Here is a 211,769-nt window from a genome sequence, read left to right as displayed (position 1 = left end):
TTTGTGCCACCCTGATCACCTTGTGGCAGGGCGGGGGTCTGACCCCTGTGTGCCCGCACCAGGCATGGGGAGGGTGGGGTTTGGGAGGCTCTGTAGAGGCATGTGGAGGAAGAGAATTGATGAAGCCAATGACCTGCCGTGCATGTGTGTGTGTGTGTGTGTGTGTGTGTGTGTAATCTCTTCTCCCCAGGACTGCTTCCCCATCTTTGCAAGGAAGACACTGGCCTGAGGGCTAGGGTTCTGGTTCTGAGTCCAGACTGCTGGGATTTGGGGCTGGTAAAATGGGAAATGGGGGGACTTCCCTGGTCAGGGAGCTAAGATCTCACACGCCACGGGGCAACCATGCCCACATGTTGCAAATACTGATCCCGTGTTCTAGGGCCCATGTTCTGCAACAGGAAAAGCCCCACGAGCACCATGACCAAGACCCAGTGCAGCCAAAATAATAAATAAATAAAATGTTTGTGAGAAAGTTTTTAGAAAATGAAATGGGACATGGGAATGACTGAGCAAGGGTTCACAGGCTGGCAAGTCCAGTGGTCATCTCTTTCTTTGTTTCCCCTAACTCCACCTGACTCCACTCGACCCCACTGACGCTCCTTCGTTTGTACCCCCACTTGCTGGAAATCCGTTCTTTTCCTCTGTGTGATCACCTTCAGGGCCTACATTCTGTGGGAAGCCTTCTGATTAGGCCTGGCCAATGCATTTGTATTTTTATCTCTTTCTCAAACTTCCTTCCCACCCCCTCACCCCCCACCACACACACACACACACACACACACACACAGAGTTGCCTCTATTGCTTCTGTGCCATAGGACCCTTGTCCAATCAGCTCATCCCATTTTCCCTGGCATCCAGCCCAGGAGAGGTGCCAGAAAATACTCATCGAATGAAGAAATGAACAGCCCTTGGGTTCTTTCCTTTTTATTCAATCATACTCCAAGTATTGCCCACATAGGAAATTGTTTAATGTCAACAAATGTTGACTAATACCTTGGGCTTGAAGCGGGCATGAGCCGGGTTTCTGGGGTCCCAGGGCATGTTCTGCTTCTTGATGTGGGTGATGCTTAGATTGGTGCAGTCGGTTTATAAAACTCATACTGTAACTTGATGAGTTATACACTTTTCTATATATATGCAGAATGTTACATAGAATTAAAGATAAGAAGATTTAAAGTCTTTGAAAGAATTTTGGTGTAGCCGTATTTTCCATGACAATGAAAATGTTCTTTTCTGCAAAGAACTGGGTGTATTTTTAGAGACACCACTGAGGGGGAAAAAGAACATCTGAGCAGAACATTGGTCCCCAAAGATGCCCAACCCTAATCCCTGGAATTTGTAAATATATATTACCTTACATGGTAAAAAAAAAAAACCTTCCCAAATGCGATTAGGTTATGGATCTTGAGATGGAGAAAGTATCCCGAATTACCCATGTTTACCCAATGCAATCACACACATTCTTTTTTTATTATTGTTACTACTATTTATTTATTCGGCTGTGCTGGGTCTTAGTTGTGGCACATGGGAGCTTTTAGCCATGGCAGTTGAACTCTTACTTGCAGCGTGAGAGATCTAGTTCCCTAACCAGGGATTGAGCCCAGGTCTCCTGCATTAAGAGTCTTAGCCACTAGACCACCGGAGGAGTCCCCACATATGTTCTTAAAATTGGAGGTTTCCTGGCTGTAGTCAGAGAGGGGACAACAGAAAAGTGATCAGATAAATACAGTGCTGCTGGTCTTGAAGGTTAAGGAAGGGACCATGAGTCAAGGGATGCAAGCAGCTTCTAGAAGCTGGAAAAGGCCAGGAAACAGATGCTCTGCCAGAGATTCCAGAAAAGAGCACAGCCTCCCCTGCACCTTGCTTTTAACCCATCTCCTCCCCACCGCCCCCAGTCTTACTTCTAACCTGTAGTTTGTTGTTAGCCACAGAAAGCCAATGCAGAGGGCAAAGCTGAGATGAAGGGCATCATAAAAACTTTCTACTCGAGCACTTCTTTCCCCAAGGTTTACTTTGCAAACAACATTAGAGCAGCAATCAAGCAAAGTGCAGAGGAAAATCAAGCACAAGCGGTCTGCTTTCAGGTCAGTTGCTTCGTTCCCTGACATCCGTGCCCATAGACCCGAACGCCATGCTTGTGTATGCAAGGGGCAATGGCATCGGTGGTTCATGTTTTCCTCTCTCGATATTTGGGGCTGATCTGATTCAAAGAGCCTGTCAGTGTTAGGAACAAATGCTCCCAGAGAACTCTTCTCGCAGCGACTGGTCATCAGAGAAGGCAGCAGTCCTGATGCTGGCCCCTGGCCACCAACCTTCTATTCTCTGAGCATCATTTATTATCCATATAATGGCCCATGGGACCGGATGATCTCTAAGCACTTTCCTGGATTTCCAATGTTCTGTGAATCTATCAGTTCAGTTCAGTTCAGTCACTCAGTTATGTCCGACTCTTTGTGACCCCATGAACTGCAGCTCGCCAGGCCTCCCTGTCCATCACCAACTCCCGGAGTCCACTCAAACCCATGTCCATCGAGTCGGTGATGCCATCCAGCCATCTCATCCTCTGTCGTCCCCTTCTCCTCCTGTCCTCAATCTTTCCCAGCATCAGGGTCTTTTCCAATGAGTCAGCTCTTCACATGAGGTGGCCAAAGTACTGGAGTTTCAGCTTCAACATCAGTCCTTCCAATGAATATTCAGGACTGATCTCCTTTAGGATGGACTGGTTGGATCTCCTTGCAGTCCAAGGGACTCTTAAGAGTCTTCTCCAACACCACAGTTCAAAATCATCAATTCTTCGGCACTCAGCTTTCTTAATTGTCCAACTCTCACATCCATACTTGACTACTGGAAAAAGCATAGCCTTGACTAGATGGACCTTTGTTGACAAAGTGATGTCTGCTTTTTAACATGCTGTCTAGGTTGGTCATAACTTTCCTTCCAAGGAGTAAGCGTCTTTTAATTTCATGGCTTCAATCACCATCTGCAGTGATTTTGGAGGCCAGAAAAATAAAGTCAGCCACTGTTTCCACTGTTTCCCCATCTATTTCCCATGAAGTGATGCGACCAGATGCCATGATCTTCGTTTTCTGAATGTTGAGCTTTAAGCCAACTTTTTCACTCTCCTCTTTCACTTTCATCAAGAGGCTCTTTAGTTCTTCTTCACTTTCTGCCATAAGGGTGGTGTCATCTGCATATCTGAGGTTATTGATATTTCTCCTGGCAATCTTGATTCCAGCTTGTGCTTCTTCCAGCCCAGCGTTTCTCATGATGTACTCTGCATATAAGTTAAATAAGCAGGGAGACAATATACAGCCTTGACATACTCCTTTTCCTATTTGGAACCAGTCTGTTGTTCCATGTCCAGTTCTAACTGTTGCTTCATAGTTGGAACCAATTGTTCATCTTTTCTGCTTAGTCCCCAAGAAGAAAAGACAATATTTCTGGAGGTAGATCGGGAATAAATAACCTCTCCTCGGGTGGATGAGCAGAAGGCCCAGGGGGCGGGTTCAAAGGCTCTCTTAGTCACCCTTGAGAACCTGTTAAATTTTTTTCAGTCGTGTGCGTGTGTTGTCAGCAGCTTCCTAGCCTGACTTCTCCCTTCTTGTGACTCAGGTTCTTGAAACTCCGGTTCCTCAGCCTTTTTTTTTTTTTTCATCAGGAAATTTAAACCCAACCGTCCCCAGATCAAGACTGCAACAGCTCCTCCAATGCTGGGCGCTTCTCGCCTGCTAACAAGACAGAGGAGCAACCTGGAAAGGTCCAACCACCTCCTCTCCTATCCTCTGGCCCCCTTTCTACCATCCGCCTCACACATGAAATAGTTTCTCATCCTCATCTGTTGGCAGAAACTCCAACTTTAGCATTCCACTTTTTAAAAATAGATCTCTGTTAAAATTCCCCCAGAAGGGATAACCTTAAAATTATTATTAGGCACCGACACGTTGGGGAAAAGAAAGGAATTCAGCGATTTTGAAAGAGGATGTGCTGGAGACGGTTGGGGGTTGGGGAGATACCTAACTAACATTTCTTGAGAAGCTGCCTGATGTCAGAAGCTTCATGAATGTGGACAAGGATTATCCTCAGCCCCGAAAGGCAACTGGTGTTCTCTTCCATGTTAAGTGAGACACGTGAAGCCCAGAGAGGCTGAGTCACGCTTAAAATCACACAGCAGGTTGGACCTGGAGTCTGGACTGGAACCCTGGAGCCAGGGAGGGAGAGACAGCAACCCACACACCATCTGGCTTTAGTGAGTCTTTTTTTTCTGGTTTGGGGGGGAAGGCCTCTTCGAGAATGCACGTTTGATGTCAAGTTTGGAAAGGAGAAGCCTTTCTTCATGGAACTGCCAGGCAGTGGGTTGTTCCTGGGAAGAACAATTGTACCTGGGATAGGGATGTGGGAGGTGTCGTGGGCTGTGCTGGATGTGGAAGGGGTTGAAATAGGGAAAGAAATTTGTTCTTCAGGAGGGAGACCTGGGAGCACACACTTTGTACCTGCGCAAGTCCCTTCTGCTCCAAAGCCCCGGGCTCCTGTCCGTCAATGGAGGCTGAACTATATGTCCCCTGGGGCCTGTCCAGCCCAGACCGGATAGAAGGACAGGTTTGGTGAGCCCGGCAGAGAGCTAGAGAGCCTGCCCTCCTTTCCCCCGCTCTTCTAGGCTCTCAGAGCTCCTGCCTGGAGGTCACTTCCCTTGTCTGTGAATGCAGCTTTTGTCCCTTGGGGTGATAGAACTTGTATTAACAACCAACATTGTGTACTACTGCAAATAGAAAAAAAAAAAAGTGAAATTTAAAAGATGTTTTACTGGGACTTCCCTGGTGGTCCACTGGTTAAGGATCTGCCTTCCAATGCAGGGGACACAGGTTTGATGCCCGATCAGGGAACTAAGATCCCCCATGCCTGAGGGCAACCAGCCCCAGGCACGGCAACGAAGACCCAACACAGCCAAATAAAAGAATAATGCTTCATTAAATACCTATAGGCAAAGAGCCGACTCATTGGAAAAGATCCTGATGCTGGGAAAGATTGAGGGAAGGAGGAGAAGGGAGTGACAGAGGATGAGATGGTTGGATGGCATCCCTGACTCAATGGACACGAGTTTGAGCGAGCTCTGGGAGTTGGTGATGGACAGGGAGGCCTGGTGTGCTACAGTCCATGGGGTCGCAAAGAGTCGGACACGACTGAGCGACTGAACAACAACAACAACAAATCCTATAGGATGTGACAATATGTCATCATTATTTTTGATTTGATAATTATGAAAGTTTCACTAGTTTCACTACATCGAGAACTCGCAAGTAACAAGAATCCTGAGAATTCAGAGTCATTGATGAGAAATCAGAAATGAAAAATTGCTGGTATTTTATCTTATGTAGCTGATGTGCCTGGGGGTCTGCTATGTGCGGGGCACTGTTTCATGACTTTACAAATGCTGACATTCGACCCCACGACTCAGGAACACCATTATCGCTCTTTCACGGAGGAGCCAGGAGGTCCAGAGAGGTTAAGCATCTGCTCCAAGGTCATCAAAGGCAGGGTCAAGGAACCAAGTCAATTCAAGTGAAAAATTATTTTAAAATCCTTTCAGAATCTGTTTTTGAAAAAAGATTACATTTTATAAGGCTACCTTAATGTTTGGGACCGTGTGGACAGAGCCTCCAAAAGCAAGAATTACACTGAGGCTAACAAATGCCTGCAAACGGCCCTGTCCTCCCCGGTGACCCACAGCATGGGCCATGGTCCACTGGGGGTGGAGACTGGGGTGGAGGAAGCAGAAGCGACACTGCGTGGTCAGCACCCAAATCAGATTGATTATATTCTTTGCAGCCAAAGTTGGAGAAGCTCTATCAGCAAAAACAAGACTGGGAGCTGACTGTGGCCCAGATCATGAACTCCTTATTACCAAATTCAGGCTTAAATGGAAGAAAATAGGGAAAACCACTAGACCATTCAGGTATGACCTAAATCAAATCTCTTACGATTATGCAATGGAAGTGAAAAATACATTCAAGGCTTTAGATCTCATAGAGTGCCTGTGGAACTATGGACGGAAATTCGTGACATTGTACAGGAGGCAGTGATCAAGACCATCCCCCAAAAAAAGAAATGCAAAAAGGCAAAATGGTTGTCTGAGGAGGCCTTACAAATAGCTGAGAAAAGAAGAGAAGTGAAAGGCAAAGGAGAAAAGATATACCCATTTGAATGCAGAGTTCCAAAGAATAGCAAGGAGAGATAAGAAAGCCTTCCTCAGTGACCAATGCAAAGAAATAGAGGAAAACAATAGAATAGGAAAGACTAGAGATCTCTTCAAGAAAATTATATATACCAAGTGAATATTGTATGCAAAGATGGGCACAATAAAGGACAGAAATGGTATGGACCTAACAGAAGCAGAAGAGATTAAGAAGAGGTGGCAAGAATACACAGAACAACTGTACAAAAAAGATCTTCACAACCCAGATAACCACAATGGTGTGATCACTCACCTAGAGCCAGACATCCTGGAATGTGAAGTCAAGTGGGCCCTAAGAAGCATCACTATGAACAAAGCTAGTAGAGGTGATGGAATTCCAGTTGAGCTCTTTCAAATCCTAAAAGATGATGCTGTGAAAGTGCTGCACTCAATATGCCAGCAAATTTGGAAAACTCAGCAGTGGCCACAGGACTGGAAAAGGTCAGTTTTCATTCCAATCCCAAAGAAAGGCAATGCCAAAGAATGTTCAAACTACCACACAATTGCACTCATCTCACATGCTAGTAAAGTAATGCTCAAAATTCTTCAAGCCAGCCTTCAACAATATGTGAACCATGAACTTCCAGATGTTCAAGCTGGATTTAGAAAAGGCAGAAGAACTAGAGATCTAATTGCCAATATCCATTGGATCATCGAAAAAGCAAGAGAGTTCCAGAAAAACATCTGCTTTAGTAACTTTGCCAAAGCCTTTGACTGTGTGGATCACAACAAACTGTGGCAAATTCTTCAAGAGGTGGGAATACCAGACCACCTAATCTGCCTCTTGAGAAATCTGTATGCAGGTCAAGAAGCAACAATTAAAATGGGACATGGAACAACAGACTGGTTCCAAATGGGAAGAGGAGTATGTCAAGACTGTATATTGTCACCCTGCTTATTTAACTTTTATGCAGAGTACATCATGAGAAACGCTGGGCTGGATGATGCACAAGCTGGAATCAAGATCACCTGGAGAAATATCAATAACCTCAGATATGCAGATGACACCACCCTTATGGCAGAAAGTGAAAAAGAACTAAAGAGCCTCTTGATGAAAGAGAAAGAAGAGAGTAAAAAACGTGGTCTTAAAGCTCAATATTCAGAAAGCTAAGATCATGGCATCCGGTCCCATCACCTCATGGCAAATAGACGGGGAAACAGTGAGAGACTTTATTTTCTTGGGCTCCAAAAATCACTGCAGATGGTGACTGCAGCCATGAAATTAAAAGACACTTGCTCCTTGAAAGAAAATCTTTGACCATCCTAGACAGCATATTAAAAAGCAGAGACATTATTTTGTGGACAAAGGTCCATCTTGTCAAAGCTATGGTTTTTCCGGTAGTCATGTATGGATGTAAGAGTTGGACTAGAAAGAAAGCTGAGTGCCGAAGAATTGATGCTTTTGAACTGCGGTGTTGGAGAAGACTCTTGAGAGTCCCTTGGACTGCAAGGAGATCTAACCAGTCCATCCTAAAGGAGATCAGTCCTGGGTGTTCACTGGAAGGACTGATGCTGAAGCTGAAGCTCCAGACCTTTGGCTCTTCCAGGCCGGCTGGCTGTCAGTGAACTGTCTTTCTGGTCCAGTCTGTCCTCCCGCCCTCCAGGTGACCCTGCTGAATGTGTGGCCATGGCTCCCTTTTCTTCTTCCTTGGTGAGGCTGCCCTGCTCCGAGAGAACCGATTTACGCCTCATTTCGGAAGGAGCTCCAGCCCTTCACCCTGGGGTTGGTAGATAGAATTCAGGAGATTGGCGGACTTGAGCGGGGAAAAAAAAATCACCTCTTTATGGTCACAAGCATCTATCTTAAATGATCGTTCTCTCAGTGTGGTTGCAGGCTTCAGATCACAGAAACGTCGCAAACCATGGTAGTATCTGCAACTTTGTCCCCAGCGCTCTCCGAGGACCCAGGAACGGGTGGGTCACACGTGGTTCCTGCCCTCCCAGAGCTGCCCCGAGAGCCCAGGGAGTCCCAGGTAAGGGCGTGATCTCAGCTGTGAGCATGCAAGAAGGCCACCAAGAACCGGTGCGGACCAGAGTCAGGGAGGCCGGTGAGGGGAAGGAGGCTGCTGCAGGAGGTCAGGGGAGGGGCTGGGAGCCCTGGGCTGGGGCTGTCCGGTGGAATGAGGAAGGAGAGAGGACAGAGTCCGAAGGTCACGAAGAGGTCACGGTGCAGGGCTTGGTGGCCCGGGTAACGTGCAGCCGGAGCCCTTGCCTTCACCCCGAGGCCTCTCCCTTCCCCAGCTCTTGGGACCCCACCCTTGCCTCCCCATCAGCCCTTCAGAGCCCCCCATGAGCCCTCCTCCTTCCCTCCGTGGGACCTACTGGTCTGCCTTTTTCTCCTCCTGGAACTTCTTTGCATCTTCCCATGCAGTCCAGCCTTCAGTCCCCGGGGAAGCCCCCAGGAATCCCCAAAGCAGGTCCAAGTCTTGTCTCATCTGATTGCTGGGACCCCGTGTCTGCCCTGCCCCAGTCCTGTCCTTCAGAGCACCCCCCTCCCAGTTCACAGCGACCCATTCAGGGGGTGCCCCCCTTGACTGCTCTCTCACTCTCCCAACAGCCTGGGACCCCAAGAGCAGGGACGTCTGCCCACCATCAGGTGCTGGGATCGCCCCACCACCTGGCCCCGAGCCGGCACTTTGTAGGTGCTCAATAACCACACGCTGAGTTGGCGGACGCAGGAGTGGACCAGGCTGTGGATGAGCCACTGTGCCGCCATCAGAGGAGTTTGCGAGCCCCTGCTGGCCGGAGGGGAGTTGACGGCCAAAGGGCCTGAGCCCAGGGGAGCGCCACAGGGGTGCGCTACTCCAGCAGGCATCAGGGGTCACTAGCCACCCACCGCCCCTCCTCAGGACAGCCAGCTCCTACCTTCCCCGATTCTCACCACCCGAGAGCCAGGAGGGAGGGGATCAGAGCTCCCTTCCTCCTGCGGGCGCTGCTGTCAAAGGGAGGGATGGCTTTGATGGCGGGACCACGGCTGGCGGGGTCCATGTGCTAGCCAGGGCCTCCACGCTGCTCCCTTCAGACACCTCCACGAAGCACCCCAAGCGATGTTCCCGAAACTGAGGTCTGATTGCTCCACTCCTGCTTCCATCTCACAAGGAACAAAACCCCAAGTCTTCATCACTGTCTGCACAGCCTGTGTGATCTGATGCCTGCAGACTTCACTGAAAGTGAAAGTGAAAGTCGCTCAGTCGTGTCCGACTCTTTGCGAACCCCTGGACTATACAGTCCATGGAATTCTCCAGGCCAGAATACTGGAATGGGTAGTCTTTCCCTACTCCAGGGCATCTTCCCAACCCAGGGATCGAACCCAGGTCTCCCGCATTGCAGGCGGATTCTTTACCAACTAAGCTACCAGGGAAGTCTGCGGTCTTCACTGAGCTTTCCTAAAACCAAACCAACATCGTGATGCCACGGAGAGGGGCCAGGGCTGCCTGTGAGCAGGGGCCTCCCTCTCAGAGAAGGAGACACAGACCAGGAGGTCATCTCAGGGTAGAGGGTGTGGGGCCAGGATGCAGGTGCAACTGCGGCCCTGAGTCAGGAGGTGCCTGGCTAAGGCAGCCAAGGAGGTCTGCGTGGGAGACAGAGAGAGACGGGCAGGGCCCATAGCAGGCCGACCAAAGACCGGCTTCTCTTTGATCCGCACAATGTATTAAAGATATTTGAGTTAGTTGGCACAGAACTGAAAGTCCAGAAATAGACTCACACATCTACAATCAATTGATTTTTAAAAAAAAAATCATTCACTTATTTATTTTTGGCTCTGCTGGCTTTTCTCTATCTGCAGAGAGTGCAGCTCTCTCTTGTTGCTGAGCACAGGCTCTAGGGTGCAGGCTTCAGGAGCTGCGGCTCCCGGGCTCTAGGGCACGGGCTCAGTAGTTGGGGCTCATGGGCTTAGCTGCTCTGCAGCAGGTGGGATTCTCCCGGATCAGGGATCGAACCTGTGTCTCCTGCATTGGCAGGTGGCTTCTTTACCACTGAGCCACCAGGGAGTTCCTGGTCAACTGAGTTTTGACAGAGGCTGAAAAGCAAAGCAATTCAGCGGGGACAGAAAAGTGCTTCAACAAACACTGTTGGATCAGTTTGGACGTCCAGATGCCAATATTTTTTTTTTTGCCTTGATCTCTTTAGGTCTGTGAGATGGATCAATGGAATAGTTAAAACTATGAAACTTCTAGGAGAAAACATAGGAGAAAATCCTAGTGACCTTGAGTGACTCAGGCAGACATTTCCGTTATAAAACAGCACGCTCTAACACACTGGCATTGGCAGGCAGGTTCTTTACCACTAGCGCCACCTGGGAAGCCCTAGAATGCGCAACTGATACATTGGACTTATTCCAAATTTACAAATTTTCCTCTTTGCAAAATATCCAACAAAGGACTTGTATCTACAACGATGTTTCTCAGCCTTTATCACCCTTCTCTCCTCCACAGAGCCTTTTCAGGCATTTTCCCCCCTAACTGCTCCCATGAAATTTTAATAGCACAGATACTGCTTCTGTGCAGTACATATGTTCATGCTTTCCACAATAAAAGAGTATGGTTTTTTTCACATCCTCAAAACCAATTTTCACCCCCTTGGGGGCAATACTGCCTCCATTGAAACTGGGTGATCTCGAATATAAAAAGAACCCTATGGCTAGAGAGTAAGAAGACAGACAACCCAATTTTCACTTAACGGGCAAAGGATTCGAATAAACCTTTCACCAAAGAATATACAGGGCTGACAAAGGAGCCCATGAAGAGAAGCACAACAGCATGAGTGCTTAGGGAATGAGTTCTCATGAGGAAGCAGCATTGCGCCTGTGTCTGGACGGCCAAAACTAAAGACTGACCATTGAGGGACTTCCCTGGTGGTCCAGGGGTTAGGACTTCATGGGTCCTGGGTTTGATCCCTGGTCAGGAAACTAGATCCCATCTGCTGCAACTGAGTTCACATGCCACACTAAAGATCCTGTGTGCCACAACCAAGACCCAGCACAGCCAAACACCTAAAAATCAAGAAAATAAATACCAAAGACTCCCTTTAAAAAAAAAAAAAAAAAACTGATCATCCCAAGTGTTGTCAGGGATATGGAAAAATAGGAACCCTCATACATGGCTGGTGGGACTGTAAACGTACACCCACTTTGGAAAACAGCAGGCAGTTCCTTAAGAAGTCAAACATACTCCTTCCACACGACCCAACCATTCCACTCCTAGGATTTACCCAAGAGAAACAGAGCCATACATACATACAGAGACTTGTACATGAATGTTCAAGGAAGCTTTATGTAACAGCTAAGAGAACAAAGGACCTTGATGCTGCGTAAGATTGAGGGCAGGAGAAGGGGGCGGCAGAGGATGAGATGGTTGGATGGCATCATCGACTCAATGGATGTGAGTTTGAGCAAGTTCCGGGAGTTGGTGATGGACAGGGAAGCCTGGTGTGCTATAGTCCATAGGGCCTAAAAGAGTCAGACACAACTGACTGAACAACAAGAGAACAAAAAGGAAAACAATCCAATGTCCACCACAGGTGAATAGGTCAACAAACTGTCCTGTGTTTTGATGGAATTTAGTGCTTCCATCAGAACTGATGCTTTTGAACTGTGGTGTTGGAGAAGACTCCTGAGAGTCCCTTGGACTGCAAGGAGATCCAACCAGTCCATCATAAAGGAAATCAGTCCTGAATATTCATTGGAAGGACTGATGCTGAAGCTGAAACTCCAATACTTTGGCCACCTGATGCAAAGAGCTGACTCACTGGAAAAGACACTGATGCTGGGAAAGATTGAAGGTGGGAGGAGAAGGGGATGACAGAGGATGAGATGGTTGGATGGCATCACCGACTCAATGGACATGAGTTTTAGCAAGCTCTGGGAGCTAGTGATGGACAGGTAGGCCTGGTGCGCTGCAGTCCATGGGGTCACAAAGAGTCGGACACATTGAGGGACTGAACTGAACTGATGATGGGATACTGCTCGGCAGTTAAAAGAAACAAACTCAATACATGGAACTACATGGGTGGAGCTCAAAATGATAATACTGAGTGGGACTTCCCTGGTCGTCCAGTGTTTAAGAGTCCGCCTTCCTATGTAGGGGATATGGGTTTGGTCCCTGGTTAAGGAATTAAGATCCCACAAGCCTCAGAGCAACTAAGCCCGTGCGCCACAGCCGCTGAGTGCATTGCTCCACTACAGAAGCCCGTGTGCCTAAAGCCTGTGCAGTGTAACGAGGGAAGCCACCTCAGCAAGCAGCCCACGCATCGCGACCAGAGAAAGCCCGCAGGCAGCAACAGGTAGAGATTTAAAAACCTCTGACTTTACTTGAAAACAGGACTGACCAGCTGCGTGTGGCTTTCCCATCCGCCGGACTGGAGGTCCTGGGGCCCCTCTGGACCCAGTATGGGCTCCCCAGCTGGCCTTGGACCCGTTTGCTGGTCTTTGGTTTTTCTCCACCCTGCATCCATGGAGACAGCAGAATCGCCAGAGAGCTGGGAGTGGGTTTTAAGCAAGGGGAAACAGATTTGTTCCTCCAGGCCCTTGCCAGGTGGCCCCACAAGGCCCTGCTCATTCTGACTGCAGCTGAAGTTTGCTGGGAGGGTTAAGAAGAGCCTCAAATACCAGACTTTGGACTTCATCCTAGAACAGGGTCAGCTCAGGACAGACATCACACCCTGAAATGCTGAATCATCACCCCGTTTTACAGACGATCCTAAGTGAGGACTGTCCAACGGGGTGAGGGGCAGAGGGTAGTGGGGATTGTGCGGGACTCCTTTGGTCCTTATTTCTGTGTCTGTAACACCAAGTCAGGAGCCAGGCGGCCGGGAGCTGCTGTGAACCCAGCTTTGCCTGCACACCTTCGCCCCTCTTCCTGAGGGACGCCGAGGCTGGCCTTGCTCAGGCAGCTCTGTGCTTCGACTGGTCCAGCTCTGGGTAAATTTTTGCAGAACTGGCCTGCGTGGCTTTGGCCACATCTCTTCCCCTCTCCCCGGCCTCAGTCTCCCCATCTCTAAGGGGGAAGGAAGGCTCAGTGTTTTCGGTAATATTCCAGTACTCCTCAAGGGTTCTCTTCCTATCCACAGCTTCCTCCTTGGAACTGCTAATTCCCAAGATCAGAAACATGACCCTGCGAAGCTGTGTCCTGGGACCCAGAATCTTCCCAAAGCTCTGTGCTCCTGGGGTTCAACCAAATCCGCTCTGAGGGAACTGTAGGATCCCAGGAGCCTCAGGGAGTTGGAGAAATCTCTCACCTTCACCCCTTACTATATCTGTGCACCAAACCACTAAGAAAAGGGATTCGGGGAAGCTCAGAGCACTTCTCCTTGACTTCAGGAAGACAGGAGGATCTCTTGTATCTACAGGCTTTTCTTTTTTAAAAAAATTTTACTGTTTAATTTTTGGCAGCCAGTCATGTGAGATCTTAGTTCCCAGACCAGGGATCAAACCTGTGCCCTCTGCAGTGAAAGCTCAAAGTCTTAACCACTGGACCTCCAGGGAAGTCCCAGAGCTCACTGTCTTTTAAGTGCTGAGGAATGAGATCGGCTGTCTGGACACACATGTCCACACTGGGTCTTTCCTGCTACCACACAGAGGGAGTACCGTAAATAGGAGGACCCAAGGGGGAGTTGATCAGGTTAGCTCAAGAGAGAGAGCCAAGACAGCATATATTTCAAGTTATTAATAAATCATGTATATGCCAGAATGACTTCCCCAAACCTCAATATGTAAATATTTCTTCATCATAAATTAAATGATTTTACAACTGCGTTAGTATCTGTTCAGTTCAGTTAAGTCGCTCAGCCTCATCTGACTCTTTGCGACCCCATGGACTGCAGCACGCCAGGCCTCCCTGTCCATCACCAACTCCCAGAGTTTATCCAAATTCATGTCCATTGAGTCAGTGATGCCATCCAACCATCGCATCCTCTGTTGTCCCCTTCTCCTCCTGCCCTCAATCTTTCCCAGCATCAGGGGCTTTTCCAACGAGTTAGTTCTTCGCATCAAGTGGCCAAAGTATTGGAGTTTCAGCTTTAGCATCAGTCCTTCCAATGAATATTCAGGACTGATTTCCTTTATGATGGACTGGTTGGATCTCCTTGCAGTCCAAGGGACTCTCAGGAGTCTTCTCCAACACCACAGTTCAAAACATCAATTCTTCGGCGCTCAGCTTTTTTTTTTTTAGAGCGTTAGTATAGAGACAAATAGGAAAAGGCAATGACACCCCACTCCAGTACTCTTGCCTGGAAAATCCCACGGACGGAGGAGCCTGGTGGGCTGCAGTCCGTGAGGTCGCACAGAGTCGGACACGACTGAGCGACTTCACTTTCACTTTTCACTTTCATGCATTGGAGAAGGAAATGGCAACCCACACCAGTGATCTTGCCTGGAGAATCCCAGGGACGGGGGAGCCTGGTGGGCTGCCATCTATGGGGTCGCATAGAGTTGGACACGACTGAAGCGACTTAGCAGCAGCAGCAGCAGCATAGAGACAAATATATCAAAGTGATATGCTAAAATATTTTCTTCCTGTAAGCTTCCTGTTTCTTCTGATTCCAGTAGAACTGGGCTCAGCCGGCCTGGCGCGGTCCTGCAGTTCCCAGCGCGTCCACCACGCCGCTCCTCCCCGGTCCGAACCGCGAGGCCGCCAGAGGGCGCCCGACTCCGGCGCGCGGCCCCGCTGAAAAGCGGGGAGGGGACGGGGGCCGGTGCTCCGCAGGCCTAGCGGTTCTCTGCGGGCTCCGCTCCATCCCCTACGGTCCCCGCCGCACCAAAAACCTGCTTGTGCACTTCACGGCCCCTCTTTCCTCTACGAGACCCAGATGAGCTACCACCGCCTCCAGGAAGTCCTCTGAGCCAGGCGCCTCCCTTGAGCTCCAAAAAGCCCCTGGAGCCCTGTCCACACTGTCGCTGATTCCTTCTCCTAAGACAGTGGACCGGGAGTCTTTAGGCTGGGATGGGCCTGGGTCACTCCTAACCTAGAGAAATGGTTTTCAGGTGGATAAATAAGGGAGCTGGGAGACCCACGCAGCTTTCCTGGGTGCTTGGTGGTGGAGGTCCAGGCCCCCACCCCACCCATGCCTTAGTTTCTCCAACTCAGCAGAATGGTCTTTGGGGCCGGGTCATTCTTTCTGTGTGGGGCTGCCCTGTGCATTGTAGGATGTATATTGTCATTTCTGGATTCCACTGGGGGTCTCCAGAGAAAGAGAACCAGCCCTGTGTATGTGTGTGTGTATGGAGAGAGAGTTTATTTTGTTTTATTGTTTAATTTAGCTTAGTTTATTTATTGAAGTATAGCTGAGCTGCAATGCATGTTAATTACTGCAGAAGCTAAACAGGATCGGACCTGGTTAGTAGTTGGCTGGGACGTTGATTTGTTTTAATAAATTGGCTCATGTGATCCTGGAGGCTTGGCAAGTCCAGAATCTCCAGGGTAGCTGGTAGACTGCAGATCAGTGCAGTACAAGTCCAGAGGCCACCTGGAGGCAGAATTCCTCTTTGCTCAGCAGAGGGAGGTCAGTCTTTTGTTCTGTTCAGGCCTTTGACGGATTGGATGAGGCCCACCCACCTTAGAGAAGGGAATCTGCTTTACTCAAGTCCATTCGATTTATTTTTTTTAACTAGTTTGTACTGGGGTATAGCCAGTTACCAATGTTGTGACGGTTTCAGGTGGACGCCGAAGAAAGTCCATGCAATTTAAATGCTAGTCTCATCCAAAACACACTTTCACAGAAACATCTAATGTTTGACCAAGTATCTGGCCACTGTGGTCCAGCCAAGTTGACACATATAATTAACCATCACAAATGGATGCATAAAAAGGAACTTCTTATAAAATCCAGGACTTGATTCTGTAGTATTCTCCCCCCCTCAGTATGAATCTGGCAGAGTTCTTTTGGATTTATTTTATTGTATTGTAAGCAAAAACAACTGAGTATATATGTTCATGTGTTAGGAATTGGGATTTTCCGATAAGAACATAAATAACAATTATAGAGTCAAATAATGTAAGTGAGAATGCTCTAATGTCAGAACTGCATTGGAAATATTGACACAAACTCATGGTCGGAAATAACTACATTAATAATCATTAACAATAATATAAACATATCTTCCTTGTCCCCACGAGTGGGCCAGGAGCCATCTGGTAAACCTGGGCCATCGTGATTCATTATGGGGGCAAGGAAACTTTTAAGGATCGCTAGAGTTGTATCAAGAGGGCACAGAGCTTAGTTAAAGGGCCTCTCATTGGCTGAAGGTCTGGCAATTTGAGCACTAAAAGAAGTAAATAGAGTGTACTTAATTAAAACACATTGGATCTATGAAATACCGTGACTCCATAGTGATACACAAGATAAAAAGTTACCATAATATCCCCAAGAAAGAGGGAAGGGTGGATAGGTAGGGAGTTTGGGATCCATATGAACACACTGCTGTACTTAAAATGGAGAGGGACTTCCCTGGTGGTCCAGTGGTTAAGAATCTGCCTTGTAATGCAAGGGACACAGGTTTGATCCCTGGTCAGAGAACACCCAAGTCCCACATGCCAGAGGAGCAACTAAGCCTGCAAGCCAGGACCACTGAGCCTGAGCACCACAGCTAGAGAGTCTGCGCTACAGCGAAGGCTCCCCCACGAGGCAACGACGGAGACCCCGCGCGCTGCAGTGAAGAACCGACCCACCCAAATAAAGAAGTCAAATGGGTAGCCAACAAGAACCTGTTATACAGCACAGGGAACTCTGCTCAGTGTTAGGTGGCAGCCGGAATGGGGAGAATGGATACATGTACAGGTACAGCTGAGTCCCTTTGCTGTCCACCTGAAACTATCCCAACATTGTTAATGGGCTACACCCCAATATAAAATTAAAAGTTAAAAAATCACGTTAAAGAAATGGAGATCTGTGAAAGAAAATATCCCCGGGAAGATGACCTGTGTTCTTTTATCATTCATTGAGTTATTACATTAATAAGGAATACATTTGTTTGAAGACATTTTCCAACTCACGGCAAGACCTTGATAGAGTAATCCCATACTTTGTAACTTCCATTAATCGTAAATTTGGATTCGCTTCATAATCACTTCAGGGGAGGGGCACACGGTGCAAGTATAGACCAGGTAACTGATGAAAGAACGAATAATTGTTGAAGGTGGGAGAGTCCTGGTTCCATTGTTTGACTCTTGTAATATAGTTACAATTTTCTGTGATAAAAAGATTATTGTAAGTCAGAGGATGGATGAAACAAAATTGGCAAAATGTTCATCACTGTAGAAGCCAAGTGATAAGTACATTCTATTTTCTGTACTTCTGTGCTTGTTTTAAATTTTCCACAGCCAAAAAAAAACAACACAAACCATCTTTTCTCAGTGTTCAAATTTGTTAGCATCATGCCTTAGAATGTAAGGCCTATAAAGCTGAGCTCAAAAGCTGGGGAGGACACACTTGGGGTATCAGTGCTCCAAGGTGCCTTCAGCCATCGGGCATGGACCAGGCATAGACCAGATTCTCTCCGTGTGTCCCTCCCGACTCCCTCTCTGTCTTTCCAACTTGCCGGCACCCTGCTGACCTCCAGGGGCTGCACTGATGGGCTCCCTTCCCTTTGGTGTTCTAAACCCCTCAGTGGGGTTGTCTGGAGTGAGACTGCTAAGCCAGGAGATGCCCAGGACACACTGATTTACTTATCAAGTACTCATGATATGTAGAAGGGAAATGGCAACCCAGTCCAGTACTCTTGCCTGGAAAATCCCATGGATGGGGGATCCTGGTAGGCTACAGTCCATGGGGTCGCAAAGAATCGGACACGACTGAGCGACTTCGCTTTCGTGATATGTAGGGCTCCCCTCGTGGCTCAGATGCTAAAGAATCCACCTGCAAGTGTGGTAGACCTGGGCTCAATCCCTGGGTTGGGAAGATCCTCTGGAGGAGGGCACGACATCCCACTCCAATATTCTTGCCTGGGGAGAAGCCCCATGGACAGAGGAGCCTGATGGGCTACAGTCCATGGGGTGGCAAAGAGTTGGACATGACCGAGCGCCTAAGCACAGCACGTGATGTGTACCGTCTCATTTCATCGTTACCCCTGAGTCCTTCTTACATATATTAGCTTATTTATTCCTTAGAGCAGATCCGTGAAGAAGAGATTATGATAATTTTCAAATAGGACACAGTGAAAATTACAATCAGCATGCCCAAGGCCATGGAAAACAGTGAAAGTGTTAGCCGCTCAGTCGTGTCTGACTCTGCAACTCCCCCAGCAAATCTGGGGGTTTAACCTGAATGCCTCCCAGTGTCCGCAGGAACTGTCCAAGAGCTCCCCACCCCCCAGGAATTCACGGAGTCACGTGGCCTAGTTTGTCAGATGTTTAGGGCGGTGGCCATTGAAGGGTTGGTTAGGATAAGAACATGAAATAGAGAACTCACTTGAGAACTGAGGTTACTGGCAGGGTGTTCAGATTCCGGGACTGGTACCCTAAGGGCAGCATCAGAAAAGATCAAGTCAGAGCTGCTTTGCATCTGCTCTGGGAGACGCAGGGAAGGGGCCTGGGTGCCTGCATGTTGGTGGAGATGGGAGCGGAAATGGGGCAAGATCACGGGCTTCTGAGATGACCCTGCAGGGCCAGGCTGGGCGGTCCCCAGCTGCTCCTTCCGGGCCTCAGTGTCCCCATGTGTGCATGCGCGATTAGCTGCTGTCGTGTCTGACCCTTTGTGACCCCATGGACTACAACCCGCCAGGCTCCTCTGTCCATGGGATTCTCCAGGCAAGAATACTGGAGTGGGCCGCCACACCCTCCTCCAGGGGATCTTCCTGACCCAGGAATCAAACCCTCATCTCTTACGTCTCTTGCATTGGCAGGCGGGTTCTTTACCACTGGCACCACCTGGGTACTCCCCTGACCAGACCCCAAGGGGGTGGATCTGGACGCACGTGCAAGCCCCTCCCAGCTGGCCAGGATGTCCTGGGATGGATAGGGGAGGTGGGTGAGCTGCAGTCAAATCAGACGGAGGCCTGGAGTCCAGGCTCCCATCCCCGGACGTTCTGCAGGGCCTGGGGCTGCCCTGCCTCTTCCCCTGTATCCATAGCTCCCATCCCCAAGGACCCCTGAAACACACACTTCATGTGGCACCGTGTACACAGAGCCAGCAGCCTGGGGGTGCAGGGCGGGAGACGGGGAAGGCACTGTACGCCCTGGTTTCTCTGTAAAGTGGGGGTGAGGCCAGCCACCTCCCCAAGCCCCTGCAGGGCTGCAGGAAAGTGATGAGGGGGGCAAACTTGAACTTGGGAGCTGTCCAGTGCCCCCCCCTTCCTGCGCTCACCGTCTGGGCACTGATCCACAGGGTTAGCCAGGGTGAGGGGGCAGTCCAGGGTGACTGGGTCACCCATGGCCCCTGTGACAGAGAGCAAACAATTCCTCTGAGCTGACAGGGGCCTTTCAGGGCTGGGCGGGCCAGGACCCGCACGCCTCCCAGCCTCCCGATGACACAGATAAGCAGAGATTCATGTCTAAGCCGGGCTTCATTCCAGGGACGGACAAACCAGTCTGCCACCTCTCAACCAGAGAAGCCTCACCTTTCCCCAGCGGTGGGGGAGGCCGGGGTCGTGCCGGAGCTCCCCTGACCCTCCTCTGCCTCGCAGGACTGAGTGGTGACACCAGGGCTCTGGGAGCTCATTCAGGGCCTGTGGGGCTGATTGCCCTCAGACCCCCATGCCCAGCAGGGGACTGGGCACCTAGCTGGCAGCGTGGGGCAACATTGGTTACACTCAGGGTGTAAATCAGTCCTACCCCCACTTCCTGCCACCCTCGGGTGGGAAAAGCGGCCACTCGCTCTATAAACCTCCCCCCCCGGAGGCCAGGAATGGGTCCCTCATCAGGGAACCGGCCTCACGGATCTTGAAGTGGAAACCATCCAGGGTGGGAGGATGACCGGAGTCTGTCTCCGTGTCTGTGGGGCTGAGTGCCTTGGCCCAGGCACTTGCCCTCTCTGTACTCAAGAGCCTCAACTGAAGAGCTTCCCTGGCGGTCCAGGGGTTAAGAATTCACCTGCCTGAATGAAACCGGAGCCTATTATATAGAGTGAAGTAAGTCAGAAAGCAAAACACCAATGCAGTATATGAACGCATATCTATGGAATTTAGAAAGATGGTAACGATGATGACCCTATATGAGAGACAACAAAAGAGACACAGATGTAAAGAACAGACTTTTGGACTCTGTGAGAGAAGGCAAGGGTGGGATGATTTGAGAGAATAGCATTGAAAAATGTATATTACCATATGTGAAATAGATTGCCAGTCCAGGGTTGATACATGAGACAGGGTGCTCAGGGCTGGTGCACTGGGACAACCCTGAGGGATGGGATGGGGAAGGATGTGGGAGGAGGTTCAGGATGGGGAACACATGTACACCCAAGGCTGATTCATGTCAGTGTATGGCAAAAAGCACCACAATATTGCAAAATAATTAGCCTCCACTTAAAAAAAAAAAATCCACCTGCCAATGCAGGGGACACGGGTTTGATCTCTGGTCTGGGAACTAAGATTCCACGTGTCACAGAACAACTAAGCCCATGTGCCACAGCTACTGGGGCCCACAGGAAGCCACCACAGTGAGAAGCCCACTCACCGCAACCAGAGAGTGGCCCCCACTCGCCAGCGCCCGAGGCCACCCTTGATTCCCCCTCTTATCCACACCTGACCCCCAGCCCATGGGCAGCATCCTGGTGGCTCAGCCTTCATCAGTGCCCGGCTGCCTCCGCTGACCCCAGCTGCCCCACGTTGCCACGGCTCCTTCCCAAGGGCGTCTGGTGTGAGCCAAGATGAACTTGGCACCTTGGGAGAGCCACGCTCTTTTGCTTACATTCATTAAAGAATTTTTTTTTATTTAAAAGTTTGATTTTCATTAAATAAAAAGCAAAACCAGGCTATACCAAATTCTAAGAAGAATTTAAAATGCTGGTTTCCCCCCACCCTTCTTGCTGCCTTTATTCTTTTTCTTTCTTTTTAAATGGAACAATAGTTGATTGAAGGGCTTCCCAGGTGTCTCAGGGCTGAAGAATCTGCCTGCCAATACAGGAGACGAGGGTTCAATCCCTGGGTCAGGAAGATCCCCTGGAGAAGGAAATGGCAACCCACTCCAGTATTCTTGCCTGGAGAATCCTATGGACAGAGGAGCCTGGTAGGCTACAGTCCATGGAGTCACAAAGAGTCAGACATGATTTAGCAACTAAACAACAGCAATAATTCATTGACAGTATTACACCAGTCTCTGCTGTACAGGGAAGTGCATTTGAAAATTCCTTCACTTATTCAATCATCAAACACTGATGGGCATGTGCCCCATCCTGGGTCCGGGAGTAACAAAGAAGATTCTATCACAGGCCAGGAGGGGCTCTCAGTCTGGGGCTCAAGGAAGCAAGACACACCACCAGCATGATGTCATCCTAGTAGCTACGTGCCATGGAAGGAAGACTTCCTGGAGGAGGAGGGATTCAGGCCAGGTCTCCACGGAGAAGCATGGAGCACAGTGACCACGCAGCGGGCACAGCACGTGCAAAGGCCTTTGGACAGCGATCTGAGGGCAGCCGTTAAGATCAGCCTTGAGGAAGCATCAGTTGTTGATATCAAAGTTGGGGAACACAACCAAAGCCCTCAGCTTTGGAGTTACACAGGGCAGGAGAGTGCTTGGGGAGCTTGGGGACTTGCCAGGGTCCGGTGGGGCTGGTGCTTGGACTGCGGGGGGAGAGGGAAGGCCAAGAGGTAGGAGGGAGTTCACTGGCCAGGCAAGGGCCTTGGAGGCTGGGTTAAGAAGCAAAGGCTTTATCCTGAGGAGGGCCAAGGGCAAAACCGCAGAAGGGTTTTACTTGAGGCAGTGACATCAGATTTGCACTTTAGAAATGTCACTCTGGTTTTCGAGTAAGAGGAGACGAAGGAGGAGGCGGGCATGCAGTGGTTAGGCCATCAAAGCTGGGGCCCTGTGATGGCATGGCTTTAAAATTCGCTCCCTACTTCCTACCTGGGGGCCACTGGGCATGTCCATCTCTCCTGCACAGGAGCATCAGGCGCTGTACTGGGGTGAAAGAGCTTACAGTCTAGTGGGCAGTTAGTCAACCTCTTTGAGCCTCAGTTTCATCATCTGTAAAATGGGGGTAGGGGGTAATATTCGTACCTGCTTCCCAGACTGGATGTGATCAATGAGTTAACATGTGTAAAATGCTCAGTAGGGTCCCTGATACGTGAGGGCAATTGTTATTATTTACTAGCCCAGGCAGGAGGCCCAGACAGAGCCAAGTGTGTGCCACAGGACTCACCATTCCCTGGAGTCCTAATAGCTCAGTTGGTAAAGAATCCACCTGCAATGCAGGAGACCCTGGTTCGATTCCTGGGTTGGGAAGAGCCCCTGGAGAAGGGAAAGGCTCCCCACTCCAGTATTCTGGCCTGGAGAATTCCATGGACTGAATATTCCATGGGGTCGCAAAGAGTCGGGCACAACTGAGCAACTTTCACCTATCACATAACCTCCAGTATCTCAGAATGTGACTGGAACTGGGCAGGGCGTTTAAAGAGGTGGTAAGGTTAGATGAGGTCATTAGGGTGGGCCCTAAGTCAACGTGACAGACACCCTTAGAAGAAGAGGAGCTTAGGACTGGACGTGCAGAGGGGGGCCGCGTGAGGACGCAGGGAGGAGGTGGCCTCTTCTGAGAGGAGCGGAGAGACTCAGAAGCAACCAGTCCTGCTGGCCCCTGGTCGCAGACTCCAGGCTCCCGAACTGTGCATAACTGAGTTTCTGTCCTTGAAGTCCAGCACCCCACCCCAGCCGCAGCCTGTGATATTTGTTATGGCGGCCTTAGCAAAGTATGGAGAAGGAAATGGCAACCCACTCTACTTCTGTTGCCTGGAGAATTCCATGGACAGATGCTACAGTCCATGGGGTCGCAGAGCCAGACACAACTGAGCGACTAACACTTTAGCAAAGTAACGCTGTGTGCCGGCAGGGTAGCAAGAGCAGCAAGGAGAGATGGATTGAGCCACGGGGGAGACGGCGTGCCAGCACATAGTAGGCATTTAGTAAATACCTGTAGAGTAAGGCTGGATCCTGGAGAAGGCAATGCACCCCACTCCAGTACTCTTGCCTGGAAAATTCCATGGATGGAGGAGCCTGGTAGGCTACAGTCCATGGGGTCGCAAAGAGTCGGACACGACTGAGGCACTGAACTGAACTGAAGCAACTAACACACGCACACAAGCTTGGATCCTGTGTGCGTGAGACCAAAAGGGAGGCCTTCGATGGCCTAGAGGAGGCAGGTCTCACCTGACAGGGCCTGGCTGAGCACGAAGGGCTGGAGGGTCTACCCCCAACACCGCCCCGCTCCCCAGTCACGTTCACCCCAGACGGCACTTCGTGCCTCTGCAATGCTGGGGGGCACCTGGAGTCCTCCCGGTTTACTAAAAAAGAACTAAAGCTTTGATAGAACAGGCACTGCCTCTGAGGACCAGAGCCACGGCCCTTCGGGGCCCCCCGGGGATGCTCTGCAGGGTGTGGGGTTGGAGGTGGGGGGCGTGGAGTTGGAGAGAGGGACGGGGCTGCTGAGAGCCACTTGGAGCTGGTGGTAGATGGGTGAACTGCTTTGAAAGTGACTGAATCTCCATGCATGGAGAAGCTTGTGTTCCAGAATCCCACAGAGGCAGCCAAGACCAAGTGCTTGCTGGGGCGGTGGTGAGGATGACCCCCCACTTCTCTGACATCAAAGAAAAGAGTCGTGAAAACCAATTCCGGCCTCTCTGGCCCTTGGAGAAACATTTCTGGGTCAAGAATTTGCAGCCTATAAATTCCCCGTGTTTGAGATTCAGAGGAGGCCTGTACAGGGCTGGGTCTGTATAACCTTTCACATCACACGACTTCCTGCTCCACGGCCTCCCAGCAAGCACGTAGTCTAGGCCAGGGTTCAGAAAGATGGTCTGATGGACTGCGATACACGGACAGATTCAAAGACAGGCGGAACTAACATAGAGCTGTAGTCAATGATACTTAAAAAAAAAAAGCTAAATAAACAAACAACCAAAAAACTCATAGAAAAAGAGATCAAATTTGTAGTTACCAAAGGTGGGAAACAGGGCAAGTGGGAGCTGGATGAATGAAGGCAGTCAAAAGCTACCAACTTCCAGTTATAAGATCCATAAGTACTGGGATTGTAACTTACACCATGTTTAGTAGCTAAGTCGTGTCTGGCTCTTTGCAACCCCATAGACTGTAGCCCACCAGGCACCTCTGCCCATTTGCATTTTCCAGGCAAGAATACGAGAGTGGGTTGCCATGCCCTCCTCCAGGGGATCTTCCTGACTCAGGGATCAAACCCCCATCTCCTGCATTGGCAGGCAGAGTCTTTACTGCTAAGCCACTGGGGAAGCACAGTATGCCAATTATCTCAATAAAACTTGAGGTAAAAAAATTGTCAGACAGAAGACTTGAAGTCCTGGAACTGGCCTGATCAAAAGTGGATTTTTTTTTTAGTCTTGAAAGATTTTATAAAGAATACTTTAAATAATTGGTATGATCGTTTAAAACTTTAAAAATGTTGACAAATTCTTGAAAAACTACTGATTTCCATTATGTAAAACAATTCTAAGGCCCTTTTAATACAAAATGTTTGGATAATATCTCTGAATTGCTCTTACAGTCAAACTGTGCTTTTGCTTTCTGAGAGGTTCCATATGTTTCACTCTTCAAAGGGGACATTTTTTAAAAATTGGTATTTGCCAACAAAAATTTTGGGGACGTCCACGTGGGTACTTGGGCTGTAGCAGGAGGATGCGGGCAGGTGTCCGGGCCCCTTTGTCACCAGGGTCCCTCCATTGATACCAGCATGAGTGTCTCCCAGGCAAATCTGCCACCATGACTCAAATCTCCTGAACTTTTTCCCTCTTCAGAGTCTGCCAGACAAAAGTCAGCATCTTTGAAGTGGAAACTTGTTTATAAATCCAAAACATTTTTTCTTTGCAGAACATTTTTGGGCCTTAGCAGATTATTATTTTAACTTTTTCCCCCAAATATTTTTTCCATATTTGGGCAAGGCAAGAGACCAAGGACTCTTGGTTTGTCTTTTTCGTAAGAAACTGCAGTGTCTCAGAGAACGCAGTGGGTTCCTGGGCCTTCTCTCTTTCTCACGGGGGTTTCTGGGCCGAGCCTTCAACTTCCGCTCTGCTGGCCTCTGACAAACTCCGGTCCGCACACCTTTGCTGGACAAGAAATGTCAGTCCATAAAAATTCCTGGAGGAACACCCCACCCTTTGCTCAGCAGTTCTTTATCTCGGGGCGTTTCCTGTTCCCTGGAGATAAGGATCTGTTCTTCCACTTCTTGGCAGGTCAGAGCTGAGAGGCCATCAAACCCCCGCCCCGTTTTACAGACAAGAAACAGACATCCGGAGAGGGATGATGCGTTTGCACCACGAGAAGAGAATCTTTTTCTCCCAACATTTTCACTTTGAAAAATTTCAAATCTATAGAAGTATTTCAAGAAGAGTACAGTGAATATCTGTACTGACCAGTTGCTGACATTACACTACATTAGCTTTGTCTCTTACTTTCTGTTTCTCTCCTTAAATATGTGTGTTTCAGATATTGTGACACCTTGCCTACAAGAATCCAGCATGTGTCTCCCTGTGTGCTGCGTGCTTAGTCGCTTAGTCAAGTCCGACTCTTTGCGACCCCATGGACTGTGCCCCGCCAGGCTCCTCTGTCCATGGGGCTTCTCCAGGCCAGAATACTGGACTGGGTTGCCATTTCCTCTTCCAGGGGATCTTCCCAACCCAGGGATCGAACCCAGGTCTCCCACATTGTAGGCAGATTCTTTACCATCTGAGCCACCAGGGAAACCCATGAATACTGGAGTGGGTAGCCTATCCCTTCTCCAGGGGATCTTACTGACCCAGGAATCAAACTGGGGTCTCCTGCATTGCAGGCAGATTCTTTATCAGCTGAGCTACTGGGGAAGCCTGTGTCTCCCTCTACAGAACCACAATCCAGGAAATTAGTGTCAGATCAATATCATTATCCAATACACACTCCGTAACTCAAATTTGTCTGTCATGCTAACTACCGTAGTGTTCATTAGAGCTGGTTTTGTTTCTCGGGTTTTGTGTGTGTGTGTGTGTGTGTGTGCTTTTGTTTCGCCACCTTCACTCAGCATGTGGGCTCCTAGCACCCACCCGCGCCCCCCACGCCCCCGCAACAGGAAGCTCGTGCCCCTCGCAGTGGGAGCTTGGTGCCTTAACCACTGAACTGCCAGGGAAGTCCCAGAATGTCTTCGTTTTTACTCAGGAATTCATTAAGGATCACTCAGTTCACTTAGCTGCTGTGTCTCTTGTGAGCTACAGTAATTCTCAGCCTTCTGCTTTGTTGTTTAGTTTTTGCTTTTGCCTTTCATGACATTTTCAGAGCATCCAGACCAGTTGGTTTGCAGAAAGTCCCCCAATTTGAATATGTCTGATAGTTTGCTGTAGATTTGACTTCAGTTGGACTTTTTGGTCAGGAAATCCCAAGCTGATGCTGAGCCCTTCCCAGAGCCATGATGCCAGCAAGCACATGAGGTCAGTCCCTCCCGTGCTGGTGATGTTAGTGAAAGTGCAAGTCGCTCAGTCGTGTCCAGCTCTTTGCAACCCCATGGACTACACAGTCCGTGGAATTCTCCAGGCCAGAATACTGGAATGGGGAGCCTTTCCCTTCTCCAGGGGATCTTCCCAACCTAGGAATCGAACTGGGGTCTCCTGCATTGCAGGTGGATTCTTTACCAGCTGAGCTACCAGGGAAGCCTTATTGGTGACATTAGGTCTTATTATTTTGTTAAGCTGGTGTCCTTAGATTTCTTCATTTCTTCCTCCCTAAAAATATTTTACCTTCTGGTTTTAACATTTGTTTTTTCTTTTTGGCCATGCTGTGTAGCTTGTGGGATCTTAGTTCCTTAACCAGGCATTGAACCCAGGGCCCTCGACAATGAGAGCTCAAAGTTCTAACCACTGAACCACCAAGAAATTCCCTAACATCTTCTGAGATGATTCTTTCTTGAATCACTTATTACCAGGATGGCTGTAAAATAGTGATTTTTGGTTTTGTTATTCCCTCTCCTTTTATTCACTGGTGTTCTTCTTTGAAGAAGCATTTTCCCTTCTCCTTTAAAACACTTTTTAGGACTTCCCTGATGGTCCAGTGTTTAAGACTCCATGCTTCCAGTGCAGGGGGTACAAGCTTGAGCCCTGGTCAGGGAACTAAGATCCCACATGCGGCACAGTGCCACCCCCCAACCCAAAAGAAAAGTCTTAAAATACTTTTGAAAGTATCAGTACTCATGGATTTGTATTTTATCCAATGAACTAAATGTGTTGCTTTTATTATTGATTTTGTGCTCAAGTCCCTCTCCCAATCTGGCCATTGGAAGCCCTTTCAAGATCCTTCTGTCCTTTCCCATCATTTTTCAAGCGCATCTTTACTTTCTAGGCTCCTCTGGACTTTCCCTGTCTCAGTCCAGGGTCCCCGGTGCCGTTCACTGGGGAGTGGAGTTTCGGGTCTAGGTCAGTTCCTTGCAGCTGGCTGCCATTCCTTCTAGGCCCTCTCAGGAGACAGAACTCAGGAGTCATTTTGTTACTGTGTCATTACAAAATTACTAATTGAGAACACCTCAGAGTTCTTCTCTTTCCCCCCCACCCCGCTCCAAATCTCCCTCATCCTAAGGTGAGAACCCAGGTCCTGACAACACCAGTCCCAGGGGACCCCAAAGTTGCTTCCCAAATGTCCTGCCTCCCACCCCACCACCGCCTCACAAGCAAGGACCAGAGTCTCTTTGTCCTTAGAGGACTCTCCACCGAGGGATCGCAGGCAGACAAAGTCCCTCAGATACAGCCCTTTTCTTCAAGTGGTTATGTCATCAATATCACACACAGATCACTAGTTACTGTTGGATTCCAAGTTACTTTTCCTCCACCCTTTTACTTTTCTTTCTTAAATGTAAAATCTAACATTTAGGGTGTACTGGGAGACATGCATGATTCCTGACTCTGGAGGGAACCCTATGGTCCAGGTGATGACCCCAACATTACAGTCAAAAGCCCCCCACCAAACAGGCCTTAAAACTCTGCTCCATCCCTTCTGAAACAGCCCTGGGCTGGGCGGGAGGACTCCTGCGCTGCGTCAGCCTCGGGCCCACCGGCAGCCTTGGCAAGTCCCTGGCCTCCCCAGACCTTGGCCCTGCACCTGTGAACTGAAAGAGTCACACCAGAGGTGTCCGGACAGCTCACGCACCCAGGACTTCAAAGTTTCCACGACACCACTTTCACCCGTTAACCTGTTTCACCTTCACAAGAGCCCAGTGAGTGGCACAGAGTAGGGTTTCCATAAAGAGAATTCCATGGAGGAATTACGGGCCTCTTTACAGTATGGAAACTGAGGCTCAGAGAGGGGCTGGTTTGCCCTCAAGGTCTCATTAGGTAAGAAACGCCCTGAAAACACCGCTCCATCCTCAGTACAAAGGGGGTGGGGAGGGGGTGCAGGGGTTGGGGGAGGTTCAGTGGGGATGGATTTGTGCTCTGAGCACCTCGGGTCCAGGGGAAGCCCGGCCCGGGTTTATGCAAATATCCTGCGAGGAGGCTGAGGATTGGCTGGCTTGGGTGGGGGCGGGGCGTGCCGTTGGCTCAGGGCCGACAGGTGCGCGCGGTGGGACAGGCGCGGTCCAAGCTCGCCCCCTGGACCACCGTCCCGTCCTGTCGCAGCTTCTCCCAGGCGATGCCTCCGCTCTGGGTAGTGCTGGCCCTGGGCTGCCTGCGACTTGGCTCCGGTAAGCGGAGAGTGAGAAGAGGATGGGGGGCGGGTCTGTGCCCACCGTGGACGGGGCGTGTCCTGGGTCCCCCGATTCTCCTGAAGGGTCCTGAAAGGCACCTGGATGGGAACTTGACTTATTCACCCCAGGGATAGGCGTGGGCGTCCTGCTCTGCGCCAGGCTCTGGGGACCCAGATAGGACTACTAATAGCTAACATTGATCAATAAGCTTTCTCTGATGGGAATTCAAGGGCTCTGTGCTGGCTGTTAGAAGACACAGGAGCTGCTGGAGAGCAAGGGAGGGTCTGGACTAGATTCATGGTGATGCTTTGACTGGGGAGGGGAGGCACATTTTTAGGTGAAGGAGCAGCACGAGAGGAGGGGGGCGTCAGGGTCTACCCTGGGAGCCTCCTGCCCATTGTCCATCCGTGTGGCTGGAGCGTGAGGTCAAGGGATAAGCATACAGGTTAGTCTGGGGACCCATGAAGCAAGGTCCAGAGCTTCAGGGCCTCACTGCCCCTCCAGAGAGGCTGGATCCTGTTGGAGAGCAGTGGGGAGCCCCCAGGGGGCCCAGCGGTAAGGGGTTGCAGTCAGCTTTGCAGGTCAGAGAGCAGAGGGTTGGGGAGGGCTGGTTACCAGGGTCCAGGTGAAGAGGGTGGACTCAAACCGGGGAGATGCATGGGAGGGGCCTGTTGGGGGTATCGAGAGGGCAGCAGTTCAGCCGGATTGCCCAGTTTCTGCTCAGGATGGCTGGGTGGGGGGAGGGGAACAGGGGCTCTCCCCACATCGGAGACAAGCTCCTGAGATGGCCTGTGGGGAGAGGGAAAGGCAGTGCCTGGCACCAGCGGGCGCTCACTGGCCGCAGGCATGCGCGTGTGAGCGTGCAGATGGTTGCCCGTGGGTGTGGACAGTTCTGCTGGGGGTCAGCTCCCATCCTCGCTGCCTCCTCCAGGTGTGAACCTCCAGCCCCAACTGGCTAGTGTGACCTTTGCCACCAACAACCCCACCCTCACCACGGTGGCCTTGGAAAAGCCCCTCTGCATGTTTGACAGCTCAGCGGCCCTCCACGGCTCCTACGAGGTCTACCTCTATGTGCTGGTCGACTCGGGTAAGGGTCCTGCTGCCCTCGGGCTTCTCTGAAGGTGGCTTTGACCTGTCTGTGGGCAGGAGGGGAGGAGACAAGGCAAGGGGTGCTCCATCCATGCAATCAAACCACCCCAGGCACCTCACTAACACGCTCTGGTATCTGCTCTGTGCCAGCCCTGGGCTGGAGACATCTGCCCTGGAGGGACATCGAGTCTAGAGAGGGAGATAACAGCATCGATCACGGAGCACTTACATCCTGCCTGGGGCTTCCCAGACCTTAGAGCCGATCGTCACAACCTGCCTGCAAGGTGTCTGTTAGGATGTCCATCACGGGGCAAATAATTGGGGCCCAGAGAGGCGAGTGACTCGTGAGAGCTCCTGAGCTGGAGAGCAAATCAGAGTCTCTGGTCCTCAAGCTCAAGTCCTTCCCAAGGCTTTTCAAGGTGGTTTGAGATCGGTGTTTGGGAGATGTGCTGGCTCTGGGTCAGCCCCACCTGTTCACTGGCAGCGATCCTGGGGTCCAGGAGGAGGAACCCGATGACTGCCTCTTAGCTTTCAGCCATTTATAGCAGTTCATGTAGGGCCCTGATTTTATTGACTGCCTACCCATGCCCAATCCCAGTCTATGGGCACTGTGGGGTGTTTTCCTCCCATCTCACAAAGAGTCTAGAGAGATACAGTGAGTGGTCCAAGATCACCCAGCAAGTAAGGAAGAGATCCCAAGACCTGGCTCGGCACTGGTGCAGAGAGGATGCTTAGGGACATTTGTTGAATGACTGAGTGAGTGACTCAGCCCGGCACTGCCTCCACAGCCAGCTTCAGGAACGCCTCTGTGCAGGACAGCACCAAGACCCCTCTCAGCTCGACGTTCCAGCAGACCCAGGGGGGGAGGAGAGGGCCCTACAAGGCCGCGGCCTTTGACCTGACCCCATGCAGTGACTCGCCCAGCTTGGATGCTGTCTGGGATGTGTCCCGGGCCTCGGAGATCCTGAACGCCTACCTGATCAGGGTGGGCACCAACGGGACCTGCCTGTTGGACCCCAACTTCCAGGGCCTCTGCAACCCACCCCTGTCCGCAGCCACGGAATACAGGTGAGCGTGCAGCTGCTGGAAGACGGCAGGTGAGCCCCAGCCCCAACTTGGTGTGGGGGAAGAGGGCCGCCTAGAGCTGGGTGAAGCATCAGAGGCCACATTCTTTCAGAGCCTACCACATGCCAGGACCGTCCTGGGTACCACGAAGGATTCCTGGCTCCCTGGCTAGGCGACCATGCACAGGGCCCTGTGTTCAGAGGGACTCCCTCTTGGCTTAACACTACCATCACCATCTTGAAATCCTTAATGTTTAAACCAGGCGCCACATTTTCCCTTTGCACCGGGCCCCACAAAGTACACACCTGATCCTGGCCCATCACTGTGTAGCAGTTTGATTGACAGGGAAGGAACTGGTCCAGAAGCCGAAGGGGGTCACTTTGAGAAAAGCTGGGGCTCGGTGTGGAGGCTTCTCCCTGCTCCCCGCAGTGTACCCTATCGTGGCCCACCCCAGAACCGAGGGTCCCCGATTCATTTTCACACCTATGTCCTGAGCATCTTCTCGGGGCCGAGTTGGGGGCTCAGCCGTGACCTAGGCCCAGGGGGCTTACCCAGTGCCAAGCCTTGACTACACCCACTCCAGTTCCCATGGAGACACCTGGACGGGGGGGTCTCTGTACCCTCTGGGCCACATCTGGACCCAGGCCGTCACTCACCTCCATCCTCTCACACAGCCCTCTCTTCCCCTTGCCTCGGCCAGCAGGCAGGACTTGAGTCCTGGATGTCCTCGCCCCCGCCCTTGACTCTCACCTCTGACCTTGTTCTTCAAGGTCAGAAACTAGAAAGGTCAGAAAACCTCTCCCCTTAGTTGAGCCCACCCTACCTAGGGGACTCATCCCAGCCTCTGGAATTCCCATCTTCAAACCTGTCGAAGCAGGGGAATTAAGCAAAATCCTGGATGGTATGAAGATTTTAAGGGTCTTCTTTTTTTTTTTTTAAGTGTCAAACTAGAGGCTGTTGATTTCTTTGATCTCAGAACATTCATCCTTTTTAACTGAAGGTGAAGAAGGCCTAAGGCTGTGGGTATTCCGTACTGGTCACCTGATCTTCCTTTATGATTTGCAACACTTGATTGGGATTTTCTGCCTATAAAGTTAGCCCTTATCAGAGGGCAGCAGGGTTGCAAACAGATATTATTCCCTTGGTTTTTTTTTTTTGGTTTTTTTTTTAAGTCACTTTTGTGAGACCAAGGACCAGGCTAGGAAGAGAAGAAGGCAGAAATCCAAGGAGGACAAACGGGTCAATACTGGCAAATCAGCTATGAGTGTGATACACGTGACAGAGAAGCAGAGGGGCTCCCAGAGGCAGCGCAGGCTCTGAGGGCTGCGTGGAGGAGGGGTCTGAGCTGGGGAGGCAGCCCAGGGGGAAGCTGATGCCGATGCAAAGTCCAGCAGCAGCCTGCTGCCAGAACACCCCCCGCCACCCCACCCACTGTGGCCACCTAGATGTTCATCTCCCACAAGTCCCGGTTCTGCCCCCAATCCCCCAACCCCGCCCCCTCCCCATGGCCAAGGCTCACAGGATGGATAGAAGTCATCCCCGCTCCACTTCTTTCCAGGTTCAAGTACGTCCTGGTCAATATGTCCTCGGGCTTGGTGCAGGACCAGACCCTGTGGTCGGACCCCATCCGCACCGACCGGCGTAAGTGGTGGGCCCCGGGTGGGCCGGAGGTGGTCCTCAAGGGAACCTGGGCAAGCAGACTCAAGCCGTCACTCAGAAAATTCTCCCCAGACACGGGCAGGTCACTGGATTAATAATTTTCCCCATCCTCACCCGCTCCCTCCCTCCCTTCCTCGAGGGCCAGGTCATGTGACACGGGAAGGTGGAGGACTCGTGGGTGTTTGGCCCAGCTGGCGCGGGTGTTACGGGCTTCCTTGGTGGCTCAGGGGTAAAGAATCTGCCTGCCAATGCAGGAGACGTGGGTTCGATCCCTGGGTCAGGAAGATCCCCTGGAGGAGGAAATGGCAACCCACTCCAGTATTCTTGCCTGGAGAGTTCCATGGACAGAGAAGCCTGGTGGGCTACAGTCCAAGGGGTTTCAAAGAGTCAGATAGGACTGATCAACTAAGCACGCACTGGCCAGCTGGACAGGCTTAACTGGAGACAGAATCAGCCAGCATCTTCAGCCCTGATGATACATCTGCCTCCAAAGGGCAGGGAGGTTATTGTGCATTTAGACCCTAACCCGCCCCCTTGTTGAACCCTGCCAACGACAACATCATTATCATGTAAGATGGTTCCAGAGGCATCTCAGCCACAGGGGCAGGAACCCTGGAGGCAACAGGGTGCCATTCTCCTGGAAAGCCCTGTGGGTGGTTTTTCTAAAGTGGGCATCTTGCAGGCCCAAGCATCTGCCCATGGTCCTGCCCGTCTGTCCTCAAGCCTCCAGCTGTGTTCTCAACACAGATCTGAAGTTTATAAATTCAGAATCTTATCTGTTGAAGCTTAGGGGCAACAGAAGCGATTTCCCAGTGTAATTTTGAAGACCCGTGACCCTAATTTTAGATCTCCCAAGACTTCCCCAGCAGTCCAGTGGTTAGGACTCTGCACTTTCACTGCTGGGAGCCCAGAATCAATCCCTTTTCAGGGAACTAAGATCCCACAGGCTGCGTGGCACAACCAAAAAAAACAAAGAACCCCCTTGCCACTCACAGTGATCTTGTGGGTCAATTAGGGCTCGGCAAGGTCGCCTGAGGTCACAGGGCCAGTGAGGGTGCAGACGGGCAGGCCCGGGTGCGCCTGGGTGGTTCCTTCCCATCCTCCGGTGGCACGGCCACGCTCTGTGGTCCCACTGGATCAACACTGCTCTGGAACCAAGAGTCCCAAGTTCAGTCCCAGCCACTGAGCCTCACTGCTGTGTGAGCCCTTCAGGATCTCAGATTTCCCATCTGAGAAATGGGAAGGACTATCCTTGCCCCGCTTCCCCAGCAGGGCTCCTTTGGGCAGTCCAAATGAAAGCCCCAGGCCCTGCTCTCTAAGGCCAGGGCCTGGAGATCAGTCCATGTGGAGAGCGTGCCCTTGGGGACCAGACAGACCTTTGGCTTGAGGCTGGAGGCCGAGTCCCGTTGAAGAGGCATGCAATCTCCCTAAGCTGCAGTAAGCGATCTGCAAAACAGGGTCTCATGGGATCTACCTGGGACACTGGACGGGAAGTGGCCAGCTCACAGGAGGACCTATAATGATTTGTCCACTTAGTTCCAATGGGTGACACTGGTCAGAGCAGAGGGAGGCCACAGTCCCCTGGCTTCATTAGATTAGGGACCTCCCAGTTCAGTTCAGTTCAGTTGCTCAGTCGTGTCCGACTCTTTGTGACCCCATGGACTGCAGCACACTAGGCTTCCCTGTCCTTCACTATCTCCCAGAGTTTACTCAAACTCATGTCCATTGAGTCGGTGATACCATCCAACCATCTCATCCTCTGTTGTCCCCTTCTCCTCCTGCCCTCAATCTTTCCCAGCATCAGGGTCTTTTCCAATGAGTCAGTTCTTTGCATCAGGTAGCCAAAGTACTGGAGCTTCAGCTTTGGCATCAGTCCTTCTAATGAATATTCAGGGCTGATCTCCTTTAAGATGGACTGGTTGGATCTCCTTGCAGTCCAAAGGACTCTCAAGAGTCTTCACCAACACCACAGTTCAAAAGAATCAATTCTTCAGCAATCAGCTTTCTTTGCTCCACCTGTATTTTGTTTATAATCTGTATCCCGTCTTCACTGGAAGACCTGAGACCGTTTATCATTTAAAATCATACAAAAAGACAGTGATAAGAGGGCAAGAGTAGACACACGCAAGACAAAGCTGGGGAGTGGAATACGGAGGCAAATATAATTCCGCCTCAGACCCAGGGGAAGGCACTGGCCTGGCCTCGCTTCATCCCTGAGATTTTTGGCCGCCAAGGCAGGCACCCCCCTATCCCTGGGAGGAGGCTGGGTGATGCAGTGCCCAGGGAGTGACCGCCTGCCTCCCGCAGTCACCCCGTACTCGGCGATAGACACGTGGCCGGGCCGGCGGAGCGGGGGTATGATCGTCATCACGTCCATCCTGGGCTCCCTGCCCTTCTTCTTGCTCGTCGGCTTTGCTGGAGCCATTGTCCTCAGCCTTGTGTGAGTATCTGCCAGCTGGGGGGTGGGGGGTGCAGTGCTTGGGGACACACCCCACGGGAGGCTCTTCCGAGGTGGGGAGAGCCTGGGAGTAAAGCTGCCTTCTGCCCTGGGTGGGGTGGGGGGGTCCAGTGAGACGGGAGCAGGGTCCCGGGGAGGCCCAGGTCAAGTCTTCAGCTGGCTAAGAGGGGCTCAGCACCGAGGCCCTGTGGGTAGACCCCAGCTCTGACACAGCGGTGCGTCTTGGACAAGGATCGGGCTGGCCGAAAAGTTCGTTCGGGCTTTTCGTATCATCTTATGGAAAAACCCAAACAAACTTTTTGGCCAACCCGATATCTTATCCTTCTATGCCTCAGTGTCCTCTTCTGGAAAAGGGAGATCCTGATCCATATTGTCTGCCCTGTGGAGTTGTGAGGGATAAGAGAAATAGTCCCCCTACTATATGGCCTATTGAGCACTCAGGCGGTTGTCGTTCAGTCGCTCAGTCATGTGCGACTCTTTGCGACCCCGTGGACTGCAGCACGCCGGGCTTCCCTGTCCTTCACCATCTCCCGGAGTTTGCTCAAATTCATGTCCATTGAGATGATGATGCCATCCAACCATCTCATCCCCTGTGGCCCCCTTCTCCTCCTGCCCTCAATCTTTCCCAGCATCAGGGTCTTTCCCAGTGTCAGGGTGGAATCCAGGTACTAAACAGATCTTAACTTCTGTTATCAGGATGGGGACACTGAGGTCTGTGGTGGGAACAGAGGCCCAAGGTCACAGAACCCATTAAAACGGAGCTGGCCCCGAGCTCCCAAGTCACCTGAGTCCACTGACAACTCTGATGTGCGTCTATTTAGATTAGGACTGGAGGGGTCCCCTGGGGTGTCTGGAGCAGCTAACAGAGCTGCCTGATGGGAAGACAGGCATGCAGTCACAGGATAGAGCAGGGAGTGAGTCAAGGCACCCATGGGTACGGGTGCTGTGGGAATCCAGAGGAGAGCAGCGCAGATCCTCCCTGGAGTATCAAGGTGGGCTTCCTGGAGGAAGGGACAGCAGGAGTAAATTCTTATCAGGACTGGGATGAATTGAAAATTCATGTGTGGTGCACATCTCAGCAAGAGAGGCAGGAGACCCAGGCAGCTTTTAAGAAGGAGAGGGGGGATGCTTGTCCCAGTGTGAGTGGAGAGGGTGGATGGAAAAGCTTCTTGGAGTGGGTGAAATTAAGTGGAAAAGTAGAAATTATCCAGGCAGATTTAAAGACGTGGGGTGGGTGAAGGATGGAGTAGGGAGACGGCAGTGACCTTGGAAATCAGATTGCTCTCTGACATTTAGGTTAATAAAAACAAATAGTAGATGAGATTAGCCACCAAAGGATTGGTCTGTCTGGCCAGATCTGGGAGCAGGTGGGATGTGGTCACGTCCCTCCCTCCCTTTGGGTAGCATCCTAACCATGGTCCTGTTATCTGACTTCCGTCTGGTTCTTCCATTGGTCTCTCCTACCTCCCGCATCCCAGTTCCAGCTGCCCACAGGTCCCCATTCTTGCCCCAGACACACCCCAGTCCTTCCTATCAAAGGCCTGCGATGTCTTTCTGTGCCTCCACTCTCTTCAAGGCCAGACTAACTGCCCCCTCCTCCAGGAAGCCCTCCAGTGGCTTCCCTCCCTGGACTTGTCCAGTCATTGTGTGCTGTGGCCTGTCTCCCGTAGAATCTTAGCTCTTTGGGGACATTTGTCCAGCTCAGTAAGACTTGTAAATTGTCCACCCAGTTCCAAAAGAGTTACACTTTCCTTAATGCAGGGCCTGGCACACAGGAAACAGTCCAGAAAGACTGGGCTTTGGAAAGAAGGCCTAAGGTGACCTCTGTGAAAGCCATGTCTGAGCAGAAAGGTCCCTGCCCAGCTGAGGGGAGCGGTTAGCTCTGCGCCCCTAACCCCAGCTCTGTTCATCTCCTCTGTCAGGGACAGGGGCGATGCTGACGGGGCAACAAGCCACGACTCCCAGATCACGCAGGAGGCTGTCCCCAAGTCCCTGGGGACCTCAGAGCCCTCATACACGTCTGTGAACCGGGGGCCGTCCCTGGACAGGGCCGAGGTGTACGCCAGCAAGCTCCAGGACTGAGTTGGGCGCCTCTTCTGGGCAGCCACGTTCCTCCGAGGGCCTTGCCCGGGGGTCTGTGGGGAACAGTGTTCACATCCGGACCCCACCCAAGGCGACAAACACAGGCCTGTGGATCCAACTACAGGAAAGCGCTTAATAAAACCTTCCCGAGATTTTGAGTTCAATAAAGATGTACAGAATGACTGAGTGAGATGCTGAATGAATGAATGAGTCGCTGTCATTTTGGGGGGTTGCATCGTTTCTCCAGGGGGTGGGGGCAGGGCTTTCAGTTAAGGCAAGGGTGCAGAGGGTAAGGAGATCAGGGCTGGTGGCACACCTCCTCTGGAAGATGGGAAATCAGCGCCCCCATGGGTGGGCTCACGGGAGCTTTAGGGGCCGGCCTATGACAGGTTCAAGTACCTGCTGGTCAGTATGTCCTCGGGCTTGGTACAGGACCAGACCCTGTGGTCAGACCCCATCCGCACCGACTGGCGTAAGTGGTGGGCCCCGGGTGGGCCGGGGGTGGACCTCAAGGGAACCTGGGCAAGCAGACTCAAGCCGTCACTCAGAAAATTCTCCCCAGACACGGGCAGGTCACTGGATTAATAATTTTCCCCATCCTCGCCTGCTCCCTCCCTCCCTTCCTCGAGGGCCAGGTCATGTGACACGGGAAGGTGGAGGACTTGCGGGTGTTTGGCCCAGCTGGCGCGGGTGTTACGGGCTTCCCTGGTGGCTCAGGGGTAAAGAATCTGCCTGCCAATGCAGGAGACGTGGGTTCAATCCCTGGGTCAGGAAGATCCCCTGCCTGGCGGGCTGCAGTCCAAGGGGTCTCAAAGAGTCAGACAGGACTGAGCGACCAAGCACGCACGCACACCAGACGGGGCACACGTGTGGTTATTAGATGCTGTTTGGGGTTTGCTGGCTCTGAGGTCCTGGAAGCCAGTCTGGGCCCAGGGTGCACCTCTGTGGGCAACTCATCCTATCATCACGTTCCCCTCTGCCCCTGGTCAGCTCTCTGTCTCTGGAGCTCAGCTTCCTCATCTGCAAATGGGCTGATGTAGACAGTTAACTTAAGGGCCATGCACACCTGCGTCCCTTCACAGCTTCCTCTGAGGACCGCGCCAGAGGTGACATGGGGGAGGAGCACCAAGTCCTCCTGGGGGGCCGGACGGGCTCTCCCAGTCTCGGGTCTCTGCTCAGATGACTCAATGCTATCTTCTGAGCCAGGTAGCAAGACTGATTCCCTTTCTGGGGTATGCCCCACTTTCCATCACTGAAAGAAGAGGTTGGTCAGGGGACTTCCCTGGCAGCCCAGTGGTTAAGACTTCCTGCTTCCAATGCAGCAGGCAGGGGTTTGATGCCTAGGCGAGGAACTAAGATCCCACATGCCACGGGGTGGCCAAAAAAGAGAAGAAGAGTTTTGTCATAGCAGGTTTGGTTAAAGCAGGAAGCTACCTGACACCGTGAGAAAGCACCCCTGTGGCTGACGGGGTGCTCTCAGGACCCCGAACTGACCTCCAGGGCCACGGATGCTAGACGTGTCCAGAGGCACTGGAGGGGTCCATAGCTGACAAGGCAGGAGGCCCCCGTGGAAAAGGGATAAACCATCTTTGGAGAGTTGGGGACTGGGGCGGTGAGCTTGGGTTCAAGGGCAGAGGTCAAGCATTTGCCAGCTTCTGCTGCTGCTGTTGCTGTTAAGTCGCTTCAGTCGTGTCCGACTCTGTGCGACCCCATAGACGTCAGCCCACCAGGCTCCTCCGTCCATGGGGTTTTCCAGGCAAGAGTAGTAGAATGGGTTGCCATTGCCTTCTCCGTGCCGGTTTCTAGCCAGTTCTAATTAATCAGCAGAACAATCCAAGCTGGGGGGCGGGGGTGGGCAGGAGAGGCTGGGCTTGGTGCCTGGGTTCTGGGCTGGACTCAGACTTCCCAGAAACATTTAATGAAACATACCCACAGAAGTGACTTTTCTGGTTCACGTCTCAGCTTCTGAAGGAGCCCCTCCTCCCATGACTGAGAGGCCAGGGCTTCCGCGCTGAGTTTTCCACGTCTGCACAGATGCGGCTTCCCCTCCCTCCCACCTCAGGCGTGGTTCATCAGTTAGCCGACCACTGTAGACAGGCTGTGTGACCAAGGGCACAGACATACCCTCTCTGCGCTTCTCTGATTGCCTCTGTGCATAGAGAGCCAGGCTGCTTCGGAAGGTTGCTCCAAAATAGGTGATTTTTTCCTGAAATATAATCAATCCCAAGGGAATGTCATTCAATTAAATCCACCCAAACCCTGAGCCCCAAGCTTGGGAAAGCTTGGAGTCACGCATCTGGTCAGAATAGAAATGCACAGAGTTGTCAGAGGGGAGACCGTGGACAGAGCATGGTCTGACCTTGTACACACAGGTCAGGCTATGCTGTAAAAACCAGAGATGGGATGCCCCTCCCTACCCAATCAGGGCAGGCATAGCCAGGAGGGCTTCTTGGAGGAGGCAGTGCTTTTCTCAATTTCCTACTGTCTCTAACCCAGAGCTCCCGAGGCCAGAGGTCATGTTCCATGCCCTGTCCCTGATAGACAGGTGCTCATTAAAGAGTAAAAAATTCCTGGAATGCCATATATATTTCTTGTTTCTCCATTTTTAACTGAATAATTCTAAATTTGGCAAGCAGTGGAGCATGTAGTCTGCTTAACAAGAGAGAAGGGGCTAAGCTGCTCTTTGACGAGGCTCAGTCCAGTCCCCTGCATGTTTCTTGGGAGTGCTTCTTTCGGTCTCCTTCCAGCCCCTCCCCAGAGCCCGTGAAACCACCACCGCGATCGAGATGACGGACACACCCCCGAAAGTCTCCTCCTGCTTCTTTGTACAGCCTCTCTCCTGTCCCTCCTTGTCACTCCCCCACCAACTGATTTTGCTTCTGATGCTAAAGATTCTATAGCACATTCTAGAATTTCATATAAATGGAACCACATAGAAAGGTCTCTTTTTGTCTGGCTTCGTTCCCCTCAGAATAATTATTTCGAAGGACTTCTCTGGTGGTCCCATGGCTGAGACTCCACGCTACCTATGCAGGAGACCTGGGTTCGATCCCTGGTCACGGAACTGGATCCCACGTGCCGAGACTAAGAGTTAGCATGACGAAGCTGGAAGGCCTCACGTGCCACAGCTAAGAAATGGAGGGGCCAAAATAGTAAATAAATACCCCAAACGTTATTTTGAGATGCATCATATGGCAGCTTGTACTGGCATTTGGTTCCTATTAACTGCTGGAGGATTCCACCGTGTGAATATTCTACAACTTGAGGATCCGTCCTTCACCTCGTTGAGGAGCCATTTGGTTGTTCCCGTTTGGGGACTGTTATGACTAAAGCTGTGATGAAGACTCGTGTACAAGTTCCTGCGTGGACACATGTTTCACTTCTCCTGGGTAAATCCCTAGGGGCAGAACCATGGAAAACATTTTTACTTTGAAACCATTAGAGATTCACAGGAAGTTGCCCCAAAGCCACAGAAATACAGGGAATACCTGTGGACCCTTCTCCCACTTCTCCCCAGTGTGAACATCTTGCATAACAATAGCATCGTTATATCAAAACCAGGAAGTTAATATTGGGAAAATCCACAGAGCGTATTCATAGTCGCCCCGTTTCACAAGCACGTACGTGTCTGTGCGTGTGCTCTGGGCCACGTCATCCCCCGTGCAGATTTGTGTCACTCCTACCACGAGCAGCACACAGAACTCTTAGTACTGTAAATCAGAAAGAAAGGGAAGTCGCTCAGTCGTGTCCAACCCTCAGCGACCCCATGGACTGCAGCCTTCCAGGCTCCTCCATCCATGGGATTTTCCAGGCAAGAGGACTGGAGCGGGGTGCCATTGCCTTCTCCACACAAGCAGTACACAGAACTGTTAATACCGTAAATCAGAAAGAAAGTGAAGTCGCTCAGTCGTGTCCGACTCTTTGCGACCCGTTGGATTGTATAGTCCATGGAATTTTCCAGGCCAGAATCCTGGAGTGGGGAGCCTTTCCCTTCTCTAGAGGATCTTCCCAACCCAGGGGTCAAACCCAGGTCTCCTGCATTGCAGGCAGATTCTTTACCAACTGAGCTATGAGGGAAGCCCCTATTAGGGGAAAAAAAAAAGATACAGAACTTCCCTGGTGGTCCAGAGGTTAAGAATCCACCTGTCAATGCAGGGTTCAATCCCTGGTCTACGAAGATCCCACCTGCCTCTGGGCAACTAAGCTCAGGGACCACGACTGCTGAGCCCTCGCATCCGGGAGCTCATGCTCTGCAACTTGAGAAGCCAGCGCAGTGCGAAGCCTGAGCACCGCAATTGGAGAGCAGCCCCTGCTCGCCACCAAGGCAGAAAGCCCGCATGCAGCAACGAAGACCCAGCACAGCCGAAAAGTAAATGCATAAAGTGAACAAAACGTTTATAAAAGAAAAGAAAGAAGATACAGAACTCCTCCATCACCTCAAGGCTTCCTCCTGCTGCCCCATTCATGACCTTCCCCCAAACCTCTGGTAATCACTGATCTATTCTCTCCAACTCCACAAGTGTGTCTTTTAAAAAATACTGTATAAGTGGAATCATAGTGCATATACCCTTTTGGAAAAAAAATTTTTTTCTTTTTTGCAGCAGCATAATTCCCTTGAGGTCTGTCCAGGCTGTTGCAGGTATAAACAGCCTATTCCTTTTTATTGCTGAATGCTGTCCCGTGATGTAAACAGGTCATGGTTTGTGCATCTGTTCTCCCACTTGAAGCAGTTTGTTTGTTTCCAGGTTTTAGCTGTTGTGAATACAGTTGCTCTGAACATTTATGTCAGGTTCTTACCTGAACATAATTTTAATTTTTCTGGGATGAAGACCTAAGTGCTGTTGCTGGATTGCATGGGAAGTGCATGTCTACTTTGAAAAGAAATTGCCAAATTATCTTCCAGAGAAGCCAGAAACCATTTTACAATCCCACCAGCACAGTACGGGTGACCAGTTTCTGCACATCCTCACCAGCACTTGGTGTTAATTTTTTTTTTTTTAATTTTAGCTACTCTGATAGGTGTGCAGTGGCTGAACACCTTCACATTCCCACCCCCTGGTGTGAGAGCTCCTTGTCAGCACTTGGTATGGTCAGGCTTTTAAATGTTGGCTATTCTGCGCAAACAGCTCATGGAGCTCAATATCAAAAAAACAGACAGCCCAATTAAAAATTGGGCAGAGGCTCTAAATCAACATCGCTCCAAAGAAGAAACACAGACGGCCAAGAGGCCAAAGAAAAGATGCTCAACATCGTTAATTATTGAAAGTGAAAGTGCTAGCTGCTTTTTGCAACCCCATGAACTGCAGCCTGCCAGGATCCTCCGTCCAGGGAATTCTTCAGGCAAGAATACTGGAATGGGTAGCCATTCCCTTCTCTAGGGGATCTTCCTGACTCAGGGGTTGAACCCGGGTCTCCTGCATTGCAGGCAGATTCTTTACTGTCTGTAATTATTAGAGAAATGCAAATCAAAACTAGAAAGTGGTATTATCTCATACCAGTCAGAACGGTCATCATCAAAAAATCTATAAACAATAAAAGCTGGAGAAAGTGCGGAGAAAAGGGAACCCTCACGCACTCTTGGTGGGAATGTAAATTGATACAACCACTGTGAAGAGTGTGGAAGTTCCTTAAAAAGTAAAAGCAGGACTATTGTATGAGCCAGCAATCCCACTACTGGGCTTATATCTTGAGAAAATCGTCATTCAAAATGACGCATGCACCCCTATATTTACACTAGCAGTATTTACAATAGACAGGACATGGACACAGCCTACATATCCAACAACAGAGGAATGGAAAAAGAAGCTGCGGTGCATACACACAGTGGAACATTACTCAGCCAGAAAAAGGAATGAAACTGAGTCATTTGTAGACACGTGGGTAAACCTTGAGATTGTCATACCAAGTGAAGTAAGTCAGAAAGAGAATACTGTATATTAATGCATGTATGTGGCATCTAGAAAAATGGTACAGACACAGGGAACAGACATGTGGATCCAGAGGGGGAAGGGGAGGGTGAGACGAAGCTTAGGATTGAAGATACACACTCCCACGTGTGAAATAGACAGCTAGCGGGAAGCCGATGTATGGCACAGGGAACTCAACTAGGTGGTCTGTGATGACCTAGAGGGGTGGGATGGGATAAGGGGGGGAGGTCCAAGAGGGAGGGGATGTGTGCATACACGTGGCCGATTCCCTTGGTTGTACAGCAGAAACTACAGCAACATCGTGAAGCAATTTTACTCCTTCCCAAAGACACTGGCTCTTTCATACTGTTCATGGGGTTCTCAAGGCAACAATACTGAAGTGGTCTGCCATTCCCTTCTCCAGCGGAGCACGTTTTGTCAGGACACTCCACCATGACCCGTCCGTCTTGGGTGCTCCTACGTGGCATGGCTCATAGTTTCATTGAATTAGACAAGGGAAAAGGAGTACGTCAAGGCTGTATATGGTCACCCTGCTTATTTAACCTACATGCAGAGTACATCATGAGAAATGCTGGGCTGGAAGAAGCACAAGCTGGAATCAAGATTGCCGGGAGAAATATCAATCACCTCAGATCTGCAGATGACACCACCCTTATGGCAGAAAGTGAAGAGGAACTAAAGACCCTCCTGGGGAAAGTGAAAGAGGAGAGTGAAAAAGTTGGCCTAAAGCTCAACATTCAGAAAACTAAGATCATGGCATCTGGTCCCATCATTTCATGGCAAATAGATGAGGAAACAGTGGAAACAGTGTCAGACTTTATTTTTGGGGGCTCCAAAATCACTGCAGATGGTGACTGCAGCCATGAAATTAAAAGACGCTTACTCCTTGGAGGGAAAGCTATGACCAACCTAGGTAGCATATTAAAAAGCAGAGACATTACTTTGCCAACATAGGTCCATCTAGTCAAGGCTATGGTTTTTCTAGTGGTCATGTATAGATGTGAGAGTTGGACTGTGAAGAAAGTTGAGCAGTGAAGAATTGATGCTTTTGAACTGTGGTGTTGGAGAAGACTCTTGAGAGTCTCTTGGACTGCAGGGAGATCCAACCACTCCATTCTAAAAGAGATCAGTCCTGGGTGTTCTTTGGAAGGACTCATGCTGAAGCTGAAACTCTAATACTTTGGCCACCTCATGCGAAGAGTTGACTCATTGGAAAAGACCCTGATGCTGGGAAGAATTGGGGGCAGGAGGAGAAGGGGACGACAGAGGATGAGATGGCTGGATGGCATCACCAACTCGATGGACGTGAGTTGAGTGAACTTCAGGAGTTGGTGATGGACAGGGAGGCCTGACGTGCTGCGATTCATGGGATTGCAAAGAGTAGGACACGACTGAACTGAGGGGGCAAGGCCCTTGATTGCTGAGTGGGGAGCAGCCTGTTGCAAATTTTCCAGGCCTGTGAGGATGAGGCCTGAGCTGGAGCCGGGGTACGGTGGGGGAGAATGGAACGGCAGAGAAGGGGGACCAGGGAGACTTTTCCAAGGTGTTTCTGCCAAGCTCCCCTCCTCCCTTCTCCTGCCAGCAAAGCCATCCAGCCAGGCACACATACCTCGCCTGTTGCCCAGGGCTGCATCGCAGCACTACCTGCTAGTCTGCTCAGACGCAGGTACAGGACCTGGAGCTTCTACGGGAAGCTAATGTAGGGGGAGGTGTGGGGGGGATTCAAAAGACTTGTGGTTGTTCAGTCGCCAAGTCATGTGCACCTGTTGGCCTCTTTTCCATTAGAATGTCTAAGCAAGCATGTGTCATAAGGCAATGTGTCCCCAGGCTGAGGGTGTGCCCTGCATGTTGCCTGTGCGGGGTGTGGCCCAGAGACACACGACACGCACTGTTTGTTGTTCAGTTGCTAAGACTCTTTGCCACCCATGGGCTGTAGCCCACCAGGCATCCCCGTCCATCACCAACTCCTGGAGTTTACTCAAACTCGTGTGCATTGAGTTGGTGATGTCATCCAACCATCTCATCCTCTGTCGTCCCCTTCTCCTCCTGCCCTCAATCTTTCCCAGCATCAGGGTCTTTCCGATGAGTCAGCTCTTCACATCAGGTGGCCAAAGTATTGGAGTTTCAGCTTCAGCATCAGTCCTTCCAATGAACACTCAGGACTGATCTCCTTTAGGATGGACTGGTTGGATCTCCTTGCAGTCCAAGGGACTCTCAAGAGTCTTCTCCAACACCACAGTTCAAAAGCATCAATTCTTCAGCGCTCAGCTTTCTTCACAGTCCAACTCTCACATCCATACATGGCTACTGGAAAAACCATAGCTTTGACTAGATGGACCTTTGTTGGCAAAGTAATGTCTCTGCTTTTTAATATGCTACCTAGGTTGGTCATAACTTTTCTTCCCAAGGAGTAAGCATCTTTTAATTTCATGGCTGCAGTCACCATCTGCAGTGATTTTGGAGCCCCCCAAAATAAAACTTTTTCTGCTATTTCCTCATCTATTTGCCATGAAGTAGCAATGGATGGACTGGATGCCATGATCTTAGTTTTCTGAATGTTGAGTTTTAAGCCAACTTTTTCACTCTCCTCTTTCACTTTCACCATGAGGGTCTTTAGTTCTTCTTCACTTTCTGCCATAAGGGTGATGTCATCTGCATATCTGAGGTTATTGATATTTCTCCTGGCAATCTCGATTCCAGCTTGTGCGTCATCTAGTCTGGCATTCTGCATGATGCTCTCTGCATATAAGTTAAACAAGCAGGGTGACAATATACAGTCTTGACATACATACTCCTTTTCCTATTTGGAACCAGTCTATTGTTCCATGTCCAGATCTAACTGTTGCTTCCTGACCTGCATACAGATTTCTCAGGAGGCAGGTCAGGTGGTCTGGTGTTCCTGTCTCTTAAAGAATTTTCCACGGTTTGTTGTGATCCATACAGTCAAAGGCTTTGGCCTAGTCAATAAAGCAGAAATAGATGTTTATCTGGAACTCTTTTGCTTTCTCGATGATCCAACGGATGCTGGCAATTTGATTTCTGGTTCCTCTGCCTTTTCTAAAACCAGCTTGAACATCAGGAAGTTCACGGTTCACAGGAGTGTACACACTCACGCCAAAGCATGTGCATTCCAGACACTGGTGTGTCACCGGGCAGCCCCTGCTGTGTGCCCAGGAGAGCACCTTCAGCACACAGATGAGTGGGGTCTGTGTGGGGGCTCGGGGAGCCACATCGCGGTTTCACATGCACACGTGTTCACTCCTGTGTTCAGTATGTGCTGAATGAGGAAGGCCGGGGTGTGGAGTCCCGCGCCCTGCAGGGCCCACACCACATGACACTGTCCTCACCCAGCACCATGCCGGCCCCTTGCCTCCCTGTCCGGCCACTGCCTTATCTGCCCTGAGTGTGTGCAGGGCTGCCAGGCAGCAGGGCCTCCGGGTGATTTTCCACAGCTTGAGAGAAGCTGCGTGTCTCCTGGATATGGGGGAGGGGAGGGGAAGGCAAGGTTCCCAAGGTGTCCCTTCTGCTGGCTTTGTCCTTGTAGGGCCTCTTGTGCCTTCTTTGTGACCCCATGGACTGTAGCCGGCCAGGCTCCTCTGTCCATGAGATTCTCCAGGCAAAAATATTGGAACAGGAGTGAGTTGCCATTCCCTTCTCCAGGGCATCTTCCCGACCCAGGGATCATACCTGCATCTCCTACATCTCCTGCATTGCTGGTGGACTTTACATGCCAAGCCATCGGGAAGCCAGGTAAGGCTTCCTGGCTGAGCTTTTTGGTGGAGGTTGAGACTTCCACCCTGTGCCTTGCCTGGAGCTGAATTGATTATCCCAGCTCCACCACCCTGTCACACCTTGCCCAGGACCCCACTGAACCTTGGGTCTGACCTCTGACACACCCAGCCCACAGGGTCCTGTTTATAAGATCCAAGCTGGGGCCTGGGACCTTAAGGGCAGGAGCTGTGTTTTAAGGGCAGGAGTATAATCATATAGGGAAGGGGGTCCCTGAAGAAAGAACCAGGTGTGGCTTTCTTGACAGAAGAGAAGCCATTTTTGGCTTAAACCTTTTGGGGATCTAAGCCTGGCCCTTGAACAAATCTCAGTAATCAAGGATCTTAAGACAAGTGAGGGAACAAGGGAAAAGCTATCAAGAAACAACAGTCGATGATAGAACGGAGTCCCAGCTCGTCCTCGGCTTCCCTTGTGGCTCAGATGGTAAAGAATCGGCCTGAAATTCGGGAGATCTGGGTTCGATCCCTGGGTTGGGAAGATCCCCTGGAGAAGGGAATGACTACCTTCTTCAGTATTCTTGCCTGGAGAATTCCATGACGAGGAATGGTGGGCTACAGCCCATGGGGTCGCAACGAGTTGTACATGACTAAGCAACTGAACTGAACTGAACTCAAGCCCATAATGTAATACCATCTTTGCCATCTGCAGGAACTAAGGACCCCGCCCAGGGGGAGGATGGAAAGATGATGTTGACTTTCCTGACCTCAATCAACCAAGGCTCCGACTCTGTTGACCTTTGCCCCCATTTAGTGCGGAATTCTCTACTCAAGCCCCTTCTTGAAGATGCCTGTCCCCTTAGCTTAATACTTCACCAATTTTGCTGTTCGGGGAGACACTGCTTTGGAAAGACCCCTGATGGTTTTCCTTACTTGCTGCAAGTGAGAATAAATCCTTCCTTCTCCCACTGTTTGGCTTGGCTGTCTTTTGGCTTGACACCCCCCAAGAGGTGAGCCCAGTTTTCAGGTAACACGGGCGCTTAGGAACCGAAACACACGGCATCCCGACTCCTCGTCCAGGGCAGGAGAGACTGAACGCAGTGACGGTTAAGTGTTCTCCATCCGGAACAATAACATCGGTGACTTCCTCACCTTCTTCCTAGGCCTAAAGGAACACAGGAAAGATCTCCGGTAAGTCCTGGCGTCCACAGGAATCCCACGTCTCCCCCTCTTTCGGTGGCTTGAGTCAGCGGCCCCCACAGTGCTCTGGGGCCCCCAGAGAGTTCACAGGCTGCTGAAACTCACAAGCAGAACTTCCTCCACAAATTGGAGGCTTCCTGTGGGGGTGGAGACAGGGTGGGGTGTGTTAGTCAAGTTTAAAATCAGCTAGGGGGCGAGGTGGGGGAGAGCAAAGAAAAAGTGCTAAGGAGAGAGGAAATAGCCATTAACTCTGGCTGCCCTGGGCGGGGTAGGGAGTGTGGATTCAGGAAACATGGGAAGGCTGGCAAGAGCAAGTGGCTTTGGATCCGGTTAAGTCTTGCTCAGGGGAGGGAAAGGCTTCCGGGGCAGACAAGGGAGGAGAGGAATATCAACTGGAGACACGAAATCAGCTGGGCATGTCCCAGAGACTCACAGACCCGAACCCTAGTCGGTCCCATTCCCGGTCTCCGGGTGAGTCTATTTCTTGATAAGAACACGGGTGGACACTCACTCATTCACGACATCTGGGCAGCAGTCGTGTGCCCAGAGCTGTCCTAGCTTCTGGTTTCCAAGGTGCAGGATGGTGGAGGGTGGGCTCCCAGGAGTGGACACCGGGAACAAGGCCCCGGCTCCCCCTGGGAGGGCTGGGGAGACACAAATAACCACTGAATGTAGTTTCAGGGCTGTGAGAACTCTGAAGGAAAAGAACCCGGGGTCAGTGGAGTGAGCTGGAGCTTTTAGCCAGGCAGTTGGCAAGCAGGGGACCCGAGATCCCCCTGGGTCTGGACCCATCTCGGGTTGGAGAATTGAAGCTGCACATGAGTATGGTGCGGGGCCTGGCTGGAGAGAGGTGCCTCCGATCCCACTTAATGGTCTCTCAGTTCAGTTCAGTTCAGTTCAGTCGCTCAGTCGTGTCCAACTCTTCGAGACCTCATGGACTGCAGCACGCCAGGCCTCCCTGTCCATCACCAACTCCTGAAGTTTGCTCAAACTCATGTCATCGAGTCGGTGATGCCATCCAACCATCTCATCCTCTGACATCCCCTTCTCCTCCCACCTTCATTCTTTCCCAGCATCAGGGTCTTTTCCAATGAGTCAACTCTTCGCATCAGGTGGCCAAAGTACTGGAGCTTCAGCTTTGGCATCAGTCGTTTCGATGAATAGTCAGGACTGATTTCTTTTAGGATGGACTGGTTGGATCTCCGTGCTGTCCAAGGGACTCTCAAGTCTTCGCCAGCCCCACAGTCGGTCTCTCTGTCTCTGCAAAGTATGCCTGCGCCCATTGTAGAAACTGAGGACACACTGCGAGCACCTGCAGGCGGGGGCCAGCCAGAGTCTCAGCTCCGCCCGAGCCCTACTTCTGCTTTACTGACTACGCCAAAGCCTTTGACTGCGGGCTCTGTTGTGCCTCTGTTGTGCTTCCACAACAAACTCTGGAAAATTCTTAGAGATGGGACTACCAGACCACCTGACCTGCCTCCTGAGAAATCTGTATGCAGGTTACGAAGGAACAGTTAGAACTGGACATGGAACAACAGACTGGTTCCAAATCGGGGAAGGAGTACATCAAGGCTGTATATTGTCACTCTGCTTATTTAACTTATATGCAGAGTACATCATGAGAAACGCTGGGCTGGAGGAAGCACAAGCTGGAATCAAGATTGCCAGGAGAAATATCAATAACCTCAGAAATGGAGATGACACCACCCTTATGGCAGAAAGTGAAGAGGAACTAAAGAGCCTCTTGATGAAAAGTGAAAGACGAGAGTGAAAAAGTTGGCTTAAAACTCAACATTCCGAAAACTAAGATCATGGCATCCAGTCCCATCACTTCGTGGCAAATGGATGGGGAAACAGTGGAAACAGTGGCAGACTTTATTTTTTAGGGCTCCAAAATCACTGCAGGTGATGACTGCAGCCATGAAATTAGAAGATGCTTGCTCCTTGAAAGAAAAGTTATGACCAACTTAGACAGTATATTAGAAAGCAGAGACATTACTTTGCCAAGAAAACTCCGTCTAGTCAAAGCTATGGTTTTTCCAGTAATCATGTACGGACGTGAGAATTGGACTATAAAGCTGAGTGGTGAAGAATTGATGCTTTTGAACTGTGGTGTTGGAGAAGACTCTTGAGAGTCCCTTGGACTGCAAGGAGATCCAACCAGTCCATCCTAAAGGAAATCGGTCCTGACTATTCATTGAAAGGACTGATGCTGAAGTTGAAACTCCTATACTTTGGCCACCTGATTTGAAGAACTGACTCATTTGAAAAGACCCTGATGCTGGGAAAGATTGAAGGAGGGAGGAGAAGGGGAGACGACAGAGGATGAGATGGCTGGATGGCATCACCGACTCAATGGACATGAGTTTGAGTAAACTCCGGGAGTTGGCGATGGACAGGGAGGCCTGGAGTGCTGCAGTCCATGAGGTCGCGAAGGGTTGGACACGACTAATCGAACTGAATTGAACCGCGCTCCCGGCGCACTCGACCGCGCCTGCGCCAAAGGTGGGGGCGGGGCCTTCAGGGGGCGGGGCCTGCGGCTCCCGGGCCGTTGGTTTCGGGGTGGAACCTTCGCGCGGCGGGGGCGGGCGCACGGGGGAAGGTTTTGCGGCCGCGCTGCGGCCGGCCTCGCTGGAGTCGCGGCTGAGGGCGGCGGGGCGTTGATTTCTCCAGCTCCGCCTCCCATTCCGACTTCGACTCCTGCTCCGGCTCCGGCTCCGGCTCCGGCTCCGGCGCGCGCGCTGTCGCCCTCCCCGCAGATCGCCTTCGGCCAGGCGACCCCAGCGCGAGGCCGTCCGGAGCCCCCTGAGACTTGGACGCGCTGAGCCGGAGGAGGCGCCGTGGGGTGAGCTGACTGGCGGGGGGCGGCCCGGGGCTGCCGAGTGGAGGGAGGCCCCCTCGAGACCCTCAGGACCCGTCCCTGCCCCTCCAGACCCCCCGGCCACTCTCGGGATCCACGGCCGCCTGAAGGACCCCGACGGACCTCGGTGCCCAAGACCCATCCCCAACCCTTCTCTCAGGAACCCCAGCCCCCCGGGGTCCGCCCCGGCCCCTCCAGACGCCCCTGGCCCCCGAGACCCTGTTGGGGGTCGCCGGTCACCTCTTGCCCTACACTTTTCAGAGTCCTCGCCCGAAACCCTTCAGGACTCTACCCCCCCAGACTGCGAGACCCCCTGAGGCCCTGCCGCCGCTTCAGGGTCCCGGGACCCCCGAGGATCCTCAGTTCCAGACCTCCCCAGATTCCTTCAGGACCCCAGCGACTGTCCCTGACTTTCCCTTCCCCAGGCCTCTTCAGAACCCCCCTGGGCCGTGAAGCTACCCCACCCCCCACCCCCCATGCCGTCTCTCCCCAGCCCCCCGTATTCCTAGACTGCTGTCCCCACCCTCCACCACCTGCCGTTGAGGTTCAGTCCCTTTTGGCACGCTGTCCACGCAGGTCTGGAGTCTGGGCTTCTCAAACCTGCGGTCTGTGGGCCCATCCGGCATCTGTGAAAGAGTTCCCGGGTTTTTGTAAATTCTTAGTATAAAAGAAGTGGAGGTGTGTAATGAGTCAGCTGAGGGCCCTTTGTGGCCGGGCGGGGGCTGTGGCGCTTGCACTGTGTTGACGGTTGCACTGAGGCCAAAGCAGGACAGTGTTTAACTTTTAATGCCCTTTGCTGAGGCTCATGTGGCCCCACAGAAGCACCTAGAGAACAGATGTGTTGTGGAGGGAGGCAGAGCTAAGTAGGTGAGGGGCTTGGGGTGGATCAAGATAAAGGTGGTGGTGGATTAGTTGCTAAGTTGTATCTGACTCTTGGCAGCCCCCTGGACTAGCCCACCAGGCTCCTCTGTCTGTAGGATTTCCCAGGCAAGAATAACCTGAGTGGGTGACATTCCCTTCTCCAGGGGATTTTCCCCACCCAGGGGTCGAGCCTGAGTCTATTGCTTGGCAGGTGGGTTCTTTGCCACTGTGCCCCCAGGGAAGCCTCTGACTGGAGGAAGAAGACCTTAATGAACAAGGTTCTCAAGCAGTTAGAATCTGAAGTGGGAAGAATCCAGCTTTGCTCCCTGAGGCCCCATGCCCTTGGCCCTTTCCTGAATTACTGCTTTCACTGTCCCCCCGAGTGCGTTGTAGACCAGCTCAGAGCTGAAGGAAAGTGGGCATTGATCAGTGCAAGAGGAGTGAGGGAGGTGTTTGGAGTAAGGGACACTGGAATGAAGGAAATTGGGAAGCTTAGAGTGCAATGGGGAGGGGCAGGAAAGAGGTGGGCCAAGGGGGTCAGGGCCAAAGCAGGAGGATCTGGGGGCTTCCCCAGTGGCTCAGCGGTAAATCTGCCTGCAAGGCAGGAGACCCGGCTTCAGTCCTTTGGTCAGGAGGATCCCCTGGAGAAGGGAATGGCAACCAACTCCAGTGTTCTTGCCTGCAGAATTCCTTGGACAGAGGAGCCTGGCGGGCTACAGTTCATGGGGTCACAGTCACACATGATTGAGGCAACTCAGCACAGCAGAGAGGATTTGGTACTGGAAAGGAGTGGGGGGCCGTCGAGGGTTTTGAGGAGCAGAGTGAAGATAGATTTTGTGTTTTTGAACAGTCACTGGGTCTGGTGCCGGAGAATTGGTTGGAGGGAGCAAGACCACGGGAAAGGTGGGAGGTGACCTGGACCAGGGTGTTGCTGGCGAGGACCTCACGCATGGCTGGCTTCGTCAAGTCTGGACCCAAAGACCGGTCCTGCTCTTTCCCGTTTCAGCCCACAGTTTTCTGCCTGGGGACTGGCGTTGGGAACTTGTTAGTCTTTTTAGGGGAGGTTTGGTCCTTCTGCCTATAGGTCACCTAGGACTGCATCAGGGTGACTGTCTGTTTGTCAGGGTGAGTCCAGCCTCCACGCAGGAGATGGACATGGAGCACAGTGGGGGGGGGCGCAGGGAGGAGAGGCTGGGTCTCAGGAGTGGAATCAGATCGCAGATTTGGTTTATTAGCTGGGCTTGGGGGTCCTGAGAGTTCAGATGTGTTGTGTCAGAAACGTCACTTTGGAGACTGGGACCGGAGGGGCTGAAACCGGAAGTAGGGTAGCTGTCAGAAGTCTAGACAAGTTGAGAGGACCGCAAGGTGTGGCAGAGGGTGTGGATTAGAGAGTGATTTAAAAGAGAAAGGCACATGACTTTTGTTTGTGGAGGTCTGGACTTGCGTGAGGGGCAGGGAGACTCTCCCAGTATGATAATAGAAGTCTCTGTGATGATAAAGATGTTCTGTGTTGGTACCCTCCAGTAAACTCGACACATGGGGTTGCGTGGAGTTTAAGAACTTAAAATGAGACTAGTGTCACCGAGGAACTGAATTGAACTGTTATTTAATTTTAATTGAATAAACCCAGGAAGAATACCCACTGCCTGCATGGGGTGTAGGGGAATCACACTGTCGTAGGCTTTACTAGTTTAAATGTTAGCTTTTTTCATGTTCCAGCAACCCTGAGATATAAGATAAAGGAAATACACAGCTCAGAGGGGCAGAGTAACTGACCCCTATTTGAAGTCGTTCAGCCGGTACACTCAGTTGTCAGGACTGGACTCTGCGCGCTGGATCCTGCTTCCTCCCGCAAAGAGCCTCAAGGTCTCTTTTCCAGGAGAGTGATGTCCTCTCCAAAGGTGGTTTTGTTTCCTGGCTGAGCCCTCCTTATCTGTCTCTGCTAAAGTTAACACACACAATTGCGTGATAAGCCGCAGGCAGGGACCCAACAGAACTCTTGTGAGCTGGTTGTTTTCCCCTAGGCCGCTTCTTGCTGCCTCTCAATTTTCCTGATGGTGGCTGTTTCCTTCAGCATTCCTGGAGAATGAATGGAGCAAGGAAACAGGTGAACCCGTAGACCAGCCACGCTGTGTGGTTTGATACTTGTAAAGTGGAAATGTTTGTTGTTCAGTCGTGTCCATCTCTTTGCAGCCCGCCAGGCTTCTCTGTCCATGGGAGTCTCCAGGCAAGAACACTGGAGTGGGTTGCCATTTCCTTCTCCGGGGGATCTTCCTGACCCTTGGATCCAACTAGGATCTCCTGCATTACAGGCAGATTTCTTTACCATCTGAGCCACCAGGGAAGCCCTAATATTTGTAAAGGTTTAGTGGTAAAAAGAGCTACAGATTAGTGCCTTATATGAACTTCTGGGGGTCACAGTGGGACCAGGTGGTGCCTGGGATTGCGGCAGGATTATGGGGCTTGGGCCAGGAGTGAGTATAACTTGTCCCCTGACTTCCTGGGGGACCTTTACCAGGACACTGTCTCTCAGTCTCAATTTTCACATTTGTAAAGTAGGGTATTTGACATCCCAGAACCTTTAAGACTCCTCCAACTCTGCAGTTCTATAATTTTAGATTTCACTGGAGGTTTGCTTTCTATTAATAGAACATCTTTTATTCCTCTTGGGATGGGTAAATGCTGGTGGTTCAGCATGCCTTTAGCCTCTGTACTGGTACATTTTACCATTATTGGCTTATTATTGAGTAACGTGTCTCTTTGAGTTGTACAGCGTGTCATATCCGATGGACAGACTGTTAGTGAACACTTCAGCTGTTGGCAGTGTTCCTAGTAAAAGGGCAGGTGTGTTTGTTTGCCATCTGAGCCGCACTGATGTTTGGAGAAAACTGGGACGACTGCATTTATCTTGGTGGTTGGCCTCTTGAAAGGATTTACTGTCAGCCTTGGCCAGGTGAGAGGTAATAAGAGCCACGTCACAGGGTCATGGGGAGCTTTGAATGAGATCGTGCTTGTAAGTGCTTAGTGTTTGCCCTCGGATCTAACGGGTGTAGAAGGTGTCAATAATTAGTGCTGCTTTTTGAACTAAACGGTGCCCTGTACATTTTTCGTTAGCGGTGGGTTTTGTTGTTTTCTTGGTTTTAGCAGATGAGCCCAGGCTACTCTGCAGTTGCTTTCAAGAAGCAAATGGACACGTTTCGATCACTAACAGAATAAGAATTTTTTTTCCGCTGCAGTTTATGTCGACTGAATAAAAAGCGTTTGGTTAAGTAGCGTGTTTTCAAATTGAAGTTTTGTATTTCCTGAAACTCGGGGAAAAAACAGCTCATCCTGGAGACCTCTCACTAGAAATGGCTAGGTCAAGCGGTCAATTTTCACCAGAGTCCAGGTTAGATGAGTATGTAGTTGTGGGGAAGCAGTGTTAAAGTGAAAGCCTGCTGATGCTGAGGGAGAGAGGCTGGCTGCAGCGTGGCGACAGTGGTAGAGAAACGTCCTCAGGCCACGTGCCTCCCGGCCTTGGCTTAAAACCTTCAGGAGAAGCCAGTCAGTGATGGGGATGATGGCATTCCCTTCTGACAGATTTGGAAACTGAGGTTCAGAGAGTGGTGGTGCTTCTGGTCTCCAGACCCTGTTTTCTCTACCGTGGCCCTGGGCATTGTGGTTTCAGGCCAGGCCTCTCCTTTGCGGTTCTGGAAGCTTGGTTTCTGTCCTTTTGCAGCTCGTTTTCAGCTCAAATGAACCTAATTAGGCCAACCAAACTCACCAGGAATAACCGCTGTCAGGCAGATTCCAGATAATCCATTAGTGCTTGAAAACTTCCTCTTGTTGCCCAGTGACTTCTGCTTCTGTGGCCCCCTCCCAGGTCAGCTGGGGGAACCAGATTGCTGCGAAAAAGGCAGTTTGTGGGAGTCACATTAGACTGAAGGGCCTGGGGATGCTAACAGCCAGGTGAGGCAGGTGGTCTGCCAGCTGCTGACAGGAAGGGCTTGCTTGGTGGCCAGAGGCCTGCAGACCCGCCTGGGTGTAGTCACCGGGTTTGGCCTCCTGTAAGGACATTCCAGTCTTTAGGAACCACACAGGGATAACACTCAGCTGTCATTTCCAGGTCTCCTGTCCCCTGAGGGCAGCAGGCGTCGAAGTCACTCCTCAGCGTGGGTTCCTTGGATAACAGGAGCAAGCGGGGATGTTGAGGGTAAGAGCTTGCTGCGTTGCCTGTTCAGGCCTTCATCTGAATCAAGTTGTTATAGTCAAAGGGGCGTGACTTTTTCCCACAAATTCTGGGGGCATCTTACTCCAGCGCCCTATGGATTGGGAACAGGAGTTGAAAGCCAACATTTAGAGATTTTCATGAATATTTGCGATGTTCCATCCCTTGCTGTGTAAGAGGAATGTATTCTGAGCACATGTTTACCACATGCCCGCTTATCTCTGCTCCTTTATACTGCTCAAGAGCCATGTGATAATTCATTTATAGAAAGAAATTGACTTTTGCTAAGGATATTTTTCAGGATCCCACAGATTTGAAACTTCTGTTTCATGGTTTGCACTTGATCGAAGGTGTAATTTGTCATAGAAAGTGATTTTAAGTTTTTTATTATGCTACTTGTAATAAAGGGCTTCCCTGGGGGCTCAGTGGTAAAGAATCTGCCTGCCAGTGTAGGAGACACAGTTCTGTCCCTGGGTCAGGAAGATCCCCTGGAGAATGGAATGGCAACCCACCCCACTATTCTTGGCTGGGGAATCCCATAGATAGAGGAGCCTGGTGGGCTGCAGTCCATGGGGTCCCAGAGTCGGACACGACTGATCGACTAAAACAACAACTTGTAATAAAATACTGTTCTTGACAAGCATTTTCTCCCTCCCCCTCAAAACTGTGACTCGTTCACTCACTGATTCATGCTTTTTTTTCATTTCTCTCTTTATCTTGGTACTCTTGTCTTCTGCCCGTCCCTCTCCTCTTTCTGGCGATGTGTGGAGTGGGGTGTGCGGGAATGAGTGTTTCAGGGCTCAGCACCTCGGCCAGGTTCAGCTGGACTCTGGCTGGCCCAGCTGGTGGTGCTCTCCACTGGTAGCTGTCCTGGAGGCTAGACCGGGTTGGACAAGGCTGAGTTCCACTCCAGGAGAGCAGGCTCCAGCATCAGTGTGCTTATCACATACCTGCTTGCTTGTTTGCCGACATCCCGTCGGCCAAAGAAGTCATATGACCAACCCGGCGTCAGTGCGAGAGGCTGACTGTACCAGGGCCAGGGGACCGGGGGCGCAGTGAGGGGAGGGTTAGCTCTCTGGCACGTGGAGTTAGGGGGCTGGGAAGCGGGGTTTGCTCTGCTAGCTCTAAGGAACTAGTGTGGTGTGTATAGTTTGTTGTGTTTTGCGTTAGACTCAGATGAACATTTATTTAGGGTGGAATATAGGCATTCAACAAGTAAGGCAGTCTCTGACTACTCTGAAGTTCATTCATAAAATGCTCATAATCTCAAATTTAAGCAGAAAATATCCTATTCAAAATTCTATTCATGACTTTGGATAAAAAGGACAGGAACTGCTTATACAGATCTGTGTTGGGGCCGGATTTTGCTCTCAGAAAACGCTGTTGGGTCCTTGTAAAAAGGAATGGGTTGCTATGATGACTGGGCTTTGGGCCTGCAAACTGCGGTGACGACACGATCACCAGGGAAACCGAAAGATGCGGCTTCTGAAAGGTCTCTGGAGGCTTTTGTTACCGTCGTCGTCTGGAAGCTGATGGGTTTAGAGAATGGTGCTGGGGTTGGGGGTGGAGTGCCAGAGGCTCGCCGTCCTGTGGAGACTTCTAGGATCCGGTACTCAGTGCTGCAGAGATCTCCTGCTTGGCCCTGGGTTTAGAAACAAGGCGAGACTGGGGTACTTTCTAGTCACTGTGGGGTTTGGCTCTGATAATCCTGCTGCTGAAAGAACAGGAAATGAGGTAATGTCTTTAAACATGTAGTGTTACAATGAACTGTGAATGTCTAAATATGGGCAGCTATGCAGTTCATCACTGCATAGTTATTGTGTTGAGATTTAATGTGATCGGGTACTTCCTGTGTTAGTGGGTGTGATCCTTAAAGGTAGCCGTCAGTGATCGTGTCTGGAGGCTCATCTGCCTGGACGTGCTGGGGAGCTGGCTCCAGGCCTGCATCACCTCCTCTAGGAGGAGGGCGAGGTCTGAGCACCTAAGCCAGCAGCCGGCCGCCCAGGAGCACCAGCCCTCGCCTGTTACAGAAGCACTCAGTGCCCGCAGCGATGGTTTGTTCTCTAGGAAAACTTGGAAATCACTTCATTTTGGAGTTAAATCCAGCCCACAAAAGTGTAATTTGTTCACACTCTTTTGCAGAAGTGTACATGTAGTATTTAGGTTTTCAGTTTGTATCTATGAGCATACATATAAAGGAGCATCAAAAGCAGCTGAACAATAATTGAAAGAACGAGAGAGAGATTTCTAAAGCTCTTCACAGTGGCGAGAGTTTAGGGCTGTGACTTCTGCAGTCTGGGCACTGTCTAGAATATTAGACAATATTCTAAACTGTCGTGTAGAGCAGGGTGAGATAGGTGGCGAAGTGGCGTAGATTCATCAGCCGGTGAGTGTCTTATATTGACTCCTCTCATAGGATGGAGCGAAGAGGACCCTGAGCTCCCCGCTGAGAGAGGAGGTTGGAAAGCCTTCGCGGTGCCCGAGCTCTCTGACTCGAGTTTAAGTCCAGAGTACTTTTCCTCTGAGAGGTTCCCGAGCTTGCAGAACTTGGTGTGTTAGCAAGGTTTCCTGTTGTGTGAAGAGCTAGGCCAGTCACTGAAATCGCCAGGCTGGGGCCCAAGGTCACTTATACTCGGGATTATCAGGCACAGTGGGAAAGCTCAGTATTTCCCCTTTCCTGAGAAAACATCCAGCAGCGAAAACAAAAACGGACCGAGCTGACCTTCGACGACTCGGGAGGAGTTAGGGCCCAGCAGCGCCTGGGCACAGGGGCAGGCGCCAGGGGGCAGTGCTGAGCTCGCCCGCAGGCCCGCCCCAGCATCTAGGGAAGGCCCCTGGCGCCCTCTCCCCCGGGCTGGGGGTCGGGGGGTGGGGAGGGATGCCCAAAGGACCCTACACAGGCCTGTGTCCATTTCAGGGGATATTCTTATGATCCTCTTTAAAGTCTAATGATGCTCCTAGACTGATGAAGCCTTGTTTCCTTGAAAATCATTTTTAGTGACCCAGTTCTGAATGAGGAGGGAGGAAAAAAGATTACACATGTGGAAAGGTGGTTTTCGGTTAGTGCTAGTTGGGCTTTGCCCAGCAGGCACTTAGGCGTTCTGCTGACCACTTTTCTGGAGAGCATTTTGGCAGCATGTGCTGATACTTTACAGGGTTCATATGCTGCAGCTCAGCAATTCTGCTTGTCAGAAATCTCTCCTAAATAAATCATTTCAAAGTAGATAAAAGCTTTGTGTGCAAAGGTGGTTGTCATAGAGCTCCAGTGATGTCCTGCCTTGGCGGGGAGCAGGGAGGCGGGGTGGTGGATGAAGTGCCTGATGGCCTCTCAGTAGGATAGAAATTCACGCATGTTGCTGTAACACTTGTATTTATGAACAGTTTTTTTTTCTTCCTTTTTTCCCTTTAGTTTTTTCTCTTTATGAATAGTTTTGAGTAACATAAAGAAATGCTTTTATTAAAATGCATGAAAAAGTAAGATACGACCTATGGTCTCGAATGATGTAAACATTTTAAAGTAAAAAATCTAGAGGGAACTGTACAAATGCTAACAGTCAGTGCTTGTAGGTAGTAGCATTATGGGTGTTTTAATCTTTATTTTTCTGTATATTTCCTTCTTTACAGTAAATATTAGGTATAGAATTGGTGGAGGCAATATGATTCTGGAAAGGTGGTAGAATACGGAGATTGGCAATAGAGACCTAGCTGGTTTGAGAGTCCTGTTTTATGTGAGTTAAGAGTTGACCTTGGACTCAGACTATTCCTTTGGACTGGGTTTCAGTGTGGCCAGGCGGAGGCCTGGCGTCTTGGAAGACTTGTTGGCACGTCCTGGAATGTCTCAGTAAACCTCTCGGTGCCTCCGAGAGCGAGGGTCATCCTGGGGACCTGTGTGGCTTGCTTTGTTGTCCTCTGGCGTGTCTTCCCTCCTGTGATAAGCCCCTGGCATCCATGTCCCCAGAAGTGGTCGTGGAGCAGAGTGGTGAAGGAACAGCGCAAAGCCCGGCCCTGGGCCGTCGTGCCGCCTCCTTCCCCTGAGCTCCCTTTCCTGTCTTCTCCCTCCGGAGTTGGGCTTCGGGGCACCTGGCCTGATAAGTCACAGGATTAGGAGTTGGGGCTTAGGAACCGTTTTGGATTGTGTTTTTGTATGTGATGCTTCTGCTGCTGCTAAGTCGCTTCAGTCGTGTCCGACTCTGTGTGACCCCATAGACGGCAGCCCGCCAGGCTCCCCCGTCCCTGGGATTCTCCAGGCAAGAACACTGGAGTGGGTTGCCATTTCCTTCTCCAATGCATGAGAGTGAAAAGTGAAAGGGAAGTCGCTCAGTCATGTCTGACTCCTAGCAACCCCATGGACTGCAGCCTACCAGGCTCCTCCATCCATGGGATTTGCCAGGCAAAAGTACTGGAGTGGGGTGCCATTGCCTTCTCCAATTTTGTATGTGATGGTTTTCAGTAATTCTGATTTAGAGAGAGCTCTGGGACCTTTGATTTTAATTCCATCCTCATCTCTCTTCCAGGGTACTGATGAAAAGGACTTTCATCTGGGAAATAGAAGTTGCCTCTGAATCTGTTTAGGACTCACAGATGGATTCAGTGGAAAAGACAACAAATAGAAGTGAACAAAAGTCAAGGTAAATGACGTCGACTGCACCTTCACACGGGTGTACAGCCTCTACCGCGAATCTCCTCGTGTGTTACTTAGTGCTTACTGGCTTTCCGCGGGGGCCAGTAACACTGGGTCAGGGCATGGTCTCAGGGGCTTTGCATCAATGTAAGAGGCATCCCAGGAGACAGTTCTCGTTCTGCCCAAGGAAGCCGCTGTCACCTGGCCTCCGCACCAAGCAGCAGGGCCTCAGAGGGTCACCTCTAAGGCTGGAGGGTGTCGTGCTTTGCAGGAAAGAAATCTCTGACGATAAATGGGCAGGTGGTGCCTCCGTGAAGTAATGCAGGAGGGAGTGCTTGCCGGGGAGTGGGTCGTGGAGGACCTGCATTTTGCTAGGGATTTTCTTTCCTGTCCCTGTAATCAGGGATCATTTATCGTCATAGTTTGTATTTACAAGCTCTTGGCAGTTTTAAAGGAATTTAAATTGCTGAGCTTCTTTGTTTACATACACGCATCACTCTCATGAACATCACGGGGACTCGAGATGGACAAGACAGCCCCCATGTCCCTCACGGAATGAGGATTGAGCCAGTGAGAGGGACGCACAGAAAGGGAAATGAACGTGAAGAGCGGTGCACAGGCTCGTCCTGTGGTTCGTGTGGCGGCGCGAGGCGTGTGTCCAGCACGGGCCGCCCTCATGGGCCGTCCTCACGGGCCGTCCTCACGGATGCTCGTGGGCTGCAGTGTCGCCCTCGCGGTGGCCGTGCTCCCTGCTGGCTTTCATTCTTCCCCTCCCTTGTTTTTAAGCAGAAAGTTTTTAAAAAGCCTCATCCGGAAACAGCCCCAGGAGCTGCTCCTGGTCATTGGGACTGGTGTCAGCGCGGCGGTGGCCCCGGGGATCCCTGCCCTGTGTTCCTGGAGGAGCTGCATCGAGGCCGTGATCGAGGCGGCCGAGCAGCTGGAGGTGCTGCACCCCGGGGACGTGGCCGAGTTCCGCAGAAAGGTGACCAAGGACGGGGACCTGCTGGTGGTCGCCCATGACCTCATCCGGAAGATGTCCCCGGTAAGTGCTTTCCAGGTCAGTGCTTCCGGACCTCTGGGGCAGCTTGGCTTGGGGCCAGGCTGGTAAACCGGGAGTCTGGGGCTTAACTGTCTCCACAATTTGGGCTCAGGAGCCAGTAGTCCTTCAGTTCATCAGAATAGCGTCCCTTTAAATGGGGGTCCCAGGCACCGTGTGGGCCCTGAAGCCAGTCCACGTCAGATAGAGCCTGGCGAGGGAGCTCGTCCCAGGGAGGTCAGCGGGCTGCTCTGGGGACCGGCCCAGTGACCTCGTCCTGGTGCAGTGTGGGGCGCGGCCGCCAGCTCTGCTTGGGCCTAAGCAGGCCAGCCGCGACTCCTCACACGACAGGTGCGTCCCCAGAATGTCATTGAGAGGACAGACCATCTTTGTCTCCTCAGGAAAGGACCCAGCAAGGAAGGGAGGTTGGCGTAGGGGCGCGCGCCCGCTGAGTGGTGCCTGGAGCCAGTCGGGCCGGTGCAGAAAGTGGGGAGCTCCCACAGGGCGCGGCCGGGTCATCCGGAACAGGCTGCCCTCCGCGCGGAGGGCGTGGCGGGGCCGGCGCGCGGCGTCGGGGGCGGGGCCTGCGCGCGCGGCCGAGGCGCGCTTCTTCCGCGTGTGAACATGTGCAGCTGTCGCCTCCGGGGCAGAGAGATGTAGGGAGATGCGCAGACGAGAAAAGCTAGTACCCGGAGAAAGTGCGCGGCCTGACTCCGATGGCATTTACGTTCTCACATGAAAACCTGGGAGGGGCACAGGCTGCCCTGCTGCCCGCCCGCGCGGCCTCCACCTCGTGCCCAAGGCTGGCTGCCCGACTCCTGCCTAAGTGATGTCAGCGTTCCGGCGGAGGGGAGGAGAGGAGGGCCGTGTGTCCTTCCTTGCGGGGTCTGACGTGCCACAGACCATCACGTCGCGGCATCAGCCAGAATTTGCCTGTAGCCGTAGGTGGCTTTACCAGAGTCTGGGAAGGCTTCAGCTGGGTGATGGTGCCAGGTGTGGGTGTGGTGTTAAACACGGGGCAGCTCACATCATGGGCGGGTGGCTACTGCTGGTTTGAGTAAACCAGCTTCTGCGTCCATTTATTTATTGTCTAGGGCTGCGTTCATGCTTCCGGACAGCCGAGTACCGGCCGCAGAGCTCGTCACCCGCAGAGCCCAAAGTAGTCTGCCGTCCCGGGGCCCCTCGGCAGGGAGAGGGCCAGGGCTGCTGGGCCGGGGCAGGGCAGGGGGGCTGTGGGCGGGCCTGGGGCCTCGGGCGAGGGCGTCCCCTCAGAGAGGGGCAGGTCTGATGCGAGGTTAATCAAGGGAGATGAGCGTTTGGGGCTTTATCCTTTCTACTCCTTTGTGTATTTTTGAGCACCTCCATAAAGAGTTAAAGTAAAGCCAGTCAGACAGGTGGTGTTCTCCAGTGATCAGCTGGTTGGGAGCAGGGACGTGGAGTGAGTGCGGAGTCGGTTTTCCCGGAGGTGGAGTTCTGCCTGGGGATTCCAGCGGAGCCTGGAAGGGCTGGGAAGTTGCAGGCGTTTTCAGGAGTAACTTCAGGTCATGACACCCTGTGGAGTCTGAGCTGTGCGGTGGGGTAGGCCAGCGGGGGAGTGAGAGATGGGGTTAGTGGTGGTGGGTCCTGGTGGGGCGAAGCCTCCCGGGAGCCGGGGTGCTGAGTCGGGCAGGTGGAGGACTTCTGGAAAGAGACCGGCTGTTGGTCCTGCTATGGTTCGGGGTGTGGAGGTCCCCGGAGGAGGTGACGGAGCGTGCAGACACTGTGGTGCCAGAGGGGTCGCTGGGCGTGAACCCACGTGCGCTGTGACACGTGCAGCTGAGAGACACGCCAGTGAGGTCCGCCAGGTCTTCACCGATCAGAAGTGAGGTGCCAGGGACGTGCAAGCCGGTTCTCAGGGGAGAAGGAGGGGAACACTCACACAAGAGCATGGAGGAGTGGGACTCCCTGAGGGCAGGCCCGTGGAAACGGGGGCGGGGATCGGAGCATCTGGCAGCGGAGCCCGAGCTGGGGGAGGGGCACAGTCTGGAGGGCGGTGGGTCCTGTGGACGCTCGTGCATGCATGCTGCAGGCCCAGGCTGGCTGGGGCGCCCCGAGGTCACGCGGGCCTCCTCGCCCAGCACCCCAAACTGTTCTTAAGGGGTCCGCTCGCCTCCCCGTGGGCCCTGCCCGGCGGCTCTGCCGAGCAGCTCTGCTCACGGCCCCCCAACCTGCGCGCTGCATCCCGGGGCCTGTCCCACTCCTGATCCTGGGGGCTCTGCAGCACCGGCAGCGTGACACGCTGTCCCTCACTGGATGCCCGCCGCCAGCCCGGGGCCCCTGTCGCTCCCGAGGACGGAGAGCCCAGGCCTCCCTGAGGTCCGTGGGGCCCTCAGGGTGTCGTTCTGGGTCACCCGTCTGACCCCACCTGTGCCAGGCGCCCTCGTTCAGGCTCATCCCTGCTGGGCGTGCCCTCTCCAGAGCCGCCTCTTCCTCGGCTCTGGGGTCAAAGTCCCGTATCAGCGGCCCTCCCGATGCTTTCTGACCAGGCCACCCGCTCCCCCACAGGCTGAGCCCCTTTTCTTGCTTTGCTTTGATAGCGTTGATTGCTGTTGACATTTCACTAGCATATTGGCACAGTCTCCCTCCTCCAGAGTTTTAATAAACTCTATGAGGTCAGCAGTTTTTTTTCTTCTGTAAAAAAGACTACTGTTTCTCTTGTTGTTCAGTGGCTCCGTTGTGTCCGACTCTTTGCTACCCCATGGACTGTAGCACGCCAGGCCTCCCTGTCCATCACCAACTCCCGGAGTTTGCTCAAACTCATGTCCATCAAGTTGGTGATGCCATCCAACCATCTCATCCTCTGTCGTCCCCTTCTCCTCCCACCTTCAATCTTTCCCAGCATCAGCATCTTTTTCAATGAGTCAGCTCTTCACATCAGGTGGCCAGAGTATTGGAGTTTCAGCTTCAGCATCAGACATTCCAATGAATATTCAAGGTTGATCTCCTTTAGGATGGACTGGTTGGATCTCCTTGCAGTCCAAGGAACTCTCAAGAGGCTTCTCCAGCTCCACAGTTTGAAGGCATCAGGTGTCTCTCTGGCACCTAGACTATTCTCTCGTGCCTGCGGGCTCGGTGGTGGTGGAGAGACGACGTCTTGTAACCCCGGTCCTCCTCTCTGCAGCGCACAGGCGACGCCAAGCCCAGCTTCTTCCAGGACTGCCTGATGGAGGTCTTCGATGACCTGGAGCGGCACATCCAGAACCCGCTGGTGCTGCAGTCCATCCTGAGCCTGATGGAGCGGGGCACCATGGTCCTCACCACCAACTACGACAACCTGCTGGAGATCTTCGGGCAGCAGCAGAGCAAGCCCATGGAGTCGCTGGACCTGAAGGACAAGACCAAGGTGCGGGGCGTGCGAGTGAGTGGTGTGCTGCGATGGCGATGCGCGTCAAGTCTGTATGTGCGGGTTTCCTTTACCGTCGTACTGTGAGCGTGTCCCTGTCACGAAGCCGTCTTCAGAAGCGTGGTTTTACATGGAATCTCATTACGAGATGAGGTTATCATTATTGTGAGCATATTGCCACAATTATAAACAATGCTACACTGGAAATTCTTACCCTTTTTTATAAGTTCCTAGAAAAATGTTAGGGTCAAAGAGTATGATCGTTTTAAAGACAGACGATATAAATTACCTGAGTATTCTCCAGAAGGGTTCCCCCTTACACAGCACAGCTGTGAGAGGGTCATCCATGTTCCTGATCTTGCCAGCCTGTGGCATTGCTAAAAACCCAACTCTGTGCATGTCTCCCATCGGATACGGGCGCCCATTTTATGCTTTTATTTCTGTTATTACTGAGGTTGATTCGTCGTACCAGCTGTGTTTCCGGTGCGTGTGTGTGTCTGTGGATTTACACCGTCCCTGCCTGCTCCTCCCTCACTTCAGGGGTCGCGGGGTCGGTCCCAGCCCCACTCCTCACACAGGGCCACCAAGGGCCGCCCGGCTGACGCCTCGTGCTGGGGCTCCGGTTTGCACCCTCCCCCGAATCGTTAGTGACCCGCTCCAGGTCTGAGCCACACGCTCCCGTCCCCACGTCTGAGCCACGCGCTCCCGTCCGTGGGGCTGCTCACTGTGGTCCCTGGAGCCTCTAGAAATGAGCTGCAAGTGGCAGGGAGCCTGCTCTGGCGTCTCTGCCCGGGAGTGTCAGTTGGTCTGCAGGGGTCAGTCTAGCGCTCTGACGGGAAGGTCCCCAGTGTGAAGATAGAAGGGATGTACACGGCACGCAGCTTCTCCAGGACCTTCCTTCTGTATCTTGACATGAAGCCAGGAGAGAGCTCCTTGATGACTTATTTGTTCTGTATGTATATATATTTCAGGGGGTAAAATCAGTGTACGCCTAACAGTAATGAAAATATAACGTGATTTAGAACAGAAAGCTTTCATAATCTCCCTAAAGTCATCAGTCTTAGCCATTTGTTATTATATAAAACGTTAAAGGTATTTTCTGTGTAACCGTCTTGGTCTCTAAATGGAGAAGTTCTTTTTAATACAGCAGAACGAGCCAAAACGAGCCCTAACAGCTGAATTTCTCTTAGGTTTAAAGAGATAATAATACATCAAAGCATCTCTCTTACTTACACGTCAGGGTGGGTTTGAGAAACCACGAGTCTCTGCAGGTGCTCCCCTCTCAGTCTCTGTTCCCTCTGCCCGCTTGTGCTTCGCCAGGTCCTTCAGTGGGCACGGGGGCACATCAGGTATGGAGTTCTTCACATCCACGGCTTATACACCGACCCCTGCGGGATGGTGTTGGACCCTTCGGGATATAAAGACGTCACTCAAGACCCAGAGGTCATGGTACGCCCTCCCTGACTTGGCCCTGCTTGTGCCCCTGGGGCTGTGTGGGGGCCGCTAGCCGCGGATGGACTGAGCAGGGTCCAGGCCTCCCGCTCCTCGGGCACCTTGAACAGAGGCTCCATGAACTCGAGCGAGCCTCTTGCCCAGGGACAGGGCTCCATTTCCTGAGGGCGACTCACAGGCCCGCCACCGTCGCCGCGCTCTCCTCCCGCCGCCCCTTCCTGCTCCTCTTCTCTGTCCATCCATGCACCTCCTTTCCTTTCCCTACTTAGCAGTCTCTTTCCAAACCTCGTTTTCGAATTTCATTCTCTGCAAGGCTTTTTTGATGTCATAGACAAAAGGAGGTGTGGCGAAATTGCCTTGTGGCTTTCTGTGAACTCGCTTTTTATGCACTTAGAAGCCAAGGGGGTCCTCAGTGACTCGCTCTGGAGCTCATGGTCTGGCTGCTGTCCCCGGGCATGGGGTGGTGACGAGTGTTGGGCTGGGCCCCTCTGCTACCTTGGCATGGCCATGGGCGGGCAGGGGCAGTCCTGGCCAACACTGAGCCTCTCTGGGTGTCTGGGTCAGTGATGTGCCGACCTGCCTGTGCTCCTGCCTGACCCTCTGTGCCCACCCTTGGGGGACCATCACTGCCCCCTTGAGCTCCCCTGCCCTCACTCCACAAACCAGGCCCTGCCCTCAGAGTTGCCATCCTCCATTCGTTGAGACAGGTCAGTTCCAGGGATTAGGTGTGTGCACATAACTGAACTGAAAAAAAATTCCATCTCCTTATCGTATGTTTTGAACATTCTAAACTGTGTGTGATTCTGGAGGATCTGAACTAAGAGGCTGCGCTGGCTGCAGGGGCGGGGTGGGCGGAGTGGGCAGCACACCACCGGCGAGGGGCCTGGCCGACACCCTGGCTCCCAGGACGAGGCCCCCCTCCCTTCCCTCTGCCTCCCTCACTTTGCTCCTCTGCGGCTCTCTCTCGGGCAAGGCCCGCCAGGGAGCAGCGACAATTCAGCATCGCACACAGGTGACTTGGTGCCGGGAGGGCTCGCTCACCATCGGCGAGCCCAGTCTCCTCGTCGGTGCTTTCGCAGGAAGTTCTCCAGAACCTGTACCGCACCAAGTCCTTCCTGTTCGTGGGCTGCGGGGAGACGCTGCGCGACCAGATCTTCCAGGCCCTCTTCCTGTACTCAGTGCCCAACAAGGTGGACCTGGAGCACTACATGCTGGTGCTCAAGGAGAGCGAGGACCATTTCTTCAAGCATCAGGCAGACATGCTTCTGCACGGCATCAAGGTCGTGTCCTACGGGGATGGCTTCGACGACTTCCCAGGGTACGTGCGAGACCTCGCCACTCAGATCTGCAAGCAGCGAAGTCCAGGTACGGCTTGTCTGGTTTGTGTGTTTGCTTTTTCACCTTTCAATGTATAAAACCAATAGGATTCTTCCATTTTCCCCCCTTTTTATAGATATAAATTACATGCCACAAAATAAATAAAATTGAGAAGTAATTTTACATACCATTAGATTCACCAGTCTTCTATCTTTAAAAAAATGTTTCTGTGTACTTAAAAATAGAAGATTGGGGTTATTGGCATGGTGGTAATAGTCTGTAAATTGAGTTAAAAGTGTGCGTATAGTTGTACACGTCTATTCCTGTTTCAGATGACATGCCCTGCTTCAGATTACCTTAACCGAGAAAGACAGCTGCCCCCCAGCTCCGCCAGCTGTGCCCCTGACAACCTGCAGCCGTCTCACACCTCTATCCTGTCACACTGCATGTTAAATAGTTAACAACCGCTGCAGCACAGAACAGTTCCACGAAGACTTTCTTTCTTTTTTCAAATAACATCTTTTCCCTGTTCTGCTGAAGGCAGCACCCCTTTTAAGTAATTCTCCTTGGCCCTCCTCTGGGGAGCTGATCATCTACCAGGAATTGCCACGATACATGAGCGCTGGTTCGGCTGGTCCTCTTGCCATCAGGGCAGCTCGTGGCTTGGAGTTTGTATCATAAAACATGGATGACGGCAGACCTGGAGAGGTCTGTGTGGGCTCGTATGTCCTTCTAATAGGAGACCAGACAGTCACCCACAGGTGGTGGAAGTGGGTTAACCACAGAGCTGCCTGGGCATGACCAGCTATGAACTTGAAGCCTAGAGAATGCAAAGATCACGCGAACACAATGCACGGATGATCTGGCAGCTTAGTTTCTTCCCACTAGGCCTTTTTGTAATTGATAGTAATTAGCAAAACGGGCCAATTTAAGTTGAATTTCCATTAATGACAGTGTCATTAGGGTGGCGGTTTTTACTAAGAGAAGAGCCGGGAGCTGACACTTGCCACGTCGCATGTTGCCGTGACTTTTATGTTCTTGACCTTACTTCGTTTTTAGTCGCAGTATCCGCTGCTCCTGGGCTTCCCTGGTGACTCCATGGTATAGAATCTGCCTGCCAGTGCAGGAGGTGTGGGTGTGATCACTGGGTCAGCAAGATCTCCTGGAGAAGGAAATGCAACCCACTCCAGTACTCTTGCCTGGGAAATCCCATGGACAGAGGAATCTTGCGGGCTACAGTCGCTTGGGTTGCGGAGTCAGACAGGACTGAGTACCTAAACAACAAATCCACTGCTACTAAGTAGATGATTTTAGAGCTGCTGAGACAAGCTCAGAGAGGCGACTCAGCTGCCCTGGACTGACAGCAGAGTCGGACGTGCCCTCGGGGTGCCCCACACAGGCCCGCCTGCCAACGCGGGTGGGCTGGCAGCGGCTTCTGCCTCCCCGCCCCCTCCTACCTCCAAGGACCTCGCCTGGGGCTCCCTCCTGCGTGTGTCTTTCTTGGCAGGGGATTCCTGTCCTCATTCAGGCCCCTTTCCCAGACCCTAGCAGCTGAGTGGCTTTGACAGGCTGCCGGGGGCTGAAGGTCGTTTGGACTTAGAATCTGTGACTGTGTCTTTAAGCACGTGTGTGGGTACAGCCTAGAGGTGTTTCTCCCGTTGGGCACGAGAGGTGGACTGGTGACAGCCGGGAGGGGCAGCTGTGATGGTGCCCGGCTGGCGCGGGGGCGTCGCACATCGTGGGTTCAGCCCTCACGTGGGCCCCGGGTGGAGAGGAGGGTCAGGAGTCAGCCCCGCGTGGTGAGCGCACCTCAGGCTGGGCAGGGCCCCCCGCGTCACGGCCAGCCTCGCCCGGCTCCACCGTGGCCTGAGGAGGGAGAGCTGTCAAGCGGCTTCTGCTGACTGTTTTCCTTTCTTCTCCAGATGCCGATCGAGTGGACAGCACCACGTTGTTGGGTAAAGCAGATCTTGATTTTCACCAGCCTGGTTTTTCTTTATACATTCTTATCCTCACTTATAAAATAATCAGAGAAGTGTTTTTCACATTAAATACTTAGCCCGTGTTGTGTCAGGACAGCCCCCTCCGAGAGGACGAATAGCAGCACCTTCACGAGGGTCCCTGCCACCATGAAGGGGTTAAAAAGACAGCCCTTCACCTGCGGCTCAGCTCTGTCAGACTGCGGCCACCTGCTGGCGCCAGGCGTCCTGTCCTGTCCCAGAGCCAGAGGCCCCGGGAACTGGACAGTCTATTTGTATCAGGCCATTTGGTCCGCGATGTATTAATAGTTAATTTTTGACTCATCCTCTTCAGACATTTTAATTGCAAAGGTTCTGAGTGTTCATGTAAACTTTTCTATTTACTACTTGTTTGAAATGTGAATACGCTTCTTACAGGGCTCAGCTCTGCCCGTTTATGAATTGACAGTCTATGAGCGAACTCGGTGGGCCCCGGTGTTCACCCTGGGTGAATTTTGTGCCAGGCTGCCCCACCTTGGTCAGTCAGTGGGGTTAGAAGGAGCTTCTCTCCGGTCAGTGGAGCAGGGGCCTTGCAGCCATGGGCTCCTTGCCCACCTCAGCAGGGCCACACATGGAAACTGGTTAGTGCTGGACGGCTTTGGTTTAGGAATTATTAAACAGTTACACTCAGCTTTCCATTTCTAACTTATTTCTGTGTGAAAGGACCCATTTGTTTTAGTTGCTTTCTCTTGATTCCCAGAACATCCATCTCTTGAAAAAAGCAGTAGCTTGATAGACATCTGTATCTAACCACAGGGATTAGTTGGTCAGTGCTTCAGTAAAATCAGATATACAAACTGGTCCTTGGAGGGTGAATTCTAGACTAGATAAGTGGTTTTTAAATAAAAATCTTCAATTGAAGTATAGTTGTGGTACAATATTATATAAGTTACAGGTGTACAATATAGTAAATTCACATTTTTTAAGTTTAACTCCATTTATAGTTTTAAAATACTGGCTGTATCTGGTGTCGTACATACATCCCTAGAGCTTACTTTACACCTAACAGTTTGTGCCCCTTAATCCTCTGCTCCTGTACTGTCCTTCCCTCCCCACTCCCCACTAGTAACCACTGTTTTTTCCTTTGTATCTGTGAATCTGATTTGCTGTTGTATTACTAGTTATATTTTTTAAATTCCATGTGATATTCTACAGTACTTGTCTGACTTACTTTACTTAGCATAATGCCCTCGAAGTCCATCCATGTTGCTGCAAATAGCAGTTTTCTTTTTTATGGCTGAGCAGCATTCCATTTTATATATACGTGTGCATGCACACACACCGTTCTCTTATCTACATCTGTTGACATTCACTTGCTTCCGTGTCGTGGCAGCTGAATCCTGCTGCTGTGAACACTAGGGTGCGTGCATCTTTTCTCATTAAGGGTTTTGGGAGGTGGTTTTGGGTATTTACCCAGGAGGGAGACTGCTGGATCGAATGGTAATCCTGTTTTTAGTTTTTGAGAAAGCGTGATAGTTTTCCACAGTGGCCGCACTAGATTGATTCCCACCAGCTATGTATGAGGTTCCCGTTTCTCGACATCCTTGCCAGTATTTGTTATTCATGTTCTTTTCGATGATAGCCACTCTTAGATAAGCTTTTTAATAAAAGTTTTCATCTTTCAGGGAATGCATGCCAGGACTGTGCAAAGAGGAAGTTAGAAGAAAATGGAATTGAAGTTTCAAAGAAACTCAGACAGTCAGATACAGGTAGGCGGCCTCTCCTTTCTGGGCCCCTGCAGGTCGGCCTTGCTTGGAGGTGTTGGCAGTCACCGTGCTGTGCGTCCCTTGGCTCTGGGGGGAAGAAGTGATGCGTACATTGTTCCAGCTGCCCAGAGAGACCCACTTTAAACATCTTCTAAGTTAGCGTGTTTCTAAAGAAAAACCCGAGAGAAGTACATGAAGGGTACGGTCAGCCCAGGGAGTTTTCACAAAGTGAATGAATCCACCCGTGTAGTCACCTCCTGCGCAAATGAAACATTGCCAAGAGCCTGCCCACCCCACTCTCCTCCCTTTTTTAGTCACCCCCTCAGCACTCAGGGGTGGCCACTATCCTAATTTATGCCCCCTTAGTGTCCAGCCCTCCAGGACAGTCTTTCCCTGCACACTCTTTGCTGCTGCTCTTTCCCCACGTCTGGGGCTCCTTGGTCACCTGCTGGTGTGTACAAGGGTGGCCTGGGTGACTTTTCACATCAGTCGTGTGGAAGCTGCTGCTGCACGTGCACAGCTCTCCCCCCACCGGGCCGACCTCTGAGTGGTGGTGTGTGTGCCTGTTGGGCAGCAGAGCACACTGGCTGGTGGGCTTTGCTCAAGAGCGCTGGGCAAGCCAGCCGGTGGGCTCCTTGGGGATGGCCACGCCCACACCAGCAGCCTCCTTTCTAGACTCTGTCCGAATCTAGAACGCTGTCTAGTCTTCCTTACGGAAAGCTTTGTCCCGCTGTGTGTGGGTGAGACCCAGGTTCATCCTCAGAGCTGCAGGCAGCCCCGTCATGCACACACGCTGACCTGCTAGTCCGCAGGCTCCCGCTGGATATGTGTTGAAATTGCCCCTCCTCCAGCCCACTAAGAAGGGGAGTGGCCTTCCTATTCCTGGGTTGAAATTTCCACAGAGCTTTGCAAATCTAATGTCATAACTGATTTTGTCCTCTGATGGTATTTATAAGTCAGAAAGCCATTTTTAGACAGTAGCCACTGTTTCTGTTATGGAGGTATTTTCAAAGTCTTTAGCACATAAGAAAATTGTAAAGTTTCTGAAACAGAAATCCCATTGCAAAGACTTTTTTCAGATCAACTTTAATGTGGTATTCCTTTCTTTTTGTTGAAACAGATGACGCTGGAGGATCTTGAAATCTTTTAAAACCAATAAAAGCTGCAACTTGAAAACCAGCCTTCTGTAACCACAGTGCCATCCCCAATGAGGACGAATGTTAGAGAACTCCACACAGGCTCTCTCGATCCTAAACCATCAAATACCCTGAGAGCCATGCGGGTATGTGCCCTCGGAAGCTGGGTGAGGGGAGTCTGCTGTGTTGAAGTGCTCGCGAGGTGACGTGCGCACACAGCAGGTATCCTGTGTGAGGACTGATAAGACGGCTACCTCAAGGACCAAAGCAGTGGGCAGGGACATACCTGGTGTTCCCAGCTCCCATGTGACACGCCTCTTTGTCAGGCGGTCTTTTTCCTCTAATACAAGGGGGAGAGTAAAGACTGTCCAGGCAACAGTAGTTGCCAAAGAGAAAATAAGACACTAGACACTTAAATTTTATAATTTTTGTGTGGAAACATGTTACTGTAGAAAAAAAATTAGATATTATATTGTTAACTACTGAAGAATGAATGGATATTGGAGGCACTGAGTCAACAAGTGAGGGTGGTGTTTAAAGAGTGCCTAGATCTGTGGGGCCTCTTTGGAGCTCTGTAATCTTAGTTCCTTTGTTTTTTAAAGAAGGGCAAATCTACTTACTACTAAGAAGTGACGTCTCCAAGAGGCAGGAGCCCTTTTCAAAAGCACAGGGCGGTGTCCAGGTGCGTCATGTTCCAGATAACTGACAAATCATAAGTCGAGCCCAAGACCAAGTTTTAAACTTAAAATACCAAGCTCTCCTAGCCTTTATTCTATGGGGTAAGGTCCCTTTCTGTTCTTATCTCTTTAAACTCCTCTCCCCACAGCCCATATTCACGGATTTGCACAGTGAAGACTTGACAGAGACTTGTCAGAACACTGTGAACGTCAGGGCTCACGCGGGGCGGACAGTGTGCCATCTGGCAGCTGTGTACTTGTGCCCACCGAGCTGCTCTATGACCCTGACACTGGCCCTGCGTGGCTTCTGTGTCGAGGCTCCCATGTTACAGCTCCCCACAGGTTTAGAGAAAGGGAAGAACAGCAAACGGGAACTTGGGATGTGTAGGGAGTGAGAGAGAAGCCAGAGAGCTCCTTAAGACCTTTTTTTTCTTCTTTTTTGAAGCATGGAAAACAAATCTTTTATGTTACTCTGGTCAGAAATAAAATTTTATCTTCAACTCCGTTTGCTTGTCTTCTCTTTGGTTATGACACAATGTGGTATCATGTATTTAATGAGAATTTTTACCTTGAATTGTCACTCAATTGTGAAATTGATTACTTGAAATATTTAAATGTTTTTTGAAACGCAAACATCTTAAGTTGGCTTTTAAAAAACTGATGCATTTACAGAATGCAACCAGGGCAACATATCTGAAAGTTGGTCCGACACAGGGTGCAGCAGTGTTGGGCTCCCGGGTGGCTCAGTGGTCAAGACCTGCCGGCGCAGGAGCCACAGCAGCTGTGGATTCGATCCCTGGGTCGGGGAGACCTCCTGTGTCCTTGCCTGGAGAATCCCATGGACAGAGGAGCCTGGTGGGCTAGTCTATGGGGTCAAAAAGAGTTGGACATGACTTAGCCATTGAGCATGCAGCAATATTAAAGCATAGAAATGACAAGAAACAGGATATAATACTGGAGAAGGGAGAGCCGGCTCAGGATACGCTTTGAGCGCCACACTGAGAATCAGGCCGCCTTGTTATAATGCATCAGTGTATCTACAGTCAGTTCTGCTGTGATTCTTACTTTAAAATGAAAATTTATCCCTGCATGATTGATATATTAGAAGCAATCTAAGCATAACTTGGGCTTCCCTGGTGGCTCAGCGGTAAAAAGTCCACCAGCAATGCAGGAGTTGCAGGAGACTCTGGTTTACTCCCTGGGTCGGGACGATCCCCTGGAAGAGGGCATGGCACCCTCTCCAGTCTTCTCACCTGGAGAATCCCATGGACAGAGGGGCCAAGGAGACACGGCTAAAGCGACTTAGCACACCTGCACACAAGTGTAACTTGCTTATAATTTCATCTCTGAGAAAGAGCGGGTCAGGGAGTAACTAAGTATGGCTTTGTTTGCTGCCTCAAGCTAGAAACGTTTTTACATTTTGTATTAACTATCTAGTGTGTGTAAACCCAGCTATTTATTAAGCTCCCGTCTCTCTATGGCGGGGGGTGCTGTTTGCCATCACCCTGAGGTTCTCACTGTGTACTGCTGCGTGGCACGAGGGTTTCAGGAGTACGGGTATACTGCGTTACAGCAGAACAGTGATGTGCTCTGAAGGATCAGTGACGCGCCATGAGTCCACGTTATGGGAGAGAATAGCCCAGCAGAGATCAGGGTCTACACTGAGCTCATGTGGCCCCAAAGGGGCAGTTCAGTGTTAAGGTGATGTCTTTCAAGGGAGAAGGCGGTGGTTTAGGTGATATTACCACCACTGAAAAAGGAACAGAGGACAAGTATAGTGGCACCTGCTAGCTCCGGTTCTTGGGGATCAGCTGATGGAGATCAGAAAGCAAGTGTTTTGTGACTTTACTTCTTAGGCACAGAGTGCATTTTGTTTACCTGAAATAATGTTCAAAAGTGATTCCATTACTTTAGGAGGCCACTCCTTGATTAAATGGCGCCTGGGCCCAAAGCAGCCTTAAATACAAGACCACGGGCCACCAGTACCTTAGAATTGTTTAATTCCATTTTTAAATGGAAATGAAGTAAACTGCAACTTTCTTTCCTATCCCTAACAGTGCAGAGAGGGTCCGCTGTATCCTTGGGCTACATATCTGTGTACATATCTGTGGACTCAGACAAACCTGGATTGAAAATAGGAAAGGGAATTTCCTGGTGGCCCAGTGCTTAAGACTGTGCTCCCACGGCAGGGGGCACAGGTTCAGTCCCTGGTCAGGAGACTAAGGTCCCACAAGCCATACCATGCGGCCAAAAAAAGGGAAAACAGTTGGGAAAAGAAGATGCTGAAAAGTTCCAAAAAGCAGTACTTGAGTTTGCGGCATACAAGCAACTAGTTACACAGTATTTACATTGTATTAAGCATTATAAATAATAGTAGAGATGATCTGAAGTGTATGACAGGATGTGCATAGGTTATATGCAAATATTATAGCAATCTGTGTAAGGGATTTGAGCATGCTTGGATTTTGATACACATGATGCCCACAGATAAGGATGACTGCTTCCCTGTGAAGTCAGTGTTAACTGGGAAAGCCTGTGTTCTTCAGTGTTTCCTTAACAGAAATTATATTCAGAGAAATTTAAAAGGCACGGAAGCAGACATAATTCAATTTCATCTTAAATTTTTTTTGTGTTCCTAAACTTGCAGATTGCAGACATCTGAAATTAGAGTTTTTTATTGGCATTTTCAATATTGACTAAAGTTCCTCTGAAATAACTTTCCATGAAACAGATTCAACACCCTGTAACTATTTAAAAACCATGAATTTCCCTTAAAGATTACTTAAACATACAAGGCAAGATCAGAGTAAAGATGATGCAGTATTCAAAATTTTCTGACCGGCTTTCAGAATGCAAGTTTAAACTGTAGTGGTTTCTCTGTTAAACTCAATCAAAGCTGACTCTCAGGGGACACATCACCTCCTGGAGTGGGGCCTGGACACTCCTCAGCGGAGGTGAGCTGCAGCGTCTTGGCCTGTAACAGTCAAGCTTTTCCACAAATGGCACACAGGCCGCCTGGCTTTTGCTCCAGAAGCAGTCTGGGCCTGAACTAAACAGACTGGCCTGAGCTCTGTGACTGCTCCCAGCTGAGAACACTCTAGGTCCTAGTGGGGCTTGCGCTGTCTCCTGCCACTTTCTCTGCCTTCAGTATCTGGATACTGAGAAAGATCTAGGGTCAAAACTCGGCTGAACATGCAGTCATCGTGCTGAAAAGGAGAAAAGACAGTTAAAAGTCAGTTCCAGTAGAGAGTAAGTGCTATTAAATGTAAAGAGCCATTAGTGAGTCTGGATGTGCATTTTAAAGGAACCTCTTTATAACCATCTGAGAAGCTGTTACTTCTGCATTTCCATCAGCTTTATGTTTTGTTTTTGGTAAGGGTACCATAGTTTGGGTGAACTCCGGGAGCTGGCGATGGACAGGGAGGCCTGGCGTGCTGCGACATGGGGTCGCAGAGTCGGACACGACTGAGTGACTGAACTGAACGGAACTGAAGGGTACCAGAATGTGCCACCCAAAAATATGCCTCTTTTGCATGTGGATTGTTTTGAGCCAGAGGCTACTGAGAACCAGCAGATACAGGAGAAGCTCTAAAAGCTGAGCACAAGTTTCCCTTCTGTAAAGGAAATTGACATCTATGTAAAAGGGGACATCCTTTCCACTCTGAACTCCTCCTCAGTGGAGAAGGCGCTTGAATCAGCAGAGCAAATCCAACTGGACGTCCTTGTTTACTGTGCTCTCTCGGGTCCCTGTCCCGTTGCTTGCCTTCCCTTCCCAGAAGCCCGAGCCCCTTCTGCTTATTTCAGCCTAGGGTGGGCTACAAGTCCAAGTTCTTGCCCCCTCTGAGTTACTCACCGCTAGGTGTGCCCACGTGTACACACAATACGCATTAATGACCTGTCTGGTGTGACTGACAGGGCCCGGCTGAGACCTGGGCTCACCCCTGAAGAGTTCACCCCTCCTCTACACTGGAGTGAGAACTTCAGTTCTCTTCCAGTGACCCCCTGACATTAATTAGGCACAGGAAGGGAAATGTATTTTTAATCTTTTTTTTTTTTAATTAATTTTTATTGCAGTACAGTTGCTTTAATTTTTATCTTAAAGGAAAACTCAGGAAGTAAAACCTAATTGTCCAAGAACTGAATGATCTGAATGAGTTGCTCTGCTCCATTAGCTCAGCTAAGTACTTTCAATGGCTTAAGAAACTGAATTACAAAAATTACTATACAACTTGGAACTCTGTCAAATTCTTTTTTTCTTTTAGTAGCTTTGGAAGATAAATGGCTCCTTGTTAGTTCTACAACAGTGCGTTTGTTGTTGCTAAAACATTCAGACATTATAGAAATATGGAAGACAATATCAACAGTTTACTCTGTAAGTTAATGTGCACTATTGTTTTAAAAACAAAATTATACTCACTGTTGTACAGTTTTCTATTTGCTTTTTCACTTAAAATATAACTTAAATTTCTGTGTACTGCCATAGAAAAATATCTAAGTAGTTACTATTAAGTCTCATTTGACTAAAAAATATTTAGGCCTATATTATTAATAAAGTGCAGAAATCAAACAGTATCTACACTAGGAACTTGTGGTGTCAGGACACACTATAAGGTGACTTTATCTGTTTTTACTTATCTTTACCTCTGGATAGATGCCTATCAGTGCATCAGCTTTGGAATAGAACTCCTCTTTCAGGGAAATGATTATCATCTGAAACTGTTCCCGAGTCTGCTCTTTAATATAACTTGACACCTGGGAGGAAACAGAAAGCACATGTTTCATCAGTAAGCAAAAGCCTCCTTTCTGGGGGCTGTGAGGACAGACTCTGCAGGTCTCTGAATCTGCCCATTTTAGGCGACGAGGCACTTACTTCTCTTTCTGTAAACGCAATAAATCCACTACAGAAATGGAAATAGTTCAGACTGTAAAATAAGAGATTAGTAAAAAAAAATATATAAGGCTCATTAAATCTATGATTGAAAACTTGGAAGAATATTTTTAAGAATAAAACTCTAACTTAAGATACCATGATGTGACTAGGCAATCAATCTTGACAATAAGGTAAAACTACCACTCAGATATTTCTAGGGTAAAGGGTGGTATTTAAACTTCCAACTTCCTATACTGCCATCAAAGCCTCGAGATGAGAAAAATATGGCAATTATATATACATAATCCATAATCAACTCATTTGGTTAGAGGGGAACTCAAAGACTTAATTCTAAGGAATGAGAATAAGAACAAGATAGACTGCATAGAAATGGGTCTTGGTGGACAGACTCTACTCAGAACTTGGAAAATTATGAAGAACAATTTGGACTCAAACTACAGTTTAACAAGTTACTTGCCAACACCCTGGATTTCTCTGCAAGTTTACAGTATGTCTTCTGACTGCACTCAAGAAGTGAAGGACATATTTTGGAAGCAGGAATGGCAGCTTCAGTTGAGGAATGAGTCAGCAGTTGAGGTGAATGATGAGAGGGAGAAAATGCTTCAGGCTAAGAGGCTGAATTCATGGAAGGAACTCCCCCATTAGAGGCAATGGTAGCCACTGTGAGACAGGTCTTTAAAAAGTCTTGGGGTGTTGACAGAATGGAAGAGGAGACAGGATGCAAAAATGTAAGGCATGCATTTTGCTAGGAGTCACGTGTGATAAGGGTTGGGTACCCCGACCACAAGCGGGACTGGAAGCTCCTTCACAGTTGCTCATATTACATCATGCTCATACTCAATTCAGCAGTGGGGTGCCAGGAACATAAATCTCAAAGGGAAACTGGAAATTAAGAGGCTTTTAGTACATAGGATAGTACATATTACAATAGAAAAGAGTAGTAAGTAAGACCTAGTTCTTGAAGATTCCACTAATACAAACATCTAAATTTTGCTAGAAGATATGGATACCTTGGGCTTCCCTGGTGACTTAGCAGTAAAAAATCTGCCTGCTAATGCAGGAGATGCGGGTTTGATCCCTGGTTCGGGAAGATCCTGGAGAAGGAAATGGCAATCTATTCCAGTATTCTTGTTTGGAAAATCCCAAGAACAGAGGAGCCTGGTAGGCTACAGTCCATGGGGTCACAAAAGAGTCAGACACAACCGAGTGACTAAACAACAACGGAATACACTTCAGTTCCCCTTCAGAGAAGGGGAGTGTCCGAAGTCCACAGTGACAGAGCCACCCCCTGCCCCCCACACACAGGATATGGGATACAAAGTGCTAAAATTAACCTCCTGAGGGGAAATTCTCTCAAAAGAGTCAGGCCTTGGAGTCCAATTAGCTGATGCAGATTGGCTGGCATTCCAGAGAGATGAATCAAGACTCTCTTTTTATTCCTGTGTTTCCTTTTCCCAGTCATCCCAACATCTCTCGCAGGTCACAGAACGTGGCTCTGGCCTGTTCTCTACAAGCTTCAGGGGACCCTGGATTTAGTTCCTAACTTTTGTGGGTGTGGCATCAATGTGCTATTCTTATGTATGCCGTGACGTTCAAACAGCAAGGCCCTATAGAGAGCTGGGTTAGGTGAATACAGCCTGGGAAATGCTGGAAGATGACACTGTTCTCAGCAGAAGTTACCCTGGGCTGCAGCTCCTGGAAAGCCCCTGCGTCTCCCAGGATCACACAAGAGGCTCAACAGAGAGAGATCAAAGGAGGTCAACTGCAGAGACTCAGGCTGGTGCCCAAGACTCAATACACCTCTCAGGGTTGGACTCGGTAACCAAGTTTGTAAGACTAAAGTATAACCCAGAATGCCAACTTAACAAATTACTGAGACCTTCTCTCTCAGCATGACCAGAGCTGCTGCTGCTGCTGCTCTTAAGTCGCTTCAGTCGTGTCCGACTCTGTGCGACCCCATGGATGGCAGCCCACCAGACTCCTCTGTCCCTGGGATTCTCCAGGCAAGAACACTGGAGTGGGTTGCCATTTCCTTCTCCAATGCATGCATGCATGCTAAGTCGCTTCAGTCGTGTCTGACTCTGTGCGACGCTATGGACAGCAGCTTGCCAGGCTCCTCTGTCCACAGGATTCTCTAGGCAAGAATACTGGAGTGTGTTGCCATTTCCTTCTCCAATGACCAGAGCAGCCTCCTTATAAACAGCTATAAATGCAAAGTCCAGTCATTTCCGGAAGGCTGATGAACCTAGAATCAAAACCAGGAGTTTAATTCGTCTCCTTCCAGAAATGGATGGCTCTGGCAATAGGACCATGGCCCAGGGTCTCTGCAGGATGGGGCCACCAGCGTTGGCCTCCATCCTGTGGTCACCTTCCAGTCAAGTCCGAAATTTACAGTCAAGATGGCTGAGACGTCTGAGAGTCTGTCACAGGCGGCTCTGTCCGTCTATGTACTGACTGATCTTTAAGGCTGATTTTCAGTTAACGTCCTTAGTTCCCTCATGGTCTCAAATCCTGAAAACAGGATTATGTGCAAATGCACTGACTGGAGACATTTTAATAAATGAAGGGGACCAAAATTTTGAACTTTAATTCCTTTGGAATTTTATTTAGGTATGTTATTTTGGACTTTATTAAACAACTAATTTGGTCCTATTTGCCATGCGGTCTACTTTCAAGGGCCCTCTAGGTCCCAATACCCAGATTTGGGGAAAAGCAAGTCACTCAGCAGCAGTGCTGTGGATCCAGCACAGTGATCCTGAGTCCCCTAAACCCTGAGTGAAAACTACTACCCTGAATCATCTTATTTTTAGATTTTTAACTTAGATTTTGCTTTTATACAGCAACTATCAAACTATGTTTGCTCAGAGTAAATTGCCTTCTGACTGCATCCTGATCCTTGAATTGTAAACACTGCACTGGAAGTTAAATCAGAAAGGAACTTACTTTGCCAATGTTAGTATTGTCCAGGGCTGCATCTACTTCATCTAAAACAAAGAATGGAGCAGGCCGAAAACTAGAAAAAAAATTACAATCAAGTCAGTTACAACTTTGTTTTACAAGACTTGGAGGACAGGACTAAGAATATTCAGAATAAATAAAACATGTCCTTTCGTATGCCTTTGTCTAGGTCACCAATGGCCTCTATGTCGATAAATACAGTGCTCAATTCCCAGTCCACATCCCTTCAAAGGAAGGTGGATGGAACCAGGGTGGTCCTCCCCGACTTCCTCTGACATCAAGGACACCATGGTCCACTCCCCGCCCCACCCACTGCTCCAGGCCCCAATCTCTTTCTGCCAGCTCCTCCACAATCTCTTAACTTCTTGACACTGTGGTTTCTTTGGGGCTCAGTGATCGGAGCACTCTTCTATCTAACTAGCTTCTTTGATGATTTCATCTGCTCTCAAGGTTCTGAGTATCATTCATAGATGGAATGCTCTCACACTCCTACTGACAGTTCTGACTACTCAAACCCTTGCCTCACTGGTCCAGGGGCTTACGCAGCTCCACGTGGTATCTGCTCAAACTCAAGCAAAATCAACCTTTTCACCTACCCTCAAACCCAGCCCCCTCCTGTGCTCCTCTCCAGTTCAGTTAATGGCAGCTCTTATCTCTCTAGTTGATTAGGCTCCCTCCTACCCCATGCCGTGTCTGTGCCCACGCTGGTCCGAACCGCCGCCATCTTCCGCCCTGATTGCTACCACAGCTCCCTAACCTGCGCCTGCTGCTGCTGCAGACAGTCTGTTCTCTACAGGCACCAGGCTCACTCTGGCCCCAGCACTTTCCTCTGCACTCATTTCTTATGTCTAGAATATTCTTCCCTTAAAACGCTCCTCTAGAACACCCCACCCATGTGACTTGATCCCTTAACTTCTTCAAATCTTTGCTCAAATATTACCCTTTCAAAAAGTCCTTCCCAAAAGACTTTAATATTGCAAACCCTTCCCTGTTACTACTGCCATTGCCTCGTCTCTACAGCATCTGTCATTTTCTAATAGTCTCTATATTAGAGAATTAGTTTCCTAATACACCTTATTTATCATCTGTCTTCCCCAGCTAAAATTAAGTCTCTTTGAGGCAGGGTATTTGTTTTCTTGACTGCAATCTCTCCTATGCCCATTAACACCACTCGACACAGTAAATATCTAACAAACGGATGGGGGTGATACCCAGGAAGAGTCGTGTTCTGCTCAGATTCGCTGTTACAGTCCCTGCCTCCTCCGTTTCTCAAAGTCTTCCTGCATTAGTGGCATCTTCTTTTGCTTTCCTATCATCACCAATTCTTTTTCCTTCTTGAGACCAGTAACAAACAGCTGTAAAACTTGTGTTGATCTTTCTGATCGTGAAAATAGAGAGGCTCTATTATCCATACCATAGTTCTTCATCTAGTGCTTTGAATGTTGAAAGCTAATTGCTTCATTTTTAGTAACATCTTTCCTGTGACTTTTTTACAAACTCAGGTGTCACCATGAGCAGTGGAAATGAGGTTAAACCTTTTTTTTTTTTTTCAGAAGAAATACTTTGCTTAACATTCCTTAACTAAATAGCACATCTTGGAATGTGGACTAGGAAAATAACATAAAAGTTAGCTGTTTTTATTTTGTTTGGATTTGTTGTTGGAATTGTTTTTTGGCAATCTTGAATTCAAATCTGGCCATTTGCTACCCCCTTTTCTCCTTTCTTTTCGATTAAGCTGGACATTAGTAGCTTTTCATAATAACAAATTGAATAAAAATCTGTCAAAAACTGAATTCTCTCTTAAATTTGCTGTCTAAATTATTACAGGCCTAGAGCATAACCTGAATTGTCTGGCTTAAAACAATAGCTTTGTATGGCGTACGCTGCATCAAGACAAGTAATAGGTAGATCTTGTGTAGGAAGGGCCGTCCGGCCTCTGCCCTGATGCAGGCAGAGGGCTCACGGTGACGGTACCTGTGCACAGCGAACAGGAGCGCCAGCGCTGCCACGCACTTCTCTCCCCCGGACAAGTTATCCATCGGCATGAACCGTTTGCCTGGGGCCACACAGTTATAGCTAATTCCCTCCAAGTAAGGCTCTTCTGGGTTCTCTGGGCTAAGAAATGCCTGAAACACATGTTATTTATTTAGCAGTATCAAAAAAGCTATTAGTAAAGTTCAATTTGGAACTGCAAAATACTATTGGTTTTATTTTTCTCTGTTTGATGGAAAAATATACCAATACTTGTAAATAATGTATTCAGCTCTATTTATAATCAGAGATAACAAAGTTTACTGGATAGGGAGTACAGGGACAACATTCTAACACATAAAAGATAAGATCTTCCCATCAGTCTGCGGTTCATAGTTCAGAAGCATATGCTGCAGTCAAACTAAAACAGCCTTCATTCAATTCTTCCACTGGTCCTTTTATCAAATCTTTACTGAACACCTATTATGGGTCAAGTTCTATAAGAACAGAGATGAATCCTGCCCTCAAGGAGTTAATGGGTTTCTTCTAGTCTTACTTTATAAAAAATAAGTTAATTTTTGGATTAAAGATCTAAGACCAGAAACTATAAAACTCCTAGAGGAAAACATAGGCAAAACACTCTCTGACATAAATCACAGTAGGATCCTCTAATGACCCACCTCCCAGAGTAGTGGAAATAAAAGCAAAAATAAACAAATGGGACCTAATTAAACTTAAAAGCTTTTGCACAATGAAGGAAACTATAAGCAAGGTGAAAAGACAGCCTTCAGAATGGGAGAAAAGAATAGCAAACGAAGCAACTGACAAAGAATTAATCTCAAAAATATATAAACAGCTCATGCAGCTCAATACCAGAAAAATAAACAACCCAATCAAAAAATGGGCCAAAGAACTAAACAGACATTTCTCCAAAGAAGACATACAGACGGCTAACAAACACATGAAAACATGCTCAACATCACTCATTATCAGAGAAATGCAAATCAAAACCACAATGAGGTACCATCTCATGCCAGTCAGAATGGCTGCTATCAAAAAGTCTACAAACAATAAATGCTGGAAAGGGTGTAGAGAAAAGGGAACCCTCTTACACTATTGGTGGGAATGCAAACTAGTACAGCCACTATGGAGAACAGTGTGGAGATTCCTTAAAAAACTGGAAACAGAACTGCCATACGACCCAGCAATCCCACTGCTGGGCATACACACCAAGGAAACCAGAATTGAAAGAGACACATGTGCCCTAATGTTCATCACAGCACTGTTTACAATAGCCAGGACATGGAAGCAACCTAGATGTCCATCACCAGACGAATGGATAAGAAAGCTGTGGTACATATACACAATGGAAAATTATTACTCAGCTATTAAAAAGAACACATGAATCAATTCTAATGAGGTGGATGAAACTGGAGCCTATTATACAGAGTGAAGTAAGCCAGAAAGAAAAACACCAATACAGTATGAAAGTGACAGTGAAGTTGCTCAGTCGTGTCAGATTCTCTGCAACCCCACGGACTGTAGCCCACCAGGCTCCTCCATCCATGGGATTTTCCAGGCAAGAGTACTGGAGTGGGTTGCCATTTCTGTTTCCAGAGTATTTTCCCAACCCAGGGATCGAACCGAGGTCTCCCGCATTGTAAGCAAGACGCTTCACCATCTGAGGCACCAGGGAAGTCACGCATATATATGAAATTTAGAAAGATGGTATCGATGACCCTATATGTGAGACAGCAAAAGAGGCACAGATATAAAGAATAGACTTTGGACTCTGTGGGAGAAGGCGAGGGTGGGATTATCTTAGAGAATAGCATTAAAACAAGTATATTATCATATGTGAAATAGATCACCAGTCCAAGTTTGAGGCATGAAACAGGGCACTCAAAGCTGGTGTACTGGGACAACCCTGAGGGATGGGATGGGAAGGGGAGTTCAGGATGGGGACACATGTACACCCGTGGCTGATTCATGTCAATGTATGGCAAAAACCACTACAATATTGTAAAGTAATTAGCCTCCAATTAAAATTAAATTAATTAATTAAAAACACCACCACCACCGTCACCAAATTATTCTTGGTTGAAATTCTAAGTATGTGATTCAAGATTACTTCAGTCATAAAATACCGAGAGAAAGAGGGAAACTCACATATATATGACCTGGTCTACATCTTTTGTCCACATCCAACTGCACAGTATTTGCTGTGGATACTGATCACGGAATGGAAAGACCAATACGACAAGGGGCGCGTCTAGACTTGAACCCTGCCTTTAGTTCCTTCCCTTTCCACAGACCCCACATCAACCTTTTCCCCTACATTACCCTAACTCTACTGCAGAGACCACTGACAGCTCTACAAAGTCACATTAGTACAGATCACAGAATGCCAGAGCTGGAAGAGGACGTGGAAACCAGATGACCTAACCCACTCATTGTGCAGATAAAGAAGCAGGACCAGAGATTTTGACTTGCCAGGCTGACTAGACCTAGAACACAGGTCACTGTGATAACCAATTTTCATGAGCTGACTTTACCCAGTTAAGTGGGTCACTCAAGAGAGAGTGATGGTGATTTATCACCATTAAAGAAAACAATATCAAGTAACACAAGTTCCTACTCATATTTGAGGGTGAGAAATACGTACTTGGGCACTGTTGTTTCTGCAGAGCTTCTTGTAGATTTGATCAATTGAGATTGAGATGTGCTCAAAACACTGGTTGAAAAGATCGTATCTCCTTTTTTTCACGTGTTCAAACTCTTGCCTACATATTCTGGCTTCCTTTCTGCTGGCCTCAAAAGCTAAGAGACAATCAGTGTTCTTAATTTTGAATATCACCAAGGGCTTTTCTTATTTTAACTTTAAAGCATAAAACATTTTTTAAGCTAGATTTTGAGTTTGGCCATCTTGAATTAAATCTACCTTCAAAACATCTCAGCTACTATTAAGTCCAAGAAAATGACTATTAAAATTGATGAGCCCCTTTTCTGGGTAGGGTTGATTTTTAAATAATAATAACAAATTCCAACAGAGTTATCTAATATGCCTCTTGTGCTGCTATGAAATAAGACACTGTTCAAAAATAACCAATACACCTGTTTTTAAATTAAAGCAAAACTCTTTTCAAAAAGGAAGAAATTAATAATTCAGCATTAAAAGTACATTACTATAAGATAACAGAGGAAAAAAATATATATAATCAAAACAAAGGTACAGTTCAGGGGGGATTATTGGTAAATGTTACAGAAATCAAAACCCCTAATACCAACGAATATGATCTTGCTATCAACTAAAGTTTAATTTCACCGTCTATGGACTCCTGAAACTTGTCTCTGACAGTCTTCAGGTTCTCCACGGCTCTTAGGTTTGGGGCTGCTGTCTTCAACAGGATATCTTCTTGGGATGCTACTTGTTGTAGGAGGAGTCTAAGCTGGGCCTCAATTTCTTTATCAGATTGTAGAGCCTATTATTGGCAAAGAACAGCAATGATTAGCATGCTACTTAGACCCAAACTGCTGCACTAAGTAGGCACAGGGCCCTTCAGGGTATGGCCCCTATTTCTCTCGCTCTGCATCCAGCCCTGCCGGCCCTGGTAGCCCTCTCTGAGCCTGCAGTGCAGCTTGGGGCACTACTGTGGCTTCCTGGGTTGGCTGTGCCCTTTCATAGCTCAGGCGTCGTGGGTGCTGCCCTCTTGGAACACGCTTCACCTTCGTATTTCTTAATCTGGCTAAAAAAGTAAACAATTCATGTTATTGCTTCTTTTTAAAAATTTTTTTAAATTGGAGGATAATTGCTTTATAATACTGTGTTGGTTTCTGCCATAACATGAGTCAGCCACAGGTATTCATATGTCCCCTCTCTCTTGAACCCTCCCTCCCATCTCTCTCCCCATCCCACCCCTCTAGGTTGTCACAGAGCACAGTGTCACAAAGCAAATTCTCACTGGCTATCTATTTTACATATGGTAATATGTATGTTTCCATGCTACTCTCTCAAGTCATCCCACCTTCTCCTTTCCCCCCTGTGTCCACAAGTCTTTTCTCTATGTCTTCATCTCCATTGCTGCCCTGCAAATAGATTCATCAATACCATGTTTATAGATTTCATATGTAGGAATTAATATAAATATTTGTCTTTTTCTTCAACTTATTTCACTCTGTATAACAGGCTCTAACTTCATCCAACTCATTAGGACTTACTCAAATGTGTTCTTTTTAATAGCAGAGTAATATTCCATGGTATATATGTACCACAATTTCTGTATCCATTCATCTGTCAATGGACATACACTCGTTCATTAAAAAATACTGATCATCTACTATGTATGAGGATTCAATGATGAAAACTACTCTGTCCTTGCCCTTAAAGAGCTAACAGGGAAGTCAGACATGCAAACTGGCGTTGACAACAGTGTGAAGCCCTCCACCAGGTAAGCGTGAGTACTATGGGGCAACAGAAGGGATCCAGCCCATCTGGTTGTTGTTCAGTCACTAAGTCATGTCCAGCTCTCTGCGACCCCATGAACTGCAGCACGCCAGGCTTCCCTGTCTTTCACTATTTCCTAGAGTTTGCTCAAACTCATGTCCATTGAGTCCATGATGCCATCCAACCATCTCCTCCTGTGCTGCCCCCTTTTCCTCCTGCCCTTAATCTTTCCCAGCATCAGGGTCTTTTCTAATGAGTCAACTCTTGGCATCTACTGCCAAAGTATTGGAGTTTTAGTATCAGTTCTTCCAGCGAATATTCTGGGTTGATTTCCTTTAGATTGATTGGTTTGATCTCCTTGCAGTCCAAAGGACTATTCAAGAGTGTTCTTCAGCAACACAATTTGAAAGCATCAATTCTTCAGTGTTCAGCCTTTTTTATGGTCCAACTTGCAAATCCATACATCACTACTGGAAAAACCATAGCTTTGACTATACAAACCTTTGTTGGCAAAGTGTTGTCTCTGTTTTTTAATATTCTAAGTTTTTTATAGCTTTTTTTTTTCAAGGAGCAAGTGTCTTTTAATTTCATGGCTTCAGTCACCATTCACAGTGATTTTGGAGCCCAAGAAAAGAAAATCTGTCACTGTTCCACTTTTCCACCTTTTATTTGCCATGAAGTGATGGGTCCAGATGCCATGATCTTCATTTTCTGAAAGTTCAGTTTTATGCCTGCTTTTTCACTCTCCTCTTTAACCTTCATCAAGAGGCTCTTGAGTTTGTCTTCACTTTCTGCCATAAGAGTGGTATCATCTGCATATCTGAGCTTAATATTTCTCCTAGCAATCTTGATTTCAGCTTGTGATTCATCCAGCCTGGCATTTCACATGATGTACTCTGCATAGAAGTTAAATAAGCAGAGTAGCAATATACAGCCTTGACGTACTCCTTTCCCAATTTCGAACCAGTCCATTGTTCCATGACTGGTTCTACCTGTTGCTTCTTGTCCCGCATACAGGTTTCTCAGGAGAAAAGTAAGGTGGTCTGGTATTTCCATCTCTTTAAGATTGTTTCACAGTTTGTTGTGATCCACACAGTCAAAGGCTTTATCATACTCAATAAAGCAGAAGTAGGTGTTTTTCTGGAATTCCTTTGCCTTTCCTATGATCTAATCAGTAAGTCAATTCAGTTGCTCAGTCATGTCCGACTCTTTGTGACCCCACGGACAGCAGCACGCCAGGCCTCCCTGTCCATCACCAACTCCTGGAGTTTACTCACACTCATGTCCATTGAGTTGGTGATGCCATTCAACCATCTCATCCTCTGTCTTCCCCTTCTCCTCCCGGCTTCAATCCTTCCCAGCATCAGGGTCTTTTCCAATGACTCAGTTCTTCACATCAGGTGGCCAAAGTACTGGAGTTTCAGCTTCAGCATCAGTCCTTCCAATGAATATTCAGGACTGATTTCCTTTAGGATGGACTGGTTTGATCTCCTTGCAGTCCAAGGGACTCTCAAGAGTCTTCTCCAACACCACACTGCAAAAGCATCAACTCTTCAATGCTCAGCTTTCTTCACAGTCCAACTCTCACACCCATACACGACCACTGGAAAAACCATAGCCTTGATTAGACAGACCTTTGTTGGCAAAGTAATGTCTCTGCTTTTTAATATGCTGTCTAGGTTGGTCATAACTTTTCTTCCAAGGAGTAAGCGTCTTTTAATTTCATGGCTGCAATCACCATCTGCAGTGATTTTGGAGCCCCCCAAAATAAAGTCTCTCACTGTTTCCCCATCTATTTGTCATGAAGTGATGGGACCAGATGTCATCTTAGTTTTCTGTTGAGTTTTAAGCCAACTTTTTCATTCTCCTCTCTCACTTTCTTCAAGAGGCCCTTTAGTTCTTCTGCTTTCTGCCATAAGGGTGATGTCATCTGCATATCTGAGGTTATTGATATTTCTCCCGGCAATCTTGACTCCAGCTTGTGCTTCATCCACCCAGCATTTCGGATGATGTACTCTGCACAGAAGTTAAATAAGCAGGGTGACAATATACAGCCTTGACATACTCCTTCCCCTATTTGGAACCAGTCTGCTGTTCCATGTCCAGTTCTAACTGCTGCTTTCTGACCTGCATACAGATTTCTCAAAAGGTAGGTCAGGTGGTCTGGTATTTCCATCTCTTTAAGAATTTTCTACAGTTTATTGTGATCCACACAGTCAAAGGCTTTGGCATAGTCAATAAAGCAGAAATAGATGTTTTTCTGGAACTCCCTTGCTTTTTTCATTATCCAGCAGATGTTGGCAATTTGATCTCTGGTTCCTCTGCCTTTTCTAAATTCAGCTTGAACATCTGGAAGTTCACAGTTCACGTACTGTTGAAGCCTGGCTTGGAGAATTTTGAGCATTACTTTGCTAGCGTGTGAGATGAGTACAATTGTGTGGTAGTTTGAACATTCTTTGGCATTGCCTTTCTTTGGGACTGGAATAAAAACTGACCTCGTCCAATCCTGTGGCCACTGCTGAGTTTTCCAAATTTGCTGGCATATTGAATACAGCACTCTCACAGCATCATCTTTTAGGATTTGAAATAGCTCAACTGGAATGCCATCACTTCCACCAGCTTTGTTCGTAGTGATGCTTCCTAAGGCCCATTGACTTCACATTCCAGGATGTCTGGCTCTAGGTGAGTGATCACACCATCGTGATTATCTGGGTCGTGAAGATTTTCTTTGTCTAGTTGTTCTGTGTATTCTTGCCACCTCTTCTTAATATCTTCCCATGCTTCTGAAGCCTAGCTTGAAGGATTTTGAGTGTTACTTTGCTAGCAGGTGAAATGAGAACAATCACATGGTAGTTTGTACATTCTTTGGCATTGCCTTCCCCTGGCATTGGGATGAAATCTGACCTTTTCCAATCCTGTGACCATTGCTGAGCTTTCCAAATTTGCTAACACATTGAGTGCAGCACTTTAACAACATCATCTTTTAGGATTTCAAATAGCTCAGTTGGAGGTAACATTTAAACTAGAACCTAAATCATGAGCAGAACTAACTTGAGTGAGCAGAGAAGGGAAAAGTGCGGCAGGCATTACCTTCCAGGAAAACTTTCTTGACCCCCTAGAGGCGTTATTTAACATCTGATAAAGGTGTGTTTTAATTCATTGGGGGAAAGAATTTTTTAGAAGATGCTGAGTAAACTGGTTAATTTATGTACCTTCTAAGAAAGATTCTTAGCTCATACTATATATAAAAATAAATTTCAGATAAATTAAATAGGAAAAGAAAAAATCATTAACAGGAAGAGAATGTTTATAAATAGTTACTCAGTAATGTCGTAGAGAGACTTATTAAATATGAAAGCACTAAATAGACTATAAAATAGATAAGAGGTTATTTTCTGATTTCCCAAAGCACCACAATTAACAATAAAAGAACTCAATAAATCTAACAAAATATACTAATATTAAAAATATGAAATAAAAAGGTGTGGTAGTTATTGCTACTTGACATCCATTCTCCATTTCTTCCTTTCTAACAAAGCCCAGGTTGGCCATGTCTCGCTCATAGGGCCCATGAACCCTGCTTGGCCTAAGCGAAGGCCATCCCACTCCAACAGTGACTGGCCAGGAGTGAACATGTGACCCGATTCAGGACACTGTGATGAGAGGACAACTGCTAGATCTCTGTGGAAAAGCTCTTCTTCAACCCTAAGAACAGCACCACTTCAATAGGCGCACTCTCTTCTCTGAGGGTTGTGGTTGTGTTGGCTGGAAGGCAAGAAAGGCCAGAGTCATTTTGCCCTCAGGCTTCAGGACAAAATCAAAACACAAAGCAACATATGGCCACAGGGGTGACAGAAGCAGAGTGAGAGCTATTAGATTAAAGAGGCCATGAGGCTGGGCTTCTGGTCTGTGCTCTGCTGCTATGAAGAGCTTGTCACTTCCTGAGGTTCTGCACTGAGACGCCGACAGGGTGATTCAGGATGCTGGAGTGTGTTGGTTACTTTTGTGTGTTTCAGGACTTTTCTCAATGACTTTTTTATTCATTGTGAATCTTCAAGAAGAGGGAACAGCCTTTCAAAATACTGGCAGAAACTTTTCTTCTTCAACAAGATCTTTCATGGTATTGGTATTCTACAGACTACAGAGGGAGAAATGCTGATATAAACACTTTAAATGTTTTAGGCATTTTATATGTAACCTGTTTATACTATTTCTTTAAAAACTATTAGGAAATCTACTTACCCCCCAAACTATGCTCTGTCATCTAAAAATTATTCTGTAGGATTTATATATTCAATATTACCATAAGTTAGTCATAAACAGAAATCTTTCAGTTACCTTCAAATCCTCTCTTAGAGAGCTGTAGTCCACCTCAATGGCTGCTTCTTTTTCATATATATCAGTTGTTGCCTGGGTACCTTCTGCTTCAGTTCCCAACTGAAAAACACACGAAGCCCTTTCCTTGTTATCTGAAAATGGTGCTCTCTACTCATGTGTCTGTCCCAAGTCCTCCAGTTGATGGCCACCTCACTCAGATGAGAAGATAAAACAGCCTTATGCAGGCCTCCAAGGCCTCGGCTTCCCCTTTAACTTCACTCTGTGTTAGGCTCCCTGCTCCAACCAACCTGGGCTCCTTGAACAGACCGTGTACACATCACTTAGGGCTGGCAAAATGACCTCTGCCTGGACACCCTTCCTCTACACGTCTGTATCTCTTCATCTTCTACCTCGTCTACTAGCCAGCTGCCTTCTCTCAGGATATCCAAGGCCTCTGCCTCAAGTTCTCTTTATTTCCCTCCCTGCTTTGTATTTTCTTTAGCCTATATCACTACCAAACACATGAATATTTTACTGTCTGCCACTTCTTCCCCCGGAAGAATGCGAAGGAAGGGATTTGGGGTAGTTACACTCACTGCTGTAGTCTCAGTGCCTACTGCAACGCTGGAAACATGTATTTCAGTTTCAATATATGTCACTCTGAACGAAGAAAGAGGAGGAAAGAAGGAACAAACAAAGAAGCACTTATTCAGCTGCAGGCCAGCTTTTGGTGTAATGCTGACACCAAAAGCAAGACCTACAAAATAAGCGAAAACCTTTTCTCACTCTTTTACAGATGTTCTCACCTGAAACAAACCAATAAAACTACCTTTGGAAGTAAGTCCACATGTTATATACTTACACTAAAATGGTTCACACAGAAGGGGAATTTGAACACAAAGGGTAACACTGAACCCCTGAATCTCACAACTACTATTTATGATTCAACATTGTACTTTGTATTAAGTTTCTATGTGAGTCACCTAATGCCTTGCTATTTGAAGTGTGATCTGTGGGCCGGCGAGAGCAGGCCTCACCTGGGAAACAAGGTCCCCAGGGGCTTCATGTGCACAGTAGGGTTTGGGAACCAGTGATCTGGTACAGTCTTTCCCACAACATAAGAATTTCCTATGAGAATTCTGGCAGATGTAGGTAACTCATCCCATGTCTGAACACGTCCCATGGAAGGGAAATCTCAGTTCTACCTTACAATAGTTGTAAGACGATTCCTACAACTGCATAAGACAATTAATTCTATGTGGTGATCCTTGTCCAGCCTTCTGGAAAGAGACAATGTATACCCAATGCCTTTTCTGTTTTGGACTTTAGATGACCTTGTACAGCACCCTCATTACATGGCTGCTGTCCATGAGGCTGCAAAAGAGTCGGACACGACTTAACAACTAAACACCAACAACTAGATGTGCTTGTAAAACTTCAATTAGGGACTCACCACTAGAGGCCTTCCCTCATTCTAGCAGGAAGTGCTCCCTAGTAGAAGAAATCTGACTCTGTGTCCTCCACCCCCAACCCCAGTGTCCCCCTGAGGATTAGAAAGAACAAGTATGTTCTGTCCTCTGTGGCAGACCTTCTTCTGCTGGAGGGGAATAACCATATTCCCCAAGACTTCTCTTCCCAGCAAGACACAGTCTGGGCCTTTTCACTATCGTGGACACTTTACTCTCAGAAAACATCATGCTTTAGAAAGTAAATGCAATATTCCAATGTGGTTTGACCAGCACAAAGTAGAGCAGAACTATCACTTTTTAGATAACGATTCAGTATTAATCCAGCTTAAGGTATTAATACCTGCTTTGAAATAACCACTATGAATATGAAAGTCATTCACCCTAATAAACAAGTAAATAATTTCACATTCATGGTGGGCACATATGTTGGAGAATACTTCTGAAAGTTCACCAACTGAAAAAACAATAGGACCAAAGCAGCAGCAGGAACACTTGACCAGCAGCATTTACTTAGATATCAGTCATTAAAGCTGCTGCTGCTTCCACACTATTCAATGACAAACCTCTTCTAAAATTACAGCCTTTTAAATAGACTTTCCATTTCTCTCTATATTATTGTGAGTACTGCTTTTCTGCTTCCATCCACTTCTTCTGTTACAGACCCTCCCTTCCCTCTTTCTGCACCCTTAAGAGTGGACACATGATTCAGAATGAACCAGAGTTCTTCCTCAGGATTTTTCTAATTGAGGGCAGGAGAGAGGTGTCTTCCCGCTCTGGTCAAAGCTAGTGGTTACAGCTGCAGCCATGTGAGGAAAGCTGATCTGAACAAATAAAGCCAATACATACTAAGTTCTCCACAGTGTTCAAATTCCTGGACCATGTCACAGGGGAGGCAGCCTTCACTTCAGTCCTATCCCCTGACCTCCCATTCCCCCTTTAAAGCCATCTGAGTGGGGCTCATGACATTTGTGGCCAATAAAGTGGCTTCTCCTTTCCTTCCATCTGGGATGTACTCTCTGCTAAAACAGAGAAAAAAGACTCTTTTTTAGGCTTAGTTGTGCAGCTTACAGTATATTGGTTCTCTGACTAGAGATCGAACTGGGGGGCCCTGGCAGTGAGACTGCCAGGGAATCTCTTCCCTTCCCCAGCAAAAGACTTTTGAGTATAATATAACACCAGAATTATGCTATGAGAAGTAGTCAAAATCAGCAAGAGAAAAACTGTTTCACAGCTGCTTCATACTGAAGAAACCAAAGGACTGAACGCCTCTTCTGGAGTAGAAACTGGAGGGAAATGCATGGATTTCTGACTGGTGACAAAGCAGAAAGGGGAGGAGGGAGGTGGAAAGGGGACTACAGGGAAGAGATCACTAAAGATTTAAAAGATAATTTGAAAGGTAAAAGAACTATGTTCACCATCCTTTGCATTAGCTAATAGTCAGATATTCTTCTTGAACTATGTCGTCATATCTTTCCTAACATAAGCGGCAGAACAAAAGGGTATATAAGCGTCCCGCCGACCTCAAGAGTACTGTGTAGTATGAATGTGATGAGAAAGCAAAGGAAGCTAACAGAAAAATGTCCACCATGGGGAGACTTCAGTCTCACCTTTTGACTCCCTGGGTATCTATTATCACCTTCCCCACACTGTCATCGCCTGGACAGACTCAGTGAGTCATGTTTCTACTGAAAAGGACCTCAAGTTGTTGGTGAAGCTGCAGAACAAGATCCCTCCACACACCACCGACGGTGTTCCCAGAGTACAGCACTGCTCATGCTGTCAGGCATGTGCCCCTGCCTGCAACGGACTGTGGCTACCCCATCTCTCCAGAATGCCCCTGAACTATGGAGCTAAAAGGATACGGATTAGCAGGAGAAATAAGAGAGCTATACAAAGTGCCCAGTCTTCTGGAATGAGGATCATTTTGCCCTTTTCCCTTCCCAGGCGAGATGTTTTTTCTGCTAATAAAGCTTTAGAACAAGACTAAGAATCTGCATGGCTACAACTTCACTAAGCAGACAAAGGCCTACTTAAAGTCCCACACAACTGCACATACTTTAAATCACTTGCTAGAGTACCTCCACTTCAATGATGTCATCCAGCGACCCCAACAAAAGAACTATTTCAATGTCTTGAACTTTGCAGTCAAGCAACATGTTATGCTTCTCTAACCGATTCTGTTCCAGAGAACTCTGAAGGATCACAACTTCTTTTTGCCATTTTCCCACTTCCCTGCAAATACACAGATATGAAAAAGTGATTATATTTTACTAATTACATAAAGTTCCATTAGGAAGAAAAACGTGTTTATAAATTTACATGAAAAAATTTTTTTCTTTCAAGTGCTGTTAAGATGCAGAGTTAGTCCATGAATGCTTGTAATTTAAACTTTAACACTCCTGACAAAGGCCACAAATATAATTATTTAATCCAAGGGAACATTTCCAATAATATACTTTACTCAGGCTAACAACAATACAGTGCTCTCCCAGTTACCTTATTTTTAAATCTGTACAATTTTTCAAGGTGTATCTCTCTCAATATAAGTTCTACATTTTAGAACCTCAAACCAAGAGAAAGTGTCTGTTAGCAAGATAAATGTCTTACCAGTTAAGTCATTACACACCTAATAGTCTAAACTCTATTACCACCATCACCACCACTAATGTAAGGCCTTCTATCTTAATGAGGGCTTAGGAGTCTTACCAGCTGAAACAAAAGGGGGACTTTAAAGAGGACCCAGAAGACTAAAAATAAAAGAAAATAAATTAAGAATTATATGGTTTTCAAGAATCTGATGATAGAGATGTGGTTCTATTTAAATTAAGTATAAGCCAAAAAAAAATCATGCGTAAACAAACTAAATTCCACTCAAAAATCTTAGACAAAGAATTTTCTGGCAGCATCTTGAAACACTAAGACTTTGAACATTGTAAAATATTCAAGAGTTTGAGCAAAAATAGAACTCACTGCACCTGTTCACTTATGGTTGTGTCAATCACACAGGGGAGCAGATGTCATTGGTTCAACAGGCCAGTGGACTCAAAGGGCTACTGGTCATCATCACAGCAAATACATGCTCATTGTATGCCAGGTACTGTTCTAAGAACCATATGAACTCATTTAATCCTTACGACTATTCTATGACGTAGGCACTATTACCATCCCCGCTTTACTGATAAGAAAACAAAGGCACCATATATAAGCAGCAGAGCTAGGGCCTGGAACCATGCAGTATGGCTCCAGATTCTACACCTCACTCGCTATGCTGTCATACAGACTAGCAGGGCCTTCCTAACAGGAAGGGACTGGTGTCAAGGAGATCTATGGTAAGGAAGCTGAACCTCCAATACTCTGACCACCTGATGCGAAGAACTGACTCATTGGAAAAGACCTTGATGCTGTGAAAGATTGGAGGTGGGAGGAGAAGGGGATGACAGAGGATGAGATGGTTGGATGGCATCACCGACTCAATGGACATGGGTTTGAGTAAGCTCCAGGAGTTGGTGATGGACAACACGGAGGCCTGGCATGCTGCAGTTCATGAGGTCGCAAAGAGTCAGACATGACTGAGTGACTAAACTGAACTGAACACTTTGTATAGGTTTCTCTTTACTCATTTAAAAGTACTATACACTCTAAACAACTAACCACCTGTCTTGGTTTTTCCCCTAAGTTGCAGTGCTTGATAGATGCAATAGGAGACCAAAAGCCACATAAAGGTACATATTCAAATAATAAAACTTCTATAATAAATTTCAAATTGATGGTAAACATTTTTTAAACTCTTGATAAACTTTTAATCACCTATCAATGGCCAAAAACTTCTTTCGTTCCTCTTCAATTTGAGCTTGGACTTTCTCAACGTTGGTATTCTGAGTGAAAAATTCATCCTTAAGTTGCTGCTGTTTTTCCATGAGTTCATCCACAATTTTGAGACAATTTTTTTCAACCTGTATGGAGATGATTCACATTACAGGCTTACAATCTTTTATATTAATAAGGCCAACAGGTCATTTTATTATTAATACAACCATCCCAGTCATTCCAAGACAAATCCTGTCCTGCATGCTGCCAGAGCCTCCACTGTAGAATGTGACCCACTCCTGTTTACACTACCAGGTAATCACTACCTACCTTTCTCTTTCACTTTGGATTCATTTCCCAGCTTGCTGTCATCTGACTTCTGTTTCCACGGTCCAGTGAAAACATTCTTCCTACCAGACTTTACCTTCTTGGCTCTAACTTTAGCCTTTTCACTTTAACTTTGCTCACTTCCTTTCTCCTCACACGCTGGGGATCGTGGCTGTCTTCATAACCAAGGCAACCACTCCTTCCAGAACTCCATCCTTGCTCCACCGCTCTTCGCTGCCTACTCTCTGAATTTACATAATGGATTCAATCTACTCCAATAAACCAGCCTAGACTTCTCCTATTATCCATGTACTCACTAACTACCTGTCGGAAATTGCTGTTTAGATGTCACAAAGGGAAGTCATGCTCCACAGGTCCAGAATTTTCTCTCCTTAATCTCTCCTCCTATCCACCAATCACCCAAGTGAGAATTCAGAATCATCCTCTCAACATCTAGAAAGTCATGAAGCTGTGCGGATTTTACATCAAGTATTTCTCAAATCTGTACCCCTTCCGCACCTTCTATCACTTTATTAGAGCTTTTCAGGAACTCAACACTTATTCATCAAAGAAAGTCATCATTTCAATGACACGGTCGCGCATCATTCATTACCTTCTTTAGGTGATCAGTGTCTTCTCTACCTTTCTCGATGGTTTCTTTTAATGTGTTAATCTTATTCAGTTTCTTCTTCAGATGACTGCGACTATATTCAAGTTGAATATTAAGCCGAGTTTTTTGTTTCTCAAATTCTAATCTAGTATAATAAAGTCAAGCATTACAAGTGGTAAACAGAGTCCTTTAATTTTTTAAAAATTTTTTGTTTTTATTATGGAAAACTTCAAACACAAACATAAAAAAAAATACTACAATGGATTCCCATACAGCTATTACCCAACTCTAATAAGTAATTCATGGTCCATCTTCTTTTACCTATAATCCCACTTATTACTCCTTCCCATCACTATTTAAAGCAAATTTCAGACATCATGTAATTTCACTATGGAAAACAATATGGAGATTTCTAAAAATAAAAAAAGAAGACTAAAAATAGAACTACCATTATGACCCAGCACTTTCACTTCTGGGTACATATAATAAAAACTGAATGTAAATAAAAAATATTTACATTCTAAATAAAAAAGATACATGCACCCCACTGCAGCCACGAAATTAAAAGACGCTTCCTCCCTGGAAGGAAAGTTATGACCAACCTAGATAGCATATTCAAAAGCAGAGACATTACTTTGCCAACAAAGGTCCGTCTAGTCAAGGCTATGGTTTTTCCTGTGGTCATGTATGGATGTGAGAGTTGGACTGTGAAGAAGGCTGAATGCCAAAGAATTGATGCTTTTGAACTGTGGTGTTGGAGAAGACTCTTGAGAGTCCCTTGGACTGCAAGGAGATCCAACCAGTCCATTCTGAAGGAGATCAGCCCTGGGTGTTCTTTGGAAGGAATGATGCTAAAGCTGAAACTCCAGTACTTTGGCCACCTCATGCGAAGAGTTGACTCATTGGAAAAGACTCTGATGCTGGGAGGGATTGGGGGCAGGAGGAGAAGGGGACGACAGAGGATGAGATGGCTGGATGGCATCACTGACTCGACGGACGTGAGTTTGGGTGAGCTCCAGGAGTTGGTGATGGACAGGGAGGCCTGGCGTGCTGCGATTCATGGGGTCGCAAAGAGTCAGACACGACTGAGTGACTGAACTGAACTGAACCCCACTGTTCATAGCAGCATTATTTAGAATTTCCAAGATATGGAAGCAAATGAAATGTTCATCAATAAATGAATGGATAAAGATGTGATATATATATGTGTGTGTGTATGTGTATATATATATATATACATACAGTGGAATACTATTCAGCTATAAAATAGAACAAAATTTTGCCATTTGCAACGTGGATGGACTTGAAGGGTATTATGCTAAGTGAAGTAAGTCAGACAAAGACAAATACTATATGCTATAACTAATATGTGGAATCCAAAAAAATACAACAAACTAGTGAATATAACAAAAAAGAAGCAGACACAGAGAATAAACTAGTGGTTATCAATGAGGAGAGGGATGGAGAAAGGAGCAACATAGCAGGAGGGGATTGAGAGGTGCAAATTAGTGGGTATACAATAAGCTACAATGATATACTGAATAACACAGGGAATATAATCAATATTTTATAACAAATGGAGTACAGTCTTTGAAAACTATGAATCATTACACTGTACACCTGTAACTACATAATACTGTATATCAACTATAAATGAATAAAACTCCTATCTTAAAAAAAAGAATTCCAATATCAACTGTAGCTCACCCTTTCTCCATCTACCCTCCCTCACATGACCTGCTAATAGAATCATTCATATAAGAAACACTTTAAAGCACTAATTGTATCACTGTGCTAACTACTACTAATACAAAGGCAACAACAGCAGTAATGACAAAAAGAGAGTAATATTTAATGTGTTGTTCAGTTGCTAAGTCATGTCCAACTCTTTGCGACACTATGGGGTGTACACGTCCAGGCTTCCCTATACTTTAGTATCTCCCAGAGTTTGCTTAAACTCCTGTCCATTGAGTCAGTGATGCCATCTAACCATCTCATCCTCTGTCGCCCTCTTCTCCTGCCCTCAATCTTTCCCAACATTAGTTTTTTCCAATGAGTCAGCTCTTTACATCAGATGGCCAAAGCATTGGAGCTTCAGGATCAGTCCTTCCAATGAATATTCAAGTTTGATCTCCCTGCAGTGCAAGAGAGACTCAGGAGTCTTCTCCAACATCACAATTCAAAAGCATCAGTTCTTTGGTGCTCTCCTTCTTTATGGTCCAACTCACACATCCATACACGACTAATGAAAAAACCATAGCTTTCGGTCTATGGACCTTTGTCAGCAAAGTGATGTCTCTGCTTTTTAATATGCTGCCTAGGTTTGTCATGGCTTTCCTTCCAAGGAGCATGCATCTTTTAATCTCATGGCTGCAGTTACCATTCACAGTGATTTTTGGAGCCCACAAAAATAAAACCTGTGACTGTTTCAACTTTTTCCCTTTCTATTTTCCATGAAGTGATGAGACCAGATGCATTATCTTAGTTTTTGAATGCTGAATTCTAGGCCAGCTTTTTCATTCTCCTGTTTTCACTTTCATCAAGAGGCTCTCTAGTTCCTCTTCATTTTCTTCCATTAGAGTGGTATGATCTGCACATTGATATTGTCATTGATATTACTTCTGGCACTCTTGAGTCCAGCTTGTTATTCATCCAGCCCAGCATTTTGCATGATATACTCTGCATGTAAGTTAAATAAGCAGAGTGACAATATACAGCCTTGACATACTCCTTTCCCAATTTGGTACCACTCCGTTGTTCCATGTCCAGTTCTTATTGTTGCTTCTTGTCCTGCATACAGGTTTCTTAGGAGACAGGTAAGGTGGTCAACTGGTAGTCCCATCTCTTTAAGAATTTTCCACAGTTTTTTGTGATCCACACAATCAAAGGCTTTAGTATAGTCAGTGAAGCAGAAGTACATGTTTTCTGGAATTACCTTGCTTTCTCTATGATCCAACTAATGTAGGCAATTTGATCTCTGGTTTGTCTTTTCTAAATCCAGCTTGTACATCTGCAAGTTCTCGGTTCATGTACTGCTGAAGCCTAGTTTGAAGGATTTTGAGCATGACCTTGCTAGCATGTGAAATACGTGTAACTGTATGGTAGTTTGTACATTCTTTGGCATTGCCTTCCCTTGGGATTGGAATGAAAACTGACCCTTTTCCAGTTCTGTGGCCACTGCTGAGTTTTCTAAATTTCTGACATATTGAGTGCAGCACTTTAACAGTACCATCTTTAAGGATTTGAAATAGCTCAGCTGGAATTCTATCACCTCTACTAGCTTTGTTGGTAGTAATGCTTCCTAAGGCCCCTTGACTTCACACTCCAGGATGTCTGGCTCTAGGTAAGTGATTGCACCATTGTGATTATCTGGGTCGTGAAGATCTTTTTTGTATAGTTCTTCTTGCCATCTCTTCTTAATTTCTTCTGCTTCTGTTAGGTCCATACCATTTCTGTCCTTTATTGTGCCCATCCTTGCATTAAATGTTCCACTGATATTTCCAGTTTTCTTGAAGAAATCTCTCATCTTTCCCGTTCTGTTGTTTTCCTCTATTTCTTTGCACTGTTCACTTGAGAATGCTTTCTTATCTCTCCTTTCTATTCTCTGGAATTCTGCACTCAGTTGGGTATATCTTTCCCTAGGCTTTCACCTCTCGTCTTTTCTCAGCTATCTGTAAAGCCTTCTGAGACAACTACTTTGCCTTCTTGCATTTCTTTTGCTTTAGGATGGTCTTGGTCACTGCCTCCTGTACAGTGTTATGAATTTCCATCCATAGTTCTTCAGGCACTCTATCAGATCTAATTTCTTGAATCCATTTGTCACCTGCACCATACAATCATGAGGGAATTTGATTTAGGTCATACCTGAATGGCTTAGTGGTTTTCCCTACTTGCTCAAGGATGAGCCTGAATTTTGCAATAAGGAGCTCATCTCCTAAGCTTGAGTCAACTCCAGGTTGCTTCTGCTAACTGTATAGAGCTTCTCCACCTTTGGTTGCAAAAAATATAATTAATCTGATTTCAGTATTGACCATCTGGTGATGTCCATGTGTAGTCATCTTGTGTTGTTGGAAGAGGGCATTTGCTATGACCAGTGTGTTCTCTTAACTCTATTAGCCTTTGTCCTGCTTCATTTTGTACTTCAAGGCCAAGCTTACTTGTTACTCCAGTTATCTCTTGACTTCCTACTTTTGCATTCCAATCCCCTATGATGAAAAGGACATCTTTTTCTGTTGTTAACTCTAGAAAGTCTTGTAGATCTTCATAGAACCAGTCAACTTCAGGTTCTTCAGCATTACTGGTTGAGGCATAGACTTGGATTACTGTGATGTTGAATAGTTTGCCTTGGAAACAACCGAGATCATTCTGTTGCTTTTGAGATTGCCCCAAGCACTGCATTTTGGGCTCTTTTGTTGACTATGAGGGCTACTCCATTTCTTCTAAGGGATTCTTCCCCACAGTAGTAGATGGTTATCTGAATTAAATTCACCCTTTATTGTTGATTTTAGTTCACTTATTCCTAAAATGTCAGTGTTCACTCTTGCCATCTCCTGCTTGACCACATCCCAATTTACCTTGATTCATCGATCTAATACTCCACGTTCCTATACAATATTGTTCTTTACAGCACTGAACTTTACTTTTACCACCAGATACATCCACAGCTGAGTGTTGATTCCACTTTGGCCCAGCCTCTTCATTCTTTCTGGAGAAGGGATTAATTCCTTAAAAAGACATAATGATCCCAAACATGAATGCACCTAATCACAAAACTTTGAACATCATGAAATATAAACTGAGAAAACTGGAAGGAGAGAATGACAGATCCAAAAGTACTTGGAAATTTCAAAACTCCTCTCTTAGGGAACACTAGACCAATCAGACAGAGTTAGTAAGTACACAAAAGACACCAATCAACTTGACTTAAAAGTTACTCAGAAAATACTCTACCCAATAGAACAATGCATATTCGTTTCAAGAGCACACAGAATATTTATTAAGATAGAATACATGCCATGCTATCAAATAAGTGTCAATCAACTTAAAAGGATTTAAATAATGCAAAATATATTTCTTATCACAATAAAAATCAGTAAAAGAAACATATCTAAATCCTCCCTCATCACAAAAATTTCTGTTAAATTAAACAATATTTCTAAACACCCCATAGATCATAGAACGAAACCACAAAGAATATCAACAAATATTTTAAATGGAATGAAAATGAAATAAAACATTCCAGCAGCAGTGGGATGGAGCTTAAGCAGTGCTTAAAGGAAAATAAACAGCTTAAATGCTTATATTATAAACGAAGAAAAGTGTAAAATACATAAAGCAAGCTTCTATCTTAAAAAGTAAGAAAAAAGAGAAGTAAATTAAACCCAAAATAAGTAGCAGCAAGGAAATAAAGAAGTTAAGAACAGACGTCAACTACATAGAAACAGATAAACCATAGAGAAAAATCAATGAAGCCAAGAGCTGGTCTTACAAAGGACCATAAAACTGATATAACTCTAGCTAGACATCACGAAGAAAAGAAAACAAATTAGCAATATCAGGAATGAAAGGGCCATCAGTACAGATCCTACGCAACTGAAAAGGATAAAAGGGGAAATGTTAATAACTTTATATTAATAAATTTGATAACTCAGATGAAGTACACAAATGTTATTTTCAATACACAAGCTACCAAAGCTCACTCAAGAAAAAAGATGTCCTGAATGGCCTTATATCAATAAGGAAACTGAATTTGTAATTTTATAAAAATATTTCCATAAAGAAAAGTGGGTAGCACTTGCAAAATTTACCAAAATTTACCAAACTTTTAGGAAAAAAAAAAATAAAATTCTACAAAAACTCTCCATGAAAAACAGAGGAGAGAATAATTCCTGACTCATTTTATGAGTCTGGCATTACCTGATACAAAAATATAAAAAAGAATATTTGCAAGAAAAATAAACTATAGACCAATACTCTCATGAATATAGATATAAAAATCCGCACTAAAATTTTAATGAGTCAATCCAAAAATATTTGAAAAGAATAATACAACATGACCCAGTGGGGTTCATCTTAGATATGCTAAGTTGGTTTAATATTCTAAAAATCAATCACTGTAATTTAGTATATTAATAAGCCACCTCCCTCCAAACTCCAACAGTATTATTATCCCAACAGATAGCAGAAAAAGCATTTGACAAAATTCAACACTCACTCATAATAAAAGAAATTTCAGCAAGCTAGAAATAGAAGGGAATATCCTCCTCTTTTCCAGCAAGTGGCCTGAGGCTGTTTGTTTATAGAAAGGTTATACAACTTTATCTACATATATGGATATTGACAGAGAACTAAGTACATTTTAATAACCACTGTGTGTGTAATTATTTCCCCATTCTCTTACTGTGTATATTTGTGCTTTTTCTCTTTAAAAATTGTGGAATAAAAGAATTAGACCTCTTTATAAAAATAGCAATGTTTATTAGCTATTTCTTGATGAACTGAAATAAAGGCAGTAACTGCAACCATGAAATTAAAAGACGCTTACTCCTTGGAAGGAAAGTTATGATCAACCTAGATAGCATATTGAAAAGCAGAGACATTACTTTGCCAACAAAGGTCCATCTAGTCAAGGCTATGGTTTTTCCAGTGGTCATGTATGGATGTGAGAGTTGGACTGTGAAGAAGGCTGAGCGCCAAAGAATTGATGCTTTTGAACTGTGGTGTTGGAGAAGACTCTTGAGAGTCCCTTGGACTGCAAGGAGATCCAACCCGTCCATCCTAAAGGAGATCAGACCTGGGTGTTCTTTGGAAGGACTGATGCTAAAGCTGAAACTCCAGTACTTTGGCCACCTCATGCGAAGAGTTGACTCATTGGAAAAGACTCTGATGCTGGGAGGGATTGGGGGCAGGAGGAGAAGGGGACGACAGAGGATGAGATGCTATGACCGACTCGATGGACCTGAGTTTGAGTGAGCTCCAGGAGTTGATGATGGACAGAGAGGCCTGGTGCTGCGATTCATGGGGTCGCAAAGAGTCGGACACGACTAGCGACTGAACTGACTGACTGACAGGCATAATTCCTTTAAATTGAAATAATAGTTACATTTATATATAAATAATTGCTTATCAACATCTTTTAATAAAATACCTTTTTTGATCAGCTTCCTGTTGCTGTTTAATATGCTTGTTCTCAAATTCACGAATATTTTCTACACCAATTTCTTCACAGAAGTGTTGAAAAATATCATCTTCAACCTTTTATTTTAAAACCAAATGGTTTAATAATCAATTTTACAAAAATATATAGAAAATCCTTAAATCTATGTTTTTCCCACCAAGATTTTCTGGATTAGGACAGACTATTTCCGACAAGCATCACTACTCTGTAAAGTTGGTGCTTTCTCTTTAATTAACTACACTTACCTATTTTCAGAGTTCTTATTCTAAAACAAAATAAGAAAGTTCATGGTGGCCTTTTAAGTGCTTTGGCTTTATGAAGAGTTTAATACAAAATTGGAATGTTTACTTTAGCCATACCAAAACATAACATTCTACATAAATACAGAAAATATTCTTTATGAGTAATACTATAGATTCTTTTTTTAAATATAAATTTATTTATTTTAATTGGAGGCTAATTACTCTACAATATTGTATTGGGTTTGCCATACATCAACATGAATCCGCCACGGGTGTACACGTGTTCCCCATCCTGAACCCCAATCCCACCTCCCTCCCCATACCATCCCTCTGGGTCATCCCAGTGCACCAGCCCCAAGCATCCTGTATCCTGCATCAAACCTGGACTGGCGATTTGTTTCATCGATTCTTAAATAATATAAAACCAAGAGGACTAAAGCATAGAATTAACACTCAGAAAATTTGGAAAAACTAGAATAAGCCAAATCCAACAAAATAACATTTAACATTAATATTTTTAAGAGTTTCCCTGGTAGCTCAGAAGGCAAAGAATCTGCCTGCAATGCAGGAGACCTGGGTTCAGTCCCTGGGTGGGGAAGATCCCCTGGAGAAGGGAATAGCTACCCACTTCAGTATTCTGGTCTGGAGAATTAGTTCAATGGACAGAGGGCAGGCTACAGTCCATGGGGTCGCAAAGATTTTTAAAGCCTGGCATTTATGTACAATTATAGGATAAGAGAGACCTGTTTTAGCAACAGGACATATAAAAACGGAGAAGGCAATGGCACCCCACTCCAGTGCTCTTGCCTGGAAAATCCCATGGATGGAGGAGCCTGGTGGGCTGCAGTCGAAGGGGTCGCTAGGAGTCGGACACGACTGAGCAACTTCACTTTCACTTTTCACTTCCATGCATTGGAGAAGGAAATGGCAACCCACTCCAGTGCTCTTGCCTGGAGAGTCCCAGGGACAGGGGAGCCTGGTGGGCTGCTGTCTCTGGGGTCGCACAGAGTCGGACATGACTGAAGCGACTTAGCAGCAGCAGCAGCGTGTAAAGAAGTTTCAGACTTCAGCTGAATGTAAATTAAATATGAAAGTGATATGACTACTCTAACAGTAATCTGTACTTTGTATAAGGAGATAATCCAAGTCATGTAAAATTGTGTTTCTGTGTGCCAAATAATGTGACAAACCAGGGTACTCTGTACTGGTCAGACAGTATTTTCATATTATTTTTTGTTCTAGGCATTGACAACAGAGGCTGGTTACCAGAACTGGTCTTATTTATTCATAGTAAATATGAATAAATAAGTAATTAGGGATATTTAACCTGGAAAAGGGTAATTAAGGGGCAACATAAGGGTAGTTTCAAATCATGTGGTAAAAGGCAGAACTAGAGGCAATGGGTGAAAGTTACTGAGTGATGGTGTGACAAACAGTGTTTTAAAGAGACACTGATGTATAGAACAGTCTTATGGACTCTGTGGGAGAGGGAGAGGGTGGGAAGATTTGGGAAAATGGCATTGAAACATGTAAAATATCATGTATGAAACGAGTCACCAGTCCAGGTTCGATGCACAATACTGGATGCTTGGGGCTGGTGCACTGGGACGACCCAGAGGGATGGTATGGGGAGCGAGGAGGGAGGAGGATTCAGGATGGGGAACACATGTATACCTGTGGCAGATTCATTTTGATATCTGGCAAAACTAATACAATTATGTAAAGTTTAAAAATAAAATAAAATTTAAAAAAATAAATAAATAAATTTACATAAAAGTTGCAAGAATAAAAAAAAATTTACATCACAAAAAAAATAAATAAATAAAGGTTAAAGATAAGCAACAGTGGAATGAATTAAGCCAGAAAGTTCCTGCTACTTTATAAGCAGAGGCTAGATGATCATATCTTTGGTACCCCAGAGCCAAGCAGCTGTGCCTGGCATATAATAAATGTTCAAGACAAAATTACTGAGTGAATACACAACCTTAAAAGATGAGACAAGGGAAAAAGTTCTTTCCTTCTTAGGCAGTGGAAGAAAGAAAATGACTGCAAATTTTACAATGGACAAGGAGAGGCTGGACAGCTAAAGAGAATAACCATGTACTAGTAGTCATCGCCCCTGAGATGAGCAATAGTGGGTCTCAAAAAATACAAGGAATACAAGGAAATTAATACCATATAAGGAAATTAATTTGGCAAACCAATAAAACTTAGCATTTATCAAACTTTGCTTTAGCACATATTGAAGAAGCCTTAAATTTGGTATCTGGTCTAGAACCAAGCCACATGCCATTTAGTAATAAATATATCACTCATAACCTTATCTATCTTTCGTTGAAATTCTTTAATTCTTTGTTGTCGTTCTTTGATTCCTTCACTCAACATGGCACATTGAGATTCAATGTTTAGTAGTTCACTTTGTAGCTGAGATTGTTCCTGATTATAAAAAAGAAAAATGTCTTTTTAACATGGCTATTTTAGCTTTATATAGTAAAGCCAAAAACATGATAGGTATCTTTCAGAAAAAAAAGAGACTCTGTGAGATAAGGTAAATTCAGGTACAACTGAATAACAACATTAAAATAAAGTCATAAAAATAAAGTAATTTAAAGGACTATAATATACCTCAATCACAAGGGAAAGTATAAAAATTACATGGTGCTTTATAAATGTAATTCCTGAAATTCTATGCCTTGGTCCCAATTTCCATCAAATTTTATGTAAATGTATATTACCCGGTAAAAAGCAGCAAGGTGCTTCTTTTTAATGATTTCTAGTTCACTTTGTGCATATTTGAGTCGTGTAGTAGTTCCTTGTATTAGAGCCTGTATTTGTTTCAAATCTGCTTCCTTGCGCACTACCTTCATTAAATCCTAAAAAGAAAGGGAGATATAGTAACATTTTATAATAGACAACACTTTCACTTTTCACAGTACTTTCATAGATCATAAATCACTGCTTTTTACATGTAACCATATCCACAACTCTACCTTCCCTTCTTCTGATAAAAGATGGGGCAACTAAGTGCATAAGTCATCTGGAGTAACCAAGATGCCATACAGCCTCCTCAGAAAACTCACTCATGTCGTCACAGGAAACAGGCACGAAAATGAAGAATGGGGAGTGCACGTTCTACCCAAGGCACATAAACGGGTAAATGAGACCACGAGGTCTTTGTTGCCTTTCTTTAGTGCATCCTTGCCGCACCCATTTCCTTCTCTCTTCACCTATCCTATTGCTCAACCAAACGAATCCCTCATATATGTTCTTCTATATTTTTACTTCAAGTCTGTATATGAAAACATGTGCATGCATACTCACCTATATGTTTTTGTCAGTCCTGTTTTGCAATTTTAGAATCACATTAGACATACTTTTCTACCTCCTGCTTTACTCATTCAGTTACTCACAAAAGTCAACTGATAAAGCTCTATATTAATTCTTTCAATGGTTGTATATTATTCTAGTGTGACTGTAACAAAATTATTTCACTCTTTTCTTAATGATGGGCATTCATTTTGTTTCCAGGTTTTTGCCCTCACAAGCAGCACTGCAGTAACACACTTCTGTGTGTACCCTTAAATACTGCTGTTTTTATTTCTATGCAATAGATTCCCCGGCGTGAGATCAATAGGTCTTCATGTTCTTATTATACTAGCTGGTACTAACTGCTCTTCCAAAGCTTTAACCATTCATATTTTTATAAATGATAAATGAGTATGTGTTTCTTTATAAGTCTACTAGCATATATATTTTTCCCAACTCTTATTGATATGCATGAAGTAATCCTGAGTACTATATTCTATATTGAGCATTTTTTCAGGTTTACTAGCCATATGGATTTCTTCTATGAACTGCCTAAACCCCTCCTTTGCCTAGATGTTTCTATCGTGGCTTTTTCAAATCAATTTATAGAAATCTTTGATAGTATAGAACCAATAGTCTTCATTTAAAACTTTAAAAAATTTTATATAATGGCTTTTATCCTCATTTAAATACTACTTTTAATTTAAGCTTTCAATCTACCCATAATTTATTTTTATATAAAGTCATAATATGGAGCACAAAATTAACTTTCCCTAGATGTGCCAATGAAAGTGAAAGTTGCTCACTTGTTTCTGACTCTTCTTGACCCCATGGACTGTACAGTCCATGGAATTCTCCAGGCCAGAATCCTGGAGTGGGTAGCCTTTCCCGTCTCCAGGGGATCTTCCCAACCCAGGTTTCCCACATTGCAGGCGGATTCTTTACCAGCTGAGCCACAAGGGAAGCCCAATACCATTTACTAAATAATCTCTTCTTTCCTCGCCGAACTAAAATATCATTTTGTGCTGTGCTTTGTCACTCTGCCGTATCTGACTCTGCGACCCCATGGACTGCAGCCCACCAGGCTCCTCTGTCCATGGGGATTCTCCAGGCAAGAATACTGGAATGGGATGCCATGCCCTCCTCCAGGGGATCGTCCCAACCCAGGGATGGAACTGAGGTCTCCCACATTGTAGGTGGATTCTTTACTGTCTAAGCCACCAGGTAAGCCCAAAATATCATCCCAGTTGTATGTTAAATTGTCAAATATAACTGGGCCCATTTCTGAAGTTCCTATTCTTTCTCAATTAACCTGTCCAGTAGAACTTCCAAGAGAAGTTCTACCACACTCTCTTCTGTTACATGTTTTTTTACTGGTCTCAGGAAATTCATTTCTAAGAATTAGAGAATCACTTTATCAAATAAAAAATCCTTGCTAATATTTTACTTGAACTTGCATTCAAATTATATTAACTGGAGAACTTCTAACCCAAGAATATAGTACGTCTTTTCTTTGGTGTCGTCTTGTCCTTCAATAAGATTTAGTTTTCTAATAGTTACGTGTCTTTATACTTACATTTATTTCTATTGTGAGTAGAGTATTTTCCCCATTTTAGATGCTCTTTTACAGTATAGAGAAAAACTACAGTTGTGTTTATGTAGCCCTCTCATTACCTTATTTAATCTAGTAGTTTTTAAACTACAATCTTATCAGAAAAAGGTTAGTTTTTCTCCTTCTCAAAAATGTATATAAATTATTTCATTTTGTCCCTAAATATAATTAATATAACTTCCAAGACTATGTTAAATAATAACAGTGACAGGAGATATCTATTTACTTCCTGATTTTAACTAAAATAATTTTTATGTTTCAGCATTTAATCAATTATTTCTGTTGTTTTGGGCAAGAGATATTTATTTTTTTTAAAGTAATTTCCACAAATTACTCTTTTACTTAGGACTTTAATTAGGACCAGCAGCTAACCTTTATAAAATCTAATTAGGATCACATGACTTTTCTCCTGCCTTTAATTTGTAAATGTACTGGATTATATTGACTGATGGCAACACTGAAACACCCATGTATTCTTAGAACAAATTCTATTCAACAGATGTATTTTTCTATCACTACATTGCTAAATACTCAGTGGTGATATTTAATTTAGAAATTACACATGCTCACAAGGGAAGTCGGTCTTTAGTTTTATTTTTGTGGCTATCTTTATAATATTTGATATTAAAGTTATACTACCTATATTAAATAAAATGAGACGTTCCCATCTTTTTCTATGATCTAGAATGGCTTACCTGAGAATTATATTAGAACTCAGCTGTAAACCCATCTGATCCTAATCTTTTTTAATTGTGGCAAAATATATATACAATTAATCATCTTTGTCATTTTTAAAGTGTACAGTTCAACAGTATTTAAGTACATTCACATTGTTGTGCAACCAACTTCCAGATCTCTTTTTTTTTTGGAGGCTAATTACTTTACAATATTGTAGTGGTTTTTGCCATACATTGACATGAATCAGCCATGAGTATACATGTGTTCTCCATCCTGAACCCCCCTCCCACCTCCCTCCCCATCCCATCCCTCTGGGTCATCCCAGTGCACCAGCCCTGAGCACCCTGTCTCATGCATCGAACCTAGACTGGCAATCTGTTTCACGTATGATAATATACATGTTTCAATTCCAGACCTCTTTTTATCTTATAAAACTGAACCTATACCCATGAAACAAGCTTCCATTCTACTCTCCAGGCCCTGGCAACTGTCCTCTACTTTTCTGCCTCTATTTTGACTATTGTATCATACGATATTTGTCTTTTTGTAATTTACTTATTTCATGTGCTTCCCTGGTAGCTCAGCTGGTAAAGAATTTGCCTGCAATGCAGGAGAACCCAGTTTGATTCCTGGTTCAGGAAGATCCACTGGAGAAGGGACAGGCTACCCACTCCAGTATCCCTGGGCTTCCCTTGTGGTTCAGCTAGTAAAGAATCCACCTGCAATGCAGGAGCCCTGGGTTCAATCCTTGGGTTGGGAGGATCCCCTGGAAAAGGGAAAGGCTACCCACTCCAGTATTCTGGCCTGGAGAATTTCATGGACTATACAGTCCATGGAGTCACAAAGAGTTGGACACGACTGAGCAACTTTCACTTTCACGTTCTATTTCATGTAGCATAACATCTTGAAAATTCACCCATTTTTGTAGCATGTGTTAGTTTCCTCCCTTTTAAAGGCTGAATAATATTCCATTATATGTATAGACCCTAATCTGCTCATCTGTTCATCTATTGAACACTTGGGCTGCTTCTACTTTTTGGCTATTATGAATAATGCTGTTATGAACATGGTACTATGTTATGAATAATACTATTTTTTTTTAATTTTATTTTATTTTTAAACTGAATAATACTATTATTATCTAATGAATAATACTATTATTATCTAATACTATTAACTAGTATTATCCAGACCCTGCTTTCAATTCCATAGGGTATATATACTCAGATGGAGAATTGCTGGATCATTTGATAATTCTATTTTTAATTTCTTGTGAGTTGTCACACTCTTTTCCATAGCTGCCTCATTATTTTGCATTACTGGAGTCTGTTTTCAATGGGAGATCATTCAACTAACAGTGGCTTAAAAAAACGTGGCTTTATTTTTCTCACACAAAAGCAGTCTACAGTGATGCAGTTCCTCAACAACGGCATCTAACTTTCAGCTTTTTTTTTTTTTTTTACACTTTTTATTTTGTATTGGGGTATGGTGGGTGGTGGTTTAATTGCTGAGTTATGTCAGACTCTTGCAACCTCGTGGACTGTAAGCCCACCAGGCTCCTCTGTCCATCAGATTTCCCAGGCAAGAATGCTGGAGTGAGTTGCCATTTCCTTCTCTAGGGGATCTTCCAGACCCAGGGATCAAACCTGTGGCTCCCACACTGCAGGCAGATTCTTTACCACAGGGAAGCCCACATTGGGCTTTTAACAAACAATGTTGCCTTCTTAATACAATGGTTTTGTTTGTTTGTTTGTTTGTTTATTTTAATTTTATTTTTTAAACTTTACATAATTGTATTAGTTTTGCCAAATATCAAAATGAATCCGCCACAGGTATACATGCTCTCTTGGTATAAAACTGCTGCTGCACCTCCAGCCCTCTTGACTGCATTCCAGTCAGGAAGGGAAAAATGCAAAGGACAATATGAACATTCCCATTTATATTGCCAAAACTGTCACACGGCCACTACTAGCTACAAGAAAACTTCAGAAATCAAATTTAGTTTTATGATTCTATAATAGATGCAACCAAGGAAGGAAAAGGTTGTGGCTAGGTATTGGGCCAGCCAACTACACCACTCCCTACCACTGTCTAATTTTTCAAATGTTCCACTTTTTTCCTGATCAATCTTGGCAATTTATATTTTTCTGAACATCATCCATAGATTTTCGATTTTTTAACTATGTAATTATTTGCTTATAAGGTTCTCTTAAAATTATTCTAATTTTCTCATTCCTAATCTGTATATGATTACTTCTTACTTTTCTTCCCTTCATTAGAGTTGCAGGGTTTATCTATTTTATTAGTCTTTCAAAACAACCAGTTTTTAGGTTGATTTACCCTTTTCTATTTAACTGTAGCTTTAAAATTTTTCATTATTGTTTTGCTTATTTTGTGGTTCCAATTTCTTAAAGTAATAAATTCCCTTATATTTCATTTTTCTTGTTTAATAACATATTTTCCTCTTGATATAGCTTTGCTAAGTTGCTTCAGTCGTATCCGACCCTGTGCGACCCCATAGACCGAAGCCCACCAGGCTCCGCCGTCCCTGGGATTCTCCAAGCAAGAACACTGGAGTGGGTTGCCATTTCCTTCTCCAATGCATGAAAGTGAAAAGGGAAATTGAAGTCGCTCAGTCAAGTCTGACTCGTAGTGACCCCATGGACTGCAGCCTACCAGGCTCCTCCATCCATGATATAGCTTTACTGTATCTCACAGATTTTGTGTTCACCATTTTTGAAACATTTTGTAATTTTCCTCTTGATTACTTGTTTGATCCCGAAACTATTGACAGGTACATTTCTTAATTTCTATGTAGACAAAAAAAATTTTGGTCACTATTTCTATTTCATTAAATTATGACCAAAATGATCTATAAAAATCTCTTAAAAACTACTGAGGTTTCCACTGTGGATAAGCATATGATCAGTTTTTACTCTTTCACAGCTAATTTAAATAATATCTCAAATTTATTGAGCATGTGTTTTATAAAGTTTATATTAACCTATTTAATCCTCTTAACAATGCTATGAAATAGTACTATTACTATACCCATTATTATTGATGAGAAAATTAAAGCATTAAAGCGTTTAAGTAACTTACTCAGAGCCACATTGCTAGTGTTAGAAATAGAATCTGGATTTAAGCTTACTGATTGAATTACCAATTCCTCTAAGTTATTGTTTTTGTCTACTTAGATGTGTCCAATTTTGAAAGACATACATACAGTGAAATGCTTCATTATAATTTCATTTCTGTTAACTAACCTTGTTTTAAATATTTAGGTAGTATGTGCTGCAAAGAGGTTTAAAATGGAGATCTTACTTTTTAATACATAATATCCTTCTCATGGGAGAAGGCAATGGCACCCCACTCCAGTACTCTTGCCTGGAAAATCCCATGGATGAAGGAGCCTGGTAGGCTGCAGTCCATGGGGTCGCTAGGAGTCCGACATGACTGGGCGACTTCACTTTCCCTTTTCACTTTCATGCACTGGAGAAGGAAATGGCAACCCACTCCAGTGTTCTTGGCTGGAGAATCCCAGGGATGGGGAAGCCTGGTGGGCTACGGTCTATGGGGTCGCACAGAGTCGGACATGACTGAAGTGACTTAGCAGCATCCTTCTCATGGGGTCACAAAGAGTCGGACACGACTGAGAGACTGAACTGAACTAAATATCCTTCTTTATTCAATTTACTCAATGCTTATTGAAAGCTTACTATATGGTTGAAGATTTTTAACCTTAAGGTTCACATTGTCTGATATTGTCACTCCTGTTTTGTCTGCATTTGCCAGGTGCTCATCCGTAATTTTCAACATTCAATTTTAAGACAATTTCTTACAAATGACATTTAGCTGAGTTTTGCCTTTTAAGCTGTGATGATCTTGGTCTTTTATTTATTAACATATAAATTTTACTTATGTATTTATTTTTGGCTACACTGGGTCTTCGCTGCTGCGTGCAGGCTTTCACCAGTTGTGGGGCACAGGCTTCTCACTGAGGTGGCTTCTCTTGCTGTGGAGCACAGGCTCTAGGCCACAAGGGCTTTAGCAGTTGCAGCACATGGGCTCAGCAGCGGTGGTGCACTGGCTGAGTTGCTCCACAGCAAGTGGGATCGGAATTCCTGGACCAGGGATCCGTGTCCCCTGCATTAGCAGGCAGATTCTTAGCCACTGGACCACCAGGGAAGTCTGATCTTGGTCTTTTAATGGGAAACTTAAATCTACTCATGTTTACTGTAATGACTGATTAGCAAGAATTTATTTCCCCCATCTTACTTTTTATCCTTTATTCTTTTCTTGCATTATTTTTGCTATTTGTTCCCATGTTAATTGAGTGTACTTTTAAACACTCTAGTCCCACCCAACTTCCTCCACCCACCAAGATACAATCTTCAGAATATTCTTCATCTCCTCACAGGTAAGATCTCTGGGACATATTCATTTCTCTCTCCATCTTTATTTCCCAGGTTTTGCTGAGTTAGGTTAGCACTGTTCATTCATTACAATTAGGTCTCTTCTAACACATGTGCTGCTGAGAGCACTTTCTCTGGTATGTTTACACGTGGAGCATGTCTTTGCATCTGCTTATCTGCAGGTTCCTGAAATGTAAATATCTTGGGAGGTAGTGCTTTTCCCTCGATTGCCTACAGCTCTTACTCTAGTCTCAACTAGTTTTATAGTCTGATACAAGCTTGATTTTTTTAAATGTATAAGGAATCTTTCTGAAGGGGGGGGTGACATATTTTAGCACTGCCTCTATAACCTAGGACTTAGGGAATTACAACTACATCTGTGTTCATGTTTGCCTTTTCTCATTAATCCTACATGGAACTGTGCGTGTCCTTTCAATTGGTAAATTAAGGTGGATCCTCAGTTTAAGAGACATTTTCTTTTTTAAAAGATTACTTCTCTGTGCTCCTTTTCCAATTTCTGAAAATTTTATTTTTCTCATACCAAGACTCCTGAGTCTACCTAAGTTTCTATTTTTCACTTTTCTTTTTTTTTTTTCCACTATTTTCTTATCTTTGCAATTCTTCCCCATCACTGAGATACTATTTCACTTGTCTTCCAGGTTATTAATGTGGATCTCAACAATGGCGATCCTATCCTTCAATCCATCTATCGCATTCTATAGTTTAGAAACACATACTTCTTTTCTTGGGAAAATATTCTTGTGAGTGGCATTACAGAGAGGGCCAACATCACACTGTATCTCCTTGAGTCTGTTTAGTCGCTCAGTCGTGTCCGACTCTTGGCGACCCCATGGACTGTAGCCACCAGACTCCTCTGTCCATGGGATCCTCCAGGCAAGAATATGGGAGTGGGTTACTGCTGGGAGTGAGCTCCACCCGTGGCAAAGGTCACGAGGAAGGAGGCTTGGCGTATGCAAAGGTGGGATCGAGCCTCAGGAGTTCCCCTGGAAATTCTCGAGCATCTACCCCCAAAACCAGAGTCTGCCTACTTTCTGCTTTGTGCTCTCACCTACACCTCAAACTTTACGGGGGGCTGTCCCCCACTACCTCTCTCTGAAAAAAGAGTTAGCTTACAGCTCCAGTTAATAATTCCTGGGTGTGACAGTGTTTCAACCTACAAACTCCTTTGGAAATCCTCTAGCCTGCCTGAATAGGTTTTTCTGGCCACATGTGATTGCTCAGAGCCTCCCAACTGTGAGAGGCATGAGCTGTTCTAAACTAAGCAGTTAAAAGATTGATTAGAAATTGTATTGGTGAAGGGTTTTTCACTTGTTGGGCCAATGTTTGCTGCTAAGTCTCCATATCCCTTACCTGCTGTGTCCCTGGCAGTGTATTGATTAATATAATTGGTGTAAGTAGTAGCTTTAATGTTTGTAACCTGGGACCCTTGAGTTAATTCTTTTTCTTGTTATAGCCCACCACACCTTTGCTCTGTAGGAATGCAACTTTATCTAATGCTTTTGGAGGGTGGCGCTTGACTTATCACCTTTAGAGAAAAATAAGTTTTCTGAAGAAAGGGTCTTAAAATGTTAACAGGCCTCCGGGCCAGAAGATGATGCAAATCACCTAAGCTTTTGCATATGATAAGTTTGCAGGAAGAAAGCCTGGCTTACTGCATGACTCTACCCCTTCCCCCATTATCCTCTATGCATAACTTAAGGTATAAAAACTACTTTGGAAAATAAAGTGCGGGCCTTGTTCACCGAAACTTGGTCTCCCCATGTCGTTCTTTCTCTCCCCTTCTGGCTGAATTATTCAGCCTCTCTTCTCCACTGAATTTCCTCACTGAGCTATCCTTATTTCAGCCTCTTTTCTTCACTGAATTTTCCTACTGAGCTATCCTTATTCTATTACTCTTTATATCCTTAATTAACGTTTAATTAAGCAGTTGTTTCCTGATCCTCGCCAACGCCGTCCCCGCTTCGAATTCCCTGGATCCACCGGGGCTGGACCCCGGCAGGTTACCATTCCCTTCTCCAGGGAATCTTCCCTACCCAGGGATTGAACCCAGACCTCCCACACTGCAGGCAGATTCTTTACCGTCTGAGCTACCAGGGAAGACTCCGTATCTCTTTAATGCTTCTAGTTTTTTGTTCAAGTGTTGATGGCTCCTGGAATACCTTAAATGCATTTATGCGTTTTTTTGCCTATTTGAGGTTCAGGTATGAGTGTTGAAGCACCCCTAGTGGCAGATGCCCCACAAATATTCTCTACGCCCAAAGGCCAGCAACTGCAACAGAAAATTCCCAGTGCCCCACTCAGAGATGGAGGAAAAGATGTCTCTCTGGTCTCCCTGCTACTGCTACTGCTAAGTCGCTTCAGTCGTGTCCGACTATGTGCAACCCCACAGACGGCAGCCCACCAGGCTCCGCCGTCCCTGGGATTCTCCAGGCAAGAACAATGGAGTGGGTTGCCATTTCCTTCTCCCACAAACTCAGGAATGGGGGGGCCATAACCTACTAATATTTAGCTTATGGGGGTCAAGACTAAGCATATTTACATGGGACAAATATTTAACCTTCCTCCAGGACTCCCCTGGCTTCCCTGGTGGCTCCAGATGGTAAAGCGTCTGCCTGAAATGCAGAGAGAACCCGGGTTCAATCCCTGGGTTGGGAAGATCCCCTGGAGAAGGAAATGGCAATCCACTCTATTATTCTTGCCTGGAAAATGCCATGGATGGAGTAGCCTGGTAGGCTACAGTCCATGGGGTGGCAAAGAGTCGGACGCGACTGAGCTTGCTTTCCTTTCTTTCAGTATTCCCCTATGCCTGATTCTTCTCCCAGCTCTCTTCAAAGATCAAAAGAGAAGCCCTACCTCAGCTTTTCCTGGTGGCCTTTCCCAGAACCCAAGATCTCATTCACACCCAACTCTCCACTAGGGTCAGGTGAGAGACACACAGGTGGTAACCTAGTATAAACACGGACAGGAAACCACATTCATTCAAGCTGCCACCTTCCTGAAACTTCCCCTGTGCCTAGGCTTAAATTTGTAAAATCTTTAAAAGTTGAATTTCTGTATACCTTAGATCAAAGCATAGTTTGTGGTGTCATGTTTATAGAAAAAGATTAAAATTAGCTGAGTAACTTTGCCAGAACACCTCCTTGAATCAAAAATCAATCATTTGTATAAACAAAAGAAGAAAGCTAAACAGGAAAAATAAATAATCAAAAAGCATTATCCTGATTTAGTATCTCTTAAAGTTTACATTTCAAGTAAATTTGTGTGTGGGATTATAATATTCAAATAAATGATACTTTGGGTGGAAGCATTATTGAATTTCTTTTGTCATTTTCAGAAAGAATAATGTCTTTCTGAGCATGACACTGAAATCCAGAAGTTATAAAAGATTAATAAATTTGGTTACATAAAGATTAAAAATACATGTGTGACAAAACAAAGTTAAATGTCAAACAGTTACTGAATGGTAAAAAGGAATAACTTTTGATACACACAACATGAATTTCAAAAGCATTAGGTTAAATGAAGAAAGCATAAAACAGAAGACTACTATTGTATGATTATTCCATTTATATGAAATTCTAAGTGAGGAAAAGCTACAATGATAGAAAGTAGACTGAGCTGCCAGGTCCAGAGGTTCTACGGAGTCCAGGGGAAGGGACTGACTACAAACGAGCCCAAAGGAATTGTGTGGGGGTGGGTATGGAAATGTTGTATATCAGGATTTTGGTGGTGAATACATACACCTGTCAAAACTTACCGAACCGTACACTTAAAATTGGTGACTGTTACTGTATATAAATTATACTTCAATATAGCGAACAAAAAAAGCTGAATAAAAAGTATATTTACAACAAACATGCTAAGAAGTAATTTGCTTATTATACAAATAATTCTTAAAGTAGCTAATAGGACAAATAGCCTAATAAGTTCACAGAAGAAAAATTAATACATGAGTAAATAAACAAATGATAAATATATGAGTAAATGCTCAACCTCAGTTATAAGAAATGCATATTCAAACAATTAGATTATATTTTTTTCTTTACCAGGTTGGCAAAGATTAAAATATTTGCCAGTATCTAGTGCTGCAGTCTAGGGACATACACTCTCTACTTACAGGTTTTCTTTCAATGGGAATTTAGCAGCACCTATCAGCTTTTTAAATGCACACATCCTCAGACCCAGAAATCCCACATGTAGGAAATCGTCTTAGAGATGTAAGTAAAGGTATACTAACAACAAATATTTATATAGTGCTTACATTTTTGTCGGGCATTAGCATTTTATCTCGAATAGCTGATTTAATCTTTAAAGTAACTCTAAAAGGTTCAAGGTATGAAGGGGATAGGGAACTTGCACAAGATCATACTGCTGGTAAGTGGGCAAGTCAGGATTCAAACTAAGGCAGTGTGGCCATAGGATTTATACTCTCAGGCACTGCATTCCTTTCTCTTTCCAAAGGAAGTTGAATGCTGCCTCATTTGTAGTAACAAAAACCAAAGTGACACTGGTTAAAATCTATATAATAAAATAGCAGGAAGGACTCATTAAAAAACAAAGAGCTCTCTATATGCTAAATGAAAACATTGTCCATGTTGTGATACTAAGTAAAAAGCTTGTTGCAAACACAATCAATAGCAAAAGTCTATTATAAAACAAATCAGGAAAATAATACATAGACTTGCATATACCGAGAAAATTTCTGGAGTATATGCATCAAAGTATGTTTAAAAAAAACCAATGAGATGTAAGGATGGGTAAGGGAAAGATTTTTATTTTTTACTTTACTCCATTCTGCATAATTTGACTTCTTTAAACTAAAGGCATGGTACTTTTATTACCTAAGAAATTTGCTTAAAAACACATTAAAAACACAATTACTCTACTTAGTATTCTACAATTTTTACAAATGGATTTACCTTTAATTCTTGGATTAGTTGGGTTCTCCTGTCTCTTAAATTCTTTAACTCTTTCTCATCCCAGCATCTAGCCTTGGATTTTAAGTCACTTGACCCTCCAGAGATCACTCCAGATTTTAAAAATAATGTTCCATCAAGAGCTACTGTCTGTAAAATTAAAAATATTTTACCTTGGAGAAATGTACATGAAGAAGATAAAAACAGAATATAACACAACAACTTATACAGCTAAGAATATGTAGTTAAAAAAAGCTATTTACTGAACTCTATTATAAGACAACTAGCTCATGAGGGACACCAGCCAACAAACTCAAGTACAAAGCTCTGTTTTGTATTTCAGGCACAAATGAGTAGCAATATAAAAAGTTCAAAATAAAATTATATGTTAGTTCCAAACATATTCAGTATTGAGAAGAAAAAAAACCAAGAGTATTTGTATTTAATATCTCATACTTTGCATTATGTAATATTGTATTTTAAAGACTCTGACATCACATGTCAAAGACATTCTTTGAAAAGAGCCTTAGTTACTTTAGAATATCAAATATACCATGTACTCTAAAATGAATATTAAACTGGACCCCAAATTTTAACTGAGTCAAATGTATAAAACAGCTTGAAATTTATAGTCTTGCTTTATGGAACAAATGAAAGCAATTCTCAGTGTTTTTAAAATGTTTCTAATTAATTAGTCAAAGCGGAGGAGACAGCCTGTGGAGGAGTAAAGCCACGTAACGTAAACTAATTTTTAAAAAAGCCAACAGGAGCCTCATTCATTCCTAGATTCAGACACTCTGTGTGCCTGCTGTGTTTGAGACATTCTGTACTGGGGACTGGAGTGACCAAAAGAGAGTCCAATATGGCACTGACCCTTATGAGTCAGACTAGTAAGGAAAAGAAACATATAAACATATCATTACAACGGAAAGTATGAGACAAGAGAAACACAGTAATCTGGAAGCATAAAACTGGGGTGTTCCAACCCAGCCTGGAAGGTTCACAGAAGGCTTCCAGAGGCGGTGAAGGCTTTCACTGTGTCTTATCAAAAGTATGAGTTAGAATTAGATTAATCATATTTAACAGAAAACTTAGCTTCTCTCTCTTTTGCAATTACAGAGGTAAACATTCCAGTGTGCGTATGGCGGCTGCACAGCTAACCCACACTCCTCTCATACCGCTCTACCACCCTTAGTATTTTACTTGGATTACCCCTCAGAGGAGACACGCCTTTTATTTTCTGGAAGGCATTGGGGCTCCCTTCCCTCCCAACTGTTAGCTTGGCAACGAGATTTTTCATCAGGTCTGAACTCAGGAAAGACACTAGATCTCTACCAGACACCAACAGCAATGGCATGGAAACTGAACTCCTGTAGGTGGTGTCTGGTCCAGAAAGAAGTTTCCCTGACTAGGAAGCCCACTGTTACATGATCACCTTACTCCTCTGACCTCTCCATAAAAGCTTCCCTCTCTTGGAACACTTTTAGCTCATGCCATTTTTGCCTAGCAAAGTACACCTATACAGAATGAAAGCTGACGAACTACACAGGCTCCACTGCTCCTCTGCCTTTCAGCTGTTCTCAATAAAGTTTACTTTTGCATCCACACTGTGTGTCACTAGTGATGTGTCAAGTGTCTCTTATTTGACAACCTTCAACGTCATTCTGTAGTCCAAGATGACTCCTAGAGCTCTAGCTACTGTGTCTGTACTTCAGGAAAGAAAGGCAAGAGTGAGGCTGCTAGACAGGGCAGATCACAGAGCTCTTTGTATGTCATCACAGGAAGAATGCGGATCAAACACAGCTGAGGACTGACGGGGTGTGTGGAGGGGCTGGAGATTAGCACTGTCTGACAGCAAACGAGACAGATGGTGAGATGTGAACTTTAAACAGACTACTCTAGCAACCATATGGAAAATGGATTGACTGGTCCACCTGAAGCCAGAGGTGATGGTATGAAATCAGCCAATAATATCTAGGGTAAAGAAAAGGAAAAAGATTTTGAGATATATTTAGGTGGTGTAATTATAAAAGTATGGGAACTGCAGAGGTTATAAGGAGATTCATGAGTAAAAACCAGAATTTCATTTGGTTAGAAGAGTGGTACTAAGAATTGAGATCAATATTTAGAAAGAACACGAGTTTAGTTTTATACATGATAATTTTACAATGTGGGCTAACATTTTACCTATTGATAATGTATATCTTGACTATTTCCTAAAAGAAATTCTTTTATAGATTAAAATAAAGATTATTGTACTAAATATAAATATACAATAAGACAGCTACAAATAGGTAGTTCAGTTGCTCAGTTGTGTCTGACTCTTTGCGACCCCATGAATCGCAGCACGCCAGGCCTCCCTGTCTATCACCAACTCCCGGAGTTCACTCAGACTCACGTCCATCGAGTCAGTGATACCATCCAGCCATCTCATCCTCTGTCATCCCCTTCTCCTCCTGCCCCCAATCCCTCCCAGCATCAGAGTCTTTTCCAATGAGTCAACTCTAACCATGAGGTGGCCAAAGTACTGGAGTTTCAGCTTTAGCATCATTCCTTCCAAAGAAATCCCAGGCCTGATCTCCTTTAGAATGGACGGGTTGGATCTCCTAGCAGTCCAAGGGACTCTCAAGAGTCTTCTCCAACACCACACTGCAAAAGCATCAATTCTTCAGTGCTCAGCTTTCTTCACAGTCCAACTCTCACATCCATACATGACCACTGGAAAAACCATAGCCTTGACTAGACGGACCTTTGTTGACAAAGTAATGTCTCTGCTTTTCAATATGCTGTCTAGGTTGGTCATAACTTTCCTTCCAAGGAGTAAGTGCCTTTAATTTCATGGCTGCAGTCACCATCTGCAGTGATTTTGGAGCCCCAAAAAATAAAGTCTGACACTGTTTCCACTGTTTCCCCATCTATTTCCCATGAAGTGATGATGGGACCGGATGCCATGATCTTCATTTTCTGAATGTTGAGCTTTAAGCCAACCTTTTCACTCTCCTCTTTCACTTTCATCAAGAGGCTTTTTAGTTCCTCTTCACTTTCTGCCATTCAGATCAGATCAGATCAGTCGCTCAGTCGTATCCGACTCTTTGTGACCCCATGAATCGCAGCACGCCAGGCCTCCCTGTCCATCACCAACTCCCAGAGTTCACTGAGACTCACGTCCATCGAGTCAGTGATGCCATCCAGCCATCTCATCCTCTGTCGTCCCCTTCTCCTCTTGCCCCCAATCCCTCCCAGCATCAGAGTCTTTTCCAATGAGTCAACTCTTCCCATGAGGTGGCCAAAGTACTGGAGTTTCAGCTTTAGCATCATTCCTTCCAAAGAAATCCCAGGGCTGATCTCCTTCAGAATGGACTGGTTGGATCTCCTTGCAGTCCGAGGGACTCTCAAGAGTCTTCTCCAACACCACAGTTCAAAAGCATCAACTCTTCGGCACTCAGCCTTCTTCACAGTCCAACTCTCACATCCATACATGACCACAGGAAAAACCATAGCCTTGACTAGACGGACCTTTGTTGGCAAAGTAATGTCTCTGCTTTTCAATATGCTGTCTAGGTTGGTCATAATTTTCCTTCTGCATATCTGAGGTTATTGGTATTTCTCCCCGCAATCTTGATTCCAGCTTGTGCTTCTTCTAGCCCAGTGTTTCTCATGATGTACTCTGCATAGAAGTCATATAAGCAGGGTGACAGTATACAACCTTGATGTACTCCTTTTCCTATTTGGAACCAGTCTGTTGTTCCATGTCCAGTTCTAACTGTTGCTTCTTGACCTGCATATAGGTTTCTCAGGAGGCAGGTCAGGTGGTCTGATATTCCCATCTCTTGAAGAATTTTCCACAGTTTATTGTGATCCACACAGTCAAAGGCATTGGCATAGTCAATATGGCAGAAATAGATGTTTTTCTGGAACTCTCTTGCTTTCTCGATCCAGCGGATGTTGGCAACTTGATCTCTGGTTCCTCTGCCTTTTCTAAAACCAGCTTGAACATCAGGAAGTTCACGGTTCACATACTGCTGAAGCCTGGCTTGGAGAATTTTGAGCATTACTTTGCTAGCGTGTGAAATGAGTGCAATTGTGCAGTAGTTTGAGCATTCTTTGGCATTGCCTTTCTTTGGGATTGAAATGAAAACTGACCTTTTCCACCCCAGCTACAAATAAGAGATAACAAATTAAACTAGATGAAAAAAGAAAGTATAAATAATTTAGACTATGATGAGAAGTCAATTAATTCAATCAAAAAGAAAAATAAAAATTATTAAATATATTGGGATAGATAATCACCCATTTGGGGGGAAAAGCTAATATCTACATCTAATAATACATATTAAAATTAATTCTAGATTAAAATTAAAATATAGAAGTGATATCATTAAAAAATGTAGTAAATACATACTTGATCTCATGGTAAAGACCCAATTATACATATATCAATACCTACAAAGGCTAAGAGTAATATAGCTGACTATCAAATATCACTAGATCTTTCAAGAGTTTGGTTGCCAGACTTAACAAAGAGGAATACAGGATGCCCAGTTAAATCTGAACTTCCGATAAACAACAAATAACTTTTAAATTTATGTCCAAATATTTGATCTGGCAACTCTATAGAACATGTTAGGGATGGTTTTCACATTCCATTATTTTGGGGGGGGGGTCCACCACATGGCATGTGGGATCTCAGTTCCCCCACCAGGGGCTGAACCCATGTCCCCTGCACTGGAAGTGCGGAGTCTTAACCACTGGACCACCAGGGAAGTCCCAATTTTCCTTTTTGAGCTCTATTTTCCAAACTGAACATTTATTAACTTGTTTTTTGAATGTGTAAAAGTCAAATGTGACACACACACACAAATTTGTGGGCTGGCTTGGCAAGAAGAGAGAGAAGTGTATCAAGAACTTTGAACTAAGAATCTGTCATAACACATATGCTATTCTATGCCAGCTCTCTCTTTCCAGGCATCACACTTGGCCAAGTCAACTTCCCCTCTTAGAGCAGAGGGTACTCACAATTTTCTGAGATTCTTTTTATTACTTTGTTGGCTGCTGCTGTCATTACCGTAACTATTTATCATACTATGCTTGACATAGTGCATATATGCTATTCAATTCTATGTTTGCACCCCATGAGTAAATATGATTTCCATCTTATAGACTGGGGCTTACAGATATTAAGAAGCTTGCCTAAAGCCATCTGTTATTGTTGTTTAGTTGCTAAGTCATGTCCAATTCTTTGCCACCCCATGGACTGCAGAACACCAGGCTTTTCTGTCCTTCACTATGCTTTTCTGTCCTTCACTAGGAGTTTGCACAAATTCATGTCCAAAGAGTCAGTGATACTATCTAACCATCTCATCCTCTGCTGCCCTCTTCTTTTGCCTTCAATCTTTCCCAGGATCAGGGTCTTCTCCAATGAGTCAACTCTTCATGTCACGTGGCCCAAGTACTGGAGCTTCAACTTCAGCATCAGTCTTTCCAATGAATATTCACAGTCCATTTCCTTTAGGATTGACTGGTTTGATCTCCTTGCTGTCCAAGGGACTCTCAAAAGTCTTCTAGAGCACAGTTAGAAAGCATCAATTCTTCGGTGCTCAGTCTTCTTTATGGTCCAACTCTTCACATCCATGCCTTGGTAGGTCAGCTGGTAAAGAATCCATCTACAATGCAGGAGACCCCAGTTCGATTCCTGGGTCAGGAAGATCCCCCGGAGAAGGGATAGGCTACCCACTCCAGTATTCTTGAGCGTACCTGGTGGCTCAGCTGGTATAGAATCTGCCTGCAGTGTGGGAGACCTGGGTTTGACCCCTGCATTGGGAAGTTCCCCCAGAGAAGGGAAAGGCTACCCACTCCAGTATTCTGGCCTAGAGAATTCCATGGACTATTCCATGGGGTTGCAAAGAGTTGGATACGACTGAGAAACTTTCACTTTCACTCAAATCCAGACTATATGGACCTTTGTCAGCCAAGTGAAGTCTCTGCTTTTTAACACGTTGCCTAGGTTTGTCATAGCTTTCCTTCCAAGGAGCAAGCGTCTTTTAATTCACAACTGCAGTCACTGTCCACAGTGATTTTGGAGCTCAGGAAAATAGAATCTGTCACTGCTTCTACTTTTTCCCTTCTATTTGCCATGAAGTGATGGGACTGATGCCATGATCTCCATATTTTGAATGCTGAGTTTTAAGCCAGCTTTTTCACTCTCTTTCACTTTCATCAAGAGGCTCTTCAGTTCCTCTTCACTTTCTGCTATCAGAGTGGTATCATCTGCAAATCTGAGGTTGATATTTCTCCTGGAAATCTTGATTCCAGCTTATGATTCATCCAGCCCGGCATCTCACATGATGTACTCTGCACAAAGCTAAATAAACAGAGTGACAATATACAGCCTTGACATACTCCTTTCCCACAACTGAACCAGTCAATTGTTCCACGTAAGGTTTTAACTGTTGCTTCTTGACGTGCATACAGGTTTTTCAGGAGACAGGTAAGGAGGTCTGGTGTTCCCATCTCTTTAAGACAGGGAACATCTATGTCCATGTTCTTAATAATCACCATGTTATAGACCTCCTTTAATTCTAAAAATGAAATAGGCAGCAATTCATAGAATTATAGGGCTTTTAAAAATAGTTTCTAGGTTTATTAAAATAATTTATTTCTTTAAAAAGTAAACTAAGTATCAAATAACCTGTTTCATTTGATTGACAGTCAAAGCTCTTCTGGAAGGACTACAATTTCTATTTCTAGCCTGCAAATTACAGTTTACAATCGTTGCTCAGTGCAGTCATCCTATGCGTATTTGGGGGCTTGCATTCCCCAAAAAATACCTTGGGGATCTCATATAAAATAAGCAGTTGGGGGAATTTTTAAATATTGGTAGCATTAAATAAAAGTTCTAGAGAGCCTGGCTTAGGAAAAGGAGGATTTCTTTGGCATTAAAAATTCATTCTGAGGTATATCCGATCATTCCACTGAATCAAATTCAACTGTTTCAAGAAATTCTGTTTCAGTGTTGTAAGCTGCGGAAGCAGATCCTCTGTAACTTTTGTGTTATACAGGTTATACGTATTTTTAAGCTGTCTTTCACAGGTATGGAAAATAATATACTTTAACATTTCCTTTTTATTTTTGAATGGGTAAGATATTCACATAGTTCAAACTCCAAAAGATACAGGGCACAGAGTAAAAAATTTCCCTGGTATTGCTAGCCCCTATGACCCAGTTACCCTCCCCAGAGATAATCAATGCTGTCAATTTCTTATGTATTCTTCCAGAAATGTTTTTGCATAAACAAATACACATCTCCTTTCCTCATGTTTTACACAAATGGTAACATAATAAACACTAGTCTACTTACTACTTTTTAAAAAACTGACTATATCTTGGAGTAGTCATGTATAGATTTAAGAGTTGGACTATAAAGAAAACTGATCACTGAAGAATTGATGCTTTTTAACTGTGGTGTTGGAGAAGACTCTTGAGAGTCTCTTAGACAGCAAGGAGAGCGAACCAGTCCATCCTAAAGGAAATCAGTTCTGAATATTCATTGGAAGGACTGAAGCTGAAGCTCTAATACTTTGGCCACCTGATGCGAAGAACTGACTCATCTGAAAAGACCCTGATGCTGGGAAAGATTGAAGGCAGGAGGAGAAGGGGACAACAGAGGATGAGATGGCTGGATGGCACCACCGACTCAATGGACATGAGTTTGAGTAAACTCCAGGAGTTGGTGATGGACAGGGAGGCCTGGCGTGCCGCAGTCCATGAGGTCGCAAAGAGTCAGACACAACTGAGCAACTGAACTGAAATCTTGGAGATTATCTGACAGTTGTACATAAAGAGCTTCATTTCCTCTATTTAAGGTTATATAGTGTCCCATTTTATAAATGCATTATAACTTTACTGAACAGTCTTGGGCAAATTGTTTCCAAATTTCTTGCTACACACAATGGTTCAATAACTAAATCTTGTGTATATATATATCATTTCATACACATATGATTTTATGTGTATGTAAAGTTCTGAAGAAGTACAACTGCTAGACTTGCCCTTCAAAGAGCTAGCACAAATTTACACGCCCAGAGCAGTGAACCCAAGGGTCTCTTTCCCCATAAAGGGTTATTAAACTTTTTGATGTTGGTCAATTTGATAAGTGAAAACAGTATTTTGGTATAGTTTTAATGGGAATTTCCCATATTTTAAGTGAGGGTGAGTTTTCATATTTAACAGCAATTATATTTCCTTTTATGAACCTAAGTTTGCTCCTCTCCTTTGTCTATTTTTCAACTTTATTTCTGTTCTTTACCTGATTGATTTGTAGCAAATTTTCTTTTTTATGAGTAGAAAATATTTTCTCTGGTTTGCCATGTCTTTTGATTTTGCTTATAATGGTCTTTTCTATGCAGAAATGTTTATGTAAATTTATGCATAGCCATTAATAATGGCTAAAAACCACTCCAGTATTCTTCCCTGGAGAATGCCATGGACAGAAGCCTGGCAGGCTACAGTCCATGGGGTCACAAAGAGTTGGATATGACTAAGTGACTAACTTTTTCACCCATTTTTTTTTAGCCTTGGGGTTGGCTTTTTAAATTTTTGGTCATATTGGAAAGGCCTTACTATCTCTGAGATTAAGAAAAAAATTTCCAATAGTTTCTCTTGATACCTTTACAGTTTTATTTTTTAACATTTACATTTCTAATCCATGAATATACTGATATAAGGTATGAAGTGTAGATTCAACTATATTTTATTCTAGATGATACCCAGTTTTTTCAACCTACTGTACCCTGCATTTTTATTCTCTCTTGTTTAATGTATTTAATTTTTGGAAAAACGATGTTTTCACAGATTACCAGGTAGTTAATAACATTTTTCTGGGTCTGTTTTTTTGCTACATCATATGAGAAGGGTAAAGCATAAATGAAAGTGAAAAGTCGCTCAGTTGTGTCTGACTCTTTGTGACCCCATGGACTGTATTCTCTAGGCTAGAATACTGGAGTGGGTAGCCTTTCCCTTCTGCAGGGGATTTTCCCGACTCAGGGATTGGATCCAGCTCTCCCGCACTGCAGGTGGATTCTTCACCAGCTGAGCCACAAGGGCAGTCCAAGAATACTGGAGTGGGTAGCCTATCCCTTCTCCTGTGGATCTTCCCAACCCAGGAATCAAACTGGGGTCTCCTGCATTGCAGGCAGATTCTTTACCAACTGAGCTATTAGGGAAGCCCAAAGCATAAACAGATATTTCTATATATGATTTAGAGAAATAACCATCCAGTCTATGGGAAAAGGAAGCAAAATAATTGTTGTTTCTTTGCTTAAGGGAAATGGATGAAATAATCACATGTACTGAAAGAGACTCTAGATTTTAAAATTTTGTTACATAAATTTTTAAACTATTTTAAGACTGAGTTATAAATATCTTAATGACTAAACTACAGCTAGCAAAATCACTGTAATTTACATTATTATGTAGTTTATAAATCAACAAAAATATAATTTTGTGATGTAACTTGCAATGTTTGAACAAAGAAAATTTTAAACCACATTATCAGGACAATGGAAAGACATCAAGTCCATGGAAAACCAAAAGTACAGATGATTTCTGTGAAAATATGACATCTATCCAAATGTCTTTTGCATCCTAAAACATAGAGAATATTCTTCAAGTGGAATAATAATAATGGGAAGAAGAGTCCCTGGAACATACTTCAAGATAAAAATATGATATATAATGCTGATTAAAATTTTGAAGTAACAAAAAGAACAAAATATAGCCTAAAGGGGTAAGGCATATTACTACGAACAAGATATAAACCATCAATATATGGTGAACGAAGGAAAAGTTAAACACAGTCTTATCTTCATGTGACTTCTTTAAATTCATCACACAAATCTTCAAAAATCAATTTTACAAATATACAAAAATCAACTTCAGCATAGTTAATGAGGTAGCAAATAAGGAAGATATCTTAGTAGCTCACTTATTACACCTGCTTAAATTTAATATGGAGAAATCAATGACAGAGATCACATTAAGATTATTATAGCTACAACTACTAAAGTGTATGAGAAGTTAATCACATAAGACAAGTCAATACATTTAATACGGGAAATTCCTCTCTTTTATAAGTATAGCCTGCTATGTGTTAATTTGCGATTCTGGACATTTCACATCAAATGTGTAAACTGACTAGGAAATACAAATTGACTATCACTTTTTTGAGAGCTATTTCCTGGGCACTATAAAAGCATTTTGCATGTTATTACTTATTTAATCCTATAACTCTATGAAATAAGTACTATTATTTCTGCCACTTTAGATGAACAAACTAAAAGGTTTAGAAACTTGCCTAAATTTACATAATTAATTACTAAGTAGTATCACCGGTCTTTTTTTTTGCAAGTCGCTCAGTCATGTCCGACTCTTTGCAACCCCTTGGACTATACAGTCCATGGAATTCTCTAGGCCAGAATACTGGAGTGGGTAGCCTTTTCCTTCTTCTGTGGATCTTCCTGACCCAGGAATCTTCCCAGCCCAGGGATCAAACCCAGGTCTCCCGCACTGCAGGTCGATTCTCCACCAGCTGAGCCAAAAAGGAAGCCTAAGAATACTGGAGTAAGTAACCTATCCCTTCTCCAGTGGATCTTCCCGACCCAGGAATTGACTGGGGTCTCCTGCATTGCAGCCAGATTCTTTACCAACTGTCAGGGTATCTTCACCAGCTATCAGGTTCTTTACCAGCTATCAGGGAACTGGTCTTACTCCATAGTTAATGCCCTTAGGTACTATGTTATCACAAAGTAGTTTTTTTAAAAAGACTATATCAGATAATTAGAATAATTTTACACTGCTTAATTAAATACAAACTGTATTTCAATTGAGAGGAAATAATATTTTTAAAACCTAAATTATTTGAGAGACTAATATTTAGTAACCTCATTTCAATTGTGCTATTTCTATATAACTTCAAATGTGTTAAAACCTTGAATGTATAAAAGGACAGTTAGTATCTTCATTAAACTATAGAATAACTGAGAATGTAAACTAAGCACCTAAATTCTTTCCTGGTATTCAGAAATGTATGTATTATATATGTAAATACAGGGAAAATCTGAGATCCATTGTATATATAGTTAAAAAATTAACAGCTCTAGGATATCACTACAATAAATCTAACTTCCAAAATATGATTTCTGATTTGGGGAAATACTAGAGAAATTAACTTTTGAATACTTAACATTATAAAAACTACTGCAGCCATGAACATCTTAGGTTCTGTTAGTCTTCCTCACATAGGAGAACATATGAAAGCATATATAAATATTTGTATATGTAACATGTTAGTCTTACAAATACTGCTTTAAATTATACAAAACTGCAAATTAAATCTCTTACTTTCCGTCTTTCAGGTCCAGCGAAGGCAATATGCCTTGCTTCTTCCAGAGTCTCACAGACAAGGCCATTTCCACACACAAACTGAATTACTTTCTTCAGCTGAGGAAACTGAGTCTTTATGACATCAATCATCATTTTACAGCCTTTAATCTCCCTTAATCTTTCATTGATTGGTTTGATCTAAAAGGTTTAAAAAATACTTGATATATTAGGTATATTAAAATATAAACCAAATACTCAGTACATTCTTTTTCAAAGAATATCTATAAACATGACAGTAAGTGGTTAGTAGTATGCACTTATACACAATAAAAGTTAGATGAGAATCTGATGAACAATACCCCGGCTTCATTTAATATTTTTTAAAAATATACTTCATCAAATGCCAGAAGATCTAATTTCCAGATTAAACTTTATCACTAACTAGTTGGGATTAAGCAATGACTGAGAAACCCTTCCTGCTCTCAAAATCATAAAATCTAGTGGGAGGAAATACCTATTTATATACTTTTAAAAGAGTGGCACAATAGTATGGAACTCAGAAAACCATTTTAGGCTTAAATATCAGGAAAGCTTGTAGATCCCCTTTGACATGACTTAAGTTGGGTTGATAAAGAGATCAAAAGATATTTGCAATGTGTTACTGAAAACCAGCAAGTATAATCTCATTTTCATAAACAAAAACCCTATAACCAAAATATGTGTGCAGATATAAATATTATATAAATTTTAGATACTCTTAAGACCTTTCAATACATACCTCAAAGCTCAAAATTTAGCTTGCTCCACCAATAGCTGACACATATTTACCGGACCACACACTTACAACTGAAACTTTGGGTTAGCATTTCACTGACAGAACATACGTTTCATCCTTCGCCAACATACTATGCTATAGGAGAAAACAAATTGCTGGCTAGTGGTGCACTGCTAGAGCAACGTGCTCAAAATCATAAATCGTAAATTATGGCAAAACTAGATTAGGAAGAAATGATATGAAGGCAAGAAAGACAGCTACCTCTGCTGCTAAGTCGCTTCAGTCGTGTCTGACTCTGTGCGACCCCATAGATGGCAGCCCACCCAGGCTCTGCCGTCCGTGGGATTCTCCAGGCAAGAACACTGGAGTGGGCTGCCATTTCCTTTTCCAGAGCATGAAAGTGAAAAGTGAAAGGGAAGTCGCTCAGTCGTGTCCAACTCTTCGTGACCCCATCAACTGCAGCCTACCAGGCTCCTCTGCCCATGGGAGTTTCCAGGCAAGAGTACTGGAGTCGGTTGCCATCACCTTCTCCAGATATTATTCTTTGCCTGTCAATATATTAACACCAGCCATTTGAATGACTAACTGGCATCCAATCAATGACTTTGTAAATTACTACCACAGTCTCAGGCAATAAAGACATACTTTAAAAGACAGAATTTTATCACCATTAAATACTAAGGATTACAAATTTCTTACATCAAGGTAATCTAGTGCAAGGAACGTCTCAGGTTCAGCTCTTTCCTCCTTCAGAAATCGAATACAATCTTTTGCTACCTTTTCAGAGGCTACAACAATGGCAACCATGTACCGACCAAAAAGTTTAGTAACAGCCAGCTGGTATTTCTTATGAATAGGATGACACAGGTCAAGTAGTCTTCCAAACTTAGCAGGTTTCAAAAAGGAGAGAAAAACAAATACATTAATGAGAAACGTATAATTCATTTTTTAATGCAACAAAGCAGCACAGATCACAACTAGTTTTACAAAATTATAAACATCATAATTTAACAGTCTCAAATGGAAAATGGAAATAAATTTCTGGTGGCTCAGACAGTAAAGAATCCGCCTGCAATGTGGGAGACCTCGTTTCGATCCCTGATTGGGAGGATTCCCTAGAGGAGGGCATGGCAACCCACTCCAGTGTTCTTGCCTGGAGAATCCCAGGGACGGGGGAGCCTGGTGGGCTGCCGTCTATGGGGTTGCACAGAGTCGGACACGACTGAAGCGACTCAGCAGCAGCAGCAGCAGTCATACCAAGGTACTAAAATATTTTACAAACCTAGTAACGAAACAGCATTCATTCATGACCTTACTTATTAAATAAGAATCTGTGAGGCATCTACTGCATGCAGGTGCTGAGCCAGACACTGGGTAAACATGCCTGAACAAAACAGATCCTCTCTAACCTCAGAGCTTTCAGGTTAGTAGGAGAAGAAAATAAATTATCAATAATTATATGCATGTACAAAGTAAGAGTTAAAAGAGACACTGTGACTAAGCACAGAGTGCTCTGAGAATATGTAACAGGGACCAGGTTGACCTGGGAAGCCAGAGATGGCTTCCCACAGAGAAGTGTTTTTGAGGATCTGAGGATGGGTCAAGAATCAGACTGAAGTTCAAAAAGTCTAGAAAACATCAGAATGCCAGCCGTCCTGTATCAATGCTCCCTAGACGTCTTCCAGATTCAATTTTACGTCTTTAGACTCTTCATTCGCTAGGTTCTACTTCAGAAAAACCAATTTTTTTATGATAGATCATCATTAATATTTATTATCTTGTTTTTTCTTCTCAATTCAGTTATGATTAACTAAAACCTGACTTCTAGGTCAGTAGTTTGATTTTCAGCTATGTAACCATTTCTTGCTATTTGCAATTTATTAGTTCAGTAATGCTTGTTCTTGATTTGTTTTCTTAGCACTACATTTTATTTTATTCTGGTATTTCAACTTGGTTTTGTGAATTCAAGCTCTTATTAAATTGTCTACAGCACAAAAAGCTTATGAGGGATTTTGTTCTGTAACTTTCTTCCACAAGGCTCTTTGACTTCTAAATGCCTTTTATTCTTTTTTTCTTTTAATATATGTACCTATGCTGCCATATAGCTTCTCTTCATCTTTCCTATATTTAATGTGGGCAGCTCTGTGTAAACCTTTTACTTTCTGTGATGGATAATTTTTTTTGATTGTCTCACCTAAAACTGAGATGGTTATCTCCTCTGAGCAACAAATGATGGACCAAGTATTTTCTGTTCTATATTCTAAAGATTTTCTGATTGCCCATCACCCAAGGATTTGAACTGGAGTGGTTTACTGTACCCTCCTCCAGGGGATCTTTCTGACCCAGGAATTGAATCAGGGTCTCCTGCATTGCAGGAAGATTCTTTATCAGCTGAGCTACCAGGGATGCCCAAGGGCTTAAAAAGCAAGGGTAAATGAGAGCTGTGCTAAAGCTATGCACATATTTTACTTGAATAACTGAGTTTTATTCTTTCTTCAATTAATATCCCATACTAAGGTTTTTCTTCTTGGGGGAAAGAGAACAGATCCCATTTGGGGGGAGAGGGCTTTGAACTGGCTTCTCAATTTAATGAAGAGCTCTAGAGCCTTCACTTCCATCTGAGAGAAGCAGAGGTCCATATTCTCTGATTCTATTTGAGTGCTAGTTTTCTACTCAGAAGGAAACAACAAAGTTTCCTTCTTGCTAGATAAGGGATACTAAGTGAGAATTCTCAGGAATTAATCAATTTATCAGTTTGCCTTGTGCAGAATTAAGAATCAGCAATGCTATATTTTAATCTTTAAAAAGAAATCCTGGACTATTACTATTTTCTGAAGGTTAGTAGAGCATGATGTATGAGCCCCTTTCCTCTTTTGGTTGTTGAACTAGTTTTCCACTAGTTTTTGTGATTTTCCTTGGTATTGGGGGAAGAATTCTGTGACCCACCCTTATTCTTCTATCATTATCTAGAAACTAACACTTAAAGAGTCAGAAACGCAAAAAAGATGCTATAAACGAAATGAAGATAGGTGATCAGAGAAATAGGAAAACCAACAGAGTATGGTATCAAGGAGGCCAACAAACAAGTGTTTCAAAAAGTGCAAGTGGTTAACAGTGTCAGATGCTGAAAAAAAAGTCTGTCGTGAAACAAGGAGCACACAGTGTACACTGGTGTCAGTGACAAGAGAGTGAGATGACAGACCCCAACACCAAAAGGAATAATTCTCTCAAGTGGATACCTCACATAACAAGTTAGATATTGCTGCATTGGGGCCAATGAAATAAACTAGTAATACTGGATGGACAGTCAGAGTTAGAGAATAAAAATTCACTGTTCAAAAGTATGCCAACAATGTCCACTGAAGAAAGTACTTTAAAAAAAAACCTGAAATCATGAAGAAAATGAGGTTTAAGGCTATGTGTCTACAGGGCAACAGACTATTTCATATACGCATATCCTTTGGGGATATCTGGACTCTCTGGGTAATGTGTTCATATCAATGTTTCTCCCCAATAATTACTTACCTATAGACATTACTGGGGATTATACACATTTTACCCCAGTTACTATTATGCCTTAAGTATAAATAATAAAACACAAAATTTATAGGTTTCTGAAATAATAATACTTCCTAATAATTTCAAATTTTTAATCACAAATAAGAAAGCTTAGCCTTTTTATTTCAATTACCACTGAATCTGGGTAAAGTCTCTTAAGGTGTTCTAGAATCTCTGCTCTCTTTTGCTGACGTTTTCCTTCATGGGTATCAATTCCAGCACTCTGCAATTCACTTCTAATAAGATTCAACTCTTCATTAACTTCAGACATTCTTGATTTTGTTTTTTCTATTTCATTCACTAAGTTTTCCTCTTGCTCTTTTTTTTCTTTCAAGCAATTCCTATATGACAATAACAATAATACATTATACAGCAAAAAGAAAACCCAAAATTTAGGAATTGCAATACACTCTAGCCTGGCATCGCAGGGGAATGGGATAGTGCTCTATCTATTTCAAATGGTGAAAAATACAATATAATAAACCTAACACCAAACACGAGCAAAAGATACTTAAATAATTCTTGAGTCAAAAGATACATATTTCTGGATTCTGAGAAAAAAGAATAGATCACTCACTATAACCAGAGCAATCATCATGAGCTTAACAGTAAGTAAATATTAATTAAAAAGAAATTCTTAGTGATAGAATACTTAGGTGCTGATAGTTTTCATGACATATTTTTATTATAAAATATCAATACCAAAGGAGAGTTTTAAGTTTCACCACTGTTAAACATTTATATTTTCAAAATCTCAACCTTAAGTGGTTAATTATAATTTTTAATTATCTACAATGAAATAAAAAAACAATGGGAGAGTGAGAACATTATGATACAGGGGAAGCATTCACCACAAATATACAATACCCCATAGATACAGGAAAGCTGCAAGCAATTGTTTTTACTATACCCACGTGCATGTTTTTGTATACTCCTCCAACTTCTCTATTCGCTTTTTATGATCTTCTATTTGTTCCTTAATTTGTTTTATATTTTCCTATAATAGGAAATGAAATCTGAAATCAATTATAGCAACTCCAAACAAATAGTTTTTCACTAGATGCCTAGAACTTGTAATAGCATGTGTCTGTGCTTGCTGTCACTTCAGTCAGGTCCAATTCTTTTGTGACCCTATGGGCCTTAGCCAACCAGGGTCCTCTGTCCATAGGATTCTCTTGGCAGGAATACTGAAGTGGGCTGCCATGCCCTCTTCCAGGGGATCTTTCCGACCCAGAGATCGAACCCGCATTCTCCTGCAGCTCCTGCCCTGCAGGCAGATTCTTTATTGCTGAGCCACTGGGGAAGCCTATAATTGCATATGTTGTTCTAAATTTGAAATAAACATGTATTGTTCTAAATTTGAAATATATAACCATATGATAATTCTCAGGAGAGCAAATTTTTATTTTGAAAAGGCAGTATGGTAAAGAGTTTTGAGGTTTCAGGAATCAAGGTTCAAATCCTCACTCCATCAGTTACTAGGTATCTATCTTCAGCAAGTTTACTCTGGTAACTTTAAACCCCAAGGGGATTATTTTCAAATATTTATATACAGTCCTATCTCTCTCTCAAACTAACTCATTCAGTAAATATTTATTCACAGCCTACCATGTGCTAGAAACTACAGATACTATAATGAACAAGACAGAGTCTCTGCTCTCAAGGACTAAGGTCTGGTGGGAGAAACAGACAAGTAATTCCACTAGAGCGGCTCAATACTGTAACTGTATAGCAATCTAAAAGGCAACTACAGGCTTGTGGAAGGAGGACTTCACAAGTCTTGCTCCATTCACTTTATCACTAAGTCCAAGGATTGTGGTAGTCTCTAATTTATCTTTAACATTTTCCCTGTCTAATTCATCCTGTGCATTATAGCAACATTAATCTGTTTTCAGTTCAGTTGCTCAGTCGTGTCCGACTCTTTGCGACCCCATGAACCGCAGCACGCCAGGCCTCCCTGTCTATCACCAACTCCCGGAGTCCACCCAAACCCATGTCCATTGAGTCGGTGATGCCATCCAACCATCTCATCCTCTGTCGTCCCCCTCTCTTCCTGCCCTCAATCTTTCCCAGCATCAGGGTCTTTTCAAATGAGTCAGCTTTTCAAATGAGTGACCACTTCGCATCAGGTGGCCAAAGTATTGGGAGTTTCAGCTTTATCATCAGTCCTACCAATGAACACCCAGGACTGATCTCCTTTAGGATGGACTGGTTGGATCTCCTTGCAGTCCAAGGGACTCTCAAGAGTCTTCTCCAACACCACACTGCAAAAGCATCAATTCTTTGGTGCTCAGCTTTCTTTATACTCCAACTCTCACGTCCATACATGACCACTGGAAAAACCATAGCCTTGACTAGACGGACTTTTGTTGGCAAAGTAATGTCTCTGCTTTTGAATATGCTGTCTAGGTTGGTCATAACTTTTCTTCCAAGGAGTAAGCATCTTTTAATTTCATGGCTGCAGTCACCATCTGCAGTGATTTTGGAGCCCAGAAAAATAAAGTCAGCCACTGTTTCCACTGTTTCCCCATCTATTTGCCATGAAGTGATGGGACCGGATGCCACGATCTTAGTTTTCTGAATGTTGAGCTTTAAGCCAAATTTTTCACTCTCCTCTTTCACTTTCATCAAGAGGCTCTTTAGTTCTTCTTCACTTTCTGCCACAAGGCTGGTGTTATCTGCATATCTGAGGTTATTGACATTTTTCCCAGCAATCTTGATTCCAGCTTGTGTTTCCTCCAGCCCAGCGTTTCTCATGATGTACTCTGCATAGAAGTTAAATAAACAGGGTGTATACAGCCTTGACATACTCCTTTTCCTACTTGGAACCAGTCTGTTGTTCCATGTCCAGTTCTAACTGTTGCTTCCTGACCTGCATATAGGTTTCTCAAGAGGCAGGTCAGGTGGTCTGGTATTCCCATCTCTTTCAGAATTTTCCACAGTTTTTTGTAATCCACACAGCCAAAGGCTTTGGCATAGTCAATAAATAATCTTACTCCTTTACTAAGTGATCTAGAACCAGGAGTTGCCACAAAGCAAGTCACAATAAATTTAAGAAAACTAAAACCATATCAAGCATGTGTTCTGACCACAACCGAGACTAGAAATCAAACAGAAGGAAAAAACTGCCAGAAAACAAATATGTGGAGACTAAACAATTATTATTAAACAACCAATGGCTCACTGAAGAAATCAAAGTAGAAATTTTTTAAAACACCTAGAGACAAAATACAATGATCCAAAACCTATGGAATGTGCAAAAGTAGTCCTAAGAGGGAAACTTATAGTGATTTAAGCTGAGGTCGGAGAAGGCAATGGCACCCCACTCCAGTACTCTTGCCTGGAAAATCCCATGGACAGAGGAGCCTGGTAGGCTGCAGTTCATGGGGTCGCCAAGAGTTGGACATGACTGAGCGACTTCACTTTCACTTTCACACATTGGAGAAAGAAATGGCAACCCACTTCAGTGTTCTTGCCTGGAGAATCCCAGGGACGGCAGAGCCTGGTGCACTGCTGTCTGTGGGGTCGCACAGAGTCGGACACAACTGAAGCGACTTAGCAGCAGCAGCAGCAGCAGCTCTGAATAGGAGAGGTTTGCAAGCACTATATATGCTAAGCGGTTAACATCCAAAATGTACAAAGAACTCATACAACTCAACATAAAAACAAGAAGTAATTAAAAAATGGGCAGGTTATCTGAATAGACATTTTTCCAAGGAAGACATACAGATAGCAGGTGCATGAAAAGATGCTCAATATCATCAGAGAAATGCAAGTCAAAATCACAATGAGATATCATCTCACCCCTGTCAGAATGGCTGTTATCAAGAAGACAAGTATTGGCAAGGATATGGAGAAAAGTGAACTTTCATGCACTACTGGTGGGAACGTAAATTGGTGCAGCTACTATGGAAAACAGTATGGAGATTCCTCACAAAATAAAAATAGAACTATCATGTGACCCAGCAATACCAATCCTAGATATTTTTGTGAAGAAAAAAAGTAATTAGAAAAGATATGCACTCCCATGTTCACTGCAGTATTATTTACAATAGTCAAGATAAGGAAGCAACCTAAATGTCTATCAATAGATGAATGGATAAAGATGTGGTATATTATATATACAATGGAATATTACTCAGCCACAAAAAAGGCAGACAAAAAGACCAAAAAAAGACATTGTACAAATGAAGAAATCAAAGTTCAAAGAAGTGAAATGATTTAGCTATATCAACACAGTCAGTGACAGGAAAAGACTGGATGGAAGCCAAGTCTCTCTTACTCTAAGGCAGAATAGTATAATGCCATCTTGATGGTTACCTCTCATGGTTACCTCCTCTTGGGCTATGTCCTTAGTATTTCCAAATGACCTTTCACTTATGCTGTTTTTTTTTTTCCCTTTAGTTATACTCCTCCTAACCTCAATGGAAGAACAGACAACAGCATCTGCCTGTGCCTATCATTATGTTGTTGTTGAGTTGCTAAGTCATGTCTGACTCTTTGTGACCCCGTGGACTGCAGCACACCAGGCTTCCTTGTCCTTCACTATCTCCCAGAGTTTGCTCAAACTCCTGTCCATTGAGTCAGTGACGCCATCCAACCATCTTATGTTTTGTCGCCCCCTTCTACTCCTCCCCTCAGTCTTTTCCAGCATCAGGGTTTTTTCCAATGGGAAAGGTCTTCACATCAGGTAGCCAAAGTAGTGGAGCTTCAGCATCAGTCCTTCTAATGAATATTTAGGGTTGATTTCCTTTAGGATTGGCTGGTTTGATCTCCTCGCTGTCCAAGGGACTCTCAAGAGTCTTCTTCAGCACCACAGTTCAATAGCATCAATTCTTTGGAACTCAGCCTTCTTTATGGTCCAAATTTCACATCTGTACGTGACTACTGGAAAAACCATAGCTTTGACTATATGGACCTTTGCTAGTAAAGTGATGTCTCTGCTTTTTAATACACTGTCTAGGTTTGTCATAGCTTTCCTTCCAAGGAGTAAGCATCTTTTAATTTCAAGGCTGCAGTCACCATCCACAGTGATTTTGGAGCCCAAGAAAATAAAATCTGCCACGGTTTCCACTTTTCCCCTTCTATTTGCCATGAAGTGATGGGACTGGATGCTATGATCTTAGTTTTTTGAATGCTGAGTTTTAAGCCAGCTTTTTCATTCTCCTCTTTCACCTTTGTCAAAAAGCTCGTTAGTTCCTCTTTGCTTTCTGCCTATCATTATACAAGTATGCATAAAATGCTTACTGACTATATGAAGGAAGACACTATTTTTATATGTTATTTTTATCAGTTTCTTTACACTTTTATTTTACTTATTTGGCTGTGCTCAGTCTTCACTGAGGCACGTGGGTTTCTCTCTTAAATTTGGTGCATGGGCTTAGTTGCCTCACGGCATGTGGGATCTTAGTTCCTCAACCAGGGATTGAACCTACATCCCCTACACTGGAAGGCAGAGTCTTAACCACTGGACCACCAGGGAAGTCCTTACACTGTCTATATCTTAGACTATGAAAGAGCACCTAAATAATGCTAAGCAGTCTAACAGGTAATCCAGAAAATTTAATTAATTCCTTATATCTGATGTAAAGCCATTTATATACTGAAAAACAAATATAAAAAGGGAATAAAATTTCATGAAAAATAATTCTAAATCATTTATTGCACAAACCAAGGTACCTGAACTTCTCCATGTCTCCTCTTTTCAAATGCCCATCTTTCTTCATCAGACCTCTGTTCCCACTGCAGCTTTTCCAACTGTTGGGTCATTATAGCCACTTTCTTTCTTACCTGTTCCTTAAGTTCTTTATATTGAACCAGCTGTATAAAAAGCATTTAAACATTGATAACTCATTTAAAGAAGTGTGAGAGGAAATTCTTTCTATGATATTCTTTACTAGCAGATAATTAAACTTATCAAAAATGTTTTATATGAATTATATCATAATTAGCCATCTTCTCCAGCTAAGATAGCATGAACACAAAATGAACATCTTATTTTAAACTGTTTAGATAGATCAACAAGGTATTCAAAACCAACTCTATAAGGTCTCTATAAGAAATTCTGTAAGAGAAAGCACATTAAAACTCATTAATGGTCCAGAAGTAAGAGGAGTTCAGAGAAAATTATGTATTTTTATATCTATACAGTCACAATTATTTTAGCATATATATTATGAAATAAAGTTATCATAAAATTAATGAAAGAAATAAATAATAGAAATTTAGTTGAAAGAATGTTTGAAAACTCTGGATTATAAATTTCTGGATATCTATTATTGACTTATATCTTATATACTAAATTGGATATTCATTAATCACTTAACATTTTAAACAATCTTAACCAATTTCCCTCCTGTCAATTAAGTGAACATGTCTCTTCAAAGCCATATACAATCTGACTTTTAAGTTTTTAAAATATTCATGAGGAAAAAATAATTACCTTAAGAATGTATGAATATAATTATGTTTTTAAGGTAATTATTTTTTCCTCATGAATGTTAATTACCTTAAAAACATATGAATATAATTCCATAAAATGAACCACGTAATCTTGCTGAAGTATTTTCTATGACTTTAGTTAACTCACAAATGTTACGATGTCACCTACTTTTATAAAGGAAAAATAGCCTAGTGTAAAAATTAAATTTAGGTTCTCCATATAGGCTGAAAAATTATAGGCTGAAAAATCGAAATCCCTATAATTTAAATTCTGCGGCAATCTCTTAAAATAATCAGAAAGAGAAGTCATCCTTTAAATTCTAATCAAAAGGAGAAGCTGAAACAGTAGAAACAAATGATTTCCCACATGCCAACTTTTTCACCTGACCAGCTTCTAGTTCAATGTCTCGCCCTTTATGTAACATTTCTTCCTCAATCTGCTTTTCAAAACTTCTCCATGCACCATCTAAATCAGCCAGCTCTGTCTCTAAGGCTTTTATGTCATCTTCCTGTTTAGAACATTGTTTTTCACTGTCCTTTATTGATTTTTTAGCCATATCTAATTTCTTGAGGTGGTGAGAAGTGTTTTCTTTAGCTTTAATGTATTGAGGCCTCTTCTGATTTAACAGTGCTTCAAGAGATCTAAAAAGAAAAATAAACTTTGCTTTAAAGGAAAATCTTATATAAAAGCAAGAAGCTCTTCTGATCAAATTATACATTTAAAAAGAAATGCTAAATAGTGACTTTCAGAGACTGTAAGCAGATCGGTAGTTGCCAGGTAAGAGGAAAAATCAAATAGGTGAAGCACTGGGGAATTTTTAAAGAGTGATAAACTACTCTGTATGATTCTGCAGTGATGGACACATAACATCATGCATTTGTCAAAACCTACAGAAATTTACAGCTCCAAGAGTAAACATTAATGTACACATTTTTAAAAAATTCACTTAGAAGGCGAGGGATCCCAGATAAAATATAGAAAGTTACAGAAGAATCTAATTGTAGTACAAATGTATGAAACCACCTTACTGAAGAGGGTAAGGAGAAACGTGTTAACCTAAATAATGCTGGAAATGACCAGAGTCCATAAAATAAAAAGCAAAAATAATTATACACAAGCCTTGTACTCTAGTTGATAAATTTGCTTCCCACAAGAACATGGTTTAATAATTCTGGTACTGCCATACATGATTACTGGAATTGAACAATTAAGCAAATGAGTATCATGTGGGACTTCCCTTGTAGTCCAGTGGTTAAGACTCCATGCTCCCACTGCAGGAGGGACAGGTTCAATCCCTGGTCAGGGAATTAAGATTCCAAATGCTATGTGGCACAGCCAAAAAGCCCCCCAAAAACCATCAATAATGATGGCAGGCTGATACTATATTAGATAGGTGATTTAATAATATAACATATATATTTTTTAAATTTATGGTAGAGTCTATTTATTTACTGGCCACACCATGTGGTTTGTGGGATTTTAGTTCCCCAACCAGAGTTTGAACCCCAGCCCTCAGCAACAAGAACAGGGAGTCCTAACCACCAGACTACCAGGGAATTCCCTGTATATGATACGTTGACATTCCTGACGTACTATGATAATAATGGCATTTTACCTCTGTGGTCTTCTTCCCCAAAACCCATAAACTTGTCTAATTATGAGAAAAGTAACAGAGAAATACTAATTGAGATACAGTCTCAAAAAGCTTCACCAATGCTTCTTAAAACTGTAAAGGATACCAATAACAAGGTTTAAGTCTGAAACTGTCACAACCAAGAGGACCTTAAGAAGACATGATGACTAAATATAATATGGTATACTGGATCAGAAAAAGAACATTAAGTCAAACATTAAAAAATGAGTCAAGGATGGAATCTAGTTAATAGTAATGAATAAATATGGGTTAATTAATTCTGACAAGTGTAGCACACTAATAATGTAAAATGTTATTTGTTGTTCAGTAGCTAAGTTGTGTCTGACTCTTTGAGACCTCATGGACTGCAGCACACCAGGCTTCCCTGTCCTTCACTACCTCTGGGAGTTTGCTCAAACTCATTTCCATTCAGTCGGTGATGCCATCCAACCATCTCATCCTCTGTAGCCCCCTCCTCCTCCTGCTGTAAGTGAGAGAAATTTAGTGTGGGGAATATGGGAACTCTCTATACTATCTTTATAATTTTTTTGTATATCTAAAAGTATTCCAAAGTAAAAAATCTATTTAAAAAATCAATTTTCAAAGCATCACTTAATATTTCTATCAGTCTAAATAAAATCCAACTGTTAATGATTTTGAAAACTCACTTTAATTCTTTTTGTGTTTGTTGTAGTTGTCTGCTCAACATTCCATGTTCCTTTTTCTTGGCTTTAACTATGCTTTCATGATGAGAAAGAGACTCTCTTGTGACACTCAAATTCTTATTCACACGCTCTAACTCAGTGTATAAAAAATTAATTTTTTTCTCATTGTGATACAGTCGGAAAAGCTGCAGTTGTATCTTGTTAATTTTCAGTTCTTCAAGGAGATTCTGGTAACGGTCTGCCTACAACAGTGAAATTCAACAACAGTTAAGAGGGAGTATATTTTACACTGATCTTTCATAAACTCAACTAGAGTACTAATAAATGATCTCTAATGAATTTTCATTTATGTCATTAACAAATGATATTCTTGCCCAAAGTACCATTATTTGGATAAGGCTTCTGCATATACTTCTATAATAAACCAGTAAAGGATTTTATATTCATGCACACAGTGGTATGGTGGTAAGAACCATTTGTTAGTCACTCAGTCATGTCCAACTCTTTACAACCCCATGGACTATAGCCCACCAGGCTCCTCTGTCCATGGGATTCTCCAAGCAAGAATAATGGAGTGGGTTGCCATTTCCTTTTCCAAAAGAACTATCTGGGGCACCCACTGAGTCCTGTCTCACTTCTGTCTTGACCTCAGAAGTTTGGCAAGCAAGTCTGACACCAGCTTCCCCATTTGTAAACTAAAGGAAGTAGTATCACTTTTAAAGTTTCTAGCCATTTTCACTTCAAAGATTCCAGGTAAAATTTCTTCTATAGAATGTAATTTTTTCTATGAATAGAACAAATAGGACTGTTAAAGTTCTAAATTATATGTGAGATGGGAGAATTTCCTGAGTATTTGTACCATTGAAAGTGAAAGTGAAGTCGCTCAGTCGTGTCCGACTCTTTGTGACCCCATGGACTGTAGCCTACCAGGCTCCTCCCTCCATGGGATTCTCCAGGCAAGAGTACTGGAGTGGGTTGCCATTTCCTTCTCCAGGGGATCTTCCTGACCCAGCGATCGAACCCTGGTCTTCCGCAGTCCAGGCAGGCACTTTAACCTCTGAGCCACCAGGGAAGCCCAATTGTACCATTAGTAAAGAAAAAAGGAATGTTCTACCTTAAGAAGAAAGCTCTTAATCAATGAAATATTCCAAGTAACAGGTAAACAGCAATCTGCCAGGATGTTGTTAAAAATAATCATGAAGTTGGACTATTCTAACTATCCTTATAATGTTTAAAGTTATGCAATTCTACTCTGCTATAAGCTGTTTTAGTATATTACAAATACTATAGTTTGACTTGCACTTACACCACCATCCCTTTCCACTGACAAAACCAAGAACACACACACTTATAAAAATCTGAAGCAGAGAAATATCACTAATAAGGAACACGTCTACCTTTCATTTATTTTTTCAAATATTTATTAACTGGCTATTGTGTGCCAAGCCCTCTTCTATGTGCTGTAAAATATGGTAGGGAATAAGGTAGAAACAGTCTCTGCTCTTCTTAGATTACAACCAAGTTATCCTAGTGGGGCAAGGAGGGAAGCAGAGTCAGAGAATAAATAAGCAATAAATAATACACAAGATAATTCCATACAGCAAAATATGCTTCAAAAGAAACAAAATAGGGTAATGCAATAGAACCAGGGAAGGGATGCTAATTTAGATTGGGAGAGTGGACAGCAAATGTCTGCCTGAGAAAATGGCTTCTTTATGAAAACTTGAACGAGAGTATTAGCCATGTAAAAATCAAGCACACAATTATCTAGGCAGAGGAAACAGCAAAAGCTCTAGGACACAAGGGAACGTGGTATTTTCAATAAACGATAAAGGTCAATGTGGCTGAAGAGTAGAGGAAGTTAAAGTTTCAGAGGTGAACAAGAGGCAGATCAGCAGGCTGGGAAGGGAGACTAGATTCTTAGTGCAGTGGAAAGCACTGCTTCAGAAGAGGTTTTATGCAAAACAATGACAAAATCTGCTTTGCATTTGATAAAAGAATACTCTAAAGGCAAACAATAATCAACAGTTTACAAGGCGCTATACCAGGCACTGTGAAGGGCACCAAGAGGTACCACAGAACAGCATTTACAAAGTGTGACCACGGTCTCCTAGAGTTCCCCAACATCCTTTCATGGAGCCCCTGAAATCAAAACTATTTTCCTAATAATACTCAGATTTCATTTGTCTTTTTCACTGTGTTGACATTTGCACCAATGGTGTAAGAGCCAAAGGAGGGTAAAGCTCCTAGGTCTTAGCACAGGTTCAACACAGAAACAGGTATGAGAATTCACCAGTTTTCTATTAAGTCAGATATTCATGAAATTATACAAGGTAAAACAATACCACCCTTCTAATTATGTGGTTTTATAAAACTCAGTTTATTTTTCATAAAAATATGCTACTTATGTTAACATGCAATGAGTTTATTATTGTTATTTTTACAAAAATAAATCATCAAAATATAATTTTTAAATGTCTCAGTTTTAATTTCAAATACAATAGACATTGATAGATAACTCTTTGGGGTCCTCAATAATTTTTAAAGTATAAAAGCATAAGATCCAAAAATCTGAGGCCCTCTGCCATATGAGATATAAATCCCTCAAGTTTAATTTTAGTTGGGAAAATCAGACACATTTGCAGCTCAAGTTGTCCTGCCTATTTCGGAGACAGAAACCCATACTGGAAAATATACCAAAAAGTTTATCTTTGATGAATAATGGGCTTTATTTAAGTTATTAAAAGAATTATTTTAGTAACCCCAAACCAATACTTACAATTCTAACATAGGTTTTGTATGCAACACTTAATTGGTTACCTCATGACATCTTACCTCTTCTTTCTCTAATTTTGCTTGTTTGCGCTCTGCAGCTACATTTTTTTTCTTATTAAAATTAAATTGTGCATCTTCTTCGGCTTTCTGTAACTTTCTTTTCTTTTCCTCATATTCTCCTATAAGCTCTCCTGAACTGCTGATTTCCTCAAAAAACTGGGTTCTTTCTTTGGGTTTTTTCATTGAAATTGACTCCACAGTTCCCTTTCAAAAATAGTTAAGCACACCAACATATAAAATATAGTGATACATTTTCAAAATCATGAATAAAATAAAATACTATTGCTACTTACCTGAAAAACTAAACAGTTCCGTGCTTTGACTATTATGCCTATCTTTTCCAGCTCTGTGATATAAGCAGAACGACTCATAGGATTATCATTAAAACGATATTCTGAGCATCCTCCTAAAATGAAAGAATAAATGCTGTTATGGGAAGTATAAATACCAGATATGTATCAACAACTATTGAAATGGCCAGTTATGGCAGTAATATACATGTTAAAAAATGCATTTAATCAATCAACAAATGCTGAGTGTCTACTACATGCCAAGTAGTATTCTACAGTAGTGAACATAACAGACAAAAGTCTGATCTCAAGCTTATATCCTAGTGATGGAGGCAGACAAAAATGAGATAGGTAAGTAAAATAAATATCATGTAGGAAAGTGTTAAGTGCTGAGTAAAATGGAGGTAGGAAAGGGGTATGGAAGTCTCTGTGTAGGAGAGAGAGGCATTACTATTTTAAATAGGATCGTTTCATGGTCTAAATGTTTGTGTTCTCCACTGAATTCATGTGATGAAATCCTAAACCCAAAAGTGATGGTGTTAGAGGGTGAGGCCTTTAGGAGGCGCCTAGATTATGACAGTGGAGCCCTCATAAATAGTATCAGGCTGCTTGTGCAATAAAAGGCCTACAAGGCTCCCAAGTCCCATCCACAAATGGTAAGTCTGCAACCGGAAGAGAGCTTTCATCCAACCATGCTGGTACCCTCATCTAGGACTTTTAAAAAACAACCAAGAGGCATCTATTTACAGAAGCCCAGTAAAATCCTAGCATAAATAGAAATATATATATATATATGTATGTATGTAACTCTGAATCTTATTTACTCAGGAAATACAAGGATTTGTGAATAAATCCTAACAAAATAAAAAGTCAAATATTTCATGCAATTTGCTTTTTGGTGGTAGGAAAAACTTTCTATACAAACCAAAAATATGCATTTATAGTTACTTCATCACTATGAAAACTAGATAAAGATACATAAAGAATCTCAGGAAGAACTTTTATTGTATCACCACCTTTGAGGTAAACTCCCTCTTTCATTTTTAAACTAATAACCAGGGAGAAAAACCGCTATCTGACAGTAGGGGAATCTGAATAAATATGTCTGCTTAAAGAAAAGTCCAGTGGAGAATCAAATAGGTTCTGTTATTTGCTTCTGATATCTGCTATCCCAAGAAAAAAATACCTCGTATAGTCCTTGCAAATGTCTTCTCTTCTCCACTTTCTTCCAAATATACAATTTTCACACTTGCAGAAGAAGAAACAGGTTTTCCAATGTGTGCTCCATGAATGAGTTCTTGAATATTTTTCACTCTTAAATTAGCTATTTTTTCTCCCATTACAAAACTAAGTGCATCCATTACATTAGATTTCCCTGGGGAAGGAAAGACAGGAAATAAGTTATTTACTTTTAATGATAAAAAGTCTTGCCCAGTGCCAAAGGAACCAGGCTACTAAGGAAAGTGAAATACAACCGATGCGCTCGTGCTAAGCCACTCACTCTCAGGAAGTGAACCAGTGCCCCTTGCAGTGGAAGCAGCATGGAGTCCTAACCCTTGGACCGCCAGGGAAGTCCCTCCACCACTTTCTGTTAAGAATGTATCACTGTGCCTAAACTGTATCAACAATATGATCTAGGCTGAACACTTGCTTTCTTTCTCGGAGTCTGGAATTTGGGGGAATGGAGGTGCTTATGTGACCATTCCCTAATATAAATCCTCAGAGTTGAGTCTTTAATGAGTTTTTGGTTAACAACATCTCATATATGTGTCACAACTAGTTGCTGGAAGAATTAAGCCTGTCCTGTGAGACTTCACTGGGGGAGGATTCATGGAACCTTGCAACTGGTTTCCTAGAGCTCCTCATGTGCCTTTTCCCTTTGTGGAGGTTTCTTTGTTTCCTTTCACTGTTATGAGTAACCATCCTGGGTACAACTACATGCTGAGTCCTATAAGTCCTCCCAGTGAATCACCAAACCTGGGGGTATCTTGGTGACTCCCAACTCAAATGGAAAACTGTTCTGCAACCATGAGCACATAGTACAGAACAACTTCCAAGGTGCGGCGTCATTTCAACTACAACTGTCTCTGTTTAATGTTTTTCCTTTTTCACATTCATTCCCTCATATCCACAAGCAATTTAAATTTCTAGTGCCAAAAGCAGAAAGAGTAACATAGAAGAATATTGCAAATCACTGGAAATATGGCTGAGTTTAGAAGTTCACTGTCTTTTTCAAAAGAACTAGAAGTGGTTAAAAATGCTGCAAATATATTTAGCTAAGTTTCAGTTAACTAACAGGTATGAAACATGGCTTTTTGAGGGGTTAATCGATAATCTGCAGATTGAAAGCTATTATAAGATGGTTACATATAGAGAAAGTGAAAGTCTTTCAGTCAAGTCTGACTCTGCAACCTTGTGGACTATTCAGTCCACAGAATTCTCCAGGCCAGAATACTGAAGGGGTAGCCTTTCCCATCTCCAGGGGATCTTCCCAACCGAGGGATCAAACTCAGGTCTCCCACATTGCAGGTGGATTCTTTACCATCTGAGCCACAAGGGAAGTCCAAGAATACTGGAGTGGGTAGCCTATTCCTTCTCCAGGGGATCTTTCCCACCCAGGAATTGAACAGGGGTTTCCTGCATTGCAGGTGGATTCTTTACCACCTGAGCATATGTAGGTTACATATATAGAACATTAACTGAAGTTATTAAGTCTGATGATAACAGAATTAAACAAAAATTAGTGTTATCAATCCTTATTTAAAATCTGCCTAAAATAAATACCTCCCCACTCACATCCAAGGTAAGGAGAAGCGGCTGCACTCCACTGGAGCAGCCATGAAGAGAGACCTCAGGTCGAAGGTAAGAGAAACCCAAGTAAGATGGTAGGCACTGAGAGAGGGCATCAGAGGGCAGAGAGATGGAAACCACAATCACAGACAGCTAGCCAATCTGATCACATGGACCACAGCTTGTCTAATTCAATGAAATTAAGCCATGCCGTGTGGGGACACCCAAGATGGGCGGGTCACGGTGGAGAGGTGTGACAGAATGTGGTCCACTGGAGAAGGGAATGGCAAACCACTTCAGTATTCTTGCCTTGAGAACCCCATGAACAGTATGAAAAGGCAAAAAGATAGGACACTGAAAGATGAAATCCCCAGGTCAGTAGGTATCCAATATGCTACTGGACATCAGTGGAGAAATAACTCCAGAAAGAATGAAGGGAAGGAACCAAAGCAAAAACAATACCCGGTTGTGGATGTGACTGGAGATAGAAGCAAGGTCTGATGCTATAAAGAGCAATATTGCATAGGAACCTGGAATGTTACGTCCATGAATCAAGGCAAATTGGAAGTGGTCAAATAAGAGATGGCAAGAGTGAACGTCGACATTCGAGCAATCAGCAAACTAAGATGGACTGGAATGGGTGACTTTAACTCAGATGACCATTATATCTACTACTGTGGGCAGGAATCCCTCAGAAGAAATGGAGTAGCCATCATAGTCAACAAAAGAGTCCAAAATGCAGTACTTGGATGCAATCCCAAAAATGACAGAATGATGTCTCTTCTTTTCCAAGGCAAACCATTCAATATCACAGTAATCCAAGTCTATGCCCCAACCAGTAACGCTGAAGAAGCTGAAGTTGAACAGTTCCATGAAGACCTACAAGACCTTTTAGGACTAACACCCAAAAAAGATGTCCTTTTCATCATAGGGGACTGGAATACAAAAGCAGGAAGTCAAAAAACACCTGGAGTAACGGCAAATTTGGCCTTGGAGTACAGAATGAAGCAGGGCAAAGGCTAACAGATTTCTGCCAAGAGAACACACCAGTCATAGCAAACATCCTCTTCCAACAACACAAGAGAAGACTACACATGGACATCACCAGATGGTCAACACTGAAATCAAACTGATTATATTCTTTGCAGCCAAAGATGGAGAAGCTCTATACAGTCAGCAAAAACAAGACTGGGAGCTGACTGTGGCTCAGATCATGAACTCCTTATTGCCAAATTCAGACTTAAATTGAAGAAAGTAGGGAAAACCACTAGACCATTCAGGTATGACCTAAATCAAATCCCTTATGATTATACAGTGGAAGTGAGAAATAGATTTAAGGGACTAGATCTGAAAGACAGAGTGCCTGATGAACTATGGATTAAGGTTCGTGACATTGTACAGGAGACAGGGATCAAGACCATCCCCATGGAAAAGAAATGCAAAAAAGCAAAATAGCTGTCTGAGGAGGTCTTACAAATAGCTGTGAGAAGCAGAGAAACCAAAAGCAAAGGAGAAAAGGAAAGATATACCCATTTGAATGCAGAGTTCCAAAGAATAGCAAGGAGAGATAAGGAAGCCTTCCTTAGTGATCACTGCAAAGAAACAGAGGAAAACAACAGAATGGGAAAGACTAGAGATCTCTTCAAGAAAATCAGAGATACCAAGGGAACATTTCATGCAAAGATAGGCTCGATAAAGGACAGAAATGGTATGGACTTAACAGAAGCAGAAGATATTAAGAAGAGGTGGCAAGAATACACAGAACAACTGTACAAAAAAGATCTTCATGACCAAGATAATCACGATGGTGTGATCACTCACCTAGAGCCAGACATCCTGGAATGTGAAGTCAAGTGGGCCTTAGAAAGCATCACTACGAACAAAGCTAGTGGAGGTGATGGAATTTCAGTTGAGCTCTTTCAAATTCTAAAAGATGATGCTGTGAAAGTGATGCACTCAATATGCAAGCCAATTTGGAAAACTCAGCAGTGGCCACAGGACTAGAAAAGGTCAGTTTTCATTCCGATCCCAAAGAAAGGCAATGCCAAAGAATGCTCAAACTACCACACAATTACACTCATCTCACAAGCTAGTAAGTAATGCTCAAAATTCTCCAAGCCAGACTTCAGCAATACGTGAACCATGAACTTCCAGATGTTCAAGCTGGGTTTGGAAAAGGCAGAGGAACCAGATATCAAATAGCCAACATCCACTGGACCATTAAAAAAGCAAGAGAGTGCCAGAAAAACACCTATTTCTGCTTTATTGACTATGCCAAAGCCTTTGACTGTGTGGATCACAATAAACTGTGGAAAATTCTGAAAGAGATGTGAGAAACCTGTATCCAGGTCAGGAAGCAAGTTAGAACTAGACATGGAACAACAGACTTGTTCCAAATAGGAAAAGGAGTACGTCAAGGCTGTATATTGTCATCCTACTTACTTAACTTCTTTCTATGCAGAGTACATCATGAGAAACACTGGGCTGGATGAAGCACAAGCTGGAAACACTGCCAGGAGAAATAGCAATAACCTCAGATATGTAGATGACACCACCCTTATGGCAGAAAGCAAAGAACTAAAGAGCCTCTTGATGAAAGTGAAAGAGGAGAGTGAAAAAATTGGCTTAAAACTCAACATTCAGAAAACTAAGATCATGGCATCCGGTCCCATCACTTCATGGCAAATAGGTGGGGCAACAATGGAAACAGTGGCTGACTTTATTTTGGGGGGCTCCAAAATCACTGCAGAGAGTGAGTGCAGCCATGAAATTAAAAGATGCTTACTCCTTGGAAGAAAAGTTATGACCAACCTAGACAGCACATTAAAAAGCAGAGACATTACTTTGTCAACAAAGGTCTATCTAGTCAAGGCTATGGTTTTTCCAGTAGTCACGTACAGATGTGAGAGTTGGACTATAAAGAAAGCTGAGCACTGAAGAATTGATGCTTTTTAAGTGTGGTGTTGGAGAAGACTCTTGAGGGTCCCTTGGATTTCAAGGAGATCCAACCAGTCCATCCTAAAGGAGATCAGTCCTGGGTGTTCATTAAAGGACTGATGTTGAAGCTGAAATTCCAATACTTTGGCCGCCTGATGTGAAGAGCTGACTGATTTGAAAAGACCCTGATCCTGGGAAAGATTGAGGGCGGGAGGAGAAGGGGACGACAGAGGATGAGATGGTTGGATGGCATCACCGACTCAATGGACATGAGTTTGGGTAAACTCAGAGAGTTGGTGATGGACAGGGTGGGCTGGTGTGCTGCAGTTCACGGGGTCGCTAAGAGTCGGACATGACTAAGCAATTAAACTTAACTTAATCCAAACTCATTTATTACATTAATTCTTTTGTGTCCTAGGTCATAAGGATACAGTAAACGAACGAGATAACAACCTTGTCTAATGAATGTTATAATCTACTAAGAGGTCAAACAATAAACAAACAGGAATTATATATTATAGTAAGTACTGGTGAGGAAACAAACTGAAGGATGAAACAGAAGGTAACTGGGAGAGGTAACTTCTGATAGGATCAAGAAACATTTATTAAGTAGGGACTTCCCTGGTAGGTCATTTAGTAAAGAATCTGCCTGCAATACAGGAGACCACCTATTGACAAAAATGAATGAATGAACGAACCAACCAAGTTAAGCTTTGTAATGGTCAGAGCAGGAACCTCTGCTATAAATAACTCAAAATCAACATCAGGAAAATAATTCTGGGAGAGTAATATTTTAGACTATCATCACTTGATGATGAACCAAGTATTCAAAGATATAAAAATTACAATATCACTCTCCCATCTCAAAACCCCAATTTTTGCACTCATCTGCCCTCTTACCACGGAGAAGGCAATGGCACCCCACTCCAGTACTCTTGCCTGGAAAACCCCATGGATGGAGGAGCCTGGTGGGCTACAGTCCATGGGGTCACTAAGAGTCGGACACAAATGAGCAACTTCACTTTCACTCTTCGCTTTCATGCATTGGAGAAGGAAATGGCAACCCACTCCAGTGTTCTTGCCTTGAGAATCCCAGGGACAGGGAAGCCTGGTTGGGCTGCTGTCTATGGGGTCGCACAGAGTCGGACACGATTGAAGCAACTTAGCAGCAGCAGCCCTCTTACCAACAGCTGCTAAAGTCCCTTCTGATTTCAACTCTGCATATCTCTTCCATTCTTCTCCTTCCTTACCATTCTTTTACTTTTTCAACCCCTCCTTACTTTGAGAAGACTCTTAGCTGGACTCAACATTCACTCTCTTGCCTCTTCAAATTCATTCCTTCATTCTATAAACATTTATGGAACACCTATTAATCAGGCATTCTCCTAATTACTGAGGCTAAAAAGAAACAGTATGTAGGATTTTCCCCTAAGGTGCTTACAGTGAGGAATATTATCAATTTTTATTGAACCTCATTTCATAAATAAAAAACCAGATGCTCAAACAATCATATTTTGGGGTTAGGTGTCTAATTCCAAAATCTATACTCTTCCCACTAAAAGCAGGAAACTATAACTTACTACAATAAGTTCTAAGCTAAAATGAATACACAAAGAACTACGAAACACTTAAGAGCAGCACTAATTACTGGAGACTCTGAGTAGGCTTTGCAGGAGACACTTCTGGGCTAAATTTTAAAGAGGAAGTAGAAGTTGGGGAAGCGATGCTGAAGGTAAACATAACCGTTACAGGAAAAGAGAACAGCTTGATCACTGGTACAACCGGGAAAGCAAGGTACCACTCTATTAGGAATGGACTTCCCAGGTGGCACTAGTGGTAAAGAACCCGCCTGCCAATGCAGGAGACATAAGAAATTCTGGTTTGATCCCTGGGTTAGGAAGGTCCCCCATGGCTATCCACTCCAGTATTCTTGCCTGGAGAATCCCATGGACAGAGGAGCCTGGCGGGTTACAGTCCATAGGATTGCAGAGAGTCAGACAGATTGAAGCAACTTAGCACATTATAGTAAGAAGAGGGTAAGTACTGATACAGAGAGTCCCTTGGACTACAAGATCCAACCAGTCCATCCTAAAGGAAATCAGTCCTGAATATTCATTGGAAGGACTGATGCTGAAGCTGAAACACCAATACTTTGGCCTCCTGATGCCAAAGAGCTGACTCATTTGAAAAGACCCTGATGCTGGGAAAGACTGAAGACAGGAGGAGAAGGGGACGACAGAGGATGAGATGGTTTGATGGCATCACCAACTCAATGGGCATGAGTTTGAGCAAGCTCCGGAGTTGGTGATGGACAGGGAAGCATGGCGTGCTGCAGTCCATGGGGTCACAAAGAGTAGGACACAACTGAGAAACTGAACAGAACTGAACTGAATATACAGAGATGGAACAAAGCTTGCAAGGTCGGGAATGAAAAGAGAGAAACTAAACTTGATGCTGAAGATTACAGGAAGCTACAAAGGATTTCAGGAATACTAGTGACTTTTTCAGATATGTTTTAGAAAGATTTCTAAGACAACCCACCAGAAAAATGGGCAAAGAACATAAAAGGGCAACTCAGAGAATCAGTTCAGTTCAGTTCAACTCAGAGAATGAGAAATACAAAAGGTCCTTAACCATATGAAAATACACTTGAGCTCAGTTCAAGTGTATTGAGTGGAGTTCAAGACTTTGTACAAACACTCATTCCAAGTATCACACCATTGGAAATGCAAAACGGAATTGAGCAACCCTTCACATAATCATCAGTTAAAAGGTGAAAATCACCTGGTGGTGGGCTCAGTAACTTCCTGATAAATGAGTGGAGTCAGGATAACAATGCAGGAGTGATTACAGTAATCATTTTTTCAATGTTTTCTGATAAAGGGAAAATGAGTAAATACATTACAGAGAAGAGGCAAGGAAATCAAATGTGTGAATACATCTAAGCTCAGGTATTCTTTCACATGGGCTTCCCTGGTGGTCAGACAGTAAAGTATCCGCCTGGAATGCGGGAGACCTGGGCTCAATCTCTGGGTCGGGAAGATCCCCTGGAGGAGGGCATAGCAATCTACTCCAGTTTCTTGCCTGGAGAATCCCCATGGACAGAGGAGCCTGGTGGGCTACAGTCCACGGGGTCGCAAAGAGGCGGACTGAGTAACTAAGCACATTCTTTAACATATACTAAGTGCAAAAGAAAACCTTAAACAACAGCCGTTTTTAAAATGCAACAGAAATTTTACAACACTTCCACAATAATTATATTCCAGATTTGGTGTGCCCAGAAAGCACACATTTAAGTCTCCTATTCATATCTGTCATATAAATTAATTTACTGAGTCAACAGGTCTCTTTCAATTCAAAAAAGGTTTCTGAGCTAAGAAAGGAAATCTGGACTGAGAAAGCCAAATTGGAGTCTCCAGATTTGGGAAAAATCTCAAGGTCACTATTGTTTTAGAGCTTACTCCCACCTGCTTTGGGTCATTAACCCACTCTTTCCAATCATGGAGCCAAGGTGAACCTGGCCAGGCCCCAATTCCAGTCCAGACTCTGCCACTTACTGGGCAATCTTGGAAAGTCATCTGGAACCTCTGAACCTCAGTTTCCTCCACTGTAAAATGGGAATTATATGCATTTGTGAGGATTAAACAAAAAGAAGGGTACCAGGAATTTGGGGAAAGCTCAATTATTGCAGTCATTTCCATAATATTCCTGCGAAGGTTCCTTGGATCCAAATGGTTGTTCCAGCCCCTTGAAACCAATGTCTTCCTCCTGATCTCGCTCCCATTATGTCTTTTTAGATGAGAAAGACAAGGGGATAGAGAGGAAAGCAACCACGACTAAGGGCAAGAGGAGGACCCCACAGGGCAGAGGAGCAGGGGTGAAGGAGAGGAGAGTCCAGGGTGGAACCCTGGGGCTGGGGCTGCAGGGCGGGGGTCTGGCCTGGGTGGGGTCTGAGGATCATGGAGTTGGGGTACTGTCTGAGGGCCAGGGAGCTGGGGCGAGGGTGAGGGTGAGGCCCCTGGAGGTGCGTCTAAGGGTCAAGGAGCTGGGGCAGCGGGCGAGGGTCAGGTTCCTGGGGGTGCATCTGAGGGTCGTGGAGCTGGGGCGAGGGTCAGGCCCCTGCGGGTGCGGTCTGAGGGTCGGGGAGCTGGGGCAGTGGGTCTGAGGGTCGGGGGGCCGGGCAGCGGGAGAGGGTCAGGCCCCGGGGGTGAGGTCTGAGGGTCCGAGGGTCAGGCCCCGGGGGGTGCGGTCGCGGGGCCGGGGCAGAGGGTGACGGTTGGCCAGGTGGACGGCGAGAGGAGGCTCCTGCCACTTCCAACCCGCCCTGGACGGAGTCTGAGGGTCGCTCCCACCCCATCCCGCATCCCACCCCGTCCCTGAGGTGGGTGGCGAGGGTCGAGCCTGAGTCCAGGCCTTGAGGCCTCCCTCAGGTTTCCTCAGGCAAGAAGCGGCTTGGCCGACTGTGGCGGGAGAAGACATTCTAGGTCCCGAGTTACCGGAGCCGTTGGGGCCGATGATGCAGGTGAACCTCTTGAAGGGGCCTATGACCTGGCGGCCCCGCCACGACTTAAAGTTCTCCACAAACAGCACTTCCAAACGGCTCATGGCTGCGCTCTCCGAGCCTCAGCTGCGTTCTCACACGCGGGCGGGAAAAGCGCGGGAAGCGCCTCGTGCGGTCTCGCGAGAAGAAAGCGAGAACACCGGCGAGCGCTGCGCTGTTTCTTAGCAACCGGAGTTGTTTACGTTTCCGAGGAAACCGAGACGCCATGCCTCTGGGGCAGTGAGAGAAGGCGGATTGAAAGCCTCTTGGGCAGGCTCGCATCCCACCTGCCTGGACTCCTGGGGAGCCAGCCTCGCTGGGCTTGAGCTTGTTTTATTTTTGTTGTATTTTCTTTTAATCTCGCATGTTTTTGAAACCTTTTAGAATTTCTTAGCAATTCGCAGTCATGGAGGTAGCACAGCCCAAGGACCTGCAGGAGGACTTTGTCCTGGCCAAAAGAAGACATGCGGAGCTGGTCAGGCAGAAACGGATTTTCAACGCCAGGAACAGGATCATTGGGGTGAGACCCTCCGGATCGGAAGGGAGAGGAGCCAGGAGGGAATGGTGGGGGAGGGGAGGGGAGGGGGACAAGGGGGCGGGGGAAACAAGAGAGGCGAGCAGCGAGCCACAAGAGATGATGAACTGTTGGAATGAAACTTTTGATCAGGCACAGCTGCGGACGGCTCCAAGCTTTGCCTGGAAGAACTGTTCCACGTACTGAGTTTTCGGAGAATGAGGGAGGCCTCATAACAAGACCGAAAATTGCTCCCTGTCACTTGCCAGACAGGCAAATTGAGTCCTGCAGCGGGGAGCGAGCTTACCTGGAGTTAGTGGCCAGAGACTGGAATGCGGTTCTCCTCTCTCTGAGCCAGACTTTCTACATTGCCAGGGACTTCCTCCAGTCCATTTAACAGACAAATGCCAGTAGAGAGAGTTCTTATTTTGTGGCAAACCTGAGCCAGGCCTTGGAGATGAGGGATAAGACGATCCTTGACTTTGTGAAGTTGATAGCCCAGTGGACGAGGCAGGCGTTAAAATGGTCACATTATAATGCAGGGAAGTCAACGCAACTAGGGCTGGGAGAGGAAAGCAGAGAGGGCTTCCCGGAGGAGGTGATGCTTAAGTAGTGTTCTGAGGATGAGGACCTACTGACTAAGAAAGGGAGAAGGAAGCTCTAGGGAAAGTTAAAACAGGCTGAAGAACCAACAGAGGCACACAAGGGCATTCGGGTATGAGACGATTTGGTTTATAAAAAGATAAGTAGGATTGTTATCAACTGAATAAAATTGTCTGGCTCTTATTCTCTCCCATTGTTTTCCTTTCCCAGGGTGACACCACGGCCTGGGATGCTCAGGTTTGTGACCAGAACATAAAAGCAGCAACTGAAAAAGCGAGAGAGGAAGCCTTTGGTGAGCATTCTCTGAGCGGCCATTGAGTGGTTCAGGGCTTTAGACCCACGTCACATTCCTCATGTGTGTAAAGCCTTGTCATTTTCACACTCTTCTTCCTTTTAAAATTTCACAGTTTCTTGTGCTCAGTTGACTTAATGCACCAATTCTTCCACACTTGAAAATTAGTTATTGAATTCTATGAGTAGGAAATATATTGTGAGCGGACATGTATATTTTTCTCTGTTTTCTTTAAAAACTAGGTATGAAAAACCTCATACGCACACATATTCTCTGCCAAAAGCTCAAGACCTTCTACCAGGGACAGCTGGTAATAGTAGACAACACACACTCTTGAGCCCACACCCCAGAGCTGACTCAGAACCAGGCATGGTTCAAGTAAAAGTGTTCTGGCTTGTGGGTCAGATTCTCAAATAGTTATGAAAATTAAGTAGTGTTCTGAGGATGAGGACCTACTGACTAAGAAATGTCAGTTATGTCCAACAATGTCTTTTAAAGCACCATAAGGATTTTTTAATAGAAAAAAAGGATACAAAATTATATGTACAATGGGTCATCAATTAAGTTTAAATATATAAATACACATAAGTTAAAAATATATATAAATATGTTTAGAAAAAGACACAAAGGAACTATACCAAAATATGAGCAGTGGTAAATTTGGAGAGACGGCATGAGGAATGAAGTTTACTTTCTTCTTCATCAGCTCATTTCAGTCACTCAGTCATGTCTGACTCTGTGACCCCTGGACTGCAATGCGCTAGGCTTCCCCATCCTTCACTATCTCCCCGAGTCTGCTCAAATTCATGTCCTTTGAGTCAGTGATGCCATCCGACCATCTCATCCTCTGCCACCCCACTCTCTTTCTGCTCTCAATCTTTCCCAGCATCAGGGTCTTTTCTTCTTTATAGTGTTTCATATTTTCTTTTAAAATTGTAGTGTAAAAGTAATTGAAACCTGTGATAAACCATAATGGAAAAGAATATGAAAAAGAATATATATATATGTATGTATAACTGAATCACTTTGCTGTACAGCAGAAATTAACACAGCAATGTAAATCAATTATACTTCAATAAAATTTTTTACAAAAGTAATTCAAACTTACAGAAATGATGTGACAGACATACATATACCCACCACCAGACTAGATGTGAACATTTTGCCAACCTGGCTTTAGATATCTTATATTAAGAATGATTTTTGAGAATTAAATGTTACACAGAAGTAGTTAAAGCTCTCCTCCATCCTACCATTTTCCTCTTCTCCCCTCCTCAGAGGTGTGATCATTCCCATGTGTGTTTCTGTACTTGTACCCTTCATGTAGGTTTATCCATGACAATATAAAATTTGTGTGTGTTTTACATTTTCACATAAAAGATATATTGAATGTATCCTTTTGCAACATTTAAGAAATTCATCAACCTATTTTGGGAACTTATAGGTGATCTCCATACAGAATATTCATTTTAATTGCTTTATGATATTTTCTTCTATGAATTTTAACCACAGTTTCTTTATTCCTCTGCTGGTGGTTGATTTAGATTTTTTCTTTTTTAAATAATTGCAAACAATGTTAGTGACTCTCCTGCACTGTGTCCCAGTGCTCATTCCTGGTGGACCTGGACGTGGCATTGACAGGTCCTAGGATGTGCTCATTTTCAGCTTCAGGGGATGTTGGCAAGTTGCTTTCCATGGTTATAAAAGCACCAAGTTACACTCTCACAAGCAGTAAATGAGAAACCTCTACGTTTCTCCACATCCTTCCTAATACCTGCTATTTTCAGTGTTTTAAAATGTTTCTTCAATTCATTGGATGTTTCCCATCTCAAATGGCTGATGCTCTTTTCACATGCTTATTGATCATTCAGGCTGCTCTGTAGTGATTTGCTTTTTCCCTTCCTTTGCCCCTTTGTGGTTAGGTTGTTTGTTTTAAAGTTGATTTTTAGGTGCTTTTTTATATTCAGAATTCTAACCCTTTAATGGTTGTGTTAACCTTTGGGAGAGTTGGATGACTTTTAGAATCACTAAAAATTATTTTTTTGGGGAGATTCAAATTTCTTTCTTTCCCATGAATCTTTTGCTAATGAATATGCTGTATCTTTTCTAGCTGCTGAAATGAGACAAAATGACAAGATCGCATGCATAACAGAAAACCGGGAAAGGAGAGATAGGAAAAATCTCTGTAAAGCTATCAATGATTTCCAACAGAGCTTTCAGAGGCCGGAAATGCGCCGTGAATTTGACCTCTCTGACCCCTTGGCCCTTAAGAAGGATCGTCCAGCCCGGCAGTCAGATCATGATGCTTGGAATACAATATCAGGAATGCAGAAATTCATGGGGGAGGATTTAAACTTCCATCTGAGGAAGAAATTCCAAGAGGAACAAAACAGGGAATGGTCCCTGCAACAGCAAAAGGAACGGATGATTGGCCGGGAGAACCAAAAATGTGCAGGTAACAGCAAAAGACAAGTGGGTCTCAATACTTTGTTTAACAAATCAACCCCAGTTTTTTTTTTTTCTTGTTTCATTTTTGTCTCTTAAGCCTCACTAATAGGCTACTTTAGCCACATGGCCAAACAAAGAGACATCAGAACCTGTGTTTCAGGATTTGGACGTCTTTAGTGACACGTCCATCAAGCAGGAAACACTTTCTGAGCTTGTGGTGTATCAGGGCGCCCGTGGGATCCTGGCGCCCAGGGTAACTCAGCACTGGTCTGACCCTCAGTGTGCTCACAGCCTGCTGGGAAGACAGTGGGAAAGACATAGGTCTAGCCTGGGTCAGTTCATGTCCAGTAAGACACTTGAATCATCCCCCAAAGCTGACCGTCTACCTCCATCGATGGGAGCTCTGTTCTTCCCGTTGTTCCAGCCCAAACCAAGCCCTCTTGACTCCTTCCGTTCTCTCCGATGCCGCACGCACTCCTGCAGCAAGTCATCTCGAGTTCCAACCACCATCACTGCCTCCACCACTACCACTAGACTCAAAGGCCAGCACATCCCAGCCGGATCACCGAAATAACCTCCAACTGGCCTCCCAGCTTCTGCCCTTGCCCCCCTACACTCTCTTCTCAGCCCAATAGCCAGAATGATCCTGTTAAAAAGTTAAACTGCTGAGGGACTTCCCTGGTAGTCCAGTGGTTGAGAATCTGACATCCAGTGCAGGGGACGCAGGTTTGATCCCTGGCAGGGAAACCAAGATCCCGCATGTCATGGCACAACTAAGCCTGCATGGCAACTGCTGAGCCAGTGAGCTCTAGAGCCTGCTTGCCACAGCGAAGATCCCACGTGCCAAGGCAAATATATATACACATAAAGCTGCTACTTCCCTGGTGGTCCAGTGGTTTCGAGTCCATGTTCCCAATGCAGGGGACATGGCTTAAATCCCTGGTCGGGGAACTAAGATCCCACATGACTCACAGCATGGCCAAAAGTAAAAAATTAAGTGGGATCCTTTGTTCAAAACCAATAGCTTCTTAGTTTACTCATTAATGATTGTCTCAGTTGGTAAAGAATATGCCTGCAATCTGGGAGACCCAGGTTTGATCCTTGGGTCAGGAAGATCCCCTGGAGAAGGGCATGGCAACCCACTCCAGTATTCTTGCCTGGAGAACTCCCTGGACAGAGGAGCCTGATGGGCTATAGTCTATAGGGTCACAGAGACTCGACTGAGCGACTAACACACTTACTCAATAAAAACCAAATTTATTTCAAGTACCAGCAAGGCCTTCACAGTCTGACCTTATCTCCTACTGTGCTGCCCCCTAAGCCCTTCTCCTTTGGTACCCAGATAAGTGTGCTCAGTCGTGTCTGTAGACATTACCAGGCCACAGTGATGATTGCCAGCGCTGCCAGGCACTTGTCTAAGAGCTTGGCTTGAGTTAACTCATCTGTGTCTCCCGTGAGCCTTCCATTGCACCCCCCTTCTTCTGATGGGTGCGTGATGAGAAGCAGACCCAGAAACAACACTCCACAGGGCGCTCTGCACATCTGGGAAGGAGCCCTGGGCAGGCACACACGCTTTTACTGTATTTTTCTTCCTTTCAGAGGATCTCTACTTGAAGACAAGGCTGCAGTTTGATGAGACAGCCAAGCACTTACAGAATCTGGAAACCGCCACCAGGAAGGCGGTTTGTGCAACTGTGAAAGAATTCAACAAGAACCAGGTGTATACCCCGGGCCTGTCTGGAGGGGAGGGAAGACACACAGCCACCTCCCTGGGTATCCCAGCATTCTCAACTCATCAGTGATAGCCATAGTTATTTTTTTTTTTTTTTGGCCATGCCACATGGCTTGCAGGATCTCAGTTCCCTGACCTGAACCAACAATGGCAGTGAAAGCCCAGGAATCCTCACCACTACGCCACTGGTGGACTCCCAGAATATGTTTTTTTTTAATCTCTGCAACAATTATCTGATCTTATTAGTCACTGTGTTCAACGGCCCTGTCAGAGAGGCACCATGAACTCAATTGATCAAGAAACAGGCTCAGAGGGAGGAATTGACTTTCTTAGAGACAGCTGAGTACTAATCTGATTTGCTTTGGCAGATGTAAACACTGGACTTCCAAATATTAGTCCAGTATTCAAATCAGACCTGTCCAATCACAAAGCATGCACTTATGTAGTATAGTCAGGCTGGCCTCCCTCTTAGCCCCTGCTATGTGAGGGCACCTAGCAAAGTGCCCCGTCTGTCCAATATAAAAGAGAACTGGTTTCATCCTTCTCTTGACTTGACAGAGAAATAACTAGCTCAGAGAGGGAAGCTGTCTAGCTGCAGGTCACACAGCCAGGGCCTGTCCCTTCTACCCATCGCCTTCATGTAAGCAGGGATTTGACCAGGAATTTATTTGTCTCAGGGGCTGAGGTTGCCGGGCAGTAGGAACACCTTTTAGAAGTCACCACTTCCGCAAATCACTTGGTTGGCAGTTCTTTGTGGCCTGCCACTGGCCCAGGGTGACCAGGACCACAGGGAAGGGTTCACAGCCCTATCCTGGGGGTGGGTGAGGCCAAGCCGAGGGGAGATGGCCGCCTAACGAGGGGCGGCCGCTCCCTGCTTTGGCAAATCCTTGCAGACAAAGACCTGCCGGGATTGTGCACGTGACCAGCTGGTAGTGATCCTCTGAGCCCAGCCCACTCGCCCAGCATCGCCCAGGTAGCCAGGGGTCCAGGGACCTCCCCACGTCCATACCTGATAAGTCTCCACCCACCCGCCCGGGAGCCCTGTTTAGCACATTCTTCCTTCAAGGGCCCCTGCAAGGTTTCCCAGCCTGCGCCTCAGTCCCACCAGGCTCTCTCAGACAACGTGTTGAGTTGCTCAGTCGTGTCCGGCTCTTTGCAACCCCAGGGACTGTAGCCCACCAGGCTCCTCTGTCCATGGGATTCTCCAGGCAAGAATCCTGGAGTGGGTTGCCATGCCCTCCTCCAGGGAATCTTCCCGACCCAGGAATGGAACCCTGGTCACCAGCATGGCAGGTGGATTCTTTACTGTCTGAGCCACCAGGGAAACCCCTTCAGGGCATCATCCTTAATATCTTCCCCTGCGCAGGCCCTGGAGTCAGCGGAAAAGAAAATTCAAGAGAGAAAACAAGAACAGGAGGACAACCTAGCCGAGATCTCCAACATGCTGCGTGGGGACCTGCTCTTGGAGAACCCGCAGCAGGCAGCCAGCTCCTTCGGGCCACATCGCGTGGTGCCCGACCGCTGGAAGGGCATGAGCCAGGAGCAGCTGGAGGAGATCCGCCTGGTGCAGAAACAGCAAGTCCAGGAGAAGCTGGTGCCTGTCCGCTCCCCCCTTCCCCAAGCCCTCAGCCCCCCAGTGTTCCTCCACCACCACCCCCTCCACCCACCCCAGCCCTCAGACGTGGCTCTGTGCTCCCTCCCGCCTTCCTGGAGCATCTAGTTAAGCCGCTGTCACACTGGGCCCCAGAAGCTGCCCTCAAGGAGTCTATGTTCCATTTGTGGGGGAGGACAAGAGTGGAGTGATCCTGCAGGTGCTGGGTGCTGGGCAGGGGCAGAGGCTGGGGTAGGGGGGCTAAGAGTTCTGGGAGTGAGGAGGGTCATCATGGGACTCATGACCTTGAAACAAAGGTCTGAAGGTGGAGGGAGTCACCTGGGGAGAGGATTCTCCCTGCGGGGGCAGAAACTGCACGGACCACGGCCTTGACTGCAGCCACAGGGTGAGGGGTGGGTAGGGCTGTATTGCCTTGAGGGGCTTCTCTGGAGCCCCTATTTCCTGGCGAAATAGGAGAGTGGTCAGCAGCTGAGGGTGAGGGGTAGGAGTTTTGCAAGAACAAAAGTGCTCCAAGGTCATCTGGAAAGGGGAAGGGGTGAGTGGCCGGGCAGCCCCAGCTCCCCCCTCCCCCCACTTTGAGTCCCGGTCATGAACTTGAAGCAACCCTTGTGAGTAGGTCCATGCTCGCCTATCACGGGAGAGCTGGGACTCAACAATGGTCAGAGCTTGCCTGGCAAATGGGACCAGGTGGGAGGCTCAGGGTGCCCAGGTGTCTGCCAAGGGGTGTCAGCTGTGGACGCTGGGCTGAACGAGGAGGAAGACACATGGAGTTCAAGGGGCCATTGAGAGGTGTCAAGTCCGCGAACTGGCAGCTACAGTGTGGGGGAACCTCGTAGGAACAAGGGTGTGGAGAAAGAGGGGCAGGTCCTCACTGTGGTGGATGGGACTCCAAGGTGAGACTCCGGAGGTGGGTGGTATTGGCAATAACAGGGTGAGAGCAGAGGTTCCCAGAGCAGGCCGTCTGGACCAGCCGTACCTAGGAACTCTAGAGTGATGGAGATTCTCAGGCCCTCGCCAGGCCTACTGAACCAGAAACACTCAACAAGTGCCCCCTCCCCGCCAGGGCTTCTGATACCTGCTGGAGTTTGAGAACCATGGGCATCGTTTGCCCCCTGGGGGGGAATGGCTGAGAGATTGGAAGGGGGTCTTTGGAGAAGATGCAGAATCACTGGGAAGCAGGGAAAGGGTCATCTCTGAGTATGTTGAAATGACGTGAAATCATGACAGGAAAGAGATTTGGAGACGTTCTCAGACCTGCAGAGGATGGGTGAGGCTCCCACGGGGTCCGCAGATGACAGCCACGATCCATGTGATGCTGTGGTTGGTGTGAGCTTCCCAGCAGACGGGCACAGGGAGAGGGAGGGACGGTGGCTTGGACCAGGAGATGGGGAGCAGGTTGGGCACCTCACCTTGAGAGGGGAAACAGATGGCAGCCAGGGGGTGAGGCAGGGGAGTTAGCCCAAAGTGGGAGGAGCCTGAGGCTGGCATCAGGATTCAGGGGACATGGCCAGCTTCGCCAAGCCCAGCTCTGCCCTTCACAATGGTAGTTCAGCCCGACTGCCTGGCAAGGAAGGTCGGCCATCTGTCCCGAAAGCAGCATTTTTGGTCTGATTTTCAGTCTCTGTAGAAAATTAATAAGAAGCTACTGCTGCTGCTGCTAAGTCGCTTCAGTCGTGTCCGACTCTGTGAGACCCCATAGACGGCGGCCCACCAGGCTCCGCCGTCCCTGGGATTCTCCAGGCAAGAAGACTGGAGTGGGTTACCATTTCCTTCTCCAATACGTGAAAGTGAAAAGTGAAAGGGAAATCGCTCAGTCGTGTCCAACTCTTCCTGACCCCATGGACTGCAGCCTACCAGGCTCCTCCATCCATGGGATTTTCCAGGCAAGAGTGCTGGAGTGGGGTGCCAAATAAGAAGCTAGAGAAACACAAAAAGAAGAAAACATCCCATGTGAAATCTCACACTCAGAAGACCCCTCTCCCATCCCCCCACATGCCTTCTGGTGTCCTGTCCCCTGGGCTCCTTTTCTATACAAGGACATAATTTGGAAACTTGAGATCACGCTAAGAATACTCTGTCTCTTATTGTGGGCTTCTATGTCCCCCTATCGTTCCCAATTCTTCTTTTTTTTTTTTTTTAATTAGAGCACAGCCAGGGATTTTTTAAAAAATATATATTATTTATTTGGCTACGTTGGGTCTTAGCTGTGGCATGCAGGGTCTTTATTGCACCATGTGAACTCAGTGCGGCGCATGGGATCTTAATTCCCCGCCCAGGGATCGAACCCGGGCCCCCTGCATTGGGGGCTCAGAGCCTCAGCCACCGGACCACCAGAGAAGTCCCCTCTGGGGCTCTCCTGCTGGGGAACAGGCGGTGGTGAGTTGCCTCTCTTCTCTGTAGAGGCTCCAGGAGGAAGAGCGCCAGCGAGACATGGACTGGGACCGGCAGAGGATTCAGAAGGCTCACGCCACCTTGCTGTTTGAGCGGCAGCAGCAGCGCCTGCAGCGTGGCCTGCGCAGGGCCCTGGACTGCAGCAACCTCAGCCTGGCCAGGGAGCAGCTCCTGCAGTGAGTGCTGGGCGGGGAGCTGGGAACTGGGAGCACCATCGAGGGCACCAGGCCTGGGGAAAGGGGAGGTGAGAGCTGGTGTCCTGCAGGGCCCATGGAGCAACCACCGACCTTTCCTGGACCCCTGGCTCACCTTCCCTGAAGCTTTCCCGCCCACAGGCTCAGGAGCTTGGGGTATCTTTTACCAGAGGCCGCCCCCCACCCCGTAGCAGCAGTGAGCGGGGCTCTGGCACAGCCACCCGGTAAAGAGGAGCAGGGAAAGGGCTCAGAGCTAGGAAGCCGGAAATCAAGTGCTAGGAAGCCATCTGTCCCCACGCAGGCCAGGGAGGGACTGAGACTCCCCTGTGACCACATTCTATAAACACCCGTCCCTGGACAGTCCTCACCTGGGCACTGGCAAAGCCCAGCGGGCCCGGACACAGGTGCTGGTCATGGAGTTCATGGAGGGCCCTGGGAGCCCCAGGGGAGGACTCCGGGTGGGCTTCCGGGAGGAGGCATGTGGCCCAGACACAGGGGACGACAGTGCCAGCTGCCCACTGCAGGGAGGGCCCGCCGGGCAGAGGGAGGGGTTCCTGAGCTGCCGAGAAGCAGCAGTCTCTTCTTCCCTAAGGACAGGCCCCCAGAGTAGTTCAGACTTCCAACTACAGAAAGTGTCAAATGCAGATCAGTAGGTGAACCTGTCACTAAAAACACATTATTTAACTTTTTAATCTCTCTATTCTTCAAGCTCTGGCTTGAATTCAGAGGGGACCCGCCAGTATTTTTTCCAATCAGATGTCTGTTGACTGATGGTTCCATCTTTGGGGGCCTAAATGGGGAGAATTAAGAGATCATCTCACAGAAGTCAAATGGGAGGAGCAAGCGTCTTTACAATCACAGAATTCTAAGATGTCCCCACATCTCACACACACAGGTCCCTAGGCTAACCAGCCAGTTCAGTTCAGTTGCTCAGTCGTGTCCAACTCTTAGCGACCCCATGGACTGCAGCACTCAAGGCTAACCAATCAGCAGTGACGAAATGTCCCTTCTTCCCCTCGAGCGGTAGTGCTGGGATGAATTGTGTCTCCTGGGGATAAGACACCAATAAAAAGTAGAACATTTAGGAAGTCAGGCATTTGCTGATTTCTTTTTCTCCTTGTTTTATTATCAGGAAAAAACATATGAAGGAACTCTGTACCAATCATGCCACCGAAGACTATTTCACACAATTTAATACAGGAAGTCGATAAGGAAAAATTCACCTTCCTTTCCTCTGAACCGTTTATGTGTAAAGCGCAGTTACCTTGAAGAGTCATATCTGTTTAAAAAAAAAAAAAAATGCACCCTTTGGTCCAGAAGTACCGTTTGAACTGAATTTTTCCATTGTAGACAAAGCTTGATTAAACCTCTTCCTGTATTTCTATGAGGAGGATTCGTGTCCACTCAGCTCCGCTCCGACTGGCTCCAGAGCACCTCTGAGTGCTGTGGACCCAGGGATGAAGGCCTGCGAGTTAGACTCTCGGTTCAAGGGGTGCATCACCCACACTCACAGGCGTCATTTTGTTTATTTAAGAGTGTCGTTTATTTATTTAATTTTATTTGACCACACCGGGCCTTAGCTGCAGCACGTGGGATGCTTTGTTGCAGCGCACAGGAGCCTTTAGTTTCAGCGTGCAAACTCTCATCTAGTTCCCTGGCCAGGGTCGGAACCCGGCCCCATGCACTGGGACCACAGAGTCTTCACCCCTGGACTTCCCGGGAAGTCCCCACGGGAATCATTTTACCTGCTTCACGTGGAATGAACGAATGGCTCCCTCACAACAGCCAGGGGCGGGTGTTTTCATTACTCACAGGGTGAAGAGCCCGAGCTATAGACACTTTAAGTGACTTCCCTGAGGTCACGCTGACGGAAATAGGTGGACCTGGGGTCGAACTCGCAGAATCTGGCTCTCAAGCACTTCTGTCTCCCGGCTCCCATGCGTGTGTGCTCAGTCACTTCAGTCGCATCTGACTCACTGCAACCCCGTGGACTGTAGCCACCAGGCTCCTCTGTCCATGAGATTCTCCAGGCCAGGATACTGGAGCCGGCTGCCATGCACTCCTCCAGGGGATCTTCCCGACCCAGGGAGGGAACCTGTGTCTCCTGCACTGCAGGAGGATCCTTTACCCACCGAGTCCCCTGGGAAGCCCCCTGGCTCCCATAACGAGACCCAAAACCAGAATGGCCCAAAAGGCAGAAGTTTATTTCCTCCTCTTGTCAGAGCCCTAGTTGAATGGTGCTGCCTCACTGCCCTGCCACCTCCCGTGACGTTGTCACACTGTGGCTGGCCGGGAGGAGAAATCGGGAAGGAAGAGGATGTGGGGTCGCATGCAGCACACCTTCTGGGCCACGGCTCTCGAGAACTGGACGGTTCACCTCTGCTCACACCTTAGTGGTCAGATTGCGGTCATGTGACCATGCCTGGCTGCAGTGGAGGTTGGGAAGCTGAGCTGCCTAACCACGTGACAGGCAGCAATTCCCTAACGGTGTAAAGGATGGAAGAAGACCTACTGGGGGACAGCTAGCTGTCTGCCAAAGGGAGACTCGAATGCTAACTTGGAATTTGGCAGAGGGGAGGTGAAGGGAGGCAACTTACACGGGGCGGGTGGGTTAGGAAGGGAGTTTGTCCATCAGTAATGGGGTCAGGATCACTGGGTCATACCCAATTACAGCTCCTCCTCCGTGTACGCTTCTTGATACACTCATGGCCAGTGACAAGGGGCAGCTGTTGTTCTATACACTTCAGTCGTGTCCAACTGTTTGCGACCCCCATGGACTATAGCCCGCCAGAATCCTCTGTCCGTGGGATTCTCTAGGCAAGAATACTGGAGTGGGTTGCCATTTCCTTCTCCAGGGGATCTTGCTGATCCAGGGATTGAAACGGTCTCCCGTGTTGCAGGCAGATTATTTACCATCTGGACCATCAGGGCAGCCCTTGGTGGCACGTCATCATTAGCCAAGATGGAGCTGGATACACCCGTGCTAGCAGCTCAGCTCGTGTTCCCTCAGTGTCTAAACACAGCTTCATTCTTCCCACGCTCAAAAACCTTCACTGGCTGAGGTTTTTTAGGTTTTCCCACTTGGATCAGTTGGAGCTGGACCCCCTTTAGGGAAGCGGGTTGAGGGTGCATAGTTTCCTCGGAATCCAGTAACAAAGTCCCAACACACTAGGGGAGGGGGCACCTTAAACAGCAGAAATGTGCGAAGGCCAAGAGGAAGGTGTCGGCAGAGCTGCTTCCTTCTGCGGGTCAGCAGGAGAACCTGCTCCTGACCTCTCTCCCAGCTTTGGGGGTTTGCCAGCAGTCTTTGGTGATCCCCGGCTTATAGATGCATCACCCACATCCATGCCTTCCTCGTCACATGGCGTTCTCATTCTGCTGAGTCTGCGTCCAAATTCTCCCCATTTTTAAGGTTGTGGTTGTGCTTGGTTGCAAAGTCATGTCAGACTCTTGTGACCCCATGGACTGTAGCCTGCCAGGCTTCTCTGTCCATGAGATTTCCCAGCCATGAATACTGGAGTGAGTTGCCATTTCCTCCTCCAGGGGATCTCCCTGTCGCAGGGATTGAACTCAAGTATCTGGCATCTCATCGAACTCAAGTATCTGGTGTCTCTTGTATTAGCAGGTGGGTTCTTTTACCACTGAGCCACCTGGAAAGCCCACTTATAAGGACACTAGCCATATTTGATTAGGGTCCATCATAATAACTTTGCCTAAACATTATTAGAGAAGGAAATGGCAACCCACAGCATTATTCTTACCTGGGAAATCCCATGGACAGAGGAGCCTGGCAGGCTATAGTCCATGGGGCCGAAAGAGTCGGACACAACTTAGCGACTAAACCACCATCAAACTAATTATATCTACAATGACCTTATTTCCAAATAAGGTCACGTTCTGAGGTACTATAGGTTAGGACTCTAATGTTAACTTTCGAGGGAGGGACACAATTCAACCTTTAACAGGGGGAATACAGAGGGCCCCTGGCCCCATTGGTTCCCAAGATAATCCCATTAAGAATGTTGTTGTCCAGGCTGAACAAGCCGTGCTTCAAGAAAAATACTGGTTGAGTGACAGCCTCTGTGGATTGTTCATCTTCCTGCTTTGGGGCAGGGAGATAGTGATGGAAGGTGATGTCAGTTCATTCAGTGCATTTTGCGTGTTCTTCACGTCCTGGATGCTGTGCCAGGCCCTAAGCTAGGATCTCTTACAGGTTAGTGGGAGACCCAGATATGGAAGTAGGTCCTGGCCCAGAAGTGGGGGGGTGGGGGGGTGGGCACAGGCTAGGAGGGAGACAGCACGAGGAGGACGCTGCAGCCATCAGTAATACTAGTTATGGCCTTGGAATCACGCAGTGATACTAGTTACGTTCGTGGAATCACGAGCCGGAAGTGGAGAGGCTTGTTTTGACTCTGAATTTCACATCCTTCCGGAAGGTATTCCGCAAAGACAAAGCTTGAAAACTGGACACTTGCCTGCTTCAAGTGTGCCCTCTGCTGGTGATCAGCAGTACGGTACATCCCCATACAGGAAAGCGAATGAACCCCTTGACTGATTCGCTACTGCACACCGGTGGTGGGCAGGTTTGTGCAACACCCGTGCATCACTGGATGTTGCGATTGCCATCCTGCTGAGAGAAAACAAGAGAGTTGGAATAATCTGACTCTCCTTCGAAAGCACAGCCAGGGTCCAGGCGTGGTGGGACCCTCGCCATGGCTCCTCTGAATGGCCCTATTACGATTCTATAGACATACACACTCAAGAAGTTTGGGTTTTTGCTTTTTCATTTTTTTCCCAAAACTTATTGTGAAAATTTTCAAATATTCAGAAAGACAGTGGTATAGCCAAACAGTGGGATACTATTCTTTGCTTAAGTTATCAAGCCGTAAGAAGACATGAAAAGTGGTGATGGTGGTCTAGTTGCTCAGTCGTGTCCAACTCTTGCAACCTCATGGACTGTAGCCCACCAGGCCCCTCTGTCCATGAGATTTTCCAGGCAAGAACACTGGAGTGGGTTACCATTCCCTTCTCCAGGGGATCTTCCTGACCAACGGATCAAACCCATGTCTCCTGCATTGCAGGCAGATTCTTTACTGACTGAGCTACAAGAGAAGCCCAAGAAGACATGAAGGAACCTTAGATGCTTATCACAGAGTGAAAGAGGCCAATCTGAAGAGACCAGACTCTGAAGGCTTCTCTGATGGTTCAGTGGTTAAGAATCCACCTGCCAATGCAGGGGACGCAGGTTTGATCCCTGGCTGGGAAGCTGAAATCCCACATGCCGTGGGACAACTAAGCCAAGGAGTAAAGCCCCCACACCTGGAGCCCGAGCTCTGCAACAAGAGAAGCCCCGCGATGAGAAGCCTGCACACCGCAGCAGAGTAGCCCCCACTTGCTGTAACTAGAGGTAGCCCACGCTCGGCGCAGCAACAAAGACCCAACACAGTCAATAATAATAATAATAATCAAGGGATGCCAGGGATTTGGGGGTGGGGCTGGAAGGGGAGCCCAGAGACTTTTTAGGGCAGTAAAGCTATTTTATATGATGCTCTAGTGGTGGATATGACTGAGCACAGGGTATATAATCCCAGAGCCAAATTCCCTTGTCTGTCCTCCTATCCCTATTTTACAGATGGCCCAATGGAGAAAAAGCCCATGCAGCGCTTCATGATTGCATAATATAGACGTGAACTGTTATTTATTGGCCACGCCTTGCGACATGTGAAATCTCTGTTCCCCGACCAGGGATTGAACGTGCGCCCCCTGCCTTGGAAGCATGGAATCTCAGCCACGGGGTGGTCAGGGAGATCCTTGCACCTTTATTCCTGTCTGGGCCCTCTTGCCCTGACCCTGCTTTATCCTAGTATCAATTTGTGGAGGGTGCTATAATAGCAAGAATCTTTGAACAATCAAGACCCTAAACACTGCATAGTATCTTTTTTTTTTTTTTCAAGCTTAGCGTCATTTTATTTTTTACCTAAACACTGTGTAGTATCTTAATGGCAAATAGAGACATTTAAATTTCGGGTCATTACTTCACCAATAGAACACATTTACTGATGAGGTAAAGAACCCGCCTGCCAATGCAGGAGACATAAGAGACGCAGGTTCGATCCCTGGATCGGAAAGATCCTCTAGAGAAGGGCCTGGGAACCCACTCTAGTATTGTTGCCTGGAGAATCCCATGGACAGAGGAGCCTGGCAGGGTACAATCCATGGAGTCGCAAAGAGCCGGACACGACTGAAGTGCCTTAGCACGCATGCACACACTGATGAGGTAATAGAAGCAGAAGTTGCACACACACAGTTTGTGTGTTCAATAATTTCTGTCTTTGCACACATCAGAAACTTGTTATTTTACTTCTCAGTGTTTTTGCTACTATCTTCCCCGGCCTATTTCTTCTGGCCTGCCCTCCTTTAGGAAAACCTAGTAAAATTATGCTGCTGTTACTTGTCACCACTCAGGGCTCACCACTTCTGACTTTGCTAAAGGGTAGATTGACCAAAGAAATAATTTGGAGGCATGTTTTTATGTCGGCACCTCCTTACCTGCTCAGATGTTATATGTATAACTTGTCCATCGGTTCGTACCCTCTAAAAACTGTGTTCCAGATGGAAAGAGTTTTCATTGGTTCTTGCCCACACCATTGCCTGCAGAACTTGGCCCTTTTGTATCATCTGCTCTTCCAAGATTCTCATCCAGAGTTTTTAATAAGCATTTTCTACAGGAAAACATATATCCTCAGCATAAGGGGCTGGTGTGAAATCATTCGACGCAATTATTTTTAAAACTTTTGGCGAATCTTCTTGCCTCTGCTGAGTGTTTTTCTCTTGCTTTTGTCTGTTTTCCAAATATGAAAGTTGCAGCTCTCATGGCCACGTTCACACTTGGCTCACATAGCTGAAGTGCAAAATGCTCCTCCATCATCTATTACAGCCCGGTCATGCGTGGGCCACGTTCACACTTGGCTCACATAGCTGAAGTGCAAAATGCTCCTCCATCGTCTCTGACAGCCCAGTCATGCGTGGGCCACGTTCACACTTGGCTCACGTAGCTGAAGTGCAAAATGCTCCTCCATCATCTCTGACAGCCCAGTCATGCGTGGGCCACGTTCACACTTGGCTCACGTAGCTGAAGTGCAAAATGCTCCTCCATCATCTCTGACAGCCCAGTCATGCGTGGGCCACGTTCACACTTGGCTCACGTAGCTGAAGTGCAAAATGCTCCTCCATCATCTCTGACAGCCCAGTCATGCGTGGGCCACGTTCCTTTGGCTTCCAAATGTCCCCCATTACGGGAGCTGTTCCTGAGAACCCAATACCTACTATGTGCCTGGGCAGGAACTCAGGGAAGTGTGTTCCATGGATCGTCAGCTCATCACAACAACAGCATGGTCGCTATTTACCCTCCTTTTACAGATGAGGAAGCCGAAGGGCGGAGGTCAAGCAGCTAGCTGTGGGCGGAGCTGGTTTTCAGACCCAGATAGACTAGTTCACCATCCCTCTCCGTACCCTGAGTGTTCCCTACCACCCTTTGCTACTGAACTAGGGAAGAAGCTTTGTGTTCTATCCAAGTTAATCACTAAAGGGATGCTGCCTATGAGCTTAAATTACACATAATGGCCCATCTCTCGGAGAAGGCAATGGCACCCCACTCCAGTACTCTTGCCTGGAAAATCCCATGGACGGAGGAGCCTGGTAGGCTGCAGTCCATGGGGTCGCTAGGAGTCGGACATGACTGAGCGACTTCACTTTCACTTTTCACTTTCCTGCATTGGAGAAGGAAATGGCAACCCACTCCAGTGTTCTTGCCTGGAGAATCCCAGGGACGGGGGAGCCTGGTGGGCTGCCGTCTATGGAGTCACATAGAGTCGGACACGACTGAAGTGACTTAGCAGCAGCAGGCCCATCTCTGGGAATCCTGCCTCCCAGGGAAGGAGCATGAAGCTAAAATACCTTTGTTTAGCTCACAGGAACCCTCCTGATCTGGCCCACCTGTTACTGGCCAGGGTTCTTGGCCACCTTGCTGCTGTCCTCTGCTCAATTGCTTAGCTGTGTCTGACTCTTTGGGACCCCAATGATTGTAGCCCACCAGGCTCCTCTGTCGGTGGGATTTCCCAGGCAAGAATACTGGAGCAGGTTGCCATTTCCTCCTCCAGAGACCTTCCCAACCCAGGGATCGAACCTGTGTCTCTGAAGTCTCCTGCACTGGCAGGCAGATTCTTTGCCACTGAGCCACCCAAGCTCTTGTTGCCCTCTATAATCAATAGAACTTGATCAGAGGCCAGACAGGAAATTCAGGCGAGACTTTATTGGGGGCCTTGCTGCAGCAGCGGGGGGTAAGAACAAACAACAGTTCCCTTGCTGACTCGCTCCCTGAAGGGGGGCTCAGGGTGTGCCCAGGGGAGAGGTGGGAGGGGGGCGGCTCAGGGGGTCTGCCCCCTTAGCTGATGTTTAGTGAGGGGGAGTATGCACAGCGGGGGGGGGGGGGGGGGGGGGGAGGGTAAGAACAAACAGCAGGTTCCCTTGCTGACTCGCTCCCTGCAGGGGGGCGCTGGGTGTGTCTTGGACGAAGCAGGAAGGGCGGCTCAGGTGGTCTGCCCCCTTAGCTGACCTTTAGTGCAGGGAGTATGCACAAGACCTTGTTTTCTGCTACCTCTTTGCTTTTGCTCCGGGCTTTTCAAAGTTGCGGTTGGGTTTTTTGTCTCTTTGTATTCTTTTGTCCAGAATTTGCCCTAATTGCATAGCTCACATTTTTAGTCTGTGTATTTTCTTTGCGTTTTGTTGCTAGAGGAGGGGTGTGTCCAGGCGCAAGCATTGCAGCAAAGGGTCCCAGGTCCCAGGCCTGTCTCACGCCTGTTAATGACAACAGGAAGAAGAAATTCACACCACTCCCCCCTCTGGAGGCTGATGGGAACCAGGAAGTGTTTGACTTTACTCCCCTCCCCTTTTAGTAGAAAAGAAGTTCAGTTCAGTTCAGTTCAGTCGATCAGTCGTGTCCGACTCTTTGCCTGACTTCTAACTCAGGCAAGTTGGATCTTTGGGACATGAGTCCACCATGATCTCGGCCTGCTGGCTTTTCAAGTCAAGTCCCTATTTCTTGCCCCAGCAACTCGTCTCTTGATTTACTGGCCCGTAGAGCAGCCAGCAGTACAAGCTGGGACTCAGTAACATTGCCAGAGAGTCCCGTTTCATGGACACAGAGCACTGCGCCTTCAAAAGCCATCGCTCTCCCTCCAGTCCTACCTGCTAATAACCGCTGGCGTCTCCAGGCAGCATTGTAGACCACGGTCACTGACATGATGTCACTGGAGCTTTGTAACAGACTTGTGAGATAGGCAGCTGTCTATTACCTGAATTTACAGATAAGGAGACTGAGGTTTAGAGCGGTAAATAATATCGGAGCATAAGAAGAGCAGGGTGGGGATTCAAACCTGGCTCCTGCAGACCCCCTGCTTCAGTGCTCAGGCCGTCTATCCTCGGAGAGAGCCCCAGTTCAAGCAACAAACCTCCAGAATGGGTACCGCAGGCAGTTTCCATCTGTGCCAAGTACTATGTTGAGTATACATTCCTTTCGCATATTTCCATTCCTTGTAACAACCCTCAGAAATCAGATTGTCTCCATTCTTTCCAGATAAAGTCACTGATGTGGAGGATTTCTGCCTCCAAAGAATGATGTATATGTCAGATTGAATAGCCTAAAAAATCCACCCACTACAACTCAACTAGATGCTCGATCAATTATACCAAGCATTTTATATGCATTGCTACACTCACAAGAGGGTAAATGAAACCATGAAAAATGTGCTCACACACAATAAGAAACCGCAGACTGAAAGCAGAACAGTGGCCAGTAACGAGAAATAGAAGCTAGAGCTGCTCTGGTGACAAAGGCTGGTAACAGGAACCTAGAGCTTTGGGGATTAATGGTCTCATTAAAGAGACTCTCATTAAGGCAGAGCATCAAAATTGAGACCTCTGCATTAATCTGAGACTTTGGAAGGTGGCTACACCCTTAGAGAAAATGCTGGAAAGCAATGAGTCTTCACTGTGGCTGAGAGAGTGATCGTGGTGGTGGTTTTGGTGGTGATGTTGCTTCTTGAGAATTCACACCCAATATGCTCACTCGTACAGAGCCCCAGAGTTTTAATTTTTCTCACAGGTTAGAAAAATCCCCAGCAGAAAAAATTTAAGTGTTCTCAGATTAATTTTGCATCCATGGTACCTAGTAGAAGCAAAGACAAATAAGCTCTGGAAGAAGCAATCCCAGTTTAGACTTCTGATTCCTTTCCAGATTAAACTTGACCAAAGACAAGCTCACACAAACAGAAAAAAACATACAAGTAAACAGAGTGCCGTGAGTGTCAGCCGAAACAACCACCCATATTTAAGCCTCCCTAGAACTTTATTATTTTTTTTAAATATTTAATTATTTCCGGCTGAGTTGGGTCTTAGTTGCGACAGGTGGGCTCCTCACTGTGGCTCAAGGGCCTCTCTCTAGTTGCAGCATGGGGCCTCAGTAGCTCCTTGGCAATGTGGGATCTTATTTCCCCGACCAGGGATCGAACTCGCATCCCCTGCATTGGAAGGTGATTCTTAACCACTAGATTACCAGGGAAGTCCTCTTAGAACTAGATGTTGAAGGTATCAGATAGAGGTATGTTAAATATGGGTCTTCTGCTTCCAGACTCGATGGAGTAACTAGACTATCTCTTCTGCTATAAACAACAGAAAAATTGGACAAAATAAAACCACAGCTTTCAGACGCTGGACAACAGACTGCACAAGACTGAGATCGCCAAGGGAAGGGAACAAAGCGAGCTGTACAATCACTCAGGACTTCCTCCTGGAGGTGTGGCCGTACCTCTGCAGGGGTGGCGACACCCCTCCCAACCCCACCAAGCAGAGCGTACTCACTGAGCTGAGCTGAGGAGGCAGAGCTCAGTCAGGGAAGCTGAGTTTGTGGAGCAGAGTTACAGCGTGACCCAGCAGCCCCACTCTTAGGTGTATGCCCAGTAGAAGTAAAAACGTCCCCATCAAACACCTGTACTTCCCCGGCAGTCCAGTGACTAACACTCCATGCTCCCAGTGCGGGGGATGTGGGTTTGACCCCAGGTCAGGGAACTAAGATCCCACATGCTGCAAGGCATGGCCAAAAACTATTAAATAGAATAAAAATAAAACAAAACCTTGTACATGAATATTGAGAGCAGCTTTATTCACAGTAGCCAAAAAGTGAAAAAAAAAACACAAATGTCCATTGACGAGGAATGTGTGAACAAAATGTATCTGTGTATACACACAGCAGAGTATTATTTGGCCATAAAAAGGAATGAAGCCTGATTGCCACAGTGCAGACCCACACTGAAGACAGCGTACTGAGAGAATCTAGACACAGAATGCCACATTTTATCATTTGGTCCACAGGAAATGTTCAGAATAGGCAATCCACGGAGACAGAAAGCAGGTTAGCCTTCTTCCAGGAACTAAAGGATTTTGGAGTGATGAAAATGTTCTGAAATTAGATAGTTGTGAAGGTTGCATGACTCTGTGAATATATTAAAAACCATTGAATTGTATACTTTAAAAGGGTGAATATTATGGTATGTAAATTGTATCTCAATGTTTCAAAAGCCCATGAGTTACCATCACTATATGCACTAGAATGGCTAGAATTATTTAAAAAATTATACCAAGATTGTCAAGATGCAGAGCAACTGGAACTGTAATTTGTTATTGGTGGAAAAGAGGCAGTTTTCACGCAGTTGATGTACATTTAACAATACATTTAACCGTATATTCAACATTTAACAAAGTAACCATACATTTACCCTATGACCAACTATTGCAAGAGAAATGAAAGCATGTCCACAAAAAGACTTTTACAGTAGGGCTCATAGCATCGTGATTCATAATAGCGAAAAAGTGCAGTCAGTAATGGAGAAGGCAGTGGCACCCCACTCTAGTACTCTTGCCTGGAAAATCCCGTGGGCGGAGGAGCCTGGTAGGCTGCAGTCCACGGGGTCTCGAAGAGTCGGACACGACTGAGCGACTTCACTTTGAATTTTCACTTTCATGCATTGGAGAAGGAAATGGCAACCCACTCCAGTGTTATTGCCTGGAGAATCCCAGGGACGGGGGAGCCTGGTGGGCTGCCATCTATGGGGTCGCACAGAGTCAGACACGACTGAAGCGACTCAGCAGCAGCAGCAGCAGTCAGTAAAACTGTTATCACCAAGCGATCAGATAAACAAATGTTACACCTGTACCACTCTCTGAGTAAAAGAAACAAATCACTGATATACCCAACAAAGTGAATAAATCAGAAACCATGGTCAGAAACATCATGCCAGACCCCCCAAAGTACAGAAATACAATATCTATGCGTGAAACTCTAGAATGAACAAAAGTATGTTTACCGAGGTCAGGGGACGGAGGTTGACTGCAAAGGGTGTGGGGCAGTTGTTTGGAAAGATGGAAACATCCAGGAGGAAACCGAAGACCCGCCCCCCCAACCCAAGCCCCATCAAGACGGCCAAAGGAGGGGCCTCAACACACCTGCCACCTGGCAGCGGGAAGTGAGGTTGCCGGCTGCCCACACCAATGTCCACCAGCAGGGGGCGTTTCTGCATGGCCTGCACCAGCTCCTTCCCCGTGTGTCTCTGGTCTCTCCAGGCACATAGACGGGGCTGCCGTGGAGGCTGTGGGCATAACGGGCTGTGACAGCCAGTCTGCAGTGTTGGCACAGTGAGGCAATGACAGGTCCCCTTGCTTCTTGCCTGGTCACGTGGGCGGGTGGTGGTCTGCAGGGTGGAGTGGGATATGAAGCAGGCGCCTTTCAGGTACACTTTCCGAACAAGGCACCTTCTTGATCACGCCCAGTGTGTCTGCATGATGTTAACACATGGATGAAAAGGATGTGGAAGAAGCCTGGCTGGGAGCAAGACCGAGCTCTGAGGAGGAAGTAGTTTCAGGGTGGGGCTTACCCCTCTGTGCTTACCCCCACCTCGCGGGGCCCAGGGGTCAGCCCCAGGTTGATACTGCCCCATCCTGGAAACTGGTTACGCCTCTGCCCAGAGCCGGCAAAACTGGTTTCACTCGTCCTGTGGGTGGGACGTCTGCCAAGTGGAAGATGAGGCCGGCGCCTCCGTGGCCACTGCTAGCGTTGGCTGCGGCCCCAGCGTGTGGACGTGCATCCCAGGGAGGTGGGAGAACGGGAGGCCTGTGATTTAGTGGGTCTTGTCTTTTTTACCAGAAGTTCTAGAGAGCTTTCCGAACCCACTTGTTCTAACAGGGCTCGAAAAGACTTCAACCCTATTGTCCACAGTTACTGGGGGCGGAACATTCCAGAGCCCGCTGGAGACAGAAGCAGCTGGAGCCATCCCCTCCACGGCAAGCTGACCGAGAACTCATCACCCCGTAAGGTTCCCACTGAGGCTCTTGGGCTCAACAAATACGCCTTTGTTGACCCGATGTCCAGTCGGAACTCAAGGGGATTGGGGATAGGCTTGACGGCCTTCCGGACCTCCCTGGGATGGAAGCAGGGTCCAGCCAGCCCCCATGAAGTCTCATACTCAAGGTCACACTGTCTTCGGCTTGCTCACATGGAAAGTGACCCAGAAGGGCCTTTTGGCTCCAGATCCACCACCGATGGCCCCAGTTTCCTCATTCCCAACTCAAATTCACGCCCAGGGAGTCTGACTAAACCAGGTCATCCTTTCAAATGGCAGTCCAGAGGTCACAGCCCCAACCCTGGTCCCTTTCGATGTAGCCAGGGGGATATGGCCCAGAGTTAACCATTGGTCCAAAGAGTGGTGGCCTTGCAGCAACAACAAACACACCCAGCAAAATAGCATCTGTAGGTGCTGTGCTCTTTGAGGCCAGAGCAGTACTGACAAGGCATATTCAGTGATTAAAACTTTTACGAATCTGTAGTGTATTAGTACTAGTTTGGGGTTTCTCTGGTGGCTCAGTAGTAAAGAATCAACCTCCCAATATAGGACACACCGGTTCAATTCCTGGAGAAGGGAACGGCAACTCACTCCAGTATTCTTGCCTGCAGAATCCCATGGACAGAGGAGCCTGGCGGGCTACAGTCCATGGGGTTGCAAAAGAGTCAGACACAACTCAGTGACTAAACAACAATACTGCTGGTTGTATTTCCCAGTTGCGGAACTGAGACTTAGGCCATAGGAGTGATTTTCTCAAGGTCTGGAACCAGGCGTTGACCCCCAAGTCCCACAGGCAGACCCCCAACAGAGTGCCCAGAAGGCTGGTTAGCAGAACCTCAGAGAGTGGACGTGGGGGACAGATCTCCCATATAGCTCTCTAGCCTGACCTCTGCCCTGAGCCCCAGGCTCGGCTTCAAATGCTGACTTGATAGCTCCGCTTGGACAGCTAACAGACGGTCAGAAAGCCTGTGTCCAGACAGCTCTATCCCAGACTTGTTCCTCTGAACTCCTTTCCAACTCTGTCGACGGCAGACCCATCCTTCCAGCTGCTCAGGCCAAATCGTGTGGCTTCATCCTTAGATTTTCTCTGTCTCTCATCCCGCATCCAATTTCATCAGCAGATCCTGTTGGCTGGACTTCAACATATATAAAAAATCTGACCCCTTCTTACCATCTTCTTGGCTAAGCCCTATCTCCTGCCTAGATAACTGCATCAGCCTTCTCACGATACACCCCTGCTTCTCCCCTTGTTCTTGCCCACGCATTCTCAACACCGCAGCCCCGGAAACCAAGTTCAAGTGCAAGTCAGACTGTCCTTCTTCAAACCCTCCAATGGTTTCCAACTCAAGTAGAGTGAAGCTGCTTGTCTTCCGAGGCCCATCTGAACTCATGGCCTGTTGTCTGTCTCTCTGATCTCCTCTTCTACCTTCTGATCCCCCGCCACCCCCCTACTCATTCCACTCCAACCCTGATCACTTCTCTGCTATTCACTGAGCGTGCCAAACACACTCCTGCCTCAGGGCCTTTGCACCAGCTGTCCCCTCAGCTTAAGACATTCTTTCTCTGAATATCACCGTGGCCAACTCTGTCAACTTCTTAGGGACTCATCTGAAAAGCTACCTTCTTTTGAGACAAGGCCCTTTCTGCCCCCTAAATAAAATGGAACACTCCTCCTCCATGGCTCCTGCTCCCTCCTCTCCTGCTTTATTTTTTTCCCACAGCACATATCGCCTGATGCATATATTTATCCCCTGCCACTAGAATGTATGCTCCTTAAGGTCAGGGACTTGGCTTTCTTTGCCTCTGTTCCTGGAGCCCTAAACAGTATGTGACAGGTATTTGTTGCATGAGATCGATGAACAGGGGGCGTGAGTTTCATAAGCTGAGCTGGTCCACCCAGCGTTCAGACATACTCAGGGCACATCATGAGAGCAAGTGGGTGAACCCACCGAGGTCTTATGTGTGTGATAACTGAAGAGCTGCTGGGGAAAAGCTCACGAGGGGGAAAATGACAGTCCAGGCACACGGTGCTTCCTGATCATAGTGGCTTGGTTGATGACAGAGAGAGCTGTGGCTAGCTCCACGGGGCTCCCTTAGAGATCCAGGGGATGGCACTGGAAGTCCAAGGATCAGCATCTCTGGGAGCCACAGGGAGTACCAGGCAGCCTGTCTCTGTGGTGGTCCCTGAGAGGTGCCCCCTTGGGGTCAGAGAGCCTGACCAGCCAGGCCTGTGTGTACGAACATGACACCTGCCTCCTGGGGGTGATGGGGCCAAGAGGCCAGCACAACACCGCCTGAGCCACAGCCACCCTTGTGCTCCTCTTCCCGCCCCACAACTGATGTATTAAGGCCGAAAGACCTCTTCCTGGAAGATTCAAAGGTGGTAGGATGTGACTTCTGCCCCAAGCGGCTTGCATTCTGTAAGGGGGAGCACGGTTCATTCATTTGATGCGTGTTTTTCAAAAGCCCACAGCATGCCAGGCACCGTGCCAAGCCCTGGGCTGCAGCTGTTAACAAGACGTGCAGGCTCGTCGGGGACGGAAATAAACCAGCAAATAAATACACGACGAGATCAACACAAGCAGACATGAACGTTACCAAGAAGATGACTAGGAGAGCTATTTTGTTCTGTGCAGCATTTTATTTTTTATACCAGCATTTTTAATGATGACCTGGATGAAGTTCTAAAATGCATGCTTCTCAGCATCCTGTAGAGCACAGGTTGTTGCTGCTGTTCATTTGCTAAGTCATGTCCGACCCTTTGTGACCCCATGATGCAGCATGTCAGGCTGCCCTTCACTATCTCCCAGAGTTTGCTCAAATTCATGTCCATTGAGTCAGTGAAGCTATTTATCCATCTCATCCTCTGCTGCCCACTTCTCCTTTTGCCTTCAGTCTTTCCCAGCATCAGGGTCTTTTCCAATGAGTCAGTTCTTTGCATCACGTGGCCAAAGTATTGGAGCTTCAGGTTCAGCATCAGTCCTTCCAGTGAATATTCAGGGTTGATCTCCTTTAGGATGGACTGATTTGATCTCCTTGCAGTCCAAGGGACTCTCAAGGGTCTTCTCCAGCACCCAAATCCCAATTTGAGAGCATAGAGAGCTTTGCTTAGCGCACAGTGGTGACCTGATTGGGAAGGGAGTCCAAAAGGGAGGGATATGTGTACATGTATGGCTGATACACTTGGCTGTACAGTAGAAACTCGCACAGCAGCATAAAGCAATTATACTCCAATAAAAATTTAAAAAAATAATTGCTTCTCAGGTCTTCAGCACATTAGAGGCAGACCCAGGACCCAGAGAATCAGCAGGATGGGATTTAGCTGTGATACATTGTCCAGATCTGGAGTCAGGCCCCAAGGTCAATTATACGAGCTTGGAAGGTCAGAGTCGACAGAGCATGCAGAGAGGATGTGGAGGATTTTGCTGACCACAAGTCAAGGACGGTGTGGCTACTCACTACCGTTCATTCCACGAATTCTGAGTCGATGTTATGGCGCCTGACACTGTTCTGGGCAGTGGAATGGCAAAATAAGACCCTGTGCTTACGGAGCCTGCATTCTGGTGGGAGGACAGACAGCAGACAAGTGGATCTGGGCCTGTGGATGGTGATGGGTGCCAGCAACCCGGGAAGGAGGGCTCATCAGTGAGTGCGGAGAGGGTCTGCAATCTTAGGTGGGGTGACCAGGGTCACTCAGTTCTCAGGGGAGCAGGCTCTGACTTGTAGATGCTCTGCGTGTGTGCTAAGTCACTTCAGTTGTGGACCGTTCTTTGCAACTCCATGGACTGTAGCCCACCAGGCTCCTCTGTCTGTGGGGATTCTCCAGGCAAGAACACTGGAGTGGGTTGCCATGCCTTCCTCCAGGGGATCTTTCCAACCCAGGGATCGAATCCACGTCTCTTATGTCTTCTGCATTGGTAGGCAGGTTCTTTACCTCCAGCACCACCTGGGACACTCAATTTGGAGATTAGGGTGGGGGTATTTATTGGGGAGTGCAGTTGGGATCCCCAAGTGTAGGAGGAGGAGGAGAAGCAGGATTGGGTATTGGGAGAAGTTGAACTGAGATTCAGGCCAAAAGCCTCAACCAACCCCCAAGGAGCTGAGGACACAGATGAGCCTTCAGAATTGTCTCAGATCTGACTTTCATACCCTGTGTTGATCGGTCATTGGATGAGGCTGCCTTGGAAGGACACACATCCTCAAACAGAAGGTTTTCTTCAGAGGATGGTGGTGGTGGTGGTTTAGTCGCTCAGTCGTGTCTGACTCTTTGTGACCCCATGGACTGTAGCTTGCCAGGCTCCTTTGTCGATGAGATTTACCACAACAACGGTACTAGAGTGGGCTCCCATTTTCTTCTCCAGGGGATCTTCCCGACCTAGGGATTGAACCAGGATCTTCTGCATTGCAGGCAGATTCTTCACCAACTGAACCACCTGGGATGCAGAGACAATCCTCAAAAGGGCTGAGAGCCAAGGGTACCTCTCAGCAGTCAGGGGACCAGTCCTCCAATCCTGCAGAGGGGTCTGGACAAGGCCTCAGAGCGTCCACAACTGCAGGAAGACTTCAGAGCGAAGATGCTGACATAATCTGGAGGCCTGAGGACCAAAACCTTCCCAGGCAGAGGAAACAGCAAGTGCATGGGTCCTGAGGAGGGAGGCTGCTCGAGGGGTCCAGGAGGCTGGAGCAGAGTGGGGGAGGGGAGGAGAGGAGGGAGCGGGCTTGGCATTGACCATCCAGGCCTTTGCAAGGACTGTGACTTCTCCTGGGAGTCAGACTGGTGCCTCTGGAGGTGGTGGAGGAACTGCTACACCTCAGTTATAGGTTGGTGGAAATAAAGAGGTAACTTTTCCCATCCTTTTTTATGGGACCCCTCTATCCTTTCCAAGGGTCTCTCAGGAATCTGTGGACCCAGATGAAGAACCCCTGTATTGCATACATTTTGCTGATGAGATGAACCAACCAAGGCCCAGAGAGGTGAAGGGATTTGCTCAAAACCAAGCAGTACTGAGCTGAGCTGAGAGTCCCTTGGACAGCAAGGAGATCAAAACAGTCAATTCTAAAAGAAATCAACCCTAAATATTCATTGGAAGGACTGAAGCTGAAGCTCCAATACTTTGGCCACCTGATACAAAGAGCTGACTCATTGGAAAAGACCCTGATGCTGGGAAAGATTGAAGGCAGGAGGAGAAGGGGGCGAAGAGGACGAGATGACTGGATGGCATCACTGACTCGGACATGAGTTTGAGCGAGCTCTGGGAGTTGGTGAAGGACAGGGAAGCCTTGTGTGCTGCAGTCCATGAGGTCGCAAAGAGTAGGATACAACTGTGAGCGACTGAACACCAGCACCAACAACAACTGAGCATCTGGGCTGTGTGGTCCCAAAGCCCACTTTGGACTTCCCCTTTCACCTGTAAATTGGAGATAAACCTGCTCATCTGGCTGGGCCGATGGGAGGACCCCATGCAATGTCTGTGTTGAGGCCTGGTCCACAGAGGCCTCCGTAAACCGCCACTCCTGGATCCCATGACAGTGAGGCGGAGGGCAGATGGTGAGAATGGGCTCCTGGTGCTCGCGCCATAGCAGGGAGCTTCCTGCATCATCTGAGGCTGTTTTCGGGGAACCCAGTCCTCTCTTCTGTGCTGCAAGAGGCCAGCTGCACGCTGGGGCAGGGGGGTGGGTGGGGGGCTGGCTCGTCACTGAGGCACCGCAAGGGAGGAAGACGGGCTCCCCTGACCTTGACTCAGACCTGCCAAGCAAGCCAGCCTCCTAAGAGGGATCGCACTGGATCGGGCGCTCGACTCTGTCCACGTGGCCAGGCGCGCAGGACGAACAGCACGGGAGATGCCGAAAGGATGTGTGCTGGGATCCAGGCTTCCTTCATGAAGAATCAGCTGCAGGTGGACCATGCCTTTTGCCTCTTGATCCACGCATGGTGTGGCCACATTCCACTGAGATCCTACAGGGTCCTGGAGATTCCCGGGGCTGAAGCAGACCCCTCTCAGTGTGGGTGCCCCAGAAGGGCCTGATGGAGACCTGCTGTCTGATGGAGCTTGGGTAGGTCTTGGGCAAGGCGGGGTGTTGGGGGCCGCAGAGGGAGGAGCACAGCGCTGGGGCTGATGGGAAGACAAAGGGGCACGCTGGCATCCTCAGACCCAGGTTCAAGCCCCTGTTGTGTCAGGCAGCTTAACCTCTGCAAGGCTCAGTTTTCCCAGCTGTAAAATGGGACCATAACACCACCTAGCTCAGGGTTACCAAAAGGAGAGGAGTCAGCAGGTGAATGTTTATGAGGACCCATCCCACCTGCCCCCAACTCACTGTCAGCACAGAAGCACCGGGTGTGCCGTGTTCGGTTGCTCAGTCGTGTCTGACTCTTTGCAGCCCCATGGACTGCAGCCCATCAGGCTCCTCTATCCATGGGATTTTCCAGGCAAGAATACTGGGAGTGAGTTGCCATGAAGCACCAGGAACAGTGGGTAATTGGGCCCTGGGGTCACATCCCTTAGGCTCAAACACCAGCTCTGCCTCTCACTAGCGATGGCTCTTGGAAAAATTGCCTACATTTCCCAAGGCTGAGTCACGAGGTCTGTATATAATAAGCATGTCATCATTCCAGAACTGTTGTTAGGATTAAACGAGATAATTAATTAAAGTCCTTGGCACATAAGATATACTTCACAAATATTAGCTATTACTACATTAAAAAAAAAAAAGAAGTGCTTTCAGGATATCCAGGACTCATGAATGGGGAAAACCACACCAGTTACTGGGATTTGAAGGGACCTCAAACCACTAATATAGAATTTGACATAGGAAAGATAAAGTTCTCCATTAAAGTTCAAAACATCAGTTCCGTATAAATATTTTTCCATTTCTGACTTACAGAAGCCGCCTCTCCCTGTAACTTAAGCCCTCAGAGCCTTTGAAAGGAAATGTCAAATGAGAAAGCCTAGCATGTCCTAACCACGGGATTCAGCTGTTTCTTTTTTCAGTCAACACACACTTAGTGAGCCCTGCGGGTGTGCCTGCCTGTGGGTCAGGTCTGGGGGATGCCAGGGGGAAATGCCCAGGTCTTTGTCTCCAAGGAATTCACCATCTAAGGCCCTAGGACCTTCCCGATTGAGAGTTCAGTTCAACAGCCTGAAATTCACCAACTGGCTGTCTTCCTTCCACCCAGAAACACACTGGGAAATGGATATTCTAGAGCAGTTTTCCAACAACCATTTCTTGGAATCGTAAATGTCTGAGAGTTGCTGCAATACTTTAGATTATCTTGTTTTCTTTATCCACTGAAGCCAAGATTTTAATGCTACATCTGTGTGAGTATCTTTTGATAATAAGAACCAAATGTTGTTGGTGGAAATGACTGGAAATTACACTTCGGATCAGAATGTGGGGTTTTAGATTCCCACTTGGAAGGCAGCGCTGAGAAACAAACACACAAGACGTTTTCCCTATAAATCACCTCGGGATGTTGCAATCGTCCTCCTCTCTCCCAGCCGGGATCAGGAGGACTGGGATGAAGTGTCCTGGGGGAAGGAGTCACTGGGTGGTAGTAAATATCCTGTAGCCGAAATGACACACCCACCTCCCACCTCCTCCGGCTTGTCCCATCAGCCACTAGAGCTCTCTGCACCGGGCTGTCCACAAGCGTCTCAAACTCGACACGTCCAAACTAAAGTCCCCATTTCCTCCAAACCCGCTCTGCTATCTGCAGACGCCACGTTGAGGAAAGGCACCGCCTCGTCCTGTGCTGGAAATCTGGAAATCATTCCTGGCCTCCCCCTCCCCTGCCTGTGCCGCTCTCACGGCTGTCAAATGCTGACGCTTTTCTCTCTGATTTAGTCCCCTCGTCCCCTGGCCCCTGTCCTGGTTGGAGTCCTCCTCCAGAGGACCATCTAATCCTCTGTTGTCCCCTTCTCCTCCCGCCTTCAATCTTTCCCAGCATCAGGGTCTCTTCCAATGAGTCAGATCTTTGCATCCAGCGGCCAAAGTATTGGAGCTTCAGTTTCAGTCCTTCTAATGAATATTCAGGATTGATTTCCTTTAGGATGGACTGGTTGGATCTCCTTGCTGTCCAAGGGACTCTCAAGAGTCTTCTCCAACACCACAGTTCAAAAGGATCAATTCTTCGGTGCTCAGCCTTCTTTACAGTCCAACTCACACATTCATACCTGACTACTGGAAAAACCATAGCTTTGACTACATGAATCTTTGCCTTAGAAAGCAGCTAGGAACTAAATATTTGTTGGGTGAATTTCCCTAAACCTGCTCCTCTACCAGTCTGCCCATGATACCCAGGAGGCAAAGCTGACAAGCTCAGTGTGGTTTTGTCAACATGGTGACCCCTCTAGTGGAATCTGATGCTTGCTGCACCTCTGCTCTTTCCAAAGCATTTTGCTTGAACTGGTTCGTGTGTAGCCTGACTGCAACCTGTGGGCTACACACTATGATCACACCCATTTGCAGGTGAGAAATCAAGGCCGGGGTCAGCAAGGTTGTGGTCTGAGGTCACTTGGTGGGTCAACGGTGGAGTCAGGATTTGACACAACGTTGGCACCCACCGATGTTTGCTGAAAGAGCTCTTGGATGCATTATTTAATCAGATGCCAAACAGACTCCACCCCTCAGCAGCTCCCACCCACCCTAAAACCCCGCCCTCCCCATGCAGCACTTCTCTTGAATTTGGCACTGAAGGTCCTTTCTGCAGCCAAAGGTTGCTATCTGGAAGGGGAATTTCCCACTCTCCCCTCATGTCGTGTAAACGGACCACTGCCCTTTCCAAACGGCTGATGCCCTGGTTGCTCCCAACCAGCGGTCAGCTCCTAGGTCATCACCTTCTTGGCCACCCACGGAATGCTCCAGCTTGTCAGCGAACTCATGATAAACGCCTGCGGTTTTCCTCCGGGAGGACAGTGGTGAGGGGTGGCCCCCCGCAGAGGAGGCTGTCCCAGGCGTCCCCTCCAGCCGCCCGGACCTACCCGAGGCTCGGCCCCCTCCGAGGAGCCGCTTTAATTGGTTCTGCATGGTGGTGTTATGGCTTATGTCGAAATCAGAGCGAAAGAATTCCAAGGACAAGGCGGCTGTCGGGAACCACATGGCTTCCCAGCTCCGCCTCCCCTAACCTGTTCCCAATTAGGGGCTTGAAAGGCTGCAGGCCGCCTGTTTGTTTGTGAAACTCTGACCAAATTCTGCCTCTGAAGCCCCTTTGTGGAGTTCCTGTTCATCTTTTCCTTTTTAAAATGCAGACGAAAAGAAAAGCCCCATGGAGGTGAGAAAGAACAAGGTCTCCCAACACTATGATCAAACAGGTAACTGATGAGAACTGGCTGCACAGCACGGGGAGCTCTGGTCAGCGCTCTGTGGCGACCTAGACGGGAAGGAAATCCAGAGAAGGGATGCCTGTATATGTGCAGCTGAGTCACTTTGCTGTACAGCAGAAACTTAACTCAACATTGTAGTGTGACTACACGCCAACAAAAATTAAAAAAAAAAGAAAGAACAAGGTCCCTCAGTCTGATCGCTACGTTGGGTATGATGGGAAGGGTTGGAAAATGGTTAGGCTTTGTCCCTCTGCACTGGATGATGACCAGTGATCAGGGTGACAAGCTGACACTCCCTAAACTGGACGCTTCCAGACGTGCCTGGACACCTCGATTCATGAAAGAGCAAGCAGGAAAACCTGGGAGGAGGCAGCATTTTCTTCCCCAGCCTGGACACCATTTTTGCCATCTACAAAAATACACTCTGCTATATTTAGGCAGCGCTAGTAACAGGGCCCTCTCTCTCTCTTTTTCCCCCTCAAGAATGTTTCTTGGTTTGCTTTTGTCATTTCATATTTTCCCCTACCACCTGGGGAAATCATCAAGCACTCACATTCCTGAATCCATCTTTCCTGCTGCTAGCTAATTAAAATGAACCTCTGGCCAAATTACGACCTTCTCGTGGATTTTAGGGACGGGTGGAAACTATTTGTGCATGTTTCCCTGCCTTGGACGGACTGTGAGTTGCTGGTATTTCTGGGGCATCCACTCCTTGCTGGGCACCATGCTGGTTGCCATCTGCGCCTTTTTCACATCTTGTTACCAGGCGCCGGGGGAGCTGTTATCATTACGCTGTGCTCTAGATGAGAAAGCTGAGCCCTAGCAGGTCAGGCCCCGGCCCCAGCGGCCTGGGGATGCTGAGATCTGAATCCAGGCTTCTTTGACTCTAAGTTCTGTGTTGAACACGACGCTCAGTCTGGAGCTGGAGACACTCATTGGGGACACTCACTTCCGAAGTTCTGTGGGTTCTAGTTTATTGTGGAATTCCACTGGCCTGCACCTGGCCCTGGAAGCGTGCCCCCTGGAAGGGGCCTTGATCTGGGGGGTCGAGAGAGCGGGCCTCCCTCCTAATTCACCTCCCTACCCTGAACACCACACTGAGATGTCCACTTAGCATCCAGCCCTCATCCTAAATGGTAGTGACAAGGGAGCCCTCTTCGCCTTTCCTGGGGGCCCCAGGAAATCAGGCACAAATTAAAGAAAGTCCCCAGCTGCCTCTCCCGATGGAAGGCTTGGCAAGTTGGAAAAGGGCGTCCACTCTCTGGATGGGTGTGGTCCCATGTCCAGGCATTCGGTTTGGCCAATTTGCAGGGGGCGGCATCCAGGCCACCATTCACCCCTTGGCCTGGCGTCATGTGCAGTAAACAGCTTCGTGCTGGGCGGCCCTGACTTCCCTCAGCAAGGAGGCCATCAATCACAAGAGCACAGTGTTCCGGAGCCTGCCACCCAGGGCCCGTCCCGGTGACACGATATATATTGATCTGTACTTACGCTGTGTGTGCCAGACACTATTCTGAGCATGTCTAGTGGCATCAACTCATCAATCTGCACCGAGCCCCATGAGGCACATTCTCTTATTATCCCCATTTGACAGATGGGCAAACTGAGGTTGTCATTTGAAAATACAAGGGCCATGGGGCCGAGCTTCTTTTATTTTTTATACTTTTTATTTTATGTTGTAGTATAGCCAGTTAACAATGTTGTGATAGTTTTGGGTGGACAGCAAAGGGACTCAGTCGTACATACACATGTACCCATTCTGCCCCAAACTCCCCTTCCATCCAGGCTGCCACATAACATTGAACGGCATTCCCTGACTATACAGTGGGCCTTTGTTGGTTATCCACTTTGAATACAGCAGTGTGCACACGTCCATCCCAAACTCCCTAACTATCCCTTCCCCCGACCCTTCCACGTGGCAACCATGAGCTCCTTCTCCAAGTCTGTGAGGTCCAAGCTTCTTTTTGGGTTTCTTTGCCTGTTTGGCTGAGTGCGGTCCTGGCTGCAGCACGTGGTATCTTCCTTGCCTCACGTGGACTCTTTCGTTGCAGCGCACGGAGTCTCTAGAGGCGGCACACAGGCTCAGGGTGTGTGGGCTCGGTAGTCGTAGTACTCAGGCTTAGTTTCTCTGAGACATGTGGGATCTCAGTTCCCTGACCAGGGATTGAACCCACGTCCCCCACTTTGGAAGGCAGAGTCTTAACCACTGGGCCACCAGGAGTCCCTTAAGCTTCTTTACACACAGCTGACCGGTCCCTCTGCCCAGCCTCTGGGCATCCCTCTGTGTAACATCGGAGCAGGCGGGCGTGGTCCAAGCCCTCCGTGGCCGGGCTCCTGCCTGTCGCCGCAGCCACCTCCCAGTGGGCCCTCGCCCACCCGGCTCCCGTTGTACTCCAACCCCCCGCCCCATACGAGACCGTTTCGCGGTTGTCTGTCCATCCAGCCTGCCTGGCAACCCCCTCTTCTTTATCTTTCGGTACATGCATTTGAGCGTCAGTGTTTTTGGTCTCTGTTCAGACCAGCTCCCTCCTTCCTTCCTTTGGGTCTGCGGCTCGCACTGTGTACTTCTGTCACGGGATGCCTGGTAGCTTCTCCGTGTTCACAGCCCACCTCCTGCAGGTGAGAGTGGGTCCTAGGAGACAGGCCTGGCTGCTGTGGGCAGGGTTTGGCAGAGAAGCGCCCCATCTCTCTCTTCCCTGCACCCCCATCCTCAACCAGGATTCCGGGTTAGGCTCCCATCGGTGATCCGCACCACAGACCTAATACTTGCTGTAAAGAGCATCTTTCTAGAGCTGACGGTTGCAAGCTTCTAGTCTGTCTTCTCTTCTACTTGTTTGGTGCCCCTGGCTTGCTGGCATCCTGTGCCTGTGTGAAATGATCCTGCAGAGGCCTGGAGAGAAAGCACCCAAACACGTAAATCACGTGGACATTCCATTCATTTCAATGAACCAGAGGCCAGGATATTGGCAACGCACCAGGAAAGGCCCAGGAAGATGCTTGGTGAGCGAGCCTCAGCCTCGCACTTCCTCCCAGGAGACATATTTGGGTTAATGGGGACAGCATCGTGGGAGTCCAGGGTAGGGGCTTTCTGACTTGAGAGGAGCCCTAAGTAGGGAACGCTTACTCCTAAACACCTCATCCTGAAATTACACCATGACTATGGGGGCTCCCCCAAAAGCTCAGCAGGTAAAGAATCTACCTGCAATGCAGGAGATGTGGGAGATGTGGGTTCAATTCCTGGGTCAGAAAGATCCGCCGGTGGAGGAAATGGCAACTCATTCCAGTGTTCTTGGCTAAAAAAATCCCATGGACAGAGGAGCCTGACTGGCTACAGTTCATGGGGTTGCAAAGAGTTGACATGACTGAGCACGCACGCATGCCTTCTATGACTCTAAGAGGTGTGAACTGGGGGTAATACCCAAGGTCCTGGTGTGATTTCCAAACACCACAGCAGTGTGTATTCTGGGTCACGGTCTGTGGCTTATGGAGGGATGTCTGGGTGGCACCCACATGCAGGCCCCCGTTGCCACAAACTGCTGACCCACCTGGCCATGTAGGGTTGTGCCTACTGAGGCTCCAGCTGCTGAGAAACACCAAGCTTGGCAGTTCTGGCTACTGTGTGGTCAGTGTTGGGGGATGGTTGCTGAAGACATGGAGAGAAGTTAATGATTTAAGAGCTATGTAGGAGATTCTGCTGGTGGTCCATTGGTTACGAATTTGCCTTCCAATGTAGGGGAAACGGGTTCAATCCCTGGTCTGGGAACTAAGACGCCACATGCCGCAGGGCAACTAAGCCTGTGGGCCGTAACTACCCACACTCTAGGGCCTGAGCTCTGCGACAAGGGAAGCCAAAGCAGGGAGAAGCCCGAGGACCACAGTGGAGAGAAGCCTCCACTCCCCACAACCGGAGGAAGGCTCTGCACAGTGACGGAGAGCCGTGTGCTGCCCCCGAGACCCAGTGCAGCCAAAAATAAATAAATACACATTTTAAACAACAACATGGAGTGGCTGCGGACGACTGTGGGCAGCACAGATGAGGAGGAAGCAGAGGAATCTTTAGCTTCTTTCTGGCTCGAGCCGTTAGCTGGTGGAGGTGTCCTTCACAGAGGACAGAGACACAGGAGGCGAGCCAGGTGGGGGTGGAAGCCTGTGTATTAGCTGCGAGCGCTGCCGACACAAAGACTGCAGGCTGAGGGAGCTGAAACGCAGATGCAGATCTAGACACGTTTGTCGTCTCTAGGTGCTGGAAGCCGGAAGTTCAAGGTCACAATGGCTGCAGGGCTGGTTCCTGCTGAGACCTCTCTCCTGGGCCCACAGATGCGCGTCTTCTTGAGTCCTCACACAGCCATCCTCCTTTCTGTCCTGATCTCCTCTTCTTAGAAGGACACCAGGCTGCCATGGCGGCTCAGCTGCTAAAGAACCGCCTCCAACGCGGGAGACCTGGGTTTGATCCCTGGGTTGGGAAGATCCCCTGAAGAAGGGAAAGGCTACCCACTCCGGTGTTCTGGCCTGGAGAATTCCATGGACTGTATAGTCCACAGGTTCACAAAGAGTCAGACACAACTGAGCGACTTTGACTTTCATATTGCATTAGGACCCACCCTAACGATCTCATTTTAACTTAATCACCTCTTCAAAGACCCCACCTGCAAGTGCGGTCACATTCTGAGGATCAGGGTTTCAACAGATGAATTTTGGAAAGATACAGTTCAGCCTATTACAGAATACATGAAGCTTTGTTCCTTTTTTTTTTCCTTTTTGACCATGCCGTGTGGCACGCGAGATCTTGGTCCCCCAACCAGAGGTCAAAGCCGTACCCCCTGCAGGGGTAGTGCAGTGTCTTAACCACTGGACCACCATGGAAGCCCCAGCGCATGTATTTTTAAACAGGTTGAGTCCTGAGGACCCTGAAAACACCCAAGAAGCCATGTTGGATGCGTATGTCTGGGTTTAGAGGGAAGGGCTTGGCTGGGGCTGTGAATTGGTGGGGTGGGGGGGGCGGTGAGTGGTAAAGAGATGGTAACTGGGGCCACAGGGGGAGGTGGAATTTGTCCAGGAGAGAGAGTGGAGGGAGAAGAGACCGAGGACCAAGCCCCCAGAGCACAATGTGGGAAGGGTGGGTGAGGCTGTGGCTGGTGGGACCGGAGGCGATACAGGGGAGGCTGGGGTCACAGAAGGGACCCCAAGGAAGAGACTGCAGGTGTGCAGTCGTCCTTTTGAACAAGTGCCCTGATTTCCATGCGGCCCGCATTCTCTTTCCTGTATCCCACAAGATAGCAGACAGCTTGGGACAGGGACTTAGTCTCACTTTTATCCAAGCCCCCCTCCCACCCCATCTCGCCCCAGGGCCTGGTTCAGAATTAGAATAAAAATTGAAATCTGAACATCCGTTTCCAGTTTTCCTTAGGCAGGTGTGAATTTCTGTTTTCGTGAAATCAGCCTAGCCCTGGGAGTTAAAGGTGGGTAACTCTGTCCTCTGATGGCAAGAGGCTCCCGTCCCCCACCACCCTCTAAGGCAGCAAGCGACCATGAGCTAAAATGAAACACCCAGATGTGCTGTTCGACTTGGAAGGGGGAAAAAACCCGGCTGTGCTCACTGTGGCTTTGGCCTTTAAACACCGATTGGTCAAAGTGAGTGATGCTTTCCAGATGCTCCTGGCTGCCCCAGCCAGGAGTCCGGCTGGCCAGCTGGGCCCCCTCTGCGGGCCTCTCTCCAGCCCAGCCTCCCGCGCAGCCAGACGGCCTGCCTTGGGCCGGCTTCCACTGCCTGGCTGGAGCTGCGGGGCTGTGGCCTCGCTTCCTGCTGCTGGGTGGGGGCTGGGCGGATGGTCCCCAAGGACCCTTCTAGCTCTAACAGGCATCAGCTGTGTGCCTCCTGGGCCAGCCCTGGAGGACCCCCATAGGGGACTGGTAATAAGGCCTTATATTGAAGACTGAATACTGGGAAAGAGTGAGGGCAGGAGGAGAAGGGGACGACAGAGGATGAGATGGTTGGACGGCATCACCGGCTCGATGGACATGAGTTTGAGCAAGCTCCGGGCGATGGTGAAGGACAGGGAAGTGAGGCGTGCTGAAGTTCGTGGGGTCACAAAGAGTCAGACACAACTGAGCGACTGAACTGAACTGATGTGAAAAGTACTTGGTGATCTTCTGGGACACTGCCCCACACGTCTGTCCTCAGCTGCCGGCCCAGCCAGCCCCCAGTGCTTCAGGCAGGGCTGCCTGGATAAGGTACTCCTGGTGACGTCAGCCCCTCCCCACCTTCCCCACCCCTCCCCCTGAGCTGCTGTCTTTTGGAGTTTATCACACTTTGATGTAAATCGATGAACAGGCTTCTTCTCCTAGAGTAACTGTCTCAGATTCTTACACTTGAATTGGTGAGACATCTATGTTTGAATTTCTTTTAAACTTCTAACTTCAAAATGATTATAGACTCACAGGAAGTTGCAAAAATATCCCAGGGAGACATTTCTGCTTCTGAAAAGATAGAATCCATGTACTTTTCCCTAGTCCTCCCACTAAGCACAGCTGAAAATTATGAATGCTTTATATAAAGCTAAAGATGGAGGGCAGGAGGAGAAGGGGGCGACAGAGGGTGAGATGGTTAGATGGCATCACTGACTCAATGGACATGAGTCTGAGCAAGCTCTGGGTGATGGTGAAGGGCAGGGAAGGGAGGCGTGCTACAGGCCATGGGGTCACAAAGAGTCGGACACGACTTAGAGACTTGAACAAGGAACAACAACAACAATATAAGAAGATTCTTAAAGGGGAAAAGAAGCAGGTGGGCTGAGTAGGGACCTCAGGACCCAAGGAACTGCACATCTGCCAGTTCGCTGGGTTTTGTTTTGCCTCGTGTATCCCCTGGAGAAGGAAATGGCAACCCACTCCAATATTCTTGCCTGGAGAATTCCATGAACAGAGGAGCCTGGCGGGCTACAGTCCATGAGGTCGCAAAGAGCCAGACACAACTGAGCCACTAACACACGCATCCCAGACTTGGAGGTGGAAAAGCTGGTATTTGAAAATGCCAACAGGCACAGAAAAACAAAAGCCCAACAAAAGCCTGCCTCCTGAGCCAAAGGACCAGGAAAGGGCAGCCAAGCAAGACAGAAAACTTTTAGACAATCACTGCCCTACTTTAACTAAACACACAGAAGAAAACACGGCCCCGCCCACACCAGACTCTAATGAGGTGTTCCAACGTCCCCACTGGGCTAGTGTCAGGGAAACTGAGTAGGGAGCCAGGCCTTTCACCCCTGCCAGCTGGAAGCGAGACCCCTCTCTGGTGGTGTCTGTAGAGACACGTGGGGAGTCCAGAATTCCACCCCAAGCTGGCAGTGACAAAGCATCTCTCCTCCCCACTGGGGTTTTGTCAGAGGAGGCCTGGCAGAGAGTCGGGCCCATCACACTGGCCTAGTGGTAACAAGGACACTCCTCCTCCCACGCCATGTGTCCAGGTGAAGACAGGAACCCAAGCCCTTCTGTCCACCCCAGCCGGGGAGATTTCAGTGGAGGCTAGGGGAGTGCCCACACCCCCACCAGCGATAATGAGGAGCACCCATGGGTGCCAGCAAAGGCCAGGTGGGAAAGCAGGACATCTATCTCCACTTGGCAGACACCCGCACCCCACCCCGCCTCCCCTGCCAGAGCAGAGGAAGTGGAAAGCAGCTGAAAAAGAAGCTTTAGATAAGATCCAGGGGGCTTCGCTGATGGTTCAGATTCTCTAATCTGCCTGACAATGTAGGAGACACGGGGTTCAATCCCTGATCCAGGAAGACCCCACATGCTGTGGAGCAACTAAGCCCATCCGCCACAACTATTGAGCCTGGGAGATGCGACTACCAAAGCCCACCCCCCTTAAGCCCGTGCTCCACAAGAGAAGTCCCCACAGCGAGAAGCCTGCCCACCACAACTAGAGAGTGCCCCACTCACCGCAACCAGAGAACCCCGCACAGCAACAAAGATCCAGCACGGCCACAAATAAATAAATAATTTTTTTTTTTAAGAAGTAAAAATAAAAAGAAGTGCTGGAATTTCAGGATAGTAATTAACAAAGAAAAAAAAAATATCCAGAGTTGCATATGTAATATGAGAATGTCCAAGTTTCAAACGAAAATCACTCACTTTGCCAAGGACCAGAAAGATCTAAAACTGAATGAACAAAAGATAATAAACAGAGCTCAACCCTGAAATGACAGGGATGTTAGACTGTACGACAAAGACTTCAAAGCACTCATGATAAAAATGTTTCAACAAGCAGTTTATGAATATGCTCAAAACAAATGAAAAAGTAGAAAGTCTCAGCAGAGATATATCAGACATAAAAAGGGTAGCATCTGTGAGCTGAAAGACATAACGGTAAGAATTACTCAATACAAACACTTGAGAGATGATAGATTGGAAAAAAACAAACAGAACCTTGGGGACCCAAGGAAATATGACAGAAGATCTAATATTTTCACATCAAAGCCTGGGAGGAGAAGAGAAAGAGGACAGGGCTGAAATAGTCATGAAAAACTTCCCAAATTTGGCAACAGCCATAAACTTATACACTTTAAGAAACTGAGAAAATTCCAAATACGATAAACACAAAGAAATCCAGACCAAGACACACTGTAGTCAAAATTCCAAAATCTAAAGAACAAGATAAAAATCTTGAAAGCAGCAAGAGAGAAATGGCACTTTACGGTCAGAGAAACAATTCAAATTATACCAGATTTCTCATCAGAATTAATGGAGATCAGGAGGAAGTACCACAACTTATTAAGGGCTGGAAGAAAAAGTTCAGAATTCTATACTCAGAGAAAATAGTCTTTAGAAATTAAGGGAAAATCAAGACTTTATAAGATGAAGGAAAACTCAAAGGAGAGAAATTTTTGTCAGTAGACAGAAAAGAATTTCTGAAGCAATTTTTGTAAACACAAAGGAGATAATAAAACAGGAAAAACAGGAAAGTAAGAAAAAATATAGGAAAATACAATAGGTTTTCATTCTCCTTTTGAATTTTCTAAATTATGTTTGACACTGAAGCAAACATAATTTGCTTCAGTGAAAACCACAGTCACAGAAAACTGATCAAACTGATCACATGGACCACAGCCTTGTCTAACTCAGTGAAACTAAGCCATGCCCGTGGGGCCACCCAAGACAGACGGGTCATGGTGGAGAGGTCTGAAAAATGTGGTCAACTGGAGAAGGGAATGGCAAACCACTTCAGTATTCTTACCTTGAGAACCCCATGAACAGTGTGAAAAGGCAAAAAGATAGGACACTGAAAGATGAACTCCCCAGGTTGGTAGGTGCCCAACATGCTACTGGAGATCAGTGGACAAATAACTCCAGAAAGAATTAAGAGACAGAGCCAAAGTGAAAACAACACCCAGTTGTGGATGTGACTGGTGATGGAAGTCAAGTCCGATGCTGTAAAGAGCAATATTGCATAGGAACCTGGAATGTCAGGTCCATGAATCAAGTAGTCAAATTGGAAGTGGTCAAACAGGAGATGACAAGAGTGAACATCGACATTCTAGGAATCAGCGAACTGAAATGGACTGGAATGGGTGAATTTAACTCAGATGACCATCATATCTACTACTGTGGGCAGGAATCCCTCAGAAGAAATGAAGTAGCTATCAAAGTCAACAAGAGTCCGAAATGCAGTACTTGGATGCAATCTCAAAAACAACAGAATGATCTCTGTTCGTTTCCAAGGCAAACCATTCAATATCACAGGAATCCAAGTCTATGCCCCAACCAGTAATGCTGAAGAAGCTGAATTTGAACGGTTCTATGAAGACCTCCAAGACCTTTTAGAACTAACACCCCAAAAATATGTCCTTTTCATCATAGGGGACTGGAATGCAAAAGTAGGAAGTCAAGAGATACCTGGAGTAACAGGCAAATTTGGCCTTGGAGTACGGAATGAAGTAGGTCAAAGGCTAATAGAGTTTTGCCAAGAGAACACACTGGTCATAGCAAACACCCTCTTCCAACAACACAAGAGAAGACTCTACACATGGACATCACCAGATGGTCAATACTGAAATCAGATTGGTTATATTCTTTGCAGCCAAAGATGGGGAAGCTCTATATAGTCAGCAAAAACAAGACCAGGAGCTGACTGTGGCTCAGACCATGAACTCCTTATTGCCAAATTCAGACTTAAATTGAAGAAAGTAGGGAAAACCACTAGACCATTCAGGTATGACCTAAATGAAATCCCTTACCACTATACAGTGGAGTGAGAAATAGATTTAAGGGCCTAGATCTGATAGACAGAGTGCCTGATGAACTATGGACGGAGGTCTGTGACATTGAACAGGAGGCAGTGATCGAGACTATCCCCAAGAAAAAGAAATGCAAAAAGGCAAAATGGTTGTCTGAGGAGGCATTGCAAATAGCTGAGAAAAGAAGAGAAGCCAAAGGCAAAGGAGAAAAGGAAAGGTATACCCATTTGAATGTAGAGTTTCAAAGAAAAGTAAGGAGAGATAAGAAAGCCTTCCTCAGTGATCAATGCAAAGAAATAGAGGAAAATAATAGAATGGGAAAGACTAGAGATCTCTTCAAGAAAATTACAAATACCAAGGGAACATTTCACGCAAAGGTGGGCACAATAAAGGACAGAAATGGTATGGACCTAACAGAAGCAGAAGATATTAAGAAGAGGTGGCAAGAATACACAGAAGGACTGTACAAAAAAGATCTTCATGAGCCAGATAACCACGATAGTGTGACCATGTAGAGCCAGGGCCACCTAGAGCCAGACATCCTGGAATGCGAAGTCAAGCGGGCTTTAGGAAGCATCACTACAAACAAAGCAGGTGGAGGTGATGGAATTCCAGTTGAGTTATTTCAAATCCTGAAAGATGATGCTGTGAAAGTGCTGCCTCAATATGCCAGCAAATTTGAAAAACTCAGCAATGGCCACAGGACTGGAAAAGGTGCTTTCATTCCAATCTCCAAAAAGGGCAGTGCCAAAGAATGTTCAAACTACTGCACGATTGCACTCATCTCACACGCTAGCAAAGTAATGCTCAAAATTCTTCAAGCCAGGCTTCAGCAGTACATGAATTGTGAACTTCTAGATGTGCAATCTGGATTTAGAAAAGCCAGGGGAACCAGAGATCAAATTTCCAACATCCGTTGGATCATAGAAAAAGCAAGCAAGTTCCAGATAAACATCTACTTTTTGGATTACTTTATTGATTTTGCCAAAGCCTTTGACTGTGTAAATCACAACAAACTGTGGAAAATTCTGGAAGAGATGGGAATACCAGACCACCTGACCTGCCTCCTGAGAAATCTGTATGCATGTCAAGAAGCAACAGTTAGAACCGGACATGGAACAACAGACTGATTCCAAATTAGGAAAGGAGTACATCAAGGCTATATATTGTCACCCTGCTTATTTAATTTATATGCAGAGTACCTCATGTGAAATGCCAGGCTGGATGAAGCACAGGCTGGAATCAAGATTGCACGAGAAATATCAATAACCTCAGATACACAAGTGACACCACCCTTATGGCAGAAAGTGAAGAGGAACTAAAGAGCCTTAAAGAGCCTCTTGACGAAAGTGAAAGAAGAGAGTGAAAAACCTAGCTTAAAAGTCAACATTCAAAAAACGAAGATCATGGCATCTGGTCCCATCACTCCATGGCAAATAGATGGAGAAACAATGGAAACGGTGCTACACTTTATTTTCTTGGGCTTCTGAATCACTTAAGATGGTGATTGCAGCCAGGAAATTAAAAGATGCTTGCTCCTTGGAAGAAAAGGTATGACCAACCTAGACAGCATATTAAAAAGCAGACTTTGCCAACAAAGGTCCGTCTAGTCAAGGCTATGGTTTTTCCAGTGGTCATGTATGGATGTGAGATTAGAACTATAAAGAAAGCTGAGTGGTGAAGAATTGATGCTTTTGAACTGTGGTGTTGGATAAGACTCTTAAGAGTCCCTTGAACTGCAAGGAGATACAACCAGTCCATCCTAAAGGAAAGCAGTCCTGAATACTCATTGGAAGGACTGATGCTGAAGCTTAACCTCCAATACTTTGGCCACCTGATGCGAAGAACTGACTCTTTGGAAAAGACCCTGATACTGGGCAAAATTGAAGGTGGGAGGACAAGGGGACAACAGAGGATGAGATGGTTGAATGCCTTCACCAACTCGATGGACATGAGTTTGAGCAAGCTCTGGGAGTTGACGATGGACAGGAAAGCCTGGTGTGCTGCAGTCCATGTGGTCGCAAAGAGTCGGTCACGACTGAGTGGCTGAACTGCACTGGTAAGATGACAGCAGTGGGCTGATGAGGTATGTATACATAATACAATACATAGAACAATCACTAAAATAGCTACGTAAAGCAATGTATTAAAAATGCCATAGGTAGATAAAAGTGAACTTCTAAAAAATGTTCAATTAACCCACAAAATGACAGGGAAAGGAAAACAGAAAAACAAAAGATAGAACAAATGTAAAACAAAATATAAATTGGCAGACCTATGCCCTAACATATCAACAATTACTTTAAATGTAAACCGTCATTTCCTGGGGCTTCCCTGCTAGTCCACCTTGCAGTGCAGGGGCCTCGGGTTTGATCCCTGGCCTGGGAACTAAGAACCCACTTGCCTTGGGGTGACTAAACCTGAAAGCCATAACAAAAGATCCTGCATGCTGCAACTAAGACCCAATGCAGCCAGATAAATAAATACATAAATAATTTTTAAATTAAAATGGTCATTTATTATTTAAGGACAATTAAAAGACAGAAATCGGCAATTTAAAAAAGGAGCTACGATGAACACTGGGGTACACGTGCCTCTTTCAATTCTGGTTTCCTTGGTGTGTATGCCCAGCAGTAGGATTGCTGGGTCATATGGCAGTTCTATTTCCAGTTTTTAAAGGCAATATTGTGAAGTTAAGAAATAAAATAAAATAAAAAATAAAAAAGAACCTATCAGAGTGAGTTTTAAAAATGACCCAACTATGTGCCATCTCTAAGAAACCCATGTATAGGCAGCTTAAAAGCAAAAGGTTAGAAAAAGATATATCATGCAAATATTAATTAAAAATCACTTGGTTATATGAATATCAGATGAAGTAGACTTCAGTGCAAGGCAAACTGCTAGATAAAAGGGCAAATTCATTAATAAGATATACAAGTCCTAAATGTGTCTTTATAAAAGAACAGAGCTGCAAAATATGTGAAACGAAAACTGGCAAAACTGAAAGGAAAAATGTCAATATCACAACTCATGCAATGTGAAAGGGATAATTTGAAGAATCATATAACTATCTGGGAAATTGAATTCCTGAGTCTAAAACTCCTAAAAAAGAAGCCTACAGCCCAAGATAGTTTTTATTGAAAAATTCTACCAAATATTTAAAGAAGAATTAATATTAATTCTGCTCAATCTCTTCCAGGAAATAGGAGGAACACCCAGTTCACTTTATGAAGTTCATACTATCTTTATACCAAAACAAGATAAAAACAGTATAATAAAAAATGAAACGAAAAACTACAGACCAAATATTCCTCATACAAAAATCCTTAACAAAATACTAGTAAGTAGAATTTAACAGTATATATACTGCTTATTTAACTTATATGCAGAGTACATCATGAGAAACGCTGAGCTGGAAGAAGCACAAGCTGGAATCAAGATTGCCGGGAGAAATATCAATAACCTGAGATATGCAGATGACACCACCCTTATGGCAGAAAGTGAAGAAGAACTGAAGAGCCTCTTGATGAAAGTGAAAGAGTGAAAAAGTTGGCTTAAAGCTCAACATTCAGAAAACTAAGATCATGGCATCTGGTCCCATCACTTCATGGGAAATAGATGGGGAAACAGTGAAAACAGTGTCAGATTTTATTTTTCTGGGCTCCAAAATCTCTGCAGATGGTGATTGCAGCCAGGAAATTAAAAGGCACTTACTCCTTGGAAGGAAAGTTATGACCAACCCAGATAGCATATTCAAAAGCAGAGACATTACTTTGCCAACAAAGGTCCATCTAGTCAAGGCTATGGTTTTTCCAGTGGTCATGTATGGATGTGAGAGTTGGACTGTGAAGAAAGCTGAGCGCCAAAGAATGAATGCTTTTGAACTGTGGTGTTGGAGAAGACTCTTGAGAGTCCCTTGGACTGCAAGGAGATCCAACCAGTCCATCCTAACGGAGACCAGTCCTGGGTGCTCATTGGAGGGACTGATGCTGAGGCTGAAGCTCCAGTACTTTGGCCACCTCGTGCAAAGAGTTGACTCATTGGAAAAGACCCTGATGCTGGGAGGGGTTGGGGGCAGGAGGAGAAGGGGACGACAGAGGATGAGATGGCTGGATGGCACCACTGACTTGATGCACTTGAGTTTGGGTGAAGTCCGGGAGTTGGTGATGGACAGGGAGGCCTGGCGTGCTGCAATTCATGGGGTCGCAAAGAGTCGGACACGACTGAGCGACTGAACTGAACTGAACTGAAAAAATAAATATTCAATTACCTACCATATGCCCCAGCAATTGTCTTCCTGGCTATTTATTCCAGAGAAATGAAGATTTCTGTTCACAGGTAAACCTGTATACCAACATTTATAACACCTTTCTTCTTGATGGCCAGAACCCGGAAACAGCCCGTGCGTCCTCCAGCCTTCTCTGAGCCTGTTTACTGTCAGCCTATGTGGATGACTTCTATCAGGTTGAGACGTTCCTTTTCCTTCCTAGACTGCTGAGACTTTTTTTAATCATAGGTGGATGCTAAATTTGTCAGATCCTTACATATATATAATTATATGGTTTATGTCTTATGTAGTGAATTATATCGATTTATTTTTAAATGTTAAATATACCTTGTACTTCTGTGGTAATTCCAACTTGGTCATGATACATTATGCATTTTTTTATTATATCTTTTATATATTACTGGATTTGACTTTACAGTATCTTGTTAAGGATTTTTGTGTCTATATTTATAAGGGATATTGAACTGCAATTTCATTTTCTCGTAGAGAGTAATGCTGGTCTTACAAAATGGGTTGAGAAGTATTCATTCCTTTTCTATTTTCTGAGTTTATGTAAAGCTGAGATTATTGTTGCCTTAAGTGTTTGATATAATTCACTTACTAATCTTTCCTCTAATCCTCAATGTCTCTGCCAATATGGTAGCTAGTGCATGTGGGATAAATAAATTTGTGTTTATAAACCAGGCGTTGCAAGTTCAGATGACTTTAAGACTGGGCCAGTAGCAGAAATAGGTGAAACAGCTGAACACAATAGGGAGGAGTAGTGAGTGTGAAGTGAAAGTCGCTCAGTCGAGTCCGACTCTTTGCGACCTGTGGACTATACAGTCCGTGGAATTCTCCAGGCCAGATTACTGGAGTGGGTAGCCTTTCCCTTCTCCAGGGGATCTTCCCAACCCAGGAATTGAACCGGGTTCTCCTGCGTTGCAGGAGGATTCTTTACCAACTGAGCCACCAGGGAAGCCCAGGGAGGAGTAGAGTCTATTGCTAAAAGACAGAGCCTTCAAATTCAAACTTCATCTACAAATAACAAATGCCGGAAAGGGTGTGGAGGAAAGGGAGCCCTCCTGCACTGCTGGAGGGAATGTAAATTGGTGCAGCCACTATGGAAATCTGTATGGAGGTTCCTCAAAAAGCTAAAAATAGGGTTGCCATACAATCCTGGCAATCCCACTGTTGGACTTGTATCTGGAGAAAACACTAATTCAAAAAGATACCTGTACTCCTGTGTTCATTGCAGCACTGTTCACAAGAGCGAAGACATGGAAGCAACCTAAATGTTCATCTACAGATGGATGGATAAAGAAGAGGTAGTACATGTACACAGCGGAATACTATTGAGCCATAAAAAGAATGAAATAATGTCATTTGCAGCAACACGGATGGACCTAGAGATCATCATACTAAGTAAGCCAGAAAGACAAACACCATTCGATATCACTTGTACGTGGAATCTAAAATATGGCACAAATGAACCTATCTACGAAGCGGCAACAGACTCACAGACACAGACAACACATTTGTGGTTGTCGAGGGTGGTGGAGGAGGGATGGACGGGGAGTTTGCAATTACCAAACCATTATACATAGGATGCGTAACACTAAGGTCTTACTGTATAGCACAAGGAACTGGATGCAGTATCCTGTGATAAGCCAGAATTGAGAAGAATATGAAAAAGAACATATATGCATGACGCAATCACTTTGCTGTACAGCAGAAATTAACACGACATTGTAAATCAGCTATACTTCAGTTAAATAATTTTTTTAACTCAAATTTTAAAAAAACTTATCTGTGGAGCAACCCCTATACATAATCCCAGTTGCATATTTTGTTACGCCGTGGAGCACACAGCAGGGGACACATTATGAGCCCCATCATACTGAGAAATTAGAAGTGGCATAGATGTGGCTCTGTTTCTTGCTCTCCTTGCATTGCCTCATTTCTTCCCTACCTCATTTCTCTTCTCTCTCACGCATACCATCCTGAGGTTGCAAGCTTCCAATAAAGCATGAGAATGTTTAGAAAGAACGTGCGGAGGAGGGGGAGTTATGACAGAATGCAGGCATTGCCCAGCAAAGCGGAGGGACTTATCCAAAGGGATGAAGAGATAAGACATGTCTGGCGATGTGCTGATCAGTCTGGGTACAGCTAGGATTCCCATAGGCAGTACACAGGGTTGGCACAGCATTTCCTGACTAGCTGACCACAAGTGCCCATGAGCTCTTGGGGCGTTCTCTCTTGGGGTTGTCTTGGTGCCTTAGGTCACAGCACCCAGGATCTGGGGAGCAGACTTACTGAGAAGAGGCGACAGTTCTTGTAGTCATTCATCCTAGGCTGCTGGAGCTTGTCTCCCCTGCGTCTTCATCGTCCCTGGAAAGGGCCAACCTGCAAACCTTGACTGCGTCTGTCCCGGGCAGGGCCGTGCGCTGGCCGCTCAGAACTGAGCCGGACGAAGTCCTGTCCAGGACGACTCAGGGCTGGACATCATCCGCATAAAGACTAGAAACCATCAAAGAAAAACACGATGAAATAAACTCACGCTCTGTTTCTCAAGGCGAGGAAATGTGTTTCTACATTTTGGAACTCTTTCCGTTCAAAACTGTCAAAATAAAGAAGCAAAGGCTTGTTGCTGGAAGGGATAAGCTTTAAAACTGGGGAAAAACAGCTCATGTGGGACTGGCTCTTTTCCAAACGCGCTTGACGGATGAGTGGTTAGTGCCTGGTGTTTTCAAAGGGCCGTTAAAGTGTTGTCCTGTTAGGCCACAGAAGGTCATAAGGCACCACCGCCCTTAATTTTAAGTCTTGGTAATGACTTCAGTTGTCAGACAAAGTTTTATTTTTTGGATCAGAAGTAACGAATTCTGTATAGCTCTGAACAAATTCCTACTTGTCTCTCTAAAGTACATCTCCTATCTTTATGGGCTGTTTCATTTTTCCATCGAAGTTTAAAAAATATATTTTGAATTTTCCCTGGCTTCAGGATGAAGTCATAAGATCTCAGAATTGCCAACAGATGCTCTCTTTCTAGAGTGTTAGTGTGCAGGGAAGTTTTATTAAAGTGAGTTTTGTGTGCTGAAAAAGCTTAGACATGTATTAAACCTGCCACCAATAGTACACATATTCTCCAAGGAAAATTCTCCAATGGAATGTCTCAGATTTGATTTCGGGGTTCACTCTTGCATAGAAAAGATGACTTTAACTTGTACACCTTTTGGTTTTCAGTTTGGGCTTTGTGTGTGTGTGTTTGGCCTATGTCCCCACTGTGATTTTAAATTGCCAAAACTTAAACATGGAAAACTGGTATTTGAGATCAGGCATAAAATTATGAGATCATATACCTCCAATTATTTTCATGCATTTGGATAGTCTCGGTTCCAATGTTCTCTTATGCCAATAAGGAACATGGGCTAGGAGCAGTGCAGGTTGTTAAAAGGACTTGCCAAACATACTTCTCAAGCTTAACCCCATTCAACAGGCTGGGGCGGGGGCGGGGTGAGGCAGGAAGAAAGCGTTATAGCACATTGGCTTGAAAGCAGTCTGCCCAATGACTGGCCCCCAAATGTTTCTCATTAAGTGTCTTCCCCAAGGGTAGGACTGGGACTCATTCATTTCTTAATTTTCAGCCCCTAACTCAGTGTCAGACAGCGTTTGGTGCTTAGGAGACATCAGCTAAAAGGATTATTTGAAAAGTGTGTGACATTAAGAGCTGTGTTGCAAGGATGGGTCTCCAAGAGTACGATCCACGCCCCAGGGCGAAGGATGCTGTGGTGCCTTTCGCTTCCAAGATGGACTTTTGGAACGCCAAGCAGATGCAGTGTTTTGAAATCCAAGAAGTTGCTTTGCCTGGAAGGAGAGACTCCAGAGAGGCAAGAAGAGAGCCTGATGCCTCTGAGTTCCTTGGTGGGACCTGCACCCCGTGTCCCGTTCCCCCTTCAGAACATGTTGGGGACCGGGGGATCCCAAGAGAAGTCCTGGGGAACCCTGACGTGGAGGGACCTTCCCCGCCTGGAGGCCCTGGGCAGTGGGGTGCTGGCTGGAGGTCATGCAGAGAGGACTTGCTGGTGGCTCCCGTCTGGAACATCCTCTGTTTCCCCAGGTGTTCTCACCTGTTCTTCAGGACTCCAGCCAGATGTTCCCTCTCTGGGAAGACCACCTGCCCCCAGGTCTGGGTTCCCTGACTCCTCTCCTTGGGGTTTCCTTATCCCCTTTGCATTCAACTGTCATAAACAAATCACGTGTGCCTCTGTTTCCTTCGTGGCCTATGAGCTTCCCTGGGAGGGACCGTGTCTCCAGGCATCACTGTGTCTCTGTGATCAGAACAGGGGGCTCCTGGGTCCCCTCTGCCCCTTCCTCTGCCCTCCCCAATTTATCACGGTTCTACTGAACATAAGGCATCCGCCCCCCGCCCCCACCCCTAGCGGCTTTGAATATTTTTCCTTGTGTTTGTTTTTCAACAGTTTGGCTATTTGGTATTTAGAATGTGGTTTTCTTTGTGTTTACACTGTTTTGGATAAATTGAACTTCCTGAATCGGTGGGCTGGCCTCTTTCATGGCTTTGGGAAAATTCTTGGCCATGATCTGAGTATTGCTTTTGCTCCCCCCTTCACCTCTGTTTTTCTGGGGCTACAGTTACACGCCTGTTGGGCCTCTGAACTGAATCCCATAGGTCTTTTATCCTCTTTTAAAATCCTTCTTCTTTTTTTTAAGATCTATTTCTTTGGCTGTTCTGGATCTTCGTGGCTGTGCGCAGGCTTTCTCTGGTTGCAGAGACTGGGGGGCTACTGTGCGTTGCGGTGGGGGGGCTTCTCTTGTTGCAGAGCACAGGCTCTAGGCATGTGAGCTCAGTAGCTGCAGCTTGCGGGCTCTAGAGTGCAGGCTCAGTGGATGTGGCACATGGGCTCAATTGCTCTGCAGTCTGGGATCTTCCTGGACTGCTGCACGCCAAGTCGCATCAGTCGTGTCTGACTCTGCAACCCTATGCGCTGTAGCCCGCCAGGCTCCTCTGTCCATGGGATTCTCCAAGCAAGAATACTGGAGTGGATTGCCATGCCTTCCTCCAAGGGATCTTCCCGACCCAGGGATCGAACCCAAGTCTCTTATGTTTCCTACACTGGCAGGCGGGTTCCTGGACCAGGGATCAAACCCGTGTCCCCTGCATTGGCGGGCAGATTCTTAACCACTAGACCACCAGGAAAGCCCCCATTCTTCTTTTTTCCTATGTTTCAATTTACATATTTTTATTGACTTATCTTTGATCTCATTTTTCTTGTGTTCTACTATATCTAATGTGTTGTTGAAACTTTCCCTTGAGTTCTTAATTTTCCAGTTCTAGAATGTCAGCTTGATTATTTGGTTCTTTTTTCTCTAAAAAGCCCAATTTCCGATTTGAAAATCTCTCTCTCGTTATTTTGCCTATGTTTCTGTCCCTTTGGCATATGAATCATTATTATTGTAAAATTATCAGCTGACTTCAGTATGCGGATCAGCTGAGGTTATGAATCCATTGCCTGTCTTCTCTGCACGTTACTCGTCATACTTTCTTCACTCTTTTCATGTATCGAAATTTTAACTGAATGCTGGACATTCTGTACAGAAAGCAAGGAGGTTCCAGGTGCTTTATTCTCCTCTGGGGAGGGTTTCTCCTCACCTCCTAAAAATATCTCTGCTTACATGAAGAAAAGGTAAATCCAGAACTGTCCCTATTGGACAGGCAAGTGGGAGAGCCTTCTCACCTCATCCGACCAGGAGCTGAGGAGGGAAGGGGCTGGCCCGCGGTTTGAGCATATTCAAGGTTGTCTCTGGGGTATCCCTGTTCCCAGATCGTGCCCTGGTTGACTTAAAAACTATTCACAACCTAAACACTGAGAGTTACCTTTTATTCGGTGGGAATTTTTAGGACTTTGAGCCCCCGAGACAGCATCGCAAGTGACCTTGAGAGAATTGTTCTGAGGAGGCGAGGGGAGGAGCCAGGTTGTATAGAAGTCTTACAACAGAGGGAAGGTAGTCTGAACATCCAAAGATGACTGTTAATGAAAGAAAACCAGATAACCCAAGTTAGGGAATTTAGCATTTTTCTATGTATGGGAGGAGGCAAGCGTCTGGGCTGTCTGTAGTCACTCCTTGCATGTGGGTCTCAGCTATCCGGGGCCAGTATCGCTTGGAGGAAGGTCACGGTCAGGAGT

General features: G+C 46.0%; 4 protein-coding genes across 13 annotated transcripts; 3 read left to right on the top strand and 1 right to left on the bottom strand.

Annotated features, from left to right (window-relative positions):
- Positions 1-28,978: 28,978 nt before the first annotated feature.
- On the top strand, positions 28,979-37,561 carry UPK3A (uroplakin 3A). 2 transcript variants are annotated; one of them, XM_055566011.1, is made up of 6 exons: positions 28,979-29,030; positions 29,965-30,120; positions 30,911-31,190; positions 32,746-32,828; positions 35,154-35,286; positions 37,227-37,561. In XM_055566011.1, the coding sequence occupies exons 1-6, from the start codon at positions 28,979-28,981 to the stop codon at positions 37,384-37,386; spliced, it is 864 nt and encodes a 287-aa protein (XP_055421986.1). In that variant the 3' UTR covers positions 37,387-37,561. The 2 variants fall into 2 exon arrangements, with proteins under 2 accessions (XP_055421986.1, XP_055421987.1); XM_055566012.1 differs by lacking the exons at positions 30,911-31,190; positions 32,746-32,828.
- A 9,656-nt stretch (positions 37,562-47,217) lies between these two features.
- FAM118A (family with sequence similarity 118 member A) lies at positions 47,218-74,008 on the top strand. Of its 5 annotated transcripts, none has more exons than XM_055563951.1 (10): positions 47,218-47,525; positions 47,751-48,229; positions 60,681-60,794; positions 61,574-61,829; positions 64,984-65,205; positions 66,526-66,654; positions 67,737-68,022; positions 69,897-69,929; positions 71,615-71,698; positions 72,816-74,008. In XM_055563951.1, exons 3-10 carry the CDS (start codon positions 60,748-60,750, stop codon positions 72,833-72,835), a joined length of 1,077 nt encoding a protein of 358 aa, XP_055419926.1. In that variant the 5' UTR covers positions 47,218-47,525; positions 47,751-48,229; positions 60,681-60,747; the 3' UTR covers positions 72,836-74,008. The 5 variants fall into 5 exon arrangements, with proteins under 5 accessions (XP_055419926.1, XP_055419768.1, XP_055419637.1 ...); XM_055563793.1 differs by lacking the exons at positions 47,218-47,525; positions 47,751-48,229 and adding exons at positions 50,827-51,083; positions 56,065-56,151 and having other exon boundaries at positions 61,577-61,829; positions 67,631-68,022; XM_055563662.1 differs by lacking the exons at positions 47,218-47,525; positions 47,751-48,229 and adding exons at positions 50,827-51,083; positions 56,065-56,151 and having other exon boundaries at positions 67,631-68,022.
- Positions 74,009-76,376: 2,368 nt separating this feature from the next.
- On the bottom strand, positions 76,377-158,678 carry SMC1B (structural maintenance of chromosomes 1B). 5 transcript variants are annotated; one of them, XM_055563184.1, is made up of 25 exons: positions 158,470-158,676; positions 149,433-149,621; positions 148,250-148,362; positions 147,957-148,160; positions 145,125-145,363; positions 143,206-143,464; positions 142,061-142,201; positions 137,296-137,378; positions 136,515-136,722; positions 133,523-133,708; positions 132,067-132,246; positions 120,673-120,819; positions 108,457-108,594; positions 108,041-108,157; positions 105,450-105,556; positions 98,306-98,447; positions 97,366-97,511; positions 95,637-95,790; positions 92,111-92,209; positions 86,654-86,810; positions 85,994-86,148; positions 83,332-83,483; positions 81,343-81,412; positions 78,150-78,260; positions 76,377-76,714 (listed from the first exon to the last, which is right to left on the bottom strand). In XM_055563184.1, exons 1-25 carry the CDS (start codon positions 158,576-158,578, stop codon positions 76,613-76,615), a joined length of 3,708 nt encoding a protein of 1,235 aa, XP_055419159.1. In that variant the 5' UTR covers positions 158,579-158,676; the 3' UTR covers positions 76,377-76,612. The 5 variants fall into 5 exon arrangements, with proteins under 5 accessions (XP_055419159.1, XP_055419296.1, XP_055419214.1 ...); XM_055563321.1 differs by lacking the exon at positions 147,957-148,160 and having other exon boundaries at positions 158,470-158,678; XM_055563239.1 differs by lacking the exon at positions 133,523-133,708 and having other exon boundaries at positions 158,470-158,675.
- A 70-nt stretch (positions 158,679-158,748) lies between these two features.
- Positions 158,749-169,686, top strand: RIBC2 (RIB43A domain with coiled-coils 2). The gene is made up of 7 exons (XM_055563562.1): positions 158,749-159,033; positions 159,841-159,922; positions 162,033-162,377; positions 163,970-164,088; positions 165,469-165,696; positions 168,115-168,281; positions 169,432-169,686. The coding sequence occupies exons 1-7, from the start codon at positions 158,920-158,922 to the stop codon at positions 169,508-169,510; spliced, it is 1,134 nt and encodes a 377-aa protein (XP_055419537.1). The 5' UTR covers positions 158,749-158,919; the 3' UTR covers positions 169,511-169,686.
- Positions 169,687-211,769: the final 42,083 nt, after the last annotated feature.

Source organism: Bubalus kerabau, chromosome 1, assembly GCF_029407905.1.
Source record: "Bubalus kerabau isolate K-KA32 ecotype Philippines breed swamp buffalo chromosome 1, PCC_UOA_SB_1v2, whole genome shotgun sequence".
Classification (NCBI taxonomy): Eukaryota; Metazoa; Chordata; class Mammalia; order Artiodactyla; family Bovidae; genus Bubalus; species Bubalus kerabau.
The sequence above is the reverse complement of the archived record's forward strand: the minus strand, read 5'-3'. Positions and strand labels throughout refer to the sequence as shown.

Excerpts from the sequence above, each read along its gene's own strand:
- SMC1B (XM_055563184.1), bottom strand. The coding sequence starts at position 158,578 with ATGAGCCGTTTGGAAGTGCTGTTTGTGGAGAACTTTAAGTCGTGGCGG. Across the intron at positions 86,149-86,653 it reads GTTTCAGGAGTCCATAGACG|CTTTTGAGGCCAGCAGAAAG; the intron begins GTGAAATTAAAC and ends ATTGTCTCTTAG. Across the intron at positions 78,261-81,342 it reads ACAATACTAACATTGGCAAA|GTGTCAAGTTATATTAAAGA; the intron begins GTAAGTTCCTTT and ends GTTTCCTCCCAG.
- FAM118A (XM_055563731.1), top strand. The coding sequence starts at position 60,748 with ATGGATTCAGTGGAAAAGACAACAAATAGAAGTGAACAAAAGTCAAG. Across the intron at positions 68,023-69,896 it reads CTGCAAGCAGCGAAGTCCAG|ATGCCGATCGAGTGGACAGC; the intron begins GTACGGCTTGTC and ends TTTCTTCTCCAG. Across the intron at positions 69,930-71,614 it reads GGACAGCACCACGTTGTTGG|GGAATGCATGCCAGGACTGT; the intron begins GTAAAGCAGATC and ends TTCATCTTTCAG.
- UPK3A (XM_055566011.1), top strand. The coding sequence starts at position 28,979 with ATGCCTCCGCTCTGGGTAGTGCTGGCCCTGGGCTGCCTGCGACTTGGC. Across the intron at positions 30,121-30,910 it reads CTATGTGCTGGTCGACTCGG|CCAGCTTCAGGAACGCCTCT; the intron begins GTAAGGGTCCTG and ends CTGCCTCCACAG. Across the intron at positions 31,191-32,745 it reads TCCGCAGCCACGGAATACAG|GTTCAAGTACGTCCTGGTCA; the intron begins GTGAGCGTGCAG and ends ACTTCTTTCCAG.
- RIBC2 (XM_055563562.1), top strand. The coding sequence starts at position 158,920 with ATGGAGGTAGCACAGCCCAAGGACCTGCAGGAGGACTTTGTCCTGGCC. Across the intron at positions 165,697-168,114 it reads AGCAAGTCCAGGAGAAGCTG|AGGCTCCAGGAGGAAGAGCG; the intron begins GTGCCTGTCCGC and ends TCTTCTCTGTAG. Across the intron at positions 168,282-169,431 it reads GCCAGGGAGCAGCTCCTGCA|GAAAAAACATATGAAGGAAC; the intron begins GTGAGTGCTGGG and ends TTTTATTATCAG.